The following is a 257453-nucleotide window of genomic DNA, read 5'->3' as shown; positions in this document are numbered from 1 at the left end:
AATGCCAGTAGCCCCAACATACTGGATCTGTGACTTGACTTTCTAAAAACTTGCTATTGTAGAATTTTTAAAAATGCATTAAAGTACAGCGAAGAGGGAATCCCTGGGTGGCTCAGTGGTTTAGCACCTGCCTTCGGCCCAGGGTGTGATCCTAGAGTCCCGGGATTGAGTCCTGCATTGGGGCCCCTGCATGGAGCCTGCTTCTCCCTCTGCCTGTGTCTCTGCCTCTCTCTCTCTCTCTCTCTCTCTCTCTCTCTCTCCCTCATTAATAAATAAATAAAATCTTTAAAAGAAAAGAAGTATAGTGAAGAGTGTACGAAACCTCTCGTACCCATCACCCCGCTTCAGCAATTACCAACTTTGCACTTCTTTCATTTCTCCCCTCTTTCGCCTCCTTTTGTTTAACAGGAGTAATTTTTTTTCAACAAAATTTATTGTTTAAAAGTTTTAGATTCATAGAAAAGTTGTGAAGATAGTACAGAGTTCACATACAGCTCAGCCCCCAGTTTCTCCAATGTGTAGTCTACATTAGTCTGGTGCACTTGTTATAATTAATGAATCTATACTGACACATCATTGTTGACTAAAACACATACTTTGTCCTGGTTCCCTTGGTTTGTGCCCAACATCCTCTTGTTGTTCCAGGACCCCATCTGGGATCCCACATTATATTCAGTAATCATGTCTCCTTAGCTCCTCTGGGCTGTGGCAATTGCTCAGACTTTCCCTGTTTTTTGATGACCTTGGCGGTTTTGAGGAGTACTGGGCAGATATTTTGTAGGTTGTTCCTGACCTGGGATTTGTCTGATGGTTTTCTCACGGTTAGACTGAGTTATGGGTTTGGGATGACCACAGAGGGGAGGTGCCCTTCCCAGCCCATCCTATCCAGGCCTGTGCCATCAACATGCCCAATCATTGTCAATGTTGACCTTCATCATCAGGGGAGGTGTGTTTGTCAGACTTCTCCACTATAAAGTCACTTTGTCCCCCTGTCCATGCTGTCCTCTCTGGGACAAAGTCGCTATGCACAGCCCACCCTTGAGGGATGAGGGATTATTCTCCACCACCTTGAGGGCAGAGTGCAGCAGTATTTTAAAGCAAGTCCCAGACATCACGTCACTTCACATTTAAATACTTTCTTACTATACACTTCAAATGATAAGGGCTTTTAAAAATATGACTACCATACCTGTTACACCAAACCATCGTAACGATGATTCCTTAATTATTTTTAATAAGTGGCTTATGGTATTTTTAATTCAACTCAACAAGCACTTAGCAAGATGTACAGAATAACCCTGCTGGGGCTGGGGAGCGAGGCAGAGGTGGAGAGGATACAAAGATAAAAAAGACCTGATCCCTGTGATGGGAAGATGGGGAGCAAAATAACAGGCAACTGTTTTCCTTAACAAAAGGAACTTTTCATTTACCAAAGATTCACCTTGGGCCTGTTCTACAAAACCAGCCTCCCCTTGCATTTCACAAAAAAATGGGCTTGCCCCAATTTATTCTCCAAACCTCAGCCCAGACATGTCTCCAGGACCTGAGGCTCCTCCTGGGTCCCCACCACCCGGAGCACAGACTTCCCTTCACACAACACATGTTTCAAGTGGGTATCCCCAACAGACCCAGGACTGCCTCACCTGGAGTCCTAGACGTCGTCGTCACCAGCTTCCAGGCAGGGCTCTGGCCACTGAGAGTTCAGTGACAGAAACAAGCATCCAGAGTGACAGCAAGTGGCGCAGAAGATGAAGCGGGGCTGCATTCAATTTGGGACACTCAACTGTGGTTCACGGTGCCCACTACAAGTTCCATTTAATTATTAAACATCATGGGGAACTTGCAGGTTTTGGCAAATGACGACAAGTGGTCCATTTTAAACACAGCCGAGGGAACCCTGGGTGGCACAGCGGTTTAGTGCCTGCCTTTGGCCCAGGGCGCGATCCTGGAGTCCCGGGATCGAGTCCCGCGTCGGGCTCCCGGTGCATGGAGCCTGCTTTTCCCTCTGCCTGTGTCTCTGCCTCTCTCTCTCTCTCTCTCTGTGTGACTATAATAAATAAATAAAAATTTAAAAAAAAATTTTTTTTAAATAAACACAGCCGATTTATGAACATTTGTGGCAGCTCCTGCATGAATTGGTCATTGAAGTAATGGTACTTTCATTACGTATGAAATTATGTGTGGGAGGGATGCTTGGGTGGCTCAGCAGTTGAGTCTGCCTTTGGCTCAGGTCATGACCCCAGGGTCCTGGAATTGAGTCTTACTTCGAGCTCCCCACAGGGAGCCTGTTTCTCCCTCTGCCTGTGTCTCTGCCTCTCTCTGTGTGTCTCTCACAAATAAATAAATACAATCTTTAAAGAAAGTAAAATAAAATGAAGTGTGGGAAAGTTTCAACAGTAGAAGTCAAAGTGAAGTCATTATTTTGGATCATTAAAACCTCCTGCTATTGGTCTCCCTGCAGATAAATGTCACCCTGGCTTGTTCCCATTGATTTTCTGCAGGGACTTGGGGTCCAGTGCTACTGCTCTCTGAGCAGTCTTCCGGATGGTGTATTTGTCACCCCATGCAATAAGTGCAGGTCTCTTGCTCGCTGGAACCAGTCGGTAAGCCATCCCCGACACTCGTACTCCGAATGCCTGACCTCCAGGTCCTTCTGCTCCCTGCTAACTTGCTCCTTTAGAGCAGAGCACACTGGATCCCAGGGCCTCTGCTTTGTTTGCAAGAGCCTGAGCTGCCTGGCCCCTTTCCTTCATCTATTCTGTTTAGTTCATTCATTCATTCATTCATTCATTCATTCAGTGAATCACCTCACTCCCCCTCCCCCCCCCACTGGTGAGTCATTTCACTTGAGTCTCCCAGGGCCTCCCCACAGCTGTCGGGCTATTCTTCCAAAACCCAGATCGGATGGAGCTCCTTCAGGGGCTCCCACACCAACCCCATGGTGGGGCTATGGGACCCTCCACTCTGGCCTCCTCTTACTCCCCACGGTTCCCCTCACCTACTCTATGCCGGGCCCAGACACAGAGCTTGTTCACACACAGATCCCTCCACTGAAATAATATCCTTTCCACCTTCCCTGCCTGGTGAACTTCTCCTGACCCTTACAAGACTCAGCATAAAGTGCCAACCATTTTAGGTCTATATCCAGAGGACTGAATGCAGAGACTGGAGCAGATATTTGTACATACATGTTCGAAGCAGCATTGTTCACAACAACCAAAGATGGAGACAGCCCAAGAGTCTATCAACAGATGAGCACATAAACAAAACGTGGTCTATCCATACAATGGAATATGATTCATCCATAAAAAAGAAGGAAATAAGCCAGACACAGAAGGACAACTACTGCATGGTTCTGTGTCTAAGAGGTAGGTATCTAGAGAAGGCAAATTACATAAACACAAAAAGTCAAACAGAGGTTTCCAGGGGATGAGGGGATGTTTTAAGGAGTCAGTCTTCAATGAGGAGGTGAAAAAACTTTGAGGTGTAGAAGGTATAGGGATGCCATTGTGAATGTGTTGGGTATGTATTGAATGACGAAGATGATAACTGCTGCGCTATGTGTATGTTACCATACATTTTTTAAAGATTTTATATTTATTTGAGAAAGAGAGAGAGAAAGCAAGAGAGAGAGAGCACAGAGGGAGAAGGAGAAGCAGACTCCCCATTGATCATTGAGCCCAATGCGGGGCTTGATCCCAGGACCCTGAGATCATGACCTGAGTGAAGGCATATGCTTAACCAACTGAGCCACTCAGGCGCCCCTTACCATAATTTTCAAAAGATTTTTTTAAAGCAATCTCTATATTCAAAGTGGGGCTCGAATTCAACCCCAAGAGCAAGAGTTGGACGCTCTTCCAACTGAGCCAGCCTGGTGCCCCTAATTTTTTTAAAACTCTAAAAAAGAAATGCCAGTTACTCTGAGACCCCTCCCTTCATTTCCCAGATGTGATCGGTTCTTTCCTTCTCTGTGCTTTTGGAATCTTCCCGTGGGATTTGCTCCCTGACCTGTTCTTTAAATGTCCATTCCTAAGCCAGGCCCTGGCTGGAGAACGAGCACTCGGAGTGAGGAGCTCATCTTTGTGCTGGGTTTCCCCTGGCACAGTGTCGGGCACAGAATGGGCTCTCAGTACAGGTTTGTTGGATGGGAAATTTAAAACCATGCACTGTGGACTGAACTGGTCCTACCCACCCCCCCAAATTCATATGTTAAACCTTAACCTCCACGGTGACTCTTTGAAGATGGGGCCTTGATGGGAGTGATTCGGGGTAATCAGGGTGAGGCCCTGCCCTGATAGGGTCACCGTCCTCATAGGAAGAAGAAGAGACAGCAGAGATCTCATATGGACATCACGTGGTTGTTTGCAAGCCAGAAGCGAGCCTCCCCAGGAACCAAGTTTCTCAGCACCTTGCGAGGTCTTGAACTTCCAGCCTCCAGAACTGCGAGGAATGAACGAACGTTAAAGCCTCTGCCTGCAGTATTTGTTATGGCAGCCACACCATGACACACCCCAGACACGCAAGAACGGCGGTGATGCTCACACACATAGGCCCCTCAAGGTGGCTGATGACCCGTGACAGTGCCATGGCGTGGGAATTATAGAAGGGGCCATCTCTGGGGGGCTTCCTGGTGTCTCAAGAATCGAGATGTTCTAGAGTCTCACGGCTAGAGTTCTTTCTGATATCCAACCTAAATCAGCCCCTTCTCACTCTCCTCTTTGCCCCCATACCGTAACCTCAGCCTTGCCAGAAAAGAGTCCATTCGTTGGAATGGCCAACACCCACGAGTGCAAGAACCAACCTCCTCCCATCTGCCCCACACCAGGCCTGAGGCACTGGTCTTACCACCAGCATCCTTTGAGCACTCTATCGATGGTCCTCCTTGTAGTGAAGCCTGTGTCGGCAGGTGGGGGTAGGCAAAGGCCAGGGCTCAAGGCAGCTTCCTCCACCTGCCCCACACCCCGAGCCTCTGACCTCCAGCCTCAACGAGGACCGCCTTGTCCCCGTCCAATTCCACATTTGCCAGATAGTGTCAACACTGCCAACTTTGGGGGGAGAAGTAGTGATAATGATTTTTTTTAAAGCACTAGGTATCTCTGTAACTACAGTTTAGGTTTTTAAAATGATAAATACATGGCTAGGCGGGGCTGACCCCAAAGTAGTCGATGTTACTTTAACTGTGGCTGGCCATATGGGATTTAGAAATTAGAAAGGAATGTTTCCCACTCTGCAGAGTGGAAACACTCTCATCCCACGGCCTATCTTGACAACTTGATGGTAGCTCTTCTCGACGCAGCCTAGATAATTGCATAATTAATTGTGTGCAGGTAACTCACCCAGAGAAGGTGGTTATTAGGAGCAAGGAGCCCGACACCCACTCCCCTGGAAAGTCGCCAGGCTCGCCTCTGCGCCAGATCCTCGGTGTGAAGGAGCCACCCGTCGGCGTGCAGGGTCTTCTGCCGCACGTTGATCACAGGACAGCTGGACCTGGAGCCCAGTGGCCCTCGCCGCTGCCTGTTGGTTCTGTTGGGTCAAGTCTGAGGCCGTGCTCTGGAATCAAGGCTCTGCTAGGGTAGTTGCAGTGAAGCTAAAAGGAGTCAAAAGCTTCCCTTGGGGCTTTGGCCATTCTCCCGTTAGGTTTCTGAGATACTTCTGGAAAGCCAGCCTCTACTCCCCCACCACCACCCCCATCGCCCACATAGATCAGGGTCTGATGCACCTGCACCTGGGCTGGTTCCCTGAGTCCTGGCCATAGTTGTGATGCTGGGGAAGGGCTGCAGCCCTTTCCCCGGGGGCCCCTGGCCTTCAGGGAGCCAGGCCACGGCTCAGGGGGCTGTCACAGGAGCAGGTGTGCCCCGACGGGGACCCTGGCACCGCTGGATCAAATGTTTTGGCTCCTGGAGGCAAAGAACTGGCCCCTAAACCAGCCTCGGTTCTTTAAGTGAACCCCATCGCCACCACCGCCGCCACTGTTCCTGGCCTCTGGTGCTTCATCTGCCAGGCACACACTTCCAAGGGCCTCTCCCCACTTTCCTGTTCCACCGACGGGGCAGATGCAGCCGCTGGTGCTGGAACCCCGGGAGTGGTGGGGGAAGGGGGCCGCCCAGGGCTGGCGTCCAGGCGGTGGTGGAATAATTCTGTTGTGCCGTCACCCTGCAGACCTCCACCTGCCTCCCTTCGCAGGGAACTCGGGACAAAGTACGTGGTGTCCGTATACGGTCAGCTGGACCACTTGCCTGTGAGCCTGGGATAAGCTTAGCATAGACGACAGGAGCCCACGCTGTGGGGAAGCCCGAAGCCCCCCTCCATGCCTCTCTCTCCCCCACACCCCTTCAGGAACCTAGAACCTGCCCAGGAGCCCTGGCTTTGGACAAGGCTGTTAGGAAGGACAGGGGTGGGAGGGGAGGGGAGACAGGAGACAAGCACACAGAGCTCTGGGCGTTGAATTAGGGCCAAGGAAGAGGGGGTCACCTGGAGGGTGGGACCCAGAAACTATGGAAATGTCACAGGGCAAACGTGGCCGTCTAACGGCCTGCGAACAGACCTCTCAGGAGGTCCAAGGGCCAAGGTCCTAAATGGGACATTGAAGCAGTTACCAGAACTTAACTCTAATGGTGACATCAGCCAACAACTTTGACCCTGACATTGTTTTATTGCATGAAATCCTCTGTCTCGGCGCTGAGTCCCACCCCCGGCCACCCTGCCCCAGGTCGCCAGTATCAGGGATCATTCCCAAGAGGTGAAAGCCTACTGTGCCTTACCTGTGGGCAAAGGCAGATCGATTCCAGAAGACACTCTCCTGAACATGCTTTCCTCTCTGACTAGTACACTGCTGTGCACACAGCAGGTGCTTCATTTTTGCTCTAGAGAGCAGAGCCTGCTTGCCCCCGCGCGAGAAGAGTTTGCATTTATACAAAAAAAAAAAAAAAATGATTTCCAGGTACCTGGTGGCTCAGTGGCTGAGCGTCTGCCTTCAGCTCAGGGCGTGATGCCAGGGTCAGGGATCGAGTCCTGCATCGGGCTCCCCACAGGGAGCCTGCTTCTCCCTCTGCCTGTATCTCTGCCTCTCTCTGTGTCTCTCAGGAATAAATAAATAAAATCTTTTTTTAAATTTTTTATTTATTTATGATAGTCACAGAGAGAGAGAGAGAGAGAGAGGCAGAGACATAGGCAGAGGGAGAAGCAGGCTCCATGCACCGGGAGCCCGACATGGGACTCGATCCTGGGTCTCCAGGATCATGCCCTGGGCCAAAGGCAGGCACCAAACTGCTGCACCACCCAGGGATCCCCTAAATAAATAAAATCTTAAAAAAAAAAAGGGAAGACAGATGCAGCTGGAGGTGAGGCCTGGCGAGGTAGTTCACGTGCCCTGGGGCCCGGCTCCCTGGGGTGGTCACGGGGAGGCAGGGTGCTGGTGGCAGGAGACCCCCATGCAGAGCTCTGGGATGGAAGCCACCTGGTGTTCACAGAGTCTGTTTCCAACAGATCCTGGAAAATAAAAGGCACTTCCGAGTGGACCAGGATGGCTTTCTTTAGAGAAATACCACCAGCTTGGCACCTGCCACCTCCAGGCAGCACCAGTATTACCACCTGGTGGTGGAGGGCCTAGCTGAGCCTGAGAAGTTCAGTCCCCCCCACCCCCCAGAGCATAGCACTTCCTTCCCGGGGGCCCTCCTCTGCTCCTGCCACTGCAGACAGACACCCAGGGGTCACCACCTTCCATCTCAGCTCTGATGAACTTTGTGGCGACGATCTTCCCTCCTTACCAACTACATTCAGTTCCGTTGGATAAAAATCCATTGAGTGTTTACTGTGTTCCAATTCCCTAAGATAAAAACAACAGCACAATAACGACGGAGCCAAAGGCATGGACACAGGCCCCAGGACAGGCTCCTTCCCACAGGGGCGGGTCCTGTGCTAAATGGGCTGGAAGAGGGTCCTTTCCTCTCTTGTCCCTGGAGGGCCGCGCCCAGCGTCTAGCACTCTTCTCCCGCTCAGGTCAAGAGCCTCCTCCTTTCTTCATGTGCGCCAACGTTTTCATCTGAATGGCGGGGCCCATCATTGCTGCTTTGCAAGGCTTTGGGGAGAAGGAAGCAACACGGTCAGTGCAAACCACGGCGCCCGGCGCCCAGCCAGGCAGAGGAGCTCAGAGAAGACCTGTTGGTTCTTCTCCGTCCCTGAACACTCACTTTTATGGGCTTTCGGTAAATGTCACTTCTGCACCATAAATTTTTTTTTTTTTAATGTTAAGCAGATCTTGACTGCATGTCTTCACTAATACAGATGTGGAGCCAAGCCCAGCGGCAGAGGGAATTAGTGACAGTGGCCCACAGGAGATGGTGTGGGGGTCTTTTGGACTCAGAAGAAGCCAGTTTCTGTAATTGTCCATTGCAACTTACTGGACTAAGTTTCGTTTTCATCACTTTTATTGTGTCAGTTTCCTTCTATGTGCCAGGGTGTTTCAGAAGAAACTCCTTTCAATTTCACAAATATTTAGAGAAATAAATTCTCAAAGAAACCGCCAATGAATTGGACATAATTTAACTCCACTGACTTTACTAATAAAAGCAGTTTGCTTTCAGAATTCTGAGAATCAATACATTCCTTTCTGCTTTGGCCAAAGCAGCTCAAAGGGAAGCTCAAGTCTAAATTCAATATCCAATTGAATAATACCTTCCCTGCATTTATTTTATTTTTATTTTTTTTAAGATTTTATTTATTTAGTCTTGAGAGACAGAGAGAGAGAGGAGCAAAGACACAGGCAGAGAGAGAGAAGCAGGCTCCATGCAGGGAGCCCGATGCAGGACTCGATCCCAGGACTCCAGGACCACGCTCTGGGCTGAAGGCAGGCACTAAACCACCGAGCCATCCAGGGATCCCCTCAGACATTTAAAATTTAATTTAGGAGATCCCTGGGTGGCTCTGCAGTTTGGCGCCTGCCTTTGGCCCAGGGCGCAATCCTGGGGTCCTGGGATCAAGTCCTGTATCGGGCTCCCGGCATGGAGCCTGCTTCTCCCTCTGCCTGTGTCTCTGCCCTTCTCTTTCTCTCCCTATATCTATCATGAATGAATGAATGAATAAATAAATAAATAAATAAATAAATAAATAAATAAATAAATCTTGAAAAAAATAAAATTTAATTTAACCTCTTGCCTTGTTTCTGATTTCCATTATCTTACTCTATACTGTTCTAAAGCATGTTTTTTTTAAAGGAAATAATCTCATATCCTTTTTCATTTATTTTAGAGGTGGGGGGTGAGCAGGGGGCAGGGCAGAGGCAGAGGGAGACAGAGAACCTCAAGCAGACTCCCCACTGAGCATGGAGCCCGACTCAGGGCTCAACTCCAGGACCCTGAGACCATACCCTGAGCCATAACCAAGAGCCAAACACTTAACCAACTGAGCCACCCAGGCACTCCTCGTATCCTTTTTATTTATTTTTTTTTCCTCGTATCCTTTTTAAAGAAGAGGCACAAATTATTATTTTGTAAAAGGTGAAGAGAATATTAGGATAGAAATCACCTGATACCAGAGCCAAACGATAGAAGCAACCTGCATGTCCATCAGTGGCTGAACAGATAAAAACCATAGGGTCCATCCACACAATGGAATATCATTTGGCCTAAAAAAGAAGGCGATCCCGACTCCTGCTGCAGCATGGCTGCACCTTGAAGACATTTTGCTCTGTGCAGCCAACCAGCCACAAGAGGACACGGACTGTGTGATTCCCCTTACCCGGAGGACCTGGAGAAGCCACATTCGTAGAAACAGGCAGTACAGTGGGGGGTGCCAGGGGACGAGGAAGGGCTTAATGGGAGCAGTTTCCGTTTGGAAGGAGGAAGAAGTTCTGGAGGTGGATGGCGGTGATGGTTGTGCACAGTGTGAATGTCCTTAGCGCCCCCGAACCACGTGCACATAACAATGGCTCAAGTGGTAAATTTTATTTTATTTTATTTTAAATTTATTTTTTACTTTTTTAAAAGCTTTTATTTATTTATTCATGAGAGACAGAGAGAGAGAGAGATGCAGAGACACAGGCAGAGGGAGAAGCAGGCTCCATGCAGGGAGCCCGACACGGGACTCCATCTCGGGGCTCCAGGATCATGCCCTGGGCTGAAGGCAGGTGCTCAACCACTCAATCGCTGAGCCACCCAGGCTGCCCTCAAGAGGTAAATTTTAAATTATGTAGATGTTCCCATGATTAAAAAAAAAAAGTTAGCAACAACACAAAAGAAATCACCTGAAAATGAACACTGTAAAATTTTTGTCTTCTAGAAAACATCCTCGGCCAATCTCTGTCGTTTTATTCTCAGCAGAGGGATGATGTAGTAGCCTCTTCCCTTTGACGCACGTGCCCTCACACCAGAGTTAATTGTATTCTAGGACTTTCCCACGGGTGTCAAGGTAGAACAGACACTGACCTGTGGCCACCATGGCACGGAAGACACCATCCCGCTGGAGTGAGCTGAGCGAGATGAGATATACCGGGAGACCCCGTCCACCCCAACCTGGGTGACCAGGTACCTGCCCTGAGCAGACCCGCCTTGGCTGAGCAGTGGCACAGACGTGGTGGCCGGGCCCCGACGGCGGCACTGCGGAGGTGGTGTCTCAGCCCCAGCACCCACTGCCAGCACGGTGTATCTTCCCTCCGGCCTCCAGGCATGCACCCTGCTTCCCCATCATCCGTCCTATTGTATCATCAGCCAGGGTCGTGCTTGTCATCCTTCCGATTGGGAGAGGGAGGTGTCATCAGAATACGGGGCACCCAGGAGGAAGGGAGGAAGATGGGGTGGGGGGGACCTCGTGCAGCTTTGCTGCTTTACCTGTGGCTGGGGACACACGGGGCCCAGAGAAACTTTCCCTGGCCCGCCTGGGACCCCCGGCACTGGCTGTTGACGTCGGGGCCCTCAGGCCAGTTATTTAAGATTGGCTGGTGCCCTCAGGCCTGGTGGTGCCTCTGCCCGACTCGGTGGGTCTGATGGGCTGTCCCCTGAGCTGGAGGTGATGGTGGCCAATCTGAGACAGGGATGCAGTTTCCCTGGCAGGTGGCTCTAACCACAGCGATGAGAGCTCAGACCCCAACGGCAGATGGCCTGGGTCCGAGTCCTGGCTCCACGGTCGCCGCTGCCGAGCTGTGTGATGTGGGCGGGCGCATTGCTAAACCTCTCTGAGGTTCACACAGGGACCACGACACAGGGCCCACGACATGGGGCCCACGACACCACCGGTGAAAGCTCCTAGCCTGGCACCTGACATGTAGCCTCTGCCCCAGCCCCTTCCCCACCCACAACCACAGTCCTCTGTGGGTCCCAGGTCACACGCCTCCAGACCCCTCCTGCACCCTCCTTGTCTCCGAACTTCCCTCTGTCCATGAAGGGCAGCCTCTAAGGGACATAGATCACCGTCCGCTTCTCACAACTGCTCTGGGGGCGGCTCGCGGACCAGCAGGGCTGATTCCTCGGGGCTTGACTCAGGGCTTCTGGCCACCGCGTCTCTGCTGGACGGCAGGCCGCAGCCCAGGAAACAGGCAGAAATGATCACGATGCCAACAAAGTATTAGGTAAACAGAGAGCGCGATTGGGTCCGAGACGACTCAAGGCAAATCTGTAACTGAGCTACACGCGCAGCACCCAGGGCGGCGTTGGGCACGCTGCTTGCAGTAAATGCCAGCTCTCCTTCTAGCCCCTTCTTTCTTCCCAGAACACAAACGATCCACTTTCCTTATGTAAGAATTGGCAACCCCGAGGCAAGGCGAGGCCAAGGCCCGACAGAAGCAGCAGGGAAGAACCACGAGCCTTATTGGATTTGCACAGTTTATGACTTAAGTTGACAGCGAGAGAAGACCAAGGGCCAGGTGACAACCCCGATGATAGGATGCCCTGGTGCGGGAGCTGACTCTGCTCCAAGTGGTTTCCTAACCTGCAGCTGCATCCTGGGGCGGGGGAGTCTCCTTCTTCATCAGAGCTCAGGAGGGGCTGAGAAACTGGGTATCCCATTGCTTTACCAATGGTCTCATGACAGCCTCCTTGGTGGACAGGGAAGAGTGACAAAGGGCCCGGTGGCAGCTCCACCCCACAAGCCTTCCATACTCCTATGGTCCAGGAGGACCACAAGACCAAGACTCAGACCACCCCATTCATGTGCGTGCACTCTCTCTCAAAAAAAAAAAGAATAGGGGCACCGGGGTGCTTCAGTTAAGTGTCTGCCTTCAGCTCAGGTCATGATCCCAGGGTCCTGGGATTGAGCCCCACATCAGGCTCCCTGCTCAATGGGGAGTCTGCTTCTCCTTTTGCCCCTGCCCCTCCCCACCATACTCTCTCTTGCTCAAGCTCTCAAATAAATAAATAAAATATTTTTTTTTTAAAAATGTTTATATTTGCATTCATACATCCATGTAATCACATCCCCTCCAAATATAGAACATTTCCACTATCCAGAAAGCTCCCATGGCCCAGCACCGAGGTGACCACCGCCCTGACTCCTGCCACAATTCGGCTGAGTCTTGGACTTCCATCTATATGGAATGATGTAAGATGTATTCTTCTGCATCCCAATTTTTTTAAATTCAATATATGCCTCGGACATTCATGTCGATCACAGTGTCGTATTCCACTATGTGAATAAACTATGATTTATTTATCACAGGGTTGCCATGTGCTTCCTCGTCCCCATCTATTAGTGGACACAGGCACCCATTTCTGATGGGTCTATGTTTAGGAGTGGAATTGCTGGTTCATAGTGTAGGCCAAGTTGGTGTACAAGTCACAGTACCATATGAGAGGTTTGCTCATTCCACAGCCTCACCAACGCTAGAATCATCGGGCACCTTCATTTTAGCCGTTCTCAATGGCTGCATGCCTTCGAGTACTTTCTTAACCAATTCATATCTCATTGTGGATTTAACTTGAATTTGTTTTTGTGATGGCTAATGAGGCTGAGCTTCTTTCATCGTGTTTCTGGTCACTTGAATATCCTCCTTAGTGAGAGAACTCCTTAAGTCTTCTCCCCAATTTTGATTAGGTTGCTGATCTGTTTTTTTTACGGATACCTAAAGGCTCCTTGTATATTCTAGATATAAGTCTTTTTCTGAACACATCTTCTAGCCTACAGCTTGTGTTCTCACTCACTTACTCTCAATGAACGGATGTTCTTCATTTTGATGAGGCCCAATCTATCATTAGCTGTTTTATGATTAATAGTTTTTATCTCCCATTGAAGAAATCTGTGCTTATCTGAAAGCCAAGACAATATTCCCCTATGTTTTCATCTGGAAGCTTTACTGTTTTATCTTTCTCATTAGGACTATAGTCCATCTTGAATTTATGTTTGTGCATGCGAGGAGGTAGGGGTCAAGATCTGCTTCTCAGCATCATTTATCGATAAGAATAACCTTTCCTCCATTGTGTTGCTTAAGTACCTTATTGGGACATATTTGTGTGAGTCTGTTTCTAAACTCTAAATCTGATCCCATGGGTCTATGTCTATTCTAATCACAATATCCTACTGTTTAATTACCATCACTTAATTCTGATTGCTTTATAATAGATCTTGTTGTCTACGAGGGCACGTCTTCCACCTTTGTTCTTCCTCTTTAACATTGTCCCGCTTATTCAAGGTTTTTTTACAATTCCATATAAATCAGTTTGTCAATATCCATTACAAAAACACTGATGGTATTTTGATTGAGATTACATTGAATCTATAGGTCAATTTGGGAGACTGGACATCATAACGATACTGAACTTCCTGATCCATGAATGTGGTATATCTCACCATTTACTTAGGTCCTTCCTTAATCTCTCTTTTGAAAAGTTTTGTAGTTTTCAGTGTGAACTTTGCGCATCCTTCAAAAGATTCATTCCTAAGTATTCTATATTTTCATGCTACTGTAAATTGTTTTTAGTTTCATTGTCTAGTCATTTGGTAGTATGCAGAAATAAACTAAATTTCCTATATTGACATTTTATTCAATGATCCTGCTAAATTCATTTATTGATTCTAATACTTTATAGATTCTTTTGGATTTTCTAGAACATAATTATGCCTTCTGGAAATAAAACCAGTTTTACTTTCTTCCTTTCTAATCCTGTATCTTTTTCCTTTTTTTTTTTTTTTTTTTGCCTTATTGGACTTCCATTACCATGTTGACCAGAAATGGTGATAGTGGGCAAGAGAAAAGTGCTTAGTAGTTTCATTTACATTAACCATAGAGATTTTTAAAAATGTTCTTTATCAGGTCAAGGAAATTTCTTTTTATTATTAATTGATGGATAGTTTATATCATGAATACATGTTGAATTTTATCAGACATTTTCCTGCATCAATGGGCATGATCATACTTTTTTGGTCCTTTATTCTATTACTATTACAAATTACACTGGTTGATTTTTCAAGTGTTAAACCAACCTTGCATTTCTAGAATAAACTCTACTTGGTCAAGAAGTATTTTCCTTTTAATATATCTCTGGATTTGATTTTCTGAAGTATTATGCATGATTTTTCATCTACATTCATGAGATATAAACCTATAAATTTCTTTTATTGTGATGTCCTTGTCAATTTTTTAAAAATTCAAAATTTTAAATTTAAATTCAATTAATTAACATATAGTGTATTATTGTTTCAGAGGTAGAGTTCAGTGATTCATCAGTTGCATATAATACCCAGTGCTCATTACATCATGTGCCCTCCTTAATGCCCATCACCCAGTTACCCCGCCCCCCACCCCCTGCCCCCCTGCAACCCTCAGTTTGTTTCCTATAGTTAAGAGTCTCTTACAGTTTGTTCCCTCTCTGATTTTGTCTTATTTTTCCCTCTCTTCTCTTATGATCCTCTGGTTTTTTTCTTAAATTTCACATATGAGTGAGATCATAGGATAATTGTCTTTCTCTGACTGACTTATTTCACTCAGCCTAATACCCTCTGGTTCCAACCACGTCATTGCAAATGGTAAGATTTCATTTTTTGAAGGTCAAATAATATTCCATTGTACTTATATACCACATCTTCTTTATCTCTTGTCAACTTTTAATACTGGGGTTTTGCCGGTCTTAGAAAATGAGTTAGGAAATGTTCTTTTTCCTTGTTCTCTGCAAGAATTTGTGTAAGACTGGTATTATTTTTCCCTTATGTGTTTGGAAAATGACTAGGGGGGCCATCTGACTCAGGAGTTTCCTTTACGAGAAGGTTTTTCATTTTATTTGGTTATTTTAAACAATATAGGACTTTTCCATTTATTCTTGTATTACTTTTGCTAGGTTGTGGTTTTTAGAGACTATGTCCGTTTCTTCTAGGTTGTTCTTTGTATTGGCATAAAGTTGTTCATCATCTTCTGTTATCCCTTTTAAAATGTCATTAGGTTCTGTAGTGTTGGCCTTCTTTTATTTCCAATATTGAAGTGAAAAAATCTGGGGCTGTGCTTTCTGTTTTTTTTTATGATGAGTCTTGACAGGATTATCAATTTCATTCATCTCTTTGAACATCTAGTTTGGTTTTGCTGTTTGTCTGTTGTACTTCTCTTCTTTAGTTTCCTGATGTCAACTCTTCTCATGATTACTTTTGTCCTTCTATTTTCTTTCTTTTTTTCTAAATATTTTATTTATTTATTCATGAGAGACACAGAGAGAGGCAGAGACACAGGCAGAGGGAGAGGCAAGCTCCCTGCAGGGAGCCCGATGTGGGACTCCATCCCCGGACCCCGGGATCACTCCCTGAGCCAAAGGCAGACACTCAACCACTGAGCCACCCAGGTGCCCCTGTCGTTTCCCTTTCTTTAGATTTAATTTACTGGATTTTCTTACTGTCATGAGGCAGAAGCTCAGATCATTGATTTTCAGCCTCCTTATTTTTTAGCTCACGCACTTAAAACTAAAAATTCTCACCTAGGCACTTCTTCAGCGGCTTCTCACAAGTTTCAATATGTTTATTTTCATTGTCATTCAATGTAATTCAATGTCGTTCAAAGTATTTGCTAACTTCCATTGTGATGTTTCTTCTGGACTGTGAGTTATTCAGAAATGTGTTGCTTAATTTCCAAACACTTGGGGATTCTCCAATTATCTTTCTGTTATTAATTTCTTGTTTAATTGCTCTGTGGTCAGAGAATGCACAGAGAATGAAATGTGTGCTTTCAGCCCTTTGAAATCTGTTGAGACTTGCTCTAGGGCCCAGCATAGGGTCTATTTTGGTACATATTCTGAGACTCCATTTATCCCTTTCCTGGTGCCACAGATATCATGCATTTTAGCTCTTTATTGCTAAAGCTTATCATTGCTTTACGTAGTTAATATTACACTATATTTACCCTTTTCTTCATTGTTTCTTGCAGTCTGGTGCTTCCATCTGGGGTCAGCATGAAGGACTTCCTACGGGATGTCTTGTGTGTTGATTTCTTGGTAACTAATTCTCTCAGTTTTTGAAGACATTTTCGCATTAGCCTTCATTTCTGAAAAAATAACTTCTACAAAGGTTGGCAGCGTTTTTTATTCTTTCAACAATTTAAAGATGTTATTCTATTGTCTCCTGGATTACGAAAATGTGAAATGCTTCACAGATGTGCATGTCACCCTTGGGGGCTGTGCCACCTTCCATGTGTCATTCCAATGTTAGCATAGGCACTGCCAAAACAAGCACATAACATGGTTTTTAATACATTTATACTTGTCCTTAAAAAACAACAACAAAAAAAACCAACAACAAAAAAACCAACAACAAAAAAAACCTTTCTTACCAGCTTCTCTGTTATTTCCCTCCAAAATGAGGAGCAGATAGTGTCCCCTACATCCTCTGGGTGTCTTTGATTTTGTTTTGGTTTTGGTGTGCATTCCTAAAAGGGCCCTCATAATGAACGTCCTCTTCCCTTACCTGGGTTCCGAGAAAGCTAAGAAGCAGTGTAGCAGTTGCAGCACGAAAGCCCTTTTACTTTGGACACAGAGGTCCCCTGTTGAGGATGAAGGCAGATTTTTGAAACAGGAACACTAGCTCCCAGTTGATGAGGGTCCCCCCTCCCGTGTGCCGGACACCACACCAGGCACATCCCACACCTTTTTCCAACCAACTCAGAGCCCCATTCTCTGAAGCAAGTGGCATTAGCTCCACCTGACAGGTAGGGGAGCCAAGTTCTAAGAATTAAGCAAAAATTCCTACCCAGCTGAGAAGTAGGCAAGGCAGGATTCAAATCCAGGCCCATCACAACTGCACAGGGTTTTAAAAGTGATACAATTCTAGGGGTATCTGGGGGGCTCAGTGGTTGAGCATCTGCCTCCGGCTCAGGTCATGATCCCGGGATCCTGGGATCAAGTCCCAGCTCCCTGTAGGGAGCCTGCTTCTCCCTCTACCTATGTCTCTGCCCCTCTCTCTGTGTCTCTCCTGAATAAATAAAAACTTTTTTTTTTAAGTGATACAGTTCCCAACTGCGCTCACCACACGGCAGGTTCACTAACCACAGGAGAATATATTATATGTTCACGTCTAAGGACTCACAGCAGCAAGCCCTCATCTACACTGTTCACAGCACCCCAGTTCCATCAGCCTCTATTCTGTTCCTCAGATGGTCCAAACCCCTTCCCACCTCGGAGTCCTTCGTGCTGTTCCATCGGTTAGCATGCTTGTCCCGGCCTTCTCCATCCGGCGCCCCCTGCTCTCAGGTCTCCCTTCCAACGTTCCTCTTCAAACTGTCCATTTTGGCCCCTTTCCCAATTCAAAAAAAATCACTTCCCCTTTATAACCTTTCCTCATCTCCTCTCATTTCCTTCTTTCTTTTCTTTCTAGAACGTGCCATACTTTGCAATCACATAATGAGCCTTCTTGTTATTTATGTCACCCTGTGATGTATATATGTTGCCTCTTTTAGACCACAAGCTCCTCACAGGCATGGGCACATCTATTTTGCTCCTGGCCACCTCCCGGTCCCCAGCCCCAGGACTTGGCACCGTGAGTGGCGGGCTCTCCTCCTCTCCCTCTGTCCTCCCTTCACACGCTCCTCGATCTCCTCCCGGGTGGGGGGGGGGGGTGTGGTGTGTGAGCCAGCTGCTGATCCTCTTCTCTTCCACCTCCCGAGTCTAGTGCAGACAAGCCAGGGAATTTTCTGGGAGCTGCGCAGAGGTGGCTGCCCGGCGTGACTGTACTGGCTGGATCGTCGCGGGGCTGCTGGCAGCTCGGCCTGACAACATGTTTACCTGAGTCATCTTTGGCAAAGCTCGCCGGGCTCCAGGATGGAACATGCGAGTGAGCAACAGCTCTTGTGTGGCACGCCCACCCCTCTTCAAAGTCAGTAGAGGGAGGCGGGTGTGGGCGCCGGGTGGGGAGAAGCCTGGAGAGCACCAGGTTGAGGAGCTCATGTGCCAAGCAGGAAAGGTGCTTCTCTTCTAAACCCTGTTTGGGGGGGTAGAATGCTTTTGCCACTATTTTGTCCTATTTTCCTTGTACGAAGCCACATCTTCACAACTGGTTCCGGCTCCTTCAGAGCACGAGGATTGTACCTCTTTCTTCCACATCCCACCAAACAGCCCCCCCCCAGTGCCAGGCCCGGATCCCGGCCTGAGCGCCCCTTGGTAAGGACGGTTGCCTGCAGGGCAGCAGGTGCTCGGGCCTCTCGGACACCCACGGACACCAGCTCCCCTCCTGGCTGCTCCGATCCTGGCCTGAGCACAGCCCGGGGCCCCTGCTGTGGAGGGGTCAATGGGGGCAGGAGAAAACGAATCCGCTGATGGCCCTGATGGCCGAGAAAGCAATCGCTGCCGCTGTAGAAATGTACCAATTCAAGGTCGTGCCCCCCCCCCCCGCCCCCCCGGAGAGCCGCGGCCTTGCTGGCAGGACGGGGCCGGGCCGGGCTTTGTGTTGCCACCCGAGCCCCCTGGCACAGCCAGCGCCTCTGCACACGCCCGCGCCACACGCATCTCGTGAGGAGGGAGCGAGGGGCCTCATTGCCTCCGTGTATATGGGGAGGTCTCACCCCAGACTCCTTTCCGGGGCCTGTTCTAAGCGGAACAAACCCTCAGACCTCTAACGAAACAGGATACCACGGATCGATGAAAACGCTGCAGTAAGGCACGTTCCCCTCCGTAAGAGGTTTCCAGAAACCCAGGCAGCGCCCGATCTGAGTGACCGCTGCACAGCCCTACTGGGGATTACGGTCCACTTCCGTCTCCTGGCCACGGCCAACCCGAAAATCACCCCTTGAGAAAGATTGAAAGGTAAACTCACTTCAGCAAGACAGATTTGTGGCGATCACATCACGGCTGCTGCGAGCTCGAGGCTCAGACTTTCTGGCAGGAGTCATATACTTAGCGAGGGGAAAAATACAAATAAAAATAGCATGACTTGCGGCGGCCCTAACTGCCGTAGCAACAGTTTCTGGGCCCCCCTCCAGCAAACCCTGCACCCTTAAAAGATTCCTTTCTTCTCTCTCTCTCTCTCTCTCTTTTTATTTTGGGGATGCAGCATAGCTGCCAGAGCCGCATCCAGCAGAAGGCTCCGCGTCTCCTTAGGGAGATACAGCGTGTGGCATTTGAAGTGGCTGCAAGCAAGCAACCTGCCACAGAAGTATAGAGACCCACAGCCACTTACCTGACAGCTGTTGGGCCTGGACGCGTCCCCTCAACTCTCTGAGTGTATTTTCTGGGGGATAACATGGAAGTACTCACGCACACCTTGCGCCATGGCTGCTCTGTGAGCAGTACCCAGCCTGGAGCCCAGTCCTACCTGAGAGCTGGCCATCTTCACGAGCAATCAAGCTGCTGTTATTTTTCATGCGCGCTCGCCCTTCCAACGACATATGTGGGTCTCAGCCACCAATTTCTTTTTTTTTTTTTTAAGATTTTATTTATTTATTCATGAGCTACAGAGAAAGAGAGAGGCAGAGACACAGGCAGAGGGAGAAGAAGGCTCCATGCCGGGAGCCCGATGTGGGACTTGATCCCAGGTTTCCAGGATCACGCCCCGGGCTGCAGGCGGTGCTAAACTGCTGCACCACCAGGGCTGCCCTAGCCACCAATTTCTACTAAGAATGTGCTAGATGCTGGGCCAGAGGTGAAAATCATGACCTCAGAGGGTCTGTAAATGGCTCAGGCAAGGTCACAAAGCTGTGGTCAGATGCTGAGCTGGAATTAAAAGGCAGGATTTCTCTTGTTTTCTTTCTTTGTTGCTACACACACACACACACACACACACACCAGCCCCCATAAAAGTATGAATGAGTTCAGCTTTTAGAAATGCGACCCTGGGATGCCTGGGTGGCTCAGGGGTTGAGCGTCTGCCTGCCTTTGGCTCAGGGCGTGATCCCGGGGTCCTGGGATCGAGTCTCGCACCGGTCTCCCTGCATGGAGCCTGCTTCTCCCGCTCCCTGTGTCTCTGCCTCTGTCTCTGGGTCTTTCATGAATAAATAAATAAATAAACCTTTAAAAAAAAAAAAAGAAATGCGATCCTTTATACTCAGTCTGTCCTGCAGAGAGTTACTGTCGGGCTTTCCTCCCCGGCCCAACCCTCCCCGAGCTCCATCAGAAGTGAGGACAGTCCCGGCCGCCACACGCTGTGGTCAATCAGGCACCGCTAACCAGTCCAGCCGGCCAGGAGCCAGCTAGGGTTTATGCACTTGACCTCAAATTACGCCCTCACAGATGACCCCCAACCCCCACCCCGGCACCGGGTCCTCCCCCCTCCTTGAATCTCCCAGAGCAGCCACACCTCCTCCGGAGGGTCTGTAGGCACCTTAAGCCCCGAGGGCCACTCAATAGCTATTGGGAGAAACGGGGAGCTTGGGGAGCTCCTGGCTCAAAGTGGCTGGAGGTTTATTCATGGGCTGGGTAACCGCCCCTGGTTCTTGCCCCTCATCCGGGATCAACCCGACTAAGCGACTAAGCGTTGGAGTAGCCGAAGCATCCACATCCCTGAGGTCTATTGTAGGGGCGCCGACCGGGTGGGGGGCCTCACTCCTTCGTGGGCCCGGCCCAGCCGAGGAGCCCAGGGCGGTAACTAAGCCGCAGTTCAGTTAGATTCACCAAAGTTCCCACTGAAACGCTGTTTTAAGGGGAGGAAGCGCGTCCCCCCGCACCCCCCCCCCCACCCCGCACAGATGCCGGTAGCTGGGAGCCGGGGAGAGAGCAGATGGAGGGGCTGGGGGTGGAGGGGGCTCTGTAGGAGAGGGGGGCCGCAGGGCTCTGTGAGATCCCCGAGGGGCAGGGGGCCCCGGGTGGGGGGGGGGGGCCAGAGGACAGGTAGCTGTTGTAAGGGGTCCTGGGGGTTCCATCTGCTCTGTGCTTCATCGGTGTCGTCTCATTGGGCGTCACGAGCCCCCCAGCCTCCCTGCAGGGGAACGGGGCTCCCCACGCGGGCGGAGGGGTGCACGCCCCGAGCTGGGGAGCCAGCCACGGAGTCTAGGCAGACGTACAGGTCACGGGGACCCCGGGGAGAGACGGAACAGGCAGGAGGTTACAGGGACTGCAGCTTCTCAGGGGGCCGAGGGCACAGCTGGAGCAGGACCACGGGGCCAGGGGCCTCCCAGACAGCAGCCAGCAGGCAGGGAAGCAGCAGCTCTCCGTTGCCCTGGCAACATGGCTGCTTTGGTTCAAGGAATTAGCATGAAAAAGCCTCATGCAAATGAGGTAAATTGCAATTAGGAGGAACCACACATGGTCTGTCCTTGAGGAAGTGCTGGGGGATTTGTGCAGCAGACAAAGGATGGAGGAAGGAAGACACAGCATTGTATATAAGAGGCACCCGGGCCTAGATGCCCCTGTCCCTCGGTCCCTCGATCCTGCAGGCCTGGCGGATGGCCCCCTTCACTCGGAGGCGGTCAGTTGAGCAGTGCACATCGTTGGCTGCGGAGCCTGTGTGAGGCAGTTGCTACACAGACCAGAGGCAGCAGGGTCAGCGGCTCAGTAACTGGAATCATCTCCTTGCAAATCGGAAAATAGAGGTGTCAAAAGCTTTAGTGACTTGCCCAAGCTGGTGGAAGCAGATTTGAGCACGGATCTCCCCAAGATAAATTCAAGGCTGGTTTTTGGAATAGTCAGCCCCCCACTCGCTGAGAATCTCACGTCCCCCCCTCCGCCGCCAAATTCTTCCCTAAAGACCAGCGTTCCATATTCTGACACCTGGGAGCCGCTGTCCACTGGTGGCTCCCACCTGAAACCCACCATGCAGCACTCCCCACCCCTGTATAGAGCCCCGCAGGTGCATCAGGACCAAAGCAAACAAACACAGGAGAATCCCTGAGTGACAGAGAATTAAGGGGATAAGCAGGAGCTAAAATAGCAGGAGCCCCCCGAAACTGCCAGTGAACACCCTTAGCAAGGTGGGTGGAGATACCGCATTTATAAAACAAGAACAGAATGTGCTGAAAAGAATGTTCCAGGAACAAGAGAGAGATCCTGCTTGTGGAGATCAGCAGAGCGAGAAATAAAGGAATCCGTATGCTGCTAGAGAGTGGGAGGCAGAAGAGAAAGAGAAGGACACAGGTAGAGAGAAGGGAGTTCCAAGCAGGAGCCAGGCCTTGTGGGTGCTGTCTGTAGGGGCCTGTGCACCCCTGGCCTGGCATCCTCCAGCCAGCAGCCCAGACAGGGTCCTGCCGCAGCCGCTCACCATACCACCCCCAACCCTCCACCAGAGAAGTGCCCAACCTGCCCTTTGCCCTATGGGTCAAGGGGCAAGTGGTCTAATTTTCCTCTGGGCTGACCCCATCTTGAAAGTGATTCTTTATCCCCCAGAACAGGCAATGGACACAGAAAGGCATTGTGTTCAGGTTTGCGGCCTGCAATGCCTTCCACGGAGGCAGGGGCAGGCGGGTGGGCAGGGACACCAGTGTCTGTCCTCCCAACCCACAGATAGTCGGGATGGTGACTCGACTCCCAGCATCCAAGTCAGAGTGTGCTACTATTGTTTTGTCTTGAGAAGCAGCCGTCGTGTGTAGTTCAGGGTCAACCTAGAAAATATGAGTCATGGAAATGAAGGCTCAGGGAGGCCCAGGGCCGATAGATGCCTCAGACCCAGCTAATCCCTGCTTCCTGGGAGCGGTGACTCTGACTTGCAGAAATGCTGACGGTGAGACCAGCCCGGCCCAACACGGGGACACCAGATCACCCGCACAAGGATGGGGAGAGCCGGGGAGAAGACCGGAACCCTACGACACAGATGGCTGGGGGGATACCGAGGCACGGGGCAGTCAGTAGCGCCGGCGCCAGCGTTTGCCAGCGGGTGGACCGGCAGGGCCAGGCTCTCTGCCCCCCACCCTTGTGCTCTCCAGCTTCTCCCTACTCTCAAAACCGTATGTTCTCAGGTGGGGGTTAATCAAGACACTGTATTCTAAAACCACCTGCTTTGATTACAGTGGAGCTTTCTTTTTTTAAGTGTCCAGTTGAAGTTCACATAACTGGGTCTTCAAAAAAAAAGAGAGAAAGGGGTCCCAGGGAAAACCAGAGGTAAATGATTGGCTCTCCTGCTGGGTGGCGAGGTCTGGGCAGAAATCTAAAAGCCAGATGCCCACTGTGCTCGCCAGGAAACCCTATGGCAGGGCCCCTAGAAGGCACTTGCCTGAGGACAGGGTGAACAAGCTGCAGATGGCCTCCACCTGCCGAGGAGGACCAGGGATCCCCTCATGTGTGCTTCACGATAGGTACAGAAATGTTTAAGATCCTCTCTTTGCGTGAATTTAAGCCCACCACACAAACAGCAGTAAGACAAGGTATAGTCCATTCATGGAGTGATTTTAAGCAGCTGTTTTAGACCATGTTTCATAAGCCCTTCAGAACACAATCAAGTGAACCCAGCCAGGCAGCCCCGGTGGCCCAGCGGTTTAGCACCGCCTTCTGCCCAGGGCCTGATCCTGCAGACCCAAGCTCGAGTCCCACATTGGGCTCCCTGCATGGAGCCTGCTTCTCTCTCTGCCTGTGTCTCTGCCTCTCTCTCTCTCTGTCTGTCATGAATAAATAAATAAAATCTTAAAAAAAAAAGTGAACCCATCCATTTCTTTTTTATTGTTGAATATTTTATTTATTGGGAGACCTGGGGAACTCAGTGGTTGAGCGTCTGCCTTTGGCTCAGGGCATGATCCCGGGGTCCTGGGATCGAGTCCGGCATCGGGCTCCCCACAGGGAGCCTGCTTCTCCCTCTGCCTCTCTCTCTGTATCTCTCATGAATAAATAAATAAAATCTTCAAAACAAAAAAGATTTTATTTATTTATTTATTTATTTATTTATTTATTTATTTATTTATGGGAGAGTGAGCGAGAGAGAAAGAGAGCCCGACTCAGAGCTCAATCCCCATACTCCAGCATCATGACCTGAGTCACCGAGCCACCCCAACCCAGCCATTTCTTTTCATTTCCAAGATGGTACAGAGATGTGGCTCAGAAGCTTCTATAGCCTTCCAAGGCCTCATTTCTTTACTTAATGGCCAAAAGTCAGATGGGGAGAGGGAGGTTATTCTTGGTGAGGGTAGGTGGTGCTCTCCCAGCTGCCCCGCCCCCCATCACTAGCCAGCTCTGATTTCCCGCTCATTTGCCAGGCACCTTGCTGCACGTAGGCTGCCCTGTGGCAGAAACAGTTTATAAAAAGTGCAGGTCATGGGATCCCTGGGTGGCTCAGAGGTTTGGTGCCTGCCTTTGGCCCAGGGCACAATCCTGGAATCCCGGGATCGAGTTCCACGTCGGGCTCCCGGCATGGAGCCTGCTTCTCCCTCCTCCTGTGTCCCTGCCTCTCTCTCTTTCTAAGTCTATCATAAATAAATAAATAAATCTTAAACAAATAAATAATAAAAAGTGCAGGTCACATTTTTACTGGAAAACGTGAGCAGGTGGGAGGCAGGACAGGTTGGTCCCAGGTTCCCTTACAAACCTTCATGCAAGCTGGGCTCTCTCCCTCGAACCCTGGGTCAGACCGTAGACAAGGGAGGGACAACTTTGGTAAAATAATAATAATAATAAATAAAAACTCAGGGGAAAATTTTAGCGGTTTCTCATGGTTTGGGGCTCTGGGCCAACTCGATTCCACTGAAGGAGTCTTAACATTTCCACCTTCCACTTCAGATCCTCCAACACCTTTCAGACAAACAGGACACCTGGGAGCAGCAAAATGGGCCATTTCAGTTAACCCTCTGCTCTCGCTGCGTCGTCCAAACACACTGGCCCGAGAGCAGAGAGAGCTGGGGCCACTCAACCTGGGTTAACACCCCACACACCCTCAGGACTAGCTGATGGATGTGTGTTTGAGACGCAAAATCCTCACGGGCTTTTATAATTACCAGAAGAAGAGCCGGGAGCGGGGGAGCAGGGGTGACGGAGCTGAGCAGTTAAGCCCACGGAGTTGTTTGCTGCGGGGGGCGGGGGGGGGGGCGGTTGCTGACGTGGGAAGGGAGGGTTTTGATCCCTGATGTTTGCCATACAACAGTGTCTTCTCCCCTGCCTCGTACACCTGTCCAGGCCTTCCTCAACCTCTGTGTCCAGGCCACACTTTTCCAAACCCCTGCAGGCCAAGTGAGCCCCCACATTTTTGTGCTCCCTGCCTGTCACAGCACCTGACGTGATTGCTGGCTGAGTATCTAACCATCAGACCGGGGGCCCACCTAGGCCAGGGCTGCGTCTTGTCCCCGAGGATGTCTTCCTTTGGGTGCAGGCAGATGGCTCCTGCCTTGAGCCCTTCACCCTGGAAGGCTGGAAGGCGTTCCCTGATGTGCAGCAACAGCTCTGAGCGCCTGGGTTTCTGCTTGCTAGAAAACACTAACTACTCCCCACACCCCGCTTCTTTTAGTTTTTCATTGGCTAGCAGGTCCCCCTTCCCCTGTCTTCCCTGCCTTTTGTAACCTGTCCCCCAAAAGGAAAATGATCAAATCCTCCTCACCACGAGAAAATCCTCAGTGGCAGTGGCGGATTAGAGAAAATGTTCCCCAGCTGGGCGTGAGCCTCAAGCTCTATTCATTCTATTCTTAGCCACCTCCACTCCTCTGTCCAACCAGATTCTTCGGTAAGCTTCCCTCCTTCGCGTCCAGGAAATTTGACTTGCTGCTGCTTGAGCTATTGTGGACGAATGGGCTTTCACTTGGCACTTCCAGAAACTTCCATCGTCATCGACCCACCTTCTGTGAGCACTTACTCAGTCTATGGCCTGCCCCAGATGAGGTGTCGGGAATGCTGACTTTTTTTAAGAAATCAACATTTGTGTTTGTCGGCTGGACGTCGATGGCGTATAAATGCGTGTGTGCACGTGTGCGTGCACCTACACATCTATAAATGAGGGACACACATTGGTGAAAGTGATGTTATTTGGTGAAGAGTGAAGGCATTGTTGGAGAGGCAGGTGGTGGAATTAGATGTTGATACAGTAGGTGTTTCAAATGTCAGATCTCGGTGATAATGGGAAGGAAAGGAAAGACGAGAAATGCCTCCTTCAGAAAATACCCATTCATCATTTTCTCTTTAGCAAACACTGAAAAAAGCCAGAGAAGCCGTGTGCCTTTCCTTGAGAGATGCCCTCCAGTTCCCAGAGAGATGGAGTTTGGTCTGATGTCAAGGTTGCTAAGGAGACGCTGTATGCTTCGGAATGGCAAAGCAAATAGACATATAAAACTTGAGTAAATCATTAATTCATTATATTATTATTGATGGGATCTGGAGAGGCTTACATATTCCTTCTTCATTCCAAGTTCTCAAAAGTTTTCTTTCATCACAAAGCAAACACTCGGATGGCCACTTTATGGATAATTATTCCCTCTCTGCCTCACTCTAGAGACGAAAGAGGACTGGCTCTCAGATTTTAATGGATCAAAGAAAACAGTCAACCAGGCAAGAGACGTGTGTTTCGTGGGTTTTGTGTCGTGGGTTTTTGGGTTTTTTTTTTTTTCCCTAATTGGCGGCTGTGGTTTCTGTAGAGAATGGAAAATGCATTAAGGATAGTTTGACTTACACACAAAGCACCTTTGGGTTTGACAAACAGATTGGAGGAGAGGTAAAGCCACACTATTTGACCCAAGGTTATGCCCAGATTTCGTGGCACATGGACGGGGCTAGGAGGAGGCGTGAGTCACCAATTGCAGGGTGCTGGCGGGTGCGGAGATGGGCAAGGTCTCCGTGTCCATGCAGACCTGGGAGGGACGTGGGCCTGGCCTGGCCGGAGGCTGTGGTCGCGCCGCCTGGGAGTGTCTCAGCTTCCTATTATTCCAGGCGCCTGAGTGAGTCAGCTGTTTTCTCCTCCGGCGCCCACCAAGCCTGGGGGTCACCGCCAGGGTTAGCAAGAGGTGAACTGAGCAGCTGGGTTCTGCCTCTGGCCCTCCTTGTCGGTCCAGACCACCTTCATAGAAAGCCTCTCCGCCCCTGACTCCTGCTTCCCTCAGGACTGCAAGTGCTGGTCAGAGAGGTGTCCACAATCACTGCCACCCAGGGGGCGAGAGATGGGAGACAGGCCCTCTGCTGCACCACAAGCCCGGGTACGGAGAGTACCCCACCCCGGGTGTCCCTCCCACGCTGTGTGACCCGAGCACGTTGCCTAACCTCTCTGTGCCTCGGTTTCCTCCCCCACCAGCCAGGAGCAGTCACAGAACCTGCCTGGCAGGGGTGTGGAGAGCATCCCCCTCGGGGGATCTGCACACATCACAGGTGTTCAGGCTGCAGCTTGATGGGCAACACGGCCCCTGGGTGCCCTTTGGTCTAGGTGCTGGGCGCTCTCAGATCCTCCGCAGAACTGTCTCTGCGGAGGTGCTACAGGCCTCGTCCAGGCCCCCTCGTCTCTAGGCCCCAGAGGAGAAATCACCTGTGTCCCAGCAGATTTGGTGAGAAGTCCCCCAGGGCAGGTCCTCTGCTCCAGAGGCAGCGCTGGCACAAGGTGAGAACCAGGCCATGGTAGACGGGCCAGGAGTAGGATGTCAAGACATCTCTAAGTTAGGGGCGCCAGGGTGGCTCCATGGATGAGTGTCTGCCTTCGGCTCAGGTCGTGACCCCAGAGTCCTGGGATGGAGTCCCCCATTGGGCTCCCCACAGGGAGCCTGCTTCTCCCTCTGCCTGTGTCTCTGCCTCTCTCTCCTCTCTGTGTCTCTCATGAATAAATAAATAAAATCTTTTTTAAAAATGTCTCTAAGTTAAATAAACACAGTCCTCACAGGGACGTGCCATGTGGAAGGAGACAGGGAAGGCACAGCCGGGTTCACGTGTGAGCGAGAGGTGCTGGAACACCTGCTGGGAGCAGAGAGGCTAGGGTAGTTTGCGCTTGAAGGGTGGGACCAGGACAAGCTTCCTGGAGGAGATGGCTCTTGAGGTGGGTCTTGAAGAATGAGGAGAAGCAGAGGGAAAGCGGGAGTGCAGGGTGGTGGCTGTCCCTGGATGGTGGGACACGGAGGAGGTGGGGCAGCAGGAGGGAGAGAGAAAGAGTCTCTCTCTTCCCCTCCCCTTCCTCCCCAGCAATACTCCCGGTCCTTGGCGACTCTGTAGGGAAGAAAGGAGGAAGCTTCATTGTCGGGTCCTCAGGTGTCTGGGGGTAAAGCCGTCCTAAGCCTCCTAAGCCTGGGGGCTGGGGCAGGGCCCAGCAAGTCCTGTGATGGGACAGGGACAGCAGTGCCCTGCCTTCCAGGACGGTCAATAATGTAGACTCTCAGGGCTCCTGGTCCGTGGTCAGGCTGGGGAGCGGCCTGCCCCAAGCTGCCGGCCAGCATCACTGGGGCGTGGAACTGCCCCTTTGAGGGGACAGGGCTTGCGGCCTGGGGAGTTCCGGGATGGGGGACTGCAGGTGGCCCATGGCCCATGGGGTCAGCTGGGTGCTTTATACTCGTGGCAACTGGTGGCAGCCACACTCAGCTTTGGGGGCCCCCAGGCGGTCAGGTCTGCCAAGACCTTGGGACCAAACCTAGAACATGGAATATTATCTAGGGGTTCCCAGTGCTCAAACTGGGAGGGGAGAAGCCCAGGACCACCCCAACCCTGCCTGCGGCCCGGGGCACAGGGAGAGCACGTTCACCCCCGAGAAGAGGCAGAGACTCCTCCCTTCCTTGCCCTGCAGGTGCACAGCACTCGAGGTTCAGAGAGTTCAACCAAAACTCCCGGAGCAGCACAGCCAAGAAGAAGCTGGGTGGGCCCCGAACCAAGCCCCACAAAGGCCCTATGCTCCCCCCACACCTGCCAGCTTGGCCCGAATGGTCCTGCTGCCTTCCCCGGCCAGGAGCGGCCTGGTCCAGGCCCAAGGGGATTCTCACATCCCGGGGACGCGCCGGCTGAGACGGCAGGGTGAGATCCCAGGGCTAGTGGCCCCGAATCCAGACACCTACACCCGGGCTCGAGCCTCCAGCCCCCCACCCCCTGCAGCGGTGCGGCCAGGGCTGAAACAGGACAACGCGGAAGGGCACTCAGCACTCGGGGGACAGAGGGGACAGAGGGCGCTACGGGGAGGCCCCACGGGAACACCCCAGCAGAGGGTTCCATGTTTCCGTGTCCTGTTCATAGCAGCTGCGGATCCCCCGTGTCCTGGTCGGTGGCGGAGCCCTGTGGCGTGACAACGGCCGCACCTGATGTCCTGCCGCACAAAGCCCGGAGCCGGCTCTGCAGGTCCCGACCTAAGGGAGCAGCCACATTACCGACACCCGGGGATCCTGACCCAGAAGGCCTGCGGTGTGGCCCGAGAAAGCGCAATTTTCGCCGTCCTGCGGGTGCCAGGTCCCACAACAGGCAGTCATAAGGGGGTAACTGCACTGCCCTGCGGGGCTGGTGCTGTCCCTGGTGGTGGCCGGCCTGGAGGCGCTGCCAGCCCCAGGGAGACAGGGCTGGGCACCCCCTGGGTTTGAGTGTAGAGCTCACATGTCTGGGGCACTGAGTGAACAAAGTCTTTGGAGCTGTGGGCCTGGAGACCACATCCTCTTTGCTCCCCAGAGTGGTGCTGTTATTAAGAATAAAGCCCCTCGCGCCGCTGCCTCCGGGCCCTGGTGGACCCGTCCACAGCACACTCTCCGAACCACCAAACGACAGGCTTCCGAACCCACCCCATCCCAGATGGGGTGTCTAGTCTGGACCCAAGTGTGGACAGAAGTGCGTCCACCTTCACCCTCTCCTTTCAATGAAACGCCTTTTTACTTTGGTCATTGTTTTTAGATGTGATACTGCCATCGCCCTGTTCATGAAAGTCACAGATTCCAAGCTGTGCCCTCACTTTGCAACACAGAAATTCCCCTGGATGTGAGTCCTGTGTTTCTAGAGGCCTGTCCGCCTGCCACTGTGAGACCCGGGGCGGGGCTGGGATGAGTGAGATGAGTGATTGAGGGCCCGGGTGGTAAACTGAGGAAATGCTGCAAAGCTTTCTGCAGAGGTCCAAACACTCCACCCTAAGTTACTAGCACTCTGCATTGTTGGCAGCTCCCAAACAGATTCTTTCCGCGGGGAATCAGCCCTCACACAACATGAATGGGCTCGTTTTATATCAGAAGGCTAAATTTTAACTGACAAATTGGACAGGTTCCCTAAGGCGAGGGTTACTAAGCTTTGTCATTCTCACTAAAAATGTGATTTATAATATATTCCTATTTGCTAGACACTCCTATTCCCAGGAATGAAGGCCTAGCACAGAAACAGGAGGTCTACTTCATATCTTGACCCCGTGTAAAAACACACCCCTCCGGAGTCTCCATGAGCATATAAACAGATGTGCATAAATCAAGATCCAACAGAGCCAAGCGAGTTTAATTTCATTAAGTTTTAATGATAGTTTAAGCAGTCAAACCCTTAAAATTCTGGGCAGGGCAAGAGTAACCCACAATTTACTTTAGAATTTTATATTCTTAAAGGAAAGACCTGAGGGTCCGGCAAAAGCGATTTTCTTTCCTCTGCTTCTAGGGTGTGAAGATGAAAATCCTATTTGTTGTTCCGTAAATACCCCGATATTCATGAACACAGACTAGGTCAGGTATCAGAGTCGATCCACACCTTCGGCCAACCTTCCTCAGAGATTCTTTGTAAAAACCGCACACAAAAGAGCAGAGTAAACCCCCTGCCTTCTTAAAAGTTCAAGTTAAAAGTTGCCAACTCATTTTGCCTAAGATAACCAGCCCGGCTCTCGGCTAAGTGGGCAGGAATGGATTTGATCTCTGAGTCTGATTGCTTAGCAGAAGTCAAGCAGCCAATTTTTCAACAATGTCTCCATATCATGAAACTTCCTAAAAATCTTCAAGGGGGTAACCCAAGCTTATGAAACATGATCCTGAATGTCAATGGGACAAAGCTTCCCTTCCAAGATGTAATTAAGGGAGCTTGGAGCACGCCTTTCACATTTTACTTGACAAGCATCTTTTTTTTTTTTTCTTTGTTCCGTCTGCTCCGGAGAGCTCCAGCAGAGCTTTGTCATTTCTTTGTCAAGGGGAATGGTTAAAAAAATAAATAAAATAAAATAAAACAAAACACAAAAACACATAGTTATATAATAGTAATTATTTAAAATGGAATCCATCTGATAGGAATGTTCATTTCACTCTGCTTTTCCAGGGAGTATGTGTCTTGAATTTAATTGTGTGCACAGTTGAGTTTATAAGGGCTTTGTTCAAAAATGTGAGGGACCTACCGACCGTCCACGCAAAGGATTGCCAAGGAGGCTGAGGTAGTCTTTCGGCTGCACTGAGATGTCCAGCGTGTAGATCCCAGGAGGCCCAGGCTGGCCAGAGCCGGCCCGGGGTTCTGTACTATGGGCTACATCGCGGGGGAAATATCCAGACACAAATGGAACACGTCCATCTGAGGGAGTGAGGTGTTGAGAAGTCCCAGAGCTCCCAGTTAGGGTTCTGGAAGCTCAGAGCCAATGCATCTGGGGCTGGATCATTCTTTGTGTGCGTGGTGGGGGTGGGGCGGGCCGGGCACCGCGGGAGGTTTAGCAGCGTCTAGGCCTCTGCCCACTAGATGTCAGTAGCAGCCTCCGTCTTCCAGCTGTGGCCACCGAAGGGTCTCCAGACAAATGTCCCCCCGCCTGGGGGGGGGGGGTGCAACATCGTCCTTGGTGGAGAATCACTGGCCTAAAGAGTGAAGGAAGTTGGGCACACTTAGCCCCAAAGGACAACATTTACAGGGAAGCTGAAAGCTCTTTGCAGGTAGAGAATAAAATAAAGAAGTTATTCTGAATTGCTTCGGACGGCCGAACAAAGACAAATGGGGTAGAATTTAGAGAGGCCAATTTTATCTAAAGAACACAGAGAATGTTCTAGAAAAACTGCTCAGCTCCCATCCCCAAGGCGCGAGAAGTCCTGGGCTAGAGTCCTGACTCGGGGTCCAGGGCTCTTTGCTCCAGTCGATCTTTCTTGGAGCCTTTGATGCCAGCAAAGTTCTGTGCCCACAGCCTGGCACCTGCGATGGGATTTGCTCTTCTGTTGGGGGTAACATAGAAAGCTTAGAGGTGGACCTCATGCCCTGGGGAGCCTGCCTTTCCTCCACACTCCCCCCAGTTCCCCTGCGCTGCGGGGGGGATGTGCAGGGCAGCCAGGGGGGGGGCTGGCAGCAGGTGCGGATCCCAGGGCCCTTCCCTGCTTCCCGAAGGACCCGAGTTTCTGCTCTGGAGTCTCCCAGCTGGTGTCTGAGCCGAGCCTGGGGCCCAGAGTCCTCAAGGTGCTCTTCCAGGTGCCCTGCATGCGCGCAGTGAGGTGAGTGAGGTGACCCAGGTCTCGGTCCGGGTCCCCAGCGCTGAGAAGGCACCTGCCTGAGCCGGCCAGTGCGGCAGGGCACGCTTCCCCAGAGGTCCACTAGGTGTCACCCCGCGGTCAGCAAGCGGTTTTGCTGCGGCCCCAGACAGAGGCGGCCTTTTCAGGCTCCCGCCGATGTCCTCCCCTCTCCGCCTCTAGCGCAAACATTCCCGAGATCCCCACGACAGATTTTTTTGCTTTTCTGCTAAATAGCCTCCCCTCTCTTCTCCCTGCCCCTGCTTCCAGGATGAATGCCCCCTGCCTTCGGTGGGGCGCTCCCCTGGTCAAAGTGCTCCGGAGCCAGAGTGCAGCCTGGTGTGCCCAGCCTCCCCAGGGTGCCCGCTGGGGAGTGGCGGTGGCCTGCCCTGCGTCCCCAGGGATGTTGTGTCCCCCCCCAACATCTCTCTCGCGGTTGCCTAGGGATGCCTGCCTCTGCCTCCTATCTCATCTACTCTCCTGCGAGCCTCGAAATCTCCCAGCGATCCATACCCCGCTGTATCACAAAGCGGAGAGTAGGACAGTAGGATGTGCCGTGTTCAGGGTGATGTCATCGAGGGAAGGAAACAGCATAGGTACAGACACGGAGACAGGAAATGCGTTCAAAGCCAGTATCAATGCTGATCATACAGGTGAGGCCCCCAAGGAGGTGTATCCACTAGGAGGATAATTAGGTCTGGCAAGGAGGTGGCTCAAGGGGCCTCGTGGGGGTGGCAGTGTCCACCTGTGTTATAAAGGGGGCCCTAGTGGGGCGCCCAGTGGCTGGCGAGCACCCCAGGTGCAAGGAGAGCTCTGTGCTACGGCTTGGAGGCAGAAAGGAGAGACTCTGCACCTGCACCCACCAAGCAAAAGAGCCTTTTGGCGACAGAGGGGCAGCTGGGGCCTCCCGAGCAGCCTGAGAGCCACTCCAACCCCTCTCCTGCCTGGGCCTCGCTTCCCGTCCCACGTCTCACACAAAGGTCTCCTCTTCCAGAGGCCCAGGTGAAACATGGCCAAACTCGCAATTACTCAGCTTTTTTTTTTTTCTGGGCAGTTCGGCCTGTGGCAGTGGGGCTTCTATGTGGTATAAAAATAACAGCAAAGTTGGGACGCCGGGAGGAAGGGGTAGGGTTGGTGTGGACGGGGTCCACCCCCAGGGCATCCAGCCCGGGACATGTAGTTGTGCAGACATCCTAAGAGCAGCTGGAGATCTCCATGCCCTTGATGGGGGGGCGGTGGACCATCTTTAGGTAGTGGGCTGAACTCGTGGAAGGTCTTTTTATAATGATACTAGCTAACATTTTTTATAAGATTGTATTTATTTATTCATGAGAGACACACAGAGAGAGGCAGACACAGGCACAGGGAGAAGGAGACTCCCCACAGGGAGCCCAACGCAGGATTCAATCCCAGGACCCCGGGGTCATGCCCTGAGCCGAAGGCAGGTGCCCAACCACTGAGCCCCCCACCCAAGGATCCCGACAATAGCTAACAGTCACTGAGCACTTGCTGCGTGTGCCGTGCTCTGTTCTAAGAGCCCCCGCGTCCTCTCACTAAAGGCTCACGGTTACCCCATGAGATGGTCCCATCCCCGCTGTCCATCTCCACCCTTCCCCTGCGGAAACCGAGTCACGTCAAGGTTGCATGTCCTGGGCACTCAGCTGCTGGAGCGAAAGACAGGGGTTTGGGCACAAGCAGCTCCGTCCCAGAACACCTGCCGCCACCACCGCCTACACTGACACTCCTCCACTAAGAAGGGTCTGGATGATACCGGACAACACGGAACAAAATAGCTTTTAAGGCAGAGCGCTCTCCTGGGACGCAGACTGAAGGAGGGCACGTTGGCTGCAGGTACCCGTTAGGAAGACTGGACGATCATCCGGGCAGTTGCTTGAGTCTCAAGCGTCACCATCTGCAAAGCACCTTCACGTACATAACCATGCAGGCTGCTCCGGACAGCCTCGTGCTGGGGACAAAGCAGATGCTAGTGACCCGGTTTTACAGAGGAGGACACAGAGACCCAGAAGCCAGGTGGATGGCTGGTCAGGCCTGCAGCAGGACTTAACCCTGGCCCAGAGCTTATCACACCAAGCGAGCGCTGTACCTCGGGCAAGGCTAGAGCGTGGCACACGTGTCAGGCATGTTAAGAGCCAACTTCAACTAATATTTACAACATCCACTGAGGCTGAGTGAAGGGATTTGTCTGCAGTGCCCCCCCTGAACCCTGAGGCTGGCCCAGCCAGGCCGAGGACCCACATCTGCCTGACGACACAGCTGTGCTATTTGTACCCCATCCCAGGGCTTCTCTCCCCCCCCCCCGCCCCCCATGGCTTCAGCCCATTTCTCAGTCCGCACTTCTTACATCTGTGCTGTCCATTTGTGGGTAGGATTTTAGCTCTGAAAGTCCAAAGAAGGGGCTTCGCTTAGAACAGTTATGGACAAAATAATTCACGAGTCTCCATCACAGGGGACGGCGGGAGCGAAACCAGCAAAGGAGGAGAGGCAATGAGTGACATAAAAATTGGGGGGTTAGGAAGACAATGATAGGGTGGTTTAGGAAGGGAAGGATTGGGGAGAGAGAAAACAAACTGTGTTTGAGAAATGTTCAGTCATCAGGGGCGGCGAAAGCTCGCTCACATGCTACGTGGAGGGCCAAGCAGAGCAGCCAGGCTGGGGGTGAGAGGTGAGGGCCGGAGACACACATCTGTGAATCATCTGGTGGTTGGACGGAACCCCAGAAACCAGGCAGCGGGGCCCCGGAGAGGAAGGGAAGTAAGGGAGCAGGAGAGACGGGCGGGGGCTGCCGCCGGTGCATCCCTTCCCACACCTCCTCCTCGCCCTCCCGGTAGCCCGGTGACCTTCACCTACGCTCCCCTCCGGCCACCCACACCCCGGGGCCTTGTCATCACCCCGACGGCTCCAACTGCGCTCCGGGATCCCACTCCCTGACCGCAGCTTCCGAAGCTGCCAGTCCTCACCCGCCTCCGTCCCACCACACCCCCCTCCACTGACCTCACCCCGAGCTCCACTCCCTGGACTTTCCCACATGGACCAGCGCCTCCTGGCTCCCCAGCTCCAGACTGCCAGGCCACACAGGACATCGTCTCCGTCCTCTGGCCGGTACCCTCAGCTGCTTTGTCCCTTTGTCCTTCCGTCCTGTTCATCCGGCCAAACTCAAGCAAGGGATTTGCAAGGCACCTGCCTTCTCCGCCCCAGCCCAGCTTCTGCACTCCAGTGGAGGAAATCCCACGCCGGGGATGTTTGGTGCTCAGAGTCAGCTGCCCCCACCATGGCCCCTCCTCCTCCTCCTCTGGGCATCTGTTGCCGACCTCCAGCATGTTCCCCAGCAGATGGCTCTGCCTCTGGTTCTGCGCTGCCTTGCCTGCCCAGCCAGCTTTCTACATGTGCCCCATGCTCAGTGCTTTTTCCCGTGTCACCCCATTATCCTCATAATGCCCCCACTTTGTTCTCATTTTGCAGAAGAGGAGCCAGAGGCTCATCGTCCAATGGCTCTATGATCCCCTAGCCTGCAGGTGGTCAAAGGAGGCCCCGTGACTTCAAATGTGCGCTCTTGATCCACAGGGCCAGGTGCCGTGTGAGACGCTAAGGATGTGACAATAAACAAGAGAGAGGGGATCCCTGGGTGGCTCAGCGGTTTAGCGCCTGCCTTCGGCCCAGGGCGTGATCCTGGAGTCCTGGGGTCGAGTCCTGCATCGGGCTCCCTGCATGGAGCCTGCTTCTCCCTCTGCCTGTGTCTCTGCTTCTCTCTCTCTCTGTAGCTCTTATGAATAAATAAATAAAATCTTAAAAAAAAAATAGACAAGAGAGATAAGGTCCTACCCTCATGAAGCTTATGTTTTAGAAGGACAGACAGCATGTGAGTAAAGAAACAACTACATTAAAGAATTGTAGACGGCGCTGAGTGCCAGCAAAGGAAGACGCGGTGTGGCTGGAGGTGCTTGGATAGGGTGGTCAGCGGAGACCCCTGGAAGGAAGGTATGTGAATGACCTCCTGTCCTTCCTCACTACCCGCTCGTCCTGTTCAGTGGTGTTGCCTGACCCGTGCTCTGGATACGGTTATTGGCAGCACGGTGTCACCCGTGCTGGGAACAGGTGTCTCCTGCATAGATGATGAGCTTAGCTGGGCCGAGTTACTGAGGCCCCCAAGGTGGGAAGGTAGTGGGCGTATTTCTGGGGTCTGTCAGTCACCTGGGAAAGAAATGCATCCTTGGAGACTTGGATCCTTGGCCTTGGGCAGGTGCCACAGTTGCATTCATCCTGGGAGGATAGAAAGATGACATGGATCACAATGCAGGCAGGTGAGTTCACTTTCACCCAACAAAGAGTTGCTGAGCATCTTGTCCCAGGTGGGGTCTCCTAGGGAGCCGGTGCAGAGGTCTGGGCATGGTTTATTGGGAGATGATGTCAGGATCAACATCTGTGGGGAGTCAAGGAAGCAGGCCTGGGAACGGGGAAGATTGGATGCTGGCGCTGGCGGAGGCAGTAGGTAGATCAGCCTCAGGGCAGGGTCCCCACCACGCGGCTGTGCCCGCACCTAGCCACCATCCCTGCCACTAGGGCTCATCAGCTCGTGACAATATTATGTCAGTTCCAGGGAGGCTGATGACAAAGGATGGTGGCCAAAGTCATTCTGTCTGCTTGGCTGTTTAGTGCCACTTTTTTTCTTTCTTTTTATTTTTTTAAAGGTTTTATTTATTTATTCATGAGAGACACAGAAAGAGGCAGAGACATAGGCAGAGGAAGAAGCAGGCTCCCTGCGGGGACCCCGATGCGGAACTCGATCCCAGGACCCCCAGGATCACGAACACTGAGCCACCCAGGTGCCCCCAGTGCTGCTTTTCTGTTGGATACCTTCTGGCGGGCATTCAGATGCGACACAAACATCTTTTTTCTCTTAGGTTCCATTGCATCTTCCTTAGATCTTGTTCCCAGTTTTCTTCTTTCAGACCCCTGACCAAGCTGCCATGCCATTTGCTCCGGCTCATCAGTCTATATATAGTCTAACTTTGGGCCATTTCTCTTTCCACATGGAATGGATACCAGGCCCGCCACCCTGAGGTCTGTCCCTCCAGATTGACACTCACTGCCATCTTTCAAGGCACCTCCCCGGATCCGCTGCACTACAGCTGCATCCCACTGTTGGCTTACACCCACATACCAAAGGCAGTAAGCAGAATAATGGCCCTACAAAGATGGCCCTATCCTAACCCCTGGAATCTGCAAATGTGTTAAATTGCATATTTTAATTGGCAAAGAGGCAGCTAAGGTTGCAGATGGCGTTGAGGGTTGCTGGCCAGTTGATCTTGAGATGGGAGGATTGTCCTCAATTACCTGAGTGGGTCTTGCAAGGATTCTTATGAGTCAGAGTCTGTGTGAGCATCGGGAAAGGAGATGGGATGAAGGTAGCAGAGAACCAGAGGGATGGCAGCGCGGGGAGGCCTCAGCCCTCCAGCCCTGTGCTGCTGCTCTGAAGGAGGAAGCAGCCACACTCTTTGGCACACGGGTGGCCTCTCAAACTGGAAAAGGCAAGGAGACAAATTCTCACCCTTAGAGTCTCTAGAAGGAACACAGGCCTGTCCCCGTCGACACCTCCATGTTACCCCAGGGAGACCCATTTCTGTCTTCCCAGCTTCAGACCCGTAAGATACTAACTTTGTGTTGTTTCAAGGCACTAAGCTTGTGATGATTTGTGACAGCGCCCACCAGAAATGAATATGACACCAAGCAATCCCACCTGTGAACCAAGCTGGCTGTGGCCTTTCTCCATCTGATCATCAGGGCCTCCCATCCATGTGGCCAGAGGGGGTGAGAGCTTAGAGACAGGTGCCAGAGCACCAGTGGTAGGGGACATGAGTGTGGGCAACTTGCTGGTGCTCCCTTTGTCCTCTGGCCTGGCTAGTACTCGAGCCCAGAAACACCACTTCCATCCTATGGGGAATTGCGGTCGCTGCCTTGGAGGGTCTGATAGGCTTCAGCTAGCCACGGGCAGCGCTGGCCATATAGACACTTGCCGTCATGGGCAGGTGCTCTGTGTCTGCCAAGCGCCCAGTAGTGGGCCAGGAGCTTTTCTCCTTGAACAGTTTGATGAGTTAGACTTGTTGGCTTGTGTAATCATCACAATATTTTTCCAGTTTCAGAATGTGTCCATTATTCCCCCAAATTTCCCTCGTGTCCATTTTGCAGCCTCTCCCTGTCCCTCCCCTCCTCGCTCCCCCCACCCTCCCGCCCAACCCTGGACAAATACAGATCTACTCTCTGTCTCTATGGTTTTTGTCTTTTCTAGAAATCTCATACAAATGTAATCACATGCTTTGAAGTCTTTGCTCGGTCTGACTTCTTTCGCTAATGATAACATTGTTTCCTCGGTGGCACATATCTCTCCCATCTGGCCGGAGCTCAAACATCTCCACCCCGCTGCGTGGGCTCTGGGGAGGATGGTTAAGGGCACAGCTCTTTGATGGCTGTTCTTTGTCTTGCTTTGTGGACTCCTGCCTTGTGCACGCACGACTTCCTATTTAGTCAGAGACTCAGGCGGATTCCTATCTGGTTTCTGGAGTGTGTTCTCTGCAGAGTTCCCACCTCCGCAAATTCCAGCCACTTGGGTCTGCAATCTGCCGTCTCCCTCCTTGGCCGCTGAGGTTGTCTTGCTGCCTGGGCCGCTGCTTCCTGCGCTATGATGGGAAAGTTAGTCCAGGCAGAGAGGCCAGGAGATCACGCATTTTTGTTCTCTCCGGGATCTCAGCGCTATTTGTTGTTCAAGGTCTTAAAATGTGGGGTTTTGAGGGGCGCCTAGGTGGCTCAGTCACAGAAGCGTCTGACTCTTGATTTCAGCTCAGGTCATGATCTCAGGGCTGTAAGATCAAGCCCTGAGTTGGGCTCCGTACTCTGCAGGAAATCTCCTTGAGATTCTCTCTCTCCCTCTGCCTCCTCCTCCCCTAGCCCCCCACCAACCGGCTAGCACACTCTCTCTATAACAAGAGTTATAGGGGTTATATATAACATATATATGTTATATATATATATATATATATATATATAACATATATATATGTTAACAAGAGTTAACATATATTTTGTCCAGTTTCTAGTTATTTATAGCAAGATAGTAAGTCTCCCACTATGGACATCCATGCATTTCTTGTGAAAGTTTTTCACTAGCTATTATTTTTTTTATTTTATTATTTATGATAGTCACACAGAGAGAGAGAGAGAGGCAGAGACACAACACAGGCAGGGGTGCAGGCTCCATGCACCGGGAGCCCGATGTGGGATTTGATCCCAGGTCTCCAGGATCGCGCCCTGGGCCAAAGGCAGGCGCCAAACCCTGCACCACCTAGGGATCCCCTTCACTAGCTATTATTATCCTCAATCAAATTCCCCTTTTCAGTGTGTGGTTTAAACAATTTTGGTAGTTGTATACAGTGGGTGACTATCGCCACAGTCGTGATGAGAAACAACTGCCTTCCCTAAAACTTCTCTTCGTGCCCCCTCACACTCCATTTTTTTTGCATTTCAGGTGTTTCATTCAGCATGATGCATTGGAGATTGCCCACATTATTATGTGTGTTAACGTTTTGTTCCTTTTTATTGCTGACTAGTACACCACTGGGTGGAGAGACCACAATTTCTCTATCCACTCACCAGTTTTTGGGCATTTGGGTTGCTTCCAGTTTGGGGCTATTTTTTTAAAAAAATATTTTATTTGTTTATTCATGGAAACACAGAGAGAGGCAGAGACACAGGCAGAGGGAGAAGCAGGATCCATTCAGGGAGCCCGATGCGGGACTTGATCCCAGGACCCCAGGATCACACCGTGAGCCAAAGGAAGACACTCAATGGCTGAGCCACCAAGGCATCCCATTTTTTGGGTCTATTATGAATAATGTTACTATGCTATGTCTTTGTATGGAAAGACATACATATAATATTTGTGTACATGTTGTAAGTGTATGTTTAACTTTTAAAGATATCACCCTACTGTTTTCCACAGAGCCATCCCATTTTGTCCTCTCACCAGCAATGGATAAGAGTTCTAGTTGCTCTACATCATCAAAGACAACAAGACACTTACCTGTCTTGTTTTCTTTTCTGAAGATTTTATTTTTAAGTAATCTCTACATCCAATGTGGAGCTTGAACTCAGAACCCTGAGATCAAGGGTTCCATGTTCTTTCGACTCTGTCCACCAGGCACTCCTGTTACCTGTATTTGTAAACTTTAGTCTTTTGAACAGTTGCACAATGGTATCTCATTGATTTCCCCCTTTGAATTACTTTGGCTTTTGCCAAAAATTAATAGACCATATGAATGTGGGTTTAATTTCTGGACTTTATTCCATTGATTATGTGCCAATTGCACATTGTCTTGATTGCTATAGCTTTATAGTAAAACTTAAAGTCAGATAGTTTAAGTCCATCAACTTTGTTCTTGTTTTTCAAAATTGTTTTGGATATTCTATGTCCTTTGTCTTTTTATACACGTTTTTAAATCAGCTTGTTAATGTCTTTTTGCAAAGTTTGTTAAAATTTTAATGGGAATTGCATTGAATCTATAGATCAATTTGAGGAGGACAGATATGTTAGCAATATTAAAGCTTCCAATCTATGAACATGGTATATCTTTTCCTGTATTTAGGTCTTTTTTCAATCTCCTAATGTAACATTTTGTAGTTTTCATTGTATAGGTTTTGTACATCTTTTATTAAATTTATTCCTAAGGATTCTTTTTCCTAAGTATTCTAAGTTATCCTAAGTGAGGTTGTTTATTAAATGAATGTGTAATTATTCATTGCTAGTATATACAAATACAACTGACTTTCATATATTAACTTTCTATCTTGCAACTTTGCTACATTCACTTATTAATTCTAGTAGTAAAGTTTTTATAGCTTAATTAGGGCTTCCTATACACATGATTAAGTACTCTGCAAAAAAAAGACACTTTCATTTCTTTCCTAATTTGTATGTCTTTCATTTCTTTTTCAAGCCTTGGGCTTGAAAGTTAGGACTTTCAGTAAAATGTTTAATAGACACAGTAAGAGCAGACATGCTTGGTATATCCCTTTTTAATATAGAAAGCATTAAGTCTTTGCCTACTGAGTATGATATTAGGTATATGTTTGTTGTTGTTGTTTGTAGATATCCCTAATCAGGTTTTAAAAGTTCCCTTCTATTTTTCTTTTCCTAGAAGTTTTTTGCCAAGAAAGCATATTGAATTTTATCAAATTTTTTTACTTGCATCTTTTGAAACGATCTTTTCTCTTTTATTCTATTATTATAGTGAATCATATTGATTGAATTTTGGATGTTAAACCTATTTTACATTCTCAGGATATGCTCCACTTGATACTGATGTATTATTATTTTTATATATGGTTTGATTTGCTAATGTTCTGTTAACAATTTTTGTGTCTGACTCTGAGATTGCTTTATGGGAAATTTTTTTATTTACAAATTCAATTTATTTAATTGCTATCAGGCTGATCAAGTTTTCTATTTTTTGCTTGGATGAGCTCTGATAATTCATGTCTTTCAAGGAAATTGTCCATTTCAATTGAGTTGTCATGTTTATTGTGATAAAGTTGTTCAAAACATATCCTTAGTCTTTTCAGTGTCTATTGAATCTGTAGTAATTTCTTCTTTATTGTTGCTGATATTAGAAATTTGTGTCTTCTCTTTTGTTAGTCCAACTGGGAGTTTATCAATTTTTTTATTCTGAAACTTTTATTTATTTTATTTTTTAAAGATTTTATTTATTCATGAGAGACACACAGAGAGAGGCAGAGACATAGGCTCTCTGTGGGGAGCCTGATGTGGGAGTCGATCCCAGGACCCTGGGATCACGACCTGAGCTGAAGGCAGATGCTCAACTGCTGAGCCATCCAGGCATTCCAAGCTTATCAATTTTATTACTCTTTTCAAAGAAGTAGCTTTTTCTTTCTTTGGTACTCCATATATTTTTCTATTAGTTTATTGATCTTTTTCTTTTATCTTTATTATTTTCTTCATTATACCTGTCTTGTGTTTAATTTACTTTTCTTTTTCTAGGATCTTAAGGTGAAAGCTTAGATAATGTATTTGAGATATTTCTTCTTTTCCAATCCAGGCATTTAAAACTACATTTCCCTCTAAACACTGCTGTAATTTTTTCCCACAAACCTATCTTAAAAATTTTTTTCTAACTGAAGTAGAGTTGACGCACAATGTCACATTAGTTTCAGGTGTACAACACAGTGATTCAACAAAACTATAGATTATGCTATACTCACCACAAGTGTAGCAACCAAATCCTACAATTTCTTTTTTCTTGCAAGAGAAGCCAGAAGTTTGGATGTTTATTAAAGTTTTTTTCAAAAAAATTTTTTTTCAATGTTGAAGTATCAGCAATTTTTTATTTTTAAAATTATTTTCTTTCAAATTTTTGTTTAAATTCTAGTCAGTTAACATACAGTGTAATATTAGTTTCACCAGTAGCATTTAGTGATTCATTACTTACATATAACCCCAGGTGCTCATCACAAGTGCTCTCTTTAATACCCATCACCCATCTATCCCATCCCCCACCCACCTCCCTCAATTAACCTTCAGTTCGTTCTCTCTTGTTGAGTCTCTTATGGCTTCTTTCCCTCTCTCCTTTTTTTCTCTTCCCCCTTCCCATATGTTCATCTGTTTTCTTTCTTAAATTCCACATGAGTGAAATCATAGGGTATTTATATTTCTCTAATCAACTTATTTTGCTTAGCATAATACACTCTAGCTCTATCTACATTGCAGCAAATGGCAAGATTTCATTCTTTTTGATGGCTGAGTAATATTCCAGTGTGTATATGTGTGTGTGTGTGTGTGTGTGTGTGTGTGTGTGCCATCTCTTTTTTAACCATTCATCAGTCAATGGACACTTGGGCTTTTTCTATAGTTTGGTTATTGTTGACATAAATATTGAGGTACTTGTACCCCTTTGAATCTATATTTTTGTATACTTTGGGTAAATACCTAGTAGTGTAATTACTGGATTATAGGATAGTTCTATTTTTAAGTTTTTGAGGAAACTACATACTGTTTCCCAGAGTGGCTGCACCGGTTTGCATTCCCACCAACAAGGTAAGAGGATTCCCTTTTCTCTGCATTCTTGCCAACACCTGTTGTTTCCTGTGTTGTTAATTTTAGACATTCTGACAGGTGTGAGGTGGTATTTCATTGGGTTTGATTTCCATTTTCCTGATAATGAAGGATATTAAACATCTTTTCCTGTGTCTGTGAGCCATCTGGATGTCTTCTTTGGAAAAATGTCTATTCATGTTTTCTGCCCATTTCTTAACTGAATTATTTTTTGGGTGTTGAGTTTGATAAGTTCTTTACAGATTGTGGATACTAACCTTTTACCAGATATGTCATTTGCAAATATCTTCTCCCATGTCATAGGCTGCCTTTTGGTTTTATTGATTGTTTCCTTCCCTGTGCAGAAGCTTTTTATCTTGGTGAAACCCCAATAATTCATTTTTGCTTTTGTATCTCTTGCCTAGACACAGTGATGTGTCTAGTAGGAAGTTGTTATGGTCAAGGTCAAAGAGGTTGCTGCCTGTGTTCTCCTCTAGGACTTTGATGGTTTCCTCGCTCACATTTAGGTCTTTCATCCATTTTGAATTTATTTTTGTGTATGATGTAAGAAAGTGGTCCAGTTTCATTCCTTTGCATGTGGCTGTCCAATTTTCCTAATACCATTTATTGAAGAGACTGTCTTTTTTCCATTGGGTCTTTTTTCCAGCTTTGTTGAAAATTAGTTGACCGTATAGTTGTGGGTCCCTTTATGGGTTTTCTATTTTGTTCCATTGATCTTTGTGTCTGTTTTTTGTGCCAGTAACATATGGCACAGCTTTGTAATATAGCTTGAAGTCTGGAATCATGATGCCTCCTGCTTTTCTTTTCTTTTTCAAGATTGCTTTGGCTATTTGGGGGTCTTTTTTGGTTCCAGACAAATTTTGGAATTGTTTTTTCTAGCTCTGTGAAAAATACTAGTGGTATTTTGATGGAGATTGCATTGAATGTGTAGATTGCTTTGGGTAGTATCAACATTTTTTAAATGTTTGTTCTTCACATCCATGGGCATGGATTTTTTCTCATTTCTTTGTGATCTTACAAATTTTGATGACATTTTCATTATCACTCAGTCTAAATCATTTTCTAAACTCTTCTGTGATTCTTTTTTTAATCCAATATTTATTTATTTTTAAGATTTTACTTATTTATTCATGAGAGACACACAGAGAGAGAGACAGAGGCAGAGACACAGGCAGAGGGAGAAGCAGGCTCCATGCAGGGAGCCCGACGTGGGACTCGATCCCAGGTCTCCAGGATCACGCCCTGGGCCAAAGCTGGCGCTAAACTGCTGAGCCACCTGGGCTGCCCTTGATCCAATATTTATTTAGAAGTTTATTTTTAAGTTTTGTGAATGTTTGGAAGTGTTCTTTTATTACTGATTTTTAAAAAATATTTTACTTATTTGAGACAGAGAGATACTGAGAGAGAACATGAGCAGGGGGAGTGGCAGAGGCAGAGGGAGAGCAGACTCCCTGCTAAGCAAGGAGCCCAATGCAGGGCTCGATCCTAGGACCCCAGGATCATGACCCAAGCTGAAGGCATACACTTAACCAATGTCTGGGTGTCTGCTGAGCCACCCAGGTGCCCCTTTATTACTGATTTCTAATATAAATTTGCTGTAGTCAGAGAACATATCCTGTAGGATTTTAGTCTTTATAAATGTATTAAGACATGGCTCAGAATATGGTCTATCCACGTGCACTTGAAAAGAATATGTGTTCTATCATTTTGAGCGTTGTACAAATATTAAAAGAGGTTGAAAATATTGTTCAAAAATTTTATATGATTGCTAATTTTTTTTCTAGTTGTTCTAGCCATGGTAAAGATGAGTGTTAAAATTTCCAGCTATGATTGTGGAATTGTGTGCTTCCCTTTAAATTTGTCAATTTTTGCTTCATGTATTTGAAAACTTTTTGTTAAAAAATTTTATTTATTTATTTATTTATTTGAGACACAGGCAGTGGGAGAAGCAGGCTTCATGCAGGGACCCCGATGTGGGACTCAATTCCGGAACCCCAGGATCATACCCTGAGCTGAAGGCAGACACTCAACTGCTGAGCCACCCAGGTGTCCTAATGTGTCTGCAAACTTATTGGGCAAATATACACTTATGATGATTGTGTCTTCATGATGAATTTGTTCCTTCACCATTATGAAGTGCTCCTCTTCTTTTTTCTTTTTTTCTTTCTTTTCTTTTCTTTTCTTTTCTTTTATTTTATTTTTGAGAGAAAGAGTATGTGAGCCTGTGAGCAAGTGAGGAGGGATAGAGGCAGAGAGAGAATCTTAAGCAGGTTCCATGCTCAGCGCAGAGCCTGATGCAGGGCTCGATCTCACCACCTTGAGATCATGAACCTGAGCCAAAGTCAAGGGTCGGACGCTTAAGTGACTGAGCCATCCAAGCACCCCATGAAGTGTTGTTCCTCTTTATTGCTGGTGAAACATTCTGTTTTGAAATCTATTTTATCCAATATTAATATCCCCCTCTGACATTTTTGTGCTTATCATGCACATGGTTTATCTATTTCTCATTCATTTACTTTCCACCTATGTCTTTATATAGTTGGCTTCAAAAAATTCATTCTGATGATCTCTAACCTTTAATTAGAGTGTTTCTTTCACTACTGTTTACCGTAATTATTGATGTGGTTGGGTTGGGTCTATCATTTTATTCTTGTTTTGTTGGTCTTCCATTTTTTCTCTTTTTTTGTTCCTATTATTTTTTTAGAATGATTTTTAGGATTCTGTTTTAATTTTCTTGTTGGTATCTCAGCTATATTTCTTTGCTATATTTTTGGGGGGCCGGGTGCCCCAGCAGATACAATACACAATGAACCTTTGGGTCAATATCTCGTCCGTCTTTTCTGTTGTTGTTGTTCTTATATTTAATACATCTACTTGTTATATAGCTCACAATAATATGTTGTAATTTTTGCTATAAACCATTATGGGGTTTATAAAACAATTAGAAGGGAAAAGGGAAATAGAAAAAAAAAAAGGTCATTTGATTTTACCCAGATATTTACCATTTCTAATACTCCTCCATTTTTTCTGAGGATTTGAGTTTCTGACACCATTTTCTTCAGCCCAAGGAAATTGCTTTAGTATTCCTCATGCTGCAGTTCTGTTGGTGAGGAATCCTCTTAGTTATACTATGTATTAAAATGCCTGTATTGTGTTTTCATTCTTGAATGATGTTTTTTCTGGATATAGAATTCCCAATTGACAGATTTTTCCTTCAGCAATTTAAAAATGTTGTTCTGCTCTCTCCTGGCCTCTATGGTTTCTAATAAGTCAGTCACTATTTAGATAGTTGTTTTTCTGTATGTCATATGTCTTTTCTCTCCTGATGCTGTCAATGTTTGCTCTTTTTCTTTGGCTTTCAATGGTGTGATGTGTCTTGGCATAGGCGTCATTGTGTTTATTTTGTTTGGTGTTAGTTTGACATTTACATCTGCAAATTTCTATCTTTCATCAGATTTGGAAAATTTTGGCCATTATTTTTCAAATGCTTTTCTTTTTTTAAAAATATTTTATTTATTTATTTGAAAACAAGAGAGAGAGAGCATGGGGGAGGGGTTGCAGAGAGAGAGAGAAAGAGAGAGAGAGACTCCCCATTGAGCAGGGAGCCTGCCATGGGACTTAATCCCAGGACCCTGAGATCATGACCTGAGCAGAAAGCAGACGCTCAACTGATGGAACCAACCACCCAGGTGCCCCTCAAATGCTTTTCTGTGTGTGTTGTGTTCTCTTTCTCTTATCCTTCTGGTATTACAATTAGACTAGTATTTGAACACCTGACATCTCTAACAGGTTCCTGAGATTCTATTCATTGTTTATTTTTTTCTTCAATGTTTTCTCTTTCTGTTCCTATTCTTGGACGTGTTATCTATCTATCTATCTATCATCTCTCTCTCTCTCTCTCTCTCTCTCTCTCTCTCTTCTATCTATCATCCATTTGTCTCTTTTAAAAAAGATTTTATTTATTCATGAGAGACACAAAGAGGCAGAGACACAGGCAGAGGGAGAAGTAGGCTCCCTGCAGGAAACCTGATGTGAGACTCCATCCCAGGACTCCGGGATCATGACCTAAGCCAAAGGCAGATGCTCAACCACTTAGTCACCTAGGCATCCCTCATCTTTTTGTCTCTTGATTCAATTTTACTTATTCTTTCTCTGTCATGTCTCTTTCATGTCTACAATTTCCATTTGGTCTTTTTTATTGCTGTTTTTCTGCTGATATTTATTATTTCTCTCTTGAGGCTTTTATTCATTGAAGTCATGTCTTGTTTTAATTCAGTGAGCTTAGTTATGATATTTGCTTTAAAATCTGTTTCTGTCCATTCTAACATCTACTCATCATATGGATGGATTTACTTAATTTGCTTTCCTCCTGAGAATGTGCTCCATATTCTTGTTTCTAAAGTTAGGTTACTAACTTTTCAAACTGTATGAAAATCATTCCTCCCTACTATGCAACTATTATTAGTAACATCAGAATTATTGGCTTGAATACCAGTAACCTATTGTGAATAACTTACTGTCAATCACTTACTGTAGTCTACCTACAATTTCCTGCTTACTTTCTGTGTTTCTAACAAGCCCAACTACCAAACAGCTTTCTACCTCATTGCCCCCTTTATACCTCTTGTTTACTCAATTTTATTCTATATTTAGTTCAGTTATTGAGCTAAACATTTAGCTCCTTTGAGTTATTTAGCTCAACATTTATTGAGCTAACCTAGGATTGACCTAGACTATCTCATCAAATCCTCTCAACCACACAATTCAGTAGGTATTATTACTATACCATTATTACTATACCATTTCATTTTGATGAAAAAAATAGACAAAGAGATGGTTATTGGGGGATCCCTGGGTGGCTCAGTGGTTCAGCGCCTGCCTTTGGCCCGGGGCATGAGCCTGGGTTCCCGGTATCGAGTCCCACGTTGGGTTCCCGGCATGGAGCCTGCTTCTCCCTCTGCTTGTGTCTCTGCCTCTCTCTCTCTCTCTCTCTCTCTCTCTCTCCGTCTATCATGAATAAATAATAAATAAAATCTTAAAAAAAAAAGAGATGGTTATTTGTTCAAAGTCAGGTGCTAACCCATGAAAGCAGGATTGACATCATTCAGGTTTGTCTGATTCTAGATCTCATGATCTTTATCAGAGATCGGCAAACCTTTTTCATAAAGTACCAAATGGTTACCATTTCAGGCTTTGTAGGACGTATAGTCTCTGTCACAACTACTCAACTCTGCCATTGTAGCATCAAAGAAGCCATAGACAATATGTAAATGAATGTCACAGTTTCCAATAAAATTTACAAAAACAGTGGGAAAGATTTGGCTCACTGACTGTAGTTTGCTGATCCCTGCTCTCAACAATTACATTATTCTGTTATTTTTTCTTTTAATCCCCAAAGTTCCCAGTTCAACAAATATTTATAGCATTGTTTATAAGCACAAGGCACTGAGCTTGGTCCTGGAAGGGATGAAGAAGACAAAGGCCCTGCCTTGAGGGACCTTAGATGTGAAAAAGGGTACACAAACACAGCTATCGCACAAAGCTAACTACTGAATGCCAAAAGAGGGGTAGAGACTGACTGGAGCTTTTCCTGATGGACACATGGTGTTTTGGTATAGTAGGTGGCAATGGCATAGCTTTCTAGTGAGAGAATCACAGGAGGAGATGGCAAGGAGAGAGTTGCAGACAAGGAGCCAGCACAAGCAAGAATTTTTCTTTCTGTTTGTCACTCATCTTTTCTTCCCTATACCACTGTTCACTCACTTCCTCTCTCTTTTCCTTGCCATAAACATATGCATTTTGGTCCAAATCTTTTTGTCTTGCACCTCGCCTATTTTCTGTCTTGCTTTCCTTTTCTCCCTGTTCCTTCTTTTTAAAAATTATTTTTACTTCTCTTATTTTTAAAGATTTTATTTATTTATTCATGAAGACACACACAGAGAGAGGCGGAGACACAGGCAGAGGGAGAAGCAGGCTCCATGCAGGGAGCCCAATGTGGGACTCGATTCTGGGACTGTGGGATCACACCCCAAGCTGAAGGCAGATGCTCAATCGCTGAGCCACGAGGCGCCCCTTACTTCTTTTTTTAAAAAGGATTTTATTTATTTATTCATGAGATACATAGAGAGAGGCAGAGACACAGGTAGAGGGAGAAGCAGGCTCCCTGTGGGGAGCCCAATATGGGACTCAATCCCAGGACTACAGGATCATGTCCTGAATCGAAGGCAGATGCTCAACCACTGAGCCACTCAGGCACCCCTTATTTTTACTTCTTGATTACTGATCTTGTTGTGCACTTGGATTAAGAGCACACATTTATACTGCAAACTTTAATTGAAGTTTGATTCATGTACATCAACATACTTGACACATTATCTGAGGCAAACAACATTTATGTAAAATTTAAAAAATGCCATTTAGATTTAATGCAATCCCTATCAAAGTACCAACAGCATTTTCCACAGAACTACAACAAGCACTTCTAAAATTTGTATGGAAACACAAAAGACCCCAAATAGCCAAAGCCACTTTGAAAAAGCAAAACAAAGCTGGAGGCACAATTCCAGATTTTTAAGCTATATTACAAAGCAGTAGTAATCAAAACAGTATGGTACTGGCACAAAAAAATAGACACAAAGATAAATGGAATAGGATAGAAAACTCAGAGACAAATCCATAATTACAGTTCAATTAATGTATGACAAAGAGGTCAAGAACATGCAATGGGAAAAAGACTGTCTCTTCAAGAGACAGTGTCGGATGGCTACATTCAAAAGAATGGAACTGGACCATTTTCTTACACCATACACAAAAATAAACTCAAAATGGATTAAAGACCTAAATGTGAGACCTGAAACCATAAAAAAAAATCCTGGAAGAGGGATGCCTGGGTGGCTCAGTGGTTGAGCATCTGCCTTCCACCCAGGGTGTGATCCTGGAGTCCCGGGATCAAGTCCCACATCAGGCTCCCCGCAGGGAGCCTGCTTCTCCCTCTGCCTATGTCTGCCTCTCTCTCTCCCTCTGTCTCTCATGAATAAATAAATAAAATTAAAAAAAAATCCTGGAAGAGATGACAGGCAGTAATGCCTCTGACATCGGCCATAGCAACATTTTTCTAGATATGTCTCCTGAAGCAAGGGAAATATTTTATTTTATTATTATTTTTTTATTTTTTTATTTATGATAGTCACAGAGAGAGAGAGAGAGGCAGAGACACAGGCGGAGGAAGAAGCAGGCTCCATGCACCGGGAGCCCGATGTGGGATTCGATCCAGGGTCTCCAGGATCGCGCCCTGGGCCAAAGGCAGGCGCCAAACCGCTGCGCCACCCAGGGATCCCGAAGCAAGGGAAATAAAAGCAAAAAAAAGCTATTGGGACTACTGCAAAATCAAAAGCTTCTGCACTTGGGTAGCCCGGGTGGCTCAGTGGTTTGGCACCGCCTTCGGCCCAGGGCGTGATCCTGGAGACCCTAGATTGAGTCCCTTGTCGGGCTCCCTGTATGGAGCCTGCTTCTCCCTCTACCTGTGTCTCTGCCCCTCTCTCTCTGTGTCTCTCATGAGTAAATAAAATCTTAAAAAAAAAAGCTTCTGCACAGCAAAGGAAACAATCAGCAAAACTAAAAGACAACCTGTTGAGTGGAAGAATGTATTTTCAGAAGACATATCCAATAAAGGATTAGTATCCAAAATATATAAAGAATGTGTATAACTCAACATCCCCAAAATAAATAACCCAATTAAAAAATGTGTAGAAGATATGAATAAACATTTCTCTGAAGAAGACATCCAGATGGCCAAAGAGACATGAAAAGATGCCCCACATCCCTTATCAACAGGGAAATGCAAATCAAAACTATAATGAGATATCACCCCACACCTGCTACAATGGCTAAAATAAAAAACTAAGAAGCAACAGGTGTTGGCAAGGATGTGGAGAAAACGAACACTTGTGCACTGTTGGTGGGAATGCAAGCTGGTGTAGCCACTCTGGAAAGAGTATGGAGGTTCCTCAAAAAATTAAAAATAGAACCACCCTACAATCCAGGAATTGCACTAATGGGTATTTCTCCCCCTTCCCCCCAACACAAAAACACTAATTCAAGGGGGATACATGCACTCTGATGTTTATTGCATGTATTATAATAGCTAAATCATGGAAAGAGCCTAAGTACTCATTGATAGATGAATGGATACAGAAGATGTGATATATAGAATGGAATATTATTTGGTCATAAAAAGAGTGAAATCTTGCCATTTGCAACAATATGGATGGAGCTAGAGAAATAGGTGATAGGGATTAAAGAGTACATTTATCATGATGAGTCCTCAGCAATGTATGGAATTGTCAAATCACTATATTGTATGCCTGAAACTAATGTTACACTGTATGTTATCTATACTGGAATTAAAATAAAAGCACTTAATGAAAGGAAAAAAAGAGAAAAGGAAAAAAGCATACTTGGATTGAAGCTGAAAAAAAAAAGACAAAAATGCCATTTCACCCAAATGAAATATTAACTTATACTGTCAATCCAGGCAAGGTTGTCAACCCATAGTTGATCCTAGGCAATCAATAACACCCACTGTTTGGCCAATCTCCTTCTGTTCTCATCCTTGCCCATACTACTAGACTGGCCTGTTGAAGTATCTCTCTCTTTTTAATCTTATAATTTTTTTCTTCCTCTCCTCCATCTTTCCTCTTTCCTGTACTTTTTGGAGTGGTATACCTTTTTTTTTTTTTTTTTTTGCTGGAGTCATGCTATATTTTCTCCTTTCTGAAAACAACTCTAAAAATTCATTGTTCATTAATTCAACTGATATTTATTGAGAAATTACCATGTGGCAGGTCCTTTCCTAGGTGCTGGAATACATTATGGCAGTAAACAAAATAGATTAGTAAACTATGATATAGAAAGTGTTAAGTGCTATGGAGAACAATTCCTTTTTTTTTTTTTTAAGATTGTATTTATTTATTTATAAGAGACACAGAAAGAGAGGTAGAGGGAGAAGGTAGATGGGGGACTCAATCCCGGATCCTGGGATCAGGCCCCAAGCCTAAGGCGGGTGCTCAACTGCTGAGCCACCCAGGCGGCCGTAAGATTTTATTTTTAAGTAATCCCTACACCCAACACAGCTGGAACTTAGAACCCTGAGATCTAGAGTCCCAGGACTCCAGGATCACGCCCTGAGCTAACGGTAGACACTCAACTGCTGAGCCACCCAGGCGTCCCAAGAACAATTCCTTAGAATCAGGAATTTTGGTGGTGTGTTACAATTTCAAAAATCAACAAGGGGAAGCTCATTAAGAGATCACTTCAGTAGATAGTTGGAGGAAGCAAACCATGCCGGTAACTGCTGGGAGGGTGTGGAAAGTATTCCACCCAAAAGAAATAGCATGTGTGGAGTCCTGAGGCAGGAGCATCCTTCCCTGGGTGGAGGACGACAAGGAGGCCAGTGTGGGTGGAGCACTGTGCAGGAGGAAGAGACTAGATGTGATCAGGGGCAGGCAGGAGGAGGGACACAGACCCCTCAGGGACTTCTGCATTGGAAGAAATTTGGCTTTTACTTTGAGTGAAATGGAAATCCTTTAGAGGGTTTTGAGCAGAGTGAAATGTTGACTTATACTTTTAAAAGATTTAGAAAATAGGAAGGCAAGAGAAGTAGCCAAGGAACCAACCAGGATATCTCAACATTCCAGGCAATACATTTGAGTGTTATGGGGAACTTTTTCTGTAAGAATTAGTTACTTTTGTTTTACAACTGAGGATAGAAAACTAAGGGGCGAGACGTTGATGCAGGACAACACATCTTACTATCCCCTGCTCCTCAAGGAAATATTGGGTGATTTTGCTCTGCTAGTTATTTACCATTTTGAATTGTCTTCTGCATTGCTAGGTGATCTAAAGCCTGGCACATAATCGGCACACAGAAATATTTCTGAAATGAATGTGCAGTCAGCTGAATGGGTAAGGTTGAATTACGTTATCACATAAATTGCCTGCGCACGATTCATTTCCCTTGCACACTCTGGTGGTGTTTATTGTGTCTTTAAATTTTACTTGGCAAAGAAAACCAAAAGTGCCACATTATAAACAGACTCCTACTCTTCAAATCAAAATATCCTATGGAAATTTGTACCGTCTTCTGTCGTAGCAGTTACCATTTGCCTCTTTTGTCTTGAGTTCCTTTCAGGGTTGGGGTCCCTTCACCTAGCACAGGGCTTGGTGACAATGTTTAAAGTACACGTGGTAGGATAAAGGGTAGTGGAAAGACAATACATGAATCACCAACAACCAGCCACAGAACCTTGTCTGAGTCTTGGAAAATACATTCATTTCCCTTAGAAAAAAACCAATTCTTACCCTCCTGCTATAGAACTCAGCTATTTCTATTTAAGCCCTGGATGAGCTGGAGCAGAGTATTCTCATCCTACCTAAGGTGCCTCGTAAACCATCTGGTATCACCAGTAAATGACCGGGGAGTACTGGGAACTGAGCTCAGTGGGGCCTGAGACCTGCACTCTGCGGACAGGCTGCTCCACTTTCCAGGGGTGGGGGCACCTATCAACTCATTTCAACAGCACCTTCTCCTTAAAAAGAGCCCCTCTCTCACAGGCCCCTCTGCCCTCACCTGTCCCTGTATTCCTTCCCGGACAGGAGCCCCCCCATCTCCTTCAGGGTGCACCTGTCCCTGTACCCCTTCCTGGACAGGAGCCTCCCCCCAACCAGCATCTCCCTCAGGGTGCACCTGTCTCTGTATCCCATCAGCCCCCATACACCCACATCTCAGGGTGCACCTGTCCGCCTCCCACTAGCCACCCCCATACCCGTGTCTCCTCGGGGTGCACCTGTCCCTGTACCCCTTCCCGGAAGGAGCCCCCCCTGCATCTCCCTCGGGGTGCACCTGTCCCTGTACCCCTTCCCGGGCAAGAGGCCCCCCCCCACCTCCATCTCCCTCAGGGTGCACCTGTCCCTGTACCCCTTCCTGGACAGGAGCCTCCCCCCCACCAGCATCTCCCTCAGGGTGCACCTGTCTCTGTATCCCATCAGCCCCCATACACCCACATCTCAGGGTGCACCTGTCCGCCTCCCACTAGCCACCCCCATACCCGTGTCTCCTCGGGGTGCACCTGTCCCTGTACCCCTTCCCGGAAGGAGCCCCCACCTGCATCTCCCTCGGGGTGCACCCGTCCCCGTACCCCTTCCCATCAGCCCCCGCACGCCCGCATCTCAGGGTGCGCCCGTCCCCGTCCCCCTTCCCATCAGCCCCCGCACCCCCGCATCTCAGGGTGCATGCGTCCCCGTCCCCTTCCCATCAGCCCCCGCACCCCCGCATCTCAGGGTGCGCCCGTCCCCGTACTCCTTTCCATCAGCCCCCGCACCCCCGCATCTCAGGGTGCACCTGTCCCCGTACCCCTTCCCATCAGCCCCCGCACCTCAGGGCGCACCCGTCCCTGGACCCCCTCCCGACCAGGTCCCCCCTCCCCGACCCGCCTCTCTCCGTCTGGGGGAGCCCGGGCCCCCGGCTCGCCCTCTCGGACCCGCCGCCTCCTGGCGCCCCTCCCCTCTCCGCAGAACTTCCGCCCGCGCCCCCTCCCCTCAGGCGGGACTTCCGCCCGCGCCCCCTCCCTGCGCCGCGTCGTCCGGGTCGGCGCCCGGCGGGAGGCTGGGCGCGAGTCCGCGCGCTCTCCCCCGGGCCTGGGCTGCAGCGGCGCGGCGGCGGCGTAGACCGGCGGCTGCGGGGCGCGCTCCTCCCCCGCCCGCGCTCCCGCCGGCCCTCCGCCTCCTCCTGCTCCTCGGCGTCGCCCGGCCCTGCGAGCTGCGAGCGGCAAGATGGCGGCGCCCAGGCCGCCGCCCGCCCGGCTGTCCGGAGTCATGGTGCCCGCGCCCATCCAGGACCTGGAGGCCCTCCGCGCGCTCACGGCGCTCTTCAAGGAGCAGCGGAACCGGTAACGGCGGGCGGCGCGGGCAGGCGGGGAGCGGGCGCCCCTGCTCGGCGGTGGGCCCCGCGGCTGCCCCCGCCCGGCGCAGGTGTGGGCCGGGCGCAGGACGGACGTTCCACCTGCCGCCCGCTTTGCTGGCCCCGCGCGCGCGGTGGCCCGGCCGGGAGCGCTGACCAGGCCCGCGGTCGCGTAGCGGCGTCCTGGTGGGGTCGGGCCGGGGGCGGGGCGGGGGCATAGCCCAGTGCAGCGGGGCCCCGACTCTGCGCGACCTGCGTGGTTCCTGGCCTTACAGGCTGTGCGCTCCGGGACGACTGCTCCAAGCCTTACCCTTTTTTGGGGGTCTAAAATGTGAATATAATGCATATTTTCGTTGCTGGGTTGTACAGAGGGATAAATGACGGAAATAAAGCATGTGGAAATACAAAGTATACGATGCTCTGAGCCAGTGCTTGTTTGATTGTGTTCTGGTCTCTGGGCCTCCGTGACGTCCTCTGTTCAGGTGGGAATAATGTCGCACGGCACTTCCCTGCGAGGATTGCTGTAAGGATTAAGTGAGATAATGCACATTACATCCTTAGTATGTAGTACTTCATGTTAGTACTGAATGTTAGCTGGCATTCTTATTCTGGCATCACAGTTAGTGATGGTTCCCCATGTGCCAGGTTTTGTGCTAAGTGAAGTTGGAAAATGAAGTTCTTTACTGGGAAGTCCTGCTCTGGGGAGCCGGGGAATAGTTTTCTCGTGTGGGGGGGGATGTGTACACAGAGTAGTGAGAGCCCTGCAAGAACGCACAGCTAGATGCAGATTGGTCCAGATGGTCAATCTCTAGAGGCCCTTTGTAAAGATTTATTTATTTATTCAGAGAGACACAGAGAGAGGTAGAGGCAGGCAGAGGGAGAAGCAGGCTCCATGCCGGGAGCCCGACGCAGGACTCGATCCCTGGTCTCCAGGGTCACACCCCGCGCGAAGGCAGGCCCTAAACCGCTGAGCCACCCAGGCTGTCCCCCTTTGATCTTTAAATGGGCCGCCTTGGTCTGAGCACTTCTGCTCCCTTAGATCACAGTAGAAGCAGTGAGCTGTTGAAGGAGCGGTCAAAGCCCAGGGTAGCTTCTGTGGATTTTTTTGGAGATTCGTTAATTGATAATGATACTCCTGGTTGGATTGTGAGTTAATACGTCAGCACATCTGTACCACGGTGGACCTTCCTTTTAGTCAATTATCATCTTTCAGCCATTTGCTGAGCACCTACTCTGAAATAGGTTCTTTGCTGGGGCTGAGGTGAATGGGACATAATCCTTTTTTTTTCAAGCACAACAGGGAAATTGCTGTGTAAAATTGTAAAGGGCTCTAGACAAGAAGGTGGTGGCACAGAGGGAATTTGGATCTGTTGAATAGATAGTGGGCGAGGAAAGACTTTAGATTCATGGCTTACAGATGAGAGGGCTTATTAGAGCAGTATATATGCAAAGGGATTATATGCAGATTTTATAGGGTTCCAAGAAGATTAAATGAAATAATATAGGTGAGGTGTCTGGTATAGAGGAGGCATTCAAACACCAGGTCAGATGGAGATCAGAGGAGACATTCAAACCATTTTTATAACCAGTGGGATAAAATCCAAGACCTTGAGCCAGTTTACAAGGCCCTTCTTGACTGTTGTGAGGAGAGTCGATGGGGAGCCATTGAAGGTTCTTTCAAGGGAGTGGCAAGTTAAGTTGTGGGTATTAGAAAGAACTCTCTGCCATATGGGGGGATAAATTAGAATGAGGCTAGAGGCAGGAGACTTTGAAGAAACTGATGCATAAGCCCAAGGGAAAGAGAAAATTGCCTGCATTAGGACATTGTTCATGGGGATGGATAGAATAAATACTGAAAAATATTTACAGGGTTGAAGGGACAGGCATCAGGGTCCAGTTGGATTGTTGGAGGAGAACGAGCAAATGAAGCTTACCTCATTTGGCTTAAGGTTTTCTGGGTCCATGTCTTTGTTCCAGACAGAGTTTGGGGACCAGGGACAGGTGAAGTGCTGTGCAGGTCTTGGGATGGGGAGGCAGAATTATGGTGCAGACAGCCCTCCATGAGGGTTTGTAAGGTTAGGCTGTTGTTTTTGGTTCCAGCAAGTTACTAGTTTCTCTGCCACTGCAGGTGGACCCAGAGGGAGGATGGGACACAAAGTGAAGCAAAATGAGGCCTCAGAGCAGCATGTAGAAAACACCAGATAAAACAAAAAACAGGCTGAGGAAAGAAAGTAATTGATGGAACAAAAGAAAATCTTAGCTGAAGTAATGTATTTTGTGATACTTGCTGTATGTTTGATGTTACAGACACTAGCCTCTGTGGTAGCTGGAGCCAAGAGAAGCATCCTATAGCAGAAGAACAAAAACTTGGAACCCAGGTAGACCTGAACAAGGTTGAGGCTTACATCTCTGGATTTACTTCTCATCTTGAAAATGGTTGGATAAAACTGCCCACTTTGCAGAGTTTATCTTGAGGATCCATAACATTATATGTATAGCGTGGTGTTCCGTGCCATTTATTTAATAGCACCTGTTAAAAAGTGGTTGGATTGTAAGTGACCAAGAACCCAATAGTGTTTCATCTCTTGCTTTTTAGAAAACAGTCAAAGCTATATTAGAAGGGATATAATTTATTGTTGGGTTTCCAGGGAAAGGGACCTGAGGATCTCATTACAATTTCTAGCAACCTGCAAGTGAATGGAAATACTCATGTTTTATTGTAGTCATTTTAGATGTATCCATAAATTATTTGATACTCCATCCTTCAAGAGGAGGAGGTTAATTCCTCTCTCCTTGAGTGTGGGCTGAATTTAGTGACTTGCTTTTGTTATACTAGATTATGGCAGAAGTGACAGTGCGTGAGACTAGGTCCTAAACGACAGTGCAGTTCCCTCTTTGCTCTCTTGAATCACTGACACAGCTGCCATGTCATGAGGACACTCAAGCATCTGTGCAGAGAACTGACACAGTCAGCTGCCATGTCATGAGGACCCTCAAGCATCTGTGCAGAGAGATCAGTGTGGAGAGGAATGTGATGAGCCATCTTGGAAGTGGATAAGCTTAGTCTAGGGGAAACCCTCAGCCTTCTGTGACCCTTATGAGACCTTAAGCCAGAACCACCCCACTTAGCGACTCCCAGATTCCTGACCCTCATACCTGCGTGAGATCATAAGTGTTATTGTTTTTAACTGCTAAGTTTTGGGATAACTTATTATGTAGCAATAGATCATTAATATACCAATCTAAATTCTGCATGCTCTGGATTCTATAACCCACTTCTTGGATAGTATTCTAAACACAAAAGTCCATAGAAAATTGCTTAGAGTCGTAAAATACCAGTATTAAGATAGTACTCAGTGGGGCGCCTGGGTGGTGTAGGCGGTTCATCACTGAACTCTTGGTTTTTGCTCTAGTCGTGATCTCATTGTCATGAGATCCAGCCCTGCATTGGGCTCTGTGATCAATGTGGGGTCTGCTTGGGATTCTTTCTCTCTCTTCCTCTGCCCCTTCTGCTGGTTCATGCATGCTCTTTTCTGTCTCTGCAATAAATAAATCTTTTTTTTTTTTTTTTTTTAAAAGGTACTACTCAGCTCTTTCTCCTCTGTGGAAGGTAATTTTGTTTCCTACCCATTAAATTTGTTTTATAATGTTTAATGTACATATCTGCATTTTAAACTATATTTGTCAAGTGATTTTTTCTTGCTGTAATTTCTGAAAAAAGTAAGATATAAATACATTAAAACTTCTATTTTTGGGTTTTTGCTGGAGGTTTTCCAACCCTTTAGTTACTTTCATGGTGTATCTCTACATCATCTCTCTTAATGATGTAGCCAGATCCCCATGTTAACATGTAGAGCCAAATGAAATTTGTTGTCATATTCTATAGTTCTACTGTCCATTAAGTAGCCACTAGCTGCGTGTGGTGATTTAAAATAATTAGAAATAAGTGAAATGAATAATTGTGTTCCTTACTTGCACTAGCCACATTTTAAGTACTCAGTAACCACATGTGGTTAGTGGCTGCCCTATTGGTCACTGCAGATGTGGAATGTTTTCATCATTGTAGAAAGGTCTGTTGGATAGTGCTGCTCTATATTTTTTTCTATAGGGAAGATTATGTTCTGGTTCCTCAGTATTTTTGAAGTATTGAAACATTTGGATACTACTTTCTATAAATTATTCTGTTATGTAAACTAATACTTCCTTGTTCTTCCATATGATAAGCTTCTTGCATGAAGTGAGCATATCACATTCACTGTATCCCTAGCATCTAGCATGGAGTTTGATAATCACAGGTGCTTAACAAATTTTTGTGGAACTGCTGGTGTGTGTATAGCTTATTATTCATTGTGCATACTTGGTCCTTTCTTCCAGTCTCATGTAGAGAATATATGTATGTATGTATGTATGCTTATATATGTATGTATACGTATATATTTTTTTAGTTTCTCTCAGGATGGCTTATTTTTCCTTTTTAATCTGTGTTTAGTGAAAATTGTTTTTCTGTTTACTTTCTTCCAGGTTTTGTACATCCTGTTTAAAAGTGCAGCTGTTTCCCTCCATCCTTCTGAACTCCATTGCTATATAAACTCTATTTTTTTTAAGAGAGCACTTATTATATTTTAACATACTGTGTATTATTTGTAGTGTTTTTTTTTTTTTTTTTAATTTTTTTTTTTATTTGGTTCTCTGCCTCTTTCTAGAATAGAAGGCCCAGGAGGGTAGAGATGTTTGGCTTTTGTTTAGATTATTCTGTTTGGATAATGCTTCTTGAATTTGATGTTTTTTTATCAATACATCAGCTGGTATGTCTTCAAAAGTTTCTTCCCCATTCTTGCCGTTCCTTCTAGGACTCCACACACATGTTAAACCTTTCACTATATATTATATATATTTTAAAGATTTATTCATTTTAGAGAGCGCGTGCGTGTGCATATGCATACACGGGGAGAGAATCTTCAAGTGGATTCCCCGCTGAGCGCAGAGGTGGTTTTGGGGCTCCGTCTCACGACCTTGAGATTATGACGTGAGCTAAAACCAAGAGTCAGATGCTTAAATGACTGAGCCCCCCCTTGGGCCCCTCACTGTATTTTATATGTATCATAGGCTTCTTTCTCTATTGTCCCTTCTCAGAGCTTCCGTTTGAAAATTTGCTACTAATCTGCTTTCTAGTTTTCTGATCCTCTCTTCTGTTGTGTTTAGTCTCCTGTTGTCTGCTGTATTCTTAGTTTCAGATACTGCATTTTTGAATTATCATATTACAGAATGTCTCTGATTCTTTTTTAAAAAAGATTCATTACTACTTGAACATATTAATTATAGTTATTTGAAAGAATGTGCCTGTTGGGGCACCTGGGTGGCACAGCTGGTTAGGCATCTGACTCTTGGTTTCAGCTCAGGTCTTGATCTCAGGGTTTCAAGTTCAAGACCCACGTTGGGCTCTCCACACTCGGTGTGGAGCCTACTAAAAAGCAGCAACAAAAATGTGCTTGATGACATTCTATTGTCCATTTTTCTTGTGTTCAGTAATATGGTCCTGTCTTTTTTATTGAATGCTGAATGTTGTGTAAGGAGAATTAAGGTCATTTCCAGATGTCTTCCCTTTGAAGAATATTTGCAAACTCAAAACCATAACCTAAAAACTCTTTTAAGAATGATGATAGAACAACTTGATATCTAATTGGAATAAAATGAACTTTGGCCCGCACATTGCACCATCCACAAAAAATACCTCAACATAAAAGCTGAAACTATAACGTTTTGGGAAGAAAACATGGGAGAATATCTTTATGACTTGGAGTGTAGGTAAATATTTCTTACCCAGCACACAGATAACACCAACCATCAAGAAAAAATTGACTTTATCAAATTAGACTTTAACAGAATTAAGAACTTTTACTCATCACAAGACACTATTAAGAAAATGAAAAGGCAAGCCATAAACTGAGAAAATACTTGGAATTCATGTATCTGACAAAAGACTTGTTTTAGAATATACAAAGCACTCTTAAAACATGATCATAAAAAGACAAACTTAATTTAAAAAATCGAGTGATAAAATTCTGTGCTTCACAAAAGAAGGTAACAGTCTATAGGTGGCCAACAACACTAATGACAAGTACTCATTGTCATTAGTCATTAAGGAAATGCAAATTAAAATGAGATGCCACTTTACATTCTTTAGGATAGCTGTAACAAGAAAAAAAAAAAGGAAAATAAGTGTTGGTGAGGATGTGGAGAAATTGGAACACTTGGGCATGTTTAGTGGGAATGTCAAATGGTATAACTAGAATGGAAAAGATTTTGGTGGCTCCTCAGAAGGTGAATACGACTTAGCAGTCCCACTCGTAGGTGTGTATCATAGAACTGAAAGCAGAGGCTCCAACAGATACTTATGTGCCAACGAGCAGTGTAGCATTACTCACAATGGCCAAAAGATGGAAACAACCCAAGTGCCCATCAGCAGATGAATGGATACACAAAATGTGGACTATCCATATTAGCAGTGAGAAGGAATGAGGTGCTGATCCATGCTATGATATGGATGAACCTTGAAAACATGCTCAGTGGAGGAAGCCAGATATGAAAGGACAAATGTTATATAATTCTACTTAAAAGAAGTACCTAGAATTAGACAAATTGGAGACAGCATATTAGGGGTTACCAGCAATTGGGAGTGGGGAGGAGTTAATTCTTACTGGTTATAGAGCTGTTTGGGGTATTCAAAAAGTTTTGGAATGATCATGGTGATGGTTGCACAACAATATGAACATAATTCAAGCCACTGGGTTTTATACTTAAAAATGGTCAAAATGGCAAAATTTATGTTAAATAGACAGTAGTTCCCCACCTTGGGGACACATTCCAAGACCCTCAGTGGATACCTGAAACTGTAGATAGTATACTATGTTTTATTGCTATCCATACTATCTTTGATGACATTTAACTTAAAAGTTAGGCATTGTAAGAGATTAACAGCACTAACTAATAGTAAAATGATGCTTGGGTGGCTCAGTGGTTGAGTATCTGTCTTGGGCTCAGGGCATGATGCCAGAGTCTGGGAATCGAGTCTCGCATTGGGCTCCTTAGGGGGAGCCTGCTTCTCCTTCTTGTGTTTCTGTCTTTGTCTCTCTCTGTCTCTCATGAATAAATAAATAAGATCTTTAAAAAAAAAAGTAAAATAGAACAGTAATAGCATACTGTAATAAAAGTTATATGAATGTTGTCTTTCAGAATATCTTACTGTGCTGTATTCACCCTTGTGATGATGTGAGATGGTTCAATGTCTACATGATGGGATGAAGTGTGATGAATGACGTAGGCATCTGCTTCTGGACTATGGTTGACTGCGGGTAGCTTAAACTGTAGAAAGCGAAATTGTGGATGTAGGGGACTACTGTGTTATATTTTACCATGATAAAAAAATTAATAATATACAGAAGTCAATCAAATTATATACTTGAAATGAGTGCATTATATGCTATGTAAATTATATTTCAATAAAGCTTTTATTTTGAAAATTTTTAAATTAATTTTTGAGAGAGTAGGGAGGAGAGACAGAGAGAATCCTAAGAAGGCTCCATGTCCAGTATGGAACCCAATGCAGGGCTTGATCCAGAACCTTAAGATCATGATGTGAGCTGAAATTAAGAGTGGGATGCTTAACTGACTGGCAGTCAGGTGCCCCTCAGTAGAGCTTTTATAAACAAAACCATAATGAGATAGCTCTGCATACCCATCAGAATAGCTAAAATTAAAATGACTGACAAGCATCAGATTTTGGTGAGGATGTGGAGCAATTGGAACTCTCCTACTTTGCTGGTGGGAGTGTAAATGGTACACCTGCCTTGGGAAACATTTTGGCAGTTCTTTGTAAAGTTTAACATATACCTGCCTATGACTAGGTATTTACCTAAGAGAAACAACATGTCCACAGAAGACTTACTATTTTTTTAATATATTTTATTTATTTATATGAGAGCACATGGAGGGAGGGGGAGAAGCAGACTCCCGGCTGAGCAGGGAACCCTACACGGAGCTTGATCATAGGACCCTGGGATTATGACCTGAGTTAAAGGCAGATGCTTCACTGACTGAGCCACCTAGGTGCCCCCACAAAAGACCTATAAAAAGATCCTTGTAGTAGCTTTATTGATAATAGCCTTAGAAGCACCTCCAATGACCACCAGTGGGAAATGGGTAAAAGTGCTTGGTAATTTAAATGAATGAACCATCGATACACACAATAGTGTGGGTGGATCTCAGTGGCATACTGAGTGAAAGAAGCCAGACACCCAAGTATGTAGTGTGTGATTTTGTGTTTATGACATTCTGCAATGGTAAAGCTAATCAGTAGTGATACAGATCTGAACAGTGGTTGTTGAAAGAGGTTGGGGATTGATTGGAAAGGAACATGAGGGCATTTTCTGGAGCAAAAGAAACATGCTGTATCTAGGTGGGGGTATTGGTTGCTTGCGGTATGATTTTGTCCCAACTCCCCCCTTTTTTTTTTAAGATCTTATTTATTTATTCATTCATTCATTCATTCATTCATTCATTCATTCATTCATGAGAGACAGAGACACAGGCAGAGGGAGAAGCAGGCTCCATCCAGGGAGCCTGATATGGGACTCGATCCCGGGTCTCCAGGATCACGCCCTGGGCTGAAGGCAGGCCCTAAACCGCTGAGCCACCCAGGGATCCCCCTTGTCCTAACTCTTAAACTGATATTTATGATTTGTGTATTTCGCCATATGTAAAATTGTATCTAATTTTCTGCCCTTAGGGTTCTACCCTTCTCACCACTCCACAAAAGAAAATGGGTATTAGAATGCATGCCTGGTAGGGTTGATGTAGGTATTAGAGTGTGCTTTATGTAGAGAGTCCAGAACAGTTTCTGGTATGTGGCCAGTGGGACATTGCAGGCTCTAGCCAGAGTCCAGAGTGAAAAGAAGTGTGTGGTAACTCTTGAGAATTTTGTGTATTTTTGTTTTTATTTTTTATTTTTATTTTTTTTCATTTTTAAAGATTTTATTTATTTATTTATTTTTTTAAAAAAGTTTTTCTTTATTTATGATAGTCACACAGAGAGAGAGGGAGAGAGGCAGAGACACAGGCAGAGGGAGAAGCAGGCTCCATGCACTGGGAACCCGACGTGGGATTCGAACCCGGGTCTCCAGGATCGCGCCCTGGGCCAAAGGCAGGCGCCAAACCGCTGCGCCACCCAGGGATCCCCTTAAAGATTTTATTTATTTATTTATTCATGAGAGACACACAGAGAGAGGAAGAGACACAGGCAGAGGGAGAAGCAGGCTCCATGCAGGGAGCCCGTTGTGGCACCCGATCCTGGAACTCCAGGATCACGCCCTGGGCCGAAGGCAGGCGCCAAATGCCGAGCCATCCAGGGATCCCCAGAATTTTGTGTATTTTAAAGTCGTGCTTGCAAAGTCTTTAATTTCATCTCATTTCCACAGTCAAGTTCTTGTTTTAAAAGGCTTATGGAACTGGGATCCCTGGGTGGCGCAGTGGTTTAGCGCCTGCCTTTGACCCAGGGCGCGATCCTGGAGACCTGGGATCGAATCCCACATCGGGCTCCCAGTGCATGGAGCCTGCTTCTCCCTCTGCCTGTGTCTCTGCCTCTCTCTCTCTCTCTCTGTGACTATCATAAATGAATAAAAATTAAAAAAAAATAAAAGGCTTATGGAACTGCCTCTGAAACTTTGGAATGAGAAGTAGGTATAAAAACAAACTCAGGGGAAGGAAAAAAAATGGTTTTTCAGATTTAAGATTTGGGCAGTGATTTCATGCCACAATTTTAATTCCTCGGTACAAAGGTGTTTAGCAATATTACATAATTTTAAGAAGCTGTAAGAATTTCTGGTAAAAAAAGAAGCAAATGCTTGAAAGCAACAGTGTTGTGACTTAGGCAGAGGATGGTAGATGTGTTTGCATAGAATGACTGCTTTAGGAGCTGACATTGATAACAACCTTAGTGTGCACTCTTTGGAAAAGGAAATTGAAGCTTTTCATTAGTTTTCATCCCAGTGTTTTTGTTGGTTTGTTTGCTTATTTTTAAACTCATGACAAATCAAAACCACAAATACGTAATAACCTCAGGGCCTTTATGGAAGATGATAGAACACATGATCCAACCCAGTACCCATGCATTTCACTTGCAAAATCAACAAACATGAAAGTTTCCTCTTGTACTCTCAAAGTTCAAAACACTACTGATACAGTTAATGCCCTCTGGATGGGAGCACATTAACCCACAAGGTAGCAGCTTGAAACCACAAACATTTATTATTTCACACAGTTTGTGAAGGTCAGGAGTTGCTTGGCTGGGTGGATCTGGCTTAGTGTCTTTTCTGTGGTCACAGTCAGGCTGTCCACTTGGTCAGCCCGCCTCCGAAGGCCTGACTGGCTGGAGGCCCGATCCCAAGGCTTTGGGCGGGAAGCTTCAGTTCCTTGCCGCATGGACCCTCCCCTAGGGCTGCTCACACCCTGGCAGCTGGCTCATTCCATGGCAGTGATGCAAGAGAGTGTCCTCAAGGTGGATGCTGGAGCTTCTCTACAATCTTGGAAGGGACCTGCCCTTTCTCCTGTGTGTTGTCATGGTCATGGTCACAGACATGGGAGGGATCACACACCAGGGCTGAACACGGGAGGTGGGGATGGTGGTGGGAAGGCTCTTTGTTTCACCATCCAATCCCATTCTTCCCTCTTGACTTCATAAATGATACACCGAATACTCTACAGTGTGCATGTGGTATTTACGTTATGTTTGTGAGCTGCCAGTTATATCATTACCTCCAGCTGTTGTAAAGCATACCAGCAGGGGAAGTCGTCATAATTTACCTACCCTTTCTCTTGCTGATGGGTATTTGGATTGCCTTGGATTTTTGGTAATTCCTACCATATTCTTTCTTCTCTTAATTCAGGGGAGGCCCGTCCTGGTGCTTACTGGCTCGTGTTGGCCGTAATGGCCATGTGGTGGCGGGCACTTCTGCCCGTCCTGAGTGTGCTTCGCCCTTTGGTCGTAGACCTGATTGTAGCTGAGCATTTATATTCAGTTTTTGAGTATGGACATATGTGTTGTTTAAAAGCAGGGCTGCATATTTATGTATTTTAAAAATAACCACAAGGGACGCCTGGGTGGCTCAGGGGTTAAGCACCTGCCTTCAGTTCAGGTTGTGATCCCGGGATCGAGTCCCGCATTTGGGCTCCATGCGGGGAGCCTGCTTCTCCCTCTGCCTGTGTCTCTGCCTCTCTCTTTCTGTGTCTCTCATAAATGAATAAATCTTAAAATAAAAAAAAAATAACCACTATTACATCATTTGGAATGGAGGGGGGAGATGGGTCAGGTATGACAGGCGTCTCTGATGCAGCTCCTGGTCTGTTTTGAGTGCTCATTACGTGTTGAACTGCATAGTGTGATGCGCAGGCAGTGGCTGTACTGAGAACATCCCTTCTAAGCTCTGTCCCGGAGCCAGTCAGTAATGATTGTCCTGGTTACTCCAGAGCTTTTAGTTTGGCTTACTTTGATGCCTTCACACATGCCCATGTTTAGCAACAGTAGTTGATATAGTGTAAAGAGCTATAGTCAGCACTAAACAGGGCAACAGCTCAAATGCCAGAATACTGAATGTCTTATGCCTTCATTCCTTTGTGCATATACACACCTGATTTTCCCTCAAGATTTAATGACTTTTACTTTCTACTGAAAGCCCATTTTGATCTCAAAGGTGCTTCCTGCCCTGTGTTCCCTGTGGCCCTCTGTGCTTCCCTCTCTGAAAGAACTTCCTATGGTGCTGTAATCACAGAGTCACCTGCTGGTCCCACTAGAATCAGGTCAGCCTGAGGGCAGGCTTCTCCTTAGTTCCCTCCGTATTCTCAGTACCTGCTTAAAGACCTAGCACAGAATGAGCACTTGATGGTGTTCTTACTATTTCTTGAATATTTAATTTTCTTGAGTCCTTAGATATAAAGAGGGAGTGTAGCAGAAAGATTCTAGCAAGGAAGGTATAGAAAAAAATACCAAATATGACAGGGGACTGTAATTTCAAGAGGTAAAAAAGTGCCTTGGTATTTCTAATTGCTTGTATAACTATGTTGATGAACTTCCACAAAGGGAATAGGATGAGTACTTTAGAGGTCAACGTACTACCGAACTCAAAAATAAACCTGTCTGTGTACACACATACTCACATACTCCTAGGTTTTCCTCAAACGTTACTGAGCCTCCAGCCAGCAAGAATCTTTGCACCAAAAACAAAAAAATGAAACAAAACGAAAAACACAAAAAATCCCGCACGCGTCGTCAGCTTAGCTAAGGTCACCATATGGCATCTTGACTCAACCATGATTCAGATCAGCTTTGTTGAGAGAGAACATCAATTAAGTCACACTATAAAAAGCACTTTTCAGGGTAGGATGACAGTTCCTTTTATTTTTACCTAGGCCATGAGCTGGAAGAGCACATGGAACTAATTGGTAAGGTGTTCTGACTCAGCTTCAAAATACAGATGTGGTCAGGGTGAGCCACCCCTCACATTCAATTATCTCAAATGGACAAAACAGACAGGAAAAAGTCGGAGCCAGCAAGTCAAAATAAATAAGGTCGGGGCTGTGACCACCAGTGCCCTCAGAGCATAATTTCTCAGCTCTCCATGCTTCTAGTCTTTTGTAGTGGTACCCGGACTGTGGGCAAGGGAACTCACTCAGAGGCGCAGGAGCCCTGGGCTTGGCTACGCTGAGTCAAGCTCTCTGCTGGCTGTGGGCCTGGCCCTGTCGTGTCAGAGCTCAGGAGACCATGTGCAAGCCAGGGAGGCTCTCGCTGCAGCCTCGGAGCAGAGTGTGTGTGTGTGTGTTTGTGTGTGTGTGTCTCTCGGGCTCAGTGAAGTGCCTGGCACGGAATACGCAGGATTTAATGGTTAGTAGCTGTTCCCGTCATTGAGAATTTCGCACAGCTTTATCAAAGGACATTAAAGAAGACAGATGGTAAGACAGACCATTATGCCATGATGGAAAACCTCAGTAGCGTAAAGACATGGATTCTCCCCGAAGTGACTTGTGGTTTCAGCGCCTCTGAAAATAAAATCTCGGCAGGGGTTTTGGTAGCAGTTCACAAGCTGATTTTCTCATTTATATGGTGAACTAGGTTCTCTGTTCTCCCCAATTCCCTTTTCTGACGACTGGGCTCTTAAGACCCTTCTTCGCGTGTGCCCTCCGCAGAATTCTCCACTTCCTCATTTTCTTTTCTGAACATTGATCTTCGTGATCTAAGTGAAACATGGCTTGCCTCTGAGGGCTGCGTTTCTGGGAGGTCTTCCAAGGCTGTTCTCTCTCTCCAGTGTGCCCTGGGCTTGAAGGCATGCTGGACGTTCTCCTCGGCCTTTTCCTCTGGAACCCTCTAGCCTCCATTTCATGCTGTCAGTGTGAAAGTGTGTGGGGGTGTTTAGCTGTTTGAGGGCTGCGTGGGTCACTTCACTGTGTTCCTTGAATGAACTTCAGGTCACTGTTAACCGTACACTGCCCGTCTTCTCTTAAATCTTGGTCGTTTCAGTATTCACATAGATCGTTTCGTCTCTCTGGCCTTCTCTCCGTCCGTGATATTGACCTCCACCCCACGTAACCACACTGCCAGCACCATCTTGGCCTTGTCATTAACTGTAGCTGCCTTCCCACCACAGTCTCAGCTTCAGGAGTCCCACTTTGCCTTCCTGTTTGATCCTTCCTAGGTCACTTCCCCCAGGGGTCTCCAGCCCCACCAGGACCTACAGTCTGTTGATCCTACTATTTCTTTTTTTTTGTTTCTATTTAAATTTTAAATAGGCTCCATGGTTAGTGTGGGGCTCAAACTCACAACCCTGAGGTTAGGAGTCACATGCTTTACTGACTGAGCCAGCCAGGCGCCTATCTTACAACCTCCGTTTCCTGTCCCTTTTGTTACTCAGGTTTACGTTTTCCTCATCTGCTTTTGATTGATGGGTCCGTAATAAAAGCATTTGCTTTTGTATCCACCTTCAGTTCCCTTTCTCCTTTCTTAGCTTTGCCTCAGGCTTCCCTGGGACAACTCCAGCTCTGATTAAAGCCACCTTGCTGTGTCCTCTGTGCCCAGGTAGCTGAGCAAGGCCGGAGAAAAGTTACGCCATGCTCGCTGGTCTCACAGTAAGTTGACAAACCCTCCATGACAGTGCTAATGGGTCTGTCTTTACCTTGATCACTAGCCTGCCTTAGTTGCCCGGCAGTCATGTCTCTCCCTGGTCTATTTGGCCTCCTGCTTTCCTGGTCAACTATGTCAACTTGATTTCCTTAACTTTCCGTTGTCTCTCCCTCGTTCTCATGCCAGGCTTCCTATTTTACTGAGAAAAGAGGAGCAACCAGAAGGTAATTTCCAGGACTCCCCATCACCCTGTCTCCCAGCTCCCTGTGTCTGTGCCCATCACCTGCCTTCCCTTCTGTGACTGTGGATGAAGGGTCCTGCTCTGATGCTCCTCCCCGCCAAGACCTGTACTCAGTTTACTCCCTTTTGCATTCAGTGCTCCAATAATCCCCCCCCCCAAAAAAAATCATCATGAGGTTTTTACCCTTTCTGTTGGATTATTTTCATAAATTTAAACATCTGCTATAATGTTTCCCCTTGTGGGAAAACTCTCTTCTATTTCCCTGAGCTGTGATCTCATTTTTCTGCTCCCTTTTGTAATGGAAGTTTTCTGAAGAGTGATTTATATTCACCTACTTTCTCTAGAACCCATTCCATGGTGCTCACCAGCGGTCCTCCTTTTCATCTCTTCGCTCCCCTGACCTGCCAGCTGCATCTGATGGAGTGGCTCACATCTTTCTCCTTGAAACACTTTATTCGCCCCCCCGCCCCTTTGCACGCCACCAGCCTTTTCTGAATAAGCCTCCCTCTTTGGCTGTTACTTCCTGGCTCCCAGGACTCAGTCCTCAGACCTCTCTCCTCCCTCTGCCTACTTCGCTCCCCAGTGACCTTGTTCAGTCTCATGCTTGACCATGTTTACTCTTCATGTGCTGGTGGCTGTAACATTTTGCCCTGGCTGCACTTCCCTTCTGAACTCCTGGCCTGTGGATTCCTCTGCCTTCTGCATAATTCATCATTTCTAGTAAGCACCTCCAGCATCACCGGTCCCAGCCTGCAGAGCCCCTCAGCCCCCGGATACCTCCAGGCAGCCTTCTCCCCTTCAGTGCACAGCATAGACCTTTTTCTCATTGTTGCTCAGGCTACAGTTCTGGAGTCCTCCTTGAATCCATTTTCTCAGAGATAGCCCTCATGACAGTTTTTGTCATCAGATCCCGTCAGCTCTTCAAGAATATATCCAGAGTCTGACCTCTGCTTACTCGCTCAGCTGCTGCCAGTCTTTTCCTAGAACAGTGTCCTCACTGGTGTCCTGGTGCCTTCTTTTCCCCCTGCTATGGCCGAACCATCACAGAGCAGTCAGAGGGGTCCCTCAGGATGCAGGGCACTAGAGCCCTCCGTGGCTTCCCGGCATGATATAAGCCAAAGTCCTCTGGGCTGTGTGGTCCGGTTCCGTCTTGCCTCTGACTCAGGTTACCTTTCCATTCCCTCATCTGGCTGCCTCCCCATGAGCCCTTCGCCTTCCATCCATGCTCGTCTCCCAGGGAAGTACCAGTGCCTCCTTAACTGTCTCCCGTTCTGTGCTCAAATAACCACTTTTTTGGATAAAGGTTTTATTTTATTTTTTTTTAAGATTTAAGATTTTGTTTATTCATGAAGACACAGAGAGGCAGAGAGAGAAGCAGGCTCCCCATAGGGAGCCCAATGTGGACTGATCCTAGTACTCTGGGATCATCACGCCCTGAGCCAAAGGCAGATGCTCAACCACTGAGCCACTCAGGCGTCCCTTGAGTAGGGTTTTAATAAGGTTCTTAAAGAGGCCTTATATACAAAACGTTTCTCTGCTTGAGAACATAAAGACATTCTCTGCATATTTTCTTCCAAAGCTTTATGGTTTTGGCTAACATATATTCCTAGATGCATCCGGAGTTACTTTCTTTGTCTGGGTATACAGGAGAGGATCCAGTTCCATTTTTCCATATGGGAAGTGGTTGCAGCAGCACCACAGAGTGGCCCAGCCCTGCAGATTCAGTGGCTGTGCTGTCACCTGTCAGGTTTCTTTGAATGCAGTGCTGTTCCTGGACACTCTGTCCAGTGGTTTATTTTTCCACCTGTGTGCCAGTTTCACCCTTTCTTGGCTTCTTTGAGTTGGCATCGTGCATTTATGATTCAGTTCTGATGAGAGGTGAATTTTGACTGTATTGGGCACAGTGGGAACGGGGGAAGCATGTCATTTTGAGGGAGGGTGGGGAGAGGATGGATATGTGTGGATTCTTTAAAGCAGGGTTGCCACTTCTGGCCCTCCACCTTTTATGAATGTCCATATCTTTTTTTTTTATTCCCCCTTAAATGGCCTGTGAGTGGTTTTTACATTTTTAAATAGTTAGGAAAAATAAACTTTGTGGCACCTGAAAATTGCATGAACTTTAAATGTCAGTGTCCATAAGTAGAGCTTTATCAGCACACCAGCTGTGTTCCTTTACAGAAGTGTTGTATGTGGCTGCTTTTTTCCCCAATGGCAGAGTTGTGGAGCAGTGACCAGAGATTGTCAGGCCCTCTGGTTCCAGAGTGTTTACTAGCTGGCTTTTTCTAGATAAATGGATTGGTCTGGGCTGTCAGGGACAGTGTGAGTTCCACATGGAACAGAAGAGAGAAAGAGTATAAAAAAAGAGTTTGAGGTCTGCAAAGATGAATCTCAAAATTCTGCCCCAGGCTGTTTCTGGCAGGAGAAGTGAATCTTTTTATTTTCTGTTTTATTTTGTTCAGTCTAGCCCGGTCAGAGATCAGTAAGCAGAGTTCCGTGGTTTTATTTTATTTATTTATTTATTTATTTATTTATTTATTTATTTATTTATTTATTTTTTACTATTTTTTTAAATTTTTTTATTTATTTATGTATGATAGTCACAGAGAGAGAGAGAGGAAGAGACACAGGTAGAGGGAGAAGCAGGCTCCATGCACCGGGAGCCCGATTTGGGACTCGATCCCGGGTCTCCAGGATCGCGCCCTGGGCCAAAGGCAGGCGCTAAACCGCTGCGCCACCCAGGGATCCCCGTGGTTTTAAATAATAACCAGGGATTCTTATTTTAATCTGGGAGCTTGGGCACATCCTAATAGATTTTCTCAGTGTCAGTGGTTGTGCTGCTCTAACCCACCCATGCTGGTTTTTCACTGAACGGGAGGTATTAGAATCTTTTCTGAAGCACAGAAGTCTCAGCAGGGCAGTGCAGTGATGAGCCTTTGGTTTCCTCTTCAGGAGAAGGTCCCGCCTGATGAATTAACTGTAAAATGTGTGTGCACACAGTACGGCAGACCTGTCTAATCTCTGACATACGGTCATAGGGAGTTTTCTTTAATTTTACTCAGACAGGACTTGCCAAGATTAAACCTACAGATCTGTTCAAACTTGAAGGAAATGAAATTCTATCTTTTGTAGAATTCAAACCCCTCCCTCCCTTTTTTTTGTTCTGTAATGTAACATTTCATTTGTGTATTGTCTTCAGGGTATGCATTCCTATGTAATAGGAATGTCTAACAGTTGAATTTTAATTGTCCTCTAAGTACTTTCTGCCTTCTGTGAATAAAGTAGCTAAGCTTTTTAAAGTCTGTGAATATTTTGTGTTAGTTTGGTTAAAGCAGAAATGACAGCAATTACTGTTATTAATAGTAACATTTGTAACATGGGAACGATTGATCTTTACTGTTTTACTGTCGTTAATCATTTCATGTATTTAGCTGCGTTGTCTTGACAGTGAACTTAGAACTTGAAGACAGGGTACATTAGGGTTGCTTTGGATCTGTTATACCAAATAGCTTTCTTTCGAGGCTGCCAAGGAGCCAAGAAGTATATACAAGACTGTTAGATGCTTTCATAGAGTTCTTACTGGCGGTGAGTGAAAGCTCTTTCTGTCCACATCTGATGAAAGTTGTTCGTGTATTGTATGCAAAGATGGCGAATGAAGTCTATAACCATTTATTATGTGGCTCTAGAGGAAATGGTATTTTCCTTCTGCCCTTTATAGGGGAGCCAGACATCTAACAAATAGTCTCTGTTCTCAGGAAATTTAAAATACAGTCCATTGGGCCACATTCCCCCCTTTAAGCTCATCCATTGTATCCTGTGTGGAGGAGAAATTAGATGTTTGTTAAGTATCGGTCAAGAGGTTTCTACATCTCACTGAAAACATGACCTTTTTTGAGGATAAAGGAGATATGGAGTCAAGACTATATGAATTTCTTAACAGGAATGGAAGAGTCAGGACTCCTGGGTGGCACAGTGGTTGAGCAGGGCATGATCCTGGAGTCCTGGGATCAAGTCCCACGTCAGGCTCCCTGCATGGGCCTGCTTCTCCCTCTGTCTGTGTTTCTGCCTCTCTCTCTGTGTCTCTCATGAATAAATAAATAAAATCTTAAAAAAAAAGAATTAAAAAAAAAAGGAATGGAAGAGTCAAACAGATGTCTTGATAGTTCCCTTTCTCTGGTCGCTGCTGCCCCATGTGCTAATTTTACCCTGCTCACCTTGGCCTGGCGACTGGCTCAGGGTGCATGCTCAGTTATGCACCTGTGAGGCAGGCAGATGCTACCGAGTGTGCAAATGGACATCAGTGTTGTAAACTTGAATAAATACAATTAGTGAATGTCCTTCCTGGGCCCTAGAGATACAGAGAAAAATAGGACAGGCTCTGTTTTCCCAAGATTTATGGGCTGGCAGCATAGTTGGGTTGGAGAGGCAAGTATAATCTAATGTGGATAAGTATTAGTCCAGTCTTATGGAGGGAGTTCCAGTGGGATGTAGAGGTGGGAAATGTTCTGCCTGGAGTAGCAGAGGAGTTTCACCAGGGCTTAGAGTTTTCAAAACGCCTCCATAAGGAGACACAGGATTTTCCAGGCAGAGAGTTGGGTGGGGGTTGTGTGGAACATGTATTCTGGGGAGGGCACATGTTTGAGCAGACAAAGAGGGTTGCAAGTGCTTGGTGTTCTCAGGAATTCATGGGTGTGCAGCCTGGGGAGAGCAGATGACGGTGATCACAGTCCCAAATTATTTTCTCTTCCCATCTCAAACATGAAGTGCCCTATGCTGCCTTGATACTTTTCTAGCAACTATTAATAGTTATTTTGACTTCAGGAATATTATGATTGGCCTTAGCTCAGTTAAACATTTTTGTTTTGATTAAAAGTGTAACAAAGGAGAAAGGCCTGGTACCTATGTGTCAAATTATCGTGTAGCATTGGGAATTATTCATAGGATGGTTCATGAACTTACTGATTGTTCAGTGCTTAGAATATCAGTTCTCCAATTTTCCCAAGAACAGTCCTTTTTTTCCATCTTGCCTTTGCATCTACCATAGTTTGAGTCCAGAGCTTTTGATGCGCTCGATATCAGTGTTGAGTAAAAGAGATGTTAGGGTTTCAAAGAGCGGCTTCAGGGAAGACCATTCACGGTAGGAACGTGGTACTGCGGGAGGGTAGCTCACAAAAGACCAGGGGGGATAGGTCATGTTGGCTCTTATCACAGGTGAGATGACACCATCTTTGTGCAGTGGGGGCAGATAACGAGATTTATTCTTTGTTGTAGAAATCCTGATCATGCTTGGCATCCTTTGAAATGTTTAAAACTCTTGGGTATTAGCATGTTAACATCTGCACTGTATTTAGTACTCCTTAAAGATGTCTCGAGAATGTTCGTGAATTTTCTTTATGGCAAATTGTCATTGAAAATGGCTTATGTGGGATCCCTGGGTGGCGCAGCGGTTTGGCGCCTGCCTTTGGCCCAGGGCGTGATCCTGAAGATCCGGGATCGAATCCCACGTCAGGCTCCCGGTGCATGGAGCCTGCTTCTCCCTCTGCCTGTGTCTCTGCCTCTCTCTATCACTGTGTTCCTATCGTAAATAAATAAAAATTAAAAAAAAAAAAAAAAAAGAAAATGGCTTATGTGTGTAATTGTTTCTTACAGTTACTGAGACAGGGTAAGTACTGTACCATTGGGCTCTCACAGTTTTATTTGGTCACTTGGTCACTAATAAATAATGTAATGTACATCCTCTGACCGTGAGGTAAAAATGTGCCAGTTGCAGTACAAGGACTTGGGCCTGAAGTGCAAGGAGGGGCGTGTCTCTGGGCCTTGGGCAGGGAGAGATGTGTGGACGGGCTCTGCTGGCACCCAAGCTGGCAGTGACTCGGGGGGTTTGGCGTCAGCGGTTCCATATGAACTCTCGGTTCCCTGATAACCTGGCGCAGTGTGAGGAAGAGGTGGAGAGTGCTGGGGTTCCATGACCATATGACCAACAGTCATATGGTCAGTGGGAATCTTCAAGAATCTCTTCAGTTGTCCAGCACAGCAATTTTTCTTCTGACCGTAAAACAGATGGCTGTTTCTTTAGGAGATTCATGGAATGAGGAAGTTGGCTTGCATTTTGGTGCCATGTTGCACAAAAAATTCTTTTTTTTTTTTAAATTCTTATCTTCATAGCTCTGTAATGATAGCCGGTGCAATCCGTGCTTCTGGCATGAGAGGCATGTGGGAACTAAGATGCCCAGAGGGACCGGCCACAGATTCATTTTTCTCCCCTGGGCATGTACTCTAGGCAGAAGGGTGCCCTCACTTGCTTGATCCCTGCCTGCTCCCCCTCTCCCCCTTTGCCTCTGTTTCCTTCTCCCCCCAGCTCTCTCTCCCCCTCACCCCCATTTCTATCCCTGTGTCTCTGTTCCTTTTTATCTCCCTCCTTCCTCCCCTCTCTCCCTCCTCCTCTCTTTCCCTCATCTGTGCAGTTGAATATATACAAGCTTAGCACAAGTGTTGCTAGCTTCTCTGTATCTAGAGATTGGATAGCAGGCTGGCCTCCCAGACAGTTTAATGAATAGTGTTTCTCATAATGGTACTTGAGTACCTGTTGGGTGGCACTGGGAAATGGTTATTTTCTCTTTCTAGAGCGTAGAATATAGATCTTCTGTTTTGATTAAGGGTAGATCCATAAACGCAGACCCTCACCTGAAACTGGTATTTGGGTTGTCACAGGGAGTGACAAGTCAGACTGCTTCTATAGGAAACCTGGCTCTCCTCGGTAATATGGGCAAATTACTTAAATTCCCCTCTATTTCCATGGTCTTTAATTAAATAATACATGAAAGGGTTGGTAAGAATGGTGCCTGTCTAAGCACTCTGTGTGTGTAGCTCTTTATTTTGTGTTGTAAGTTTAAGGAGCTAGAGCAGACAGGTCTGGCCCACTTCCCTGTAGAAATAAGTATAAGCAGTCTTCTGAATAGGACATTTGGAAATTAGATTTTTTTCCCTCTGGTTTGTAACATTTTTATCCCTTTTCAGAGAAACTGCACCCAGGACTATCTTCCAAAGAGTCCTGGACATCTTGAAGAAATCTTCCCATGCTGTCGAGCTGGCCTGCAGAGACCCATCCCAGGTGGAACATCTGGCTTCTAGCCTGCAGCTCATAACGGAGTGCTTCAGGTGTCTGCGAAATGCTTGTATCGAGTGTTCTGTGAACCAGAATTCCATCAGGTAGTGTTCTTTGTAATAACAAATGTACCTTTGATTGTATTTTCTTGTGTATGTATATATATGTACTGGTCTGTTGTATTGGTGAGAAATCGTTTTGGTATCAGTTATTATTACCCAGCGTTAACCATAGGCTAGGATTAGTCTCTAGGGGACAGGCTGTCTGCAGTCTTGCCACAGTTGTAGACGAGCATATACATGGAATGACATATAATAGAGTGTTTCTAACCTTAGGGGTTATTTTGATATTGCTGATGCGTTTTGAGGTATTTGGTTGTAGACATATAGCACAGTGATTTTAATAACTCCCATCTTGATTCTCTGATCCCATATCCTGCCTTTCTAAAGGCATACGTAGTTCTAGACCTCACTTTATTTAGTTATAAATATTTTAATTAGTTTTAGTGTTTTAATTAATTACCCTTGTGTTTACTTTGAACAAGGAGCATGGTTTGTAGATTTCTCAGATGACCTAATTTAAAATTTCCTGAAGACCGTGTGGAGTTGCAAGGTCTCCTTCCACCTGTTTTATAACATGCATATTTTTGAAAGAAGTTAAGATGAACGAGAGAATCTCCAGGTGCCGTTCTTGTTTTGCTTGTTGCTCTCCCCTCCTGGAATGGAGCACCTTTCCTCTTTGATTTAATGGAATCTGCTTTTTATTACACATTTTAGCTTGAGATGAAGTCAGAAGCCACAGAGAGCACATTTGCCTTTCTTTCTTGGACTTGAACGTAGACAGAGCCTCTGGGCCTCTCTGTCACTGCTGTGGTGGGTGAAGCTGGGCTGGTCCAGAAGTCACTCGGACCCGCTTTGCTCCCTAGACAGTCTTATACCTGAGGCTTTGATGTGATGAATGAGATTTTTAAGATCAAAGGAGAGGAGGGAAGAATGCCAGGGTTGTTTAATACTCAATGGACCCTGCTGTCCATTGGCAGGTAAATGCATAGGAACAGTAATAATGTTGCTAATAATAGTTAATGTTTTAAAACATAACTAGTCATGTGCTAGAAGGTGGGCAGAGGCTGCTTTGTTTTGTCCCTTTCCTGTGATGGGGGAGGGAAAGGCAAGCCTCAGAAACGCTGGCTGTGGGCTGGAAGAGTTCTCCTTGGGCCTTGCCAGCCTCGTGGGGAAGAAGGCAGGCATTTGGTGGGCTTGCCCTACACCCTGGGCTTTGTCTCCAAGGCTTAACTGCAGTGTCTTGTTTTATTTGTAGAACAAATCCCAGAAATAGCATACTGCTATTTTTCCACTTTTACAAAAGAAGAGACTGTGACTCGGGTTAAGGAACTTGTCTGATAGTCCCTCATTCGGGGAACATTCTCTCTGACTCAAGAGCTCAGGTTAGGAGTGGTGCTGTGACTGCCCCAAGACACCCGCCAACCCTGTTGCGTGTGACTGTCCCTTGAGCAGCCACGGGACCCTGAATGAGGGCCTCAATCCTTCTGAGAACCAGTCTTCTCTGTACGTCAGCACAAGCAGTGTCTCCCACCCAGGGCTGTCGGGCGTTTGAAATGAGATTACTTACATGATTGCTACTGTGCTGTGCGCCTGGTCTGCCCCGGAACTGTGTTTCTGCTCCTCAGGAACTATAGCGCAATAAAAGTATGGTGATGATATAACTGTCTTAGAAATTAATTTCTTTTTCTGAGTGTAAAAATAATATGTACACTATACAAATTCAAACTTTGCAAGAATAAATACTGTGGTGAATGAAAAAGCAGCTGTCTTGTAGCAGGGCCATCAAAGCAGGCACTCTATGTGGCCATGGTATATGTGTCATGTGCAGCCATGGTTGGGGAGAAACAAAAACGAACATATGAAGACGTTAGTTTTTCTGCCTCTTTCCTTCTAGGACTAGATTGTTATTCGCAGTTGATTTTTAGCAGGAAATTCCAACCAGGTAGGACATCACATCCTGGAAAAATCATTTTTCCAGTTAGAAACACAAAACATTCTAGGCTGACTTTAACAGCAGTCACTTATTTCTGAGCCTGTCAGGATTCAGATTGCAGCCATTATGGAGTTTTCTGGTGCTTTATTTTAAGTTAATAAGGAGTTAATCAAAAGGTGTGATGCTAAGGGATCACAGGCCTAGATCCCTTTACATCTTCTGAGTGCTGCCCATGTGTGGACTTGGAGTTATATTTTGTAGATGGACTGGGGTATAACAGCAAAGCAAATATTCTGAGTCCTGTGAAGTTTCAGGAAGTACTCAAAACTGTCCAAAGCTGTTAGCTCCTCACATCAGTATGACCCCTATTGTAGGGGTCACTGTGGTTTTACTGTCAGGAACCAGGTGAATGGTTTAGGCTTTGAGAACTCTGTCCCTAAGAACTTAGAACACTAAGTTCTGTCCTAGTGTGAAGGCAGCCACAGAGAATATGTGAATGCATGCCCATGTCTCTGATCCAGGGCAGCTTTGTTTGTGAACATTGAAGTTTGAATTTCATAAAATCTTCATGTCGTGAAATTATATTTTTCTTTTTTCTTTTCTTTGGTCGGTCTCTCTCTCTCTTTTAAAGTATGTGGCCATATAGAAATAGCCAGTGGGTGCATTGGCCTGGTAGCCATCTGTATGCAGGTGTAGAGGCAAGAGCAGGAGAGGTGGTACAGCTTCTTTTCTGGGAGGCAGGCACTGAGCTACTTTTCCTACCAGCCTGATAAGTAAAGAACAAGGGAGCAGTGGCTCTCTGACCCCCTGGCCTTAGGGAAGGGAGAGAGGATCCTGCTGTGGACACACCAACCCTGACCGTCTTGTTCTTTAAGGAGTGAACATCTTGGCTTAATTCTGATTCGTGTTGAGAAGTGAAGGTAGGGACCTATATTAGTTTCCTTTGCTGCTATTAACAAATAGCTTCAAACTTAGTGGCTTCAAGCAACAGAAATTTATTATTTTGTAGTTTTGGAGTCAGAAGTTGAAAATTAGTCTCAACTAATTTTGAGTTGAGACTACCAGTAGGGCCAGTTCCTTCTAGATGCTGCCTATGTTCTTGGTTCACAGCTCCATCCTCCCATGCTCAAAGCAACAACATAACATCTTCCAGTAACTGTGACTGACCATCCTGCATCCCTCTGATAAGGACTCAGAATTACATGATGCCTACTCAGATAAGCTAGGATCATGTCTCCATCTCAAAACCATTAATTTAATCATATCTAAAAGGTCTCTTATGATATTTTCTTTTTTTTTTTTTTTTCTTATGATATTTTCTGACCAATTTTGATATTCAGCAGCAGCTGGATGTCCAGCAATTCAGTTCTATTCTGACAACCACCCACCTGGAGTCAGAGACATCAGATTCCATAACTTAAGCTCAGTCCCATAAGACAGCACCACTTCAAATGCAAACGAGGTGCCCAAGCTACATTCCTGCCTAGCTGGCTATAAATTTGGGGATTCCCATGACACCCCTCAGGTTTGATCACCCAATATAATGGCTCACATAACTCAGGGAAGCAGTTTACATACTGTTACCAGTTTACTATAAAGGGTACAACTTAGGGATAGCCAAGGAGAAGAGGCACACAGGACAAGTGGGTAGCCACAGAGCATCCATGCCCCCCTGGGCATGCCACCATCCTCCTAGCACTGATGTGTTCACCAACTCAAACAGAAATTTTCCATACTTGTCATTTAGTAGGGGCTTTTATGGAGGTTCCATCACACAGGTTTCATTGGTAAAATCATTGTCTGTGGGTGATTGAACTCAATCTCCAGATCCTTCTCCTCCCCAGAGGTCTGGAGGTTTGGGTTGAATGTCACAGCTCCGTAATCATTTGGTTGGTTCCTCTGGCAGCCACACTCCAATGTGAAGCTGCCTTAGAGGCCCAGTGAGAACCATATATCAGCATAAACATAAATGTTGAAAGGGGCTTGTTGTGAAAAACAAAAGATGCCTTGTCACACCAGAAATTCCAAGGGTTTTAGGAGTTCTGTGACAGGAATGGAGAACAAAGATCAAAATATATTTCTTAGCATACCACATCTCTTTGGCCACGTTAGATAGCGTATTTACAGGTTCCAGGGTGTAGTGTGTGGGTGTGGACATTTTTGGAAGGCTGTTGTTCCTCACCATAGTCCACCTGTGACCTGTTCAAAGGTCATTCAAAGATGAATTCATTGCTTCTTGAGGCCCCACATTTCTGACCCCGACAGCATCAGCTCAAGTCCAGAATCTCATCTAAGTCTCATCAGCCAAGAAGTCCCAAATCTCATTATCCAATTGTTTAAATTACTTAGGGGTCAGACTCTGGATGTGCTCCCATCTGGGACAGAATTCCTCTTTGTCTGTGTGCCTGTGGAACTGGACAAGTTCTCTGCTCCCCAAATGCAGTTTGGGGGCAGGCCTAGGATAGCCATTTTAGACATTATCCTTTGAAAGAGGAGAAAATTGAAGGGAAGAGGAATCACTGATCCCAAGCAATTTCCGAATCACGTTGGGCAAATCTCCGGTTTTAAGGCCTGGGAAGAATTGTCTGTGGCTTGCGGCTATGCCCTTGGCCCTGGCCTCAGAGCCACCCTTCCTTTTTCCTGAAGGGAGCACATGTGTTCACCTGAGTACTTCGAACCATCAGCCTACTTCCTGCCTGGAAGTCTGGCTTTGGGAGTCTGATACCTTTTTTTTTTTTTTTAATTTTAAAATTTTCATCCTTTCTCTGTGCATTTGTCTAAGCTGGCAGAGTTTCTACCAGTAAAACATTTTCGGCAACCTTGTGGATCTCACATGTATGTCATGGGAATTCCCACCGTTAGACTAGAGGGTCCTCCACAGAGCTTTGCTCCATAACCCCTTCTTACTCCTGGGTTCTGCCGAGGTGACAGAGGGCAGTGAGTCACACCTTAATCTTTTCAAAGAGCCGCTCCTGCCATGGGACTAAACACTATCACCATTTGATTCTTCCAGGGCACCAGGAAAAGGTTATCCAGCCAGCCCCTTGGCTTTCTCTGCGGAGCACACTTTCTTGCCAGTGACTGTCTCAGTTTTTAGCACCTTTTGCCATCTGGCTAGACTGAGAATTCCCCGAAGCAAGACCTGGTTCTCTGTTCATCTCTGTTACCTCTGCCCCTGGCATTTTATTAAATCACACACCGTCAGCATGTGGTTTGGAAATGTGCTCAGCTGAATATCCCAAGTTCATGATTTTGCTGAGCTTCTGCCCCTGTGGGGAAAGGATCCCCTTTCCCCATTTCCTAGTACTAGGTTCCTCGCTTCATCCTGAGCCCTCACGGACTGTGCCTCTGGCAGCCAGAAAAGGCATCAGAGTGTTTCAGGTGCTGCTCACTATTCTTCCAGCCCCTGCCCACCACCAGGCTCCTGCCAGCTTCCCCAGCCACTCCCACACGGTCAGATGTTTATTTACAGCAGCACCGCTGCTTCCTCTGCCCAAATCTGGATTACCTTCTTCCTGATGCTGTGATGAATTACCAAACACTTAGTGGCGTGAAACAACACAGATTTGTTATCTTTCAGTTCGGGAATTCAGAAGGCTAGAATGGGTCAACATGGCTGAGTTCCCTGTGGAGGCTCTAGGGGAAAATCCATTTCCTGGCCTTTTCTAGAAGCTTCCTACATTCCTGGGCTCACAGCCCCTTCCCTGATTCTGACATCCTCCCCTCTCATTTTCTTCTTTTAAGAACGCTTGGCACTGTTGTGGGCCCACCTGGCTAGTCCAGGGTCATTTTCCCATCTCAAGATCCTGAATCTACCGATGACCTAAGGTCCCCTTTGCTGTGGGATGTGACACATTCACAGGCTTTCGGATTATGATGTGGACAGCTCAAGGGGCCACAATTCTGTTTACCACACACACCGTGACCCAGAAGTCACAGCTCCATTCCCTGGATCATCATTTGAAATGCAGGTTTAAGAAAATTAATGGGTTTGACTTTGTCTTTTTTTAAAAATGTTTTACAGGAATTTGGATACAATTGGCGTTGCTGTTGATTTGATTCTTCTTTTTCGTGAACTGCGGGTGGAACAGGAATCCCTGTTGACAGGTAATTTGCAGTATGATTCATGGGTTATTTGTACTTTTGAAAAGGATTTAAAAACCACAACTTTGAGTTAAAGCAAATGATTTGTATTTCATGATACAGAGACACTTATTCAGTGATGTTAGCGAATTATCATAAAAGAAAGTTACAACAACTTCCTTTCCTTGCTCTCCTGTGGGCTGAATTGCACCCCCTGACTCTCCTCAAGTCCATATGGTAGAGTCCCAACCCCTAGCACTTCAGAATGTGACTGTATTTGGCGACCAAGCCATTAAAGAGATAAATAAGGTGAAGTGAAGTCACATGGGTTTGCCCTACAATTATGCCTGCTGTCCTTGTAAGAAGAGGAGGTCAGGACACAGACACGTACAGAGGGATGATGACGTGAGGACATGGGGACAGGACCACCGTCTGCAAGCCCAGGAGAGGGGCCTTAAGAGGAGTGAGCCTTGCCCACACTGTGATCTTGGACTTCTAGCCTTTACATTTGAGAAAGTAAATTCCCACTGTGTAAGCCACCCAGTCTGTGGTGCCATGTTAGGGCAGCCCGAGCAGAGTCGTTCAGTGTCTCTCGGTACGTGTGGATGTGGCGTGCCTGTTCTCAGTGCTGGGTGTGATCCGAACGGTCACCAGAGCAGACAGAAAAATCTTTGCCTCTGTGTGTTTACCGTGCAGTGACAGTACGTTACGTAAGTTAAATATATGGTGTGACCAACGGGGAAGGAAGTTCTCATTGTTAATAGCTGTTGATAAGGGATTAACAGAAAAATGAAGCCTCTCAATTAGAAGACCAGGAAGCTTTTCTAGACTTTTTGGGACGTTTTTGGTTCTTAAACTATTAACATCCATACTTGTCCTTCAGACAGGTTATTATTGTAATATGACAGAAAACAGAATTTTAACTTGCAGTTTCTTTTTCCAGTGATTTGAGATACTTATGCGCAAACCTCAGTCATTTAATAATAAACTCTTATTGTAAATGTCCAGTTTATAAGAAGATGTACTAGATTGTGGGTTAGAGGAATTCTTTTTAATAATAATCCAACAAATGCTTCCTCTAAAGGAGAAGCCTCCAGCTGTTTGTAAAATATGATCTGATTTACAGATTGATTTCCATATCTGTCAGTGCCGAAACAGGCTGAACAGTGAGGCCTACTGCCCTTCATGTTGCTATATCTGCTGCTGTTGGAAGCAGGTAGAGAACTCGAGGTGGCATCTTTTCACAGGTGGAGAAGCAGAGGCTCCGAGTACTGTGGGCTGCCTCAGGTGTCAGAGGTGCTGCCCAGTTTGGTTTAATTTTCCTTCTATTCTGTGGGTCCTTACCATTCTCATGTAAAGCTCCTTTATTCAAATTCCTGTGTCTTTCTACTTGTTTTAGAGTTCTTCCTTTGGGAAATTTTAACTATCTTTTGAATTAATTAAATGGTCTAAGAATTTCCACACTAAGTGCTCTACTTTTCTTTTTTTTTTTTTTTTGGACAGCACTAATTTCTCAGGTATTGTTAAGAAACCAACAGGGTGTAGGGCTTAGTTGGAAAGTATTTTTGATATCTGCTTAAGGGTCTTTTTGTAGCTCCATTTTATGATACAACGGAAGCCTCAGTGATCAAATGGGGGAAGAAAAACCAGCAAAAATCCAGATTTTACTCTGTCCCATGGAAAAGCAGCTATTTTTGAAGACTGTGTGTGGTATGGTAATTCAGAAAGAGAGTTCAGAACGTACTGCATTTTATAATTACTGAAAAATACTGATGTGGTGGATAGTGTGTCGCTGGCAGCGCCGATGCACTGTGGTGGGCAGGAGTGGGTTTCCCTGGTAATGATGTATTCCTAAATAAGACACCCAAGAGGAAGCACTACACGAACGCTGTGATTAAAGAGCCATCAGAGCAAGCCAGCCCTCCCCTGGCGCATTGAGCCCCATCCCCGTGCGCCCACTGAGCGCCGCTTCTCCTGAAATTACCCTTTCCCTCTGCTCCCCGTCCTTCCGTCAGCACATAATGTGCCCTCCTGTCTTCCCTGGACTCCATGGGCCGCTCTGCTCCATCCCAGATCAGCCACGAAAGACATGTTGGTTGTGTGGTGTTTATCTGACAAATACTGTTTCACGGGATTGATTTTTCTCTTTACTGAAGCAAGTCCATGGCCTCACAGAATACTGAAAGGAGCTGATTTCTGAAAGTTTTTATGACCCAGTTTGTCATTGACGGATAAATGGATTGTGTGGTTGGTGGTCTGGCCTCTCACTGATCCGCGCCGACCAGTGGGCATGTCTTTATGCACCTGTGTTGTGTTGGTGTGTTCAGAACAGTTTACAGTTTTGGCAGATGCGGTTGTGTTAAGTTTAATTAAGTAATCTATTTTTTACTGACATGAGATTCACACAGCATATAAGTAACCACTTTAAAGTGAACAGCGGATTGGTATTGAGAGCGTTGGCAGTGTTGTGCAGCCACCACGTCTAATTGCAGATATTGTCATGGCTCCAAAATGAAACCCTCTACCCACTGAGCAGCTGCTTTCTGTTCTCCCCTCCCTTGCATTCTCTGCCTGTGGATTTACCAATTCTGGATTTCTCATATAAGTGGAATCAGAATTACGGGACCTTCCTTGTCTGGCTTCTCACACAAAGCAGAGTGTTTCAGAGTATACACATGTTGTCACACGTATCAGTGCTTCATTTTTCTAGATGACTGAATACTACTCCATTGTGTGCACAGACCATATTTTGTTTATTCGTTCCATTTGCATTGCTTCCACCATTTGGCCCTGGCACCACTGTTCAGCTGTTTAGAACAGCGCTGCTCTGCACATGCCTGTATACATATTTATTGGAGTATCGGCTTTCTGTTCTTTGGGGTATATACCTAGCAGTAGAATGGCTGTGGGTCAATTTTCTATTTAAGTTGATAAGGAACTGCCCAGCTTTCCTCAGCAGCTGAACTCTAACATTTTTACCAACAACGTACAGCATTCCAGTATCTCCACATCCTTGCCAGTGTTTGTTTTCCTTTTTGGGGGGTTATAGTCACCTGATGGTTGTGAAGTGGTATCTTATTGTGGTTTTGATTTGTGTTTTCCTAATGATTAATGATGCTGAACATCTTAGGTACTTGTTTTGGCCATTTGTAAATTGTCTTTGGGGAAATGCCTTTTCAAGTTCTTTGCCCAGTTTTTAGTAGGGCTGTTTATTTTTTTCTGGTTGAGGTTTGTTTTTTAAGATTTATTTATTTATTTGAGAGAGAGAGAGAGTGTGTGTGAGCATGGGGAGAGGCAGAGAGAGAGAGAGAGAGAGAGAGAGGGAGAAGCAGACTCCCCACTGAATGTGGAGCCTGATCCAGGACTTGATTCCAGGACCATGATTTCTCAGGAGATCATGACCTGAGCTGACGGCGGATGCTTCACTGACTGAGCCACCCAGGCGCCCCTGCTATTAAGTTTTAAGATTTATTTCTATATTGTGCATACTAGCAATTTGGTGGAATCTGTAGATCCATTGGGGAGACTGCCATCTTACTGATAATGGAGTCTTCCAGTCCATGAGAATGGGCCACCTCTCCCCTGATTTAGGTCTGTACTTTCCAGTTGTGTCAGCTGTATATAGATGAGGTGTGTTTGTAGGCAGAGTTGGAAGGATATTACCAAGGTGAGGAGGGGAAGGGAAGTTAAATCTTACTTCTCATTTTTGTCTTGAAAAGGGCAGTTCACAGTGTTCCTGAGTTTGTTTGGAATTCCATAGTGAAATTTGGATTCAACAATGAAACTTAGAAAAAATTTATACTATGTTAGTTCAAGCCTAATACAAGCCTTTTAAAAAGTATTCTGGTTCTTAATAAAGCACCCATATTGTGTTGTGACTGTTTCTCTGTGAGAACCTTATTCTTGGTGGATTTTTAGCAGTGTATCTGTGCCAGCGTTTTGTTACCACTCTTGAGGTAAAAACTGTAATTACATTGTCAAAATAATATTTAGAGTATTATTTTCAGAGAATAATTGCAGTGGTGTGACGAATATATTATGCTCATCAAATTTTATGTAAACACAAGCATGAGTTATTTTAATTGAATTATTGGTGTTGTTTTTGGCCTTTATTCGTTTCTAATCTGTAAAAATAATGTTGGGATTTTTGAGGGGCTTTGTAACATTTGCAGTATTTACACAGATCACTTGATAAGCTGTTTGGTAAAAGTAAACTGTCATTAGTACTTGTCTGGAGTTTTCTTTTCTTGCTGCTGGGACATCTTTAAACCTTTTCCTTCCTGGAATTGTGTTCTGATTCAGAGTGCTAATTTTTAGTTGCCTGAATGATTGTTAGGTCAGTTAGCTTTCAAGCCAACTTATATTGTTGGCTTTTGTGTGTGCGTGTGTTAAATTAAAATCTACAAGGGTTTGAGTGTTAATATTCTAAAATAGTAAAAAAAATAGTCATTTTAAATTGTGACTTCAGATTAAAAATGAAGGTATAAAGATTCGTTATAAGCATTTTCTATAATTTCATTATACTTTTTAAAAACTCAGAAAAGTGGAGAGAAAAATAATTTCCATGTATATGCAGGCTGCTTTAGAAGAACACTTGATTTTTTTGTCTTTTTTCAGGATTTGTCTGTATGGGAATGAACATGTACTTGCAGTTCTGTATTTTGCTTCTTGTAGGTTGTAATGTTAACTTAAGTCTGTGCTGGAGTCCTTGTTCATCATTTTCTTGTCTTTGTATTTCTTTGTGTTCTTTGTAATTTCCGTAGTTGACCACAGTTCCACAGCTCCCTGAGCCAGTGATTGCTGGGTTACTGTGAACACCTGAAGATCACAGGCACATCACTCACCTTATCTTTCCTAATCTTCACAGTTCCTCTGCCTCGGAAGTATTGGGGGAGCAGCCCATTCTCTGGTTAGGCTGGTGTGAAGGGAAGGCCACATCCCAGGAGAGTCTTGAGGCTGGGGTGCCTAGAGCTCTGGGGCTGGACCAGCAGGCCCACCAGACCCGCCCCTCTTCCAGAAAAGCAGAGGTCTAGAAAATGGAAAGATGTCGGGAGTGCCCTGCTCTTAAAATTGCCTCGTGGTTGCTGCCTGGTGGGAATCCTTTCGTGGAGCAGAATTTTTCATTTCAGCTCCTCCTGTGACCTTTTACCTTCCCTGATCAGCTTGGATTCCTGGTGGGGAGAAGAGCCACCTCTTGTTTTTGCCAGTCCTGCTGCTTTGGCCCTGGGGCAAGCTTTGTGATCTTAGAGCTTTGGTTTGGTCTTGTGTCAAAGGGCTGGAATATTAAAGCCAACGCATAAGGTTGTTGTGGGGATTAGAGGAGATCGCACAGTTAGAACACAGTGTCTAGCCCCTGGTAAATACCCAACAAATGTTAGCCACCCCTTTTATTACTACTGCCTGTTGACCTCATCCCTTGGTTCTTAATGCTGTTCTCATGTGGGTATTTGGTTCCCCAGAAGTGTCTCAGTCCCTTTCCACTCACGATCTCATCACATGCCATTCCGCCTGCATGGGCTGCCCTGGCCCCGATGTGAACCACTTCAAAACCAGTGAGCAAACAGTAGGGTGCGGGTGTTGACACCTCAGCATGCATGCCAGGCATAGTTGGGGCATGGCCCTGGGAGGCTGAAGCTCGCTCAGGCAGTGGCCTTTTAGGTATGGGGTGTGTCCTGAGGAAGGGGCTGGGACAGGGGTGGGCCTACAGGGATTCATGGTCGTGTCTGGTTACTGCAAAGCACAGAAGTATTTTAAATATTTCACCGATGAGCATCATTCTGCCCATGTGAATTGTGTGAATGTGAGCTCACTTGAGGGCATACAGCCTGCTCCAAGCTTTGGCTGGGCCACCCTAGCTGTCGACCTTGGGTGATTTATTTAATTACTCTGTACCTCCATTTCTTCATCTGTGAAACGTAGATAATGCTGTCTGCCTTACTTTGAAGCTAGAATAAGAATCCACGTAAATCACATGTGCATATCATGTTAGTGGTTGCCTAATCCTAGATACTGTTTTGGTTCTTAGGCTGTCTCAATTCAGTTCAAGCTCACCCCCTCTGTCTCTGTTTTTCTGTTGTGTTGCCAGGGCCAGGAGTCCACAAACCCACCTGTCCTTTGCTTTCTGTTAGATTCAGCTAATAAAGGATCCTGGTGGGAGGCTGGCGGGCAGGAGAAGGGAATTAGGGACTTGCACCGCCATTCCTGTCTCTTTTGGAAAACAGCAGCTACTCCCCGCTTCCAGCCTCCCTGTGTGATCCCGGGAGTACTGTTACCAGTTGGCCAGGGCCCTTCCCGAATCCCACTTGGAAGTATCCTCCGTGCTTCCGAGGCCCCTGCAGGAGCTGAGCAGCCCCCTCCCGCCGAGGCATGGGTTTTTGCCCCACACAGCCCTTGCTGGGTCCCACTTCTCAGAACCTGACCTTCCCATTTGTGCCTTCACTTCCAAGGTTGGTGGCTGTTTCCTGCAGCCGTAATCTCCTTGTCACCTCAGTGTTGCCTGTGTAGTTTAATTCTTTTTTTTTTTTTTTTTTAGTTTAATTCTTTATATTGTGTTTTCTTTGGTGAAATACGTAGTCTTGTCCACCTGACTTGATCCTGACTTGTTTAGCTAATCATTGTGTTCTAAGGTCTATGCCTTATGCCCTCTTCTCTTGCTTCTACTCTGCCCTCTCTTACTCCCTCCCCCCTTCCTTCTCTCCATCCTCTCTGCCAGCGAGGGCACGTCCAGGAGATGACAACCACAAAATAACTTGAACAGAGAAAATGTAAAGAATTGCTGACTATAACAAGGGTTTTGAGAAACCTAGGGATTGACTACTAAGTGCAGAGAATGCCAGAGAACACAGGATTGCTGATATGTCAAGCAGCCAGGACTCCTAGGGCTGAGATGAGTGTCCAAGGGAGAGACTCCCCTCCCCGCAGGTCTGAGATCCAGCCCTCCTTGGAGAGGGCATTGTCTCAGCTCACTGGCTGATAGAGAGGTCTCTGACAGGTGGTGTTGGAGGAACTTGCTGGAAATCTACCCTCTGGTGTGCAGGGGAAGTCCTTCACGGGGAGTTTCTTTGAAGTGTCCTGGGGAAGTTTTTAGCTGCTGGATACTTCTGGTTGTGTCACACTCTGCAAGGGCTGATCAGTCGCATGCAAATCGGCATGCTGCTGAAGCCTGGCCAGATGAGCCACCCGGAACCAGGTGCCTCCCTTCCTCCAGCACCCCTCCCTCAGAGGCCTCTGCGGACAGAGGAGGCTGAACTTAGGGGGCACAAAGGAGAACCAGTGGAAGGGCCCACCTTCACTTTGGCAGAGCAGGCAATGGAGGTTTTACAAGGAGCTCTGAGACTCTGTCCAGTACCTGGTGTTCACTCAGAAACCTTGTAAACCCAGCTGGCCCTCAGAACTCCCGGAATCTCTGGGATGCACAGAACTGGAGAGACCCCCTTGTTGTTTGTTCTCTTCATTCTCACAAATGCTTGGTTACTTTCTGACTGATTTTTGCCAGTCCAGTGGTGTGTAGTAGAATCTTGTGGTTTTCCCATGGCGTTGAGCACTTTCTATACTTTGCCTTTTGGATATCTTTATTAAGTGTTGTTTCAAACTTTCCCCCCATTTTTCTGTTGGATTTGTCTGTCTTTTTGACTGATTTATAAAAAGGCTCTCTTAATCTGTATATAAATCCTGTGGCAGTTATGTATTTCTCTTACGTGTTTATCTATTCTATTCTGAGGCTAGTGTTTTTTAAACTCTCTTTATGATGTCTTTTGAGAAAAAAAAATGTTCTTAGTTTTAATGTTTTTCTCTGGTATAATTTTCTGTATCTTGTTTAAAATATCTTTCTTATTCTGCGGGGTTGTTTTCTATTTTTACATTTTTACATTTAAGTTAGTACTTGGAATTGAATTTTCTGTGCTATGTGAGGAAGGAATCCCAATTTCCATTTTTCCATACTGGTACCCAGTGGTCCTAGTGTTATTTTTTGAAAAGACCATCTTTTGTACTCAATAATCTGTTGTTGTATCTCTGTTGTTAATCATGCCAATTTAGATTTTCATCTGTTTCTTGTTCTTTTCTCTTTTGTTGGTCTATTTATCTCTTCCTGCCCCAGTACCGCACTGTTACCTACAATTGCTTACTGTTCTGTGAAAACACATCCTCTTACTAGTGATTTTCAACAGCGTCTCTGCTATTTGCCCTTTGTACAGTGACAAATTTTAGAATCATCTTGTCAAATTACACAGACACCCACAGAAACATATAGACATCCTCTGATGTGTAAAATTATACACATGCACACACACATACACACCCTGTTGGGATTGAGACACAGATTGCATTTAATCTTTAGAGAAAAATGAATTCCTTTAATCTGTGAACATGGTGTAATTCTTCACTCAATCAAATTTTAGAATTTCTTTTTTCTTAGTGGCATTGTACATCACTTTTAGCTACATTTTCATGCTTTTATACATGGTCTCTCTTCTTGATTTTTTTGGGGGAGGGGCTTGTTCCCTATATCTATGGAAATATTATTGACGTTTTAATTTTTTTTTTTAAGATTTTATTTATTTGAGAGAGAGCAAGCATGCACACGTGGGGGAGGGGCAGGGGGAAGAGGGAAAAGCAGGCTGCCTGCTGAGCAGGGAGCCCAACATGGGGCTCTGAGATCCCAGGACCCTGAGATCATGATCTGAGCCAAAGTGAGATGCTTAACTGAATGAACCATCCAGGTGCCCCATTTTTTAATACTGACTTTGCATCCAGCAACTTTTGTGACTCTTATTAATTCAAACAAAAAACTTACCCACTTAAAAATATTTTCTACGTACATTAGAAATGACATCAACTATGGAAGAAAAATAGATAGTGCCTTCTTTCCCAGTGTTTGGCCTTCCTTTGTCTTGCTTGCCTGGATTTTCAGTAGAATGTTGACTAGAAATGGTGACAGCAGGTACCTCTGTCTTCTTCCCTTTCAGAAGGAACTCTCTCCAGTTGACTATTATAATGTGTGCCTGTGGATTTTTTTGTTGGATACCCATTTTTAGGTTAAAGAAGCCCCCTTGTAGTCTTTGGTGGCTGGGAGTTGTTTTGTTTGTTGTTTGAAATAATGAATAGGGTGTTGAATTTTATCACATATGTTCCCTGCTGTATTTGAGATGATCATATGGTTCTGTCCTTTCTTTGTAGGTTCATGTGGTAAGTTATAAATTTTGACTTTGTGACATTAAACGAACTTGCAGTCTAAGGTCTAAGTTCAGCTTTATCATGTTGTGTATGACTGGATTCATTTTGAAATATATTCTTAGTATTTTTTACATTCTGTTATCTTCTGTTTTCCTGCTGTGCTTATTCTGACTCGGATATCACTGTTACGCGAGCCTCCCCACCTTGGTTTGAGGGTCTTCTCTCCTGTTCTTTGCAAGAGTTGTGTAAAATTGGAATTATTTCTTCCTGGAATGTGAGTGGGCAGTAAAGCCACTTGGGTCTAGGATTATTTTTTTGGTGGGAAATTTTCTGACTGCCAGTTTGATGATCTTAATCGTATAAGACTCTGCAGGCATTCCCTGAATATTTTACAGAGGTGGTTTTTGTTAGCTGTATTCTAGAGTTTTGTTCATTTAATTTAAATTTTCAAACAGTGCAGCATAATGTTATTTGTAATATTTTCTGACTATCTTTTTTGGTGTCTGTAAGATCCATGGCAGTGTTTCTTTGTCATTTCTGAGAATTTAATATCTTTGTTCTTTGTGCTTTCCCTCCTTTTTGATCAGTTTTCCCAAAGATTAGTCAGTTTTGAGCTTTTTGAAGAGTCACATAGTAGATTTCTTGATATTTTCTTTGATTGACTGCATTCACTTTTAATAATTTCTTGCTCTTAATTTTTATTTTCCTCCTTCACTATTTTGGGGTTATTATTTCTTTTTGTAGTTTCTTGAAGTAAATGCTTAGCTCATTTATTTTCTTCATTCTTCTTTTCCAAAGTATGCAAGCTAAAAATATTCCTTTGTGTACCATAGTAGCTCCATCTAGAAGCTTTGGTTTCGGGAATTTGCATTAATATTTGGTGTGAAATACCATATTTCCATCGAGATTTCTTTTCTGTCCCCATAGGTTATTTAGGGTCTGTCTTCTAATTTTAAATGGGATTTTTTTTTTCTAATCATTTTTGGGGCTTATTTTCCCCAAGTAATTGTATGTAAACATAATTGTGATGTAGTAAATGAGCATTGTATGTATATCAGTTTTTAAAAATGTCTTGAGAGTTGTCTTTTGCTCCATTATATGGTGAAATATTGTTTTACTCTATGCCTTATGTCCTCGAAAAGACTACATATTTTGCAGTTGAAAAAATTTTTTTCGTTTTTACCAGTCAACTTCATGTATAACTGAGGGGATGGGATATTCTGCTAAGCATGAGATTACCATGTTGGATTAATACAATCACAGGAATAAATCCAAAATTGTGATACTTTATAATTGTGTGACTTTGGTCAGGTTCCCTATAACCTCTGTGGGTCTTGGTCTCCTGTGCTCTCTAATGAGGATGAGAATACCTATCTCAATAGTAGGATTCTCAATGAGGATTTACACAGTAAGCACTCAGGTTGTCTATTTAGAATCTCTGACCACAGGAACAAATGTGTTTTCATGTAACATTTGGAAATTGGACTTTTTAAACCAGCATTTATCAGTCCCTGTTGTGTATGGTGGCCAGGTGTTGTGTTCCCTCTTGGATGCTCAACACTGTTGGTGGGTTCCCATGTCATCCTTACCATAGTACTAACAAAACAGGCACTGTCCACGTATTATGGTGAAGAGCTTGGATTTCACAAAGGTCAGATACTCGCACGGGCTCACACTAAGGTGGGCATTGCATGTAGGTCTGTTTTCTGGTCACTAAACAGTTCTGTTGTACTGTTACTCTTCTTTTCTTTAAATAGACTATTATTCAGAGCAGTTTTAGGTTCCCAGCAACAATGAGAAGGTACGGAGATTTCTCATGTATCTCCTGCCCCCACACCTGCACAGCTTTCCCCTGCTGTCAATGTCTGGCTCCAGAGGGAGAGCTGACCCTGTGCAGTAGGTTTGAACTGCTCAGCTCCGCATATATACTGATGTGTTAGAGAGCAGCACTGTAAATGTATTTTCTCTTTCTTACGATTTTCTCTAGCTTTATTAGAATACAGTATACACTACATATAATGGACAAACTGTGTGTTAATCAACTGTTTAGGTTATCAGCAAATCTCCTGGTAGGTTATCCGTAGTTAAAATTTTGGGGAGTCAGAAATCATATGTGGATTTTTGACTGTGTGACCATGTCCATACCCCAATCCCCATGTGTTCAGGGACTGCCTTTTATTACATTTGTTACATTGTTATTACTCAGAGTCCATAGCTTACATTATATAGTTCATTCATGGGGTTTTTGCATTTTATGAGTTTGGACAAAACTACATGCAGTGACCTGTATTCATCATCATGATACCGCACAGAGTAGTTTTCCTGGCTTACACGTTCTGTGTTCTCTGCCTTTCGCCGTCCCTGCCCTTACCCCGGCAACTGTGGATCTTTGTAGTGTCACCATAGTTGTGCCTTCTCCAGAAAATCATAGTTGGAATAGTTCAGTATGTGGCTTTTTCATTGACCTCTTTCATTTGGTAATGTGTGTGGTAATGCGTAAGTTTCCTCCATATCTGTTCATGGTTTGATGACTCGTTTCTTTTTTAGTGCTGAATAATATTTCATTGTCTGCAGGGACCATAGTTTATTCACCTACAGAAGGACATCTTGGTTGCTTTCATTTGGCAACTATGAATAAAGCTGCTGTAAACAATGTGCAGAGTTTTGTGTGGATATACATTTTCAGTTCCTTTGGGTGAATACCAAGGATTGTGATTGTTGGATTGTACATTAAGAGTATGTTTAGTTTGGTAAGAAACCATTGAACTAAACTGTCCTCCGGAGTGGGCTGCACCCTTCTGTGTTCCCACTGGCCATGAATGAGCATTCTTATTGCTCTACATCCATGCCAGCACTGGGTGTTGTCAGCTTTCTGGATTTTGTACAATATTCTGCAGTTTTATTTGGTGAAATATTCTAAATATGTCAACTAGGTTATTATTAAATGCTATTAAGATCCTTTAAATATACTGATTTTTTGTCTTAATGTTTTATAAGTTACCCAGAAAGATGTATAACTACTGCCAAATTTAATTGTGGATTTTTCTCCTTCTCTACCTTTGTCAGTTTTTCTTTTATGTGTGTATATATATATTTGAGGTCATATTATTAGGTGATTGCAATTTAAAATTGTTACATCTTTCAGGTGAATTCATTCTGAAATGACTTTTTTTTTTTAAGTTTATTTTCTTTTGTAATCTCTACACTCAACTTGGGGCTCAAACTCACAACCTTGAGATCAAGAGTTGCATGTTCCACTGACTGAGCGGGGGAAGGGGAGGGTGCTGAAATGATTATGAATAACAATCTCCAGTAATGCTTTTTGCCTGAATGTCTATTATGTCTAATTTTAAGTGGTATATGACTTCCTTTATAGGCTGGTATTTGCTTAATGTATCTTTTTACTATTCTTTAACTTTGAGTATTTCTATATTCTTACATTTTAGATGTTTATTTAAAATAGCATTAAGTTAGATTTTAAAAAATCCAGTCTAAGAGTACCTGTCTTAATTGGAACATGTAATCCAGTGATATTTATTATAAATTAAAGGTATATTTGTGTTTATATTTACAGTCTTTCTAAGAAGTTAATTAATTTTATCTAGAGTACATTGCATTGTGCCCAGAATTTCATTGAGGTGAGAGACTTGTTAGAAGTTAACAGAAACTTCTTGTTTAATAATGTGGATTTTTTTTAATAAGATATGTTTATTCAATGTGTCAAAAAATTTTTAAATTATATCTTTTTTACTTTTTATAAATCCTTAGCTTTCCGCTGTGGCCTGCAGTTTCTAGGCAACATTGCCTCGCGGAATGAAGATTCTCAGTCTATTGTTTGGGTGCATGCTTTCCCAGAACTCTTTTTGTGAGTATATTGATAAGAGGTTTTCTGACTTCTAAAAAGACCATGGTTCTATCATTTCATATACATGAAATTCAAAAACTAACCTTTGACAAGAGAACTCAGAGTGGTTTTGTTGGTGGGTCTAGTTGTAGAGGTGCCCTGGGCTCTGTGTAAGGGCTGATGTCAGGATCAGATAAACTTGATATAAGCAGATACAGCTCACTGAGTCTATAACCGGCTCGCAAATTCCTACAAATAATTAGAGTTGAGGGCACCAAATCTTTACGATTAATGCTAATTAAGCTTGGGTGGAAGGAAAGCATTATGGAATTCAAGCTCCAGAAATAGAAATTACTCATTTTTGAGAATTCATGCTTCTAAAACATTTTAGACACCTAATATCTGTGAGGTTCTGAGCTGGTAAGTGGAATATGGGTAATTTGGATATGTTTATTACTCCCCAGAAACCCATGCTTTGTTGGGGGAAATAAAGGTATAGGTGAGCACACCATAGGGTAAGAACAGACACAGTGAGGGTCAATCTAGACGTCACAGAAACATAGAGGAGGGGCTGTTCAACAGGGCAGTCAGTTGTTACGATAATTTACACGGCAGTTTTTTGTTTTTTTTTTAAAGATTGTATTTATTCATGAGAGATACACAGAGAGAGGCATAGGGAGAAGCAGGCTCCCTGCAGGGAGCCGGATGCAGGACTCAATCCCAGGACCCCGGGATCACGACCTGAGCTGAAGGCAAATGCTCAGCCAGTAAGCCACCCAGGTGCCCGTGAGTGGTGGATTTACTGATGGCATCAAATCCAATCCTCACTGAAGCCCCTGAGATAGGCCACGGAGGTCGTTGTCTTCCATTTTTATATCAGAAAACACATGGAAGGAGGTTATTTGACTTCACATGTATCTGTGAGACAAATATAACCAAATTTGAATTCCTGCTTTGGGAGGCACTGGCTTTGTGCCCTTAGGCAAGTAAAGTCAACACAGTCTTTGTAATATAAGGATAATGTTTCCTCCAGAAGAGTATTATGAAGTTTAACTGAAACAGCAAATCCTGCCATGACCCATAACATTATTGATAGTCGATAAATCATTGACCTTCCTGAGATCACACAGCTGATGGGGTATGGGGTGAAGCAGGACTCCCACTGGGTCTCTTGGCTCCACATTCTCTTTTGCCAGTATACCGTCTTTCCCCCTACACGTTCTGTCCCTTGTAACTATTGAAGAAATGCCTGTAGTTAAGGGCATAGTGTGTTTTGCCTTTGATCTTTTTTTTCTAACAAGAGTGAAAGTCTTAGTGCTTTATAAATGTAATCCTTTTATCTTTTTCTTTAATCAGATGGTATTTGCTTTTTACTTTGGAGTCTTAAGTTAGCTGCATTTTTAATATTGGATGCTTTGTGCTGTGACTCATTTTATATTGCTATTTTTACAGTAAATGGTGTACTTGTTTCAAAGTGTTGTAATTCTTCATCAGATCCTTAAAAACATAAGTAGGCACTCAAATTTGTTAATGGGAGGATTATTTATTTATTTTTTTTTTTAAATATTTTTATTTATTTATGATAGTCACACAGAGAGAGAGAGAGGCAGAGACATAGGCAGAGGGAGAAGCAGGCCCCATGCACCGGGAGCCCGACGTGGGATTCGATCCCGGGTCTCCAGGATCGCGCCCTGGGCCAAAGGCAGGCGCTAAACCGCTGCACCACCCAGGGTTCCCAATGGGAGGATTATTATGTATGTATCATAATCATATTTTATCATATTGCTGAGTAGGGCTCACACCCTCATTTCTTTATTTGGAAGGTCTTGCTTAAATCATCCCGACAAAAAAATTGTTGCCTACTCATCAATGATTTTGTTCACATCCCTGAATTCTGAAAGAATGAAAGAACTGGAAGAAAATTTGAACATTGCCATTGATGTCATTGAAGCTCATCAAAAGCAGCCTGAATCTGAATGGCCGTAAGTATCTTGTTAGAAATTTGATTGCTTAAGAACATCCCAACAGATCACTTTCCTTGCAGGGTAAGAGTTTGAATTATAATAATTGAATAATAAGTTAAAACTTAACACATGCTGACAAAGTAAGAAAAGTTTCTCAGCAGCACCTGGAGGCTGGGCAGAGGTGAAGTGAGGTTGTGAGGAGTGGGACACAGCCTGAGAACACAGCCCTTCTGGGGCGTCCAGGTCATGCTGCTGTGGCTGTACCAGGTGGGTCATTAAGGATCGGATGTTGATATGAGTCTTGTGTGCTTCTGTTCAGATGAGATAATCACTGTCATCCAGATTATTGTGTCTGTCCATCCCCCATCTCTGTACATAATCCTTCATTTCTCTCTCCTTTGCTTTTAAGATTTTTCTTTATCTTTTCTGAAGTTTAATTATGATGTCTTGGTATGGATTTCTTTGGGTATACCTTTTCTGGATTCTCTTGACTTTTTGAATCTTTAAGTTTCTATTGCCAAATTTGGGGGAGTTTGCAGTCATTATTTGTTCAAATACATTTGCAGCCTTGTGTTCTTTCCCCTGTTCTGGGGGCCTTGTGTCAGGCCACAGAAGGCCAAGGCTGAGGCTGACTGTGACTGGTAAAGATACCACAGGCTATTGTTAGATTTAGACGGTTTGTTACTTCTGTGGACAGTGAGAAGGAGAAGCCTTGATCCTCGTCCCACGTGCTGACAAGGGGCCAGAAGACCAGGGTGACCATTTGGAGATGCCCCGTTGCTTGGAGCACTTTCACATTCTGAGGGGGTGGGCAGATAGCTCTGTATCTCATCAGAAGGACACCTTATCTGACTGTCCCTGTCAGCCTCCCATGGGGCAGGAAGGACACCGCCTCAGACTTCCCATCCTTGAGTTCTGGGAGGATCTCAGGGTATTGGGCTTTTGTCCATGTGGCCTGTGTGCACATGTGGGAGGCCACCATGGCCCTCGGAGCAGTCCCTGTACTCCAGTGACACAAACTTTAGTCTTTTCTTGTTGCCCTACAGCTCCTGAGGATCTGTTCAGGGTCTTTGATTTTTTTTGTGTCTCTTGACTTTGGGTTTTTTTCTGCATTCTGTTTTCTCTTTTATATCAGTACCTCACTGTTATTACTGTAGCTTTGTGTAAGTCTTAAATCAGAAACTCTTTTTAAGTCTTCCAACTTTGTTCTGTGTTTTCAAGATTTTCTTTGGCTGTTCTGGGTCCCTTGTGTTCTATATTAATTTTAGATCAGCTTTTTAGTTTGTTCAGAGAAGCAGCTAGAGTTTTGATAGAGATTACGTGGATCTGTAGATCAGTTTGAGGAATATTACCATTTAACTAGATAGAGTTTTCCAATCCATGTGTTAGGGGTATCTTTCCATTTATTTGGGCCTTATTCATTTCAGTTCCGTCGTGTGTTAGTGTATAAGCCTTTACATATCTTTAGTTCAGTTAATTCAAAGTATTTTATTTTTCGTACTATTTAAGGGGAATTGTTTTCTTAATTTTCGTCCATGGATTGTTAATGGCAAGTGTATAGAAATACGATTGATTTTGTTTGTTGATTTTATATCCTGCAACCTGAGCTGAACTCATTTATCAGTTCTAATAATTTTTTGTGATTTTTATTTTTATTTTTTTAGGACTTTATGTAGGATCATGTCATCTGCAAAGAGATAGTTTTCCTTTTTTCTTTCCAGTCAGGTTCCCTTTCTTTGTTTTCCTTACCTAGTTGCTCTGACTAGTCCCATGCTGAATAGATGTCAAGAACAGACCTCTGTGTCACACTCCTGATGTCAGGGGGAAGGCTTTTACCACCAAGTGTAAAGAATGGCTCTCTGTAGTTACCCTTCCTCAGGATGAGGGACTTTCCTGTACTTACTCTTAGTTCTTTGAATGTTTTTATCCTGAAGGGCTGTTAGATTTTTCTCAAGTGCTCTGCATCTGTTGAGGTTGTTGTTCCTTTTCCTATTACTATAGTGTATTACAGTGATTAGTTCTGTTTTATTTTTATTTTTTTCTGAGAAAGATGGGGAGAGCGAGAGTGAGTGAGCAGGCAGAGGGAGAAGGAGAATGTATAAGGAGACTCCATGCTGAGAGCATGGAACCCGACATGGGGCCTGGTCTCATGACCATGAGATCATGACCTGAGCCGAAATCAAAAGCCAGACACAACAGACTGAGCCACCCAGGCAAATGACTACTTGTCATTTCTGGGATAAATCCTACCTGCTCATGGTATATAATCTTCATATGTTGCTGGCTTTGGCTTGCTCATGTTTTGTTAGGGACGTTTGTCTCTGTGTTAATAAGGCATATTGGGCTGTAGTTTTTTTGGGGGGTGCCTTTGTCTGGTTTGGTATCAGGCTAACACTTGCCTCACAGAATGAGGTAAGAGGTGTTCCTTTCTCTTATGCTTATGCTTTTGTTTTTGTTATTGGGGAAAAGTTTGCAAAGGATTGGTGTTAATTTTTCTTTAACTGTTTGGTAGGATTAATCATTGAGGCCCTCTGGTCCTAGGCCTTTTTTTTTTTTTTTTTTTTTTTTAAATTGTGGGAAGTTTTTTGATAACTCATCCAATCTCAGCTTCTTATAAGACTGTGTAGATATTTTACTTCTTCCTGGGTCAGTTTGACTAGTTTGTCTCTTTCCCAAAATTTGTCCACATGGCTGAGGCAGTCTGATATGTTGGCACACAGTTATTGATATTACTCCCTTAGAATCCCTTTTGTTTATGTGAGGTTGGTAGGCTTGTTCCCTGATTTTAGTAATTTCAGTCTATGTTCTGGTTATTGTAGCTTAATTTTTTTTTTTTTTTTTTAATGATAGTCACACAGAGAGAGAGAGAGAGAGAGAGGCAGAGGGAGAAACAGGCTCTATGCACCGGGAGCCTGACATGGGATTCGATCCCAGGTCTCCAGGATCACGCCCTGGGCCAAAGGGCAGGCGCTAAACCGCTGCGCCACCCAGGGATCCCTTGTAGCTTAATTTTTGTTAACGTTTTGCTTTTCTCAGAGAACCAACTTTTGGTTTCATTGATTTTCTTTTTCTTTCTTTTTCTTTTTCTTTTTTTTTTCTTTTTTCTTTTCTTTTCTTTTCTTTTCTTTTCTTTTCTTTTCTTTTCTTTTCTTTTCTTTTCTTTTCTTTTCTTTCTTTTCTTCCTCTCCTTTCCTTTCCTTTCCTTTCCTTTCCTTTCCTTTCCTTTCCTTTTTTTTTTTTTGCTGTTGATTTCCTATTCTCTATTTCGTTTATTTCTGCTGTGATCCTTATTTATCCTTCCTCCTTGCTTTGGGTTTAGTTTGCTCTTTTTTCAGTTTCTGAAGAAATTAGAAGGTTTGGTTATTGATGAGATTTTTTTTATGTAGGTATTTACATTTATAAATTCCTTCCAAAGAACTGCTTTAGCTGTATCTCACATATTTTAATCTTAATCCATCTCAAATTATATCTAATTTCCCTGTGACTTTTTTCTTTGACCTATTGGTTATATAGGACTTGTTCAATTTCCCATGTTTGTGTATTTCCTGAATTTCCATTTGCTGTTGAGTTTTAGTTTCATTCCATTGTGGTTAGACAACACACTTTTTAAAATTCTGTTTTTAATTTTTAAATATAGTGTGTTTTATGGCCGAGCACCTGGTGTGTCTTGGAGACTGTCCCACACGTGTTTGAGAGTATTGCAGATTTGGGTTTTGGTGAGGTGCTGTGTAGACGCCTGTTGGGCCTTCTGTTTCTTGGTCTTCTGTACAGTACACCTGTTCTGCTCATTCCTGGAAGCAGACTGTCTTCTGTTGCTCCAGTCAGATCTGTTGGCTTTTGTATGTATACTCTTATTTCCAGGCTTCGTTGTTAGGTACACATATATATTTGTAACTGTTAGGTCTTAAGGAGTTGACCCCTTCATCGTTGTAAAAATCACCAAAAATGATTTTTTGTCATGTTCCTTTCTTTCCCTTAGGATCTATTTTTATGCATGTTTTCACGTAGTGGTCACCATGTTCAGGGAATAAGTTGTGTATCCTGGTGGGGAGCCTTGAGCTGCCAGCAGTGTATTTGCATTCCAAAAGCGAGGTATCAGCTTTCTTAGTTTGGGTCTCTTTAAGTGCAAACTTTGTTATTCTGTTGAAATTATACCTAATTTTTAAATTATTTATATTTCTGAACGTTTATTTGTATTTGAATTACCATTTGCACGCAAACACAAGTTGGTGCATGAAAACATCCTGATACTGCGCTTGACTTAGATTACCTGCCTCTGGATGCTGATGTTTTGTAAGCAAGGTGGATGAATCATTAGCGTCTGCTTACTTAGAAAAAGTTTTTATAGCCGAATTCTGTTGCTTTTGTTAAGTATCTTAGATCTGTGTGTTAGCCACCAGTAATCTAGCAGCATGGAGTAAAGGGCAAAAGATGAAATCCACTTCAGAATAGCTCAAGTTAGAGTTCTCAGAGGTCAGGAGGTGAAGTAGCCAGGAAAAGGAATGGGAAGTCCTGGGAGTAGCTGATGTCTTCCACCACACATCACTGACACCAGTTTGTGTGAGAGGAACTCTGCATTTGCTAAGCAAAATCGCATCATGAAATACAGGTGTACAGAGATATTTATTGCAGGTTTGGTTCCAGATGCTGGAGCAAAGTGAGTCAAATGAAATTTTTGGTTTCCTAGTGCGTGTAAAAGCTACATTTACACTATAGTGTGATTTAGTAAGTGTGCAATAGCATTATCTCTTATAAAAACAGTGTACATACCTTAATTTATAAACACTTTATTGCTAAAAAAATGCTAACCATCATCTGAGCTTTCATTGAATGATAATCACTGATCACAGATCATAAAAAATTATAATAATAAAGTTTGAAATATTGTGAGAATTACCAGAGTGTGACCAGAGACATGAAGTGAGCAAATGTTAGACAACTGGTGCTGAGAGACTTGCAGATACAGGCTTGCCGCAATCCTTCATTTTGTAAAGGACACATCACCTGCTTAGCACAGTAAAGCATGATAAAATGAGTTGTGCCAGCATCCAGAGGCTTCTGACAAAATTGTTGCTTTTTACTGTTAAATATGAACCCATCTCTGAAAATTAGAGAGCACCCACTCTTTGCCCTCCCACCTGCTAACATTATGGGATAGATGAAAAAAAGTACAAAACTGCATGGTGTTAGAATTCATGGGTTTGGTGTCTTTTCTTGGAAAAGGACAAATGTAAGATTTCAATAACCGGGTCTTTTTGTTTAGGTACACCAGAAACACAGGAAAAGTGTGGGCGCATTTGAATTATTGGGATAATGTCCTTCTAAAAATGTTTGCTCCTTTTGTTTGTAGGTGTGAAAGATGTTTTCATGCTCTTAGATAACCTGAGATGAATCCAAGGGTTGGGTTTGGCGTTTGAATTCATCTAAATCCCACAGCCCAGAGAAGGTGCCTTGGAGATCCTGGCTGGCTGTAATGTCTTTTTCAGAGATTATAACTCATTTGTTTTCTAGTAGAATTTTCTGCCTTACGTTACCCACATTCAAGCTCCAGAAGCTGTTATTTACCTGTCAGATAGGAGATAGTTACTTTTTAGTTGCTCTGTGAGCTTTGTCTAGATTGCCGTAGGAAGCAGCTGCGGGTTATATTTCCCAGAAATTGGAACAAATAGGAGAGCATTCATTATCTGGAGCATGTCTAAATCAGATTCTTCATTTCATTAGTGAGGTATAAAAAACATTTTTTAGGTTTTCACAGTTACCGAAATCTATTTCATTCGTAAGTGTAGCATTGATATTGTATGCTTATATGGAAATGGAAATAATAAATAGCTCTCATGAAAAAGTTTTCCCTGAAACCTTGACTTTAGGAATACCTCTGTTTACCAATGGCATACTGATCTTTTATTTTTTTTTAACATATGTTCCTTGAAACTTAGAGATCGCTTTTGGCACTTTCTACATGGCATAGAAACCCTGCACTGCAGATGATAATTAATCTGTCTGTAACTGTTCACATGCTTTAATACCAGTGATAAATGAGGAAGTTCGAGAGAAAGGAGGAGATGGAAAGAAAGACCTTCATGCATTTTGGGTTTTAGCCAGTATGGAAAATGATGTAAAAATGTGGTCAGTGCTTTGGCATCAACAGCTTGATTTGTGAATGTTAGCTTTTCTGTAATCACATTTAAATGATGAATTTTAAGATTAGACTCAGGAGTTTTGCCTCTGACGGCCTGCATGAGTCAGTTTTGGCACCAGAAACAGAAAGTAGTAGCTGAAGCAAGCCTGTGACCCTTGTGTACACAGAGGGACAGAATTCAACATGTGTGTGTGTGCGTGAGTGTGCGTGTGAGAGAAATTCAGGACTTAGCAAAAGTATCACATTTCTAGTTTTTTCTTTTTGTAAAATAAATCTGTTTCTCTGTTGCCCCTTCTACTCCACTTTCTGCCTTTGCTAGAATATATTTGTGACACTCCCCCAAGACCATTTGTTCTATTTTCCATAAAGTTTGGAGTGTTATTTGAATCTTAAGGTCTCTAGATGTCCTTATGGCATTTTGGGTTTCAGATTAGTGGGACCCCACCTCCCTCACACAGTACTGCCACAGAATTTCTGAATTTACAGACATAGTTATTCTGCAAAAGAATTTAATCACAAATTTAAAGTCTGTAACTTAGAAAACATTGAATGTGATTGGGTCTCTCATCTTCGTCTTTGGTTTCCCTTGAGCAGATGTTTGGTGAGAAAGTAAATGCAGTAAATTCTGAGTGAAAGTTGAGAATTTTACTTGTAACTTTATGCAGTATGCTGGGATAGAGAATATATTATTTTTAAAAAGGCAATTTCAGCAACTAACACAAACTTACCCATAATTGACAGTCATGCACTTACCGCTTTCCAGTTGCAAAAAAAATCTCTCCCTCCGCTGGCATCTCATCCTCATTGCTTTGTGTGTGTATTTGCCATATTCTACACTAATTGTTACGCCATAAGGTGATGTAGCAAAAAATTCCAGTTGTTTGTATGGATGTTCATACAGAATGCTTTCTTCTGCCTTTTGCTTAAATTGAATGTGACAGTTACTCTTGTCTTCCAAACAGTTACAGTAAAAGTGCCCCTGTCTTCACTCACTAGTGGAATTTCCTCTTATTGAGTGAAGAAAAGAATGGAGAGGGCACCTGGCTGGCTCAGTTGGTGGAGTGTGCAACTTGATCTCGGGGTTGTAGGTTTGAGCCCCACGTTGGGTGTGGAGGTTACCTAAAGATAAAATCTTTAACAAGAAAAAAAAATGGAGGAATTTTATCCTTGACCATTTTGAACTGAAGTCACAAGAAGAACCAGACCCTGAGTTCTCCTGAAATTTTTTTTCCAGAAGGACTACTTGAGCAAAGGGCAGCATTTTCAGGAAACAGTCTATAAAGGGGAACATTTTTCAGGGAAACCATTGAAGTCAGAGATGGAGGATTCATCTTGACTTTTGGATAGCTGACCGGCCTTCCCAGGACACTCAACATTTGTGGGCCTCTTGCCATCTGTTCTTTTTTCTCCAATGAAGGGAGTGGTTTTAGATTAGATGTTTTCAGGCTTTTGACCTTCACGTTCATGTGTTTAAAGGCGTATTGGAAACTCACTGGAGTTGTTGGTTTGGCATGAGGAGTGTTGGCTAACAACACTGTCTATCTTGCTGTCGCTCTGAGCCATGAATGGTGGTACTTCTTCCACCCTCTTGTATTTAGCATCATGGGAAGATGTCATTCTTGCCCTTGACTCTGATGGCTTTCTGTTTTAATAGTTTTTGGTTAAAGCCAGTGAGCCAGTATTCAGCTTTGGTGACTTTTAAAGCATATAGTTTTATATTTGACTGGTAGCCCAGTGAATATGTGCTTGATGTCATTGCCACCCAGTACTTACCTGAGTAACACAAGAACTCAAAGAAAATCTGAGAAATGAACAGTCTATCTGTGCCTCTGTAGGAACCCATCAAAGTTTTTCTTAGGTTGACCTGCCGAACTGAGTTCCCATGTGTGTCTCGCTGGTTTGGGCGGGGCCTGGCTTATGGGAGCAGTACTGAAGCAGCTTTGCTCTGACTTATTTCAAGTCTGCCATAAGGATGCTGTGGCAAGGGGGCCCCCGTGGCACAAGATGAGGGACTTTGGGCTCCATGCAAGGAATAATTGCCCTTTTCCTGAGGATCTGATATGCTTTTATCTTGGAGAACTTGGGAGTTTAACACCCCTCCTACTCTTTGCAGGCTTGTCGGAGGCTCAAAAAACTTACCAATGCTCACTTTAAACATTATCTATTTAATTAAGTCACTGGTCATTGATTGAGTGGCACATTTGAAGTGTGCCAAATACTGTTCAAAGCACTGGAGATTCAAAATTAAGACATTATGTTTTAGGGAGAGACAGATAATGAACAGCCCTTGCAAATAAACATGTAACATGCCAGATGAATGCTTTGAAGAAAAATACACACTGTGTTTTGTATACTGAGTTATTCCTTAGAGCAATGCTTGGCTCACAGTAAATGGGATATAGTATTTGCTATTTTATTAGTAGTAATTTAAATATGATTGGAGTGGGGATAGACCCTGTGAAGAAAACCAAGAAGATCATTTGGTCTTGATGGAGTACTCCAGTGGGGTAAGGGGGCCTAGAGGGGCTGGGTGCTACTTTGGAATTGGAAGATCAAGGAGGCCTTTGCTGAGGTTGTGGCCTTTGAGCTGAGAAGACACTCGCCATCCTGTAGGTAAAGGCAGAGACAGGTTGGGAAGAACATGGAGCAGCGAACACCCAGAGTGCAAAGAACCCCCAGCAGAGGCCTCTGTTGCAGGACAGGGGGACCAGGGTGGTTTCAGCATAATGGATGGGACATCAGTCTGGTCGGGGGGTGGGGGGTGGTGGGGGTGGTACTAGAGGCCAGTTACATTGGGCTTTGTAAACCAGGAAGAGGTGGTTGGTCTTCTTCTCTGTGCCATGGGGTACCATGGAGGTAATTGGAGAGTTCTGAGCAGTGTGTGTACAGACATGGTTTGCTTGCATTTATCTATTTAGATTTATTCTTTTTTTGAGAGAGAGAGAGAGAGAATGCATGCCTGTGTGTGCATGAGTGTGGGAGTGGCGGAGGGAGAGGGAGAGAGAAACTCAAGCAGACTCCCTGCCGAGTGCAGAGCCTGACATGGGACTCCATTCCATGACCCCGAGATCATGACCTGAGCCAAAACCAAGAGGCCTAACTGACTGAGCCCCCCAGGCGCCCTCTGGTTTTCATTTTAAAAGATCCCTCTGGCCACTAGGTGGAGACCGACCCGTAAGGGAGGGAGAGGGCCAAATGGAGGCAGCTGTAGTCCAGGTAAGAGGCATGGGCAGCTTGGATGCTGGGGCAGCAGTGGAGGTGGAGAGACACAGGCAGAATGATTGTTCTCTGCTGGGAGAGCCAGTGAGGCTTCATGCAGGATGGGGTGTGTGGGGTGAGATTGGGAGAGGAAAGGCAGGGGCACAGGCTGGGTTCTGGCCTTGTTGGCTGGTGGGTGGTTGAGTGGCAGTGGGGAGATCAAGAGTTCTGTTCCAGCCGTGTTGAATTTAAGATGCCCACTCTGCATCTAATCGGAGACATCGTGGAGTGCAGCCAGCATGGAAGTTCCAGAAGATGGGGCATAGGGTGCTGTGAAATCCTGTAGCTGGGAGTTTGCCTGGTGGTGGGGCTGTGGGGTTGGGGTGGGGGGGACCCTTCAGAGAATGGAAGGCTGAAACTCTGGGTTAAGGGCGGCTTGTATCAGGAGCAGGCATGGCATTGACCCGGCGGTGGGGGAGTGGTGTCCTGGCAGCGTGTGTAGTCTGTGACCTGATCTGTGTGCGCAGTCTCTGCAGGAAGTGGTAAGGACTGCATTTTAGGGATCAGACTTTAGGTGACTTGAATTACTGTGTTACTGCATTGCAGTGACAGGGACATGAAGTGACTTCATTTTCTCTTTGTGTTTTTCTTTATCTGAGAAGAGACTCAGATTTATTATTAAGCTGCTGTAGAGAAACAGAAATAACTTCTGGTAAGATAGAGCATACCTGAGTTCTCCACTGTCTCTGCCTTTCTTCCTGGGAAGTAGAGCTGCCAAGGACACAAGATGATGTCCCACTAAGAGATGGCCATGCTTTCACTCCTTAGCATGGTGTCTGTGAGGCAGAAATAAATTTGAGATGAATTTTCTAGCATATACTTAAATACATGTTTAATTCCTTGATAGTACTTTCATATAGTTCAAGTATCAGAAAGTGTAGTTTCCCTTCCAGCCACCCCCCTAGTTCCTCCAGCCCTAGCCCCTAGACAGGTGACCTTCTTGCTCTTCTCAACACTCTGTTGAGCCTTCTGGCTTTTAAAAATTTATTTATTTATATATATAGTAAAAAGATATTAGGGATCCCTGGGTGGCGCAGCGGTTTGGCGCCTGCCTTTGGCCCAGGGCGCGATCCTGGAGACCCGGAATCGAATCCCACGTTGGGCTCCCGGTGCATGGAGCCTGATTCTCCCTCTGCCTCTGTCTCTGCCTCTCTCTCTCTCTCTCTCTCTCTCTGTGACTATCATAAATAAATTAAAAATTTAAAAAAAAGATATTATTTATTGAGATTGTGTGAGCAGGGAGAGGGGTAGGAGAGAGAGAGAGAGAGAGAATGAATCTCAAGCAGACTCAATGCTGAGTGTAGAGTCCAATATGGGGCTCAATCCCAGGACCCCAAGATTATGACCTGAGCCTAAATACAAGAGTCAGGTGCTTAACTAACTGAGCCACCCAGGCATTCCTGAGCCTCTTGCTTTTTTAACCAAATATTTTCAGGATCTTTTCCATATAAATATATAAAGAACTTTATCTTTCTTTTATGTTCCACTATATGAATATATTGCGATTTATTTAAACAATCCCTTCTTGGTGAAATTTAGGTTCCCAGTGTTCTGTAACTATGGAATGGGGCAGGGAACAGCCTTGTTCATACATATGTCATACTGCACATGAGCAGGTATTACTGTCCAATAACTCGTAAGGGCAATCGCTAGGTCAAAGGGAACATGCTTTTTTATATTTTAACAAACACTGCCAAGTAGTCCTTCATAGCTGTTGGACTATCATATACTCCTCTTGGTGATTTACAAGGACCTGGTTTCCTCCATCACTGCTAACGGAGTACCATCCGAGTGTTGGATTTGCCAGTCCTGCCACCATTTAAAATGGTATCATTATAGACTTTTATTTTCTATTTTTCTTGTTAAGGGGTTGAGGATCATTTTATATGTTGAAGAGCCTGTTTTTCTTATATGTATCTTTCATTTTCTTTACCCATTTTTCCATTTGGATGTCAGTCTTATCCTTCTTTATAGGTAGGCTTAAAGTTTTCTAAATTGGGGCCAGTGGTTCTTTGTGTAAAATAAAATGCAAATATTTTCTCTTACTTCTTTGTCTTTTGCCTTTTCATGTAGCTTTTTTTATAGATATAAATTTTTGATGTTTTAGTAACTGAAGTTGTCAGTCTTCCTTATGTGCTGTAGATTTCTGGTAATAGCTATAAAGGTCTTTGGTCTACTAAGGCTTTCATCCAGTATTGTATCATTTCCGTTTTGAGATCTCAGAACATCTTCATGGAGTGATGTCGTAGAGTGTTATCTCAACACTTGTAAAATCCACTTTCCAGCTGCATGTGTAATGTTCACCAAGAGCGACCGTAGTCTGTGCTATAAAAAAGTCTCAGTAAATATATGAAAAGGATAAAAAATATAGAGTATGTGGTCTCTGACCGCAGTGCACATTAGAAAACCATAATCAGATGATACCAAGAAAACATTCCAAGTTTTCAGAAATTAGCTCATTTAAATAATTAGTTTGTCAAAGAAGAAATCACAGGGCAAATTAGCCTTTTGAACTGAAGGATAATGAAGATATAGAATTTGTAGGATAAAGCAATGCTTGGAGGGAAATTTATAGCTTTAAAAGTTTCTAGCAGAAAAGAAGAAAGGTCTGAAAGCATTAACTTTTCTGAAAGTTCTACTTAGTAAAGACTAACAAGAGCACAGAACCACCTGAGTCAGCAGGAAGAAGGAAATGATACGGAATCAGGGCTGCAAACAGTGACACAGGAAACAAATCGATAGAAAAAATTAACCAAGGCAAGATGGGCTCTTTAACATCAGCAAAATTGATCAGAGAGGACACTGGCTGGTGTCATGGAGGAGGGTGTGGTCATCATGGAGCCTTGGCTCAGGGACACGAGAGCCCACCGTTGGGGCCCAGTAGCATTGCAAGATGGAAGCTTTCCATCCTGAATCTCTCTAAACCTCATCATATTTTCCTGGTATAGCTCCCTGAGTTCATGGCTGTCCTGTTTTCCAAATCCTTATCACCTGTAATTTGAAGGTTTTTTTTTTTTAGTATTTTATTTTTGAGAGACACAGAGTTGAGTAGGGGGAGGGGCAGAGGGAGAGAGAGAAGCAGATGCCTCGTGAAACAAGGAGCCTGATGCAGGACTCAGTCCTAAGACCCTGGGATTGTACCCGGAGCCCAAGGCGGATGCTTCACCGACCTAGCCACCCAGGTGCCCCTGTCACCTGTAATTTGAATGCTGTCCTCTCCTCCTTCAGTGAGGGACTCACAAAAAACCCTTCTCCAGCTTCCTGAGCCTCCTGCCCTGGCCCTCTGGTTAGATCAGCTTTGTTATTTCTCTGATTCACAAAGTATGTGTATTGCCCCTAAGACATTTTTGTCTAATTCTTTATTTGTGTGCAGGCCTTTCTCCACTGTTAGCATTTTGGAATATAGATAATGACCTAGGTCCCAGCACAGTTTTGGAATATTGTACTTTTTAAAATCCTTTTTATTTATTATTATTTATTTGTGTTATGGGAGAAAGTGAGTGAGCGCTGGGGGCAGGCAGGAGAGGGAGAGAGAGAGAGAATCTTAAGCAGGCTCCATGCCCATGTGGAGTCTGTTACAGGGCTCGATCCTACAACCCTGAGATCATGACCTGTGTTGAAATCAAGAGTTCGATGTTCAACCGACTGAGGCACCAAGGTGTCCTGGAACATTGCATTTTTGAATGGATGTATGTCTTGGAAAATGTTTTGAGCTCCAGAAAGCTGAATCATGAATGAGCTTTAGGATCACTTTTGTGTACTTGGCTTAAAATGCATGAATTTCTGTTGTTGCAGTTTGGTGACCTTCCTAAACTGGTATGAAAATGGAGAATTTTGATTATATCCATTATTACTAGAAATATTTTATTTTTATTTTAAAAATTTTATCTATTTGAGAAAGAGAGAGCTATAGCGCCTCGGGGAGGGGTAGAGGCAGAGGGAGAAGCAGACTCCCTAGTGAGCAGGGAACCCTATGTGGGACTCGATCCCAGGACCCCAAGATCATGACCTGACCCAAAAGGCAGACAGACGCTTCACCGACTGAGCCACCCAAGGGCCCCACTAGAAATATTTTATTAAATTTTTAAAAAAGATTTTTATTTATTCATGTGAGACCCAGAGAGAGGCAGAGACACAGGCAGAGGGAGAAGCAGGCCTCATGCAGGGAGCCCGATGCGGGACCGGATCCCAGGACCCCAGGATTATACCCCAGGCCGAAGGCAGGTGCTAAATCACTGAGCCACCCAGGGATTCCCCCTAGAAATATTTTATATCAAAGTGCTAATCAGTTATTTTGAGGGCTGTGAAAGAAATAGGACACATTTAGATTTTGTTTTTATGTGAGTGACAATGTGTTGTGGTAGTTAATATGCTTCATTTGGTTATCATACTGAAATACATACTTTCATTATATTTTTTGTTAAGTGGTTAAATAAACTGTGTCCGTAAATACATTTAATGCTTTACAGTCACTCTTACTGCTATAACCTTGGTTATAAACAGTATATTCTTTAGTTCTTAAGATTGCAGATGCCCTCTGGCCAATATGATTCAGAATTAATTAATAATACTATTCAATCTTTTTAGTTGTCACAGTGGTACTTTGAAGAAGTAGCCTTATAATCTTTGCCTCAGGGTTTCCATAAGTTGATCTCTGAGTTGAGATGAGTGCATTGCTTGACAATGAGGATGTTTTCTTGGTAACTCGAGAGCTCTTACAGACAAGGCAATCAAGCCAGTGTGCATTACCAGTTTGTTGGCATGTGTTTAAATAAAACGTGGGACATGTCCATTTCTCCAGGTAATTTTAGCACTTAACCTTCTGAGTAAACTGTGTAATATGGTTTCTGTTTATACCTGAACTTGTAGCTAAATTTCATGTTATAGTTAAAATGGAACTTAGATAGACCTATAGTAAGCCCTTCCCTCCAGTTGACAAGTTTGAATCATTTCAATAAATTTTTCCAAAGTAAAATTGGAGAAACCTATTTTGAGGGTTTCTGTTTTCTTTTAGCCGCTAATGGAAAAGTGGTATGTGAACCTCTTAAAACATTTTAAGATTACAACATATCAAAAGTTCGATAAAAAGAAGTACTTTTATGTGTAAAATGCCCATAAAGTAGATAAGGCCATGTCCATTTTACTATGTTTCTAGTAACCACACTTTCTCCTCCTTTTTTCTTAGGTTCTTGATTATTACAGACCATTTTCTGAAAAGCCCGGAATTGGTGAAAGCCATGTATGCCAAAATGAGCAATCAAGAAAGGTAACCCCAAAAACCAGTGTGGTTTTGAGTATTTAGCATTCCATACAGAGTATCCTGTACACATGACTGAAAAACTATGTGGTTTCTTAGTTGGCACAGAATCTCTAAATACATGTTTCTGTGTCAGTAATGGTTTTAAATTGGTTGGTTAACATTACAGCTTAGCCACAACAGGCGATGATTTACGTGGGGCTGCACGATCCAGGTTGGCGCCATTATTCAGTAAAGGCAAACTCAGAAACGTTAAGAACAAAATGTTATACTTGTTCTTTGATTACTGTGTGTTATATTTGCGTATTTGAAATGTGCTCCTGTGTTCACATCACTGGTGTAATGATTTGGGACATAATCCACTCACATTTCTAGATTTCCCATAGGTATTTCAGACAAAGAATGGACTGGTCCATGATCTCCCTGCTACTATAGTGGGAAAAGCAGTGCCCTTGGAGCACGGAGACCATGGCTCCCTGCCTCCTCATGGTGGTAATTCTTTATGTGACCATAGCCAGGCTTTTTACCTTGTTCGGATTCAGTTTCTCGGCCTGTAAAATTAGAGGATGGAAGGAGATGATTCACCGTACTCTGGATGACTCCAATAGCACATGTGTTCTAGCCCTATTGGAAATGTTGCCTCAGGAAAAATAAAACTTACTTAGAAATCACAGATCTAATGATCAAAAACTTTAAAAAATGTTAATCTTTTGATTGTAGTCACAATTTTTATAATTGCTGTGGTTTTGAAATTCCTATGTATTTGGCTTCCAACAATTAAGCTTTTACACTCCTTTGTAGTCTCGTTAAGTGGTCTTTCTTCTTTAATATCTTTAACGAAAAGGAAGGTTCCTGCTTTTAAAGTCAGTTTAAAGGCCATGTTTATGAATCCAGTGCCCCTCCCACCCCATGCATACTTCAGTTGCAGAAAAAGAAGTATTTGTAGTTTTTTTTTTTTTTTTACCTAAAATGAGTGACACGAAGGAGAGTGTTGTCAATTAGGAAATTACTTTGCAGTAAGGAATACCTGAATGCAAGGAGAATGATACATGGTTGAATTGTATTTTTAATATTCAGTTTTATAATTTCCATATTCCTGTTGAAGGATCAGTTTTTAAACTCCATTATGTAACCAAATGAGGCTGCCAGACTAAATGGTTTCCATTTTTATTTATTAAAAAGTTGTAGCCACTGCCCCCCTTCATGGAGCAGCTGCTCATGTGCCACTGCTGGTCTTCTTTTCCTTCCACAGGAGAAGTGCTTTCGTTTCCTTGCATCATTTGCTGTACCCTGTATTGTGTCACACATCAGCACGCAGATGTGTGTGCCATGGAGCTGGCGACCTCATGAGGGCACGGACTTCTCTTTTTCTTCTGGGGTGGCCACGTTTCCCAGACAGTGTTTGGCACGTCACAGGGGCCAGAAAAAGTTGTTTAGATGAAAACACACAGGAAATGAATAAATTTTCTTACCAGTTAGTATGCTGACTCCTGTAATGGCATCTGCTGAGGGGGGAAGCTTAGAGTCCTCAAGTCCCTTTCTGCTTGTCACTCCCCAGGTCCACGACCTTGCTGTGGGCACCAGCTTGAGTCCCCTGAGCTCACCTTCTTCACAGCTCTGCTTTTACCCTCACATCATCCTTGACTAGACTTTGGCTGTGCCCATCTTTCAGCGTCGTGGATAATGTATCCGTAACACACAAAATGCACCATTTTCATCATGTTGAAGTGTGCAGTTTAGTGATGTACACTGACACTGTTGTGTGGCCAGCCTACAGAACTTCATCAAAACTGAAACTGTCCTCGCTTAAGCAGCTCCCTGATCCCCCACCCCCTGCCTCGGCAGCCACTGCCCCCTCTATGATTTCAGTGGCTCTGAGCACCTCATGGAAGTGGGATTGTGCAGTCTTTGTCCTTTTGTGACTGGCTTACTTCCCTGAACATAGTGTCCTCAAGGCTCATCCACGTCGTAGCACGTGTTGGAACATCCTTACTTTTTAAGGCTGAATCCTGTTCGATTGTGTGCATGGGCCACATTTAGTTTATCCGCTCACCTGTTGAGAGACACTTGAGTTGCTTCCCCCTTTCAGCTTTTGTGTGTCAGGCAGTAGCCAAAGTCTCATTCAGATGTCTGTGTTTCCCTTTTCTGTTAGCTGCTCTATTGCCAGCACGGATCGCACCCTGCCGTTTTAGTGGCGTAGATTGCCTATTATAGGACGTGGTGAAATCCTGGGGTGTGGTGGGTAAGGCCCTTTATAATGTAGCTTCATCTCCAACCCCTTCCCTCTTCTCCCTGTCACCACATTATGGCGACACGGAACTTCTTATATTTCTTCCTTTCCCTGTAATCTCATGGTTTTGCATGTGTCCTTTTCTCTGCCTGGAGCGCCCCGGCCACCACCTTGCCCTCTGGTGAATGTGCACCTGACCCTTGAGCAATGCAGGTGTGAACTGTGCAGGTACACTTATATGCTGATTTTTAAAATAAGTATAGTCCTGTAAATGTATTTCCTCTTCCTTATAATTTTCTTCTTTTTTTTTTTCTTCAAAGATTTTATTTATTTTAGAGAGAGGCTATGCATGCATGCATATACTAACGCATGCACGTGGGAGCAGGGGTGGGGGCAGAGGGAAAGAGGGAACCTCAAGCAGACTTTGTGCTGAGCACAGAGCCTGATATGGGACTAGATCTCATATTCCCAGGATCATGACCTGAGCTGAAACCAAGAGTTAGAAGTTTAACTGATTAAGCCATCTGGGACCCCTGTTCTTATGATTTTCTTAACATTCTCTTCTCTTTAGCTTACTTTATTGTAAGAGCACACTATATAATACATACGACATATAAAATACAAAATACATTAGACTTCTGGTCAACAGGTAGGCTATTAGTAGTTAAGTTTTCGGGGACTCAGAAATGTTAACATGGAGTTTTGACTGCGTGGTGGGGATGAGTGCCCCAGCCTCTGTGGTGTTCAAGGGCCAGCGAACACTCATGCTTTTAGGCCCTGATCAGAGCTTGTTTGAACTTTGTGTGGTGGCTGGAGGGCCTGCAGGCTCACTGCTGATGGTGTCTGTGCTGGTGTGTGTGTGTGGGGGCGGGGTGGGGGGGCTCAACAAGAACACTCAGTCTCCAGTCCAGCAGCACTCTTGGGTTCCCTGTTGACTCCTTTTCAGGAAATGATGGGTAATTCTGTGTTCAAAGTTGTATGTTCTTCACAGATTAATGGGATTAGAAAGATTAGAGTTTTTCTCAGCAGGGACATGTAATGAATTAACTTCTTTCCTATGCATCTGGAATGGTGCTGTGTGCCTTGTTTGTGAGAACTGAAAACATATTCTGTGTTTTGTGGTTCAGATGAGGAACTTCAGTAGAGAACCCTGTGGAGACACTGCAGTGCTTCCATTTGGAATGCCCGGGCTGTGGCCCCAACTGCTGACTTAGAATGTCCACTTGGATTAGGGGCTGCCAGATTTAAAAACGCTTGAGGGTCAGTCAGTGAAGCAGGGCGTGTGTTCATTAAGTGTCTGTTGGCAGCTCCTGGAGCATCATGGTGTCAGTATAGGTGGCTCTGGAGGGAAAGTGCTGGGAAGTATCACTGTTCATTGACTCCATACTACGTGGTGAGAAGTTTTGGAAATGAATCAAAATCAGTCCACATGGTTGGTGCAGCAGAAATGAGAGTCTGCATCTCTACAATTTTCTGGTCTTCCTTTCCAGTGAATTGCGGTATTAGTAGATGAAACTAGCTGCTCTTGGGAAACACCTGGATAGTTTTCAGGCGTATAATCTGTATAGCAGAGTAATGAACAGCAGAGGTAGTTGTGTCGCTCACTGCTTTGGGTACGTTACCTGTACCTATGGAACTCTGCTTCATGTGTAGAGTAAGGATAACTACAGTAGCCACCCCGGGAAACTGCCGTAACTGATTGAAAGATGATGAAGCGCACCGTGCCCAGCGTGTGATTCTCACTTGGTAAATGAGTTGCTGGTTCTGCTTCTGCTACTGGTTACTGCCACCCACCACCCCACTCCTGCCCCCATTACCACCACTGCTCTTACTCCTGCTGCTCTGCTTGGCTCACCTTGGCTTACCTTGGCTTTTCCCCCAGGTATCATCTTCCAGCCACTTCCATTTCATCTTCCCATGGTGCTCCTGCTGTCTGCCACGCTGGGGTCAGAGGTTAGGAAAGGTTACAGCTCCTGCTGTAGGTTAGGTGTCTGCCTGGGTTACAGAGGTAGCTGGGGTTGTATTTGAACTCTGTCTGTCTGATGCCAAAGTCAGTGATCCTCCCCACAACACAAGAATTCATCTCTAATTTATTAAAGGACTAGTGAGATGAATTCAGCCACGGCTTTGAGCCTGTGTCTTGGTTAAGCTTGTCCAGGTTAATGATAATTTTGGCCTTTGTGGGCACACCATTCAACAAATTGTGTATGTGGAGGAGTTCAAATGTAAACTCCTGGTTTGTTGGAGCCGTCAGTCCTTAATTTGAATTACATTTTATCTCTAGAGTTAGAGAATAATAATTCATGCCTTGCTTACAAAACTTGCCCACTCATGTGCGTCCCCTGTCTTCTTTGCCGCTCCAGTCCTCCTGTAACAAACAACCCATTTCAGGATGGTGCAGGCGTGGCTAAATTATAATTGAAATTGTAGCCTACATTCATTTAAGCATAACTTTCAAATATAAATTTTGCTATAGAATTTTTTCCTCAAAGTCTTTCGTGTGTGTGTGTATATATACATAAATATGTATTGCTATTTTTATGAAATATATATATATATACACACAGCAATATATATATATGTAGCTTTTTTTTTTTAATGAAACAAGAATCCTCATTTTGAGGACAGACTGTGTAACTGACTAATCAGAAATGAATCAGAAGGATTGCTAATGACAACTGGTGGTTGAGAGAGAGTCACAGAAGCTTGAGTCTGAGTTCAGGGGTGTGTCTGGTGAGCCTGAGGCCACCCCGAGTAAGGATTCTGGGATTTAAGGATGCAAGACTTTTCACACTGATGTGACTGTAGACAGCTAGCCCTTGACCTCTATAACTAGGTTTTTGCTTTTCCATCATTCACTTCTGAGTAAATAAATCAGTGAGTGAGTAGCATTTGTATTCTGTTAACATTTTCAAGGAAGGATTTAGTGTGTTTCCCCCACAATTGGAAGACGTAAAATATTCCACATCATGTCCCATTTTCCTGGATTATGCAGTACATTTCAACAGACATATGGTTTCTGGCTTAGAATTGGAGGTGGCAAATGTAATGTACCATTAAAATTATTTTGAAAAAAATTTCCTATTTCAATTGTGTGTCCCACATGTGATTCCTGTATTTGATGAGAAGGATGGTTTTTGAAGGTAGTTAGAAGGAGATGGAGTTGGAGAGTTTGATGGGGATTCTGGTTGGGACAGCCCCAGATTTTTGGACCCACTCCCTAACGGGAGCCACTAAAAGTTTTTATTGATAGATAACACAATAGAAGTAGGATCATTTAAGGAAGTGTAATTTATTGTCAGATAATACTTAAACTTGATTTTGTATTTTTATGTTTTGAACATTCATTCTTTATTTTTCCTTAAAATCACTACTCATCTGCTTAGCTGTCCTGTGGTTAGAATTACATAGTAGAGCGGAGAGGTGCGTCTCCTGAGCGGAGAGAAGTCTGAGGGGTGGATGGCCTCTGATGAGCTTGTAAAGAAGGCCGGGTCTGTGCATACCATTTCTATCAGCTCCAGCTTCCAGGTGTCCCTCAGAGTGTTCTCTGGGACTCCAGGGCCTTCTGGACAAGCTTGGGTATCACGCTGGGCCTACCCTTTCTGTCTCAGACTTCATGCAAGTCCATCACAATCTCTTCCTCCTTTCTCTTTGCTCTGTTTTGAGTAATAGTCCATAAGGTACTAAATGCCCTAGAACCAGAGCTCATGACTTCTCCTACCTAGCAATCATTGCCACACTATCCCAATTTAAAAGGAGTATTTTTAGAGCAGACATTCGGGTTCCTTTTGAATCACACTGAATAGGTGGCCTCCTCCCTGGCGTTCCCGGAACGTTGTCTTGCCTGGGGAAAGCGGAAAGGCTGCTTTATGGCCCGAGAAGACCCCGTTCATTTTTAAAATTTCTATGTGCATAAGGAAAAATAAAAATATCCCAAAATTTTTTCCTTTATGAGGGGGTGGAGGCATTGATACATCCTCTGCACCTGAGAACAACTGTTTGTTCTTTTGTGCTCAATTGAGGGGATTGTTTGTTTTATTTTGGATTAATAATTGCTGTAAGAAATCTGAGAATTTTAGGAGTCTTGAAAACCATTAAGGTCTGTGTATGATATTGCCAGACTGACGATCATTCCCATCTTTTGGCAAAAATACAGGAGGAGTTTGGTGTAGTTTTCTTTCTTTCTTGATGCTTACAGCACTGAACAAATTCTTTGTTTCGTAAGAAATGCTCTGTGCCTACTCCAAGTGTATTTTCCCCATTTGCTGAGCATCTGTGTCCTTTCTGGTTTAGAAGTGAGAGTTGAGACATAAAATCCCAAGTCACAATGTTATTTTGGGAGACATCTTGCTTGGTTCATGCTGGATAGATTGTCCTGTATATGATTCATTTTTTTTTCTCAGAGAAGGAAAGAGTTTGTTGAATAGAAATACTTAGGGGATCATTTAAGTGTTGATGCAAAATGGCATGGGTTTGGTCGTCAGATTTATGTTTTTATAAACTAAAATAATGGAAACAGTGAGCCTTTACAAGGACAGTGAAGTGAGTGGCCGAGGCCCATGGCCCAGGAGTGAGAGATGGCAGCCTGTGCTTGGATCCCAACATGGCAGCTGGGCGAGCTGGGCGTGTGATCCTGGGCGAGCAAATCAGCCTTACGGAGTCATTTTCACCATGCTTTAGCACAGGCCAGTGACAGTAGCTGCTTTTCAGAGATAATGTGTGCAAAACACTTGTTAGCCCAGTAGTGAACTATGAATAAATGTTAGCTCACCGAACTTCACTATTGTTATTTTAAGTGGATGTGTTATAAAACCTAATGTGACAGCATTTGTGAATTTTTGAATCAAGGGCTCCCAGTAATGGATATGTGAAAGGTACTTGTTTCTGTAGTCAAGTCACATCAAAGAAATCAAGATTTTAAAGATAATTGATGAAGATTAATTTTATTCACAAAAAATGTCTTCCCTAGCTAGACATTATAAACAAAACAAGAAATTTAAAAATAAAAATATTCTAAAATGTTCTCTATAAATACTTTTAGCATTGTACAGTTTCAGTATTACATATTCATGTAAAACTCTTTTACGTTTTACCAGAGTTACACTGTTGGACCTCATAATAGCGAGGTTAGTCGGGGATGAGCCCCTGACCAAGGATGACATCCCTGTGTTTTTGAGCCATGCTGAGTTGATCGCAGGCACTTTTGTGGATCAGTGCAAGATGGTGCTAAAATTGACCTCTGAGCAGCATACTGATGATGAGGTAAGAGGACAGCTCTTGGGTGGGAGAGAGCAGGGAGGTTTTCTAACGCAGCTAGGTCCTCTATAAGAATTCTTTTGTAAAAGCTTTAAAAAATATTGCATAAGTCACCTATGGACTGCTGTGTACTGAATGTTTGTGCCCCTCACCTCCAAATCCATATGTTGAAAATCTGATGGCGCTAGGAGGCTGGGTCTGTGGGAGGTAAGTAGGTCCTGGAGGTGGAGCCCCCTGAATGGGATTACTGCCCTTACAAAGGAAACCCTGCAAGGATCCCTGGGTCTGTCCACTGCATGAGGACACAAGGAGCAGTCAGCCATCTGCAGCCTGGAGGAGGGCCTTCATCAAACCCAACCATGCCAGCATTCTGATGGGACTTCCAGCCTCCACAACTGTGAGAAATCCATGTCTGTTGTTTCTAAGCCACCCAGTCTGTGGTATTCTGTTACAGCGGCAAGGACGGTATCCTTGTTGTAGAACAGATAAGAAAATACCGATAAGGGAAAACGGTTCCCTTGTTTCTACCCCCCAGAGTTAAGGACTTGAAAACAAACTCTAGTTAACATATTTTTCTAGGCAGATAACATTGAGGGACACCTGGGTGGCTCAGTGGTTGAGCATCTGCCTTCAACTCAGGTCGTGATGCCAGGTCCCAGGATCAAGTTCCGCATTGGGCTCCCTGCAGGGAGCCTGCGTCTCCCTCTGCCTGTGTTTTTGCCTCTCTCTCTGTCTCTCTAATAAAAAAATAAATAAAATCTTTAAAAAAAAAATCGGATATATGCGTGCATACATGGATACACATGCAAACATATATGTATTAAAAATGAAATCAGGCCATGCTTTTGGCAAGTTTCTCTTTGCTTCTGAATGTAAGTTTTATGAGGGTAGAAGTTTTGACTGTTATGTTCATAGTACTGTGCACACAGTAGGCACTTGGTATTTGCCAAATGAATAAGTAATATGTTGTCAACATCTTTTGAAAAGTCTGTGTAGGGCAGCCCAGGTTGCTCAGAGGTTTAGTGCCGCCATCGGCCCAGGGTGTGATCCTGGAGACCTGGGATCGAGTCCCGCGTCGGGCTCCCTGCATGGAGCCTGCTTCTCCCTCTGCCTATGTCTCTGCCTCTCTCTCTCTCTCTCTCTCTCTCTCTCTCTCTCTCTCTGTCTCTCATGAATACATAAATAAAAACAATCTTTAAAAGAGAAAAAGTCTGTGTAGCATTGGAAGTGCAGAATTTGCCATAATTTATTTGTGCAACTGTTTAGTTGGGTACTCAGGTTATTTCTCTTTTCTGTAGCTAGAACTATAGATTATGTCTTTGCAGCTAACGTCTTTATACCTTTCCCTAGTGTTAACCCAGGAGTGGAATTGCTGGGTGTTAAGGGTCTATCTAGGTTTGTTTTTGTTTTTGTTTTTGTTTTTAATTTATTTTAGATAGAGAGCGTGCACATGCCTGAGAGGGGAAGGGGCAAACAGGGAGAGAGAAACTCAAGCAGAGTCCTCCCTGAACATGGAGCCCAACATGGGGCTAGATCTCAGGACCATGAGGTCATGACCTGAGCCGAAATCTAGAGTCAGACCTTAACTGACTAAGCCAGTCAGTTAGCCAGTCAGGGCACCCAGGTGCCCTGGGGTATAGCCAGTTGTTTTGGTATGCATTTCTAAATTGCCTTCTCGGAACATTTGTTTCTTACGTTATAGGAGATTCCCGGTTATACGCCATCCTGGCTAGCTTTTTTAAGTATTGTTTTATTTTCCTCGAGGCCACCCTGGGTCGTTCAGGTCGTTACTAAGAGGGTAGAAGCATTGATACACCCTTAGCACCTGAGAAATTCTGTTTATTTTTACCCATCGCATCTTCCTTACCCGTGTCTTAGTGTTAAGAAGGGTTCTTCCTCTGGAGTACTACTCAGCGGTAGAAAGGGATGGGTTTGTGATACAATAGCAGAGATGCATCCCGAACATACCGCAGGAAAGCAGCGAGAGTAGAAAACGTATCTCACTATTCCATCTCTGAAATTCTGCAGAAGGTAAAATTTGCTGATGGTAACAAAGCAGATCAGATGTCCCCTGGGGCTGGAGGTGAAGGGGTAGAATTGATTGTGGAGGATATGAGGGTGCGTTCTGGGTCAGAGAACCATGTACAGAATCTCTACTGCATTTCTTTGCTGATGGGAGTGATGGATGGAGAGCGACCCCCTGGGCAGAGGCGTGGGAAGAGCTGGGCAGGGCTGGTCTTCCATAATCCATGAATGTGTCCTGGGTCCTATGTGTGATGCCACAAAGCTGTTAACTCCCTTTGTAAATGCAGGCTGTAATTATGACTCTCCTCCCATGAAAATCGATTTCCCTTTTTGTAAATATACCTTTTTTCAAGGTTACTTTGCTATGGATTTTCCATGCCATGTCCTACATACCATGTTAGGTCTCATTGACAAAGTTAGTTTTTTAGTTCTCATTTCTGTGGTAGGAGAGGGCAAGTCTTGACTTCCTGGTGCCTTTCCTTGCTGGAGATGGATTTACCTCTGTTTCCAGCAGGAGGAGCAGTGAGCTGTGCTTCAAAAAAAGTTTTAAAAATTAATTCTCTAGGAGACAGAAAAGGAAGTAAAACTTGGTACTTGTTAAACCACAGTTTTAAACTTTTTCAGGGCACTTGCATTTACAGTATAGACGATTTTGATGTACATGTGTTCTTCTTTAAGTTAGATGTTTTTTAAAAAGCCACGGTAGTTTTGAAGAAGACCTCTAACCTCAGTATTTAAATACATACCACAGACCCAGTGGTGTACTGGAGCTGGCTGTACTGACTTGGGAGAGTCAGCTGTTAAACATTCAGAAATCTGTGAGCTGACTGTTCAACTCTTGGTAGCTTGAAAGCCGCCGTGGTGGGAGTTTTTCTACTATGGAAATCAGCAAAGGCTGTGGATCAGGGCTCTGGGCTCCTGACTCCTCCTCCTCCCCATGGCCAGCAGACCAGCGAACCTCTGCATATACCCAGTTGTGATGTTCTTAGGACAAGATATTCAGTAAGGTCTTCATAGGGCTGTGACCAAGAAATCGGGGTGAAAATAGTCATTTTTGGGTCATCTGTTTATGTAACTGTTTGGCTTTTAAATCCTGAGGTTTATTTCATGTCTTCCTTGATGGAAAGTCTTAGATTCTCATGCTCACATACACGTTTCCGACTTTGGTATTTTTTTGTGTACTTGTTTCCTGTTTCTGAGACCATTTTTGTTGGTGCTAGCATGCTGTCATCCTGTAGGACTTTGGGTGCCATTCAGCTCCGTTTTGAGCCTTGGCCTTGTTGCTTTTAGTGAGCCTGGCTTTCTTCTGGAAGTTAGATATTAGATACATTTTTCTTAGTTTTCTATTTTCTTGTATTCATTTATTAAGAGAGTTATTTTCAGGTGGTGAATTTTTCATTCTGTTTTTATTCCTTGCATTCTCCACATTACATTGCAATATCTGTTCATATAGTAGGTATTTAATAAACATCTGTGGAATAAGAAAGGGTAATCTTTCATTCCACAGATTGATAAGGGATTAAATATTTGTGTTGTACAAATAATACTTGCTTATTAAATTAAAAAAAAATTACACTGAAGTCCATGAAACAAAACGCTCTAAAAAAAAGTCCTCATTCCCACCTACCCGTCTTGTTTTCTACAGACATATCAGCATATACTTTTTTTTTCTTCTCTGAGTTTTTTGTATGTATACACCCACCTGTTTTTTGTTCCCTCCCTCTCTCCCTCTCTCCCTCCCTCTCTTCCTTCCTTTCTCTTTCTCTCTCTTTCTTTTTCTTTTTCTTTTCTTTTCTTTTCTTTTCTTTTCTTTTCTTTTCTTTTCTTTCTTTTCTTTTCTTTTCTTTCTTTCTTTTCCTTCCTTCCTTCCTTCCTTCTCTTTCCAATATTACCTTTTTTAATTCTTCAACTCCTTTTCTCACCTAGACTGAAGTGTTTCATTCATCTTTCCATTTTAACACATATGTGCATTGCTCACAGTTGAGTAGAATTCCACTAGACAGAGGAGACAAGAGTTTTCTCGTTTGTTCTCCGTCGATGTACACTTGAGTTGTTTCCAGGATTTTCCTAAAGCTTTTATAGATAATGCTGTAGCGTGGATATCTTTGCTGTTTTGGACAGGTAAATCTGGAATCATACATACCTGGAAGTTGAATTGCTGTGTCAGTCTGTTTAAAAAGTTTAGAAATACTTCTAAATGCCACACTGAAAGCATGAGAGTATGTGGGTTTACAGCTTCTCACTAATCTGATTTAATTACCATTTCTCTTTAGCTGTTTTCAGTGTCCAGCATGTTAATTTGCTCTTCATTATTAGGTGACCTTTTAAAACACATTTATTAATGAGCATTTTCAGATAATTAACGTTTTTGTCTTATATGCAAAAACTGTTTTCCCCGCATAAGTAATTTTTTGTTTGAATTTATTTATCGTATGCTTAGCCTATTTTTGTTCTTAAGCTAGTCAGGCTTATCAGTTTTATCCTTAGCTTTCTGAAGGTTTGGTTCTTGTTTTTGTTTTTTTTACATATTTAGTACATCCATCTCCACTTAGATTGTGGAAATATGCTCTTGTATATTGTGGTTCTTTTGGTACTTGGTCTACATTTTAACTGAATTTATTTTTTAGCAAGGAGTGAAGTATAAATTCAGATGAATTATTTATGTCTTTCAATGATCCAGGATTCTATAATTTTTGGTAAAGGACAACTTGGGCATGAACCCTAATTTTCATGTATTGCTGGCATGTAAGCTTGGAAAAAGTTACTTACCCTCTCTGCTCCTGTTTCTCTGCTTGTCAGATGAATGGTATTTTGATGTAAGCATTTACTATGCTGATTGTTACATAGTTAGCACTTACTACATTTTAGCTATTAATTGTTGTGTCCATACCATTTAGTGAATGATCTCATCCTTTCCACTAATTGCAGTGCTGCTTTTGTCATATACTGCATTCCTATATATTTCCTTTTCTGTGTTTCTGAGACTTTACTGAGTGAACCAGTGAGATACTAACAGCTATCAAAGAATTCAGAGGGCAGCTCTGAATTGGCTCAGCGGTTTAGCACCGCCTTCAGGCCAGGGTGTGACCCTGGAGACCCAGGATGGAGTACCACATCGGGCTCCCTGCATGGAGCCTGCTTCTTCCTCTGTCTGTGTCTCTGCCTCTCTCTCTCTCTGTCTCTCATGAATAAATAAATAAAATATTAAAAAAAAAACAGAATTCAGACAGCTGTGTGTTTATACGCAATGAAGGAATGCTGGAGTGATCATACCCACAGATGCAAACACTGGTCTGTGCACAAGGCAGTAATTAATTGCATTCCAACCAGGCACAAGTAATCTACATTTCTGTGAACAAGAGTCACTTGCACTATTATCAGTTTTCTACAACTTACAATATTGTGACATAGTTCAAAGACACAAAAGGATAAAGTTAACCCAGACAGATGATCTAGACATGAGATTAATCTTTTTTTATTTCCCCTCTTCTGCCCACTGCAGAGGCTCATTCCTTTGATGTGCCTGTGTCTGTTTTCCCCAGTGCCTGATTTAATGACTATAGTTGTGTAAGACTTACAAATATTAGAAGAACGTCTCAAGTATTCCTCTTATTTTTTAAGAGAATCATTTTTCTGGCTATTTTTTTATTATTAATTGTCAGATGCTCATTAGAAACATTAAGAAAATGATCCTAATGTTTAAAATTGGGAATGTGTTAGATAGATTATATTTCTTTGGGTATATTTCTTTGGGTTATTAAAATGAGAATCATTTTTCTGGCTATTTTTTTATTATTAATTGTCAGATGCTCATTAGAAACATTAAGAAAATGATCCTAATGTTTAAAATTGGGAATGTGTTAGATAGATTATATTTCTTTGGGTCCTATAGAATTTAGGACCTGAAAGAAAAGGTATAGATGATCTCTTCCAAGCTTCCAATTTTATTCTTACTTTCTTATCATGGAATATTTCAAACAGACTAAGAAAAAAAAGTGTACTGAAACCCCATCACCATATCACTAGCTCTCAGTTTGTCCATGATCCCAACCCCATCTTGCGGCAGCTGCCCTGGATGGAAGCAAAATTTCAACGTCTCTCATCAGGGTATTATTTTATACATATCTTTAAAAGGTGAGGAGTCATACACAAGTCAACTACAGTCAGCACGCCTAAAAAATTACCAATAAAATTATAACATCAAGTGCATAATACTCAGATTTTTCCTATTATCTAATAATTTTGTTCAAGTTTCTTTGAATCAGGATACAAATAAAGGCTATATACGTTGCCATTGGTTGTTGTATCTCACATACCCTGTAATGTATTTGTTCCCTTTTCTTGTCCGTCTTCTTTTCTTTTTCTTTTGCTAGTTCTTTATTGAAGAAACTGGGTTGTTTTACCTGTTGAGTTTTCTAGAATTTGGATTTTGATTTTATCTCCATGGTGGTGTTTAACACATTCCTCTTTTCCTTTTGCATTCCTGTGACATAATTAATTCAAGAGACCTATTCAGATTTGGGTTAGGTTTTTGACTTTTTTTCCAGTAATGTTTTTTTGTTGGTGATCCATGCTTTCATCAAGAGGCATATAATCTCTGGTTGTCTCTTTTGTGATGTTAGCAGTTGTAAATGATTGTTACTTAGATCCCTTCATTCTTTGGGGGTTGCAAAGTGGTGATATTTTTACTTTTATCATTTAGAAACTTCTCCTGATCAATTGTTAGGTTATACAAGGTACATTTTGATTACAAATTTTCAAAATAATGAGTTGGTTTTGTGGCATCATCCAGAGAGGATGAGTGAATGTTTTGATTTCATCACCATTGTGATGTCATGGTTTTAAAATCACCTGGTTTCTGTTCTGTTCTTTTTTTAAAGATTTATTTATTTATTTTAGAGAAAGAGCAAGAGAGGATGTAGACTCCCTGCTGAGTGTAGAGCTTGATGCAGGGCTGGATCCCAGGACCCTGAGGTCATGACCTGAACTGAAACCAAGGGTAGGACGCTTAACCAACTGAGCCACCCATGCACCCCTAAAACCACTTGATTTATTTTAAGTCCATTTTAGCTATAATTCTTCCTAATGTTCTAATGTGCCATTGCTGGCCAGTGGAATCCTCTTCAGGTTGTTTCTGATTCCTTCTGACATGATCTTGATAATCTCTGATAGCGTCTTTGCTATCTGGTATGACAAGGTGTCCAGGATCATCTGACACATATTCTGCTCCAGATCTACAACCAATCAGCCACTTCTTGAAGGGGGAATGGCATTCTGGGCAACTGCCTATTAACGAGAGAGTGCTGATGCTGCACAATGTCCATGGGTTTGCTCTAGTTTTTTGAATGTGGCTCAGATATTTCCCCTAATTTGTTAAGGAGCAAGTGAAAGCTAGAGTAAATTTAAAGGTACAAGGCATTAAAAATGTGTGTTGTGAGGCGCCTGGGTGGCACAGTTGGTTGAGCATCTGACTCTTGATTTTTGGTTCAGGTCATGACCTCGGGGTCGTGAGATCGAGCCCTATGCTGGGTTCCATGCTCAGTGCAGAGTCGGCTTGGGATTCTCTCCCTCTCCCTCTGCCCCCACCCCAATAAATAAATAATCAGTTCTTTTAAAAAAAACATTTATGTTGTTTCTTGTTTCTTTTTTCTTTTATTATTTATTTATTTATGGTGCAAAATGGTGGTTTTATTAAAGCTCAGGGACAGGACCCGTGGGCAGGAAGAGCTGCTGCCCTGGGCTTATGAGGGGTGGCTGGTGATATACCTGCAGACTTGGGGGAGGTAAGGAAAAGGAAGATCACAAAGGGATTTTCATACACTAAAGAGGACCTACAAGATACTGGAGGCCTATTTCTTGTGGTTTCTTTCGAGATTTCAGAATGATGGATTAGAATATTACCTTTAAATCTTCTAATGAGAGAACTATATATACACATTTAGAATTAACAAAAGGAAGTAGTTTATTTTTCTCTTGAAGAATGTTATCTTTTATGACCTGAATTTATAGCATCAACCACATTTTGCCAAATAATGTGCACTTTAAAAATTAGGGTCAAAATCCATACAAAATTGGATTTTACCATTTTATTCAGATTACCTAATACCATATAGTTGGTAGTTGGTAGTTTCTTGCTCATGTGGTCCATTTGATAACCAATTATTGAATAGTTATGTGAACTAACACATTCAAATAATGTTATCTTTTCCAACCTTGGTACATACTGCATATAGGTTTATATTTACTCAGAAATAATAATGCACATTCTTGAAGCCAGAGTCTTTCAACCACAGCATTTTACAGGATTCCTGTGGACAAGAAATTAATGTATTTCATGGGATAGTTGTATCTTTAAAGTAGAACTTGCTTGCTGGGAATGCTTTAAAAAGAAAGTATTTGCATAAATGTTATGTACGTAGCTAGTAATTTTGAACATTTATTCCACTGTTGGAAGGTATTTTTGCTTGAATAAGAACTTTTCTGACTCTTTGCTCCAAGAAGACATATAATGACACGTAATCTGGCGTTCTTGATGGCAGATGCTGCTGTTGGTGAAAATAATTGTTCACGTACATATTTAATACTTCTGTTTCATTCTTGGTCATTTGTTTTCTCTCTTCAGATGCTGTCTTTACCAGCATCAACTCTTTAATATTTATCATAATATGTCATTCTCTTACCATTATTTATAACAGTTGCAAATCATTTAGCTTGAGTTAAAAGTCATGTTTTCTTTTTTTAGGAGGCATTGGCCACAATTCGGCTTCTCGATGTCTTATGTGAAATGACTGCCAATACTGATCTGCTCAGCTATCTGCAGGTTTTTCCTGGCTTGCTGGAAAGAGTGATTGGTGAGTGAAGTATCACACATGCTGTTATTCGTAATTAAGGAATCTTTGGCTTGTCACACTGAAATGTAAGTCCAAACACCTAGCCTTAGTTTTCATTGTATTGGTATATTTTTGAGATTTATTTTGAATATTTTTTTTTTCATTAGAAGAATCACTATGTTTTGGTAACAGCTCTGGCTTCCGACCTGCTGTTTCCTCAGGATGTTTGACCAGTAGATGAAAGTACGAATACCTCCTATGTAGGGCACACACTGGATGTTTGATCACTAGTGTTGTGATGGAGTGGTTGCGGGGTTTGTGATGATGGGGGGGCTCGGTTATGGGGGTAGTTTCAGTGATGATGATGGTGATTTTATATTCGTTTTCCAGATCTGTAAGTATGTTTTTCCCAGTTATTTTTATGGGGCACAAAGAATAATGCCTTACACATAATAATTATGTATCCGATTCTTATCCATTGTTTGGAATACTGTCTTTGCTAAAAAGCTGTTTGCAAAATAATTCAAGTAGAACCTGTTCCTTGTGGTTAGCCAAGCTTGTGGTGTTGTTATTCACTGTTTGCTATTTTTTCCTTTAAAAGAGGATTATACTTATTGTGGAGATGCATATGCTAAGAAAGATGAATTTGTATGAGGTGAGTAGATGAGTCAGCAGTGAGCTGTAGAAGAGGTTTAGAGTCTCATGTGAGTGTTTTATTTTGAATGCGGTGTTTTTAGTGGTAATTAAAATAAAACACCACAAATGTGGGAAACAGAATCATTGTAGAAAAACATGTGTTTGAAGGCAGGGCAGACATGGGTTGTCATCCCAACTCCACCAAAATACTGACTTCTCAGAGCTTGATTTCTTCATTATAAAATAGAGAAAGTGATATTTGCCCTTAATAGTTTTTTTTTTTTAATTTTTATTTATCTATGATAGTCACAGAGAGAGAGAGAGAGAGAAAGAGAGGGAGGCAGAGACACAGGCAGAGGGAGAAGCAGGCTCCATGCACTGGGAGCCCGACATGGGATTCAATCCCGGGTCTCCAGGATCGCGCCCTGGGCCAAAGGTAGGCGCCAAACCGCTGCGCCACCCAGGGATCCCAGCCTTTAATAGGTTTGTTGAGAGTGTTCAATGAGATACTGTGGAAACACTTAAATTCAGCTTCTGGAAGATGATCTGTTTTCATATACAGTCTAGAGGCATTTCATAGAGCATAACAATGTTCCTTCTTTGAACTTGGCCAGAATAGATTGATGGAGAGTGCATGCTGCCTTCTGATTATCTGGACAATGTGAAAAAAAATCAACCTACTTCTTGTTTCTGTCCTACTGCTCATTACAGAATAGGTATTGTATTTTAGACTTAGATGAATGTAGTTGTCACGTGAGTTCCTTCATAATTTAGGATTGGAAACCTCTTTATAAGAAAGGTTACAGAAGGTGCCTGGGTGGCTCATTTGGTTAGGTGTCCAGCACTTGGTTTCCACTCGGTTCTTTTTTTTTTTTTTTTAAGATTTTATGTATTTATTCATGAGAGACGAGAGAGAGAGAGAGAGAGAGAGAGAGAGAGAGAGGCGGAGACACAGGCAGAGGGAGAAGCAGGCTCCATGAAGGGAGCCCGATGTGGGACTCGATCCCAGGACTCCAGGATCACACCCTGGGCCAAAGGGTGTGATGCTAAACTGCTGAGCCACCCAGGGATCCCCTCCACTCAGTTCTTAATCTCCCTGTTGGGGGGATCTGGTTCCCTGGCTCATCAGGGAGTCTGCTTCCCCTCTGTCCCTTCCCTTGCTCACGTATGTGCACGCACACATACACATACGCTCTCTCTCTCTCTCAAATAAATCTTTAAAAAAAAGAAAGATTGCAGAAAATTTTTAGCTAACTTTTCTTTGTGGATAAAATAGAAAGTCCAAGTTGTGATATTCATTATGGCTTATCTCCCCCAAACCAGTCATGAAAAAATTTCGAGCAGAAGAAGAGTTTTCTAATCATTAAAGGCACTCTACGTTTATTTTATTTTAGTCCATTAACGTAAGATAGATTTGTATATGGAAAATTAATACAAGACACTAAAAATTTTCTTAAGGAAAATAAAATTTATTGTTTTGTTACAGATCTTTTGCGACTGATTCATGTAGCTGGCAATGACACCGCAAACATCTTCAGTAGCAGTGGCTGCATAAAAGCAGAGGGTGACATCTCAAATATGGCTGAGGGGTTTAAGTCTCATCTCATTCGTCTCATTGGAAATCTGTGTTACAAGAATAAAGACAACCAAGACAAGGTAAGGTTATTTCTTGGTATATTTCCGATATATATGTCTTCATTTAGAATATGATATTTAGAATTTAGAATATATACACTTTTTTGGGATGAAAGTTTGAGTGCTCAGAAGGTAGCTTGAAATAATATGTAAGTGCGCATATTCCCACAGATACACATGCTAGGTCATGTTTGTTTATGTCAGGGTTTGTATTTTTGTAATTTTGTATTATATTTGTCCTTGGTTGTGTTTGAGCCAGTCTCCCTTCTTAAAAATTGTCAGTGCTTGTCTGAAGGCAGTGCATTTAAACATAGTATTATATCTTGTAGAGAACAGTCAATAAAAACAGGTAAAGTGCTTTGAAATTGTCAAACCCCTGGTAGACATTTAGTAAATAGTAGTTATTATGGACCATTACCCTAATAAAAAACAAGCAAAACTTAAATCTGATGCACATTGATGGAGGATAGCATCATAAACATTTCTTCTATTTTGAAGTTGATATAATATTTAAGTATTAAATCTTTGGGAACTCAGTAGACTGCCATTGGAAACTTCTCTTGTGCTGAATAGCTTAGAGGTAACTATATTGATAACATGAGAAGGTGATAAAAAAAAGAGGGCAGGAGAATTGAACCACATGCCTAACATTGAACTAGCCTGCCTGTATTTTCCTAGATTTTTTCTTTGGATGGCATTTGTTTTGCTTCATCAAATATCGAATATATGTGTGGCAGATTATATTTCTCCAAGATGGCTGGAAAAACATTCCTGCAATATGATTTTGCCATTCTCACATCAGAGATTTAGCATTTGTTTTTCCATTTTCTTCAGTCTGGATGACTAAAGCTTTGACTGCTTTGAATAATTAAGTGTGGGAGAGTGATCTTGTATCATTTTTTATACACCCCTTGACTGGTCTGCCAGATTCCATCTCTAGCCTCTTCAAAGCTGGTTAACCATGTCAGATGTGCAGATTCCCTGAGATCACTATGGCATGATCTGCCACGTGTGCATGGAGAAGCCCTGGAGGGTGAGATGTAATGAGAGAGAAAGAGACGAGTCCCGGCACACCAGGGCAGCAGACCTGTGAGCGAGAGGTCATATTTTGGAAGATTTTCAGGTAGTTGCTTAGTTCCCCAGTTCCAAGCTCAGTTCCCTACTTGCACAGCTGATGCCACATGAATCAGGGACAGCCTGCCTGACAGAGCCCTTTCTGAATTTGTGACCCACAAGATTGTGAGGAATAATACAAAAATGGGAAAAAAAATAAGTTATGTGGGTTCTGCTTCTGTTAATAGTCCTGTGAGCTGCTGTTGGACTGATCCTCTTGCAAATAATAATTATAAGCTCTGGACTAAGACAGCCATGTGAAGATAATAAAATTTGACACAAACAGGCAGATTTTGGAATTGAATTGCCACTTGGAAGAAGGGAGTGGCACAGTGTGTGCTGTGCAGGACACTTAAACTCTAAAAGAAAATCTGCACCCCTTTCATCTTAAAGAAGGATTGGACAACTTGGAGTAAGCACAGCCATTGGAATGTGAAGGAGGGACTCCTGGGCAGGAGAAAGCAAGCCTCAAATTTTGTTTACCAGCTGTCTAAATCCATGTGGATGCTTGAATCACACATGTAGAGCAGGCTCCAAGCAGCTAACCTAAGGATAAAATAATTGTATTGAGTTTTGAGCTGCTGCGCCAGAGTTGACAGTTTAACTCCAACTGAGATAATTGCCTGCTAAAGTAAAAATATCAACATTCTTTAGAGGAATATAATAGAATCCAGTGTTTCCACAGCATAGTATTTTCAGTGTCCAGAATACAACTCAAACTTTAAGCACAAGGAAATATGACCTATTCTCCAAGAGAAAAAAGATAATCAACAGAGACTACAGTGACACAGATGTCAGGTTTAGCAGACAAAGATTTTAAAGCAGTTGTAACTGTGCTCAAGGATGTAAAGGAAAATATGCTTCTAATGAATGAAAAGATTGTATCAGTCAGCAGAGAAATAGACACTAAAAAAAGAACTAAATAGAAAATCTAGAACTGAAAAATATAGTACCCAAAATAAAACTTAAAAATTTTACTGAATGAGCTTGACAACTTTAATACAGATGACGGAGTAAAGTGTCGATGTGCTTGGAGTTAGGATAGTAGAAACCATTTGGAAGAATAGAGAAAAGGTTGAAAATAAAACAGTCATCTTTACGATGCTGAGTTTTGGAGGAGTAGTATGTTGTGCAACATTTGATAGTTGGAATACTTTTTACAGGACATGGCCCAGAACCAAAAGCCAGATAACCTGCTCTTATATTATATATGTGTTCCATTTCGACTCCTCCTCATTTTCAAACAGATATGAGTGAAAGGCTACTAATCCCCTTCCCACCCTGGAAAATTACTGCACCAATTTTTGTAAGAGAAAGTTGATAGAGAGTAAAACACTTTACCTTTTTAATGACCAAGACTGCCTTTCTCGTGGAGCACAAAAGAGGTGGTTTTTCTTGTGTTTAACTATTCTTTTGTTGCTAATTTGGATTGGCCTCTTATAGGAACAAAATGTAGTAACCCTTAAAAGGCTTATGAAATAACTCTCCGAAGTCAGGATCAGATTGCACCATAAGTAAATACGGAGTGTGCCCAAGTGCTGCTGTGGAGAGGTCATTGGGGCTCACAGGAAGTCAGTGGTGTGTTCCTTCACGTGTGCCATTGCTAATAGCACTGCTGATTTCTGAGCAAACATTCTCAAAGGTATGGAGAAGTTCATTCTTTGAGTATAAGAATGCCTCTGTTTCTCCTACTTTCTTACTTATATCAACAAAATGCCTTACCTAAAAGCATTACTTCTAGGATTTGTTTCTCCTTCCAAAGAATCTGCCACATCACCACCATCTTATTCAGTGTGTCCTTAAAGTTTCTTTATTCTTGTCACCAAATCCTGGGTCACCACACCAGCTGGATGTGACAGACATTGACTTTGCTCATTGTTGCCTCAAAGGATAGAGGTCACGTGCCCTGAAGATGACTTTAGTTACAATTTTAGAGAAATAGATGATAATGTAGAAAGTCTTTCTCACCAGGCTATTAATTCTCATTGTGTTGTCCAGATGACTGTTCCACTTCTGCCGAGATTTGGGCCCAAATGGAAATTTGGCTGTCTCTGCTCTAAGACTAAAGATTTGAGTTAAGGGGATTTTATATCATCTAACCTGATTTAGTTCATTCTTCACCCAAAAGGAGGATCTGATGACCTGTTTGTGTTTACTACGTCCCAGCATTGTGCATAGTGAATTACATGTATTATCAACTTTGATCTTTGTATCAGCCCTGTGAATCAGGTTCTGCTAACCACTTTTTAGGAGAGGCCATCAAGTTCAAGAGTTGCATTGTCCAGAACAGAATTTAGATTCATCTGACTCTGAATTCCTGAGCCTGCGCTCTCTCCCCTGTACCATGGTGCCTCTTGTTGAGGAACTTTCCAGGGCTTTGAAAGAAGAGGTTTACAGTAGACTTCCTAATGGACTTCAGACCGAAGATGCTAGAGGCTGGTGTGTCTACAAGGCTAGCCAGGCCCCTTTTGCCCGCCCTTGGTTCAAGTCTGACACTCTTGGGTATACATATCTGTCTCTGAGTCATCCTTTCATCATATGTGAATGTTCCAGCTGTGGGGATCTTTGGATGGATAAGACAGACAAGTATCTCTTCTGTGAAGCTTCTATTCTAGGAGTATCTAGAGACTGTCCTGCCTCTTTGAACTAGAATCCCAAAATGATTTTCCTAGATCTTTGTGCACTACCAGTTGCTTTGAGACTTGTTCATAATCCAGCCCAGCTGGGTTTGAGTGCTTGTCTGTGTACTTTCATTCATTGCATTGAATGTGATGCCTTGGATGGCACCCCTTACAGTAGGGTGGCCCTTTCCCTGTCACAAAGGTCTTTTCACCTGCATTAGTTTGTTGGAGCCTTAGGGACACCTCTGTGGAAAAGGCTGTAAAGATATCATTTTCTTAAATGAGGAAACCAAGGTTTGGAGAGACTGTGATTTAGTTCCCTTAGCATTTATTGAATGGGAACCACTCTGCTCTGGAGGACATAGAGCACCGTAGTAGGGGAGAGCCACAGGCAGTAGTAGGTCTAAGCAAAGCCCACGTGAGGGGCCCCTCAGAGAGGAGCAGGTGAGTGGGGTGGTCTTCCCGGCAGGCTGTGCCGGCAGCAGCCTCCCCTCTAAGCAAGGACAGGAGCAGGACTGCACCATCATGATAAGAGGGGTGATAACCACCTTTTGCATTTGCGTCTTTGGGCTGTATTTAAGGGAGTCAGATGTGTCTGCCTCAGATGAAGAATCTGCTCAGGATTTTATTTCCCCAGGCCTCCCATGGGTCTTGAACTCTTTAAGTCTGTGCACGTGATGAATCGTAGTGTTTCCTGAATTGTAAAGGAGTTGCTAGACTTCGCTTTACCAGATCATGGTAGGGAGCTGTTCCCAAACACTTGGTGACTTCTATTCTTACCTTGTTTTTTGTGCTTGACAAAACATAGTATTTCCTTGCTACATCTGTAGTGATTAGTTTACTTTTAAAGCTTTGTGGATCTGAAATGGAGATTCTGTTTTGGTTTCTATTGTAAGAAGCACATGGGTATTAATGCTGTAAACACGAAGAAAGCATTCTTTGGCTTCCTCTTTGTTAGCGTAAGGAATGCATGGTTTACTTTTTTTCTTCTCTGTTCTTCTTTTCTTCGCTATTGTCAGAAATGCTCTAAGTGAATTCTTCGTGAGAAGAAAAACCAAACATGGTTGCTGTTTTTTTCCCATGAAAGCTGATTGCATTTTTTCATAATGGATAGGCAAATGAACTAGTTTGTCTACCTTCATTCCCCTGAAGGAAGCCATATTGACTGAGCTGGGCCATCCACAGTTTGGATTACTTGATCCATTCTGCCGAAAGCTTTGTAGAAATGCTGCTCAGTTTCTTCTTTTCCTTCTCCTCCTCTCTAAGAGAAAAGATTCTCAGCAATCACACATACGTTTGATCCCATGTGTTCAAACATATGCACACAGAAAGCTTTCATTACAGCCATGACTTCATTTTAAAAATAAGTCTGCAGTGTACAGAAAGGTTGAGATGGTAACTTGGCCAGTTCGGAGTTCCAGGTCAGAATTACTATCTATTACAAAGGTAGGTTTCATTTATAAACATGAAAAACTCTGTAATATATTTTTCATTAAAATATTTTACCCATTGTGTTATCCCAGGATCTAAATTGTGCCTCACGCATAGTAGGCCTTTGGTAAATTTTTATTGCGTGAGAATTTATATTTAAAATATTTGTCAAGTGTCCACTATGTTCTGAGCACAGTCTTAGGTTCTGAAAATATAAAGCAAGTAAGACATGACCGTTCTCTTCAAGGAGCATACATTTTACTATAAAAATTTCCTTACTGGGCAGCCCGGGTGGCTCAGCGGTTTAGCGCCACCTTCAGCCCAGGGCATGATCCTGGAGACCCAGGATCGAGTCCCACATCAGGCTCCCTGCATGGAACCTGCTTCTCCCTCTGCCTGTGTCTCTGCCTCTCTCTCTCTCTCTCTCTCTCTTTCTCATGAATAAATAAATAAAATCTTAAAAATTAAAACAAATACTATTTGCAGAGACATGTAGTAAAAATAAAATAACTTTTTCAAGTGAAAATCAGTGTTCCTCTAAATTTTGAGTTCTGTAACTCTTTTTGAAAGTCTTTTATGGTTACAATATATTTGAATATATTCTAATTTACTGTAATTTACCTTTTTTTTTTTTTAAAAAAAAGATTTTATTTATTTATTTGAGAGAGAACACAGCAGAGGAAGGGCAGAGAGGGAGAAGCGGGCTCCCCACTGAGCAGGGAGCCTGACAAGGGGCTTGATCCTAGCACCCCAAGATCATGACCTGAGCCAAAGGCAGACACTTAACTGACGGAGTCAACCAGGCTCCCCATAATTTATCTTATTTTTATGTTACATATCTATATCTGTATTTTAGACTATAAGAACATCTACATAGAATAATATTTGCAAGGAGTTTAACAGTAATTTTTTAATCCAAAATGGAGGCTTTGTAGATCTGAGGACTTTTTTCATTAATCTTTTTTTCTTTTTTTAAGATTTTATTTATTTATTCATGAGAGATACAGAGAGAGAGAGGCAGAGACACAGGCAGAGGGAGAAGCAGGCTCCATGCAGGGAGCCCGACACGGGACTCGATCCGAAGTCTCCAGGATCACGCCCTGGGCTGAAGGCGGCATTAAACCACTGAGCCACCCGGGCTGCCCATTCATTAATCTTAAGTAAAGTTTTAGGCTAAATTTACAATTATTAAGTATTCATAACATGATCGTTTTTTAGCTCTTTTGTCTTAGGACGGGGATCAGTACCCTGAGATTTTCACATCTGGATGTGAGTGGCCAAGAGCAGGCCAACTCTTAAACCCTTTTTTTCATTTCTATTTGATGTGTTCTCAAGCAGCATATCTGCCTATTAACTCATGAAGCTTAAACAGTTGATTGCTCTTTCCTGCTCAGTTTATTTAGGTTTCTGATCTTAGGGTTAGTACTTGCATACTGTACCCATACTGGCTGCCTCGCCAGTTCCCCCAGGTGATTGATGGTTGTGCAGACAAATGGCTCTGGGATTTCCTTTGTGCTACTGTAAGATGGGCCCTAGGCACTCTGTCCTTATAAAAGACCAGCAGCTGCACTCTTGGCTCATGCTAGCTAGCGCTCTGTGGACTTCCCAGCCTGTGGTCTTTACCCAAGGGACCTTAGCTTGGCCTTTAATATGCAAGGTCAAAAGCTGCCCTTCTATAAAACCTTTCAGATCACTGCAGAAAGGCTTCCACTCACACTCACCTCTGTAGCCTGTAGCCACTACTTTGTACTGCCCTGCTTTATCCTGGACCTGGACCTCTAGTTTCTGTAGGTAAATGCATTACTGGTTGTGCATTCTGGCAGTTTCCATGTGTGTGTGTTGTTACTTACGGCTCCAATGTAATAGATATATATAAAGTGACCCCTCACAAACCATGCTCAGCTCAGTTCTGAGTCCTTCCCCTTCCCCCTCCCCCTCTTTTCCCCTTCCCTTCCTCCCTTCCCACCAGGGATTCCTTGCTTCTCCCTTGATGATTAGTCTTTCATGAACCTGCTCTTCTAGGTCTTCCTGGTGGTCGATAATGGTGTAATCTGTACTCTTTGCAGGTACATATTTTTCCCCTTTTATAGGAGTCTTCCATAGCATTCCTCAGTGCCTGACTATTTGGGGAATTCCAGGTCGGTCCCCGACTACTTGGGGATGTTGAAAACATCCCAGCAATGGGCTCTCTGGTCAGTGGCCCCTCTATCCTTGTTGTTTGTCACATTTGGATCCATAAATAGGTATGATGTACATACAGAAAACTTCAAGTAGTATGAAGAACCCAGCCAGGACCTCGTAATTAAATACCCCAAATCTGCCTTGTGGTTTTACTATTCTGGCTGTATAAGCTTGGACAGATGATATAACCCCTCTGAGTCTCAGCTCCTTCATATATAAAATGGGGACTCTGACACCTGCCCGTGGGGCTGGAAGGAGGAAGTGTGATCATGTGTGTGAGCATCTGACAGCGTATGTGTGGTCTCTCCCCCTCTGTTCTGAGCAGCCCTGGTTCATGCCAGTGTCCCCCTTTATGTGTTTGTATGTACGTATTTATTTTAAAAGATTTTATTTATTCATGAGAGACATTCTACAGAGAGAGGCAGAGACACCGTTAGAGGGAGAAGCAGGCTTCATGCAGGGAGCCTGATGTGGGACTTGATCCCAGGACCCCAGGATCACACCCTGAGCCGAAGGCAGATGCTCAACCACCGAGTCACCCAGGTGCCCCTCCCATTATATGTATTTAAATAAAAGTTTGTAGATAGCATTTCACGGTGTTTACAAAGTTTCAGGTAATCCTCACATTCTGTATTCTGTGTTCATCACTTTTCTTAATAGACGGGACTTTTTGGAGGAAGTCAAGTGAAGCAAATATGAGAACTTTCTTCAGGACAAGAAATCCTTTTTTTCCTTGTCAGTTTGACCACTCATGTGTTCTGTGTTGAATTTCTCTTTTGTTACTGTCTTCTAAAGAGCTGATCCCCGAATCTGTTCTAGCTCACTTCTGGGAGCTTGTTAAGGAACTTCCAAATGGCAGGTCTATGGCCTGTCTCGGTCAGCCCGTGTGTTTTTCCTCTGTCAGAAACAAGTTGCACAGAATCCCAGTTTATTGATTTGAAGATTGAATGTATAGGCAAGATCTGGCTTGCTTAAAATTCCTCTTCTTTGTAATGTAATCCTAGTTCAAGAAATATGTCAAAATTCATAAATCAAGCTGTCACCATTAGTTTCCTGAACTTACAGTTCCTGTTACAGTAGGTGAAATTAACATTCCTATCTAGAGGACACATATCATAGCTTAGCTTGGTGCAGCTGTAAATTTTTTCTTTTTAAAGACCCAAAACCCCTTTTTGTGTCTTATAGAGTTATCAGCTTGTTCTTTTGCAGAAAAGGGGTGAATTATTAAAAGGAAGAACTATACTAAATATATAAATAAAATATAACAGTCCGCTGTTGTCTGTTCTTTTACTCTTGCACACGAACTAGGCCCCAGGCCCGTGCTTCCTCGCACAATGCCACTACCACCCTCTTCCTCACTAGGCTGTAAGCTCTTTGAAGGCAGCTTGCATCCAGTCTTCTGTAACCTCTGCCACTCCTGCTATGTGTGCAGTATCAGGAATTCATGACGCATGGGTGAGTGCCCCATTTTACTGGTTAATCAAAGCTTAGAGGAGTTAAGTTACTTGCTTGGAGTGATAGCAGCCTGAATCCTGACCAAACTCTTAAGACTGGGACTCCACTGTTTGTGCACTCACTGAAAGAGGACCCCTCTTGAGGCTTGTCATTTGAGATCTTTGATGGACTTTGTATGAATCCTGAGAGTCGGCACCTCTTGTAGAGCAGTGCACAGGGTTGCTGATGGTAGAGTACTTCTGGACAGTGGTCGCATTCCTAGTTCCTGCCAAACCTTGGTGCTTGTATTTTTTGTCGTCTCAAGTGCTCCAGGAGTACATGACTTCCTGGAGGCTAGTGTACAGAGCTACATTTCTGGGACATGCATATTCTGAGAAGCCCAATTTACCCATATCCTAAATACCGAAAGGAAGATATTGGGCAAGTATTTGTGCATGGTGACTCAGCAGTTTGTAAAAGCCTGGAATCGAGTTTTCTTAACTGCCACTCAGTTTTCTTTACTGTGCCCTATGATCAGTTTCTAGACAACAGGGATTTTAAACGGATTTGTGTTTAACAGTAAAAACAATGATTTCACAGTATCCATAACAAGAAGTATCTGAGACTTTAGGTGAAGGAAAACCAACCACATAAACTGAGAGAGGTATCTTGTTCCTTGATGAAAATGTGGGATATTATAAAGCTGTTGTTTTTAAACTCATTTATCTGTTTATTGCTAATTCCTCACCGAAGGGAAAAAACCCAGGATCTAAACAAAAAACATGAAGATAATTGTCTTAGCAATTTTAAAATATACTTTACGGCTAAAACAATCAACAGTATACAGAGTGTATACATTAGTGGAAGAGGGTATGTACTTTGGAAGCAGACCCCTGAGAAATGAGAAGTTGGCATATGACAAGGGTAGCCCACCAACTAGAGAGGAGAAGAGAGCTCTTGTTTTACAAGAGAGCCAGGAGTAATTGGTTAACTGTGAAAGAAGCTAAGCTCACACCAAAATAAAGCTGTGTTGATGAAGTTGTGTTACAGCTTAAATCATGGGAATCGGGAATACTAATTAATTGATTTTTCAAAATAACCAAGGATCTTTTATGGAGAAGGAATAATGAAGAATATCAGAGACTTGACTATACATAAGTGGTTCAAGGTTCCTTGAACCAGCTTGTAGCTAGGTTCTGCTAGATAGTGGGAGGCTGACTTCGAGCTAATTATTTGTCCTTGGTTTAGTCAACCAAAAATGGAGGCATCGTAGTATTCATGGCAAAAGGTGATTGTGAGGGGTAAAGTAGATAATCCACTGGAAACACATAAGCTTTTAGTCACGGTCGGCTTATTTCAGCATTATTATGTTATATTAGGAATAACCTACTTTTCCATCAATGGAAATGTTTAAGTTATGGTAATAAGACACACATTCAATAAAAATCATGTTTTCCGAGAGCATTTACTCTTTCCATATAGTCTGTGCTCAGGACAATATAGTCAGTGGGAATTCAGAACAGGGCACAGTACTCTATGTAATGAGCCACTACTTTCACCTTTGTCTACAATGTGTGTGTATTTAAGGAGCACAAATACATAAACACATAACAAAATGACCCCAAACAGATACACTACAATAGTAGTAGCAGCTGTCTCTGGTTGGTAAGATTAAGGATGTGTTTCTTCTTCCTGTAAATTTTTTTCAGTCTTTACAGTGAATGTGAACTACTTTAATAGCAAGAAAGTGCTGTTAAAAAAGGATTAAGGGCGGTGGGCACCTGGGTGGCTCAGTGGTTGAGCATCTGCCTTGGACTCAGGGTGTGATCCCGGGGTCCTGGGATCGAGTCCCACATCAGGTTCCCCGCAGGGAGCCTGCTTCTCCCTCTGCCTGTGTCTCTGCCTCTCTCTCTATGTGTCTCATGCATAAATAAAATCTTTTTTTAAAAAAGTGGGGGGTAAGGGGTCTGCATCTAGAGTTCTGATAAGGTGAGAATACATGTAGTTCATTAGTGACTGAAGTTATTCTTTCTCCTATGTGTGTGTGCATGGCCGGACAATATCTCAAGCCCTCCTCGGCCAAGGTCCAGGGGCTTTAACAGTTAGAGTTTCAATTATATTTTTAATGGAAATATTTCAAGAAGTAAAATGTTGGCATAGTATCTAGATAATTTTGCTAACAAATAATTAATAGCTGGTATGGAGGTGGTAGATGGTGTGTGAATGTGTGAGAGAGAACGTGTGAGAGAGAGGGAGGGAGAGAAGAAAACATAAAGGTTATTCTTCCAATGTGCTGAACATTCCCCCCCCCCCCCCCCAATCAAAGGAACGGGAGTTTTAATTTACCCTATGTTGTCAGGTATTCAGGTTCAGCTCTGTGAGCTTCTGCTGAATGTGTGTCTGTGCTTTCTGTTATATATCCCAACCTGAGGAATCTCTGAGTGGTCTTGACATTATGAAATTTCTTTATATCTCCCCAGGCTTCCTTGCTTTGGTTAAATGAGGAAAGTGCTCTTATTTCAAATAGTGGAGAGTTCTCTCATTCTTTAAAAGAATGAAGTGGAGCTGTCTGTCAGACATCTGAAACAGTTTTGATCTTAAGCATATTTAGTTCTTTTTTTTTTTTTTCCTCTGGCAGCAACAAAATTAAGAGGATCAAAGCCATGTCCCTATAATGGACTTGTTTTCATCAGGACTTGAAGGCCTCCCTCAGTCTCTTAAAAGCCTATTTGCTTATCTTGTTCTAATAGAATTTAATTTCATACCTATCACATTCTAATGGACCAAGAATGATATTTAGTCTCAAGCTGTGGATTTTAGTTTGAATTTAAATCTGCTGCTGTGTTGCACTTAAGAGTAAAGTCAGGAATAATTTTGAGTCCAAGTATGAACGAACATGCTATTTGGCATAGTGGCAAGAGCTTTTAGTTCAGCTCAACAAATATGTATCTGCCATATGCTGTGTATCAGCCAGGACTCTAGACACGGGGAATGCAGAAATGGATTTGGCCTCATGCTTACTCCCCAGGAATGCACAGTATAAAGGGGAAGACAGGTGTAAAAATGGATCCTTCCAATAGAGTGGTGTGTGTAAAGTATTCAGAGTGGCGGTAGAAGTGTTGTAAATGCTTGGTATAAGTGGCTCACCTTGGAGCTTCCAGAGGAGCCTCAGGATTTAGGCCTTCAGAGAAGAATGAGCAGGGCAGCAGGTGGAGGAAAGGGGTGGCCTTGTGTGCAGGCCCGCCTGCTGCGTGCTGGCTTTCCCTGGGACCTGAGGGTGGGACGTAGGGGTACAGAGGTGGGCCGTAGGGCTTTATGTCCTTGGCCGATGGGCTCTGAACCCCACTGGAGCAGTTGTGTGTCCTAGTAAATTCATTAAAGTATCTTTCATCTCTGAAGATGATCTTGGCACTCTTTCACAGAAACATATTCCTTCGTTGTGCTCTCTACGTATGTTTAGTCTTTAGTCATACTTCTATGCTGTTGTGGATTGTTTTATTATTTCTGGCCCTTAGGGTATGATTTTCTCATTGGTCACCATCCCACCGCAATGCTTCTTTCCCCTTTCTCCCTCCATCCATCCCTCTCTTCCTCCCTACGTCCCTCCCTTTCTGTATTTTGCCCCCAGGGGTTTTCCTGGTCCTTGGGTTGTGGACTTTTTTTAAAGAGCAGTTTATCTTTGCTTCCATCTCTTCGAATTCTAGAGGGCCCACAGATCTCACCCATTTACCAGTTTCTGTATTAATGTTATGTCTTGACTAGGGGTTCACACTGGCAGTGTGAGTGCGGACCCAGCACCCACATGTTTTAATGGCCTGCTGTCCCCCTCCCCCAGAACTCTGGGCAAATCACAAGCCTCATTAAACTAGTGAACAGAGTTTTAATGAAGTGGCAGCCTCCAGTGGGGCCTCTTTCTACCCTGGTGTTTTTCCCTCCTTGTCACTGCCCTTTTTAGGCTGAAGGCCTCTTGCCTGCACCCCCACTGTGGTCCTGAAAACCCAGCCTCTAGGGACTTTGTCCAGTTGGCTCCTGGACGCCTTCACCTCTTTCTGCCTCTCTGGCTTTTTGTTTCCGGCATCTTGGATTATATAGAGTCTGCCCAGTGACAGGGTGACATGACACCCAGGACCCCTGGGCCATGGAGGATTAGGCACAAATGTGAGTGCTGTCAGCCAAGCAGAGCTTCTGGGTCCCCACTACTGTGTGAGCCTTTCCCTGACTGCCTGCTTCTAGCATCTGCACACTCTTACCTCAAGTGTGGGTACATTTTGATTTTGGGGAAAAGAAAGTTTAAGTTTGTATTTTTTTTTGACTTACTATCAAGGCAGCCTTGTACAGGCCACTTATTTCTCAGAGTCTCAGTTTCTTTGTCATAAAATAAGATATTAACCTGCCTCATACTCTCGTTGTGAGGATTGAATAATTATTGATGGTGATAACATTGACTGCCTTTTATGCGTGCTTCCTTTGTGTCCTCGAGGGGGCGTTCTAAAGATCTGTTTGATTTTATCCCGTCCAGCTCCACAGCCTGCATTCCACTGTGTCATTCATTCTGCCTCCTAAGTGTGGAGGGAAGGCCCAGCTCAGAGCACAGCAGTTATCTCCCTGTAGACGCTCTTCCCAGAGCGCTTGGAGCGGGCCTCAGCCTCTCTGAGACAGGCTCTTTAGCAAACAGCACCCACAAATGGGAGCCAAGCAAGGGAGAAGGCTAGGCTCTTTTACCGCCAGTTCGTATACCCTCCATGAGCTGCTTGCAGATGGTCACTGCCCTCCTTCTGCACAAGGACTGGCTGGTTCTCTCTTGCCAAGCAGCAGCCTCGAGCTCAAGAATGCTGAGTGCAGGACCCTAGGGAGGAGAATCCTACATGGTCCTGTGCTAGGCAGGTTCGTCCTCAGAGAGAGAGAAAACAGACAGCCTCCTAGGTCAGCTTCAGGAAGTCTCGGGACTGCATTGTGCTGGAAATGTCTTGTAGAGCTGCCCTTCCCCTGGGCAAAGACAGTTCTTTCTTGTGTGAGTCCATCATGCTACTTTTGTTTCTTTTAGTTTAGATCTATGAAAAATGTAAATGCACCTTGAAGGGGAAATACCTTTTTTTTTCTTTTTTTAAGTAGGCTCCATGCCTATCATGGGGCTTGAACTCACGATCCTGAGATTAAGACCTGAGCTGAGATTAAGAGTCGGACCCTTAACAGATTGAGCCACCCAGGTGCCGGAGGGGAAACACTTGAAAGCCTTATCAGTCTTGTGCATATTTGTGTGATGTGTTAACATCTTTTCCTGAGTGCAAACTCACTAAGATGGTTGGGAGAGGCCAACCACGCTTAACTTTTGTGGTCTATCAGTGTGGCCTGTTCTTTGCTCACACTCTTCACAACACGAAGAGTAATAACTTGGACACCTTCTTTTGGAGAAAAGGCATCAGTTACCTTGGCCACTTATTTCGATTGGAAAAATAAAATTTTAAGTCTTATTCAAGCCCCTGGAAAAGTTAATTACTTCTAAAATGAATAATAGCAATAGTCATGATATTGGAAGCAGCATAGGGTAGTCACACTGTGTGGCAGACATCCTCTCAGCCCCTTACGGTCTATCAGTGCATTTATGCTCATGACATTTCCTAGAGTAGGTCATATTATTATCACTGTCTTATAAATTTATATAGAGAGGTAGGCCCATCAGATTTCATACAGTGCACAAGGTGATGCACAGTCAGCGGTGCACCTGTTCTAGACCCAATCCACCTGTTCCAGACCCAGGCTCCAGACCAGGCCACACCACCTCCCAGCCGCCTGCTTTCCTCTCCACGTTTGGCCGAGAGTCCGTGTTGGTCACATCTCCGATAGTTGTCTACTGGGAACATGGTTAGCCAATGATATTCTTCCGGTTTTCTCTGTCTGTCACAGATTGGATTTCTATTAATGCCTATAGAACAGTCAGTCTCAATCTTTCAGGTGTAAGAGTAAGGTTTTTGTAAATTAAATTTAAAATAGGATTGTCTTTGCTTATCTAGACAATTCTTAAGCTTTTTAAAAACTGACATTTCAAAACTTCCTTTTAATACTAATATTTGATTTTTCTTTAAACGATTAAGCAACATTTATTCTCTTTGCTTACATATGAGTGTCTATGTGTGTATTATATGTTAACAGATAACATTTTATTTCTTTTTTTTTTTTTTTAAAGATTTTATTTATTCATGAGAGACACAGAGAGAAAGAGGCAGAGACACAGGCAGGGCAGAGAGATAGGCTCCCTGTGGGGAGCTCAATGCCAGACTCCATCCTGGGACTCCAGGATCACGTCCTGAGCCAAAGGCAGACGCTCAACTGCTGAGCCACCCAGGTGTCCCGATAACATTTTCTTTAATAAAGACAACAGTTAAATAGCCATGACGAACTTTTTAAAGAGTCCTTCCAGGTTTTGTGTGACGTTTTCTGAGGAGGCCCTCAGGCAGACAGTGGTTCTCCTGAGAAGTGAGGGAGACCTTCCTCCCTTCACAAGCCCAGGGGCCAATCCGAAGCTTCCTTGTGTGTCTGGTGGGGAGATGATTGTCCTTTTCAGGTTGAACTGTTTGTATTATTTGTATTATTGTACATCTTATGTTACAAATCCTTCCCAAGCTGCAGTTAGCTCATGTTCCTCTTGGACATTTGAATAATTGCTTTAGTGTGAGACTAATTTCTGGGTATGATTTCGTGACATTGTTGAATTTACCCACTGGAAAAATCCACCAGGGACCTTTAAGAGCAATCTCTGTCCATGGTCAGCATTGGGGGCATGAGGGCTGTCAGAGTTGACATTTTCAATCTGTTGAATCCCGTGGGATCGATGCATGACCATGGAGGACGCAGGGACCAGCGTGAGGAGCCTAACTAGGAGGAGAGATACAGTTTCAGATGTTTTCTGAAGCAGATCACGCCCTCTTTTCTATGGCAAGGAGTGACTTTGGGTCTGCACCTGCAGCCCCAGAACGGACAGCCTGGGGGCTGGGGGTGTGGAGGAGGAGGGCCTGGGAAGTCTGAGCAGGGAGGTGGGTGGCGGGGGTGTTGACAGGAAAAATCCGACTGGCAGGCCTCTGGAGCGGGAGGGGAGGGCGTGTCTCCTGCCTGCTGGAATTTCAGCCCTGGCAACTTTCTCGGCTACATCTTCCTCCCTCCCCCAACCCCAAACACAACACAACAAAACAAAAAAATATCTCGGTGCTTCAGTGCAGAGAGGGGTAGTACCAGCTGCTCTGTAAAACGTGCACCTTCCACCCACCTGGCTGAGGAACTGCCCTTAGTCTGGGCACCAGGCCCCAGCAGGAGCCTCGGAAGGGCCAAGAAGGCTCTGGGTTCTGACAGGCGCCCCCCCCCCCAAGTGTCATCAGCCCCCCGGGGTCCCTGTCAGGTGTGGTCCAAAGGAGGAGTGGATGTTTCATTCAGCACTTTGAAGGGAGAAAGAAATTGGTCCTTTCTGTGTTCTCTGTAAGACAGGGTTGTTTCTCATCTTGAGAAGTCATTTCCAGCAGTTTCAGAAGAAGCCTTAGTGCCGTATCAGTAAATACAAAGAGGGTCCAGATGATTTTTTCCCCACGTTGTGCATAGGATTCAAGGAGTTTGGAGTATACTAACCTCGAAAGTCCAATTGTTTTGGAACTTTAGGTGTTAATTAAAAGTATGAGGAAAATTCTCAAGTTAATGTATTTTTCTCTCTTAAGTGTTACTGTCCTTTTATAAACAGTTCAGCTTGGCATTATTAGAAAATTAAGCCCGGATGTAGTTTTCCCCAAGCAGCCTTACTCTTTGAGGCTACATTTATTAAATTGGCATCTCTCAGACTGCCGTGTACACTGTTCATTGAGCTTATTTAAATCTATGAAAGAGAAAACACAAAGTTTAGCTTTTGTGGGGAGATGTACACATTCAGATTAGAGATGACACTTGGGGAGTTTGTACGGCAGTGAGTCACGTTGCCCTTTGTCTTGGAACAGAGGCGTCAGGAAGCCCCCATAGTCTATGTCAGCCCGTCACCCTGCACTTCCGGGGCTCCTGCCTGACGATTGGCTCTGAACTGTCCACCCTGCTCACTGCCCTCCCCGGCGAAGGCGGTGGGTGACCTCGCTGCTGGTGTGCTTGGAGAGTCCCCTGAAGCCCATGTGTGGGAGCATCAGTGTCTCCCTCTGTGTGGCATGGCAGACTTTCTGGCCACTTTGGATCCATGTAAAAGACTCAGAAAATGAAACTGCATATTTGTAGCTCGAGATAGACCTACTTTAGTCTCAGACGTTATTTCTGGTTCAAAACTTTAGACTCAAACGACTGGCTTTGAAAGCCTGAGGTTGTCTGTGGACTCTCACACCTGATTTCAGGATGGCTTCTGATGTGTGCCAGTCCACGGCTTGGGGAATTCTTCCTTGGCGCACCGTTTCATGTGCTGACAATTATCTGAAGATGTTGTTTTAGGTTGCCAGGTGTTAATTTAAACACACGCTGGCCTGTGTGCTTGCGCATGCACGCATGCCTACACACTCACACACTCACAGCAGAATGCCAGGAGCTGTAATTTAAAGTGGAATTGATAGAGCAGTATGTAATGTTTTATACTTAGGCAAGCTCCTGATGAACAGCTTCATGTGACATCTCGTTTTTTAAAAGCCTCAGGCATCAGTAATCTTTATAGCAAGAATTCTAGTGCTGTGTTATGCATTCCAGGCTTACTGTCTATTCTGCCCAGTAAATATATGGCTTTTATGGACTTATAAATCATGACAGTAGGCTTCAAGGCTTCATACATATCCAAAATCGAGGGGATTAAACCTTTACAGAATTACCAAGATTTAATGTAATTTAGACATTATTCTTTCTTAGAAGTAACATTCTTATCTAAAGTCAGTATATCTCATATCTTTGAAGGGAACTTTAAAAACATATCACCAGAGAAACACATATTTGTGGAGGGCATACTATGTGCCAAGCATGATGCTGAGTGCTGGGGAGAAGGATGTGAGAGAAGTGGTCTGAGCCCGTAAGTAACTCAGCACCTCGAGGAAAATGCTAGAAGGGAAAAGGATTACCGTGCTATCTGGAGAGTTGTGTTTTTACGATAGAGTTTAGAAGGCAGTGCTGTGCAGTGAGGCCCAGAGTGGGGTAGGGCAGAGAATCCCCCATCCTTCACGTGGCTCCGAAGCTTGAAGGAAGGAAGGAAGGCTGCCCAAGGGTGTTGATGGCGGCGCAAACTTTCAGGATAAGTAGTATTTAATAATGTCGTCGGCAGGGGCCAGATTTGCCTAACTGCTCATAAATTTTTCCCTCCCTCCCTCTTCTTTCCTTCACGGGGACTAAGGAAACCAGAATGGTGGGTAGAGCAGTCCGTGGTGACTGGCTTCTCTCTAATTTACAGACAACAAAATGCACAGATATTTAGTGAATCGTTTGATAAGTGTCAACAAATGCATACACCTGTGTAACCATCACCCCAATCAAGAGATACAGAGCATTTTCATCACCTAAGAACATCCTACCATGTCGAGGCTGGCTTTTATCTGCCAGTGCAGCATTGTGCCGAGGAATAATGGCCTACATAAGGAATGAGGAACAGGGCGGAATCTTGGATTGCATTCTTTTCCTATGGTGGAGACAGACTTGTGCTAATCCATCCACATTCCTTTGCTGAGACTTCCCTGGGAGCAGTGGCCCACGTCCTGGGGGTCCTGGTACACGCCGTGGCCTGGTTCAGGGCCCCTGAAGCAATCTTTCCCACCCACAGATGATAGTCCTGACCCTCAGCAAGTGCTTCCACGCTGATTTCTTGCAGGCCAGGTGCCTCTGAGAGTGTGTCTTTGTTGATCGTCCTCTGCGTATATACCCATCTTGGGTGGGGTTTGTCCAGGCATCAGGGATTATTATTCCACATTAGTCCCCTTTGCTCAGCAAGCATTTGCAGAGTGTCTACCTTGTGCCAAGACTGCTAAGCTCTGGGATCCAAAAACTGAGTCAGATGCAGTCTTTAATCTTGAGTAACTTAGGGTCCAGTTTGGGACACAGACGGTTAAATGGAGAGGTAACCTATTGAAGGGGGAGTAAGCACTAAGGCTTCTCATCACCACTTGGGGTATCAGCAGAAGCTTCCTCAGAATAACAGCAGTTAGCACTTACTTACCGAGTGCTTAGTAGGTGCTAGAGTGCTAGGCACAGTTCTAAGTATTTAGCTCTAAACTCCTTTACTTCTCTTGATATTATTTTTCCCATTTCACAGATGAAGACACTGAGGACAGGGGAAGTTAAGTAATGTACTCAAGACCACACAGCTGAGTGACGTGAACATGAAATAAACTTTGTTATTTTAGGCTGCTTGGATTTCCGGAGCTGTTTGTCACTGCAGCATAAGCTAGCCTGTCCCAACTGGTAAGAGTGTCAGTATGGAAGGATTGGAGAGGATCCCAGATAGGGGAAGCAGTTGGAAGTTGGCCACAGGCCTCTGCGGTGAAGGGTGTGGAGATAAGATGGGAAATGAAGGGGAGACTCAAGAGGAAGAAGCTAGGAAAGGCAGGGCTGCAGGAGATTTGGCTGTCCGTGGGCCAGCTACAGGGAGAAGTAAGCTTCTCACGGTGCCTTCTACAAGGACCAGCTCGGGAGCTTGAGCCGAAGTTAAGATACCGTCTAGAATACGGTGGTGAGGCTGTAAAACCCATGCTTTCCTACTCGTGACTCTCCTGAGCACCTGCACGGAGCCTTACCCAGCAGGAGTGCTCCAGGGGGAGTGCTCCGTACTTTTTCAATTACAATTACTCTTCTGCCAGGCAGAAGGGGTGGCCATTTCTTCTCTCTGCGATGACACATGACAGGCGAAATAGATCATTTCCACCAGATGCAGGATCCTTTGGACCATTCTATCTTTTTTGCTTAATATTGCTGATTAAACACACACATACACAGTGACATCTTTGCATGTGTCTCTGTACTGTGTTGTACTTTAACACCATTCAGCTTCTCCAGGCTCTGGTTTAATGTGACATTTGGACCTTTTCCAGTTCCCTCTAACCTTTATAGGAAGAGTAGGAGCAAAAATAATAGATAAAATCGTAGAATATTAGGTACTCCTTTTAAAAGAGAAAATTAGGGGCACCGGGGTGGCTCAGTGGTTGAGCGTTGGGAACTCTCTGCCCCTTCGGCTCAGGACATGCATGACCCCGGGGTCCTGGGATCGCGTCCCACATCGGGCCTCCCCTCAGGGAGCCTGCTTCTCCCTCTGCCTGTGTCTCTGCCTCTCTCTCTCATGAATATTCTCATGAATCTCATGTTATTCTCATGAATAAATAGATAAAATCTTTAAAGATTTTTTCTTTAAAATAAAAAAAAATTAAACGTCTGTAGCATTAAAATACAGTTTGTGGCTACTGAGTGTCTATTTTCCTTTTTTTTTTTTTTTTTGAAATTTCCAAATCCAGTGAATAGGACATTTTATACAAGCCTTTGCTCTTTATTCTTTTATCATGTACTTCTTCCCTGCTTTTGCCTAGTCATTATTAGTAATTACACAAAAATCTGTTTTAAGCTATACCTCCGGGAATGGCAGAAGTTGGTTGCTTGTCTAAATGGTCTCTAATTAAAGTTGAAAAAAAATTAGGTCGTCGTGGAGATGTTTTTCAAATGTTGGCTTAAACAGAAGAGGCTGGTTTGAGAGCAATGGGGTTGCAACTGTTTGTACTTAACTGGATTGAAGTATAATTTGTTTTTTTAAAAACCATATCTGTCTGGGGTGTTGTAGGTGTGGTCCTGATTTTCAGCAGATGGATGGACCAGGTAAGCCTTTACCTTTTGACTCCCAGGTTTTTCAGATTTTCAGAGATTTTCCATTTAAACCTGTGTTTTTACTTCACTTTATGGTACATATAACCTGAACATCAAAAATTAAAGTGATTAGTGCAAAATAATATTAGACTTCTAGCAATTAGAGAAATAGTGAGAGGCTAGAAGTTATGGGGGGAAAGTTAATTCCCTCTGTCTATGCTGGCCTTAGCCATGGCATTTCTAAAACCCCTAGTAACTCTTTCCCCTCGTATGAGTCTCCGTTGACTGGCTGTTTTTCTTTCTAGAGGGCAGTTACCTTAGCTGGTGTGTGTGTGTGTGTGTGTCCGTCCGTCCGTCCGTCCGTCCGTCCGTGTGTGTCCGGCCTAGAGTAGGTATTTATGCATTGCTTTCCTGCTGCCAGGCAGAAGGGGTGGCCATTTCTTCTGTGATGACACATGACAGGTGAAATAGATTATTTCCACCAGATGCAGGATCCCTTCGACCATTCTCTTTTTTGCTTAATATTGCTGACTAAAAACACATACACAGTGACATCTTTGCATGTGTCTCTGTACTGTGTTGTACTTTAATAAAATAGTTTTCTCACCCTAATTGGCTCAACTGTAATTAGATGTGTGCCCTTAAACTTGTTGGGCCTTCCTGGATAACCTCCCCTCCTCTCTGACTTGGTCTGGTCAGGGCTCTTCCTTCTAGCTGCTCTCAGGCTGGCTCAGGAAAAGCTGAGCCCAAGAGTCTATATTAAGGATACAGTGAGGATGTGGAGTCTAGAGCAGGGGCTGAAGGGCCTTCAGGACCTGAGGGAATCTGAAGCGCTTAGAAGCCAGAGGCCACCGAGCTCCGTGTTCTGGCCGACTGTTCACGCATCCTTACCTCACTGCTCGCGGCCTACGGCTGCCACATAGAGTCCCTCTGTGTCTTGGTTCCAGGTCCTAAGTGAGAATAATTGCATGGCTTCTCTTGGGTCAGTTTCCATCCAGGTTGTGGGTACCTGACTACTCAGAGTGTGGACCCTGGACCAAACACAGACGCATCCCCTGGGGCTTTGTCTGAAATGCAGAATCTCCACCTCACACCTACTGAATCAGGGCCTGCACTTGAACAGGATGCCCAGGTGGTTGGAAGGTTCAATTTCAGAAGCACTAGTGTAGACCATGGCCACTCCTGCGTGGAGAACACCAAGGGACTCTTTCCTGGAGTAGAGCTTGTGACTGTAGGCATCTAGTATAGAAGGAGGTATAGAAAATGACCTTGCCTGTGACCATCCCTCCCTGTCCTCCCTGCTCTAGTGACAAATGCTCAGCGCTCAGCGGGGGAAGCGTGACCATGGGCAGAGTATCCTGGGGAGGGCAGGAGAGCCTCTGCAAGCTGGAGAGAGTTTTGGAGCACAGGAGTAGGGTGGGAGGATGGCCAATGTGTTCCCAGGAGAACAAGAGGTAACTGTCTAGAAAGGAGATTTTCTTTTGGAAGGCTCCTAAGGAGATAAGGTGGCGAATAAAAGTTTGGTCAAGATTCTGGAAGGCCTTTGAGTATCAAGCTGAGGAATTTGGAATTTACCCCTCTTGCCCGCTTTGCTCTGACGCAGCGGCAGTCCTCCTGCCCTGTGCCCCTACCTGGAGCCTTGTGTACTGTTCTCTCTGCCAGATTCTCACTCCCTCATTTTTTTCAGGTTTTTGCTCATCTTAATCAGAGGCCTTCCTACGCCCCTCCTCCCTTAAAATCATTACCCGCCTCTCCCTCCACCCCCCCCCCCCCCCACTCCCACGTCTCCTATTCCTTTGGCACTCACTTCCCTTTCCTCTGGCACATTTCCTGCCATCTGTCATTCTGTGCATTTACAGGATATGTTTTGTATTTGCTTCATACCCCCACTCCTATTCCTAGATTGTAAGTGCAGGGAGGGCAGGCAGAGCAAGCAGAGACCCTGGGTCCTAGGATGAAGGTGTGAGAAAGGTGGGCAAGGACCCTGAGTCCCAAGATGGAGGTGTGGGCAGGGCAAGCAGGGACCCTGGGTCCTGGGATGGAGGTGTAGGGCAGGTGGGCAGGGACCCTGAGTCCCAGAATAGAGGTGTGGGGAGGGTGGGCAGAGATGCTGGGTCCTGGGACGGAGGTGTGGGCAGGTGGGCAGGTGGGCAGGTGGCCTGGGTCTTGGGGTGGAGGTGCAGGGAGGGCAGATAGGGACCAGGTGTCTCATCTTCACTGTCCCAGTGCCCTGGCAGCACCAGTTGTAAGTAGGCTCTCCGTGCAGACTGATTAAATGGGGAAACTATTTGTAAGGAGCCTCCCAGAGTGTGTGAAGTCTGCTATGTTAGGTCTTTCACCACTTTCCTCCAGCAGTGTTTTCAGGCTCCCCTTGCTTCTTTTCTCAGGCTGCTCAGTGTCACTGAGACAATTGTAATACCTTTGTAATTACTTGGCTCCAGAATGTGACCGACCAGGCTTCGCTGGGCCTTTCCAACAGCCTCTCCACTTACCTTTCATCCTGGGCACTTGGAACCGTGTCTTGCAGACCTCAGGTGACCCAGAGCACTCTCATGTTGTGCATGAACCTAACTTCCGAAGCTGGCTGTGTTTCTAGGTCTAACTTGTGTGTGGTGAGTTGTCTTTCCGTTTCCCTTCTGTGTCAGGAGGGCTGAGTCGGCACGCCCTCCCCATCCCCGCCAGCACCCTCATGACGGCTAGGTTTCCGATCGACCCTTCTGCGCCAGTCTGCACAATGTCAGGGTGTGTGCTGGGAGTTGATGGAGGACTTCTCCTGTGGGCAGTGCTCACGGCCACCCTCCCCTCCTTTGTGTGCCCTTCACCTTCCAGTCTGGACTCCCAGAAGGCCTCAGCTTGGCGTCTGGCTAAGCTGGGTTTGTCATGCCTGTCTGTCCAGACTTCAGTGTCTGACTCACTGTTTGTTACCCTTTGTCTTCCACCGATGACAGTTTTGTTGACTTTTCCCCCATCGTCCTTTGTGGCTAGATTCAAGCTAAGATAGGGTTTTCTCTTTTTTGGTATCCAATCCTTGTATGCTTTGGTGAAGAGGTGCTAAATAGGCTCTTAAGCAACCGAGGAATTTATCCAAAACTGTGTGAAAATGAGACTCCTAGGATGGAACAAACGAAAATTGCAACACCACACATACGTGTGGTAGGCTTTGTAGTTAGTGAAACAGGTATTTCTGCGGCTCACATGTTCTGTCTCAAAGTCAAACAACTAGAATGTCCACCCCTTCTTGCGGGGTACCAGCAACTATGGCAGTGCTTGTCCATATTACATGTTATTGGGCTTTGATGGCGAAGAGCCTCACATCCTTAGTTTCTGCTGTTCATTTATTAGATAATTTCAACAACCATTCCCAGTAATCCTGTTTTATACAATGTAAATGATCACATGATAAATTTTCTATTTTGTAAATTATAAAAAACTCTCAGGAATTTTAAAGAGTCATGCTGATAGGGAAGCAGTTTGAAGTCAGGCTGATAGGTGGGGTTTTGCGGGGGGTGGAGGGGGCAGTCAGAGGAGATTACCTCCCAACCCTGAGTCGGTCCTGGAACACTGCTCCTTAGAGCAGCAGTAAAAGAAATATTTGGTTTAGTGCAAGAATGATACAAAGCAGCAGGTTGCAGCCGAGTGTCAGAGGAATATGTGGAGAGGAGTGAGATAGGTCCAGGAGCCAAGGGGAGGGACATACGACAGGCTTTTGGGAAAGCCACACTTTGTTAGTAGTTACGGAGAGAGGATAATTCAACCGTGCAGGAGCTGATCTTCAAGGATTTGGGGATTATTTTAACTCCTCTAAACCCAGTTTCTCATTGCAAAGTTGCTTTAGAGGCAACTACTGGGATTAATGATTTGAAAGTTGCTGGCCTGTCCCCTGCTTGCATATGTTGCCCAGCACTGCCAAATTCGCCCCTCTTGAGTTACTCATATCTTCAGTGCAGATGTTTTAAAACCTTCGTGTCATAAGTCACTCCTCTGACATAAATTATTTCCTCACAAATTCCTTAATCTATTTTTTTAAGATTTTATTTATTTGAAAGAGAGCACAAGTGAGGAGGGAGGAGTAGAGGGAGAAGTAGACTCTCCACTGAGCAGGGAGCCTGATGTGGGACTCGATCCCAGGACCCTGGGATCATGACCTGAGCTGAAGGCAGATGCCCAACCAACTGAGCCACCCAGGTGCCCTGTAAATTCCTTAATCTTGCTGTTCAAAATATTGGTTATTCTCATAAAGGCAGGACTAGAAGGGAAGCATCTTGCCTGAAAATGGCCCCTGTTGACACCATATGCTTGGGGCAGGAAGACCCAATTTCATGCAGGTGGCATTTCTCCTTATGTTAACTTATAAATTTAATCTGATCTAATAATACCCTCAGGTTTTTTCACAGAGCTAGATAAATTGGTTATAACATTTATGTAGATGAATAAATGAACAATAATAGCCAGGAAAGTCTCTGAAAAATGATAGATAACTACCAGATATTAAAACGTAAAACTTCCACAACTAAAAATGGTACGGCCTTAGCTCATGAAGAAACAGGCTAATAGAACAGGATAGAAAAATCCAGAAATAGATACAAGTGCTTTTGGGAATTACATATATGATAAAGATGATGCCTCAAGGCATTGGAGGAAAAGAAGGACAGTTTTATAAATGGTGGTAGGGAGAACTGGGTATCCAGTATCTTTTGATAAAATTGGATCCATCCCATAGACTGTGCACTGGTTTGGCTGGGTTCCAAAATGACAGAAATCTACATGTTAAAACACCTGAACCTGCAAGTGTTGGAAGAAAACATGACTGAATTCCTTCATGAAGTAAGAGCTGAGAAGACTTTTATATAGCTCAGTCTGGAAGCAGTACGAGAAAAATCTTGGTAAACTTAAGTGTACTTAAAAAGAAAACAAAACTCTTCACATGGCACAAAAGGATAGGCAGGGTAAAACGATAAATGACAAAATGGGAAATACTTTAAATCACGAACAGAAAGCTGACATCCACAATACAGAGTTTCTGAAAATGAGGAAAAAGACCAGTGGCCTTATAGAAAAATGGATGTAAGACATGAATGGACAATCCACATGAAAATAAATGCAGAGGGCCCTCAAATCCACAAAACAGTGCTCTGCCCTGCCCATGGAGAGATAAGTACATGTGAAACCACATGCTGAGACACCGGCTCTCACCTGTGGGCCTGCAGCAGCCCCCGGGCTAGGGACTTGATCATGACCAACAAAGCTAATACATGTTCTTCTTGGACTCTTCAGTCTGTCCCAGAGACGAGCTCAGGACCATTAACCGTACATTATTTATAATTCTAGGAAGTCAGAAACAACCCAGATGTCCCTCAGGAAGGAGTCTTGTATCCATACAGTGAAATACAGCACACTACAAAAATAGCTGAAGTCCTCCTCAATCAGTACATTCTGCGGAGCAGTCTGCTGTTGTATGTAAACAACAGCCACAGAGGACGGTTGCACTCCACTATCTTGTGTAACATAGGGAGAAATGTGAATGACTGCCTACACACATATGTGTGCACACTCACACTTCCCATGTATGTTCAAAGAGAAACTGCAAGAAAATAAAGACTAATTTTTAAAATTTAAGAGGATAGGATATCCTCTTAAATATAGATAGAATAGGGATAGAGAGAGATAGAAATGAGAATTCTTCGCATGTCTCCGTTTTACTTCAAAATCCTGTGTGTTTTACTTAATTTCACAAATTTTTAAAAATACAGATGCATACCCTCAAATGAAAATGAGAAGGTGGGCAAGAAAAGAAGGAATCTAGCTCTTACACAGAAAGAGTTATTAAAAGGGACCCTAAAACATTTTAACCGTATTGCCTTAGTGGGCTACATCCTGAGGACAGAAGCGTCACAGAGAAATCATAGAGCACATGGTGTTGTGAGGACCGGTATTGGGACCGTTCTGAAATACATACTTATACATGCTTACATACTTATGTATATGTGCATGTCACATACTCTGCGTTTAGGATAATGTAAACAGTCGTGTTTATGCTGCTAGGAAGCAAGATTTGCAGCTTAAAACACAGATATAGAAGCGAAGAAGTTTAAAAACTCTAGTTTTGAATTTTTTTAAGTCAGGACAAGCAGTATGCATTCGTGGTTGATAATTTTCCTTCCAGAAAGTATTTATTTCCCAGCTTTTTTCACTGAAAAATATTATGGACCTTGAGCCCCTGTAGCATCCACTTTGTGTTTTCTTGATATCCTTGTTCTCTAAAATGAACCCAGGCTCCTTGAAGGAATGACTGGCTCTAGGTGGGGCCGGAGACAGGGAAGATGTCCCTTGGATACCCGGATGTGCAGGGAAGTTGTTAAAGACTATACAGTATCACGGCGATACAGGGGTTGTTCACTGGCTAGGGGATGAAAAGGAAAATCAAGTAGTGGATTAAAACATCAAATACATAAAAATCCATATGCGCATAATGCATGATATAAGGCATAATGCTAAAGATGCAGGAATTCTCTTTCATCACTCTTGAAGATGACTTAAGGCACCAATTCATCAGTTAGTTGTGTGGCAGCAAAGAGAATATTCAGCAAGAATGAATTATACCAGCAAAGGTGCAGAGGAAGAAAAGAGTGTGTTCCAGGTTGGCTGAAGCCAGGGAGAATCTTTAGTGGACTTGGTCAAGGAGAGTGGACCAAGGTACAATTCCACCTTGGAGCCCATGGAGCCGTTTTGGAGTACTGCTGGCCAGGAGCCAGGCCTCCTGTATTTTGTCTCCCTGAGTAGCCTGGTACAGCGCCTGCTAGATGCTCAGAAAATATTTGCTGAATGAGGAATCCGATAATGGAGCCAGATCTGAAAAAAACTTGTAAGAATGTCAGGAAGTTTAAAAAATACAATTTTCTAATGGAAAGCAAGTTATAGATACATCGGTTGAATAAAAAGTAAACTTTACCACAAGTGTTTTGTCACTCTATAAATAGACTTCTAAATAAGGATACCGGATGCAGTTCCTTGGAGCAGGCTGTGTCCCAGATGGTAAGGCTGAGAAGCCCCTGAGGCAGATTTTAGTGTTTGTGGTCTAACAATGCTGCAACTTCCTGAGAGCTTGCCGAGTGCCAGGCCCTGTGCTTTATGCTAGCCTGTACCTACAAGAGGTGTTACTCGTGCCATTCAGACGAGGAACCAAAGTCCTAGGAGGAATTTGCCCAAATCAGTTATGGCAAAGTAAGATTAGAACCTAGATCTATGTGATTCCATTTTAAGTAGAATTTTTTTAAAATTGTAGATTGTAGATTGCATGGGGCACCTGGGTGGCTCAGTGGTTGAGCGTCTGCCTTCAGCTCAGGTCATGATCCTGGGGTCCTGGGATCAAGTGCCATATCAGACTCCCCACAGGGAGCCTGCTTTTCCCTCTCTCTATGTCTCTGTTTCTGTGTCTCTCATGAATAAATTTTTTTAAATCTTTAAAAAAAATGTAGATTGCAACCCATTAATGGGCTATTAAACCAATTTCATTTGTCACAGCTAGAAGTTTTGTAAAATGAGATAAGATAAGTTAGAGTAGAAAATGTTTCACTTTTCACATGAATGATTTAGCAAGAATGACACATGTTGTAATAAATGCTGGGGCCAGGTGGGACAAATGATGTGAGAAAGATAGTAGATGGTATGTGGTGAATACACGAGTGACTGGATGTCCCCACCCCTATGTTTCTGTAGGAGTTTGATCTTGTGCACATATATTCAAGTTGAATATAAGATGTATCTCTTATATTTTATATGGGGCAAGCTCAAAAAATCTGTAAATACCGTTGCCAAGGGCTGTGTGAATGAGCTGGAGGGTACCCAGACTGGGCTCTGAAGTGCCCTTAAACGGGCCAAGTAGAGGGCTGTCCACAGAGCAGGTGTCCAAGCATGGGAGAGAGGGACCTGATGAAGCAAGGTCCGTCATGGGGTGGCAGATGCGGGCATACCAGCACTCACTGCTGCCAGTCCAGTCCGGGACCAGCGAGGGCTCATGACAAGAGCAGAGCTAAGGGCCAGCATCCATCAACCTCACACTTTCCAGCCCTTGCCTTGACTCGTTAGCCAGTGAGCTGTCTGCTTTGATCACATGGCCTAGGAATGACCCCGGCTTCCCTCATTGCTCCCTGTGTGGCCTTTTAGAAACTGTTCACTTGGAAAAAGAAGACAGCAGCCTTCCCATACAGAAGGAACTCCAGCCAGCCTGGGAGAATGCTAGGTCAGCTGTTTGGCTGCCCCTGGGCTGCCTATTTCCCATTCAGTTGTTGGCGCAGAGTCTGACCACCTTTGGGGGACCATAGTCTCTTCGGCCCTGTTCTCCTCAGGGCACTCATGGCTGCATCCCATCAGGAATGTCACCAGTTCCTGCGAGGATTGTGAATCCCCACAGGGCTCTGTGAGCCATTCCAGCCACTCTGGCAGCTCTCCCAAGAAGGGCATCTGAGGCGAGTGGACCACAGACATCTCTGTCTTTTCCAGAGTCTTCCCTTGGATGTCTTTTTCCTTCTCTTCACACCAGAATTAAAGAAGGTTCTAGGTATGTTGCATGGTCAGCCTTTTCTGCATGATTGACACGAAGGCCCTTCTCAGCAGGAGAGCACAGAGGCTCTGCTGGAAGAAGAGCACTCTCTTGGGGAAGTTTCCAGAAGACCTGGTGGCAGTGTCCCTGCAGATGGAGTTCTCCAGTCTGATGGCCCTAAAGTGTGGCACACCTCCTGGAACTGGCGCACTGAGGAAAGTGTAAAAGCCACCTTCCTTCATCCGCTGAGAATTCTATCTTTTGAGCCTCTTTTTTCTGGTTTTAATCATCATACAGTAAAATTGACTTTTTGGGGGGAATATACAGCTCTTTGAATTTGTTGTATATGTATATAGATTGATGCAACCACCACAATCAAGATACAGAACAGTTCCACCATCCCAGAAACCCCCCTCGTGTCATGTCCTTTCCCTGACTATAACCCCTGCAACCAGGGATCTCTTCTCTGCCACTGGTGTTATATTTTTGAAAGTTTCATATAAATGGAATCATATAATATATGTAACATTTGGGACCAGCTTCTCACACACATCATACTGTTTTGGCGTATCATCCAAGTGATCAAAAGTTAATTCCTCATTACTGCTGAGTAGTATGGCATCGTGCAGGTGTACTGACATTCCCTCATCTGTTCACCTGTTGAGGAACAGTTGGGTGGCTTCCACCTGATGGCCATCACAAATCAAGCTGCTATGAGCATTTGGATTTAGGCTTGAGTTTTCATTTCTCTAGGTAAATAGCCAGGAATAGGACTGCTGGATCGTATATGTTTAGTTTTATAAGAGCCACCAAACCCTTTTCCAGAGTAGCTGTACTATTTTGCATTTCCACCAGCAGTATAGTAGAATTCCAGTTGCTCCGCATCCTTGTTAGCACTTGGCATCATCACTAGTTTTTATTTTAACTGTTTGTTGTTGTTGTTTTTTTTTTTTTTTTTTTTTTTTTTTTTTTTTTTTTTTAAATTTTTATTTATTTATGATAGTCACAGAGAGAGAGAGAGAGAGAGAGGCAGAGACACTGGCAGAGGGAGAAGCAGGCTCCATGCACCGGGAGCCCGATGTGGGATTCGATCCCGGGTCTCCAGGATCACGCCCTGGGCCAAAGGCAGGCGCCAAACCGCTGCGCCACCCAGGGATCCCCTGTTGTTGTTGTTTTTAAGATTTTATTTGTTATTCAAGAAAGCACAAGCAGGGGGAGGGGCAGAGGGCAAAGGGAGAACCATCCTGGAATCTTGGAATCGGGACCTGAGCCAAAGACAGATGCTTCACCGACTAAGCCACCCAGGCACTCCTATTTTAATCATTCCAATAGGTGTGTAGTGGGATCTCATTTTTTTTGTTTGTGTTTCCCTAATGGCCAACAATGGTGAACATTTTCTCATGGGCTTTATTTGCCATCTGTGTATTTTCTTTGGTGGTGAAGTTTCTTTGCCCATTTTTTAATTGAGATTTTTATTGTTGGGTTTTGAGAGTTCTTTATATATTCTGGGTACAGCTTCTTTGTTGGATATGCGATCCATGGTATTTTCTCTCGGTCTGTAGTTTGTCTTCTCAGTTCTGTGGCTGTTTTTGACAGAGCAAGAGCTTTATAATCTTGTTGAAGTTTTGTGTGTCAGTTTTTTCTTCTTAAGGGTCTTGCCTTTAGTGCCATTCTAAGAACTCTGCCTCATCCAAGATTACAAAGGCTTTCTCGTATGTTTTCTCCTAAAAGCTTTATGGCTTTATGTTTTGTGTTTAGATCTATGTTCCATTTGAGTTAGTCTTTGTAGAAAATGTGAAGTTTAGGTCAAGTTGCCATTTTTTGCATGTGGATGACCAATTATTTCAGCACCATTTGTCAGAAAGACTATCCTTTGTCTGTTGAATTGCTTTTGCACCTTTGTCAGAAATCAGATGGCTCTATTTGTGTGGGCCTGTCTCCAGACACTTAATTCTGTACCACTGGTCTTCATATCTCTTTACCAGTACCACCCTGGCGTGAGTAGTATAGGTTTGTATCAGGCCTTAAAATTGGGTAGTAGATTCTTTCAGCTTCATGTTAGCTCTTCTACTTTTTTTGCCCGTCCACGTAAGTTCTGGAGTAGCTTATCTGTAACTGTATAGAACCCTGCTCTGACTGATTGGAACTGAGTTAAATCTACAGCTTGCTTTGGGGGAGAATTGATACTTTTATTGTGCTGAGTCTTCCAACCCATGAGCAAGGAATGTTTTTCTGGTTATGTAGTTGCTCCTTTGATTTCTTTCATCATTGGTTTGTAGTTTCCAGCATTCAGATCCTGCATATGCTTTATTAGATTTATATCTAAGTATTTCCCTTTTTGAAGAACTATTATAAATGGTATTTTAAAAAAAGATTCAGTTTCTGTTTGTTCATCGCTTATACATCAAATATGATTGATTTTTGTGTGTTGGCCTTACTAAACTCACTCTAGAGGTTTTAAAAAATAGATTCTCTGGCATTTTGTACATACACAGTCATATCCTCTGTGAATGAGGGGGAAGTTGTTTCCTCCTTTTCAATCTGTGTGCCTTTGATTGCTGTTTCTTGTCATCTTGCACTGCTAAGCCTTTTCTGATTATGCTACAGTGTCTGTCTCTTCTTCCCTCTTCTCTGACGATGCTGAACGGGAACAGAAATCACATTTTACTGAATGGGGAATTATTAAAGCTGAAGCAAAAACTAGAAAATAATCATAAGGAAAAGAAAGTGGGAAGAAGGAGAAAATGGCATGATGTCTAAAAAAACAGGCCCAACTGTTGGAAAAACAAGAGAAAAGTAGTTATGTTTATATGCAGGCCTAGTTGTATGTAACGATTTCCTATTCTGGAATTAACTGCAGAGAGTTCTTACTTACTCCAGTCTTTTCTGGGCACAGAGAATGGCCCGTAGAACTGAATTATAAAGAAGTGCAAAACCATGGCAACGGAGCATCTTCTGGGCTTTGGACAGAAAGGGGCATTCTGTAACATGTGCTCCAGCTCCCCCGGCCCCCCCTTCCAGTGTGTGTGTCTGTGCATGTGTCTGGGCGTGCTCACACACCCTCTGGGAAGCCTGTGTGACCGCCTCCTGCTGTGCGGTGTGGACCTACAGCTTGGTGCGCCACCACCCAGGGGAGTCTGGCCACACACCGTTTGCCTGAGTGGAGAGAGAGCAGGTGCAGTGCCCCCATCCCTCTTCCAGGTGTCAGCAGTTTTAGAGTTCAGACAGTTTAGCGAGAGTGTGAGGGCAGGCAGCTCAGTGGGAGAACTCTTGAGAGTCTCCAGGCCCTTCCCTGTGACAACCAGAGCTACCTTGGGGGGAGAGAACAGCTGCTTTGTTGAAAAAAGACCCGGACTAAGATTCCAAGTGCTGTCCTGACACACACTGCCTCCCAGGTCCTGACCAGTGTTGTGCAGCAGAGAGTCTCAATCAGGAAATCATCAAGATCAGGTTCTTATAGAGGAAAAATGAGCTTTAAGTGGTTTTTACACAGTGGAAATGGGGGCTCGGAGGTGGGAAACATTACACTAATGTAGTTTCTTGCCTTTTTTCTCCCTCCCCTAAACCCCGTGCCCCTTAATTCTAAAACACCAGTGTGCAGTCACCAGAAGCACTTGCTGACCAAGCAGATCCCCCCCTCCCCCCCATTTCCAGAGGTTGTGTTCTGGCCTGGGGCCATCTCTCAGAAACACTGCCCCTCAGTCCTTAGCCATCCTTAGAAAAGGAGGGGCAGAGTGGGTAGGGGAAAGAATATGGATGTGTGCCCACAAAAGAGTGTCGGCATCTGTGACACATCAAGATGCCTCTTTGTGTGTATTTGGCAGCAAGACCAGTAGCTCAGTGGTTCAGAGATGGGGCTCTGTGTCCTATTCCTGCACTCACATCCAGGACCTCAGCATAAGGACCATTAACTTAAGCACTCCTTGGAGGCTTCGTTAAGATTTTATAAGAAATTAAGACTGAAGTTGGAAAATACAAGCCCTGTGAGGGTTTGTAGAAGGGGTGCAGCACTTGCTGGATGTTCATGTTGAGTCCATACATAGTTGTGTTTATTGTGTTCAGACATTTACTAACTTGCCTGTTGAATGAGGTTCAGAAATGATTACTCTGTAGTGTTTCAAGTTTACTAAAATGAAATGAGTATTGGAAAATGTAGTGAGAGCAAGGCTTTGGGCTGTTTGAGCGTTTGCCCTGACACCTTACCTCCCTAGTGCAACTGCATGTGAGGCAGGTGCAGCCTGATGTCCTGCGGTGGAGGGAGGCTGTGTGAACCAGCGTCTGCAGTCTCCATGCTGTGCTTAGGTTGTGAAGCAGGTCTTCACACTCTCACATAGTGACACCGACCATAGAAGCTTTCGTCACATCATTCAGGCCCTCATATCAGACTGAGGTGAGACAAGCCCCACTTTGTTGTTGAATAGAAACCTGGAGCTCAGGAGAGGAAGGGGAGCTGCTGTGTGGCCCCTCCTCAGCGCACTGGCTCCATCCCAGCCTGTGCACCCCCATCCATCTGTCTGTCCATCCATCTGTCCCTCAGCTTGAGCTCGAGATCGGCTGTCCACAGAGCCTATGGCTATACATCCTCGCCCTCGAGCATGTCACATGACCTCTGAATTCTGGTTTTCACATCATTTTGTGTCTCTAAGATCAGGATGGCAATACACTGTGTAACCCTGGGGTTGAGCAGGAAAACCCACCGGCTTAGGGGTTACACTGATGGTGGGCCACACTTCCCCGCAGCCTCAAGTCCCCCACTGATTCGTAAATAATGACTAATCTTTTTACCACACTTTGGGCTTTACCAGGCAGTTTGACATGCACATCCCCAAAGAAGGTTTGCCAAAGCATTATCTTTGCTTCAAACACTCTCTCAAGAGTCACAGGGTTTGTGGTAAGAAATCAGCAGCTGGTGGTAGTATCAGAGCAGTTCTCAGGAGCCTAGCCGCTCCAGATAAACTCCTAGAGCATTGTAGAATGAATCTTCCTATTTCTAGAAAAGCAAAAATGGTGCCCAGTGAGCCAAACATTTTGCAGTGGTGTTGTCTTGAGCCTTGTAACTTGTGCGTGGGTTGCGTGTGTTTCTTAAGGGGAAGGAATGACAGATCCTGCCATTCTGGTGGAAGAGTTGAGTGCGCACCTGGGTTTTATCAGGGCACTTCCATTCTTACAGTCAGAGAGGAACGGTAAATCACTCTCTGTTCAGAAGTATATCAACAGCTGGGAGCAATAGGTCTTGAAAGGGCTCTATAGGACAGTGACTGGACTTGTTAGGTATGATACATGAGATGTGTCTTGCATCTCACCATCCTTCATTTTTTTTCTGTTTTAAAAGTTAGCCCTTTCAGGAAAGCTTACACACCCTAGCCCTACACCTTCTGTATGCTTTGCAGGGGCCATGGACTCCCTGAGACCTGTTTTTGGACCTCTGAGCTAGAACTCTGGGGATTTGAGGGAATTAAAGTGTGGTGCAAAAGGAGCTTTAGGACTTGAAGGTGGCAGGTGCTCGCTAGCTGTGTGATTTGGGGCAAGAATACCTGGGGACACGTGGGTGGCTCAGGGGTTGAGCGTCTGCCTTCAGCTTAGGTCATGATCCTGGAGTCCAGGATCGAGTCCCACAGCAGGCTCCCTGTGGGGAGCCTGCTTCTCCCTCTGCCTGTCTCTCATGGATAAATAAAATATTTTAAAACAAAACACCTGAAGCCCAGTTTTCTCCACAGAGAAAAATAATGCCTGTGTTATATCTTGCAGGATTGCATTTAGGTAAAGTCTATCAAGTGATTCTTTTAGTATATGATGTCACCCCAAATACTAACTGCTGCTATGACTGTTTTTTTTTTTTTTTTAAGCATTTATATTCTAATTCATTTTTGTGCTGGTGAGTCTGAGATAAACATGTGTTTGTAAAATTCTCGATGGGAGAACTATGCCTTTCTTAGCTTTTTGTTTTCACATATCAGGGGATCCCTGGGTGGCGCAGCGGTTTGGCGCCTGCCTTTGGCCCAGGGCGCGATCCTCGGGACCCGGGATTGAATCCCACGTCGGGCTCCCAGTGCATGGAGCCTGCTTCTCCCTCTGCCTGTGTCTCTGCCTCTCTCTCTCTCTCTCTCTGTGTGACTATCATTAAAAAAAAAAAAAAAGAATATTTTCACATATCAGTTTGCATGTAATTTCTCAGTAAATCAGTGTATTGAGTTGAACTGCCAGCGCCCAGTAATATTTATGTCAGTCAGATAGTGGATAGCACTGGACTTGAATGATTTGATAAATCTATAAGCAGTAATCTTAATCCAAAAGCTATTTTTAACTTAACTTCTTTTTAACTTTGAAAATAATTGATTAGTTTTCTATTTAAATTTTACTGTTCCTCCTAAGTGATACCTTAGTTCCTGAGATTGACCAGCATGAAGAAGTATGTCATACTTTGCTACGTACTGAATAGTCTATAATTATCAAGATTATCCAGTTAGCATAAAGTGTGCAGTGATATTAGCGTAAAGTTTTGTTATGTAGTGTTACCATAGCTGGAGTTGGGTGAGTGTTTAAACCTTTGTGAACTCAAAATTCTTTTATGATGATGGAACATTTTATGTTTTAGTACTCTTCATACAGAGTATGTGTTCAAATATTTTACCAGGTATGTGTTTTTTACAGGTTCATATAATATATAAAATGTATTTCTGTTCCAAGAAAAATACAAGTGGTAAACAGTTGGGAGAGAGCTTGCATATTTTCCTTTATTATCCTGTCTGATGATTAATGCATTCAGCTATGTTCAGCCTCACGTTTAACCAGGTTAGTGTTTAGTTTTGGTTAGGCTGTTTTCCTTATGAGAACAGAAATGGCCAATCCTCTGCCCTGCCTGTCTTCCAGATGGAGTCTTTGCATTGTTTCCAGATCACGGTACTTAATGTAAGGTCAGATTTTCTTGTGAAAACAGATTTTGGATTAACTATACCTGTGCACTTGCCCACGCCCCTCCACACCTGCCTGTGCACTTAAGCTCCAGCAACCTGCTGAGGTCATGGTTCTCATTTCAAGATGGAAAAGAGAGTTGAGGTTCTGGTTTATAGCATAAAAGTGCAAAAAGCAAATTGTGAGTGCCTGGTAGATCTGCAGGTCTCCCTTTCGTAGAAACTGTGAGGAAAGGGTACGAACTCTGAGATCCATGGTGTGACCTGGGACAGAGCCCTTTAATAGCTGACTCTCTGGTTCCCATTCATCTGCTTTGATTGTTGTGAGAATTTGGTGCAGAGGTTGGTAAACTACAGCCTACTGACCTCTTGTAAATAAAGTTTTATTGAGACACAGCCATGTCTGTGCCTTTACTATTTTCTGTGGCTGCTAACACATTACACCAACATGGTTAGGTAGGTGTGACAGACTACCAAATGGTTTGCAAGTCCTAAACTATTTATTTTCTGGCTCTTCACAGAAAAAGTATGCTGACCCCTGATAGAATGTGATCAGAAAACAGTGATTTGAGTCTCAGCTGTGCCACTCAGTAACTTTGTGACCTCGATCATGTTCTGTGACCTCTTCGTACCTTAATTCTTCTTCTGTAAATTTGTCCCTTCATTCAGTGAATGTTATGTGCTTGCTATGTGCCGAGCGCTGTTCTAGACTGAGGAAGTACAGCACTGAAGAGAAGACACCATGCCTGCTCTCATGGGGCTTACATTCCAGTGAAATGTTCAGTGAGGATAATAATAGTGCATACTGCACAGGGAGGGTTTAATGAATTAGTACTTGTAAAAGTACATTTAGAACATTCCTTGGCATAGCGATCATAAGGAGAATACATACCCTATGATGTTAGCTCTTATTATTATGCTAACTATAGGGTTGTTAATGTGTAAAACAAAGTACAAACTCAGTTCATGGTTGGAACCCATATAATTCCATGTTTACTGTCCCTAAAGTTTTTACCGAAAGAATGAATAACTAGAAGTAATAAGGTGCAATTAGCTTCATAAAGAAAGGAAATGGCTCATAGGAAACTGTGTGTAAGTAAAATAGTGTCACTGTGTATAGTCCCAGCTCAGAGAAGTGTGAATTCACAGATTGCTTTCGGTACAGTGGGCTGCTCAGTCACAGAAGATGAGAGCAGAAAAAGTACAAAATCTGATACCGCTGACCCCTTCCGTATTTGCCTATGGACCTTGCAGCTAACCCTAACATTTTATGCTCATTCCATATTTTAAAATTCTCATTACACATCAGATTCCTTGCCCTTCTGAGGTTCTTCGAATCCAAGTAGGAAAAGGGAGAAAGAGTACTGAGGAATGTAAGGATGAGCCAAAAGGCTAATATTTGTTGAGGTGGTGATTATGTTTTAAGACTGAAGATTAAAATTTGAAAATATAAATTTGAAAATTTGAAAATATAAAATCAATACTAATTTATATACTTTAAATAGTAATAATCTGTTTAAGTTGGTGTTTGTGCACAAGGTCCTATAAGACCTGAGATTTTATATGTTGGTACTTGGACAGGTATAGTGAATAGGGTAGAGTTAATTGGTGAGTGGAATGAATACACAGTTTCATAGGACCTAGAAATCCCTTATCGTATGACTTAGGGAAAATAATTTCATTTTGCTAATTTTTTCATTTCTAAATTAAGGAGGTTGGACCATGTTTTTCCAGGTCCTTTTTGGCTTTAATTATGTAATTTGTGAATTTTCTCTTTGATCAGATTCCCCAAAATAGAAAGCTCTGTATTGTCTCTCCTGCTAGATCTATCACTTTTCTTTCATGTAATGATATGATACCTTTAGTTCTTCATGGCTCTAAGTAAAGAATGCATGGTATTAGAGTGACAGGGCCCTACCTTCCTGAGATGTTACCAGTATCCTCATCTTCTTAATCAAGATAATTCCTCTCGTGGCCCTCATCTGTAGGTGGGGGTGTCGTTGTGATGGACCACATAATTACCGGAGACACTTTCCAGTTCTGACATTCTGAGATTCAAGAATACAATTCACAAGATGGGAAGGATGAGGGCTGTGTTGTGTTGTTTTGTCTGTTAAAGGTGAAAAGGAGGAAAATTTGCATGGTTGGGAGCTTTCAAAGACTAGACCTGTCGTTGCAGCAAGTGGCTGTGACCTCTGGCAGTGATTTCAGGTTCAGTGGCTAACTCTATCATTTTTCTGTGTATACAGTATTCTTTTTCCTATAATGTTCTCCGCTTGGCAGATAACTCTGTAGGAAATGTTTACACGTTAAAGCATATATGATGTGAAATAACGAATTTGGGATTACTTTGTATAATTACAGATGTGAAAATTAAATCTACAGTTCATGGGTTGTGATCTGGCAGAGATTAAATAAAATTCATATATGCTTTTTGAAAATACAAAGAAAAAACTATTTGTACTTTATTTGAAAATGTTACTCTTCTGGAACTTTCATTTTTAGGATATTTAGTAATTAGTAATATGTTATAAAAAAATTACTGGTCAATAAAGAAATGAATTGGAAAAATATACTCAAATGATGTTACTGGGAGTCATTGCCCTTAAAAATATAAGGTTAATATTATCTATGATTTAATTTCTACCATATTCCAAAATCATGAAGTTCCAAAGAAATATAAAATCAGTGTGATAGATCACATCAGTAAGAGAAAGGATAAAAACCATATGATCATTTCAGTAGACACAGAAGTACAACATACATTCATGATAAAAACCCTCAACAAAGTAGGTGTAGAGGGAACATATCTTGATATAATAAAGGCCATATAGAAAAAACCCAGGGCTAAACTCATATCCCTAAAATCAGGGAAGGGAAGGGAAAAAGAGAAAGCCAGTACTGAAGACTCCACCAAAAAAAACACTAGAACTATTAAATGAATTTGATAAGGTCACAGAACACAAAACCAATATACAGAAATCCATTGGATTTCTATACGCTAATAAGGAAGCAGCAGAAAGAAATTAAGAAACCAGTCCCATTTACATTTGCACCAAAAATGATAAAATGCCTAGGATTAAACCTAACCAAAGAAGTGAAAGGTCTGAAAACTATAAAACACTGATGAAAGAAATTGAAGATAACACAAAGAAATGGAAAGACATTCCATGCTAATGGATTAGAAGAATAGTTAAAATGTCTATACTATACAAAGCAGCATACAGACTTAATGCAATCCCTATCAAAATACCAGTGGCATTTTTCACAGAATTAGGACAAACAATCCTAAAATTTGTATGGAACCACAAAAGAACCCTAATAGCCAAAGCAATCTTAAAAAAGAAAGTACAGCTGAAGACTTGGTAATTCCAGACTTCGAGTTATATCACAAAGCTGTAATAATCAAAACAGTATGGTAGTGGTACAAAAATGGACACATAGATCAATGGAACAGAATAGAAAACCCAGAAATAAACCTACAATTATATGGTCAATTAGTCTTTGACAAAAGAGGCAAGAATATACAACGGGAAAAAGACAGTCTTTTCAACAAATAGTATTGGGAAAACTGGACAGCAACATGCAAAAGAATGAAACTGGACTACTTCCTTACGCCATACACAAAAATAAACTAAAAATGGATTAGAGACGTAAATGTGAGACCTGAAACCATAAAAATCCTCGAATAGAGAATAGGCAGTAATGTCTCTGATGTCAGCCATAGCAACAATTTTCTAGATACATCCCCTGAAGTAAGGAAAACAAAAGCAAAAACAAACTACTGGAACTACTTCAAATAAAAAGCTCCTGCACAGCAAAGGAGACAACCAACAAAAGTAAAAGGCAGCTTATAAAATGGGAGCAGATATTTGCAAATGACCTACCTAATAAAGGGTTAGTATCTAAAATATGTAAAGAACTTATAGAACTCAATATTCAAAAAACAATCTAATTTCAAAATGTGCAGAAGTCATGAACAGACATTTCTCCAAAGACATACAGATGGCCAAAAGGCACATGAAAAGATGGTTCACATCACTAATCAGCAGGGAAATACAAATTACAGTGAGATATGACCTCACACCTGTCAAAATTACTAAAATCAAAACCACAAGAAACAACAAGTGCTGGCGAGGATGTGGAGAAAAAGGAACCCTCATGCACCATGAGTGGGAATGCAAACTGGTGCAGCCACTCTGGAGAACAGTGCGGAGGTTCCTCAAAAGGTTAAAAATAGAATTACCCTATGATCCAGTAATCGTACAACTAGGTATTTACCTAAAGAATACAGAAACAGGGAATCCCTGGGTGGCTCAGCGGTTTAGCGCCTTCTTTCAGCCCAGGGTGTGATCCTGGAGTCCTGGGATCGAGTCCCACATCAGGCTCCCTGCGTGGAGCCTGCTTCTGTCTCTGCCTGTGTCTCTGCCTCTCTGTCTCTCATGAATGAATAAATAAAATATTAAAAAAAAAAAAAAAGAATACAAAAACACTAAATCAAAGGGATACATGTACCCTGAAATTTATTGCATTACTTACAATAGCAAATTATGGAAGCAGCCCAAGTGTCTGCTGATAGGTGAATGGATAAAAATGATGTGGTATGTATATACAATGGAATATTATTCAGCCATAAAAAGAATGAAATCTTGCCATTCACAACAATATAGATCAAGCTAGAGAGTATAATGCTAAGCAAAATAAGTCCTTGAGAAAAAGATAGATACCATATGATTTCACTTATATGGGGAATTTAAGAAACAAAGCAAATGAGCAAAATAAAAAAAAGAGAGACACAAACCAAGAAACAGACTCTTAAGTATAGAGAACAAACTGATGGCGACCAGAGGGGAGGTGGCCAGAGGGATGGGAGAAATAGGTGATGGGGATTAAAGATGACTTACCACGATGAGTCCTGAGTAATGTAGAGAATTGTTGGATGACTATATTGTTCACCTGAAACTAATACTACACTGTTAACTTTACTGAGATAAACTTAATGAAGCAAAAAAAAAAAAAAAAACCCACTTCATGGGATTGTTAGGAGGGTTAATGAGATCACAGCTGTGAGCTCTAAATTGTACAGCATTATCAAAGTTTGGGCTGTTAACATTTTTTTTAAAAGAGGAATTACAAAGATGAAAAGGGAAACATGTATAATTTTAAGCTGCTGGTTATTGGCTGTGTTTGCAGTGCATGGTTTGAAGACAGCACAGTGTGAAGTGCCTCCTTGCTGCCCATTCTGGAATGTGGTTCATGGTGAAAGGCTTTACACAGTATGGTGGTCAAGAGCTCTGGTTCTAGAGTTGCATAGTTCGAGGTCCAATCCCTAGCCCTGCTGTGGACTGGGAGTGACCCTGTGTGAGCCTCCTTCCTCCTCAGGAAATGGGACAGCAGTAAGTCCTGCCTCCGAGGCTTCTTGGGAGGAACAGGACGTACCATGTAACCCGAGGAGTGCTGGGCAGAGGCTTGGTGAATTCCAGCCGTGCTTATTTCTCCATGCACACATGCATCCCAATCTTCTCAAATCCAGACCTGGATTGGACTTCCCTTTTTATCCCTTAGTGGAAGTCCTTTGCACCTTGAAAACACAGTGTATTGGTAATTGGACCTCCGGTTCTGGACCAAGGTGGCATAGACACCCTTGTCTGTGCTCCCCCCACTAAGCACAGCTGGAATCCCTGGACATCATATGTGAACAAAAAAAGGACCCTTTTGAAAGGTGGAGAGAAGAAGGCAGCCTGCCTGGGGACCTCAGGACTCCAGGAAGAGCCCAATGTTATATTCCCTGGGTTTTCGTTTTGCCTCTGTTGTCTCAGACTGGGTGTTAGAGAAGCTGTCTGTCCAGAAACACCAATGGGTGCAGACAACCCCTCTACCCCCCCGCCCTCCAAGAGAAGCTTGCTCTTTCTTGCCAAAGGTCCAAGAAAGGGGCACTTTAGCAAGGCAGACTTTTAGACTATTTAACTGCCCTACTTCAGACAAACACCAAGATGACCATGGAAAAACATAGCCCCACCCTCATCAGCAAAGGCCAGGTGAGGAGCCGAGACTTTCTCCTTCACCTGGACGTGATGAGGTGTCCCTCACCCCATTGATGGAGTCTGAGACAACTGGAGGGGGAGAGCCAGGGCTTTCATCCCTGCTCAGCAGTAACAGACATCCTTCCTCCCCTGGCCAGCTCTGCTGTTGGTAGAGGCTGTGTGGGGCACTAGAACGGCCTCCTGTTCAGGAACCGTAGGCATAAAGGAGGCAAGCCGCCAACGCCCTGCCACAGCCCCACTGTCCGGAAAGACCGTGAGTGGAAAGCCTGGACTTTGACCCCTACATGGTAATAGCAGACGCTGCCCCTCACCCCACCCCCTCGTTGTCATGGCATTCAGGGAGGTCGCTGAAACAGGACATCTGCTCCAGATTCACAGTCTCATAACATCACACCCAGAATGTTTGCAGTACAAGTAAAAATCACGCGTAATGCCAAGAACCAGGCAAATCTCAACCTGAATGAGAAGAGGCAATCAAGAGATGCCACACCTAGATGACACAGATGTTGGAATTCTCTGACAAGGATTTTAAAGCCGCATTTATAAAAGTGCTTCTGTGAGCAGTTAGACACTTGATGCAAAGGAAGAAACCGAACTTTTCCACAGAGAAACAGGAGATGTAAAGAAAAGCTAAGTGGAAATTTTAGGAATGAAAAACACAGTAACCCAAAATAAAATGTAAAAACTCAATGAGTGGGCTTGGTAATAACACAATGGAGAGGACAGAGGAGAAAAACCGTGAACTTGAGGATAAAATAAAAAATTATCCAGTTTGAACAATAGAAAGAAAATAGACGGGGATGGGAGGAGAGAAAATAGACGAGAAACAAAACTGTTGGAGCCTCAGGGCCATGTAGGGTTCTAGTAAATGTTCTAAGATTCTGTCATCAGGGTCCCAGAAGGAGAGAAGAAAGAGGGTGAGGCTGAAAATGGGCTCAAAGGAACCATTACTCAAATTTGACAAAAAGCCTACAGATACAGAAGGGTCAAGACTGGGTCGTGTTTCCTTTGATGAGCTTGTGGATGGTAAGTGACCCACCTTTCTGGAGATGTTTATGATCTCATCAACCCATCTATCCTGTTAAAACAAGAAAGGATCTTGTTTTCAGTCTTTTATTATTATTTTTTAAAGATTTTATGTATTTATTTGACAACACAAGTGGGGAGAAATGCAGGTGAAGGAAGAAAGAGATGCAGACTCCCCACAGAGCAGGGAGCCCAATGCAGGGCTCCATCCCAGGCCCTTGAGATCGTGACCTGAGCAGAAGGCACACACTTCACCAACTGAGCCACTCCAGGTGCCCCCAGTCTTTTATTCTTAATGACCAAGACTGGCTTGTTTTATCTAGGTTGTATCAAGGAGCATTTTCAACAAAAGCATAACAAAAGAGTCTTGTTAAATAATTTGTTTTCCTAAACCAGCAATTACCTGGGAATATGCCCAGTAGAAATGAGTGCTTATGTCTATGAGGAATCATGTGCGTGAATGTTCATAGCCTTGCTTGGGAGAGCCCCACACTGGAGAAAACCCAAATGTCCATCACTGATAGAATGAATAAAAGTGCAGCATGGTATGTTCTTACAGTGAAATCATACACAGCAAAGAGAAAGATCCTGTGATTTGTAGCAATATGTTTAGCAAGAAAACCCACACTAGGGAGTGCATACTATATGGCTCCATTTGCTCAAAATTCCAGAACAGAAGTAATCTAAGATGATAGAGTCCTAGTTCCTATGTGGGGTTATCAACTGGTCAAGTACACAGGGAACCTCTGGGTGCCGGAATGTTCTTTGTCTTGATCTGAGTAGCAGTTGCACATGCATGTGGATATGTAAAACTTCTACAGGCTATACACTTAAGATTTGTACACTTTACTGTAGGAAATTAAATCTTACAATAGAATAAATATGTGTTCTGAAACACAGGTCTCTACATAAAGTCTTTTCTGTTGCCTTCAGGGTAAAAGTGAAACTTATGAGCTTGGCCATCAAGGCCTCGCCCGATTGGCCCCACCCGGACTCCTCTTCTGTGTCCCCATGGCGCATTGTGTTCTTTCCAGTTCTGGGTATGAATGACATGTTCTCTCATACCTGGGCCTTTCTCAGTCTCCCCACCCCACCCTGACTGTGGTAAGAGCAGTAAATGTGCCTGACTCACCCATTGGCCCCCATTGTAGGGTCTGTCACAAAGCAGCTTTATTTTCAGTTTTTGTCAGTTGAGTAAATAGTTGCAGGGTGTCCACAAACAGAGAATCCATCCTAGGGGAAGGACCTGAGGATGGTGTTCTAATGTTCCTATCACTCTGGTGAGGTTCCCAAGGGCGCTGCACACCGGCCACTTCTTTCCTGCTTGGGGGGCTGCTGCATTTGTCACCAGAGGCCCTTCCTGGTCTGGGGGGCCAGCCATGCTCTGTCACCATGGTTGTGGCCACCTCCAGGGCCATGACTCTGCCTCGCTGGGCCTTCCCCTCTCCCCTTCTCCACCCCCAGCACCCTCGGCTGTGCACTCTTACATTTCCCAGGATATTTACTGTTATTTCAGGCATTTTCTCTTCTCTGAAGACTAGAAGCCCTCTCCTGCAGTTTGTATGGTGCAGTCAAATAAAAGCTTGAAGTTTTAGCAGAGCCAGGCTATGCCATTCACTCCACTCCATGACCGGGAACAAGTTGGTTACCCCTACAGATCTCATTTTCTTTGTCAGAAAAGAACACGGATTCCTACCTTGCAGAGCTGTTAGGAGCACCAACTTTTTTCACATAGAAGATATCTGGTTCATCTTTCCTCCCTCTTTTCCATGTCCCATTCTCTGGTGGGGGCTAACAGCTGTCTCCCAAGGGATGTGCTTCTGAAATGTCTCATCTCTATTCAGACATATTCCCCTCATTGTCACCTGCAGGTGACCCAACACCCTTCAGAGGCCACCACAGGCTGCCGGTGTGTCAGTCAGGATTCATAGAAGGCCAGCTGGGGAGAGAAGGATAGTGTGTCGCTTTCCTCAGGCTCCCCTGCTGGCTTCATTCCTCCATGTGCCTGCAGGACATAGGGCTCACCATAGGGTCCAGATCGAGGAATTCCTCCCAAGGGCCAACCTGTGCCATGATTCCCGGTGCTGGCTAGGGACATGAGCTCCCAGCAGGTCTTTCTTAATTTATTTTTTTTTAAACACCAAGAGCAAGTTGATAAATCGTTTCCAAGTCTGTATTTATTAGTGGCAAGGAGCTCATCATATTACAGCGAGCAGTTGAGATTCTGTCCACGGGTTAAAAATTAAAGACTGAATGTGTTTGGGACAGATTTCTGTTTATTCTGGCACTGAAGTGTGACACTGTCGATGATGTGGTCTGGGTGGGAATCACACCCCAAGAAGCAGAGGTGGAATGCATCTTTTTAAAAACTTGCTATATGGGTTATTTTTGTTCTAAACATAGCCGTGCGTGATAGCGCAGATGTGCCAGAGCTACTTTCCTGGGCTGCTTTGTTTTCTCTGCCACTGACACGGTTTACCGATCCCTTTCTGGTCTTGCTGCTTTCTCAAGTCATATCTTGTGGTACTTTAAGAAGGCTGCTCAGTGGAGTGGAGCTTTAAGTCCTGTGCACTCAAGTACATTAGAGATCAGTTCACGTCCTGATTCATACTTTCCCCTCTTCCTGCTTGAAAACAGAGGCCTTTCATCGGGCTCTCCAGATACTTCGCTGGTCAGCTTTTGATGTTTTGTTGATTAAACTGTCTTCAAGAAATGGCTATAGTGGCAAAGTAACCCTGTGCCTATACTTCTTTCCTTTTACTTATGCTAGTTTAAAGTTCTTTGCAAGGAATGCAACAAAAAAATGCCATAAGTAGAAGGACAAATAAAGAAGATTATATTACTATTGCCCATCTTAGGGAGCACTCTGGAAGCCAGGTTATTGTGCAAGACATTCCCTTCCCACCCCCCTCTCCTCCAGGTAAGTGACACCCTCTGCTCTGCAGTATAGCTTTTGGCCTGGGTTTCAGATGAGACCAAGGTGACTCAGCTGAGTTCCTGTGGCTCACCCCTTGTTATGTAGAGGTCTGAAGAAGTAGAGGACCTGGCATCAGTATCAGGGCTGTGGAAAGGGCCTGCACCTTCCTTTGAAGGGGTATGCTTGGCAGCCTCTGGACCCCGTTCTCCTGGACCAAACACTTGAAGATGTTTTGCATTCTAAAACAGTCAAAAACACCTTTCTGACATCACGCCCTGAGGTTTCTGGTAGTTCTGTAATTGGCCAGCCCAGAAGCACATACATCTTGTGGCCACGCAGTTACTTCACCTTCGTTACCAGATGCTCGTTGAGTTTCTACCATGTGTAATCTCGTTCCCTTCTCACTTAAAAACAACTACTATTTTTTCAGGCTTGTAAGCAAAATACAATAAGCTGTTTTAAAACCAGCTCATTTCATTCATCATTTATAAACAAAGATTTTGTCTGCTGGGTGAAGAATTCCTGAGAAAATCGCAATAAATTCAGATGCAGATGTTTGCTAAAGAAAAGTTAGTTGTTAATCTTCCTGAAATTTGGTGGTTGAACATAAAAAATATTTTTATTAATCACATTGTCCTTTGTACTTGGGAAAGAGTCTCAGTGTTGCTCTTCTAGAAACACTCCTTTGTTTCTCTGTGAGCTCTGTCAGAACCTTGCTGTGTCACCCTGTTGAGTTTTGCTGTGGAATTGGAGTACCCGTCTTCTCTCTGGCTGCTTTTCTTTCTGAGTGGGCCTGGCCACATAGCCGGTCCCTGGCTTACTTTCCACATGTCCTACTTTCCCATCGTACCCAGCCTTGCAGTATCTTGGCCAGGCTCACCTATGGGGTGTGGTCTCTGAATGAGTCTCTGTCACCTTGGCACCCCTGCCATGGCTCTGCAGTGGCCCAGTCCTCTGTGGGACGCTGGGCCAAGACTTGTCTCATGGTGACTGACCTTGCATGCATATGTGGTCACCATTACAAGACCTGGGGGTTCTTCCCAACTCAGGTTGCAGAACCTACCCTGAGTGTAACTCTCTGGTGTCTTTTAGTTGGCCTGCAGAATTTTACTATTATAGGCCTTGGCCTCCTGAAACCTTCACTTTGCAAAACCTTCACAAAGCTTAGATGGAAAAATGCTCAGCCTTTCTAATCATCATAAGAGTGAAGCTAGAAAGTAAAATTTTTTGTCTATTTAAGAAAAGCAACTTTGGAAAAAATTGCCCACTGTCAGTAAGGATAAAGTTCAAAGGGTGATAAGAAGTAGAAAGACCCTTTGGGGCTCAGTTTGGCAAGGTGTATCAAAGAGATTTAAAGGTGATTATATTTTTCATTCAGTAGTTTTTCCTTTGGGAATTTCTCCAAAGGCAATTTATCAGTGATGTAGTAAAAATACTGATATATGGATGTTCATTATGTGTTGTAAAAACTTAGAAATTGTTCAAGTGTCTAGACAGGGGAAGTTAAATAAATTATGGTAGATTGTAATAATGGAATATACACCATTTTAAAAATTACATTTTTAGAGGATTTTTATTATGTGGAAAATATAGAATAGTGTGTATATAAAGATGGTCTTTGTTTTTGAACGTACATGTGTATAATTTATGTGAGTTGAACAAATAAAACTGCTGGTACATAAACATGTTCGTGGATGGGATCTGTCCCCACCTCAGGGCTGGGGCCTGACCCATAAGGGAAGGGATCAGATCCTCAAATGTCAACCTGGGTTGGGGTGAGATTTCGGGGTGGTGATTGCGAGCTGAAACTGACCTTTTTCCTTCTCCCCTCCTGCTTGAGACCTTTGTGCTCAAGCAGAGAGGGGCAGAGGGTCTCAGGAATGGGGAGCCCCCTGGTTCTTTCGTGCCCACCTTCCAGCCTCCACCTCCAAGAACTAACTGGCTGGCTGGCTGGCTGGCTGGCTGGCTGGCTGGCTTGCTTGTTTGTTTATTTATTTATTTATTTATTTATTTATTATTTGTTTATTTATTTAAAACCTTGGGCATGTGGTAGGCTTACTGAATGGGAATCAGCCATCTTAAAGTTGAATATCCTGTCAAGTTTGTTTCTGTTCTTCTCGAGGCCTGGGCGGAAACAGCATGAATTGGTTGAAATGAAAGTACTTTTTTATTCAATTTAGTGAGGTATGTATGTGCATATGTGTTATTCCTATAATCCTAACAAGGGAAGAAATTGGCAGCTCCACATAATTTGGTTTAGAAATCAGCTTCTAAAAAGTCATCCTGAAAAATGATCATTGGACAAATAATCTCATGGTCACTGTGACTTTTAAAGAAAATCTTGTCACTGTCTATTTTCAGTTAGATTCCTTCCAGAAAAAAAATCATATTTCCTACAAATTACTCCATGAGAAAGTGTTTACATTTGCCTATAGTATCTAGTGTTGGATTATTCAAATCCTCTGATGACACAGAATTTGGTGATGATGCCAAGGCTATAGAAGAAGCACAAAGATTTCTCTTCCGAGACCCCTAACATGTTTGAATGCTTTAGGACTTGGTCCTGAGCCCTTCGCTGTCTGCAGCCATCTCCTCAGGGAGGGCACCAGTCCCGGGCTTTAAAGATCATCTATCTGTGTGCGATGACTGTGTGTACCTCTCAAACCCAGACCTGTCCCCTGGGCTCCACAATGAGACACATGGCAGCTCACACTCCCTATAAAGGAAATATAGAAGCTGTGATTGCTGGTGGTCACTTGGATGTCTCCAAGCTCAGTAAAGGATACCGGCTGACCAGGAACTTAGAATCTTTGAGTCTTCCTTTCTCTTCTCCACCCACCACTCTAGAAAACAATGCCTGTCAGATCTCCCATCAGCTGCTGTTTTAATCTCTAGTGCACCACAGCAGCCCTGCCTCAGTCAATTTTCCACTCACCTGCTGCAGTGAGCACTTTCTGACAGGCTGTCCCAGAGTGCTCTTGCTCTTCCTTCCCCACATCGTTATATGGCAGCCAGGGGTCATCTTTTCAAAAATCTGCATCAGAGTATTTCATTCACCTATATAAAATCTTCAGTAGGTCCTTTTACACTGAGGAAAAAAAGATCTGAATTATTTTCCTAATCTTCAAGATTATATTCTAGGAAGCTGAATCATCTAGGGGGGTTTTAAGCACATATGTGCATATATGTATATGTGCCTGGACCGTACCCCCAAGATTCAGTTTAAGTTGATGTGTGATAGGATCAAGGTGTCACTTTTAAAAGCTTCCCTACGTGATTCAGATTCACAAGAACGATTGAGAACCACTGCCCTGTACCAGTGATTTTTGAAATTCGGCATGCATCATAATTATCTGAAAGCTTCCTTCAGCAGCTCTCTGCTGAACCCTAGAGTTTCAGATTCAGTAGGTTTGGGGTTGGCTCGGGATTTGCATTTTTAAAGAACAAATGATGCTTATGCTCCTGCTCTAGGGGCTCAGTTTTGAGAACCACTATTCATTCAGTAGGCTCTGGCTCTTTTCTTTACAGCCTCATCTCCTACCATTTTATCCATGCTCCCTGCACAGAGCCACACAGATTTTCTTTGCATAATTCAGATATGTTCAGTTCTTTCCACCAGTAAGTCTGATTTGGGTTCCCTCTGGATCTTTGAGTGCTTGCCTCATTTTTATGACTCGGGTCTTAGTTCAGATGTCACCATTTTATAGGAAAGTATTACCTGGCTGCCCTGTCTAAAATAGAGCCTCCCCTGTCACTCTCCAGTTGATCATCCTATTTATTTCCTTTGTAGGAGTGATCCTCATCTGTAATGTTTTTATTTGTTTACTTATTTCTTGCTCATGCATCTCCTGTATGCGTCCTGCACTCCCCCTATGCTGTAAGTTTCACAAGTATCAGGACTTGTTTACCTGTATACTTGTGGGTGTATGCATGGGTCAGTCATTGGAGCTGTTTTACCTCCTTCACATACATGTATTTTTTCAACAACTAGTCCCTGGCATCTAACTTGAGGGCAAGGCATGGGTGTAAGGAGTGAATGTGTAGCTGGAAACCCCAGAGTCTAATGAAAGAGTCAAACAAATAAATATGTATACCATGGGTTTCATAGAACCAGACTCACTAGTCTGATCGTTACTGCCCTGGGAAGGAGCTAGTGAAGGACCCAGAGAGGCCATCAGATGTTAGATTAGTACAGCTCTCTCTACAGCATAAAGAGAGCAGATGTCTGCCTCTCCCAGGATTCTTTCTGGATTTTGTTATTCTGCTAATGTATTGGGCCAAGGATGTGTCCCTTCTTCGGAGAGAAGCTCACTTGTTAGGACCATTCTGCTCCCACCTTTATTATGAGGCCACTCTTGCTTATACCAACCATGTTCCTTTCTTTTTCCTGGTCCACTGGTGGAGAGTGGAGATTTTGCCCCCAGCAGACTCTTAAGTGGGTCATATCAATCCATGAGTTAAATTAACTCCAAAGTCACTTTGACCTCAAGGCAGAGAATTCATTGCATATTAAGAGACTAAATTCAATGGTAATAATAAAATGCCCACAAGAGATACTCTAAATTTGAATATTAATTCTATCTCATTATCAAATTCCCAGGGAGACATTCAAATCCAAAGATTACATTCCATTTTAAATTAAAGTCCGAGATATTAAAGTCAGATTCTCTGCCCGTATGAGTTAAAATTCAAAGAGATTGAAGTCTAAAATGTATCCTCTCTGATTTCTTACTCTGTGTAGTCCCACCTGGAGGGGCTCCTTATGCCTGCCTGTGTTCAGGACTGCTTTACCTGCTGTAACCTGGGTTAGGGTCTCGCAGGTTCACAAACCCCAGTACTGAATCTCTGACATGCCTCACTTCTGAAATTTGAGAAGAGTTAACAGGGCACAGGCTTATCAGAGCACTGCCCCCACACACACACCAAAGTTAGACAAGCCAGTTCCCAGTCTGCTAATGGTTCTCCCCAAGCAAAAGTGTGTCTGCAGTAACCAGCACTTAATAGTATTTGCTGTCAAACGGCAGAAAGTCTGTGTTGTCTGAGGGAGTTTGAGGGAGTGTGATGCAGAAAGGCTTCATTTCTGCTTCTCTAGGCCTTCATCTAGTCTGTGACAGTTGGTGGCCTGTGACATTCAGGGGTTCTCTCCTCACTCTTTTTTTGGATCCTGCTTCTTTGAGCAATTCCAGTGAGCCAAGCCCATGTTTCTTCCCATCCTAGGCTTTGTGGGGCCCAGTCATAGTTCCTGTTCCAGAAACAACTCAAACATCTACCCCATCTCTGAGAGCAGTTAGGACTGGGTGCATTTTCATTTCCCTTTAGATCTTCTTATCCTGACCTTCTAGATAATTATTTTCCATTTTATATCTGGGTAATCTATCCTCTAAGATTTCAGCTTCTACTCCTTAAAAAAGAATTAAATAAATAAATCACTCTTCCTTCACCTGAAGCAGCCTGATTGCTTTCTTCTGTTTTTGTTCTTCCACTGTTTCTGCTTTGATGGTGAGACTGTGCACTGTTCATGCCACTCTGGCTCCCTCTTTGATTTCCAGAGTCAGAATGCTCCAAAGACCTTTTGAAATCGCAGTATTTAGCGGAGTTTATTTCTTGTACTTCAGAATAAGAAGACTGTCTCTTTGTGTTTTTTTCTGGTCTTGGGATCTACCTAAATATTCTCTTAGCATGTATGACACTACAGTTTTCTGGCACCTAGCCTTTTCAAGTTAAAAAGGTTCTCCAGTTTTCTGAGAATTAAAATATAAATAGTTGCTAACCATTATCAGATGTTTTTTCTGTAATATTGAGGTAATTCTTAGTACATTAATGAGGACGATTACACTGTAGATTTTCTGGTCGATGTTAGGATCGTGGTGCGTTTTTATAGCATGTTTAATTTGGTTCATCTAATACTATTGGTAGGATTTTTTTGTGAGGGTTGGGTGGAAGGGGGTATATATTCATAGTTAAATTGGCCCGTAATTTCCTATCGTGGTCTAGCTAATGCTGGTTTTGAGCCTAGTCGGAGTAGCCTTTTAAAATGAGTTGGGAAGCTTTCTCTCTTGTTCTGTTGTTTTGGAACAACTTACACACATAGAGATTATGTGGTCCTGAAAAACTTCGTGGCACTCACTTGGAGAGCTGTTGGGTCTTTCTTTGTTTTTTGTCACTGAGTCTTGGGTCATTTTCATATCTTTAAATAATTTAAGTATTTAAATTATTCTAGATTTTTATTTATTGTGTCAACACTGGTGTTTTCCATTTTCCTCAGAGATAGCCATTACACCTAGATTTCTTGCTTTTTTTCATAAAATTCATAATATTTTATGTTTTCTGTAGCTGTTTATCTCTTTTCATTCTGTTTGTTTAAATAGATGCTTCTCTTTTCTTCCTTCATTAGCCTTCCTGGGATTTTTAGCATTTTATTAATGTTCGTGAAGAACCCCCTTTGGCTCTGGTTCACCTTTCTGCAATGCTGGAACTTTCTGCTGCGCTGACCCAAGACTTTATTTATTTATCCATGAGAGACACAGAGAGAGAGACAGGCAGAGGGGGAAGCAGGCTCCCTGCAGGGAGCCTGATGTGGGATTCGATCCCAGGACCCCAGGATCACTACCTGACCTAAAGGCAGATGCTCACCCACTGACCCACCCAGGTGCCCCTAGCAGTCTTCTCTTGCACAGTGATACACACATGAGTCCATGGAGTAACATCTCTAAAATGCGAAAGTGCTCAGTCTGGAATTCCATATCCAGCTAACATATCCTTCACAAATGAAAGTAGAATAAAGACATTTCCAGACAAATGAGAATTTGATGTTAACAGAGCTGCGCCCTGAAGGGTATTGAGGGAAGTTGTATCAAATGGAGGACAATGCTGCCAGATGGAGACTGACTGTACGAAGAAACGAAGGTACTGGAATATGGAATAGTTAAATATGTGACTAAAAACAAAATACCTTTATCCTCACTTTCAGATTTATTTAAAAGGCACCAGCCCTTGAATCAATCATAACAGCAGTGTATTTGGGGGTGTATAGCAGATATAGAAGTAAATGTATGCAAGCAGTTGCCCCAGCGTCAAGTGGAGCATCCAGTTGTGAGACTCTTACACTGTATGGAAAACAGTGTAATATTGTTTGTTGATAGCCCACAGCGAGTTAAAGATGCATCCTCTAAACCCTAGAGCAACTGATTTTAAAAAAGGAGAGACGGTTAGTAAGTGGCACAAGGAAGCTCCGGCTGGCGGAGGCTGGGAGTGAGCAGCAAAGGTGGCAGACGTTCTGACCCTGGTTTGTCTGTGGTTGTGCAATGGCAGCTGCAGTCTGCTGCAGGTTAGTCATAGCTGCACAAAGTTTGCTTTAGTAATTGGAAAAAGAAAGTACCAGCGGGGTAAACGTGAAGGGCAGTGTGCTCCACTGTAGGGGCTCCTTTCAGGGTTTCCACTGGGTCCCAGGCGTTGACTCACTGGGTGCTCTTGGACTCGGCACCGGTGAGGAATTCTCAGCTCAGATGCATGTTGGAATCGCTGGAGGACTTTGTCCAATTCTCCACGATTGGGACTTCTTTGTTTGGGGCTGGGACCACAGGACTAGTACAGTGTGAAACCTCCCAAGTGATGCCAATGTGGAGCCAAAGTTGTGAACCCCTGGCCTAGCCTTGGGCTTTGCATTCTAGATTAAAGATTGTCTGCAGAATGCAGAATTTATAAACATCCTGGAGCTTCCTGAGTAATAGCACCATGACTTTTTCCTCTGGTAGCAGCAGCAGCTTGGTCGTGAAGTGCCCAGTGTGAAGCTGCACAAAACACCATGGAAATGAGCACAACATGGAGATGAATGATACTGTGTGTTTGTGGGACTCAGCTCATGAGACAGCCAGGAAAAACACGGGCCTAACCTAGAGTCACCATATCTACAAATTTCCTGGTTTTAGAAATGTAAATCTTAAGGGCACCTGGGTGGTTCAGTTGGTGAAGCATCTGCCTTCAGCTGAGGTCATGATCCTAGGGTCCTGGGTTTGAGCCCCATGTTGGGGCTCCCTCCTCTGCCTCCCCCGCCCCCACTCATATTTTTTCTCTCTCAAATAAAAATCTTTATCAGTGTAAATCTTTATATATTGGAGCTTTGCCAAGGCACAGCTTGTGTTTGGTAAAGGAGTGCCATGTCCAGCCCTTTGCAAGTATGGTGGTGAAGGAAACCTTCAGAATCTCTGAACCAGGTGACAGCAATATTACAAGTGCTGCTGATTACGATTATGTCCAGATTATGTATGGGGTGCTGTGCTGGATGCTTTCTCACGGATCTTCCCCGTAACCCTCTGAGGTGGGTGTGACCCCCTTGTCACATGAAGTCTAGACTTGAAGTTCAGAAACCTCCACAAGGTTCCATGGCTGAAAGGATGAGCTGGAATTCTCGGGTAGGTCTGTGCATCCAAAGTATCCTCTGTCCCTCCAGGTGGTCGGGGTGATAATGGAGTCTTGACCCATGGGCAGGTGCACCCACACCTCTGACTGGATGGTCTTTTTCATCCAGCACCACCTTTGGGCTCCAGGCCCTGTGCATGGCTGTTAGCATGCCTGAGGACGGCTTCATCCCCACGGAGATCTTGTTGGAGCATTGTGGTACCCCTGCTGGTCATTGATCCACTTCTGAATGAGGATTCTAATCATCTTCCTACTTGTGTCTGTATCTGTTTTGAGGAGTTGTGTTGTGAACACAGTTTTGCCAAATGTCAGTTAAGCTTGATTCACTATATACTTAATGGAGATTATGTCCTGTGTTGGTATCGCGCTCTTGCCTTTCTTTGGGTTCTTGGATTTTTGCATTTACCGTTTGATGTGAGAGCAGCTAAAATAGTTGAGGCTCTGTTTTCTGTCCATATAATACATTTTCCCAGAGGAGCTGAGATAGTATAGGTGGGCCTACTTGGCAGAGTACATTCTCTGGGATGATTGGCCAAGGTGGGAGGGAAGAGTTAGCAAATCAGTTAGTTGTCCTTCTGTTTACTCTTTATTTCCAGGGGCTAAATGTTCGTTTGTTTAAGCCAGATTTTCTGTCTTGTTGAGATGTGTTACCTTGTGAAAGCGTTGACTGAGCTTGGCTCCTTGATATGAACTACAGCTTGTGACTCATTTATTATAGGTCTAGAATCAGTTCCCAACATGTTAGGTAAGAAAACAAACAGCTTCCTTGTTTTATGAAGTGTGAACAGAAGAATACTTGTTAATTTCCTAATTGTTCTCCCCTGCCCCAGACAGGAGCTCCATACGCATAGCTGAAGCGGTATACTTGAGCTTGGTCCTAACACAGTCGTATTATCAGCCACTCCTCCTGAAGGGCTGGCATCTGTGTGTTCTTATCCCAGGGATGTAACCTGAGTTCATTCCTAAATACGTGATTGTGTATTTGTCATAATGCCACTGTCATCCTTGTCTAGAGATCATTTATGTTAAAAACGTTTAATGAATCTCTGTAAAAATTTATCTTGTCTCATTTCATAATGGAGCAGCATGAACAAGAAATTCTTATCTGGGAAAGCATGCCCTCAGTTCAGCCACGACTCTAGTGTACCCATGATCTTCAAGAGATCTTTAATTCACCCGTACTGCATGTCTAAATCTCAAACTTTTGCACGTGATTTCATTTCCTTCAAAGGAAATCTTAGCCATTTAGCATACCTGAGAATTCTACCGTATCCCCCTCCCCAAGAAAATGAGATTTTTTTTTTGCATCAAATAATAGATCCTGGATGGTTTTATTTCTCATACACAAAAAAGGTTTTTGAAAATAAATTTACTGTTTTTCCTAATACAAAGTAGGATTGTGAACTCTCAGCTACATGGAAGTTCTCCTCCTGCTTACTCCTTTCAAGAGCTCCCCTCTTGCTCCCAGCTCCTGAACTTCCTGTTAACGGTATCATGAGCTCCTGCCATCACGGAGCACCAGCCATGCGCTAGTCTGTGTAGCAATCTATTCCCTTCTCACAACCACCCTTGGAAGTGAGCCCCATCCTCCCATTTTATGGGCAAGAAAACACAATCTCCAAGGTTAAATAACATACCCAAAGTCACGCAGCTCAGCAATGCTGCAGAACCAAGCTTTGACCCCAGCACACTGGCTCCATGGTCCTTGCTCTTCATCTCAGTGCTGTGCTTCCTGGCCAGTCCCTGGAATGTTCTGTGTTCCTTCTGAGCTCCCAGCTTTTGCACATGCTCTTCTCCCTGCAAAACATTCTCCACAGCCCCCTTGATTTGTCCATTTAGCCACTTTGAGCTAAATGTCACTTCTTCAGGGAGGCCTTCCCTGTGTCAGACACCAAGCTCTTCTTGGTACGTTCCAGAAGGATTTAGATCACAGATTTGCTAAGGCCTGGAGGGCCAGTTGGTATTCCTTCATCACTATGCCAGTGACCAGGCGGTTGCTCCTTTTCTGGATCCCTCCTCTTCACCCCAGGGCAGAGGCATTGGAGATGTCATTGTTAGCACCCCAGTCCTGCTAGTTGATGCATGGCAGGTATTGGAGATGTGCGGTGTAAGAATTGCTTTGGGAAGCTTTGAATATAATCTCAGGTGGGGCCACTACCAGTTTGGCCATAAAATTTCTATGTGCCGTTAAAGTTTCCCCACCAGTGCTCCTCAGACTGTCTGTGCTGAAGAACCACTCATCTTTTCCCCAAACCATCCTGGACCAATATGCTTATATAATACAAATTACTAGAAAAATAAAAATCTTAAAAAAGACATGGAAGATTCAAACCTAAATGTTATTATAAGATTCAGGGGACATAGCATAATGCTATTAAATCGTTAGCATGGTTTTGGACCTTTTCCTCTCCTGGTCGTTTTCGCAGACTGCCAATGGTCTCCAGACCACTTTGAATAGCACCCATTAGTTAAGTGATCCTGGGGAGGGTACTTGACTCATGAGCCCCCCCCCCCCCATTTCCTTTCTCAGTAAAAATAGAGCCAGTGATGCTTACCTTGGCATCATCAGAATGAAAGGAAACGTGAAAGTGTTTGTTGTTGCCTTGTGTGCTAAACGTTTATTAAATTCATCTCTCACCCTATCTCTAGTGCCTAGAAAAAAGTATAGAAATTAGATGTATTGCCTCTCTGCCTTTGTGAAACTGAGGACGGTCAGTAACAGTGATCCTTTAGTGGGTGTGTGCATCACATGCAGTTGGAGGTCTGCTTGCTGTCTTCCACCAGGACATGTATTTTTTTTTTTTTAATTTTTATTTATTTATGATAGTCACAGAGAGAGAGAGAGAGGCAGAGACACAGGCGGAGGGAGAAGCAGGCTCCATGCACCGGGAGCCTGATGTGGGATTCGATCCCGGGTCTCCAGGATCGCGCCCTGGGCCAAAGGCAGGCGCCAAACCGCTGCGCCACCCAGGGATCCCCAGGACATGTATTTACAGACAGTCCCCAACTTATGATGGCTCAACTTAGGAATTTTTAACCTGACGATGGTGTAAAAGCAATAACTCATTCAATAGAAACTGCACTTAGAATTTTGAGTGTGGATCTTCTCTGGGGCTGGTGATAGGCTAACATGCTCTGCTCTTGTGACACAGGGCAGCGGCCACAGGTTCCGGTCAGCCACACAATCACAAGGGTCAACAGCAACTGATTCACCAACAGCCATGCTGTACTCTTTAGCGTTTCTGTCCCACTTTCTGTACAGCAAATTGCATGAGATATTTAACACTTTGTTATCAAATAGGCTTTGTGGCAGATGATTTTGTTGTACTGTAGTTATTGTGAGCATTCTGAGCACGCTTAAGGTCAGCCAGGCTAAGCCATGATGCTCAGTAGGTTGAGTTTAATAATGATGGGTTCATTGGGACATAATCCCATTTTAGGTTGAGAAAGATCTGTAGTTCATCTGATCCTGGTAATGCTCACTGCTACTTGCTGTTGCTTCTGGGCAGTTTGGAAATCAGTGTTTTTTAGAAATTGAAAAATACACCATGAAATCTTGGTAGTATTTCTAATTTATATGTGTAAAATTGTCATCTGGATTTGATACCTCTTTTTTATGCTGAAAATCTTAGTTCCTAGTAACATTAATTACCCCTTTGCTTTAAACTAAATATATAAATAATAGTTCAGAATAAATTAAGCTGAATGCTGTTTGAAGATTTCTGTGCAGTTCTCTGAGCTTAGGATACATCTCACCAGGGATGTAAAGTCAAATACTCTTTTAGTTCTGTGAAATAGTGTTCTTTGTTTTACATGTCATCAGATTAATCTACTTCTCTTTTCTCTTTTTATAAGTTTGTGAGTTTAACTTTTTTATTGAGGCATCATCAACATATATTACGTTCAGGTATACAACATAATGACTTAATATTTGCATATATTGTGAAATAGCACTGTAAGACTAGGTAACATCCATTTTAAATTTAATTGTCGGAAATTATATAAAATATATTCAGGATCCCAAAGTCAGAATTGTATAAGCAGGTACATTCACAGAAGCCTCGCCTCCATTTCTGTTTTCTCATGCCTCATTCCCTCCTCATCCCTTGTGGATAGTAACCATTATTAGCTTTTTATTTAACCCTTCATTGTGTCTTTTGGGAAATAAAAGAAAATTTGTGTATTTCTCCTCCTTTGTGACCTAAAATGTTCACATTTTGCACTTTGCTTTTTTTCACTTACTGCTAAATCTGGCAATCCCTCCATAGTGGTGCACTGGGTCTTCCCCACTCACTTTCACAGTTGCATCTCCTGCATCGGGCCATAATTCATTCGACCAGCCTGTGTGAGTGAACATTTGAGCTGGTTCCAGGATCTTTGTTGTTATACATTGTGCTGTACGCAACATCATTAGTTATCAGAGAAATGCAGATCAAAACAACGATAACACAGCACTTCACACCCACCAGGATGGTTAAACAAGTGTCAAGAAGGATGTGGAGCAATTGGAATGCTTATGGGTTGCTGGTGAAATAGAAAATAGTATAGCACTTTGAAAAACACTCGGGCAGTTCCTCAAATTGTTAAGTGAAGAATTACCAAGACTAAGCAGTTTCTCCTCTAGGTATATAGCCGGGAGAATTGAATGTAAACATCGACTCAGAAACATGTACACAGATGATCCCAGCAGCGTTGTCATAATGGCCAGAATATTGAAACACCTCCAATGTCTCTCCGTGGATGCATGGATGAGTAAGATCTGTCCAAACACTAGAGTATTATTTAGCCATAAAAAGGAATGAGGTGCTAATACATCCTTCAGCAGGGGTAGACCTGAAAGCATTGTGCTAGCTGAAAGAAGAGGCCACATGTCAAATGATCCCATCTATCCAAAACGTCCACGATAGGCAAATCCATAGACAGAAAGATCAGTGGTTGCCAAAGGGTGGATGGAGGAAGAAATGAGGGGATTTCTGGAGATAATAAAAATGTTCTAAAATTAGGAAGCAGTGATGGTCGTACAGCTATGTGAATAAACTAAAATCCCCTGAAATGTATACTTTTAAAAGGTTGAGTGTTATCATGTGTGAATTGAATCTCAGTAAAACATAAAAATATAAAGTGTGCTGCAGTAAATAACCTGTGAAGCATAACTTCGTATGACAATGTTGTTTGAGGTGATGTCCTAGGACTGGGACAACTGGGTCAGAGAGTGATAACCCGTGCGCATCTGCTTCATTCACCTTGTGTAGCCCCTCCGCGGGTGCTGTGCCACCCAGCACACACTTCAGTGCATGAGGATGCCTAGTTCCCCATCACCCACCACTTTGCCATCCTGGTGCATGAGAAGTGGTATCTCAGCGTGCTGACCATTTGAAAGGTTGAACTATGCACTTAGTAATACTACTAAACTATAATAAACTCAAATCCATTTGGAGTTTATCTTGGTGGATGGTATTGGGAAGAGATCCACTTTATCCTATTTTGACTTTCCAGTTGCCCCAACATTTTTGAGGAAGAATGGGGAAAAAAAAATATCTGCTTTGTTTATATGTCTATTTTAAAATATTTCTGGGGCAACCTGGGTGGCTCAGTGGTTTAGCACCTGCCTTCGGCCCAGGGTGTGATCCTAGAGACCCAGGATCTAGTCCCACATTGGGCTCCCTGCATGGATCCTGCTCCTCCCTCTGCCTGTGTCTCTGCTTCTTTCTCTCTGTGTCTCTCAAGAATAAATAAATAAAATATTAAAAAATAAAAATAAAAAAGAACTGTAACATTCTTTAAAAAAACAAAATATTTCTGGGTTGGTGTAGGCATTTCAGAAAGAAATTTCACCTGATATCCAAAAGTAGAGTGTTCCTCTGAAGACTCATAAGCCAAAAGGGCAGGAAGGAAAAAAAAAAATTACCCTTAATTAACATGGAGAAATGTTTTTAGTGTTTTCATTCCCAAAAAATAACCTACCAAGTCACAGGTAAAACCAATATAACACTAACAGATCATAAAAGCAGGAATGATACGATAAACACACGCAGCCTGTGTAAAGTAGAAATAATGTATGCACGTAGTGTAACTTAGCAGAATCAGGAAGACCACGAGCACACTGGAAGGCTGAGAAGTGGTGAACACGGGTATCAGGCTGAGTTGTCGGGGGTTGAGGGGGTGAGAGGTGCAGGAGATTGGACTGGAGCAGGGGGAGGAGAGAGGTCATGCGTTAATTGACCTCTTATCATCTGACTCCATTAGGGCAGGTCAGTCACTGATGCCTACACTCTGTGTCTGCCTGCCTCAAGGTGGAAGGTCATGTTTGGAACTCTGCTGCAGCTGATGGGGTGGCTTGAAATACAACAGTGTGCTGCTGTATCATAGTGATGATACGGAATAAAAAGGAAAAACAAATCCTCTATAATCTCTGACTATGATCCAAGCTTTTTTTTTCAGTGTATAAATTTGCCTTTTCCTTTCTCCGCAGGTAAACGAGCTGGACGGCATTCCCTTGATCCTAGACAGCTGCAGCATCGATGACAGCAACCCCTGTATCCTTTGGGAGTTTTGACCATCCATTCACAGTCAGGGGGCTCGCTGGGGCTCATGGAGGGTACGGCCAGCTGGCTTTCTTGTGTGCTTGTCCCTCAGAACTAAGCCACTCTCTCAAAGTTAGGGTGCTCTTGCGGTCTGCAGTATAGTGAGCTAGAGTGTTCACAACGAGTGGGACATTCTAAACTAACCTTCTCCTCAAAAGTGCTTTTAAACTCTGGGGATAGAGCACCCATCCACGGTTCCAGTGTGTGCGGCTGGGTGCCAACGTCGCCTTAGCAAACTGTGTGTGTCCCTTGGAGGAAATGTGAAGAATTTCAGGGTTTGTTTTGTTTTTTGTTTTTGTTTTTGTTTTGCTCTAGAGAGTCTTTTAAGTATCCAGTCCTTTGGGAAGAACCATTTTAGCAATGTTTTAGTGACAAGAGAAGCATGAGCGACACTCTAAGTCCCCAGGGATGGGGAGAAACATTTCCATGGCACCAAGTACCCATATTGGACGGATTCTGTCCTCTGACCCTCCGTTACTGAAGCTGGGGGCTCCGGTTCTTGCCCTTGCCTGGGTGACCACCCTTGCTGGAAGGTGTACAGGGAACCTGCTTTTTCTCTGCCACTGACCTCAGTGGCACTGTAGGAGACTTATCGGGAACAATGATGAATCAGAAACCAGGGTCAGCCTGTTTTGGTTTGAGAGATATTCTGTATATGTTTAAGACTTCCCCAGAGAGTCAGACTCAGCCCCCTCCCTCACTGTGGCCACCATATGCCTTGGGCCAGTTGTCCATATTTGGGGTGGGGGAGGTGAATAAGAACCCTTTGAGGAACAGAGAGTATAACCCCCTGCAAGACAGTTGAGCAGCCCAGCTTAGCACTGAGAAGACGGGAGGTAGGGGGGCATTTATAGAACACCCCCACTATGGCTTCTGTCGAGAAGAGAAAAGAGGCTGATGAAAATCATGTATTTAAAGTACGTAGATGGAGACGTGCTCATTATTCTACTAAAGATACTGTCATTTGTCTGATTAGCAATAGAAGAAAACCTCTGATTTTAAAGAGCAAACCGTTTATAAGCTCAGTCTGAAAAGACAGACAGCCTCAGAAGACTCGTCTTTGAGGAAAAACCAAGTTGGTTCACTGCACTGCATTATAATCAGGCACAACAGGCTCTGCTCCTTACAGAGTTCTGAAATTTGTTTTAGCCCCCCAAAAAGAAAGCAGTACAAGAATGCTCAAGTGCAGTTGCAGTTGGTGTGCTTCTTGAAGAAAAAGATGATTTATTACGAAAAAAAGAAATTCACACAGTTTCATGTTCCCTGAATCGACCTCCTAGTGAACAAAGGTTTTTATCACTAGTCTGAATGATCAGAAGTGAAGAAGCACTAGAGCCCAGACAGTTTTTAGATGTGAGCCATCAGTTAGAACCCGGCCTTGCTAGTAGCCAGAGCGAAAAGGACAAAATAAAACTGCACCAGGGTGCCTTCCATGGCGTTCCTCTGTTCTTGCTCACAGGCAAGTTTGCCATAGAATTCTCTCATTACCCTGACTTTGCCTCCTCACCTCCCATTCACTCTCCCCCACCCATTCTTAAGTTTTTTTCCTTTCTTATATTTTCTGTTAAGCAAAATAATACTTTTTTTTTTTTAATAGTGCCAAGAGGTATTGAATGAGAGAATAATAAGGTCTCTGGCTCCACTCTCCACCCTTTCAGTTCACTCCTAGTTCATTCTTCTAGCAGTTGCTTTTGTACATCTCAAGAATGTGCTTTGCTGCTTTGCTGTTTCTTGATATGTATATCAGATTCTGATAAATCTATTATGACATGAGGATTTACTCTTGTATACCACCTGCATTATCCCCTCATGCCACTATAGGTAAGACTACAGATTATGTTTATTGTTGCCTTCATGACTAAAAAGGCTGGGCATCTTCTAACATGTTTCTTTGCTATTTGGATTGTGTGTGTGTGTGTGTGTGTGTGTGTGTGTGTGTGTGTATACATAAAATGTGCTTGATCAAACCTTTTGCCCACTTTTTCATTGTTTTTTTTCTCCATAATTTATTTGTAATAGATCTTTGTATATTCTAAGTAGAAGTTCTTAATTCAACTGCATATTTGCTAATGTTTTCTTTCTCCTATTCCGTGGCTTATCTTGTCATTCTCTTTATAGTGTATTTTAAATAACAGAAGTTCTTAACTTTTAGTCAAATTTATCACTCTTCCTTTATGGTTAGTTCTTTAGGTGTGTATCTTGTTAAAGAAGTATTTTCCAACCATGAGATCATGAAGATAATCTATATTATATTCTGAACACTTGATAGTTCTACCTTCTGTATTGAGGTCTGTAATTCACTTAGAGTTGGTTTTTGTGTATGATGTGAATTAGGGGTCTATTTTAGTATTTTTCTATATGGACATACAATTGTCCCAGCCTAGTTATTGAAAAGAACATGGATTGTTAGCTGTAGTGTGCTGTCTTTATCATAGATATCCAAATATATGTGGGTCTGTATTTGGACTCTGTTTTCTTTTCCATTGACCTCTTTGTCTATCCTTACACCAATATCATATTCTTTAAGTACTACCTCTTTCTGACATGCCTTGATATTAGTTGAGTCAATCCTTCCAACTTGTCTCTTCTTTCTTAAAGAGCATTATAGCTATTTTTGGTCATTTGTATTTTCACATAAAAGTTTTAGAATCAGGTTGTCAAATTCTACACATTCATGCTTATGTATTTATGGGCATATCCATGTATATACACACATGAAATCAACAAAAACCAATTTTACCAATAAAAACTATTTAAATCCACACATATTAAGTTATTCATTGAAACTGCATTGACTGAAATCAATTTGGTAAGAATTGACATCTAAACAGTACTGTCTTCCAAACCATGAATGTGGTATATCTGTTCATTTATTTAAGGCATTTAATTTTAAACTTTTATCCTTTTCTATGTATTTTTATAGCTTCATTGCATAGATTTGGGTATGTGTTACTTTTGTTACCATATGTTTAAAGTGTTTTCTAATTTCTGTCACAGTTTCTTTTTAGACCCCTGGATTATGTAGAAATGCATTTCTTAATTTGTAAACAAATAGAAATTTTTTAGTTCTCTTTTGGAGATTGATTCTTAGCATAAATGTTAGTTATGATCAAAGAGTGCATACTTTTTTGTCCCATGAAATTTATTGAGACTTGCTTTATGACCCAGTGTGTGGTCCTTTTTTGCAACTATTCTATGTTGCAAAAGTAGTGCAATGTTCCCCAGTAGTGGGGAGCAGCATTTTATCCACATACGTCAAATTAGTGAAATTTTTGTATTGTTACTGATTTTTTTTCTACTTTGGTTTATCAGTTACAGAGAGTTTTAAAATATCAGCCTGTGATTATAGATTTGTCGTTTCCCTATTAGTTACATACATTTTTCCTTTGTATCTTTTGAGGCAATCTTGTTAGGCAAAAGTATATCTTTGTAGGTTTTTTTTTTTTTTTAACATAATTGCTTCTTTCTTGGCTGTCAGGCCCTGAGAAATGTTCCTGTTGTTATAAATTGAATCTCATTATCTCTAAAAATACTTGTTACCTGATAGTAATATAGCTCCTCTAACTTGCTTTTGGTTGATATATACCAAATGGTATAACATTTTCAACCCTTTTATTTTCAGATTCTCTGTATCAGAGTTGTTTCCTGTAAACAGCATGTACTTGGGTTTTTTCTTTAATCTGGTTTGACAATCTCTGCCTTTTAGCTGTTGTATTTAGCCCATTTATATTTAATATAATTGTTGATATATTTATATTGAAGCCTCTCCTTATTTTTTTTTCTTGCTTGCTTTCTTTTATTTTGCGTAATTCAATTTTTATTTTTTTTCTAGTTCAAATGTTTTTTATTCTTTTTTCTATTCTGTTAATAGTTACCTGGGAAAATTACAATATGCATCATTAACTAAGGAAAGTCTGATATTTCTCAAACCTTTACCACCGCCCCAGGACTATTTAGTGGCCCACAACTTACATGCTGTTGTTGTTACCCACTTTAATTCTATTTTCATTTAAATCTGCTTTCCCTGCCCTTTACTTCTTATATCTCTGTCTCTGTTTATCCAGCTGGGATCATCTGCCTTCTGCCTTAAGTCTTTTCAGAATGTCCTTTAAAGTGGGGCGATTGGTAAGGAGCTGGTTGAATTTGAAAATATATGCCTGATTCCACCCTTTTATTGGAAAGCTTCAGGATCTCTACATTTTAATGTGTATACTTTCACTTCATTCCACTGTTTCTAGCATGGTATCTGGTATCCTCCATGCCAGAGTATCTCTGTTTTATCCTTATCATTGAATTAATCTTCCAATCTTCTCTTGAGGTAGAGAAAGGGGATCCATGGGTGCACCTACGTTTTAAACTTGCAATCAGGCCTTCTGTTTTCATTTTCACTTTTACTTTCCATTAAAGAGGTACTTGTGGGCATCAACATCTGAGCTTTGGGAGATTATGCAGGGCAGATTGTTGGTTTCTGTCATTGTCAGCCTAGGGTCAACTTTCTTGGGTTTGCTGTTAGTTGCTAGACCACCTTACACAACCAGAAACTATGGCCCTGTTACCTCTTTTCTGCTTGCCTTTTAGCGTCTGAAATTTTTTTTGTGCTTGAGGGTTTATGTCTGTTTTAAAAACCAAGTGGATCCTCGAAAAGGCATATAGATAAGTGAATGGGCTCATAAGCTTCATCATTTGCTCACTATCACCAGTCATCACCATGTTGGCAGAGTCAGTGTACTTTGTTCTCATCGTGTTGAAACTCTGTTCAAAAGAATTAATCACTTCCTCCTTAAAATACTGCTGTTTTCTTGACTTTCATGATAGTACCTTCTGTAGGTTTTCTTCATGTCTCTCTAGATCCTTCTTAAACTCCTTTGTTGCTTCCTGTCCTACATTCCTGTCCTACACAGCGTTTAAATGTTGGAGCACTTATGGACATTGGCAGACAGAGCTCAGGAGTGCTCATCTCACTCTGCATCTTGTCCTAAGGAATCCCACCCATGGGAGTCCTATAAGGAGGCAATTGAAATCATACAGGCCGGGATCCCTGGGTGGCGCAGCGGTTTGGCGCCTGCCTTTGGCCCAGGGCGCGATCCTGGAGACCCGGGATCGAATCCCACGTCGGGCTCCCGGTGCATGGAGCCTGCTTCTCCCTCTGCCTGTGTGTGTCTCTGCCTCTCTCTCTCTCTCTGTGACTATCATAAATAAATAAAAAATTAAAAAAAAAAAAAAGAAATCATACAGGCCAGATATGGCAGTAACTTGGGCCAGTCTTGTTACTGTGGTTGGTGACATGGAGTTGTATTCTGGGTATTGGCATGGCTTTAAAAACTTCTTCACCTGTGTCCCCCCAAACTCAGTCTCTAAACAAAGCTCTCTGCTGAGTCTCAGACATATTTCTAATACCCTGCATAACATTTGCTTGTATGTTTACCGATATTCCAAACCTAGCATGTCCAAAGCTGAACTGCTAATGTCCCCATAAAACCATCCCCTCCCTTTTTCAGTGACTGGGGAATATCTCCATCCATCCAGTTTCTCAGGTCAGAAATCTGGAAGCCACTTGTGATGCTGTTTCTTTTTATTCTTCTGCCTTGAAAGTTAGTCACCTTCTTAACTGATTCTCTCTCTGGACCACCTCCCAGGTCCATCCACTTCCCTCCATCTCCTTCCCACCACTCCAAGCATGGTCTAGTCACCCTGGCCTGGGCCAGTGGAAAGTGGCTTCCCAACTCCATTTCCCTCCTTTTCATGGGGTGTTCGGGAGAAAAGGATTTCCCCATCCATTCAGTCCATTCAGTGCGATTTCTTTTTTCCTTTTTTTCTTTTAAGATGTATTCATTCATTCATTCATTCATTCATGATATAGAGAGAGAGGCAGAGACACAGGAGGAGGGAGAAGCAGGCTCCATGCCAGGAGCCTGACGTGGGACTCCATCCCGGGACTCCAGGATAGCTCCCTGGGCCAAAGGCAGGCGCCAAACCACTGAGCAACCCAGGGATCCCCCATTCAGTGCAATTTCTTAAAACCAAAACAGGACCCTTCCTCTCTGCCTCTTGACTCTCCCTGCCCCCACATCATTTCTCACAAACGTGCCCCATTTACAGAACCTCCAGGACTGCACATTTTGCTTCAAGTAACCCAGACTCTCTAGCACATCCTGAAGGGCCCTGTATGATCCTGCCCCTGCCTGCCTCTCATTTTTATCCAGAGCTGTTCTTCCCTTCTATAGCATCCCCTAGACACGCTTTCCTTTTTTGCTTTTCAGATGTACCTAATTGTCAGTTCAGGTAGTCACCTGCACTGACCTCTCACCTGAACTGCCCTCCCCTCATCAGTCCTCCTCATGCCACGTGCCCAGCTCCCTTTGTGCCTTCTTCAGCCAAGAGTTTTGGGGCCCAGCGTGGTCAGGGCACCCCTCCTAGAATCTTCTCTGTCAGCTTATCACAGTCTGTCATTACATATTTGTCCATTTACTTCTCAGTTACCCTCTGGGCCAAGTTCTGTGAAGTCAGGGACCATTTTTTTTTCTGTTTTTCACCTCAGTATAATATGCCACTGTCTGGCTCATAGTGAACGTCCAGTAAATACTCCTTGGATGGGTAGATGAATGAGTAAAACAGTGAACAGATAGCAGCATGGTTTATTGGTGAGAATAGGGATGGTTTGAAGCACAAGAGAAATACTAGAATTCTTTTGTGAATTAAGTAAGCTGGATTCAGCAGTGATATTATTTCAGACTTGTTTGATTTCACCCCTTCTTCTAATTAACACCAGCCAAGTTTTTATTGAACTTTGATTTCAGTATTTTATATCAAAAAGTACTGCATCTTTTGGGTGTGCTTAGACAAGGAATTAACGCTGATGTGAACTGAAATATCAGTTAATAAAAATCCTTCCGTGCTCTGATCAGTCTGGGTCAGCTGGTCATGCCCACGTACTTAACCACCCTCCATGGGATGGGGATGAGGGCGTGGTGACACCCATGGGACACAGGCCTCATTCCCCATGGGAGATCCGTGCTTAGGACCTGTGAGAGAGACTTCCACTTTCTTGGCCACCTTGCAGATTAGGAACTTCAGGCTGGCTGTCCTCCTATCAGAGCAAACTAGGGGTGAACCCCACTCTGCAGGCTGGGTACCTAGGAATAAGGCTCCAGTTCTTGGAGATAGATTCTGGAGGCCAGGGGGATATCCAGGTTCAGGGAAAAGATATGTCAAAGGGGTGCTTAACCAGGAAGGACTGCCCTGCACTCACCGCTGCTGCTCCTGGGGCACAAATCCAGCCAGGGCCCAGCTGTTCACTCACTTGTGGGTCACCCACAGTAATGACACGGTAGCAGATGCCGTCGGAAAATCCCAGCTCTGCTGCCACAGAGTCAATATCTTATTTGTCAGTTCATTGTGGCAAGTGGGATTTTGTGGTGTTGTTTCCAAATAGAAACCGCTGAGCTTTATTTGAAATGTTTTCCTTTCTTTCTTTTTTGATCTGTATTTTCATCAGTTGTTCTTGATGTGGGTTTTTGTTTTGTTTTGTTTTGTTTTTATTGGAGGGGGAGGGGACAAGCACAGAATGAGAGTCCAAACAGGATTTTTTTTTCTGATCTTTTATTTCACTTTCTTCCCCTCCTTTCTCACTTTTCCTTTTTTTATTATTTTTTTATTTTTTAGCATTGAAACACCTCAATTCTAAGTTTTATTTGTGTACAGAAATGTAGCAGTTTACAGGAATAATAAGCAGACAGTGTTTTCCCCATTGACCCCGTGTTAAAGAAGTGTGGCATGGTGGCAGGAGCAGCTGCCCTGGGGCTGGACACAGGTTCTGCTTCTTGTTCCCTTGTAAGCACTTCATTTATCCTGTGCAAGTTTTAGCTTCTTTGCTTATAAAATGGGCCCCACCCTCACAGGGTTGTGATGTTCATAAAGTGCCCAGCATCTAGTTTTTCAACAAATAAATGTTCTCGTACAAATGCCCTATTCTAGCTGTTAATTCCTCTGAGAGATGTGAATTTTCATCCATGATTGCACTGTGAATCAGTGGTTGGAATTAAATAATTGTGATAATAAAAATCATATCACAGAACAGAGTAGGGAATCCAAAAACTGATTCCCACCTGCAGCTCATCAAGAACAGGATGGTCTTTTCCATAAACAGAACTAGACTGATTCAGTATCCGTGTTAGGGAAAAAGTAACCAACTACTCACTTTACGCTGTTCACAAACATTAACTCAAGATGAATCACAGACCTCAGTGTGAAAGGTAAAACAGGAGTTCCCAGAGGGCAGAAGGCATTGTAGGTGAGTGTGGTTATTAGATTGAGGTAGGCAAAGATTTCTTAAACAAGACATAACAGGGACGCCTGGGTGGCTCAGTCAGTTAAGCATCTGCCTTCGGCTAGATCATGAACCCAGGCTCTTAGGAACGTCAAGCCCCACATTTCTTGCTCAGCGGGGAGCCTGCTTCTCCATCTGCCCCTGCTGACACTCATGCTCTCTCTCATGCACTCTCTCAAGTAAACAAAAATTTTTTAGAAAGGTATCTGTGCATTTCCACACTGAAGAAGTGCTTATGCTATAGTCACAGAATGATGCGTTTCTGCTGTAATACCTCATGCTGCCCACCCTAATGTCCAAAGCAGTGAACTGCTAGGGAATCTTATCCTCCCTCTGGAGGCTATGTTCTATTTATTTCTGAGTCCCCAGTATTAAATAACTGATAAACATTCAGTGATTATTTGTTCGGTTGTTGAACTGACAAACACTAGAAAAACTCTTAATGCTGCTTTAGTGTAAAAAGGTAAACTTTTGGTTTCACTTCCTAGTGATTTCATTTTTTAAAGCCTCCCATTGATTCTCTTACCCTTCACATAATGCATTTGAAGATGTGCAAACCAAATATTTCTCCCAACCAAAGCAAACAAGCGCACACACAGGCCTGCAGGTTAAAGGAGGCCTCCCTGGGGCCCTAGGAGCGAGCTGAGCACGGGTAAGGATTGGACAATGCGCTGGTGCCGCTCCCAGGCTGCTAAGAGTGGACCTCACTGCCACCCAGTGCCCCCCCCCCCCATCACACACACTTACACAGATGCATCTAAATGGAGCCATTCAAAGTGAAAGAGGGAAGAAGTCCTGTTTATGTGGCTTTTATAGTATCCTAGCAACCGGTTCCCGGGGCCTGGAGCTGATGGCTGGAGGAGTCCCTGTACTATTATGAATGAGGCTTTCACAAAAGTGGGCCGTTTCGTCATTCAGGTGTTTTGGCAAATAGACTTTTAAAATGAGACTCAAACACTTCAAGTTGTACTCCTTCAGATCACATCTACTTAGCCTTCAGAGGTTTTCGTTATGTGCTTTCTGAAATCAGAGGCTAGCAATGGCAAGTATCGTCGCACACAGATTCTGCATTGTGCAGGCAGAGGCACAAAACAGTGGTTCCCCCTAAGTGCACTCAGAGGTGAAGACACGCCAATGGGCACACCTCCCAACCACACACATACCTGTCCTCGGGTTCTGTCTCGCTGAGCCTGGTTTGCTCAGCTATTTGCCTGTTTCGGAGGCCAGAATACGTCAGGGGCCGCTTTGTCTTGTTGACTTGTACTGAGGGCAACATTGCTTGGGGTTTATTGTCACTTAAATTAGGAACTGGGAGTCCATCCTTCCTGGTGATGAGGTGCCCAGTGTGGACCATGCTCCCTGCAGTGGTCACCTCCCCCTTGCACACACTTTACCCTGAGCAGGGACCAGGCCAGGGTTGCCACCACCATACCAAAAGTGGTATGAAAGTGGCCCTGGCAGCGGCTTCCTTAGACTATCACCTCAGCCACCTGGCTTTGAGAGTTTTAAGTGTCAACACATAAAATTCATTTGAAATCAGAAACCAAACTTTATCCAAATATATTGCCTTTTTTTTTTTTTTTTTAAGATTTTATTCATGAGAGGCAGAGGGAAAAGCAGGTTCCATGAAGGGAGCCCAATGCAGGACTCGATCCAGGGACTCCAGGATCATGCTCTGAGCCAAAAGAAGATGCTCAACTGCTGAGCCACCCAGGCATCCCTGGCCATTAATTCTTAATCTGAAGGATCCTGTACCTTGTAGCTGATTAATTTAACAGTGCCATCCAACAAGTGTAACTTTAGGGAAAGAATGTCTCTGGGAATCCATATTTAGTCATTCTCACTTAATTTCTCCTTACTAGTCTTCCATCGTGGTTGTAAGTTTGCTAGCCTAAGAAAGCATTTTTAATTTTGAAACTACATGAAATAATTTATTTTTATGTCATTCTTTTGTTCCTGATTTTTTTTAAAGATAACATTTTCTTAGAGCACTTTTAAGGTTTCAACAAAATTAAGAGGATGGAAAAGAGATTTCCTCTATGTTCTTGGCCCCCACACCTGCACAGCCGCCTCTGTCATCAGCATTTCCCAGCAGAGTGGGACATTTACTGCAGTTGGTGACTGTCTACTGACACATCACTGTCACCCAGAGCCCAGAGTTTACTGCAGTAAACTCCAGGGCTGGCTCCTGGAGTCATGCATTCTGTGAGTTTGAACAAATGCGTCATGATGTATATCTACCATTGTGATACACAGTGTTCTTGCTGCCTGGGAAACCCTCTGGGCTCCACCTGTACGTCCCTCCCCACAAACACTGATGTTTTTATTGTTGTCAGCTCTTTCAGAATGTCCTGTAGAAGTCAGAATTATATGTGATGTGGCCTTTCAGATGGGCTTTCCCTCAGTGCTCCACATTTCACATTCTTCCGGGACTGATCGTGGCTTGACAGTTTGTTTCTTTTTCAGTGCTGAATAATATTCCATTATCTGGATAGACAAGAGATTTGTTTTTCAAAATCACTTTCTCTAACACTGTGTCTGCACTGTGGTCGTTCTGCACACGTCCCCAGTGTCTCTACAGGATGTAATAGAGCTTTTATAATTCCTGACTCTATTTCAGAATGTTTGTATCTACTGTCTAGATTAGATTAGACCACAGGGAAATGTCTGAAACTCAGCCCCTTGTGAGGCTCCATTCTGATTCCAGAGAGCCTGTCTGCTCAGAACAGTTGGCACATTTTCAAAAGGGTACTCAGCAAAGTTTACCAGTCACCACAAGGTCCATTGATGGATTGATTATAATCTCTGTGCCCAGTGTAGGACTAAGATTTTTGACCCAGGATTAAGAGTCTCATGCTCTATCCACTGAGCCAGCAAGGTGCTCCCACGTGGAGATCCTTTTGTGCTTGGTAATCTCCCTCCTCTCTGTTCCCAAATGGCATTACCAAGAGGTGTCACTGGCAGATGGCACGTGACATAGAGCCCTGGGGTAATTGGTAAGTGCAGCGGTCCCTGAGGATGAGGTTCCGCCTTCGGAAGAGCTGCTGAATTTAGAACCCACTGACCACTGGCACATAAGGGGGCTTGAAGGGTTCTTGGCACATGGTCTGCACTTAAGAAACAGCAGTAACAGTAGTAGTAGTAGTGTTTAGCTATATATGTTTTCTTACAAAGTTAATTATTTGCCAGTTTTTCTTTCTTCATTCCCTTCCTTTATTAAAAAGAGCAGTGACTTTTGGGTGTGTTTAGGATGTTAATAAATGTGTTTTTTTTTTTTTTTTTTTTTTTTTAGTTACTGTACTTAAATACCATTGCTACACAGACTGTGTATTTTGTAAACACTTGAGAGATTGGGTTGCCGAAGTTTAGCACAGAGAAACCAGGTGACCCGACTAATGTCAGTATTATTGTGTAAAATGACCTTGGTCCGGTCAGATTTAGCAGTGACAGAGAAGTGTCTGGTCAAAACAGCGGTGCACCACTGCCAATTTAGCACCTTTAAACACTAACCCCCTGTCTCTTTTGTTTTGAGAGCATCATTCTTTGCAGCAAGTGTCGTTTTCAGTGCCACTTATTTTTCTAGAACCATCAGATTAGAAAACAAAAGCCAAACAAACCCTGGTGGGTGAGTCTCTGAGTCTCTGAAGGAACGATCTCAGTGAGTGGCCAGTCTGTAAGTCCTCTCGACCCCATGAGGGAAACCATGTGCTGAGCCCCTGCTCAGAGGCTGGACGGGAAAAGTCTGCGCAGATGCCCTTTGCAAGGCAGCTCCAGTAGGTAGGATGGAGGACAGCCGCACCCAGGATCGTGCGTCCTGAGCTTGCTTGCGTCTTCCTGCAAACCACCTGCCTTCTGAGGCACCTGGGGGAGCCCCAGGGCCTGCTTCCTGCCCGGAGTCACCTGCCTTACAGGAGTGAGACATGCTAGTGACGGGAAGGGAAGCCTCCAGCTCTCTGGCTCTTTTACTCCGTGGTTTTGTGGACTACATCACCCCTTCACTTGGGTACTGGCAGAGCCGGAAAATATAAAAATAAAGCTGACTCTCAGATATCGCCTTCCCCTTCTTACTGTCCACCTGCGTGCACATCCTCTCTGGGGCAGAGGCACACTGCTTTGGGCCCCAGCACAGCAGGCGTTGGCGCAGTGAGTTGTGAGCCTTGGCCACCCCAAGAGATCCACCTGCTTCCAGCCCAGCAGGGGCAAGTGGTGTCTGCGAGCTGCCAGGAGAGGCTGTTTGAGGAGTGGACAAGCCTTTTCTTCAGGATTAGCTCAGTACCACTGCAAACAGACCCCGTGCTGGGAAAGAGCCTCATGGGGGACAGAAGCCAGGCAAAAGTGAAAATAGGAGGTGGGTTGCAGTGTGACAGCAAGGACCCAGCCCTGCTCTGGAGATTTTTCACATGACCGTGATGCGCCTTGCTCAGACAAGAGGTTCTTGTCTTCATGTTTGGCTCGTGGCCTTTTTACGTTCTTAAAGAAGCTCAGAGAATGATGACTTTGTCAAACACAGATAAAGATTGACACTTTCTGGTTAAGGATGGGAACAGCCTATAAAAAGTCAACACATTTTCCCTGTTTTTGAAAGAAACCAGATTATGTTGAAATCAAAACTACTTCTCTTTCTTTCCTAAAGCACTTTTAGAAACTAGCACCGATCGTATTCAGGCATTTCTTCTGCATGTAATTAGGAAGCACCAGGAAATCCTAACAGATTTCAAGAAGAAAATGATGCCCAACCTCGTCGTCCTTCTGCCTGGCTGCTGACACACAGCGGCTGGGAGCCTACTGCACATGCCACACAACAGCTGTCAATCGCTAAGACGGCGGGTCCCCCAGAATTCGGAAGTTTAGGGTGTCAGGCAGTGTTTTTTAGCACTGGCTAACTGGCGGAGCACATGAACTGCTTTTGGGGGACACATTAGTCGCAGTTTAGCTGTCACCCTAAGTTCTTGAGACTGTTCCTATCTAGAAATAGAATGTGCACCCTGGAAAGTAGGAGGGGATGTATGTACTGCTTATAAAACATTGTAGAGCAGTCGTACAAGTAACCAACACCCAGGGGCACCCGGCTCCACTTAGCCCACAGCATGTCCCGCCCTTCTCCGGAGGCTCCCGCACCTGCCTTCCTGCAGTGTGCTTTGCTTGGCCATGTCTGAATCTGTGTAAATGGAATCATGGCTTGCATGGTTTTATCATCTGTCATTCAAAAATTGTCCTCCAAATCATTGCATGTAGTTGGTAGTGTCCCATCGCAGGAACACCCAGCATTTACTTCTTCGTTGGACTGTTGGTGAACGTTTAGGTATTTCCACTTTGAGGCTGTTACAGTTAATAGTTAACAGCGCTGTGAATGTTTCTGTACAGGGCAGGTATCCTGGTGCATGAGCATTGAGCTCTTTCCTAGGTGTGGAATTTCTGTCTTGTGGCTTGTGTGTCTTCAACGATGTTCTCCATGACACCGAACTTCCCAGAATCGGCCGTACCAGTTTATACCCCCGTCCTACATTCTCCCTGGCACTTGATACCGACCTTAAAACATTTGCTGTTCTGATGAATATAACATGTTGCCGTGATGCCATTTGAATCTAATTAGTCAGAAGCACATTGTTATGCTTACTGACCATTGGGACTTCCTGTGTCACAAAAATGCTGTCAAATATTTTTTTTTGGTCTACATTTACATTTTCTTTTTTTTCTAAAATTGACTCATGGAAATGTTTCCTGTATTCAGGGTGTGAATTGTTTGTTCATTTATGTGCATTGAAATAGTCCCTCCAATCCATCCATGGCTTATTTTCTTTTTTTTTTATTTTTCTTATGGTATATTTATTATTGAGATGTTAGTGTACATGTAGTAAAACGTACAACGTGTGAGGGCATATCAGCATATGTTCCCACTCTTGCAGCCGAGTCCCTGGGGGGTCCTGTGGGCTCCCTCTCACCTAGCACCAGTTTCTAGAGCTGACTTCTGGGGGGCTTGGGGAGGGAGTTTCTCCCCTCTGTGGTTAGTGGTTTTTGCGTCTTACTGAGATCCCAAGGCTGGAAGAGCATTCTTCTGTGTGTTCACTGGCAGCTCTCAGGTTTTGCCTTTCTGACAGATCTGAAGTCCACTGGAAGCTAATTCTTCTAGGGTGTACAGTAGGGGTTCGGGTTTTTCACAGTTGCCCCACTACTGAGAAGCCCTTGCTTCTACCCCTGGCTTTGCAGGGACACCTTGGCACAAGCCCCTGTCCCGTGGGCATGCTTCTCTTTCTGGCTCTCTGTTCTGCGTTCCTAGGTTTGGTCTCCACTCTCCCTGCCTGATACCGTCTTAATTACTAGGATGTTACCATCTTGAGTGAGTAGAGCCAATTTCAAATGTTACATAGCCTTTCATACTTCATCCTTTTCCCATGTTCTTGGATCTAGGTCCCTGGTGTCTTTGTCCTCACCTCCATCCGTGCATTCTGCATGTGTTTCCTGCTCTCTGCTGGGGTTCACGGTGCAGGTGGATACAGTGCTGGCCAGGGAGCAGACCCCCTCCGTGCCCTCGGGAGCCTGCGGTCTGCTGGGGGGTGCCTTGAGGACAGGCACTCGGCTTCCCAGGAAAGAGCCCTGGCCTAGCTTGTCCTCTCTAACCCCAGGGACTTGCAGCATGCCCTTGCTGGCTTTGCCTCCTGTGCTTGATTTTGAGCTCCCTACAGGCAAGTAGCATCTGAGTTACCTCTTTTACAGTCGTCCCTGGCCACTCCTCATGCCCTCTGCTTCCCGCATTTCCCTCTCCAAATCACGCTCCACTCAGCTGCCCAAGAGAGTTGTCTTGATTTTTCTTCTTCACTCCTGCTACAGCTTCTAATTGCACTGGCGTAAAATACCAACTCCTTACCGTCTCCTGAATCCCTAGAAGGTAAGCATACACCTACCCCTGCCTCATTTCACTCTGCTCTCCCACACACCCCACTCCAGCCACAGAGGCGCCCGCTTGACTTGCATATTCTGAGTTTCTGCTGAAGGATGTCTTTACTTTGGAATGGATACAGCAGTTCCTCCCCCCTCCCCCCCCATAACAAGGATAAGCGAGCTTTCAGGTCTGCTCACCAGTTACTGTGATAGAAATGGAAACCGACAGCTCAGAATGGGAACCTCCACACCCACCTGTACTTGCTTTGCAGCAGGACGACCCAGCATCTGCGGGCCCACCCACTCTTGATGGCTGACTTTCTGGGACTTGGCAAGGAGCAGAGGGAGAGATTGAGAGGCAAGCCAGCACGGCTCTGGGTGACCCATGGGGCAGACCGTCCGTCCCCAGGTGACTAGTGACATCTGGTCCAAGGACAGTGACAGCTGATGCTCAGCACCCAGCGTACGTAGGAGAAACCTCGTTGACCCTTTGGTACCTGCCGTGTCTCATCTGAAGTCTGCCAGAATGCCCACAGTTTGTTCTTCATTTGAGCCTTGGTAGCTTAGAAGTATCTCTGACCCTGAGCTGTGCCTCAGAGGACATCATTAGTGCTAGGCCAGCGCTAGTCTTCTGCCAATTAGATGAGACTGCTTACTTTTTCTACTCCAGATATGAATTTCACTTTGACCTCTCGGCTACTTCCAGAAGTATTTTTGCAGAGGTAGTCATTCTAGTATCTATAGGCTTATCATATCCTTCGGGATTTCTTTGAAGAGACAGAGACCTTATTTCAAGTGTCCTAGAACCTAGTGTTCCTTTAACTGATGGTGTGGGCAAAGCTTAGAGGCCAGCAATCAGACTGGGCAGGAGGAAGATCCACCCGCTCCTCCCGCCGAGGTCTCTCCTCACCCTCCGCGACCACAGCTGGGCGCCTGGCAGCATGTGGCACCGTCGTTCCCAGGGTGGATGCTGGAGCCTGCATCCAACCCTGCCTTTGCCCGCTTCCGATTCACGACCTTGGCCCAGCCTGAGCCTCCCAGGTCTTGTGTTCTTATCAGTAAAATAGGGATGATAGTCCGTACCTACTGGATAGCCCGTTTGTGTGGATCAAATACTTTCTGAGTGCCTAGAACAGTCCCTGACGTGTCCTGGGAGTGGGTGGCTACTGCCATTAGCTTATTATTACCACTATTACTATTTTATGCAGATAAACTGACACTCTTGCTTTATGTGAGAGATGTGGAGAGATTCATTCCTCTGGCAAAGCCTTATTTAGGTTGAAGGCAGCCTCTGCGGTCACATAGTCCCTGAAGAGAAGTTCATGTGAGGTGGCCTGTTACCCGACGAGTCCTTTATCAGAACAGAGTGCTTTACAAACATCCTCTTGACCTGGCAGACGGGACCTTGAGTGTCCAGGGTGCCTGCCATGCTCTCACTGACTTGGTCCTCAGGGCCCAGCGATCTCAGGGCACCACACCCTCTCCTGCCGTGGTCTCCGTGAGGCCCAGCCAGCTCAGTGCCAGCCATTGGCCCCGGGTGTGAATTGCGGCCCCAGGGTGGTATTGTTTATTTAGAAGTAACCAGAATGCCTCCACCTGGCGAACTCACCCCTGTAGCACGAAGCCTGACTTTTTGCATAGTGCTGGGCACCTGCTTGCATGTACTCAGTCCCCTCTCATGTGCAGTCCAAGTGCCGTCCAAGGAGAGCATGCAGGCACCAAGGCGCATTCATCCAGCAAATACCCAAAACCCATCTACTTCCGTGTGTGCCGGGAGCTACGGTGACTAAGGCAGCAGTCTCAGCACGCAGGTGCACACGGCCTGTAGAAGGAGCCAGATTGACCCCGTGACGGCAGCCTGAGAAGGGGCACCGAAAGGGAGGACCCCAGAGGAGAGGGACACCCAGCATGACGGGCTCTGGAGGAGTTATTCCTGCACCGTTGGTTGAGTGTCTGGTACATGCCAGCCATGTGCCAGCGCTGCCGAGCCCAGGACACACACGGGCTCGTCTGGCGTCTCAGAAGTGACATTGGAGTGCTGCCCCATATACAAATGGAACTACTTCATGGCCCCAGAACCCTTTCGTGTGGTTTGAGTTAGAAGTGGTATTGGTTGTTTCTGATCCCGAAACCTGTTGTGTGACACGGATGCCAGACTCTGACTCTTCGTACCACACTGTGCTTTCAAGTGGCTAGTAAAATGATTCCAGAATATGTAATGTACAAAATGAGTTTCAGTGCCATAGGATCCTTTACCACCAAAACCCTGTGGATGTGAGGTACCTGCCACGCGGCCCTTGCTTGGCCACAGAAGCTTTTGGAGTGGGGAGTGCATGTGGTGACCTAGGGCAGGGTATCATCTTCCCACCACTCCCTTGCCAGATGGACGGGCTGGCTGGCTGTGGTGACAGTGACATGCTCTACTTTGCTCATCTTGGATGCTTGGGCTTTATACATCTGGGATTTGTAAAAGGCCAAGAGCCCCTAACCCAGCCAGGGCCCAGGCCGTGGATACATGTGTGCCAGTGCTGTGGACACAGGGCCGTGGGAGGTGGAGACACATTCCGGGCGTGGGCGAGGGGAGGAGGCCCGTGAGGTGGTCAGCATCAGATCTCCCCCATGAGAGCTCCACTTAAGAAAGTAAATCGTGCGTACCAAGGACAGATAATGTGCCCTTTATTTCAGAATCGCTAAGAGAATGCCAGTTTGGGTTATGCTCAAGATGAAATGTCTTTGGTTGACATTTGCATGGATGCAGTTCTGTCAGAATTGGGTAGGTTTTTTTACTGGGCCTTGTGGTACTTCCTTTGATACATTAATTCCCTAGGGATTATTTATGGAGGCCAGTGGACAGCCTCTGCTGTCAGAGGTGGTGTTTCTGGGATGACTTTTCCCTCAGTGAAGACAAACTGCTGCTTCTTGGGGCACATACTAAACCCAAGTATTATTTCATGTTCTTTAGATTGTGGCCTATAATCTACAAATCTGGCAATTATTTCTTCCCCCACCCTCTTCTGTTAGCATTGGTGTTTTGACCACTTTCAGGATTCACAATTAGCCAGTGATTGGCAAATAAGAGAGGACGCATACATCTATGAGTAAGTGCTTTTAAGACCTAACACATTGCACAACCTAGAGCAGCACATACCGGCACAACGATGAGACCCTCGAACCACAGGTGTTCCTTCATAGTAAAATATAAAAGTGTGGAGGGAAATGAGAAACCAGATAGACCAATAATTTGGAGAAGAAAGAGGAAGCCAGTTGGGTGGTTTCTGGTGGTTATTGGGCACTCTGGTCTCCAGCATCAGGCAGGGAGACCCCAGATAGGATCCGCACGAGGACTTCTGCTTCGATTTTCTGATGGAGAAGCATATGGGGTTAGCTGAGTGACATAATGAGAGATAAGAGCAAAAGATAATGATGGTAGCTGAAGGTGGAAGTGAGGTGAAATATCTTGGCATTTGGAGGTGGCGTTGGCCTGTGTCGGAGAAGCACGTGCTGCCCGGGCAGGAACGGTGGACGTGTTCTCCAAGACTGTCCCTCCACAAGGACCTCTTGCCCGACCACCTCCCTGCCCGTTGTCACAGCCAAGCTGCCATCCCTCTTCCATCCGCAGTTCGGCACCTCCTTACCCTCCCAGTGCTTCTCCTTCATCACCTCCACTCAGAAGTCCTCTGTGGTTGGCACAGGTTCCTCGTCCAGCAGCGGAAGGTGTAGGGGCCCCCTGGGCGCCCCTGAGCAACAGTTTGGAAAGTGCCATGTTTTCCTTCAGAAAGTGAATACTTGGGAGAGTAGGGCTGAGGTTGGTTAGGACTCACAGAGTACCCCCACCCCCCCACCCCGGGGAACACGCCACCCCAACACGGGGGCAGCTCTTTGACTTGAGTGGCTAGAAGAAAGGCGGAAGTAGGTCATTGCAGCAGGAAGAGAAGTCACCCTTTCAGTGCCACGTCCCGCGTTTGTTCTTTAGCTGACAGACTTGGCATATTTAGAAGTATTTGGGGTTTTAGCAATGTAAAGTATTTCCCAAACTGTTTTAAACTGAACTCCTTTCCTGCGCTCTGAAAAATCCTGCAATTTTACCAATTCTATGAAGATAGTAGTTTAGATATGGAAGTTATTTAATTAAAACCATCCCCATCATTAGCAAAACCTTATAACATGGTTTTTGTGAAAGTCTGCTGAAGTAGGCTTGCCTCACTGAACATCTTAGACCAACCTCGTCAAAGGTGCCCTATTAAATGGTATATTTTATTGGGCAGTACATAAATCCCTTGCCATAAATGGGTTTGTTGGCTGCAAATAATTTTAAATCATTTTTAATAATTTTAAATTATTTAATTAAAATAATAAAATAAAATTTAAATTATTTAATTTAAATAATTTTAAAATCTATATCCTGGAAGCAAAAATTAAATGTAGATACTAAAATGTATCTATTTGTTATATACATACTATAGATTATATTAAATATAGATGTATACATTATACATGTATAGATATATAAAGCATTATATATAGATACTGCATATATAGTGTGTATACACATATGAAATCTTTTAATATACTTAAATTGTTTTAATTTAAATAATGTAAGCTTTTCAATGCCAGTACTTTTAAAAGCTTGTTTATAAAATTCAGCAAATATTTATTGATACCTTCCATGTTCTAGGCCAGAGGTTGGCCAGCCTTTTCTGTAAAGGTTTAAATTTCATAAATATTTTTGGCTTTGCTAGCTGTGCTGTCTCTGCTGAAGTTTCACAGCTCAGTCGTTGGAGCAAGAAAGCAGCCATAGTCGGTACTTAAATGAATGGGCATGGATGCCTGCCAACAATAAAACTTTATTTATTACAGATGATGAAGTTTGAGTTTCAGTTAATTTTCATGTGTCACAAATTAGTAGTGGTCTTTTAATTTTTTCCCCCAAGTATTTAAAGATACAAAAACTATTCTTAACTTGCTTCCACACAAAAAAAAACAGGTCCTAATTTGCCAACCTCTGTTTTCAGCAGTCTTTCAGCTAGAGCGCTAGAGCAGTGACCGGAACAGAGTCCCTGCCCTCCTGGCCCTGCGTTCCCATACAGCGCAGGACATTTAAGTACCATGGGTCCCGGGAACGGAAAGATGTTGCCTTTCTTAGATGGAGTCTTCCTCGTTGGACAGTTCCAACTTTAGAGTTTTCACTCACCTGACTTTAAAGGGAATTTGAGGGGCGCCTGGGTGCCTCAGTCAGTGAAGCATCTGCCTTCGGCCCAGGTGATGATCTCAGGATCCTGGGATTGAGCCCCTCATCGGGCTCCTTGCTCAGCAGGGACTCTGCTTCTCCCTCTCCTTCTCTCTCTGTCTACTCTTTCAAATAAGTAAATAAGTGATCTTTAAAGTGAATCTGGCACATAAATCTGCTGGCTACTGATATCTTTGCCAAGAGTTATTTTTCTCTAAATCTTTATCTGCCGGCCCACATTTCTGTGCCCCACTAACACCTCATCGCCTCACTTGTGCGAGGCCACAGGTTCAGTGCTGGGCCTGCGTCTTCCTGTGGCTCTGGACCCAGGAGTGGCCTCCACCCTCTCAAGCGCAGCAGTATTGAGGTACTTGTTACCACTGTCATCTTTGTGCCTGTTTCCAGACACCAGAGTGCTCTGTTGAGGAGCTGGCCAGCCCTGTGGCGTCCTCACTTGAGAGCTGATTGCAGGGCTCTTTCAAGGTAGTTTTGTAGCGCACAGGCTCACGCCTTGTATTTGTAGTAGCTATGGAAACTTTAGAAGCTGTCTCTCTAAAGCTAAGCGCACAATAAAGCACTTCACGTGTTGGTAGGATTAGACTTTAGAAGATGTTTAATTTTCTCCCCCACTCTTTCTTTCCGTCTGTCTCTTTGGAGAGGGAACAAGAGGGCAATGTGAATATTAACTGGGCCTCGCTTTAATCTCCCTAGTGACACTTGGGGCTGTCTAGGGCTGCGCGGGCTGCCCGGGGCCCTGGGCTTTCACAGCCGCTAACAAGGACAGCCATGCATATTCATGAGCCGGGCTCGCGCGTGAGACCCCATTTGTAAGGGCTGTGTTTCAGTGTTTCTCTTTTCAACTCAAATTTTATGAAAGAAACAACCACTGAATTTGGTTTTTTAATGATTATTAAGTCAGAAACCCCAGACAGTAGTGCTAAAATGTTCTCACTGGAAACAGGGACAAAGTAGAGCACGTCTGTGTGGCACTTAATTTATAGACAGACAACACAGCCCCCAAGTGCGGGTGCTCACTGGGGGTGGAAATGCAGAGCAAGCCTTTCAGATTTGCCCAGGAAAAGTGTGGAGCAGAACGCAGCATTCTGACTTCACGAAATCCTCTTCTAAAAGAGGAAATGCAATTCCACTTATGTAAGAATGTGAAACATTTAAGTGAAAAATATGGGGTTTTGCTGCTCGGCTATTTCTTATTCTCAAGGTGTGCCAAGAAGCTGGCTCCACGCACATCTTCCTGCCCTTTAAACACCAGTTTTGAACACAAAAAAAAAATACCTTTCCTGCTTTGGGTTTTACTGCCTCTTCTGTTAGGTTGTCCATTTGGTGGCTGTGCCAGGGATCTGTCCCTGGAGAAATTCACAACTACCGCGTTTTGTTCCTGGACTTGGGCCGGCCCTACTAGGAGCAGCACCCTTGCCCGTTCTGACTGTCGGGAATCTTCACCACTCTTATTCTCTCCTCTGCGCTCCTCTCTCCCTAGGTATAAAATGGGGGCGTGTAGGGTAGGCGCGTTTTAGTTTCCCAACACTGTAAACGGTGAAGTGCTACAAAGCTACCATGGCAGGGCTTTTACAAAGTGTGTCGGTTGCCTCCCCACAATGGGCGTGATTGAGATCTCCCCTCTCATCTGCACTACGAGAATCCTGGGGTCTGTTGTCATGGACCCTTTATTGACACTGGGCATGCAGATTTCTTGCCTGGGTTGCATTTATATTGGTTTACTTTCATCTAATCCTTCTACCCTGCAAAGCCCTGAGTCAGGAAAACACCCCGAGAACAAGAAGGACCCAGTGCAGGTCAGTGCAGTGTCACCACGGCCCCACCCACGTGGTGAGTGGGAAATAGCATTCACTGGATCAGACGTCCAGCAAACCTTGCCCAGCACCATGCTTGGAACCAGTCGGTGACCCAAGACCTCACACTTGCTCAGGAGGAGTTCAAGGGGTGTTTGGGTGGACAGATAGAAACAGTCACAGCTCACGTGGTGTCCACAGCCCACGCTGTGTCAGGAGCCAGACTGGGTGCTAGGGCTACAGAGATGAATTCGGTGTGGCTCCCGCCCTCACGGTGCTCACAGACAGGTGAGTGCATTCCAGCAGGCAGTCCAGTTCTCGGCTGGCGGAGGATGCTCTGCAAACACGCAGTGGGCACCCCTGACTTAAACCACTCGGAGGCAGTGCCTGGCGTGGCAATGTTGCCAGAGCCCAGATGGGAAGGCCCCCTGCAGAGAGGTGCACTGTGACCATTGGACGGGGGTCTCGTTTGCCCTGCAGTAGAGTTTGATCACTGAAGCCCTGGATGCTGGTTCATTCTCCAGAGACCCTCTGCCTTTCATCTGGTGGCCTCAAGGCTGGCCGTTACAGAGCCAGCACCCCCTCCATTTCCAGGCGCGCTCAGGGTGGATATGGAATTTTGGATTTCCTGTTGTCAGTACATTTCAGTGAATCACCAAGAAGCTTTAGAAGGAAGTGCTTTGCCCTCTCAGTAGCATTTGGGAAATTGTACACATGAGCTAAAATTCCTCAGTTGTATGGATTTTCTTGCCTCAGTTTCCCCTTCAGTTGTTTGCTCCTTCAGCAGGTCTCCTGACACTGCCTCCCCCTTTTCGTACAAAAAGTGAGGAAATGAATTTGTAAAATGAGGTCATTCTGGATGAGAAATTACTTGCAGCAAACGATTCATGGTTCAGAAATTCATTTAACACGTTAGAAGTCTTTCTCATCCAGGATCCTCATTTTTATTCTCTATGCCGGTGTATTATTGTAGGGGTCCCACGATTGTGGAAAAGGGGGGGACAGTCACATGTAGGCTTTGTGCATTTGAGTATTTGTATGGTTTTAGCTCCAGAAAGAAAAACAGCTCTTATAAAGGTACTGGAGGCTTTATCATCAAACGATGATGGATAAATGGCAGAAGGACATTCTCCCACCAAAGCGGGACAGCTAATTATAGAATCAGCATCAGCTGGGCATCAGCAGTTCCTATTCTGTGCCATCTGGAACAGGTTAGTCACTTTATACTCACAAGTGGTTTGGATGACAAACCTCCAGAGACCAGCGGGTCACTCACTCAGCAAACATCTGCTCATCCTTTTCTCAGTGCCGCCCGCAGCCCCGCCAGGAGGAGCCCAGAGAGGCAGGGCCGGCTTGGACCGTCTGTGATCAGGGGAGCACAGAGGTCCTGTCAGAGTTGTGAACCGGTGCAGGTGATGGAAGGACCAGGAGGGAGCAAACTTTTAAAACCCCAGAAGATACGTCCTGACCAGAAAACTGCCGTGTTTTCTGTATCTCACTTGTCTGACTTTAGTGGACAGGCCATTTTTTTATTGTTTTGCTTTGAGGTTACTGAACTAGGGAAACAGTTTGATTTCACATCCTTTCTCAGACACTCCGAGAAAGAGCCATAGGCGTAATGCACACTGAAGCCTTTCTCTGTGGCTTCCTGCGTCCAGCTGAGGGACTGAGAAATGTCTCAGCCCCCGGCCTCACGGCTGTGCTGGAAGCTAGAACAGGGCCAGAAGCAAGGACCCTTCAGGCTCATGAGCCTGATACATTCTGGAAGCACAGATGCCCCCCATCCTGACATCAGAAATGCCTGCATGGGAAACATCTGGCAATCAGGGGAAAAGGTTTGTTTTTCTTGCCAACTTCCATCCGACTGTGGGCAGAGAGGCCTTTCTTCATTGGAGAACGTGTTCACTGTCCCCTGAGTGTTTTGTTGTTCTCTCCGTATCAACAGAGGGAGGCAGGCCCACTGTTCTTGGCATCTCTGACGCCTCCCTGGTTCCAATGCTGGAGACTGGTTGGTACCTCTGGCAGTTTCTATACAATCTTACAGAACGACATAACGCAGCAGCTTAATGCCTCCCTGAGATTTACACAGTTCTTGGTAACCAAATAAAAGACTTATCAGTAAATAATACTGCGATTCTGCCTTCGTGGGCCGTCTTCTGTCTGCTGTGAGGGATGCTGTGCAGAATATGCAAAATTAGGGCGGGGGCACAGCAAGGCCAGAATGACAAGACGCTTGAGAGCACAAGTATTCAAACTAAGTACAGCAAATCCTTCAGAGGTTTTCTAGCTTCATCTTTAAAATGCAGTGGAATGAGGGAAATTCCATGATGACTCCTAGGAAACAGTTCTTATTTATAACTGAGCTTGCTTTAAACAAGATGAGTCTCTTGTCTGCTTCTAACTTGGCATCTTTGTGACTAATGCTGTCGTGCTCTTATTCTTATCCTGGTAGCTCAATAACATGGTTAACATATGTACGCGCACACCCACGTGTGATCATACACTTCAGATGTGGCTGCTCCAAGCCTTTGCTTCCTTGCTCATTCATTGAACAAATCCTGCTTAAGTACATCTGTGTGCTGGACATCACACACACATGCACACACACACACGCATGGGACATACATGTACAATGTGTGTGCTACATCCTTTTAATTACTTCTTTGGTTACATATTCTGAGCACATCCCCAGAAAGAATTTGCTCACTGTTACCCTGTTCCTCCCCTCCCTTCCCAATAACGCTCATGTAAACTTCTGAAACAGGAAAGTATGTTGGCAGATTCCTTTACTCCGCCTCCAGTTCTGACCCAGTGGGTGGTGTACGCCATCCGAAACCTTACTGAAGATAACAGTCAAAACCAAGATCTGATCGCAAAGATGGAGGAGCAGGGGCTGGCGGATGCATCCCTACTTAAAAAGATGGGTTTTGAAGTTGAGAAGAGGGGTGACAAGCTGATTCTGAAACCTACCAGTGACCCACCTCCACTGGTGAGTGCCACAGCGAGCCACCGCACCCTCCCGGTCCCATCTCCCTGTTAACCTCAGCCCGTGACTGGGTTTCTTCCTGTGAGAACACAGATGGGAGCACTTTTGCCTTCTAAAATGGCCAAGAAAGCCCTAAAGTTAATTGCAGATAATTTTGTTCAAGCTTTATGCTGCCATTGTCTTAAAAGTTCAAACTCATTTTAGGGGAGAAATATAAAAATCATATCAAAATTTTTACAGAGTCAGAAGTTTCTGATGGGAATTAGATTTTCCTGGAGAGATAGCTAATGTTGGCTACTATGAAAAGAAGAAGCTCCCTATATAATACTAAATGAGTTGTTTCAAGGTTTCTCTCTCAGCTTTTGACCAAAATTTGCTGTTTTTTTTTTCCTCCCCTGACTCTTATAAATAGATGTTATATTTGCAATTTTGTTTCTTTTTCCTATTTAGTGAATGAACTCTCCATCAAAATACCTGAATTTTTGAGATCTGTTTCATGGATTTTTCGTCTTCTGCAGTATGTGAAATTGCAAGTGTTTGAAGATTTATTACGTGCAAATTCAGGAACACATGAGTCCTTTAGATAATAGAGTTTAACGTGGATAAGCTTGAAAGTGAAAGTACATGAGTATTCCATTGTTTCTTTGCTTTAGAAACTGTCTGGTTTGCCTTTGTCCCCATGGATACAGTGTGTATTTAAGTAATATATTGTACTTACTGTGGCAGCAGATAATAAATTCTTCTCTTGGAGGGTGCATCCCTTATTTGGCAAAGACTGGGGCATTTGCTTGGATTCCATTTGTTCCTTCAGATGGCGAATCAGCCTGATTCCTTTTCTTCTCTGCTCGTTGGATTTTCTGAACTCTGGCAGGCAGTTGAAGTAGTTTCTCACTGTGATTAATTCTAGCAATCTCTTTTCACCCTTTCTGCCTTTCCAAAACATTGACAAGACTCATTTCCAGCTAATTAATTCGAGAGATGCTGAAGAATAGAGAAGCTTGCTCTTCATTTTAGGGACTGGGCTATGCTGTCACTGAGCCCGTTCCCTTTAGAAGGTTGCAGGGAGTGAGTGGGGAGAGCGTGTGGGCCATTAACTCTTCTCTTTCCAAATCACCCGGGAAGAGATCTCCCGGACCCATTGTGTCCCCAGAGGGATGCCCGCATTTTACCCACTTTCGTGTGTCTGAAAGGGGTCTCTGTGCGCAGGCCCACAGGATTAAAGAACATCCATGTCTTGTTCTGTTTCAAAGGCACAGTCTCCTAGAGTATACCACTCCAGCTTCGGCCACGGCTCCCACTTTCTGGAGTTGAAAAAGTAGCTTTGGGGATCAGGAGCAAATTTGACCTATATCTTTCTATTTCTGTCTGTCTGTCTCTTTATATATATGTGTGTATGTATATGTATATGAGTGTGTGTGTGTGTGTGTGTGTGTATACACACACACATTAGAGCTGGAGCTGGATTAAATGAGTATTGAAATCTTAGCTCATTGATAAAGCCGACAAAAGCTCTAGAAGGGGGGTCACATATGAACACTCTTGAACAACCAGTTACTATAAACTCTCTAGAGATTTTGCACAGTTCCTGTTGAACCTTCCAAAATAAAAACAACAAAGACACAGCCAGGAGTTCTACAGAAATACTGATTGTTCCAGAGTAAAGTGCATCTAAGTTTTTTTGTAGCCATACTTAACTTGCTTTGTAAAAACGGCTGAAGCATGTTCACAGTGAAATAAAAGTTGTCCCACGTGCTAATGTATTCTCTATTTCTGAAGAAACATCAACTTCTAGAATTATGGTGACCTATAAATAACAGTTTCTTCTCTCATTTATGGCATTCCATCGGTAGAGAAACCTTTGCAAAATTTAAAATGCACAAAAAAAGTCATTCTTTTCTGGGACACAAAGAGTTAACATCCTGTTCTCTAAGTAGAGGCCCGCCAAAGGGAAAAAAAACAGTGGGAGTCCCTTTTTCCTTTTAACAAGTTTGCAATAGACACTTCTTTTTCTTCTTCTCTCAATGGATGTATGCACACCAGTGGAATCAAACAAACATGTCGGTATAAGCCATATAATAACAAACACTAATAAACAAAAGGAAACCTTGTGTGGGAACACAGAAAGGGGTAATGGCTGTGTGTTTTCTAACTAGGAAATGTGGGGATTGCATAGTGAAAACATGCTGACGGCGGCATTGTGGCTGCTTGGATGCCCTGGATGGTTAATCCTCCGGCACAGCCAACAGCTTCCCTGTCCTCTACCCAGGACTTGGTGATTCTGAGAGCCTCCTTTTCCATCCTTGCTGCGGAGGATTAAATCACCATCTCAATCAGTCATTTAGAAGAAGAAGAAAGGAAGGCAGGCCAGCTTTACAGCATTTGTAAAGGGACAGAATGGTCACAGCAAGTTTTGTGACCATATTATTGCTTCCAAGAGCAAACTAACAAAGCTGTTCAATTTTTTAGCCTGTTTCATTACAAAAGAAAGCAGGGGAAAGCTTTTCTGCCTGATACTGAATCCCAAGTATTTGCAGAATGATTTTGATTAATGCATTCATTAGCAATGGAGATTAACATTGCAAAAATACTTTCACAGTTTTAGTAATATGCTATTATTATAATTTGTCCATATTTTATATGTGTGTATATGTCCATATTAATACACCTCGTAGGGTTGTTTGTGAGTTTTTTTTAGAAGCTGATACTGCTTACATTTCTGTTCAGTAACTTTTGAATCTGGCCACAGAGCTTGGAAACTACTAAAAGATGTCCATTTTGCAAAATGGGAGATAGAGAAATGACCAAATGTGGTCATTGGGACTACAATTAGTAATTTTTAAATCAAAAATTAACATTATATATATAATCTCTTTGCCCTTTATCTACTACTACATGAATACCCTGTTCTTTTACCAACACTTGGGATTTAAATGTTATTTAACTGTCACCACTATCCTTTCATTTCCATCCTTGAATGAATAAACAAAGACATTGTAATAGAAATGTCAGTCTCTGCAGGAGGAAGACTTTAAAATACATGTTCCATCATCAGTAAGTTCTCCACATAAAGGAACCAATTTCTACATGAGAGTCAGTAAAATTAAGATAGAATTGCAAAATGCAGAGAAGTTGAGGAAGAACCCTAACACTGAAAATCTGATACAAATCCAGCCCTTTGGAAGGTGGGTGGAGGAAAGGGCACTTTGGGCGCTGTCCACGGTCCTGATAATTTCAGCCACAGTGGCCTGTATATGAAAGATCGATTAAAAACCTTGTTTTCAAAATTCACATTTTTTCCCTTGTGTTTGTATGATATAATATCTGTTTTCCTCTTCCCTATAAATTTTATATACTTTTAAGTCAAATTGTGTTTCGGTGATACTGTATGAGTTTGATTTACCATCTATAATATATATGAATTTTAAAGGTAAGTTTTTTCTGTAAATAGTAGTTACAGTATTACCTCGTTCATCAGACATTGCTCACCACAACCAGTTATGTCAGTGGAAATGACTTTTTGAAAGTTTTGATAATCCTTTAATGTTTCTTTAATTAAAGCCTTCGATTAGAAACATTAGGTTAAATGTTTCTTTTTGTTCAAACAACATCATATATGTTCTTCATTTATGCACAGTTGTGTCATGCTCATTGTACATCAGTGAGAACTTAGGTGAAGTTTTATAGCACCAGTGTAATTGTGGCCCCTGCTGTGTAAAGCACAGTGGTCGAAAGGCATAAACGGAAGTGAGTAAGTGGGTCACCGGTCCCCATTTTTCCCCCACGTAACTCAGGGCAGACTCCATAAGCTCTGTGCTTCCATTTCCTCACCACTAAAATGGGGTTTATGGTACCACCAACCCATAGGAATGTCTGAGTTACCCTTTTAATGAAAGCACTGACAGTACCTGTTGTGTGGTGAGCATTCATTGCTGCCAAGTACTCTTCTTGCTAGGAGTGGCCTTTCACACATTCACCATGAGTATATCTGTTGGAAGCACATGGAAACCGCACCTTCCATCCTGCTGTCCCCATCTCCATCAGTGCTGGAGCACAGGAGGTGCTCACCAAATGTATTTTATTTCTTTAGAAGATACTTATGTAATGCCTTCTGTGTACCAGGCAGTATTCTCAACACTTTGAAAATATTAATCATGTAATATTCAGAGCAATGATACAGTATGTTCTAGTATAATCCCATTTCATGGATGAGGAAGTTGAGTTGCAAGGGTTAATACCGAGGGCCACACAGCAATAAATGCTTAATGATTAATTGTTGTAGTTAATTAGAAGGGAATGAGTGAGGAGGAAAATATGGCTTCTTTCCCAGAAGCATGGGAAGTACATATAGCAGAAATGCCTGGACTGTGGCTCAGGACGTAAGGCAAGGAGAGCTACATGGGAAGAATGTGGGCTTTAAAAACAACAACAACAGGGATCCCTGGGTGGCGCAGCGGTTTGGCGCCTGCCTTTGGCCCAGGGCGTGATCCTGGAGACCCGGGATCGAATCCCACGTCGGGCTCCCGGTGCATGGAGCCTGCTTCTCCCTCTGCCTATGTCTCTGCCCCTCTCTCTCTCTGTATGACTATCATAAATAAATAATTTAAAAAAAAATTAAAAAAAAATAAAAATAAAAACAACAACAACAACAATGAAAACACCTGGGTTTAAATTTCAACTCCACATATTGTCAGCTGTGTGGTCTTGAGCAAGATGCTTCACTTCTCAGAGCCTGTCTCCTCAAGCAGAGTACCAGGCAGGCCCTGCGAGTACAGCAGTAAAGAAGGCAGACACGGTCTGGGCTCTTGTGAAGTTTATGTTCTGATGAGAATGACAAAATTAACAAACGGTTCTCAACCCGCAATTAGAAGCAACTTCCAAAACTTACCCTTCCTGGACCACACCACCGCTAATCCCATCCTTATTTGGGACAGAACCCCAAGCATTGAGCATCATGTTCTAAAAGCTCCACAGGTGAGCCAGGTGTACCCAAGAGATACAAAGATAGTAAGAAACAGCCTTGTTTCTTACAAGAACGAGGGCATCTGTGAAGAAAACAAAGTGATAATACAGGTGGTAAGCATCCTTTCTGAGATGGCCACGTCTGACCTGTGCAGAGAGCTGGCGCAGAGCATTCACAATGAGACCGTGCCAAGCACAAAAGCTAAGGTGGCAAGCTTCACGTGGTCAGCGGCCAGGAGGGTGGCCAGTGGGGCCAATGCCTGGTGAACCAGGGAAAGGTTACACGAGGGAGACTTGGTCAGAGAGGTAAGCAGGAGTTCGATCATGCAGCATCTTCAGAGCCAAGGGGAAACTTGAATCTTACTTGAAGTGTGTTGGGAAGGTACCAAGTGTCATTCAACATAGGAATGAGAAGACCCACTTCATGTTCTTCAGTGACCACTCTTGCTGCTGTGTGGAAAATGAATTGCAGTGGAAAAAGAGGCAGAATTTATGGGGCTACTGATGACGGTGATTTAGACACGCATGGGTCAGTGGCTGTGGAGAGACAGGTTTATATTTGATGTTTGTGTTGGAATTCATAGGGCTTGCTGATGGAATGTAGAGGATGGGCTAACTGAAGTAAAGAAGAATAACGTTAAAATTTTGTTCAGCAACTAGGTAGATGATGTTCACCGAAGGGAGAAAGTTTGATTTGAAGGGGCGAAGAGAATCGAGATTCTCTTTGGAGCAAATTAAGTTTGAGATGCCTTTGAGACCTCCCAATGGAAATGACTTTAAGAAGTAATTGGGTTTACAAGACTATAGCTCAGAAGACAGATCAGTGCTGGAAATAGATGGTTGGAGACCTGTAGATGGTATTTGAAGCCATGGAGATAAATGAGATTGTCTAATGCAGGAGTGTGTATAGAGAAGGGGGCCTACTACAACATGTAACCCACATTTTAAGCCTACATATAATCCTACACCTAACATAGCTTAAGATAAATGCTAAAAAAAAAAAAAAAAAAAAAAATCTCAAAGAGTTTCTGTGGCTGCATCATCACAATGTTCCATAATGGACTTAACCATTCTCTTATTATTAGACATTTTTTATTCTGTTTCAGAGCATTATAAATGCTATTGTGAAGATCTTGGTGCATGGAGCTTTATTTGCGTTTTTGGGTACATGCTATGGGAGGTTGGGGAAGGACAATAAGGTTAGGGGGCTAAAGAAGATTTTCTTGGAGAATTATGTATATTAGAAAAGGGAGGGCACTTCCAAATCCATGATGGTTCTGACCAACCTCCTTGTAAAAAGCAGGCTAAAATATTTTTAAACTACTCTTTGAAGGTACCAGGTTGCTAACGAGACACAGTGGAAAATTACAAGGCCAGGACCCTGGAATAGACAGAGGCTAGGAGATAAGCCTGGGGTCTGGGCTGCTTTTTCCTCTAGAGGTATTTGACATTTCAGAGAGAGAAGCAAAGAGGCTAAGTGGCTGAGTGGTATTAATCACAGGCTCCAGGAGCAAAGGTGATGGGAAATATTGTGTGGTAAACCTGTTTCTTTATATTGGTACCCCAAAGGGCTATATCAGAAGAGTTCTAGAGAATCAGAAATAACTCAGGGACTACACTCAAATATTTTCAGCCCCAGAAATTGAATTTCAGTAACCTGGTGTGCTGTGCCATCAGGCATCCTGGATTACTGCTGTCCCAGGTACCTGGCAACAAAAATCTTCTTTGGGAAAAGATAATCACCTTAGGTCTCAAGTTATTGGTATAACTTTCCATATGTATTTTCTGGCACTCAATCAAAAATAATATGAGGTGACAAGACAACATGATATGAAAATTAAGAGAAAGCATAACTAATAGAAATAAACACAGAAGGGCTCCAGATAACAGAGTTACCAAATTTAAAACAACCTTGTTCAATATATTTAAAGAGACAGAAGATTGAAGATTGACATTGAACATGTCAGCAAAGAAGGACACAATATGAAAGGGAATCATGAAAATTCATGAACCGGAGAAAATATAACCAAAATTAAAAAATGGGTAGTTGATTTTAGCCACAAAGGAGAGAAATGATAAATGGAAGACTGACCTGTTGAAAATATTCAAAATGAACCACTAAAAGACAAAATGATGGAAAATTCAGAAGATGGGATAAGAGACATGAGATACAGTGACAAGGTCTAATGTCCATACTTACAGTCTAAGAAGGAGGATAGGTGTTTTACTTTTTGGTAATAACACTTGAATGTCAAAACTAAAACTTAGGCTTGAAATATCACCAAGGGGACAGTAGGAAGAGAAAGTGTTCATGTGAACACCACTTAGATGGCTGATTCTTCGTGAGTGGTGATTGCATCTGTCTCCCTCCCTCCCAGCGCCTCCCTCCTCCCCCCTTCCCTTTACAGCAGCCATCAGCTGCTCCCAGCCACTGTTTAGTGATGGCCACTTGTGGATGTTCTTGCCCAGTCTGCACAAAGGGTTGGAGTCGTCATATGGTTAGCATACTGTGGTCTGCCCTCACTTTTTTTTTTAGTATTTATTTATGCATGAGAGACAGAGACAGGCAGAGACACAGGCAGAGGGAGAAGCAGGCTCCACGCAGGGAGCCTGATGTGGGACTCGATCCCGGGTCTCCAGGATCACGCCCCGGGCCAGAAGTGGTGCTAAACCACTGCGCCACCGGGGCTTCCCTGGTCTGCCCTCTCTTAATGATAAAATAAGCAGGCCAAAAGAATCCATAAGTATTAAGTTTAAAAAAAAAAGAATATTAAGTTTAGATCAATGCAATTAGTAGGTTGACCCTATCTGCTATCTGTAGAACGTTGTACCCAACAACTGCAGAGAACACATACTTCAAAGTATATGTGGAACCACTTAGCAAATCTGTCGTTTTGCTGTGCCGTAAGACAAATACCAACAAATGTCAAAGGGTTAAAATCATACATAGCATGTTCTGACCCTAGGACAGTTAAGCTACCTATTAAAAAAACTAGAAAATTCCCACAATTTTACAAACTAAACAGTATATTTCGCAAATACCTAAGGGTCAAAACCAAAAAATGAAAATTAGAAAATAGTTTTAAGTGAACATTAATGAAAATGCTAACATACAGGGGTGCCTGGGTGGCTTAGTTAAGCATCCGAGTCTTGGTCTCAGGTCATGATCTTGGAGTTGTGGGATCGAGCCCCGCCCTGGGCTCTGCCCTCAATGTGAAGTCTGTTGGAGATTTTCCCTCTCTCTCTAAAGTAAGTCTTTAAAAAAAATACTATATACAAAGTTTGTGGACCGTAGCTAAAGCTACTCTTGGTTGGAGATTTATTACCTTAATGCACATGTGAGAAAAGAAGACAAAATCAATCACCTAAATGCCCTTAAGTAGTATGAACATAAATGCACAATTAAAGGGGAAAAAATAAGTAATAGATAGAAGAGCTGAACATAAATAGGAAACTACTACAATTTTAAAAATTAAGAAAAAATCATACAGGAAAGATAAAGCCAAGAATTGGTTCTTTTTAAAAAAAGAAAAAAAGCATTAAATTGATAAACGAATAATGGGCACCCAGGAGGTCATTATCAGTTTATGATAACAGTTTATGATACATTATCAGTTTCAATGTCCACTGAAAGTTTGTAGAAGAATATTATGAATACTTTATGCTAATAAATTTGAACTTACATATGACATGAACAAATTCCTTTTTTAAAACAATGAAAAATGTCTTACAATATTTTAAATATTTAATCTTTAAAACTTGTACAGAGAGAACTCCAGGCTCACATGGCTTCAGTAACAAATTCAACCAAAATTTTAGGAAGAAACACTGCCAGTCACACACAGACTTTTCTAGAAAAAGAGGGAACACTTCACAATTCACTTTGTGAGGGCAGCATAACCTTGATATCAACACCTGAAAAGTTTATTAGAAGAAAGGAAAAGTCCAATCTTATGCATGAACACGGATGGATCCAGGGAGCCTCAACACATATTAACAAACTGTGTATATTAGGGGTGCAAGATTGGTGTACATTTTTTTAGATGTCAATAAACATCACTATTGTATAAACAGATTGAAATCATGATATTAATAAAAAACAGTATACGAGGATACTGTGATAAAGAGTATCTACAAAAACTCCTATAGCAAATACACTTTATGAAGAAATGTTGAAATTTTTCCTTGGGACATTTAGAATAAGGCAACATTAGTCACAATTCACTTATTTTCATCCTTATATTAGATGAAATAGCCAATGAGATTCACCCAAAAAAAGGAGATGGAAGGGTAATAATTGGGAAAGACCTTAAGCAGACGATAGAATGGTTTGTACAGCTGGTGCAGGAAGGGTCTATGCCTAAAATGTTAGAATGATTCATGAGTATAGCAAGGTTACAGAATACAAGGTTAATATATAAAGGTTCGTCGAGGAACGCCTGGGGGGCTCAGTGGTTGAGCATCTGCCTTCAGCTCAGTGCAGGATCCCAGGGTCCCGGGATCAAGTTCCATATCGCTCCTTGCATGGAGCCTGCTTCCCCTGTCTCTGCCTCTCTCTGTGTCGCTCCTGAAAAAATAAAAAAAAAAGAAGGTTCATTGAATTTCTACACACCAGGAACAAAGATTTAGAAAATAAAAATTTTAAATGAATTATAAACTGTAAGAGGAAATGCAAAAACCCAAGAATAGCCAAGGCACTCTGTAAAGAACGGTTATCAAAAGTATGAAAGGCAAGATTTGGTACCACAGGATTGTACTGGCACACGATAGATAAATAGAGGAGCAGAATAGAGTCCGAAAACACATTCACATCTATGGACAGTTGATATATATAATCTTTTTTTTTCTTAAATGGCACTGCAGAGTATGGGGAGAGGGTGATCTCAACAAATCGTGCACATCCCAGTGAATATCTGTGGAGAGTTACGAAAGCTTGACCCCTTCCTTACCTTGTGCCATATAAAAATAACAATCCTAGATGGATTGCAAGTCTGAATGTGAAAAGCAAAATGCCAAAACTTCTAGAAAATAGAGTCTCACAACAAATAAGGTAAGATTTCCTAACTATGTTGCACAAGCTGCTAAAATGGACTTTGTTAAAAATTAAGTGACGGTTGGTAAAAAGGCAAGGGAGAGGATGCTTGAAGCATATAATTGGCAAAGGGTTCATATCCCAAATAGATTAAGAGCTACGTACCAATTAAAATGTCGTCAAAATGGGCCCACAATGGGACGTCTGGGTGGCTCAGTGGTTGAGTGTCTGCCTTCAGCTCAGAGCATGATCCCCGGGGTACTGGGATCGAGTTCCGCATTGGGCTCCCTGCATGGAGCCTGCTTCTCCCTCTGCCTGTGTCTCTGCCTCTCTCTGTGTCTCTCATGAATAAATAAATAAATCTTTAAAAAAGAAATGGGTCCAAGTCTTGAACAGGCGCCGCACACAGAAGGTACCCATTTCACCAAACAGGCGAAGGTGCTTAACCTCATTAGTAATCAAGGAAATGCAAATTAGAAACCACAGTGAAATACCACCACTACCCCCCAGAAGAGCTAAAAATAGAAAGACTAACAATACCGTGTGTGTGTGTGTGTGTGTGTGTGTGTGTGTGTGTGTGTCGGTGAGGATGTGAAGCAGACAGGACTCACACTGCTGGTGGAAGGGCGAGTTGGCACGACCCTGCAACCACTTGGGGAAACAATTTGGCATCCTCTGCTAAACTTCGGAGGACTTGCATGATTGCGTGAGCCAGTGTTTCCACTGCAAGGTTCAAACATAACCAAAAGAGTGTGCATAGGTGAGCGCAGAGACCGAGGAGACGTAACCGTGCAGAGCAGCATTGGATTGATTGTGAGAGCCAGGACCCGGGAAGCTCCCGAGCCTCCAGCGGCGCGAAGGCTCAGCCCTGGTACGTTCAGGGCGTGGGGTCACAGCCCCCAGGAGGAGGTCCCCGGCCTCGCGGGCAAGAAGCTGCACACAAGTGACGACCGTCTATTTCTGTGAGGTGCATAAGCGGATTAAACCATAGACGTAAGAATAATGGTTCTCAGGCAGCTCCGGTGGCGCAGCGATTTGGCTCCGCCTGCAGCCTGGGGTGTTGTGATCCTGGGGGCCCTGGATAGAGTCCCACGTCGGGCTTCCTGTAAGGAGCCTGCTTCTCCTCTGCCTGTCTCTCTCTCTCTCTCTCTCTCTCTCTCTCTCTCTCTGTCTCTATGAATAAATAAACAAAATCTTAAAAAAAAAAAAAAGAATAATGGTTCTCTGGGGAGGATGCGGTGGTTACGCGGGTAGGTTGGGTTTGTGAGAATACCTGACATTTTGTGTCTTTTTCTGTGTGTGTTTTCTATTTCCCACTGAACAGGTTCTCACCTGCGTGCAGGTTGGGCTGCTGTCCATAAAGGCCCTAAATTACAGAGGCCCAACAAGAGTGAAGCTTGCTTCTCTTCACATTATAGCCTCTGGTTCCCCCTGTCCCATTGCCCCGCCATTTCCGATGGTGTCACCCTCGGGCACCATTGAGGTTGGTGGCCTCTTGTGCCTATTTTCCTGCCTTTGGGAAGAAAGAGAGCGAAGGACCAGCAGTTTTCCTTTGAAGGAAGCGGTCTGGACTCGGCGTGCGTCGCTTTTACTCACTTTCTATTGGCAAGAATTTGGCCCCATGGCCACATCTGCTCCTAAGTGAAACTGGGCCACACAGTCTCCAGTGGGGTGGCTGTGTGGCCCACTCCGTGCAAGTGGTCCCTGACCGCAGGAAGGAGGGACAGCAGGTCGCGGGACGGTTCACAGGATCGGCGCAACGGAGCTGTGGTTGCCAAGCCTTGCATGGCTGCTGGGAGGGCAGGGGCTTGGTGTCACCCCCTGGTGTTACCAGCCCAGTGCTGTTTGCTCAGGTGTTTTGTGACTTGAGTGTGCAAAGGGTGAGGAAGCCTGACGATACACGCGGTATTTTGCCCAGAGAAGGGGGCAGGGGTCAGACCTGCAGCCAGCTGATTCCGGGGCTGAGTGTCCGGAAGGGAGGTGAAGGCCACAGGAAGGAACCAGGTCAATTAGAGAATGAAAAGGAAGCCAAGGAGCAGAGCCCGAGAGGGGAGGGTGGGGGTGACAGCCAGAGCACCTCGGCAAGGCCCCATGAGGGCCTCCATAGGGGAGGCCTAGACTTGCTTTCTGCATTTCGGTCAGTCAGACCAGGATCCCAGGCCGTTGGGATCCCGAAGGTTCCGCGTAGTAGTCGCATGGGCCGGAAGGGAGCTTCGGAAGGCCTGGGGCCAAGGGAGCATGTGAGCTTGTGGACCCGTGGAGAGGCTCACCTTCCTGCGGGCCAGGAGGAAGCAGCGGGTCCAGGCCCTTGGAGCTCAAGAAAGGACGATGGAGCCTCCATCTCCTAGGGGAAGGCCTGCTTGTAGGTCCCTGTGAGCCTCAGTTTCCCTATCTGTAAAGGGGTAAGGACCACACAGGCCCTTTGTATTAGGGTTCTCCTGAGGAACAGAAGCTACAGCGTGTGCGTGTGTGTGTTCGTGTGTGTGCACAGAAAGAGGTGGATTCTCAGAAATTGCCACATGTCCCAAGGTCCACATGCAGCAAGGGGGAGACCCACTGGAGACCCAGTCCGAGTCCAAAAGCAGGAGAATACAGATGTCCCAGCTCAAGACAGACAGACAAGAAGAAATCCCCCCTTCTCAGGGGACATCAGCCTTTTGCTCTCTGCAGGCCTCAACTGAATGGATGGGGCCAATCCGTCAGGAGAGCCCTCGGCCTCATGCCGACACTGACCCAAGTGGGCATCTTATCCAGAATCGCCCTCCAGCCACACCCACAGTCACGTTTGAGCAAATGTCTGTCCCCGCCCCCCGCCCCGGCCCAGTCATGTTGGCATAAAATGAACCATCAGACCCTCTGGGGTCCCCTGAGTCTGTGAGGTGCTGGATGTGCCATGTGGGGACGGAGCACTGACTCGGGAGGGGGTGAGGTGAGGAGGAGCTGCAGCCAGGTCACCAGGGAAGGGGACTGTCAGCTGGCGGGACTGACCGCCCCAACCTCTCGGACCACCTGCGTTCCCCGCTGCACCGGCAGCCAGGAGGACAGGGACTGTTTCTATCCAATGTCCCTGGTGTCTCCAGCACAGTTAGGTGCTGAGTCATGCTCCCCGACCCTAGTCGTGTGTTGAAGCCCTAACCCCGGGACCTTAGGATTTGACTATATTTGCAGATGGAGTCCTTAAAGAGGTGATTAAGGGGCGCCTGGGCGGCTCAGCGGTGGAGTGTCTGCCTTGGGCCTAGGGCATTATCCCGGGGTCCTGGGATCGAGTCCCACGTCGGGCTACCTGCATGGAGCCTGGCTCTCCCTCTTCCTATATCTCTGCCTCTCTCTGTGTGTCTCATGAATAAATAAATCTTAAAAAAAATAAATAAGAGATTAAACTAAGGCCGTTAGTGTGACCCCAAATCCAATCTGACTGGCGTCTCTGTAAGAAGAGGGAATTTGGACACAGCCCCCAGGGGTGTGCGTGCACAGAGGGAAAGTCAGCAAGAGCGGGGTCATCCGCAAGCCAAGGAGAGGCGCCTCAGAGGAGGCCACCTGCCACACCTTTGCCTCTGTCTCCTAACCAGTGTGCGAGCGCAGGACACAGTGCTCGGTACTTGCTGACGGCTGACTTAGCAGTGCTCTGACCCGTGCCCTCCGTTAGCTCCCCGGGGCACATGGGTGGAGGATGTTGGACTCCCAGCAGCAGCCCCCATGGGCCGGCCGCTGTGTGCATCAATCGGCCTGGGGCCAGGTACAGCCGCCCTGGGAACCCACGTGGTGGGAGGGTCACCTGCTGGGGAGACCTCCCCCCCTGCCTGAGGAGCTCGGGCTGTGGCCTGGGCCGGGGGTGGGGGGTGGGGGGGTTGGGGGGGGGTGTGCAGCAGTAGAGTCTCACCCTGGAGGCTGCAGACATGCTGGTGGAGCCTGGCGGAGCGGAGAGCTGCAAACTCTGGTCCCGTCCCACTCCCGTGGGTGGCACGCGGCGGGGCCTGAGCGCCAGCCTCTACCTCTTCTCCCTCAGGCAAGAATTGGGGTGAGGAGTAACCTTCTGGTTTATGGGAGCAGCCCAGCTCGTCCATGATGCTCAGCAATGGCGGCTGTTGTGGCTGGGGCCCCCACGGAGAGGGGGGCGTAGAACCCAAAGAGAAGGTGCCCCTGCAGCAGAAGGCAGAGCCAGGGCTGGGCTTGGGATGGGCTCCAACCCCACCCCACTTCCTTCCACAGGGTGGGTGCCAGTCCTTCCTCTCCCTGTCCTAAATCCTTCTCTTTCTTTCTCATTCCCCCCATAATGCTCCCCTCCTCCAGGAAGTCTTCCAAGGACTTGGGTCCACCTTAATTGGCCCCTTCGAGTACTCCCCTGGGTTATGCCGCCACAGCCTAGACTGATTCGTGAGTGGGACTCACTCAGAATAGGTGCTGGGGGAGGGAGGTGAGCCTGACGCCTCGGGAAAACATCAGGGCACCGCGGTATCGAAATGGCCACCGCCTGCCTTTGCCCCAGGGCGCGATCCTGGAGACCCGGGATCGAATCCCACATCGGGCTTCCGGTGCGTGGAGCCTGCTTCTCCCTCTGCCTGTGTCTCTGCCTCTCTCTCTCTCTCTCTCTCTCTCTCTGTGTGACTATCATAAATAAATAAAAATTAAAAAAAAAAAAAAAAGAAATGGCCACCGCAATGCACATACCTTTCACACACCTGTGCTCCGCGGGCACCCACCTGCCTTTCCAGGCTGGCCCTACCCCCATGCAGAGGTGCTTCCAGGGGGTTGAAGTGGCACCCATTTTAAAGAAAAAACCCTCCAATTACAGGTTCTCTTTTATTTACTATTTAGCCCAATTGTCTTCACACTTTTCGTTCACATCTCCCTAAAAGATCTTTGAAAAAAAATTATACCAGCTTTTCAAGTTGATACCTAACTTTTTCATCTTAGGTCTTTATAGTTGGATATAATATAATTTGCCATAAATAACAAAGCTATTTAAAATATTATATTAGGGATGTCTGAGTGGCTCAGCGCTTAGATGTCTGCCTTTGGCCCTGCATGGAGCCTGCTTCTCTCTCTTTTTATGTCTCTGCCTCTCTTTTCTCTGTGTGTCTCTCATGAATAAATAAATAAAATCTTTAAAAATAAATAAATAAATACCAAAAATAAATAAATAAATAAATAAATAAATAAATAAATAAAATATTATATTATTCCTTTCAATGATTTCAGTAGAACTAAGATATAGAAAAATGTGCCCCCCCACCATAATCCATTTTAAAAATGAATGTACTTGTTTTTAAAAATGCTTGGAAAAATTATTCTTACTTTTACTCCTGCATTTCCTTTCATTTTCATGCAGCATCTTTATGCTTGAAATCACACAAATTTTGTATGCTCTCATAGACTGAATTAAGCACTGGCCATCATGGAATTAAAATCTGTAACAAAAAGATATCTGGAAAATATCTGAATATTTGGAAGTTAAGAAGCACACTTCTAAACAACCTGTGGTTCAAAAAGGAAATCACAAAAGTTAAAAGATTTATCTGAGTGATAAGGAAAACAATGTATGAAAACTCTTGAAATGCAGGTAAAGTGATGTTTAAGGGAAACGAAGAGCTTTAAAATACTTTCTTAGAAGAGCAACTTAAAAATCAATGATCTAAGGTTCCACCACAAGCTAGGAGAGGAAGAGCACATGACACGGTAACTAACATAAGCAGTACCGATAAAAGCAGGAGCCAATGAAATAGAAAATCAGGAAATAGTAGAGAAAATCGATAAGATCAAAAGCACCTGTTTCTTTGAAAAGATCAACAATGTTGATGAATCCCCAGCGAGACTGCTCAAGAGAAAAAAATAACCCCACAAATTATCAGGAATGAAGGATGGGACATCACTACAAATCCTACAGACACCAAAAGGAAAATGAGGGGAATATGAACAACTTGACGCCAAAAAAAATTTTTTTAAATGTGAGCCATTTCTATGAAAGACACGAATTTCCAGAATGGTTGCAAAAAGAAATAGAAAATCCAAATAGCCCTGTTATCTATTAAAGAAATTGAATCTATGATTCGTCTTCGCACCAAGAAAATCCTAGGCCTCTACATCTTCAATCTTAATGCCCTCAGAAGCATGCCTGGCAGCCAGTGACCCTTCTAGAGCACAGACTCGTCATGTCCTTCCCCTACCTTCTTTAGGGGCTGATTGCCGCCATGTGACATTCGAGTCACCCGCCCCTGACAGCATCATCTCCAACGCCCACCCCTCTCCACTCTGTGCCCCCGACACTGGAGTGCCCGCACACCTCATTTCTACCTGTCCTCCTCTGGCGGCAGTACCCCCTGCCCCCACCAGGGGGCATTTAGGAATGTGTAGAAGTGTGACTTGTCACAGTCCCCTCCCCCCCCAATATGTCCCCATCACTGACATTTAGTGGGCAGGGGCCCTGGGTGTCAAATGTCCAGCAGTGCCTGGACTAGGCCCCACAGTGAGGACTTACCCTGTCAAGAATGCCAGAAGGACCCCTCAGAGTCTCACCTGGGAATGAGCCTTGCTCCTTGCTCTCCCTGTAACCACCTCTCACCCCTTCCTCACGGGCTACTTCTCTCTCAGCCTTTGGGGGCTCGGCTTTAAACGTTGCTTCTTGGAGACCTTCCCAAACACACACCCAACACTTACGGCACTGAATTTGCCCCTGACTCCCACTCCCCTCTTATTAAATCAAGGTCTGTTGGATGCAAGGAGCAGAGGCCTGGTCTGACTGTGCTCTGGAAAACTCTAAGAAAGAGAAGGGGAAGTTCTACTATTTACTCTGTAGCTATGGAGAAGCCTCCCCACTCCCAACACAGAGGCTTTTTCCTGCTCTTCATTGTCCTGGATTTAAGTGGTTTTCCAGGGAGCTCTGGCTCATACCTGGGCCTTCCCCAGAGGCCCCTCACTCCCCTTCCCTCAGAGCTCTGCCCCCGCCCGCTCCAGGCCACTGGGGTGTCTACAGGGGACCATCCCACCCCCTAGGGCAGATCCCCGGGAAGAAAGGTAAGAACCTGTATGATAAACAAGGCGAGGGCAAGAGCCGTCCTGCAACACTCTCCCTCCCGGTGTTTGCCAGGACGACCCAGCCATAGGTCTCATATCACTTTTTAAACATTTTGCATCGGTAATTACGGGTTGTGGACTTACTGAAATCTGAAAAACTCGAGGAAGAGAAGCCTCCCCCGTGCTGTTGTCATTGGTTCTCTGCTTCTTTCCATGTACAGCTGAGTCTAAAGACCTGTCAGTCAAGGCGAGAGGATTAGCCTCACCCATGTGAAGGGAAAATTGGGAAGAAAAAAAAAAAAAAAACCTTGTCTGAACTTGAAAATAAAAATGCTGATGTGGTTTTTATTCCAGAAACATATCTTACTGATTAAGAGCATGGTGAGGTACGGGCTCGTGGGTGGGCCAGCGGTAGCTGCCTCCCCGCTCTGCCCAGGCCGGGGGCGGTGCGAACGCCCCGCGGTGCCACACGGTGCACACCTCTGCTGGCGGGCACAGCCGCGAGTGCGTGCTCATGTGCACACGCACGGTGGGTGCTCCACTTAGTCCGCTCGCCTTTAGCCGCGGAAAGACAACGAGTTGCCATGGAAACAGGGTGGCCTTGGAGTCAACAGGGCCCGTGTAACCCAGGGCAGCGCACATCCCCCGAGTGACCCCTGAGCAAGAGATGAGCTCTCGGAGGCTTATTCTGGAAAACGGGGCCGAGGGCACCTACTTGGTCAAGGCCAAGAGAGAGCACGTGCCGGCGCAGGACAGATGCTTGGGGAGAGGAAACCAGGCCAGTGGCCTGGGCGGCAGCCCACGCTCCCCAATGCCTCCCCTTCCTCTTGGCCCCCAGGCCCCGCCACCTCCTCCGAGCAGCCTCTCCCCATCCGGGTTCTCTGCCCCGGGCTTGAGCTACAGCACCGGCCCTGCCTGGTGGGCCTTGGTCCCCACGTCTGCGAAATGGGGCCGGTCCCTCCGTACACGTCGACCACACAGGGCTGTGGCTTGGCCCGGCCACACAGGCTGCTGCCAGGAAGGCAGGCTTCGCCAAGGGCTGGCTTCCTCCCTCCCGGCCCGGCCCAGCTGGCATTTTCTCCAGTTTCATTGGGTTGGGTTACGGAGCGATGGCAGCGATCGATAATGCTGTAATTGGGGTGACCTGGGTATTCTCCTGGGTGCCGCTGCCGATGACTCATGCTCCTAAGGCAGCCTCCCGCTGTCATCAGCCCCGGAGCCGGCTAACCAGCCTGCTCAGGCATTCGGGTTTCACAACTCTGGTGTCTGGATGTGAGGTCCTTGAGTCACCCGGAGATTCCACACCTCGGGAGATGTTTACGTGGAGCCTTTGTTCCCAGAGTCCTAACAGATAGGGTTTTCTCTGAGGCCTTCCAGCTGCAGTCTGTTCCCAGGAATTACCATCCGCTGGCCGAGCTCCTGCAGCCTCTGCCGCCCTCCCTCCTGCTCCTCCCTTGTCCCCCTCTCTTCACTTCTGCATCTTGTCTTAGACAAGTCCCTACCTCTGCCTGCCCTCCCCACCAGGCTGATGCACTGGGCCTCCCTGCGGGGTGCAGGGTGCAGGGTGCGGGCCCAGGGGGAGTTGCGTGGTGGAGGGGGTGACCCACAGCTGCCGGGCCACCCGCCCACTTGTGGGGGCTGCAGCCTCAGGGCAAGGGGGCAGGTCCAAGGGCCGGGATGCAGGAGATGAGACAGCCGGTGTGCTGTGCAGGTGCCCCGGGTCGGGGGGCTCTCCCCTCTTCCTGCCTTTCCTCCTGGAAACACCGACAGCCCTGGGTCTGAATCCCGACCATGGTGAGCAGCGCTGAGTGTGCGGTGGGTGCCAGGCCTGTGCAGCCAGACCGGTCCCTGCTCTGTGGACCCAGAGAAGTTACCAGGTGGCCACACATGGGGTCAGGGACCCTTCCCGCGATGTCCCACCACCCGCGCCCTGCAACCCCAACACAGGGCGGGTGGGCGGGCCCTGACCTCTCTGGCTTTGGCTTCCTTCTGCATGAAGTGGGGGGGCCACAGTCACTGCGCCGGGCGCCCTGGGGAAGGCGCCGTGATATCGCACACAGAGCCCGGAGGACACGCCCGGGCCCATGGCCGAGGAGGGAGGAACATCCGACCCTGGCAGGTTGGCCCGTTTGCAAGGATTCCAGAGAGAGCCGCTTCCCGGCTGCGGGGAGACTGCGTGTGGCCGAGAGGTGATCCTGCACTGCCCTCTGGGGGATGGCCCGGCGGGAGGAGGGCGGCCCACAGCCCCGGGGCAGCCCGGGCCTCCAGAGCCCTCCCGCGCCCTCCCCCCACCCCCAGCCTCTGGCTCCACAGGCCTTGCTCCCGGCAGCGCCCACCCCCTTCCTGGCACTGGGGAGGCGGTGACCCGAGCTTGTGACCCCAGGCCCTGCTCTGAGCCGCTGCTCCGGTCTCCACGCCCCAGACAAGGACACGGAGGCAGAGGCCGCTCCACTGGCGCTTGCTCGGCCTTCCACCCGCCCTTCCACCTGCCCTGTCCAATGCCCCGAAGCCCCCAGCACCCCCAGCCCTCCAGCCCACCCGGGACCTTCCGCGGCCTCCCGCCCGCTGCTCTGGCCATACGGGACTCAGCGTTGCCTGTTCATCGAGCTCCCCCGGCCCCCAGGCCTTGGGATCCTGTGGGTTGAATCCCCCTCCTTGGCTGCAGCTCACCTGGATGAGGCGCTCCCCACGCTGCTGGCTGCTGCAGGCGGGACTGGGACTGGCCGTGGCCGCCTGATGCCCTCAGCTCCTGGGCTGCCCCCTGTGCGCTCTCACCCACCCGAAGCCCAGCCCGGCCTTCCTCCAGCCCTGGAAGCAGCAAGAGCCAGGAAACAGCCATCAGCCCCCTCCCGAGTGGTACCCCCTTCCCCTCAGCGGTGCCCCCTCCCCCAGCTGTGCCCCTTCCCCCCAGCTGTGCCCCTTCCCCCGAGCAGCCCGCACTGGGGTTCCTCCCATCCTAAGAATCCCTCTGTGGACTCCATCCAACATCAAGCAGAAAATCATTTCTCTGCTCTTCCCGAAAGCAAAGCCCCTCGAAAAAGTCTCCAATTGTCTCTCTGGTCCCGTGAGCCTTGCCAGCGCTCCCCACCAATGGCTCCAAAGGCCACCAAGGACCCCGGGTCCCTCATTGTGGGGTCCGCACTTGGACCTCCCTGGGAGGGCATGGCTCCCGGCGACTGGGCTTTCTCTTCCCCCACCTCTGCTCCGGGCCTAGCGCCCCCTAGGTTTGGTGTCCGCGTCCACACACCCCCTTGGGGAGCTACCCAGAGTGGAAGCTCGAACACTGCAATGTTCCTCCGCCGCCCCCACATCGCCCAGCAACACCCCGGGGCCCCAGGCCCTGGGTGCAGCTCCCCCTCGCAGGCAACATGGGCCACAGCTCCTGACCCCCGCCTCGGGTCTGCTCCCGCCGGTCTTCCCAAACCACAAGAGGACAGCCTTCCAGTTGCTCAGACCAAAATCTTTATGACCTTTCTGGGCCCCCCTCTTCCTCAAACCCCACCCCCGTCAGCACATCCTCTGGTTTTACATTGTATGTCCCAGAGTCAGCCATCTCCCATCACTGCCTAGCCTAAGCCACCATGAACCATTGTGTTTTTTGAGGTTGTTTGAGGTTGTTACAATTGCTTCCTCGTGTTCCTTTTCTGCCAACAGCCCTCCAAAGGCTCACAACGCCGCCCAGCGTTCCCGGGGCTGATGGGTTCGCCTGCTCGGGCTTCCCTTCCTGCACCTGTTGCCCCACAGACTCCTAGATGCTCCTTAAGCAAGTGAGACTGTGTCCTGCCCCAGGGCCTTTGCACATGACATTCTCTATGCCTAAACACTTTCCTGTCAGATCTCTGCCGGCTCGTTCCCTAACCTCCTTGTGGTCTTCACTGAAATGTCACTTCCTCAGTGACATTGCACCTGCAGCCTCCTGCCTCCTCTCTCTGCAGCTCTGCCCTTTCCTCCTTTCCCTGCCTCCTACTTGTCTCCTGCCAGGCCGAGCTCATGCATTGTCTGGTTCTCAAGGGCAGGGATTTTGACCTCTCTGCTCAACACTGCATCCCCTGTGCCCCAAACAGCACTGGCACGTGGTGGGTGCCCAGTAAACATCCACCAAACAAATAGCACAATGACTTAACCTGACTCAGAACCAAGAGTCCCAATAGGAAGCTGCAGGGGCAAGTTCTCCCCAGCTCCAGGGCAGCCCCGGCCCCTTCCCTTCGGCCTCCAAGGGGCTCTGAGTCAGATTAGTGATCTAGATTCATACATGGTGTTTCATCCAGGGCCAGAGTGGGTGGTCCTGACCCTAGTGCCCTGGATGCTCAGTGGGTCAGCATCAAAGCCAGATTAACCCCCAGCTTAACCCCAGCTGTCACATTCTTGTGAGAGTTGTGGGCTAGAACGATTCAGTAGCCCCAGTCTCACACTTGGACTCAGACCTCTGGGAGTCCTCACTGCCACATGCACACATGCAGGCGCACATGCACATACATAAATGAACACATGCACACACTTGTTGGCACTGCCACTGGTTAGGGAGCCAGGGGTTCTCAATGTCGCTAATGATTGATTACAGTCCTGGCATCACACAGGACCCCAGAGACTCAGTGCTCAGGCCTTCCTGGCAAGACCATCTTGTTTAGCATCTTATTTCACAGGCAGGGACCCTGTTCAGAGACAGGATATGGTTTATGTCACCTTTAGCTCCCTATTCCAGGGGCAGAGTTACCCTATCAGGCCATGCGTGGACATGGTAAGGGACAGTGCCACCTCCCTGGACACACACTAGGCTCAATGATCACCAACCCCAAATGGGGATGAATAAAGTTGGCCCCACCAGTCACTGAGTGAGCCAAAGGAGATAACCAACAAGCAATGCCCCAAATATTGTGGCTCTTGAGAACCAGGGTGGTGATGACTGTGGTCATTGTTACCATGATTCTAGGCTCACCTTGATGTAGCCTGAATTGCAAGAAGCATTTCAGCTGGCTCTTATTTTATTTTGTCCCCACTTGGGTAGATTGCTTCTCACCCTTCATTCTGGCCTGTCATACCTCAGAGCTGTCTTGCTGGGTCATCAGTCTGCTTATCCAACTTAGGGGGAAATGCCCTCTGAACACCAACCTGAACTGTATCCAAAGGGTCTAGGTCCTCTCAGTGCTAAGACAATGAACACTTGGCTCTTCTGTCTGCAGGAACAAAGCCTCTGAGCACACTTACCAGGAGGCTGTTCTGGCTGGCTTGCCTCTGTCCAGGTAATACATGCTGCCCTGACCAGCCCAGGTACCCAACAACATGGGTCAAATCACATTTCAATCTCTGTTTCTGCTGAAACCACACCACGCCCACCTTGGGAGTCTGTGGGGAGGACTTGTTTTCAGAAGAAGACTGGCATTTCCTTTTGTCCATGGGCTCACGCACCCAGTGAGAAGGAGGTTGCCAATACTTGGATTAAAAAGAGAGTCCTTCTGCTTCTGACCAAGGTGAATAACAGGTATGTGTTACTTCCACCAGAAACAATCCAAAGAATTCGCAGAGCAAGACATCCTGTCTGTATTCCACAAATTCAAATGATAAAGTAGAGATATGGGGGATAAAAAAGACCCATGTTGAAACTACAATGCACAAGATAGAAAACATAGCAGACAGAATAACAGAAAATTAGCATTATGAAAAAAAAAAAAAGATTGGTGAACTTGAAGACATACTGTTGGAAACTACCCATAATGAAACACACAGAGGAAAAAGAATCCCCCCCAAAGAAAAGAGTTCCAGTGAGCTGCGGGTCAACTTCAATCAGCCTAATATATGTGTAATTGGAGTCCCTAAAGGAGAGGAGGCAGGGAACAGAAAAAAAGATATTTGAAAAAGTAATGATCAGATTTTTCCAAAATGATGAAAGCTACAAACCCACAGATCCAAGGGTTCAACAAACTGCAAGCACGAGAAGCATGAGGAAAATTACATGAAGGCACATCATAATTGAACTGCTCAAAAACAGTGATAAAGAGGAAATCTTAAAAGTAGCCATGGAGAAAGACATTCCACAAAGGAAGAAAATGAGAATGACAGCAGATTTCTTGTCAGAAGCAATGCAAGTAAAGCAACGATATTTTTTAAAGTACCAGAAGAAAAGCTGTCATCTGTACCTATCTTTAAAAGAAGGGTATCATTTAAAATATAATTCCAGCAAATATATACACAGTAAAATATCTTTGAAAAGGAAAAGTGAGTAATGACATTTTTTCAAACACACAGAAGCAGGAAAAAATTCATCAGCAGCGCACTTGCATTACAAGAAATGTTAGAGCCCTGGGGCGCCTGGGTGGCTCAGTGGTTGAATGTCTGCCTTCGGCTCAGGGTGTTATCCTGGGGTCCTGGGATTGAGTCCCACATTGGGCTCCCCACAGGGACACCCTCTGCCTGTGTCTCTGCCTCTCTCTCTGTGTCTTTCATGAATAAATAAAATCTTTAAAAAAAAAAAAAAAGAAATGTTACAGTCCTTCTTGCAGAGGAAAAATGATGTCAGCTGGAAATACAGATCTATACAAAGATATTAAGAACATTGTAAGTGGTACCTATATGGGTAAATATATGACATTTTCTAAAATTTAAATCACTTCAAAAAACAATTGAAAAGATCTAAATAAATGGAACAATATTCCATGTTCATGGGTTGGAAGTCTTACTGTTGTTAAAATGGAAATACTATTCAAAGTAATCTACAGACTAAGTATAACCCCTATCCAAATTCCAATAGCCTTTTTCACAGAAATAGAAAAGGCAACCCTCTGTTTCATATGAAATTGCAAGGGATCCCAAATAGCCAAGGCAATTTGAAAAGGAAGAACAAAGTTAGAAGACTCACATTTCTCAACTCCATAATATACTATAAAGCTAAAGTAATCAAAAGAATATAGTGCTGGCGTGAGGATAGACATCTTGACCAGTGGAACAAATTTAAGAATCCAGAAATAAACCTATATGTCTATGGCCAATTGATTTTCAACAAGGTTGCCAATATCATTCAATGAGGGAAAAAAGTCTCTCTTTAATAAGTGCTGAGACAACTGCATATCCACAAGCAAAAGAATGAAGTTGCACCCCTACCTCACACCACATACAAAAATTAACTTGAAGTAGACCAACAACAACCTAAGTATCATAGCTACTACAAACTCTTTTTTTAAAGATTTTATTTATTTATTTGAGAGAGAGAGACTGAGAGAGCACAAGTGTGGGAGAGAGGGAGAAGCAGGCTCCCTACTGAGCAGGTAGCCCGATGTGGGGCTCATTGCCAGGACCCCGGGATCATGACCTGAGCCGAAGGCAGATGCTTAACCGACTGAGCCTCCCAGGCTCCCCTACTATAAACTCTTAAAAGATAACATGAATTAATCTTCATGGCCTTGGATTTGACAATGGATTCTTAGGTATGACACCAAAAGCATGATGAACAAATAAATAGAACTTCATCAAAATTAAAAACTTCTGTGTATTAAAAGACATTACCAAGACAGTGAAGAGGCAACCTACAGAGTGGGAGAAAATATTTATAAATCAAATATCTCATAAGGGTGTAGCTTCCAGAAGATATAAAAGACTCTGACAACACCAAAAAGAATCCAATTTTAAAGTGGGCAAAGGACTTCTCCAAAGAATATACAAATGACCAACAAGCACATAAAGAGATGCTCAATATCATTGGTTATGAGAGAAAAATACAAACATCACGGTGAAATACCACTTTACATGTTTTGACAGGACTATGTAAAACATAGTGTCAAACATTGTTTCAAACAAAGGAAATAAGCATAGGCAAGGTGGTAGAGAAACTGGAATCCTCAGACGTCGTCAGTAAAAATATAAAATGGTTCAGCTGCTGTGGAAAACAGTTTGGCTGTTCCTCATAAAGTTAAACATAGAATGACCATAGAAACCAGCATTTCTTCCAAAAAATTGAAAACAAGTCTTTAAATCCTTACACACTAGTGCTCATAGCAACAATATTCACAGCAGCTAAAGGGTAAAAATGACCCAAATGTCCATCAATGGATGAGTGGATAAACAAATTGGGGTCCATACATAAAATAGAATGCTACTCAATCATAAAAAGGAACAAAGCATTGATATATGCTACAGTATGGATGAACCTTGACAACATTATGCTAAGTGAAAGAAATCAGACACAAAGGTCACCTATTAAATGATTCCATTTACACAAAATATCCAGAATAGGTAAGTCCGTAGAAACTGAATGAAGATGAGTGGTTGTCGAGAGTCCAGGGGGAATGGGGTGTAACTTCTTAATGAGTGTGGGGCTTTATTTTGGAAGGATGGAAATGTTTTTGAACATCAGTACAGGTGGTGGTTACACAACTTTGTGAATGTTCTAAATGCCACTGGATTAATCACTTTAAAATAATTAATTTTGCTATGTGAATTTCACCTCAATTTTTAAAGAAATGATTGATTGTTCACATATATTTATAAAATAAGTAAAATGTATGGCAATAAGATAAAGGTCAGAGGGGGAAATGGAAATGCTATTATAAGGTTTTTACACTATACGAGGTGAAGTGACATAATATCACTTGAAAGTAGACTCTGATAAGTTCAAGACTGTAGGATAAACCCTAAAGCAATCACTAAAATAATTTAACAAAGAAATATAACTAAGGAGGTAAAATGGAATAATAAAAAGTACTCAATCCAAAATAAGGCAGTAAAAGAAAAAAAAAAAAAAAAAACAATGAACAGATGAGACCAAAAACAACAACAACAATAAAACTATCACAAAACAAAGAGACCTAATATATCAATAATCACATTAAATGTAAATTGTCTAAGCACCCCAATGGGAGATCAGAGATTACAAGATTGCATAAAATAATCAAGGTCTGGGGCGCCTGGTTGACTCAGTCAGAAGAACATGCGACTCTTGATACTGGGGTCATGAGTTCAAGCCCCACATTGAGTGTAGAGATTACTTAAATAAATGCATAAACTCTAAAAAAAAACAAGGTCCAACTATAATATTACATACAAGAAATGAACCTTAAATATATAGACACAGGGATGCCTAGATGGCTCAGCAGTAGAGTGTCTGCCTTTGGCTCAGGGCGTGATCATGAGATCAAGTCCCATGTTGGGTTCCCTATGGGGAGCCTGCTTCTCCCTCTGCCTATGTCTCTGCCTCTGTGTGTGTGTGTGTCTCTCATGAATAAATAAATAACATCTTTAAAAAAAGAAAAGACTTACCACTACAATGGTAATCCAAACAATGCTGGACTAGCTATACATCAAAGTAAATTTCAGAGGACAGAATATTACCAGAGATAAAGCAATTTCATAATTATAAAGGTGTCAGTTAACCAAGAGAACATAACAATTTTTTAAAAGATTTTATTTATTTTATTGGAGAGAGAGAAACAGAGCATAAAGATGGAGGGGCAGAGAGAGAGAGATAAGCAGTCTCCCCACTGAATGGGGATCCTGCCTCAGGGCTTGATCCCAGGACCCTGAGATCATGACCTGAGCCGAAGTTAGACACTTAACCAACTGAGTCACCTAGGTGCCCCAAGAGGATATAACAATCTTAAATATTTAGAGCTTCAGAATACGTGAAGCAAAAGCTGATAAGCTGAAGAGAGAACTAAATCACAATTATGGAGAGAGATTTCAACACTCCTCTCTCAATTACTGATAGAACAAGAGGCAGAAAATCAGCAAGGATATAGAAGATCTGAGCCATATTATTAGCCAACTTGTCCTAATTACAATTCATAGAATGTTACACTCAACAACAGCAGAATAAACATTCTTCTGAAGTGCACAAGGATAGAGCATATTACCAAGATATGGTATATTCTGGCTCATGAAATTTAAAAGGATTCAGGTTACACAAATTATGTCTCTCTTACCATAATTGAAATCAGTAATATAAAGATATTTGGGCAATCCTCAAATATTTGGAAACTAAGCAAATTATATTATACTCCCATGAGTCAAAGAAGGAATCAAAAGTGAAATTAGAAAGTATTTTAAACTGAATGATGAAAACACAACATATCAGAATTTGTGAGATGATGCTAAAGCAGAGATTAGCTTCACCTTAGATATATTAAATGCCTATATTAGAAAAGAAGAAGGATCTCAAATCCGTGACCTCAGTTCTACCTTAATAGAAAAAGAGCAAATTTAACCCAAAGTAAGCAAAGGAAACAATGAAGAGCAAAGCAAAAATCGGTGAAATAGAAAAGAGAAAAATAATAAAGGGGAAAATGAAACCAAGGCTGTCTGTTCAGGAAGCTTAATAAAACTGATAAAACTCCAATTAAACTAATAAGGAAAAATAAAAAAGAGAAGATACTAATTACTAAAATTAGAAATGAGAAAAGTGGCATCACTAAAGACTCTATAGATAGTAAGAAGATAATCAGAGAATATTATGAACAATGTTATGCCTATAAATCGGACAGCTTAAACAGCCAAATTATTGGGAAGAGATGAATTTCCAAAGCTCACTCAAAAGTAAATAGGAAAAAAAAAAGGAAATAGATAGCCTGAATACCCCTATATCTTTTTTTTTAATTTTATTTATTTATTCATGAGAGACACAGAGACAGAAAGAGAGGCAGAGACACAGGCAGAGGGAGAAGCAGGCTCCATGCAGGGAGTCTGACGTGGGACTCGATCCTGGGTCTCCAGGATCATGCCCTGGGCTGAAGGCAACGCTGAACCACTGAGCCACCTGTGCTGCCCCTCCCTATATCTATTAAAGAAACTGACATTGCACAAACAGAACTCCAGGTCCAGATGCCTTTACTCATGAATTCTATGAAACATTTTGGGAATTCTCCACAAACTCTCAGAATATTAAAGAAGGGATGTGTTTCCCAACTAACAACATATGAAAAGGACCACACAGCATGACCAAGTGAGCTTTTATCTAAGCATTGCAAAATTGGTTTAATATTAGAAAACTAATCGGTGTACTTCACCATATTAACATGCTTGAAAAAATAAACATATGATCACCTTAATTGATGCAGGAAAAGCATTGGGAAAAAAATCTGTATCCATTCTTGATAAAAAATTAAGTAAACTGGAAATAGAAGGGAACTTTCTCCATTTGAGAAAAGACATCTAAAAAAAAAGCTACAACTAACATCATATTAATGATGGAAGACTGAATTTTCTTCCCCTAAGATCAGCAATGAGACATGACGTCTGCTGTCGTCACTTTTATTCAGCCTGAACTGGAGGTTCTTCCTGGCATATCAGGCAGGAAAAATAAATAAAAGATATCTAGATTGGAAAAAAAAGAAGTAAAACTGTGTGTATTCAGAGACGACATGATCTTCTATGTGGAAAATCCAAAGAATTTACAATGAAGAGTTTAATGAGCTTGCAGAAACAAGATCAGTATCCGTAAATCATTTGTATTTCTATATACTAGTGACACAAAATCAGAAATTAAGACTTTAAAATTCATTTATAATAGTATCAAAAAGTATGACATATTTAAGAGTACACCTGACAAAAGATATGAAAGACCCTGAAAATCACATAATATTGCCAAAAGAAATTACAGATCTTCATAAATGGAGACGTAGACTGTGTTTGCGAGCTAGACTCAATATTGTGAAAATGTTGCTTTCCCCCAAAATCGATGTGTAGATTTAATGCCACGCCACTCATGCATGCTTCTTGTAGAGACTGACAGACTCTCACACTCACATGGAAGTGTATAGAACCTTTATAAACAAGAACAGAAGTGGAAAATACATACTATATCATTTTAAGACTTAATATACAGCTACTGTAATCAAGAGCATGTAATACTCATGTGAAGAGAAGTGGGTCGATGGAACGAGATAGAGACACATGCATAGAGAGGCAACTTATTTTTGACAAAGTGTAAAGTTGATTTAGTGGAGAAATGGTCATATGATAGTCCTTTTAACAGGTGGCATTAGAACATTCGAATATTTGTCTGCAAAAACAAAACAAAACAAAAAAAATCCTGAAGAGCAAATTTAAATGTCTATCTGGCCCCGTAAACAAAAATTAACTTAAAATTGGGCCATAGGCCTAAATGGAAAGCCTAAAACTATAAAAACTTTAAAGAATGTTGCAATTTTGACACCAATTTCTTGGCTACGACACCCAAATCATGACCCATAAAGGGACACATTGGTCATTGGGCTTTATAAAAATTAAATCCTTTTTTTGCTCTTTGAAAGATGCTGTCAGGAGAATAAAGAGACAAGCCAGGCTGGGAGAAAATAATTTCAAAGCATATACCTGATAAGGGACTTGCATCCAGAATATACAAAGAATTCCCAACACCCAACGTAAGAGAACAAACAACCCACCGTTTTTTAATGCACAAAAGATTTGAACAACATGTGCCAAAGAAGATACATGAAGAGCAAATAAGCGCACGAAAAGACGAAAGACGGGTATCTTTATTCATTCGGGGGGGGGGGGGAATGCCCAGTAAGATCCCAGCAAGAGACCCTCTCCATCTATTTGAATGACTAAAATGAGAAAAGCTGACAGCATGCTGTCAAGGATGTAGAAGGACCCATCCACTGCGGGTGGCAAGGCCTGTAAAATGCCACAAGCAAGCACTTTCGGAAAAACACTTGGGCAACTTCTTAAAAAGTTAAACGTATACTGAAAACATATGTCCATACAGAGCTTTGTGTATGAGTAGTCATAGCAACTTTCTGTTTTTTTTAAAGATTTTATTTATTTATTCATGAGAGACACAGAGAGAGAGAGAGAAAGGCAGAGACACAGGCAGAGGGAGAAACAGGCTCCATGCAGGGAGCTTGATGTGGGACTCGATCCCGGGTCTCCAGGATCAGGCCCTGGGCTGAAGGCAGCGCTAAACCGGGCTGCCCAGCAACTTTATTTCTAACCCCAAATTGGACACAACCTAAATGTGTATCAGCAAGAGAATTAAAAAATAAACAACAAAAAACCAAGTTGCAGGATCTACACACTGAGCAATAAAAAGGAACGTGCTGTCAACACGCCCTACAACAGGGACGGATCTCAGTCATTCCGCTGAGGGCAAGCGCGCAGAGAACATACTGCAGGAGTCTCTTTATGTAAAATCCCAGGAAATACAAACTAATTTATAGTGGCAGAAAGCACATCAGTGGATGTCTGGGAAAAGGTAGGGCAAGAAGGGGCAGGGGGGAGGAATTGATGGCAAAGAGGCATTTTGGGGGATAATGGACTGGTTCATTATCTTGATTTTGCGGTGGCAGTTTCACAGATGGGTACATATGTCAGAACTTATCAAATGGCATGTTTTAAACATGTGCTGTTGAGAACTATACCTCGATAAGGCTGCTTTGAGGAAAAAAAGGGGGGGGGGCAAGAGGAGTGTTCCAGAAGTGAGGCCCCTGCCTGCCCACGGCCTCAGTGCGGAGATACTTGATAGCAGAGAGCCACCCAGAATCTGAACCCCGTCCTGGGGCTCGCCGGAAACCCAGGGGCTCTGACCTCTCACCACCCTCCTCCCGCAAATTGGCCTCTGTCGGGGATCTGTCAGGTGGCATCTCATCTGACCTCCGGAGGGTCTGCCCACGGCTGGCGAGGGCAACACAACAGGCCCCCCACCTCCACGCTACGTACCCGCACGGAGCACCAGGGGCCAGGGAGAGAGAATGTTCTAGAGAAGCATCTCTGGAGGAGCTGCTGCCCATCTGCCCATCCGTGTGCCGACAGAGACCCTGTTAACAGATGCGCCCTGGGCCCCCCCGGGCTTCTGCTCAATGGGATGAATGCTCCCCGCCTTTGGCACTGGGCCTGCAGTCTGGGGGCTCCACGCCCCTGGCCAAGGTGCTCACCCCCCTGTCGGTGGAGAACGTGGGACACGTGCACGTGGGTGTTTTCTACAGAAACCCCAGGATCTGAATGCTTGGGTTCAACCGCAGCCGCAAGCCCGAGGGCAGGCCCTCCATTCCCCTCCGCAGGCCCCCACCTGTGCAATGGGGCAGGCGCTAGACTCCAAGACCCTGGAGAGAGCCCGCCTCAGTGATGGAGGCTGAGAGCCGTGGCCATTCCCGACCCGTCCTCAGACCCCGTGACTTTGGGGCTCCCCTCCGCTCACCCACAGTGACTGGATGCGGCCCTGGGCTCCGGAGGGGTGTGTGAGCCCCTCTCACTGGCTTGTTACTAGCCCTGCCTCTTCCTAGCCCACCTGTGACTCTGAGCACATTTCCTTAAACTCTTGGACTCAGTTTCCCTATCTGTCAAATTGACACGAAGGTGCTGTTCTCTAGGACCCATCGTGACCGGTTGGATGGGGTCCTGCACGACCATCACCTGTTACGGTAGCCCTCGCCTAAGCCCTGGCTGCTCCCCACCCCGCACCTCGCTCTGCAGCTCCGCTTCCGTCTCCAGGCCTTGCCAGGGCCCAGGCAGGTGTCCGTGGCCACCCCACTCTGGAGTGGGTCCCGTGCGGAAGGAGAGAGGGACCGTCCGGGGTCCAGCTTTCCCCTGCCAAGGGGAGAACGCTCCATGACGACCCCACTGGGGCCTCACCGGTCCCTCCGCACAGCCCGCCGAGGATGACACTCGGCCCGCCTGGCCGCTGTCCCTGCTCAGCCATCGCTCAAAGGCGTGCGTTTGTCTCTTCTGCCCTTGGAATGTGTCAAACACGTTTGAACAGACTCGCCTCTAACAGGGGCGTCCTCACAGCCGGGCCAGCGAGGCATGAAGACACCCCGCCCCCCAAGCTACCCACGGGTTTTTGTTGTGTGTTGTTTTTTTTTTTTTTTTTTCATAAAAGGCCCCACTCCCTTCGAGATCAGACGTGCTTCTGGGATCCCGCCTGCCCCAGCAGGACAGATTGCCTTGGCGAGTCGATCGGATTCTAATTAGCACTAATTAGCGCCACGGCAATCTGTGAGACAAGTCACCCTCTACGGAATTGAAATGGCTCCCGTTGGTGCAGAGCGCGGGAGGGCTCAGCCGCGGCTGGCACCCCCCTAAATCCACGGGTGTTTGGCGCCCCTTCGCCGTGTGGCCTTGGCCCCGCTCACACCCACAGAACCAGGCTGTTGGGACTCAGTGGGAGGTGGCACTGCCCCGCGTCCTGGCTCCCAGGCCGCCGTCCCTCCCGCCTGCCGCTCTTCCTGAGGGGCTCCACGTGAGAGGCGCCCACGGGCGCGTGGCAAAGGCTCCCACAGGCGAGGCCGGGGGTCCCTCCCGACGACGCTCCCGCCTCGGCCCAGGAGGCACCTCCAGAGGGCAGGAGCCATTCCATGCAATCCCTTCCGGGGGCTGCTTGTGCGCCGGGGCCGGGAGCCCATGAGCAGTCCCAGGGGCCTCTGGCCCAGGGTGGGGGGGTCCGGGCACCAGGGGTTCGGGGCAACCCGGGGCCCCAGGACCTCTGGAGGAGAGACAGCAGAGCAAGCCGGGGTGGGCTGGGGAGCAGCACAGGTGGAGAAAGGTGCGGCCAGAGGCCGTCACTCTGCCATCGCAGGTCAGCAAGGGTCGTCTCCCAACCTCCCTCCCTTCCCCACCCCCAAGTTCCGGGTCCTGTGCCCAACCCACCCGTTTCCCAGTTGGTAGCTAGGATCTTCCTGAATCACGGGGCGCGGGGGACCGGGGAGGGGTGTGAGCAGAGCCCAGACACCTGCCCGGCTCCGTAGCCTTCCTGCCGAGCAGGCCACTCACTGCCGGGGACCAGAGGGTGCCCAGCCCCAGCTTCTGCAAGGCCCTGCATTTCCCTTCTGGTTTCAGACGGATAACCTGCAAAGAGGTGGCTCTGCAGGCAGTCTGTGTCGCAGCCAGCGAAGCATCCAGAGATCAGACGGGACAGCTCAATGAGCTTTCGATCCTCTTCCAAAGAAGGCCGCATGCAGGCCAGGGCGGGGCCGGGCCATCAGGGCAGCTGGGGGAAGGCCCCGGGTCGGTTCCTTGGGGTCGGGCTGCTCCCCAGGAAGCAGGGGGACAGATGCAGCCATGACTGGCCCCTGTTGTCACTGCGTAGGGGCTTCTGGAGGTTGGGGACAGGCTGGAGGGGACCCCATGGTGGAAGTCACACGGCCTCCGGCTGCCCTGGGCTAGAGGCCGGGTCCCTGAGGGGGAGGACGGTGGAGAGAAGCTTCCTCCCCTCAGAGCCCAGGGACGAGCCTTGACCCCACCCCGGCTCCGACACAAGAGACAGCGAAGCTGGCCTGGTTCGCTGGCCGCCCCTGCTCTCAGGGACAGTCCAGTTTGTGGGGCAGGACCGGGGCTAAGGGCCCAGCGTGAGCTCCGTGTGTGTTCACCAGGTTCCTTCCCGCCCTGCTGGCCTGGGGTGTGCAGGAGAAGGTTCTGGCTGCATCCTATGCGTTAGAGGAGGACACTGGACAGGAGCCGTTGGGCTCAGGGGTTTGTTGAGGATGTGGCAAGATGTTTCTCTCCTGCAAGATTTTTTTTTTTTAAGGCAGAATTTGGCTGGGCTTGGGTTTCTTCTTTCCTAATTGAATTCCATCTGTGCAGGAGAGAACAGAAAAAATACTGTTTGACTCTGCCCGGCCCCTCCCCCCCCCCCCCCCCCCCCCCCCGCGCAGCTCTGCGGGCTGAGGAGGAGGAGGAGGCCAGTCGCCTGGAAGGAGGCCTTTCAGGCTCCTGTGAATGAGCGGAGCCTGTCCTGACCCCGTGGGCCTGCCTGGGACAGGACAGGTGGCCCCGGGACAAAACCCACCGGCCCCTGGGCACCCTTTCGGGGGGCAGCGGCAGGTGCTGGAGATGGGGAGGGCCGGGGACCACCCTGGGGACAGAGCGCTGGCGGCAGCCCAGGGTCCCCCGGCCTGGGCAGGGTGGGGGGGGGGGGCTCCCGGAGGAAGCCGTGCTGTCACTCACGGACTCTGCTGAATGCAGATGCCCCCGAACCTGGTCGGATTGTTTTCTCCGCGTCCCCTGCTGGGGCAGATGTCGCAGGGGTGGACGTTTCTGCAGACACAGGCCTGGTGGGGGCCGGCACTGCATTTTGTCTGGGGTTGAGCTTCTCGTGCAGAAGCTGGCGAAGCGAAGGAGGCCTCTGCTTAAACTTGACCTCCTGGCCACTCGGAGTGACCCCTCAGTGGCCGGGCCCCAGAGGGCTGGAGGGAAGCCCAGTGAACCTCTTGTGCCTCTGCCAGCTACAGCGGTGGGCGTGATGTTGACCCCATTGTGACAGCAACAGCCTCCTCCCAGTGGCTCTGGGAGGCCTTTGCTCATTCCCGCTACACACGAGGAAACTGAGGCTCGGCGGTGGGGCTGAGCCACTGGCTTCCAGGTTCACCTAGCCCCAAGGGGTCTGGGCCGGGATTTGAACGCAGCCCCCCCCCCCCCCCGCAGCCCCATGTACCGCCCCTCCCCTCACTCCATCTCCTTCATGTCCCTGTTCCCAGCCCTGCACTGGCACCTACCCTGGGAGGGGGCGCTCAGCGGGCCCATCCCCCTCCCGGAACCCCCCACCGGACCTCCCTGGAGTTTGTGACACTTTATGGGGATGGACACACTGAAGACTTTCTGTGGCCAAAATTGCTCGATGGGAGAGTGAACGGTACCTGCATGGTGATTTGTGGCCTTAACAAGTGGACGGTCAGGCCTGCAGACACTGGGTGCCTGGGATCTGCTGTCCCCCACGCTGCCTGTCCCCCTGGCTTCCTGGTCCTGCCACAGCCTGAGGTCTCATGAACGTGAGGAGCCGTCGCAACCTGCGAGCAGGCAGGTGTAGGCCATGTTTCTGATCCCGGGAGGACCCCACCCTGCTCTGGCTGTTAATAGGGAAGCACCCAAGCACCATGTGGGTCCCTGTGCTGGGGTGGCTCACAGCCCAGGGACCCACAGGCCCTCAGTATGTAGCTCATGTATGTACCTGTGTTAAGCCAGGAGACGAATGCAGCCCTGGGAGCCTGTACGACGGCAGGTCAGGTGCCCCAACTTGGGCCTGGGGTCAGGCACTGTCCCCAGTGTCCATCTGACTGGTGTTTGTTGGCTCTAGGCTGAGCACCTATGATGTCCAGTGAGCCCCTGCCCCTGGGTCCAGGGTGGGGGCAGCATTGATGGAGAGGGACCTAGGAACAGAGAGGTTCTGTCACTTGCCCAGAGTCACGAGGCTGTAAGGGAAAGAGCAGACTGCACCCGCTTGCCAGGCTCCCTGCAGCAGGTGGATGAAGGGGCCGTGGATACCCGGGGACGAGGGTGGAAGGACCAGGAGCTCAGAGGATGGCGGCGGCTTCGTGTGGGTGTAGGAGCCAATATGGGGGCCCTGGGCCCTCAAGCTGCACATTGGACTTCCCAGCTCCAGAACTCAGGCCCAGTTCAGGACACTTAGGCTCCACGTGGGCTGCCAGTGAGGCTGGGCCGTGGCTCCTTCTCCAGGTGGCATCGCCCTGCTCCAAACCCACAAGTGCAGAGCAGACCAGCAGGTCCCAGCGAGAAGGCTGCTGTCCCCAGGGCCAGCCCTGCCCCCGAGGCCTCAGGGTGAGTGAGAGGGGCAGGGGCAGGTGCAGAGAGAGGTCAGGTGTGCCTGGCACTGGTGGAGCCAGGGAGCCTGGGGGAGGGGCCTGTCTGGGTGGGGGATGGTCAGGGAGAGCCGGTGGGGGCACCGGGAGAGCTAGGGGGGCACTGGGAGAGTGAGGGTGGCACCGGGAGAGTGAGGGGGCACCAGGAGAGCTAGGGGGCACCAGGAGACTGAGGGGGGCACCGGGAGAGTGAGGGGGGGCACTGAGAGAGTGAGGGGGGCACCAGGAGAGCTAGGGGGGCAATAGGAGAGTTAGGGGGTCACCGGGAGAACCAGGGGCCACCAGGAGAGTGAGGGGGCACCGGGAGAGTGAGGGGGCACTGGGAGAGCCAGGGGGCACCAGGAGAGCCGTCCTGAGCCCTGTTCCCGGTGCTTGCCCTCAGGAGGCCTGACTCAGGGCACCCACATGTTCTCCAGGGCCTGCTTGTGTGCGCCCCCCCCCCACTCCTCACTCCCGCAGGGGGCGGGGGATCTGCTCTCAGCACCTGCAGAGAGCTCCCCTGACCTCTGCATGCTGCCCTGCCTCCCCCTGCCTCCCTGCTTCCACCAATGAGCTTTCCGTGGCTGAGAATACTGACGTCACCATCGCCACCATCCCTGGGCAGGCAGGACACACTGGCCCCTGTGCTGGCATGTGTACACCTGGGCCCGCTGCATCCCCAGAGCTCCCGGGTGTTGTTCGCTCCCCGTGGGCCCTGGGGTCAGTCTGTGCACACATCTTCTCTACTTGCAACAGCTCTATCCCTATTTTGCAAGTGATTAACCAGGGCACCCCAGGGAAGGTAAGACACTTGCCCAGGGCCCAGGGCCAGCCAGGGTCAGAGGTCACACTCTCAGAGAGACACCTGCTGCTCCAGGCAGCGGGGTGGGGCGCTGGGCACCGTGCCTGCCCCCAGGCACAAACAGGCAGGGGCCTCCTCTGGCCAACGCACTGGCCTCCCTGGACAGACACCCTGGAGCACCCCCCCGCCCCAAGAGGCCCCAGGTATGAGGCTCCGCTCGGGGTCACCCGTCCCCAGGCACGGCTGACAGCCACAGAGCACTTCCTCAGCAAGCTGTGGGCCAGTGCCAGGGCCCGGGCCGGGCTGCTCTGTAATTTCAGATGTCGCTGGGCATGTGTGTGTTATCGGGTGATACTTAAATCCTAACCTTTTCAAAAGCAAACCCAAGTAAGTACATATTTGGGAACCATAATTCAAAGCTCGGAGGCATCACTCAGGGCGGAGTGGGAGCGTGGCCTGACGACCGCTAACCGGGCCCTCCGTGTCCCTGGGTTTGACGGCATCGACATCTGTCGGGAGGGAGTCCCTGATGTGAGCGAGCGCCTGTCTGGCCCCGGGTCCAGCCCACGCCTCTTTATAGCAGGGTCCGGCGGGACTCCCAAGGCGTAGCTTTCAGAGCAGGGCCTGGTCACGGGTCACAGCTGGGTCACCAGAGCCAGAAGCTCGATGCAGGTGAAGGGCACCTCTGTCCTCAGTGAGCCTGGAGGAGCGTGATGCCTGGTAGCCCGCACCATTCAAGGCTCTGAGGAGCGCAGCAGGGGAGATGCCATAGCGGTGGGGACACCTTCACTCTGAAAGAGGCCTTAGAGAGAACTTGGGGTCCTGGTGGGGGGACACGGAGGAAAGACCCCACGCCACAAAAACAATGTGGGGACACAGGCACTCATGCCAGCTGCATTCTGTGGGCAATGGGGAGATATGGGAGGAGTCTGAGGGAGCAAGATGTATTTTAGGAAAAGTGAAAACATCTATAAATCCTAGCAGCTTGAAAGCATGTTCCTACCCTTATCATGTGCGTTTGGGGTCACAGCCATGGCTCCTGAGCCAGATTGCCCCTCACCCGGAAGACCCTGGGCAAGCCACAGGGCCTCGATGTCATCACTTGGCTCACTCCACAGCAGGGTGGTGTCAGCTCCAAGCCGTTGCGATGGGCAATGGGGTGGTGCTCATTCACGGGAACAGCAGCAAAGGCGAGGTGGGTGCTGCCTGGAGCCAGGAGAGAGGCACAGGGCCGTCCCTGAGAAGCCACTGGGGGTGGCTGTCACCACCCCTCCCTGTCATGGACACTCTGGACACAATGGCTTGGCTGTGAGCAGGGCAGTGGGTGGTTGGCCACCTCTGGAAAGGCATTTAATGCCAAGAAGCCCTGCTTGGGGGTCAGGACCTGACCTTCGGTCCTGGCCCAGCTCCAGCCGTGGTGACGTGTAAGCCTCCCCTCCCAATATCACCCCCTCTCCTGGGGCACCTGGCCTTGGTTCTCCCTCTGTCCCAACCTTAGATCTCATTGGAGTTGAGTCCAAGCACCCCCTCCCCCGTGGCTCTGCCTGCCTCAGGGTACTGTGCGGGCCCCATCTACTCAGTAGGTCCTGTGGGCACCGATGGTCAGGACAAGGGAGCCCCTGGGGACCAGCAGAGGTCAGGAGGCTCCTGCGACCTGCCGCCTCCAATCCACCCCCACATGCTCCCCTGGAGCAGGGGAGGGTATCTGCTTGGGGTCCACTTCTCTGAGCGAGCCCTCTGGAGCCCCCTTCCATGAGGGGAGGAGTAGGACCCCTGGTCCCCAGAGAGAGAGGCTTCTGGGGACACAGCCGAGGGCAGCATCAGGCAGAGGGCCAGGTGCCACCACCCACAGCCCTACTCCCCAAACAGCCTCCTGCTCCTCATGCTCATCTTTTAGGATGTCTCCACTGTCCCCAGTGCCATCACCTGCCTCGTGGCCACCGCAGGGGTGTCTCTGCCCACCTGCCTGCACCCAACTTGAGCTCAGGGGTCGGGGGGAGGGCTGGAGCAGGTGCTCCCTCCCCTGCCCTGTGCTCAGGGAGGCCTACCGGGGCGTGGAGGGGAGCCCTGCGGTGACCCCGCCCTGGGGCTGAGCAGGACCTGCCTTTTGTGCTGACTGAGGCTCCCAGACCCCAGCGCCCAGAGGCCAGCGAACAAAGGCCAGCCCAGCAGTGACCAGCGGTGACTGAGCATTCCCAGACGCTTGCTTGCGCTCTCCAAACACATCAGAGGGCTTTCTGGAGATTTACACCCTCCTCCCCCCTTACTCACGATGCAAATGCCATTTCCAGGTGGCTTCCCAGGCTGAGCTGAGTGCCCGGTGCAGTGGGTCCCCCCCTCCCTGGCAGCAGGCAAGAGCCGCCCCCCATGTCGGAGGCCACAGAGAGCCCTGGACTCACGGAGAGGCCCGCAGGCCAGCTGCCCCCGACCTGCGTGGACCAACACGCCCTCCCGCGCCTCCCAGGGACAGGGCCGGGGCAGCCCCGTGCCAGGCTGGGGGTCCGTGCCAGACCCTCTGCACAGAGTGCCCAGGGCTGGAAGGGAGGAAGCGGGTGCAGAGGACCCCAGAGCCCACCTCCCCCACGGGCCTCAGGTGGTCCGTGCCCCTGCTCCACCCACACCTCCACCATCCTTCCTGCCACCTGCCCCATGGCACACCATCCCCCACTGGACACGACGTGCCACATCCCTTCCCTGGCCTATGCTCGCGCGGGTCCTGCTCCCTGCTCCTGGCATGCTCTCCCATCCGTCTGCCAGCCAGACGTGTCCATTCTACACATTGAGCTCAAACGCTCCCTCTTCCATAAAGCCCTCCCTGACTGTACCCCAGGCCAGCAAGGCAGGGGCTGCGGGCCTGCCAGGCTCTGAGGCCGGGGTCCCACAGCCATGCCTCAGGGGCAGTGTCTAGCTCCCCCACTGGTCTGGGCTCCCCCCGGGGCAGGGAGCCCGCTCTGGTCACCTCAGGATTCTTACCCCTGGACCCAGGGCCTGGTGGGTCTCAGGAGCTTGGTGCATGTTTGCGGAGTCCCACGGGGTATCCGCAGCCTGGACGGAGGCCATGGTGCCTGCTGAGGTTGTGCCCCTGTCCCCGCATCGGTCTCTCTACCACCCTCGGCCAGGTCCCTGAGGGCTCTGGGCTGTTCAGCCAAGTTCATGCACTGAGCACCTGCTACATGCCAAGGGCTGTGTTAAGGTGTGTGTGTAAGTGACCTCACTCCCTGCTGTTCACGACAGGTGGGGAAACAGAGGCTCAGCCAGGGGGGTTCGCTGGGAGGACTGCAGGGCCGACTGAGGTCGAGGGGCCGGGGGCCGGAGGGGCTGAGGCCCAGAGAGCCCTCGCGGGGCCCGTCCTACGGTGGACGCAGCTGGTTGGGCCCCATTCCCCCACCCCAGGGCCTGAGCACAGAGCCACTGAC

At 45.0% G+C, this 257453-nt stretch overlaps 1 protein-coding gene and 2 long non-coding RNA genes across 4 annotated transcripts; all 3 read left to right on the top strand.

Moving 5' to 3' along the window:
• Positions 1-55351: 55351 nt before the first annotated feature.
• Positions 55352-221314, top strand: ATXN10 (ataxin 10). Of its 2 annotated transcripts, XM_072741971.1 has the most exons (12): positions 55352-55678; positions 77109-77300; positions 83216-83298; positions 96217-96313; positions 98116-98274; positions 112839-112919; positions 120237-120402; positions 129164-129272; positions 131374-131543; positions 192402-192465; positions 217558-217745; positions 218193-221314. In XM_072741971.1, exons 1-12 carry the CDS (start codon positions 55563-55565, stop codon positions 218193-218195), a joined length of 1428 nt encoding a protein of 475 aa, XP_072598072.1. In that variant the 5' UTR covers positions 55352-55562; the 3' UTR covers positions 218196-221314. The 2 variants fall into 2 exon arrangements, with proteins under 2 accessions (XP_072598072.1, XP_072598073.1); XM_072741972.1 differs by lacking the exons at positions 192402-192465; positions 217558-217745; positions 218193-221314 and adding an exon at positions 150540-151617.
• LOC140595930 (uncharacterized) lies at positions 57999-60318 on the top strand. Its single transcript, XR_011997911.1, has 3 exons — positions 57999-58067; positions 59269-59299; positions 60211-60318. It is a non-coding gene; the product is annotated as an uncharacterized lncRNA (long non-coding RNA).
• Positions 167265-170099, top strand: LOC140595931 (uncharacterized). Its single transcript, XR_011997912.1, has 2 exons — positions 167265-167405; positions 168046-170099. It is a non-coding gene; the product is annotated as an uncharacterized lncRNA (long non-coding RNA).
• Positions 221315-257453: the final 36139 nt, after the last annotated feature.

Source organism: Vulpes vulpes, chromosome 16 (assembly GCF_048418805.1).
Source record: "Vulpes vulpes isolate BD-2025 chromosome 16, VulVul3, whole genome shotgun sequence".
NCBI lineage: Eukaryota > Metazoa > Chordata > Mammalia > Carnivora > Canidae > Vulpes > Vulpes vulpes.
Note: the sequence above shows the minus strand (reverse complement) of the source record. Positions and strands in the feature narration are given on the sequence as shown.

Coding starts and splice junctions, on each gene's coding strand:
- ATXN10 (XM_072741971.1), top strand. CDS start 55,563: ATGGCGGCGCCCAGGCCGCCGCCCGCCCGGCTGTCCGGAGTCATGGTG. Junction 96,314..98,115: donor GCTTTCCCAGAACTCTTTTT/GTGAGTATATTG, acceptor TTTATTTGGAAG/GTCTTGCTTAAATCATCCCG. Junction 129,273..131,373: donor CTTGCTGGAAAGAGTGATTG/GTGAGTGAAGTA, acceptor GTTTTGTTACAG/ATCTTTTGCGACTGATTCAT.